At 40.4% G+C, this 282,199-nt stretch overlaps 3 protein-coding genes and 1 long non-coding RNA gene across 10 annotated transcripts; 2 read left to right on the top strand and 2 right to left on the bottom strand.

Annotated features, from left to right (window-relative positions):
* Nucleotides 1-12,154: 12,154 nt before the first annotated feature.
* Nucleotides 12,155-18,334, bottom strand: LOC109424416 (periodic tryptophan protein 2 homolog). Its single transcript, XM_019699517.3, has 7 exons — nucleotides 18,234-18,334; nucleotides 18,055-18,167; nucleotides 16,210-17,994; nucleotides 13,709-13,856; nucleotides 13,252-13,648; nucleotides 12,459-12,675; nucleotides 12,155-12,386 (listed from the first exon to the last, which is right to left on the bottom strand). The coding sequence occupies exons 1-7, from the start codon at nucleotides 18,249-18,251 to the stop codon at nucleotides 12,176-12,178; spliced, it is 2,889 nt and encodes a 962-aa protein (XP_019555062.3). The 5' UTR covers nucleotides 18,252-18,334; the 3' UTR covers nucleotides 12,155-12,175.
* A 3,746-nt stretch (nucleotides 18,335-22,080) lies between these two features.
* LOC115267636 (uncharacterized) lies at nucleotides 22,081-24,373 on the top strand. The gene is made up of 2 exons (XR_009999328.1): nucleotides 22,081-22,584; nucleotides 22,932-24,373. It is a non-coding gene; the product is annotated as an uncharacterized LOC115267636 (long non-coding RNA).
* Nucleotides 24,374-27,151: 2,778 nt separating this feature from the next.
* Nucleotides 27,152-28,213, top strand: LOC134290708 (uncharacterized). The gene has a single exon (XM_062857885.1). The coding sequence runs from the start codon at nucleotides 27,152-27,154 to the stop codon at nucleotides 28,211-28,213; it is 1,062 nt and encodes a 353-aa protein (XP_062713869.1).
* A 6,639-nt stretch (nucleotides 28,214-34,852) lies between these two features.
* On the bottom strand, nucleotides 34,853-190,820 carry LOC109422319 (glycine receptor subunit alpha-4). Of its 7 annotated transcripts, none has more exons than XM_062860258.1 (9): nucleotides 190,206-190,820; nucleotides 152,702-153,398; nucleotides 87,830-87,906; nucleotides 76,953-77,052; nucleotides 76,593-76,747; nucleotides 51,907-51,984; nucleotides 37,598-37,894; nucleotides 37,207-37,436; nucleotides 34,854-37,066 (listed from the first exon to the last, which is right to left on the bottom strand). In XM_062860258.1, exons 2-9 carry the CDS (start codon nucleotides 152,761-152,763, stop codon nucleotides 36,611-36,613), a joined length of 1,455 nt encoding a protein of 484 aa, XP_062716242.1. In that variant the 5' UTR covers nucleotides 152,764-153,398; nucleotides 190,206-190,820; the 3' UTR covers nucleotides 34,854-36,610. The 7 variants fall into 7 exon arrangements, with proteins under 7 accessions (XP_062716248.1, XP_062716247.1, XP_062716242.1 ...); XM_062860260.1 differs by having other exon boundaries at nucleotides 152,702-153,412; XM_062860262.1 differs by having other exon boundaries at nucleotides 190,052-190,820.
* Between the last annotated feature and the right edge of the window lie 91,379 nt (nucleotides 190,821-282,199).

Raw genomic sequence — 282,199 nt, forward strand, 5'->3', positions numbered from 1 at the left:
CGAGGCAAATTTTGACATTTTTGAGTATTTTTTGATTATTATTCAACATAAACAAAGATTTTATGGCAATTAAATATTTGTCAAATAATGTTTATGTTTACACAATGCTAGTGCAATGATTAAACTGGTAAATATTTTGACATTTAGTTATTTGTTTCGTTATTTTACAAGAAAGCGCAAAGTTTGGACCTGCGCAAAGTTAGGTGCGCACACGGTAGTAAACATTTTATAATTTTTTTTGGAATATAAAAAACTTTACGATCCGAGTGGTCCTCAAGCGACTTAAAAATCGATGTTTTCACTAAAAAATTATCATAATTTTATGTTATAATTTTAAGCGTTCATTCCGCTTGATTGAAGTCAGTTATGAGATATTCTTGTAATAAAAAATAAATAACTTTTGAATGCTCCAAAAATACGTTCAAAATTGAAGGTGACCCATCTTGCCCCGCGGCCGTTTATATGGAGATTATATGGGATGTATCGCATAAGAAAAATGGCTAAAAACCATTTTATTTTTTATTTCCAATGAGAGTGAATAATTTTTCAATCAATGCCCCAATCTTTTGTATATTCATGCTGGTCATCTAACAAAATTATTAACATAATCAAAACATGAGTATTGCGCCCGAAAATGGCACTGACCCATCTTGCCCCGCCCCACCCTAAGTACCGTGCGGTACCCATATTCTGAACGGTTAAGAGAATCACCCAAGAAAGGTTGAAATAAATCTGGAGCTCGATTTGAATAGGTCGTATGTGCTTTTGTCGATATAAAATTCGATCAGATTATTTTAGTCATTGTAGCAATATGGCAGATATTTTGCAAACTTTTAATGATGGAACAGAAAGCCTGTTTTGTGAGGATTCTGCTGTATGTATCAACTTTGCTCAATTTCAACGGTTTTCGCTATAGTAAGCGAATCCAACTGATCGAATTTTTTATCGACAAAAGCACATACGACCTATTCAAATCGAGCTCCAGAAATGGAAGTTTTTATTTCTAGAGACACTGCTCCACAATACCATCAAGTTGGTTTGTTGTCTATAGCTAAATGTATAAAATAAATTAAATCACTTAATAACTTGCAGTTCACCATCTACACATATTTTTGTTAGTGAACCACGTGTTCCTAATTATGGATACCATAAGAAGCCGTGGTCCTAATTCTGAACACACAGTGCTACTTACTATGTACAAACACATTCTCTATGTTCACAGATGAGTCAAAAACGATATGTTTTGTATCGATTGGATTGTAGAGGAGCTCAATAAAATTAACGCCTCAACTCTCGATTCAATATATTGATTCATAAGAAAAACCTATTTTGGATTTGCCGACTGTTCAGAATATGGGGCAGTCTATAATATGGTGCTCGAACGGTACTCCATAGCGATCCGCTCTCTAGCGGCCACAACGAGCCACCAGCGGGCTACATCGAGCTCGCCCTCGTCTGGCAACGCTGCCTCGAGTTATTACGTTTATGCTGAAGCATCCAGTTGCTTCAGTCGTTCTAGGTTATACCATGGTGGTCGCCGGTAGGCTACATTGATGAAGTGACGTCCATCCAATCAGGACGTGGTCGATTTGCGATTCCATCTGCTGTGGTGACCTCCAGGTGTAACGATAGGGGAAGCTGTGTTGGGCACGTACGGCATGTTCTTGGAGGGGGCGTAATCCGAGGCTAGGGAGTTGCGACACCTCAACGCCCTTTTTCACTCGATTTTGCCTCTACACAGAAAGAAATTCTGAAAACTACGTAAATATTAGAAAGCCTAAATTTCCATTTAATTTGATTCGATTTTACATAAAAGAATTTCTCGCACGCAAGCTCCATATTGCAGACAACCTGTAATTTTACAATCCGATGAAGAATTGTGTTGAAAGCGATGGAGGTCAATTTGTTACTGCGAACTCGATATAACAATTTTGAACTGTGTAGTTTAGGAGCGTCCCGAACCGCTCGACGAACGAGTTGTTAGACCTCAAAAACGTGATCTCATTCCGGTTCAAAACTGAAACAACTGGTGCTAGAGGATTACTTGGCTTAGGCCTGGTCCTAGGCGTAACACCATAGGCACTACCTGCACAAATTAAAATAATGAAGTTTACACATCATGTAAACTTCATTTTATTCATGTAAACTTCCAGTTATGATAGTTTACATGATATGCCATGTAAATTTGTGTTATATGTCATGTAAAGACTCTGAGTCATGCTGAATTACATGACATATAATGGAAGTTTACATGATTTTTTATGAAATTTCTGTGAAATGCCACGCTCCAATCATGTGCAGCAAAGGCTTCGTGTCGCGAGCCGAAATGTGCAGGTATAAGACGGCAGCATCAGGACTGACGAACGTTAAGTGGAAAGGTGGAAGCAGTACTACGACGAACACCTGAATGGTGCGGAGAAAGCAGACAGGGACGATCAGGGCAGCGGGGGAAATGACTACCGTCGTGCGGGGTGTCATTGGGCCATTATTCCGCACGTTTAGAATACGACGGGAATTCACATTGTGTGCTAGACTACTAGAGTATATAATTCTAAGATACTTTGCATCCAACGTCGGATTCTCTTATATTGAATCCGTGGGATCGATGGACCAATATTACCCTCTAGGCCCAATGTCACCCCAAACGACGGTACGTCAGTACAGCAGCGCGAGCAACAACGTGCCAACATCCACTTTGAGGGAAATTTAGAAAGTTATCCAGCAGTTCAAGAACAACAAGTCAGCTGGTAAGGATGGTAACGGAGCTGAACTCGCCAAGATGGGCCCGGAAAATTTGGCCATCTACCTGCAGAGCCGTAGCGTGCTGTTGGCCAGGTTGACCCCGCCAAGGGCGCCAGCATTATAGGGTGTCCCAGAAAGTATGGGCACAACTTTGCAGCTCTGCCATTTGGGAAAAGATGCATAAACAAACTTTATTTTCACACATATCCTGCCTTAATATGTCAACATCAAATGCCAATCATTAAAATTTGCATTTCACACTTCGTTTGAATGCGGTAGAACATTTCCTGAAAGACCTTTTAAAGCTTTTGCACAAATTGCTATATTTTTCAATAACATCGCTTAACACAGCGGTTTTCAGATCGTGCACCGCGGTGCACTTGGTGCACCGCGAAGCCATGACAAGTGCACCGCAACACTTCAAAAAAGTACATGTTGAAGTTTAAATTTAAATTCATTACCTATTTCATGAAAAATAATTCGACTTAATTAGAACAACTGAAGTATTGTAAGGTGCTCCAAGGGATTGAGAGTAATATTTCCATTATTCCAGCCGGCGAGTTAACCTTGAATCCAGCAAAAACCGTCTCAGATATTCGCAAAGAATCATGGCACAAGTCTGCCAAAACTTTCCTAATAAATATCATATTTTTTCAAGAGCTAGTAATGGATGTTCACAAGTACTTACCCTACAAGGCAATGTATCTTCAATGAAAAACCTCAGAAGAAATTTTACTAATACTTAATATCAGAGAAGGAATTTATCTCTGATCTTGAAATCAGGTGAACACACAACTCCTTCCGAATTGACAAGAGTGCCTGGAAGGAGTTTATTTAAAATATTATGAGTATATGCCAAAGTTCTGAAAATAAAGCTGCCAAGTGTCATACTAGATTTTTTTCAGAAATCCAGTAAAAGTTTTGGAAAAACGTTTATCAAAAATTTTCTGGTGACGATTTCCTAACCTCAAACCTATCTGTCCAACGAACGTAAATTCTTAAATTTTGTCATCAAATTAGCTCGTAGTTCGAAGAAAAAAACGAGAATTGTCGTTTCCGACCATTTTCAATTTGATTCAGATCCTGAATTCTCCTAAAAATGGAAGTTTGAGAGTCATTGAAGAGGGAAAAAGAGAGGTTACGAGACGCTACTGCTGGAAATAATTCAGTAGTCTTGGAAGGACTTCACCGAGGTTCTTAAAAACAAAACACCACTAATTCGGCTCAAGTTCATTCAGTATTTATAAAGATCTTGTCTGAAAGTTTCCAGAAACATTCTGAGCAAGAAATATTCTAAGTCGAATAACTGTGACACTCCACTATGCTCCGATAAGTGATGAAAAAGGTAAGACAGTGTCATGTCATAATTGGTGGGGGAAAAACTAATGATGAGTGTATGAACCTTGGAATTGCTATGAAAAATTCGACAGCTTTTTTGACGAATTTGGAATTGTTTTTTTTTTAACAATAATGAACATGTGCACCGCGGAGCGATTTATTTCCAAAAAGTGCACCGCGAGCCGAAAAGTCTGAAAACCCCTGGCTTAACAAATTGTTTTCCACGCATGAAATTAAGTTCGATAAAAATTACAAAAAATATATCCGTGTATTTCTACATGCGTATCTAGTATACAACCCTAAGTTCGAATTGAAAACATATACTTTTGAACCTGAAAAATGAATTGAAACACCCAAATCGATATCTTTGAAAACCCGTTTTTCTAATAGTTGAAAACAAGCTTCTGAATATATATATATCACAACATGCAGAATATCACATTTTTATTTCACTATAAGTTCAATAAATGCTCCAGCTTTATAAAGTGTAGATTGAATTGTTTTTATTCTCATCAAAACATGTTTTAAAACTCGAATGTCTGTGGGCATGTCTAATCCAGAAATAGAAATGGCGAATTTTTAAGTTTTCTCAAAATTATGATTTGCCCGTACGCACAATCAAAACATATTTTTATAAAAAAAATCAATCAACCATCTGAGGAAACATGTTTTCGAATGTATCATGTGAAAAAAATTAAAAAAAAAAATGTTTCAAATTTGGATATTTGGCAAAACCATAAACAAGTAGTTTGTGCAGAAGTTTTAAAAGATGTTTTTCCATTTTAATCATTCTGCATATAGAAACCATTTTCTATGTATAAACTCTTCACAGGTATCAATTAAAATACTCTGAATAAAAATATAAAAATTGTTGTTTGTTAAGAAAATGATTGTATTTTCACTATACAAAGTTGTGCCCATACTTTCTGGGACACCCTATAGTGGGGCGCCGAAAAGGCTTAAGGCTGGAAGGAAACAGGACGATGCTATTGTTTTCTTGAATGTTATCAAGATTTTGCTATTTACAATATCTAACATTTTTACGTTCTTCCGTATTCTCAAAAAATCATATTTCTTTAGATTATTTTGAATATTTACCCATGTTACCTGGGAATTTATCTACTATTTTATATTGAGAAACTATTTCAGTTTTTTAATGAGCTAAGCAATATTATTATACACTCGAAATTCTAGTGAAAGGATGAATTTGAAAATTCATGAACATTCTAGTTGGGGTTGTTTTAAGGTAACTTTCTAGCATTTCCTTCGCATTCATTGATCTATTTTACAGTGTTCACAAAAATACTTTAACTGGAAAATATTTAGATGATGCTTTTTCAGTTCACACAATTGTTTTTTTTGGCTTAAACTCTTGTAGTTTTAGCAGAAAACGTTCCAGTTGTCACCCAAAAAACTACCAGTGAGTTTTATTTTTTATTTTTTATTCCTCAAAACAAATTAAACATTCCATGAATTCCTTTATAAATTTCAGGAAGTATTTCTTCCAAATTTCTTGCTGAGTTTGTTCTAAAAAATCTTTCAACAATTCTTCCAGAAATTCTTCTAAGGATTTCTTTGAAAATGTATTCAAGAATTTCTCCAGAAATTCTCATAGAAACTACTTTAGGGATTAAAAAAAATCAAATAAAAATTCTGGGATTCCTCTCAACGTTTTCTGAAGGATTCCTTTAGAAATAGAGTGCTTAAAACACGTTTTTATTGAAATCTACAATTAAACATGGTGTTCTAATCAAAACTGTACTTTTCCCGAGCTCGAAAAATGAAAGAATAATGAGAAAATTCGAAATAAGTAAAATAATAAACAGTTCTAGTTTGACATTTAAGGTCCAGCTTGACGTGATGGAATTCGACATTTTTCATACTGCTCTGATGGTATGCTTGTTGTGCTGCCAATGTGAGGGTTTTTGGTTCGATTCCAAATAAAGGCGTGTTTCATTTTTGCATTTTTTTTTCTGATCGGCCATTCCCGTGAGGCTGATTATTCGTTCGCCTGACCTGTTCGATGCAAGCCACTCAACGAAAATGCCAATAAAGAGAAACGGCAAAACTTTTTCGTCGCGACCAGCAAATTGACTGACGCTGTTTGTAGAAAAATATTCAAGAGCTGCTGACTCAGTGACGCAAACATTTTATTACCCGTTGTCGTCAATGATTATGCTTCAGCTCCGATGAGTATTAACAACCCTGAATCTACACATAAACATACGGTTCATGTTCAAAAATTTCGAAGGGGCTTCAGGAGCCTATTCCTCCAGAGAGGCTTTTAGGAAGTTATCTAGGAATTTATTTAGAAAATAGTCAGGGAACTCTTCCCGATATTTTTCCAAGGATTTTATTAAATAATTTCCCATGATTTCATTAAGAAATTGCTGCAGATATTCTTTCTAAAAATCTTTTAGAATTAAATTTGAACAGTTTCTTCAAGGAAATGTCGCTACATATTCCTTCAAAAAATCTTCTGGGTTTGATATTGTGTTTATCCTGGAAAATCATCAATTAGTTTTCCAAAGTTTCCTTCAGAAATTCTTCCAGGATTATTCTTAGAAAATCTTCTATAGATTCCTGTAGAAATTCAATGAAAGTTTCCTTTAAAAAGTCTTCTACAGATTTCTTTCCAACATCAGTAAGAAAATCTTCCATTGATTTCTTCCAAAATTATTCCATGTTCACTAGAGATTGCATCACAAATTTCTCTTCGAATTTCTATAGAAAATCTTTAATGAATTTCCTCATAAATTTCTTCAGAAGTAGGGTGGCCACACAAAATCAAAATTGAAATTCCCGCATTTTTCCCGACTTTTTCCCGCATTGATTTTGAATTTCCCGACTTTTCTTTATATATTTGAGCATGTAAAACATCCAAGAATCCAAACTTTTAAGTGGATCTGTAAAACTTACTGAAATATGTACAGTGTCATTGTAATACTGTGACAGTTTATAATATTTTGAAGACGTTAACATCAACAGAAACTTACGAGTAACAAATGATTGAAATTTGCTTCTTATCTGGATGTCTTTAAACGTAAACCTATACTTGAAAATATGTATTTGTGTCGGAATTCCCAAAAGGTTTTTGTGAACTCTTTAAGAAATGCTTGATGAAGTTCCAACAAAAAAATCTAGTCGGCTAACTAAAATATTCTTTGATGAATTGTTTAAAAGAGTTTTTTTACGCTATCCCAGGAATTCTGAAAATATGAAGGACGGCATTCTTGACGTAACTCTGTTATAATTCCTATAGTCAGAATTGTTGCGCTGTTTTCTGGTGAATTTCCTGACAAAGAAAAAGTTTATTGCAAAAATACGGAATAAATGTTTGCAATATTTTCTTACATACTCTGCTGGTAAGAAATATAATTGAGTTCATGATTGAGTTAACAAATAATTATGAAGAAAATCAAATTCCGTAATATGAACAGGTTCATATACAAACCACCAGATTCAAAATTATCCGAAATCCATTAGATTATACATAGTTTAAATCTTTCGTATATATAAAGGACTTGCTGGCGTTATATGTCAAAACTCTTGAAAAATTTCTAAAGAAACTGGCTTCTAAAGATACATTTAGATAAAAATATGCAAACTCAGATAAATTCCTGTTTGAACGTCTCAAAATTCCTGTTTAGTGGGAATTGATCATTTTCAAAAAAGAAAAAAAAAATATGAGTTTTGCTATGAGAGCATAAGCGCACGCTATGTCCAAAGGAAAGTATTATGGAAATTGAATGTACCTCAAACTTTATTCGCTAGAACCATATTTTTGGAACTCTAGATTCAGAATTTGTGCGAGTTCAAATATTTCATCTTGGGTTTTTTCTTATACATTTTTATATGGGATGAAATTGACCTCGAAGTGACTTTTTTCGATATTTATATGGGAAAATAGGAAAAAAAATCAAAATTAAAAAAAAAAAAACCAAGGTAAAATACTCTAAGCAGCACGGATTCTGCTACAGGAGATCCAAATCTTCGATCCTAGCGAAAAACATTTGGTGTATATGTATTCACTTTTCATAATACTTATACTTTCCTTTGAACATAGCTTGATAGCGAAATTTTTCTCAAATTTTGATATATCTGGGGATTGTCATAAAAGGTTTTCTATTCATAAACAATTTTTAGCTGAATTTGAACAAACATTCTCGAACCCAACCAAAACTTTGACATTTATGACTAAATTTGTTAGGCTCTTTTTAGATATTTCAGGAAAAAATCGATATTCTGAGCTTTATTTCTAATCCCATTTTTAAAGAAGTCATTTGAAAACTCGTGAATAATTTTCGATGGGAACTTATGCGTAGAGTATAGGTACATCTATTCAAAAAAAGTAATTTGTCCAATTTTAATCTAATTTCTGTAGGATTTAAAATGAATCTAGAACAGTCGGTTTTGAGTAAAAAATCTCGGCATTTGTAAACCGAGATTCGGCATTCTAAATTAAGTGTGTGTGTCAGTAGATCTGCTTCAGAGGCACGTTCTCCTTCATTTAGAAAATTTCTACCAAGTAGCAAGCTAAAAATTTTCTAAGATGTTGGAGAAGTATTTTATATGGCATTTTTTCAACATTCAAAATTTAACTACCAAAATTATTTTTGCGATACTTTTTTCACGTTTTTTTAGATTGGGTTTTTTAGTCGTTCTAAATTTCATTTCTAAAAATTATGATTTGAAAGATGTTTTGCCTAATTTTAAGCATCCGGACAATAAAAACCTGTTATCGTATAATTCCTATCAAACAAAAAATCACTCGTAATTCAGAATCCAATGCTCATCTGCATCATTTGGATTTTGAAATTCCTGCGTGAAGCTTCTGAAACTGTGTAAGAATCTGAATTTGAAGTGAATGAAGTGCTAAATCTAGGTTTGAGTTTACATTCTGGAGGAGTTACACATCATTTTAAAAATTCCCGATCATAAATAAAATTCCCGACTTATTCCCGCATATTTCCCGATGGATTTCAATTCCCGACTTTTTCCCGCATTTCCCGAATTCCCCGAGTCTGTGGCCACCCTGAGAAGATCATAAATTTAGAATTCCTTTAGAAATTTCTTCAGACCATCCATTGGAAAATGCGTCATCCAACATTTCTCTAAAAGTTTCTTTTGAAAGCATTTTATGGATTCCTTCAGAAATTCCCCCAAGGATTTCTTAAGAAAACTTTCTAGAAAGTCCTCCAGAGATTCATTCAGAAATTTTTTCATGGATTCCTTCAAAAATTCTTCCAATGGTTTTTCACAAATTTCTACTGGCATTCCTTCACGAACTGATCGAGGAATTCATGCAAGAATTACTACATGAATTTTATTGCAAATTCTTGCTCAATTGTTCCCCTGATTTTCACGAGGATATTCCTACAGGAATTTGTCCAGAGATTATCTCTTAATTTAATTCAGTGATTGCAACAGGAATTCTTCCGGGAATTGCAACTACATCTCATATAGAGATTTCTTCAGGAATTCATCCTGGTATTCCTCCATGTCCGTGATTCATTTAATTATTGCTGAAAAATTTCTAACAGATATTCTGGGAAATGTTCTGAATAAACTTCAGAAGATATATTTGATTAGGTTCTTGGAAAATATTTTTAGAAACAAAATTCAGTTGAAAAAAAATAAAGATATACTGTCAGATTTCTTGAAGACATTTACGCATCATTGATGTTAGGAATCTGGAATATCATTTCTAATTATTGTGCGAGTCTTATTTTTGAAATGCAAAATGTGTTCGTACTTATACTTCTATTATAAAAGAAATAAATTTGGGACCACTTTTGGGCGACTCCCATTGAAATTCCTAATGAAATACACGAATGAAAAACATTCGAAGAAAATAAATAACATCGGAGGGAATTTGTATTTTCGCATCGTCAGAATAGAACTTAAAAAAAATCTTAAAAATGAATTACAACATTTTTTTTTTAAATTAACCATGTTCAATTGTCATGGGGCGTCAATCTGCATGCTTGCCAAGGGCGCCATGAGACCGCGCTACGGCTCTGTCTACCTGCACCGGCTAATAGTCCGGATCTGGAAGACCGAACAACTACTGGATGAGTGGAGGGAAGGGATCATTTGCCCCATCTACAAGAAAGGTGATAGGGTGGGGCGGGGCAAGATGGGTCAGTGCCATTTTCGGACGCATTACTCATGTTTTGATTATGTTAATAATTTTGTTAGATGAACAGCATGAATATACAAAAGTTTGTGGCATTAATTGAAAAATTATTCACTCTCATTGGAAATAAACAATAAAATGTTTTTTAGCCATTTTTCTTATGCGATACATTCCATATAATCTCCATATAAACGGCCGCGGGGCAAGATGGGTCACCTTCAATTTTGAACGTATTTTGGAGCATTCAAAAATTATTTATTTTTTATTACAAGACTATCTCATAAATGATTTCAATCAAGCGGAATGAACGCTCAAAATTATAACATAAAATTATGATAATTTTTTTGTGAGATCATCGATTTTCAAGTCGCCTTTGGAGCACTCAAATCGTAAAGTTTTTATATTCCAAATAAATTTATAAAATGTTTACTAGCAGCTCTTGTTTACTCAATATGGATATGGAGCATATATGAATGCGGAAGAAATCTAATATTTTGACGTTTTTCGTTGAGAAAATGTGAATTACCGTCAGTGTACCAGTAGCCGCTCATGACCCAATAGCCGCTCACTGATGCAAAAAATAAGTTTTCACGCATAAATACACACTTTTCGGTGCTGATGATCTTGGACAATATAAATTAGATGAGAACAAAGCCATTTTATGCAATATTTACCGAAACACATATATTTTAAAAACAAAACAATGAAATTTTTTGAGCGGCTATTGGGCCCAAAAAAGTTGTGGGTAATTTCATGTGATCCAATAACCGCTCACGCAATAAAATACATGAAAATCGTAAAATCTGCTGATTTTAGTACACAGTGTATTTAATCACTATTATACACTTCTACTGAACAGGAAAAACTAATGGTAAAAACATAAAGTTGCAAAAATAATGCACTTTTCCGGAAAAGTATATTTAAAAGATGGCATAAATTTGTTCGTGAGCGGAATTAGGACCACTTTGGTCTCACACAAATTGTAATAAAATCATACTTTTATGAAAAATTCTACAATAGTCTTGATTTGTATCTGATTGTACTTAGATTAAACTATCATAAAATGCAAAAACATAACACATTTGCTTAACAGTCATTCAAAAGAAGATGTTTTTTCTGCGAAACTGGCCTTAGATGAGCGGAATCTGGTACCCTGATGGTACTTAAAAGGTGACCCATCTTGCCCCGCACTTTTCTCACGGCGATCACATTTTAAAACTGCTTGTTTAACATCATGTTTTTAATGAACGTTTTATCGACTTTTAGCATAGCTAACTAGTGTATTAAAGAGTAGCTGACGAATACAAACCAATACGGTTTATATTTACAAAGTTATGGTGACACATCTTGCCCCGCCCCACCCTAAGTGCGAGAACTTCCGAGCGATCACAATTTTGAATGCTGCATACAAAGTGATAGGTATCCCAGATCCTTTTGTCGTCTTTCACCCAAAGTTAATGAGTTTGTGGGAAGTTATCAAGCCGGTTTCGTTGACGGTCGCTCGACAACGGGCCAAATCTTCACCGTGCGGCAAAATGCCACGAATATCCGGTCCCAACACACATGGGCGAAACTCAGGATTTTTGTCAGGGGGTGCATTACAAACAAATATTCATTAGTTCATCCATTCATCATTCATCGCCCCATATCTCACAGCAACGCATTCAAATTCTAGGGGGTGCCTGGCACCCCCGGCACCCCCAGTAGTTTCGCCTGCAACACATCACCTGTTCACCGACTTCAAGGCGACGTACGACTCAGAGAGCCAGTACTTGATTTAAAAATATAAAACATGTAACGTTTGCTTTAACAAGAGAATTCTTCAACAAAGATCGAAAATTCTGATCAATGTTACCCCGGATTACGATGTATGTGAAGTGAAATGTAAAATGCTCAAATCTCAAGGAATGTGATAATCATAAACTGGACCAAAAATTAGCCGTATTTTTCTTTTCTTTATTCCTCCGAAGCATCTTCTTCGTCACTATCATCGTCGTCACTTCCGCTTTCGTTTCGGTGTCCATCAATCAACATCAGTTCACTATCACTTACCTCTTCATCGTCGTTGCCATCTTCCACCATTTCTAACCGCTTCCGCTCGTCTTTCTTCGCTTTGTCCAGGCTTAAGTTCTTCAACACTTGGATTGTATACTTGTTGAAGTCACATCTATGGGAAAATGACGAGTAAAACGTTATACTAAATATGTGTGACGTTGGTATCATATAGTTGGGAACTTACATCTTATTCAACGCCTCGTACTTCCGGTTCAGATTCTGACGGAGCAGTACCAGCGTCTGCTGGGTAAGGACGTTCTCCTGTTGGCCCAGTTTCGTCAGCAGCAGATTGGACCATTTGAGGTAGAATTCTATGTGTGGGCTGGAGGCAACGATCTTTGCCACAAACATCAGCGTCCGGTGGGCAAATTCATCCGGCAGGGAGTGGATGATTAGCTCCACTGTAAGGAAAGGTGCCATTTAACATATGTATTTACTGATCTATTGATTGGAATGACTAAGACGTATGAATAAAAAGAAGTAAATCTGTAATAATAGGATAGACAATAGAAGAAATCCCACGAGAAATAGATATCACGATTGAAGAAACTGGGAGTTTCCGAGAGAACATTAGAAAGAGCTTCTGTGGAAAATCCGAGAGAAACTTTGGAGAAATCCCGCGACAATTTTTGGGATACACCGCGGAAAGTACTATTGGAAGAACTCTTTAAAAATACTGGGAGAAACTTTCGTTGAAATCGCAGGATAAACAATAGAAGAAATCTCGTCAAACATCTAAGAAATGTCCTGGAAGGTATTTCAGGAGAAATCACTCTAGGAACTTCTGGAGTACTTCCGGTGAAATCTCGAGAGAAATTCTGAGTCAAAATCCGGATGAACCTTTGGCATCCTGGGATGAAGTTTGAGAGAAAAGGCATTTCCAGAGGAACTCTGGGCGGAATCTCACAAGAAAGTATGAGAGAAGTGTAGCTATGACCTTAAATAGAACAAAAATTAGTGCGCCTCAAAACACTTACCATCACAGTAGGGCACCTGCTCTATCACCTCGTGAATAAGATTGTTCTCGTTCAGTTTTAGTGCCATGATCAGAGCGGCCGAGTAGTCCTGCTTCCGGAGCAGCTCCCGGGTAGCCTTTGGCGTAATTTCCACTGACAGTTGATACGGATCGAAAACGATGCCCTTGTTGAGCGAATACATCAGTAGACCCTCGGTGGAAGCGGCGGCCCACGATTGACCGGTCGGGGAGAATCGAACGGCAAACACGTTCACTTCCGGTTTTTGATTTCGCGCAGAGAGGTCGGTCCGCTTTACGCCGGGAAGGCGAATAGCCACGTTGCCACCCTCAAGCTCTTCTCGCTCTTCGATTAGAGCCATGTTGCCGAATTCGGTCAAGTTTTTCCGGTTCATGTATTCCTGGAAGTGAGTTACACTGTTACATGCAAAGAAGACAACTTCAGTTCATCGCAGACTTACATCCATTCCGTCTAAGCTGCGGTTCTGAGTGATTTGAAACTTCTTCAGCAGAATGGCTTCTCGCACGTTATAGATGCAGACGTATTTGGACTTTCCACCTGCCAGGATACATTCGCCATCGGCTGAGTAGCAAATTGAGGTAAATGCTCTGAAATAGAGAATAGCGGTTGTTTGGCTCTTTACTACCTGAGCTTAATAATATGATGTCCGTCTCCAGGGCCGGATTTACAAATGTGGGGACCCTTTATATAGAGGATATATTTTTAACATGGAAAAATTCTAAAAAAATACTTATTAATCATTCTTACAAATATCTTAATGTAAATCTTATGTGTATCTTATTATTATTAAGTTATTATTAAGTTATTAATGTCGTTAAAGAATTTAAATCTAGATCAAAAAAGTAGAGCTAGGAAAAATGGTGATAGGGTACTGGTTCCCTTATTAAGCATGTGGCTCCCATTTTCATCGTACGAAAAACAAAGGATTGAAGCGTTTGTTTTGTTTCTTATTTTTGTATTTTTTGTTAGGAGTGAGCACGCATGAAAACAAAAAGAACGGAATCAATCGGTGCCGTAATCGCTAGTTTTCGAATAGGATGAATATGGGAGCGTGAGATTACTGATGGAACACATACCCTAGGTATCCACTAAACTTAATAACTGATTTAAAATTCTAGCGTGAAAATAGCAGTGAGCTTTTCACGTGTGTATACGCGGAATTTCATCCCAAATTTTGTAGAAGTACATCCCAGAATTTGAGCATGAGCATAGATGACCGTACTATTCGTAGTTGCTACTCCGTGATTGACCAGAACAATCGAAGTTGCACAAGGAACCAACAGACGGAGCTTGGGAGTAGCTTACCGTCCTCAATGTGCATCTTCGAGAATTCCAAACTTTATTAGGTCAATAACGGCGCCGGCCACGTCCTTACGGTCATCGAGGAAGGAAAGGAATGTTATTATGACGTGCGTTGCTTACTAAAGACCGAGATCACCTCTGCGTCTCCACGTCTGTCATGGGAAGGACTTTTTGTTAGTGGGGAGGGGAAAGGGCGCATGATATGAGTTCACTTTGGTAAGTGGAGTGATTCATGCAACCCTATTAATATCAAACCACTTATTTTCATTTGGACTAAAACAAAACACATGCCGACATCGAAGATGACGAACCATTCAGATAGTTTTCGAAGTGCGAAAATTAACGAAAGAGAAAATAAAGTGATTTGAACCAACGTGGCTTTGGAACTTGGGCCGACACTTGACGTGACGAACATTTCAATGTCTGTTGACTAAAATCGCAAAAAATGTTGTTTGTTGCATTTATCGTATCATAAATCGCCCCGTACGAAGATGAGCAGTCAAATAGACGACGACGACGACCGAATGAAAACGCGGCCTGTACACTTTGCCACCAAAAACTCACTCTTTGTAGAAGTACATCCCAGAATTTATAGAGAAACTGCAAAAAGAATTTAAAGCTGAAATTTTCAAGAAATTTCTAGTAAAATTTGTAACGCAATCGATGGTGTCGGTTTTGAGAAATCACATGCTGGTAGATCACCATGAAGAATGAACATTTAACAAAAACTTGTCCTAACGCGATTGCTAGGTTCTGGCGATCTCCAAAAAGAATTTTCCACAAAACTCTGATATCAAAGAGGAAGTTCTAATATAAAATGCTGAGAAATTTTAGAGGAAATCCATGATAAGTTCCTGATGGAAATTCTCACTTAATTTTCAATAGAATTTCCCATTCAATTTCTTAAAAATCTTTTGCGGAAAACTCGGACAAACTCAAATAAAAAAAAAACGGACTGAAACTCTACAAAATAATCTTTTTAAGTCATACAAGATTTCCACAAAAAACATGTTCCAGCAGTTTTGATTTTGGATAAGTCGTAAGCTGTCTAAGTGAAATCAAACTAAAAGTTTTATAAAAACTTCTTAATTTCTAAAAAAATGGTTCTTTCCAGACTGTATAGAAAATTCTTCAAAATATTTTCAAAAACTTTGGCCAGAAAAAAAAAACTAACTATTTTAGGAGGAACTTTTTGACTCTGCAATTTATAGAGTTTTGGAATTCCTCTAGAATTTAGTCGAAGATTTTCTTCAGAATATCAGGATGCACAAAAAAAAAATTCATAAGAAGATGGACAAATAGTTGCAGTTTTTCTCAAAACAATCACAACATATCACACACATTTTGCAAGTAGGCAGTAATTTGAAGTTCTTACGACAAAATATCAAATCAATAGAAGCTTCGTGCACTACATTTTTTCTTGCTTCACATTTTTTTTCATCAAGTGACATTTTGTGGGGGCCCCTGAAATGTGGGGGCCCGGGGCCCTGGCCCCCCTAAATCCGGCACTGTCCGTTTCATACGTAGCACATTAAATAATATATTTATCTTATTTGTGCAATAAATCCGTAATATTTACAATCCCTAGAGTAATGCCCCAAAGAAATAATACTAAAAAGTTGATAAAACTTCACTTACCTTCCAAGAAGGTTCCTCTGGGCAGTGTTCATATCCGTCTCCGACACGGTGCCACCCATGTCATTTCGCCCTTCGATGGACGCCAGCTGCTGGGCCGTCTTCACATGGAACACCGTAATATTTCCATTCAACGATGCGGCGGCCACTTCTTCCCCGTTCGGTTTGAACGCCACCGAAAGGACATCCGAGGCCACATCGATGGTTTCGCTTGCACCTGATGACTCTAGGCAGTCCCAGACTCGGAGGGTTTTATCCCAAGAACCGGATATCATCGTGGAGGACGATGCCACCGGTGAAAAAGCCAAAGTAACAACCGGACCTTCGTGGCCGCTTAGTACTTCCAGCAGTCGACCGAGTTTCATTGACCAGAGATAGATTTCGAACACATCCTGACCACCTGCGGCTACCAGCTCGCCGGAATGATCGACGGCCACCGATGCGAACTGCACCGGTTCTGGCGAGGTGAACGTCCGAAAGTTTCTGTAGCGGACAATATCGTAGGCACGAACGGTTCCGTCCAGGGATGCCGTTGCGAAGAACTTCTTGTTTCCACTGAATTCCACGGCGGTGACCGCACTGGAATGCTCGGCGAACGTCACGAAGCAGAATCCGTTCGTGATGTTCCACAGTTTGACCTTCCCGTCCAGACCACCGGTCGCCAGTAGCTGCCCGTCGGGGGAGTAGGTGACGCAATTCAATCCGGTCGAATGACCCTGCTGTTTCATAATATACTGTTCGCTCTGCCACTCCCACACTAGCAATTGACCGACTTGCGGAACGCCCAGGGCAAGCCAATCTCCGGTATTGTTGAACGCGACAGAATCAATCCGGAACTCGGAAATACTCAAGGAGTGGATCATGTTGACGTCCGGAAGCTCATATAGATAGAACACTCCAGTAGAAAACGCCGTTATAAGGATTTTCATCTTTTTGTGGTACGCCGCAGCAGTGACAAAAGCTTTCGGGTTCTCCTTCCGGGCTTCATCCGCCAGATAGTGTCGAGCAAGTCGTTTGTATTTGAAATCCTTCTTTGGTTCCCTTTTGACCAGCCTTCCTTTCTCGTCTCGATCATCATCCTCATCGAAATCTCCCTGAACATGCTCAACACCTTCATCCTTTTCTTTTCCGGATTTTTCAATATCCTTATCTGCTGCAATGTCGTCCTCCACTTCGTCCTCATCTTCCTCTTTGAGCTTCTTCACTGCAGAGACTTCTCTGGCTCCTGTTTTGTAACCCGCTGAAATGTCCTCAACTTCCGTACTGCACTCCCACAGCATCAGCAAACCATCCTTGCTGACCGTGTTCACATCTAGCGTTTGTTCCTCAAAGAAACACCCCACAATGGCGTCTCGATGCCCTCCCAACACAACCGGCCGGAAGTTCTTGAGGAACTCTACGCCCTGCACGCGCACCGAGTTGTCCTTCGATCCCACAACCAGAATCTTCGAGTTACAAGCCCAATCGATGAACGTCGTCTCGTCGTACGCAATCTCGAACGCCCGTTGTATCGCAAACGAATTGTACGTCCCACTCAGCTCCCCCGGGGCCCGGAACACCAGCACTGCATTGTTCACCGACGCGGCAAAGAATTTCCCGTCCGGACTGAAGCGCAACCACTTCACCGCGCCCTTGAACTTGTACCGGTGGACCACGGTGTGCGATATCATACTGATCATCTGAGCCTCGCCCGTTTCGTTGACCGCCACCAGGATGCACCCGTTCGGGGACAGATCCAGCGCGGTGTAGTTGTACTCGCTCTCCAGCGAGAGGGTGTGCGATTTATTGCTAGCGGATAAAAAAGATTGTTAGTCAAGGGTCGGACACCACCATCGGGATGGTACTTACTTCTTCAAATCGAATATCGTGATTCGGTTGCCCACCGGGCTGATAACGGAGTTTCCATCGGGGCTGAACAGCAGGGCGCCTTGCCGGTACACGGAACCGAGCAGGTTTTTGAACTAAAAAAACAATATCAATGCTAGTCGTAATCACACTTTCAAGTAAATTATATTGCGGAAACTTACCTTATAAGCGAACTTCATCGTTTTACACCCGAAAAACTGCTAGAATAATGTAATTTTCGTAATTTTTACAGAAAAACAGTAGGTAGAAAACCATCCGCAACGTCCGCAACACGCGCGCGATAAAATTATAAACAAACACATGTGCGCTCGCAGAATCAGAATTGACGTTTCTCTCGCGTGAGACGCGTGTCGCTTATAGGGCAGTGCATACGGCGGTTGCTATGATAAATTTTTCTAAGTCTTTGACGTTTCGTGGCCTTGTTGTTTACGATTCGGACTTAGGAAAATTTTCGTCAGGTTTCCTTAGGCAGCAGTGCGATTAAATTCAAAATGTGAGTTTGCGCGTGCTGAGTGATGTGCTAAGATTCCATCAAGAGCTTCTGCAGCGGTTCCCCAGGAAATCCTTCTGGAATTATCGGCAAATCAACACCTACTGAGGCGTCCCATCTATAATTGTCCCTGGCACCATCGCTTTTCGTCGAAGTGTCCAAGACCATACCGCACCACATATTGTCATACATTTTTAAATAACGATATTCAATAATAAGAATAAAAACTTATTCATTTCGCAATTAGTACGTCTGGAAACAATATCTTCAATAAGTACCAACACTTTTTGGCCGCATTCGATACAAGTTTTCTCACCGTGCGATAAAAATACTGACAGCGAAATCAGAATGGAAAACACGTGTTTTGGGCTGAACAGCTGTTGAAGTATAAGGCGTTGTTCAGTTGACTACCACGTTCCGTTGTAATTCACCACTGCTGAACACAAGTTCAGGAGTGATCATTATTGAGTCATGGGAAGATTATGTTTTGCTTTGGGTGCTGCATCTCACCATCTCTAGGATGGCGCAGATAGGAAGGCATGCGGCTGGCAATCAACAGGTCTCGAGTTCTAATCCGGATTTAGGTAATTTTATATGTAATTCTTATTTCATAATAAGTGTTCTCAACATGAGAGCAAATAATTACTCTCGTGAGAGTTCAACATTTTTGCATTTTATTTATTTTCAGTCATTTTTGCCAAAGCTTAATAACAACTCTCTTGTACATTTGTAAAACGGTTTCAACAACAACAAAATAAGTTGGTGCACAACATGATGCTTTATAACTTCTCCAAATTTGTGTGAACAAAACCCGAACATAGGTTGTACGTGGATATAATTCAAATGTTATTCAACATTATGTTGAATTAATTCGTCATAAAGGTGCCTGTTAAATGAGTGATTGTTAGTTGGGCAGTACCGCTGAAGCTGATTTGGACCTCGAACGTCAGCCGTACGGAGAAGTTTTCGAAGATAGCGGACGTTGTGATATCAGCGCGTGGGCAGAAAGAACGTTTCAACCTCAAAGGAGCTCACACCGTGAGTGGGTTGAATCTTCCCAAGCAAAGTCTATCGATGGGAAACTTGATTGAACGGTTCGATCATCTCCGTGACCTACCAGTGCATTCGTACATCGACGCAGAGCCTAGAATTCTAATAGGTTTACGGAACTTGGATCTTCTTACTCCGCTTGAAACTCGAGTAGGACGACCGGGCGAACCTGTGGCTGTCAGAAGCGCGCTTGGCTGGGCGGTATATGGTCCATGTGGACCTGACAGCAATGGAAACGATTTCGTCGGGGTTCATGACTGTAACTGTAAAACGGATGAGGAGTTGAATGAATTAATTCGGCGGCAGTTCATTTTGGAAGAAGCAGTAGTTTGCGTTTCTCCGTTGCCCGAATCCGCCGACGATAAACGCGCTCGTCAGATCCTCGAGCGGACAACTCGCCGAGTTGGGGATAGATATGAAACGGGACTCCTATGGAAGACCGATGAAGTTCGCTTTCCAAATAGCTGGTATATTGCAGTAAAACGGTTGAAAAGTCTCGAGGCGAAACTTGGTAGGGATCCAGAGCTACGCGCCAACGTTCATCAGCAGATCCGTGATTACGTGGAGAAACGATACGCTCATAAGGCCACCGAACAGGAACTGGCAAGTGCTGATACGGACCGTGTATGGTATTTACCCATAAACGTGGTGACAAATCCTCGGAAACCTGGAAAGAAAAGGCTTGTGTGGGACGCGGCAGCCCAAGTAGAAGGTGTGTCACTGAACACGCAGCTCCTAAAAGGACCGGACCTGTTGAACTCGCTTCTTTCAGTCATTTGCGTCTTCAGGGAGAGGCCGATTGCGTTCGGAGGCGACGTCAGAGAGATGTTCCACCAAGTTCAAATCATCCCGGCAGACAAACACTCTCAGAGATTCATCTTTCGATTTGATCCTGCCCAGCCGCCGCAGATTTATATTATGGATGTCGCGACGTTTGGGGCAACATGTTCACCTTGCTCCGTTCAACATGTCATGCGAGAAAATGCCATTGAGTGCTCTTCAGAGTTTCCGGAAGCTGCGGCCGCAATAATCGACAAAACCTATATGGACGACTACGTCGACAGTGCCAACACCATCGAGGAAGCCATCACAAGATCGGTACAGGTGCGAGAAGTACATTCGCGTGCCGGATTTGAGATGAGAAACTGGGTGAGTAACAGTCGCGACGTATTACATGCCCTTGGAGAAGCCAAGAGTCAGGAACCGGTTGTAATCGGAGGTGCTACTCAGGACAATTGGGAGCGCGTTCTAGGGCTGATATGGAACCCGCAAGGAGATTTCCTTTCCTTCTCAACTCGTTTCCATGGAGACTTGGATCCATACATTTCCGAGGGTCGTCGTCCTACAAAACGAATAGTTGCTCGCTGAGTAATGAGCCTGTTTGATCCAACCGGCATGCTGGCGCCCTTCTCGATACACGGCAAAATGCTCATTCAGGATCTCTGGAGGAGTGGTACTATGTGGGATCAGGATATTCCAGATGAAGAAAACGAAAAGTGGAGACGTTGGGTTCAGTTGCTTGCTGGAATCGAACAGTTGAGAATCCCTCGACCCTACTTCGGAAACGCTGTCCCGAATTAGTTCCATTCGCTGCAACTTCATGTATTCACAGACGCCAGCGAATTCGCCATGGGTTGCGCAGCGTACTTTAGGGCAGAGGATGATCGTGGCGTACACGTCGCCTTGGTAATGGCGAAAAGCAAGGTGGCCCCGCTGCAACATCAGTCAATTCCGCGACTGGAACTACAGGCTGCGGTTATGGGAGCGAGAATGCTGAAGAACGTGATGGAGTCCCACACACTCACCATTAGCCGAAGCTACTTGTGGACGGATTCCAGCACCGTATTGTTATGGATACGTTCAGACAACCGCAAATACAAGCAGTATGTTGCACATCGAGTGGGAGAAATTCTCTCACACACGCAGCTGGTCGACTGGCGGTGGGTGCCTACTAAAGAAAACGTGGCAGACTGCCTGACCAAATGAGGAAAACATTCCGAGCCCAATCCTGCTGGCATATGGTTGAATGGACCCACATTCCTATATGGAACAGAAGAAACTTGGCCCCAGCAACGACATGTAGTTTCGGACGTCCAGGAAGAACTTCGGCCATGCTATTTGCTCCACCACATCGCTATACCGCAGGAACTAATCAAAGCTGAAAACATTTCGAAATGGAACGTGTTGCTGCGAACAATGGCCATGGTGGGCCGTTTCATCAATAACTGTCGACTGCGAATAAGGGGTCAGCCGATAGAGACCATTAAAGCAACAAGTCATCAGCTCAAGTTCTTGAAAAGATCCATTCCAGCTGTCATCGTACCTCTTCAGCAAACCGAGTACAAACGAGCCGAAATAAGTTTGTGGCGTTTCGCGCAGGCAGACTGTTTCCCTGATGAGGTTAAAGTACTTTTGAAGAATCGCAATTCGTCGCCCCAAGCTCTGGTGAGTATTGAACGTTCAACCCGTATAAAAACGAACAATTAAGGCTATGGGCACAACAATTGAAAAACAATAGATTTTTATGTTAACATTGCTTTCTATTGTGAATGTATTATACAGTATATTTGAAAATTTGATTCTTTATAATGATTACAATTGGTTCACATTAGATTTCATTGTTACATAGACAAATAATAGATTAACATTTGAATTCATTGTTACTTTTGGATTCAGCGTTCAAACCATTGGTTTACAATAGAATGTATCAGCTACATTGAAATGTACCGTTTTTCAATGGTCTGAACGTTTAAAAAAACCCTGCTTTTAAGTAATTTCGAAACAGTGTGTATCGATGACAGCCAAGTTTTTTTGTTATCAGTTTGGTCGTCGGCGGTAAAATTTTTCGAAGTGCAGGTTCGTCTGCGGAAAATGTGGAAAATTCACGCTCAACTGCGTGAATTTTCCGCACGGGAGTGAATATAGTGTGCGGTGCAGTGTAAAAGCATACAACAGTAGCAGCATTTCAACAGGTTTGTATATTATTTTGTTTGCACTTTTGCGGGAAGTTGAGTTGGCAGGGCAGGGCTGGTAGCAAATCACACTTTTACAGACAAGTTCACAGGGTTGGTTCGACCTTTTTTTTTGTTATATAATGAAATCATCTAAAAGAGTTTTTGACCCAGTTTTTATGTATTTCTTTTGTTTTCTAAACTAACATTTGAAAAGGGTTTATTTTATTGTACCAATATTAAAAAAAAATATAATGGAGAAAACAAGAAAGTGTTGTCTAAATCCCCCTTTCTTTAATAAAATTGCAATTGTTTCATTAACTAATACCCAATGGTATCCAAATAACTATTCTTTCCTATCACTTTAGGAGTCGCAAGGACATGAAGCCTGTGTAGGAGCAGTTAGCTCACAGCTTGTTCTATCGCATTGCGGTCGAAGGAATGCGCACGATTAGGACTGATTGCTGCATGGACGAGAACTAGGAGCGCTGAGAAGAGAACGGGGATGCGGAATGCTGGATCAAGGAACTTTGTGGTTTTATTTTGAAAGCACCGATCGGTTCAGTAGTTTCCGAGTCTATTAGGGTCAGACAGACAGACATACATTAGTAACTCATTTTTATATATAAAGATAGATAGATGGATACCAGGATAGATAGATATTTCAATTTTACCATTCTAATTTGACTGCATTTTTTCCTTTACATCAAACTCGTTCAGTGAAACATGTTATTTTTGTGTTATTTTTTTTTTAATATTGGTTCGCTCTTCAAACCTGGAACGCATGTATAGTTTATTATCAAATGTGACGAAATTGCATGCAATCATTCGTAAATAACAAACGACTCACAAATGTACCATTTGAACGCTTCTTTGAATTTGAACGATCTTCTAATATAGGTTCAAGCTGTAGTATATCGAGTATTTTTAAGTGCTACAAAAAAGGTTAAGCACGCTGTAATGTTACTTTTGTACCTCATCACCCAATAAATGCAACTACATTAGTGGACTAATAACACTTAGCGCGCTTAGGCACGGTTCCATCATGCCGCTTATAGTGTTGCCACATATAATGCTTAGTCTGCTAAACCCAGTTATCTGGCTGTGGGGCATGGGAGCCAAAGCTTCAACCATCATTGCAATTAAACATTACTCGATTTACTACATGAGTGATCCAAATATTTGATAATTGTTCGATCTGTTTTTGAAATGTAGCTTAAATTATACAAGATTCTAGTCTAAATACATAATAATAGTTCAGTTTTGCTTCATTCCGGATTTGCTCAAGCAGTTTATATGTTTTGTTAAGTTAAACTTAGAGGTTGAAGTTAGAATTGTCTGATTCACAATAGAAAACAATTTCCAAACCATTCGATTTAATGTAAAAATAGTGCAAAACAATATGTTCTGCATCACAATAGACAACAATTCCAAAACAATTGAATCTAACGTGGAGCCAGTAATAATGTCACTGCTCAAAGCAACACGTTTACTGTACATTTCACTGTTTAGAACAATTTAAAAACATAAGAATCTTCTGTATCACAATAGAAAACAATTTCCACACCATTGAATCAATTGTGGAACCAGTAGTAAAATCACTAGTCAGAACAATGCGTTTACCGTTCGTTTCACTGTTTGAAACAATTCGAAAACATAAGAATCTTCTGTATCACAATAGGAAACAATACCCAAACAATTGAATTCAATGTAAAAACTACAAACTGTATGTTCTGCTTCACAATAGAAAACGATTTCAAAACAATTGAATCAAATGTGGAACCAGAAATAAAATCACTACCCAAAACAACACGTTTACTGAGCATTTCACTGTTTGAAACAATTCGAAAACATAAGAATCTTCTGTTTCACAATAGAAAACCATCCCCAAACCATTGAATCTAATGTAAAATAACAGTTCAAAACAGACAGTTCTCGGCATATTTAACAGTTCAAAACAATACAATTACATAAAAATCTACGGTATATTTGATTCCACTTATATATATTAACAACATTTCATTTACATTAGAATCTTCTGTTTTGCGAAAAAACTTGTATGGAAAAAAGTCATTTTTTGTATTGTTACGATACTTAACAACCTATACAATTCAATGTGAAATGCTCATTCACATTTGATTCTATTGTTAGAAACATTTGATTCTATTGTTTTTCTATTGTTATTTTAACATTGAATTCTATTGTGAGAGCATGGTTTTCAATGGTACTGTTACATTAGAATCCTATGTTTTTCTATTGTATTTTTTATCCGGGAAGCCCTTTGTACAAGCTATCTCCGTTTGCCGATGAATTCGGGGTCGTCCGAGTAGATGGAAGAACCGCGAATGCAAGCTATGCCGCATTCGACTCAAGATTTCCCATAATTCTCCCGAAAGAACATTTGGTTACGTTTCGGCTTCTTGACCACTATCATTGCCGATACGGACATGCAAATAAGGAAACAATCGTTAATGAGGTTCGTCAACGATTCTTCATACCCAATCAGCGTTGCAAAATAGATAAATGCAAACCACGCCCTCCACGGATGGCACCTTTACCGGAACAACGACTAACCCCATATGTAAGGCCATTCTATTACGTTGGGGTTGACTATCTCGGCCCAATAGACGTTACAGTTGGACGGCGTAAAGAAAAGCGTTACGTGGTTGTTTTCACCTGCCTGGTGGTGAGAGCCATCCATCTGGAAATAGCATACGATTTGTCCACTGATTCGTGTGTTATGGCGATCCGTCGTTTCGTCCGCAGGAGAGGATCGCCAGTAGAAATCTTTTCCGATAATGGCACGAACTTCTTCGGAGCCAATCGTGATTTGATGCAACAAATTAGAGAAATCAACGATCATTGCGCAAACACGTTCACCGATGCTGAGACCAAGTGGTCTTTCAATCCACCCGCCGGTCCGCACATGGGCGGTGTATGGGAGCGCATGGTGCGTAGTGTGAAAGAAACCATGAGAGCCCTCGATGACGGTCGCAAATTGAACGATGAGATCCTGTTGACAGTTCTAGCAGAAACGGAGTGGTTTATCAATTCTCGGCCGTTCACTTACATGCCACAGGAATGCGGAAATGATGAGGCACTCACTCCAAATCATTTTATGATTGGGAACTCATCCGGTTTACACGAACCGGTCAGATGTTCTACGGACCTTTCAGAAGCCTTGCGCAGTAGTTACAAAAGAAGCCAATACTTGTCTGATGCACTATGGAAGCGTTGGATCAAAGAATATTTTCCAACCATAAATCGGAGATCTAAATGGTTTGATGACGTACATCCTGTGAAAGTTGGCGATTTGGTGTACGTTGCAGATGGCGACCGTAGGACATGGATCAGAGGAAAAGTTGAAGAAGTTATTCAAGGCAGAGATGGGAGAGTTCGACAAGCCATCGTTCGGACGGTTAATGGGAACGGCCGGCTGAAACGCCCGGTAGTTAAACTTGCGGTAATGGAGATTGGAGGTGGTGAATCCGGAAGCTGTCCTGAGAGCCAACATCCGGGTCCACGGGGCGGGGGATGTTCCGGCAGCACTGCTCCAATGCAGGAGTGTGAACACGCCGTTGATGTCAAACAAGATGTCAATGCGATTGTGGCAGGTCTGATTGGCAGCTCATGTCAAGTGGATGACTAGCGATATCGATACGAATGCAAAACATCGGTAGTGCGTTATAATTAATATTTGATCCCTTATTGTATTTCTTTGTTTGGATTGTTAGCCGCTGAATGTAAGTTCCGCTATAATTTATATCAATGAATTCAGCTTAACAGATATATTTACACAGAACTTTACAGCATATTCTATAAGAGTTATCCTGTAGTCATCTGTAGGTAAAAAGGGTATGAGAACAGGTAATCTTAACCTAAATTTGCCACCAATATAGTAAGACTAATTTTGTTTGTTCTAAAAGATTGTCAACCATTTCTGGGGATTGTTCTGGAACTACAGTTTAAATTATACACACGAGAAGACTATCGTAAGTTTATTCACATATGATGAATTATACATTTCTAATAAATGGTACTTTTTTAGCTTTAAGCTTCGACGATCAAAGCGCTCTAAAGGTTCTTCTGCCTTCCGAACATTCTGGAGGCTCCGGCGAATAGAAGGGCGAACTGCGAATGCTGGCTATGCTCCATTCGACTCTAGATTCCCCATAATCCTTCCGAAAGATCATTTGGTTACGTTTCGACTGCTGGACCACTATCACTGCCGATACGGACACGCAAATAAGGAAACAATTGTCAATGAGGTACGCCAGCGATTCTTCATACCTAATTTGCGACAAGGTATTGTTAGATTTCTTGAAACGTAAACACCGCGCGGTCGTTGAAATGTTTCAAAAAGGGGCTTTGCACAAAAGTTCACGCGGTCTATCGTTTTCGAAAGGAACAACCGCACCGTAGGAAACGCCGCAATGTTATTTCCCATAAGGATGAAGTAAACTGGGAGTGAAAACTGCGGCTGTACCTTTCGGGAGCGATAGGCCGCGTGCACTTTTGTGCAAATCCCTCAATAATGAGGGCGTGGCAGCGTTGCAAAATAAGTAAATGCAAACCACAGTCTCCACGGATGGCACCACTGCCAGAACAACGACTGACTCAATACGTAAGACCGTTCTGCTATGTTGGGGTGGACTATCTGGGCCCTTTGGAAGTCACTGTTGGACGACGGAAAGAAAAACGTTACGTGGTCGTCTTTACGTGCCTTGTGGTTAGAGCCGTCCATCTGGAAATAGCATACGATTTGTCCAGCGATTCGTGCGTTATGGCAATCCGTCGGTTCGTTCGCAGGAGAGGGTCACCAGTACAAATCTTCTCTGATAACGGCAAGAATTTTGTCGGTGCCAACCGACACTTGATGCAGCAGATTAGAGAGATCAACGATAGATGTGCCAACACGTTCACAGATGCTAAGACCAAGTGGTCGTTCAATCCACCGGCGAGCCCACACATGGGTGGTGTGTGGGAGCGTATGGTACGCAGCGTGAAGGAAACCATGAGAGCTCTCGATGACGGTCGCAAACTAAATGATGAAATCCTGGTGACTGTACTGGCCGAAACGGAGTGGTTCATCAATTCTAGGCCGCTTACATACATGCCCCAAGAATGCGGAAATGATGAGGCGCTCACCCCAAATCATTTTATTTTTGGGAATACGTCCGGTTCACATGAACCGATCAGGAGCTGTACTGATCTTGCAGAGGCGTTACGCAGTAGCTATCAACGAAGTCAATACTTGTCTGACGCTCTATGGAAACGGTGGATAAAGGAATACTTTCCTACAGTGAATCGTAGATCGAAATGGTTCGAAGACGTACGTCCGGTTCAAGTCGGTGATTTGGTTTACGTTGCAGACGGTGACCGAAGGTCTTGGATAAGAGGGAAAGTCGAAGAAGTTATCCAAGGACGGGACGGCAGAGTGCGCCAGGCCATCATTCGAACAGTCAACGGAAACGGAAAGCTCAAACGTCCGGTGGTAAAATTAGCGGTGATCGAAGTTGGAGATGGTGGACCCGGAAATACTCCTAAGACGCCACATCCGGATCCACGGGGAGGGGGATGTTCCGGCATCACTGGTTCACGAACAGGTACTGAACTCGCCGATACAAAGAAACTAGCTGTCAACGCATAACGACAGAAGGTGTAGGTAGCAAACGTGAAACGTGGTGAAATGACGATTGATATAATGTTTTGAGATGCTGCAAATGATTATATAATTTGTTATTGGGTGAAGGGAAATTCTTAAAAGTAAGTTTCGTATGTAATACCACAATTGTGAAACCAATTTAGTGTATTTTTCCTCAGAACTTGTAAATTACGCCGTACATATTCCTGCAAGTGAACTGTAGCAGTCTGAATTGTCAGAGTTCGATAGGTAACCTCAACTTAACCCTTATTGGAATACCCATTTGCTAATTCTATATTTATCTAAAAGGACGATAAATCCTCATAAGGGTTTGCTCAGGATAGACCGCGAATTTCAAGATTGTGAGAAGACTATCGTAAGTTTACATGAAATCCCACAAACTATATCTGACTAATAAAACTGTTGTTTTAGTTTTGAGCTTCGTTAGACAAAAAAGCTGCAAGGTGCTTCTACAATCCGGACAGTGGTATTTCTACCAAAAGAAGATCGTCCCGGGTTTAACAGGTGGGATTTCGGACTGCTTCAGATCACCAATCAAACAAACAAAAAACTCAATGGTGTGTTTGAATTTTCAGTAACAGTTTCTATAAAAATTATTATCTCACCATATCGCTCACATACTTAAATAAGTTAAAACTCTCTTAGGTTTTGCATCGTTTTGAAATAACTGCTCGGTTAACTGTTATTTAAAGTTTAAGCATTCTCAACGTCGTTATTTTGGGCATTATTGAAAAACTGTTTGTCTAGTTAACAGCAGTGTTAGAATTTGAATTACATGCGATTAGCGCCTTTGGTGATGCTGTGTGATTTTGGGTAAATTTATTATATTATAAACTATTTGTTTGTAGAAGCACACTGTCAGCAGTCAACTGCTTTAAAGTTTCGTTACGAAGCGCGTTACTTTTCCTGGCAATATTTACACACGTGCGCCTCTTGTTAGGGAGGGGACTTACTCGATCTAACTGTTTTACTCGTTAATTATTGTATTTAATCGTTGAAGCAACAGTCCTTACGATTAGATTGAAACTCATCCTTGTGCTGCAGTATTACATACTTTCTAGGTTTGTTGTTTTCCCAAAATGTTTTGATAAAGTTGTTTCGAACTAGTTTCATATGGTAACCGTCTTTTAAGAACTAGCTAAAATTTATCACATCTTGCTCAACTTACCGGCTACTGAATATATTACGGTATTTCCCCATGGGTTGAGTAAAACTTGTATTTTTGATTCAAAATTCTTACTACGAGACCTAGTTAAAGCTATAGCTTCGTTATTTACTCTCCTTCCACGTGTTTGACTATAGGCTTAGGCATAATTTTTGGTTTTGTGGGTGAATTTCATATCGTCGTCGATTTTTCAGCAGGTGTGCATCAAAAAGATTCATGAACGTGAAAGGCACAGCGTTTTTCTCTTCTGATCATCGGTGACCTACAGTTCAACCTTGGTAATTCGTCTTCTGCGTATCTCGCCGTAAATATATGTATGTACCTATAAAGAGTATTGTTATTTATTGTGCTAGCTGCTGTTTCTTTGGTGCGGTGAGAATGTTGTGTTGATTCTTCTTCAACGACAGAGCATTTCCGAACTAATATCCCTTATTTTCTTAACTGTATAAGGTACTTATTGCTTTCACAGCGTTTTTCATTTGCCGCATCGAAATGTACGATTTCTTTTATTTTGCTCGCAAGCGTCTAACTAAGTTTTATACAGGAATGCAAACAGTTTTGATTTGTTTTTTGATATTTTAATTTCAGATAGGTGCGTTAAGTCTACTAAATTCTGAGTAATGGAAATTTTGAATTTACAAAATGATGTTGTATTTAAATAATAACGTAATAGGGGAACTTACGTAATTTCGACCTTTTTGCTCTCTTCGTCATGTTGTTTTAACATATTGAACTCAAAACTGGCCTCATATTTCTACCAAACAAGTGTTATTATACGACCAAGTTTCAGTTAATTTGGCTGACAAAAAACTCCTCATGACAAAGAGAATAAACCCACACCCTTTGTCACCCTATTAAAGACGGAAAAAATACGATCAGGACTTGAAGAGTAAAACGAGTCAATTATCAGTGAACATTGCAGAACTGAAAAAGTACGGAATTGTTCATAAAAATAGCTGAAACGCGACAAAACAGACTTGAACGGTCGCCATGTAACGTACAGAGTGAACAGATATAGCGCCAACGTAGCCATAATTGATGACCATATAGCTCCACCACTGCATTGTGCCACAACACAATGTTAAAACCCACATACATTGAAGCATTGAAGCCATTGGTTTGATTCGGTACGTATCAGAAAAGTTTGCTTCGATGTTCCATAGTTACGGACGGCACAACGGGCACAACAGACAAACAGTTGTGAAACTCGAATTTTTTCCATCATATCCAGAATTAACGAGAACTTCAAAAAATTGACATTTGGCTACCAGCCCACCTGCGGGGCTGGCATTGTATTTGTTTGAATTTGACGTTTACACCATCGTCATGGTGATGAGCACCGACTGGGCCGTGAACCAGTCCAGGAGGTTTTGCGGTTTTACCAAAACAATTGTTAAATTTCTATTATATTTTGTGAAAATTATACCAATTTTTAATTTTGTATACCGCTACCCTCAAAAGCCACAATTTGAGGAACAAAATATACTGAAACGCCTTCAGAAGAAAAAAAAATTCGGCTGCACCGCTATTTTTCAGCTACGACTCAAATTGAATCTACATGACATTATTGTTTACGAAAAGTGAGTGTCTATTAAAAAAAGAATCAGGGGATTTTTTCAGAAATTTCTCCCAGGGTTCCTTTAGAGATTCCTCCAGAAATTTATCCAGTAATTGTTGTAGGAATTCCTCCAGAGATTCCTCCATGAATTCCTTCAAGGATTCCTCCAGCAGTTCCCAAAGGAAAACTTCCAGGATTTCCTCCAGGCATTCCTCCGAAATTTCATCCTGGAATTTCTCTAGAGGTTCTTGATCCAGGAATTGCTCCTGGACATCCTTCTGAAATAATGTCATCAATTTCTCCAAATTTTTTTTCATAAATATTTTCTGGGGATTTTTTTCAGAATTTTTTCCAGGAAATTCCTCAGGAATTTTTAAGGGATTCCTCCAGACATTTCTCCAGGAATTTCTCCTGAGATTCCTTCATGAATTGCTTCAGGATTTCCTCCAGAGATCCAGGAAATCCTTCGAAGATTCCTCCAGGAAATCCTCCAGAAGTTCCCGTAAAGATTCCTCCAGAAGTTCCCGTGAGGATTCCTCCAGGATTTCCTCCAGAGATCCAGGAAATCCTTCGAAGATTCCTCCAGGAAATCCTCCAGAAGTTCCCGTAAAGATTCCTCCAGAAGTTCCCGTGAGGATTCCTCCAGGATTTCCTCCAGAGATCCAGGAAATCCTTCGAAGATTCCTCCAGGAAATCCTCCAGAAGTTCCCGTAAAGATTCCTCCAGAAGTTCCCGTGAGGATTCCTCCAGGAAATTCTCTAGGGATTTCTTCAGAAATTTCTTCAGGAAATTCTCCAGGAATACCTTCAGGAATTTTTCAGGATATTCCCCTGGAGGTTCCTCTAGAAATTCATCCAGTAATTCTTCCAAGAATTCCTCTACAGAAACTCCTCCGGGAATTACCCCAGGTATTTTTACAGGAATTCATTTAAATATTTCTCCAGGAATTGCTCCTGGACATCCTTTAGAAATGATGCCTCCAATTCCTCTAGGGATTTCTCCAGGTATTTCTCAAGGAATTTCTCCTGAGATTCCATCAGGAATAGCTTTAGAGATTCCTCCAGAATTTTCTCCAGGATTCCTCCAGGAATTCCTCCAAAAGTTCCTCCAAGGATTTTTCCAGAAAATCCTCTAGGAATACCTTCAAAAAATTTTCCTGGAAATTCTGCAGAAATACCTTCAGGAATTTTTCAGAGATTTCTCCAGGTATTCCTCCAGGGATTTCTCCACAAATTTCTTCAAGGATTCCTCCAGGGAATCTTTCACAAATTCTTTCGAGGATTTCTCAAAGGAAAAATAATAGAAAAAAAAAATCTCTCAGAATCCCTCTGGAGATTCCTCTAGAAATTCATCCAGTATGGTTTTCAAGATTTCCTCAAGCAATTCCCACAGGAATACCTCTAGGAATTCCTCCAGGCTTTCCTCCAGGATTTTATATAGGAATTTCTCCAGGAACTTCTCCAGGAAATACCCCAGAAATTTATCCAGGAATTGCTCCTGGACATCCTTCAGAAATTTTATCAGCAATTTCTTCCGAAATTCCTCCCGGAAATCCTCTAGGTATTTCTTCAGAGATTCTTCCATCAAATTCTCCAGGAATTTGTCAGGGATTCCTCCAGAAATTCCTCCTAGGGTTCTTCCAGGAAACCCTCCTGGAATTTCTCTAGGTAGTTTTTCAGAAATTTCTCCAGCAATTCCTCCCAGAATTCCTCTGGAGATTTTTTCAGGAATTCTTCCAGGGATTGCTCCAAGAATTCATCCAAGAAATTGTCCAGGAATTCCTTCTGGGTCTTATCCAAGAATATACGCCCGGAATTTGTTCAGAAGTTTCTTCACATTCCTCCAGGATTCTCGCTAGAGATTTTCCTAGGAATTGCTTCAGGGATTCCTCCAGGAATTCCTTCAGGGATTTCTCCAAGAATTCCTCCGAGCAAGGATGGGAACACTCACTTGCAAATAGTTACACTCACTTACTATTTTCTCAGCTCAGAAGCGTGCAATTAAGAAACGATGTATGGACGACTTTTGCATTGTGGTTTTGTCTAATAGTTTGCCGAACAGAGTAGGGGTCGCACACGCATACCGAAGTCGTGAGGGAGCTGCGAAGGCAACTCTCCACGAGGTGAATGTAAATTACACTCACCTTGTGGAGAGTCGCTTTTATAGCTCTGTCATGACTTTGGTATGCGTGGGCGACCCTTGCTCTGTTCGGCAAAGTTTTAGACAAAACCACAAGGCAAAAGTCGTCCATACATCGTTTCTTGATTGCACGCTTCTGAGCTGAGAAAATAGCAAGTGAGTGTAACTTTCTGCAAGTGAGTGTTCCCATCCCTGCCTCCAAGGAATCCTCCAGAAATTTATCTAGGATTTTCTCATGAGTTCTCTACAGAAATTTCTCTATGTATTCCTCCCATAATTTATACAGGAATTCTTCCTGGTATACTTTCAAAAATTCTTCCAGAGATTCCTCCGGGAATTTCGCCGGGAATTCCTCAGGGATTCTACAGGGCTTCCTCCAGAGGCATCCCTGTAGGAATTGCACCAGGGATTCATCCGGGTTTTTCTTTAGGGATTTATCCAGGAAGTCTTCCAGGAATTGCTCCGAGAATTCCCCATTATTCAGAGTTTCCTCTCAGGTCCTCTTCAAAAAACCATTCAGAAGTTCGTTCGGAAATTTCAGAAATCCTTCAAACACCTGTTCAGGGATGTACCCAAGAACATCTCAAGGATTACCTGATGTTTTTTTTGTTTTAATTATTTCAAGAATTTGTGGAGGAATTCCTCCACAGTATATGAAGATAATTTTAAAGGGATGCATACCGTATTACCCCGCTGGTTCAAGAGTACATATTTACTCAATTTTTGACGTTTTAATTAACCGTAGTTGAAAATATATAATTTTTATTTTTTTTAGCCTTTTGTCTCGTCCCTAGCTTATAACACATACTTTGAGTGATTTTGTTTCACCGTGTAAGTCAGATAGGAACATTATTGAAATCCCAGTGCGAAAAATGTCGAGCTCAGTCACACAAGGTTGACCTCAAATGGCAAAGTAGAACTATTTACCATTTTACTTATTTCAAATTTTCTCATTATTCCTTTGTTTTTCAAGTTCAAGTAAAGTACAATTCCGATTAGAATACCATGCTTGATCGTATTATTCAATATAAGCGAGATTTCGTCTTTAATTTTAGGACCCTATTGATCTCCAGCCAGTTTGGGTGTCGAAAAGCACCAATTCAGAACTTCCGGAAGTAGCGGCTGCAAGATGAGCTGCTGCTGGTACGAAAGCGCAATATCGAATAGTTTCGCATTTACTTTGTACATCGCTCTGACATTTGAATACTTTTTAATTCGACAAGTGTCGAATAAGCGGGGTACGAATTAAAAAGTGTCGTATTAAAGATGTCCGAATAAGCGGGGTTTGTCGAATTAAAAGCTTACCCCGGTAATTCGACGCCAATTCACGCTCTTGTAGCTAGATGCACGGCCACGAAGCCACACAGAATGTAATATGGAATGATGATAATTGATTGTTTTTATCGAAAAAAGCTCACAAAGAATAAAGAAATAAAACTTTGGAATGAGCCAATTCTTAGTTTGAAAATCAACCTTGGGATTTATTATTTTTAACAAGCGTTATTTTTCCGCGTGTTGGCGTAACATCTATCGCAGCAAAGTGTTTCATGATCAGTAGCGCCGCATATTGAAGCAAATATGTAATAATAATCGCAAAAGTTACTGATCTGTAAATAGATCTCTGGGCGTTCCACACTGTTTCCAAAGGCCCAATTTCGTGATCGAAATTGTTTTAGGCATGAAAAATTGATTTTAGAATTTTGGTGTCATCGAAAAAGAGCCCTTCTTTGGGAAGTATCACTAATGTGATTAATCCACCTAAAAGTGAGATAGAAATTCGATTCATAAGTGAAGATAGCGTGTTTATGTCTTCAACAAAGTTGTAGCAAATGTCATTATGAGAAAACTTGATATAACTTGAAAAGATATGGGTCATTTTCTGAAAACGACCCCTTAATATCAGTTTTTTCATTGTAACTTTTCCCAAACATTCTTAGGAATTTTTGAATGTTCTACAAAGTTATAATATATGATAAAAAACATGTTTTCTTTAAAGACGACAAAGTTCTTTCTTCAATACTTTTTGAGTTTTTTGAAAATTTTAGGTACGAACTAAAATATTTCACAGCTCAATTTTACTGTCAAGGAAGCAAGTGTCCAGCCTGAGTTGAAACAAAATTTACACCTATTATAAACTTATTTCATATTCAATTGAAAAATCTTGCTCCATTTTGCCTCTGTAAATGACACAAAGCCGTAAAAAGGGCTATTTTAAAAAATAAATTATTGAATATCTCAAAAACTATCAAAGATACAATGTTGCCGTCTTCAGAAGAAACACGTATTTTGTCATAATAAATAACTCTATAGAACATTTGAAAATTCCCAAAAATGTCTGGAAAAAGTTACAACAAAAAAAACTGATTTTAAGGGGTCATTCACAAATAATGGCCCATATCTCTAGAAATTGAGCAGATGGAGCAAAAGTTTCTTCGGAAAGTTTTCTCATAATGACATTTTCTACAACTTTGCTGAAGACATAAATACGCTATCTTCACTTATGAATCGAATTTCTATCTCATTTTTAGGTGGATTAATCACATTAGTGATACTTCCCAAAGAAGGGCTCTGATCTACCAAACAACTTCTTCGAAGACACCACACCTCTAAAATCCATTTTTCATGCCCAAAACAATTTCGTTCACGAAATTGGGCCTTTGGAAACAGTGTGCATTCGAGGCATCTGATCTCTAAATACTACGGTGGGCGTAGTTTCGAGCACCAAAAGAAGAACGTTGACAAACTGCATAACAACGCTTGGACAAAATCAGGCTCCAAAGGGTTAAGGTACACCGCGGCAAGTTGAAACGGGTGGGGCGAGATGAAACACCGAATGTTATCTGATCATGGTGAAAAAGTAGAATATTATAACACTTAGTTTTTGAATCGCACAATCTTTTGGATTTTTTTTTATCCAAATTGAATTGAAATTGTTTCCAAAACTTTGTGTTTCAACTTGCCCTGATGTACCTATTAATGAAAACTGCAGAGCAGAAAAGTTCCCATAATAGAATCGCTGCCCAAGTTAGGCAAGTCTACGTATTAAATTTTAACAAAAATAATTAGATATAAAGAAATTAGTTTGTGCAACTTTTCACTATACAAAACTAATTTATTTCTGCAGGAAACCGTATTGAGCTGCCAAAAGATTTATCTATTGGAACTATCGGAGTATTCTATTAGTATTACTTACTGTACTGTTCGTTTTCGAAAATGAAAACTAGCTAAACTTATCTTTTTTTACTGGCGGTTAAAATATCGATTAATGTCAAGTAAGCGCAACTTAAATTACATCAGTTTTCGGAAGAGCACGCGCCTTCAAACGGTGAAAAAAGATTTACAACAAAAGAAGTGCATATGAACGAAATGATAGCGAAACATATGATAAATTATGTGATTGCAGTTATAGATAGTAAGATTCAAGAGAAAGGGAAAACGTGGTGAGTGAGACTGTTTTGCATAAGGGTGAAACTAGATTAGACTTTTTATTCGATGCAGCCTTTTACAGCTCCATCGTCGATCAGGACGTTTTGAAAATCAGAATTGGCCAGTACAGTATGACGAATACGAGAAACAAACCCGGGAATATCACACGCGACATTTTGTCAATCTCCCGCCACATAATCTTCTCGATGCCGGTGTCCGTGTCGGTCCACGCCACCGACAGAATGCTCTGCCTTCGCGTTGGCTGTTTGGCTGGCGGCGGTTGAGGTCCTCCGTTGCCCTGCAGGGATGCCTGACCGGGCGTTGTGGGCGTTTGGGTTGGCTTCCGGGGGCGAACGCTTACCGTGCCGCCCTCCCAGTTTGCCACCGTGGCACATTGACCCTTTTCCATGGCACTTATTCGCATTGGAAGGACTTTCGGTACCTTGTTCACCTGGTACTGGTATTGCACGTCCAGCACTTTGACGACCACGAACTCGGCCAGCGCGGAGAACACAAACATCATGCAACCTGCCATCCATAGGTCCAGTGCCTTAATTAGGGAGGGAATGGGGGCAAATTATTGAACATGACCGTTAATAAGTAATGGACGGCTTCGTGTGTCTTACAGTGGGCAGCCGCAAGGAAAAAATTCCCTCGTGAACTTTTTCGTTGTGGGTCACGCATACGTACCTTCACATACGCCACCGGAGGAATATCCGCTCGCATTCCGGTGAACATCGTCACCAGGGTAAGCATGCACGTTACCAGGAGTGTCACCCGTCCTGGGATGGCGTCCAGACCTAGCCAAAAGCTGAACCACGATAGCATCACCACCAGCGTCGATGGCGCGAAGGTTTGTATCAGATGATGACCTATCTGGCGCTCGAACCGGAAGTACACGGCCAGTCGGGAGAAGTTTCCTGGAAAGTAAAATCGATTGAACTGCTGTTTTGAACAAGTTGAATACACGCGAAGATTTGAACGTTCGTTGTACTCCTTGAAACTGAGGAAAGTGATGAATGTTGTAATTTTGTAGGATAAAGGAGAGAAGAGTGCCGCAAAAATAATCCAATATACAAACCGTATTTCTCCGGCATATAGCCATCAGTCTCCTCCAGCTGCAGCGGTTGCCCTAGGTTGTACTGCAGCAGTTTGAGCTCCGGGTTGATCGTGACCCCGTTGTCGGCCCACTTGAGGCGAATTTTCTGATTGTGATAGGAGAAGCTCTCGATGTAGATGGGACAGATCTGGATATCCATCGGATACAGCTGGAACTCCATCTGGCAGGCAATAATGGCGTGCATCATGCAGGCGTACCGTACGGTTGAGTTTTTGTACAGTGTCACCGAGGAGAATTTGTGCGTGAGGGTTGCGATTTCTGGAAGTAGAACAAGTAACAAGATCTTTAGGATGACTCTGACGGTTCCAGAATGACACTCGAAATACGTATTGTGCTGCTACATTTGCTAAACAGAGAATGCATATTAGATGTCTACATAGCACTTCGGCATGATCCAATAGATGACAATGTCAAATGAAATGTCGATGAACATATATCTCAACTACTGATCCAAGTTCCAGTTTAACTTTTGCCTCACAAAAAATTCAATGTTACCTTTTTATGCAAGGGTAATCTTATGATAGATTCTGTAGTCATAAATAATTTAGTATTGAAATCCAACAACCTATTGCTCATTCATCTAACGTGCATGACTTTCAAGCAGTTATACTATGAAAAAGGAATCAGCCATCTATCAGATAAGTAGAATATTGGTACACACCTTTGATTTCGGAGTAGCATTGCTAGATACGGTAACACATCGGTTGATGGACAAGCAAATAGGCTGTTGGAATTTCTAATTTGCCAGAACTTAAGGGCAATCACATTCATCATTATTTTTGAAACATGTTAAATAATCAAAAGTACGGCTTTCAATGTAAGAGAGAACTCAGAAGTTCAAAGTTGGTTCATTTCTGGTTTTGTTCAACTCGATTCTCAAAAAAGTTACACCACTGAGAAACAGACGTAACACTTAAAATAAAATTCATTAAAAACATCGTCACAAAAACGCAATCGCCCAATGCTAAACGTACTGTGTTTGGCCGGGCCGCCACTAGATGGCGGTAGTGAGCAAACGTCAAACAGAAGCAAAAACGATACCAGCGCCGCGATTGGTAGATCGACCTACTACTGAATATTTGAATCAGCCGTTAAAAAGGTGATCGATGGGAAGCAATGAGAGTGTGACGTCTGTTTCTCTGTGGTTACATATATATTTTTTTCTTTTAAACTTAGAAATACAATACAATTTTGCCTTCCCTTTAAACGACCCTCATATAGAGCAGAGTTCAATTTTAGCAACTTGGCACTATAATATTAAATTTTATACTTGCCGTTTTAGTGTCACTACGGCCTACTTTTCCTCACTATAAAAAGAGTTGCATTATGATTCGGGTTTTTGTTCAAATCGTCATTTCTTTTTGGTTCAACTTCAATTCTTTCTTTGATAGTTGAATGGTGAGACACAGAAATGGTTATGAAATGTTCATAAATTAAGTTCTCGACTAAGTTAAGTTAGGAAATGGTATATAAAATCCATACTAAATCAAAGTACGTTATATAAAGTGTGAAAGAGGATGGAAGTGAGATAAAAATGATTGATTCGCAAATTGTACCCTAATAACTGTAAGTGTTACAACCACAAACATACCATTTCCCCAAAATCCATAAGTTTAAGGAATGTTACATATTTTAATTTAAATGGCTTTTTCATCTAAAAGTTATCCCTTTGCTTTGCACCAAAACACTAAATCTCGAATGTAATAGTACATTTGGAGAAATGACATTCATACTTACTTACCGGTCAGGCTAAGGCCGGGGTGGCCTCTGCTGTACATAGTAGCCGCCTCCATTCCACTCGGTCCATGGCTGTTTGTCTCCAGTTCCGCACTCTGCGTAGGGTCCGCAGATCGTCCTCCACTTGGTCGACCCACCTAGCTCGCTGCGCTCCACGTCTTCTTGTTCCGGTCGGATGACTCTCGAGAACCATTTTAGTCGGGTTGCTATCCGACATCCTGATGACGTGACCCGCCCACCGTAGCCTCCCGATTTTCGCGGTATGGACGATGGTTGGTTCTCTTAGCAGCTGATGCAGCTCGTGGTTCATTCGCCTTCTCCAAGTCCCGTCTTCCATCTGCACTCCGCCGTAGATGGTACGCAACACCTTCCGTTCGAAAACTCCAAGGGCGCGTTGGTCCTCTGCACGTAGGGTCCATGTTTCGTGCCCATAGAGGACGACCGGTCTAATCAGCGTTTTGTAGATGGTTAACTTCGTGTTACGGCGAACTTTGTTCGATCGTAGAGTTCTGCGGAGTCCAAAGTAGGCACGATTTCCTGCCACAATGCGCCTCTGAATTTCTCTGCTGGTGTCGTTGTCGTCGGTCACCAGTGAGCCCAAGTACACGAATTCTTCAACCGCCTCGATTTCATCACCGTCGATATGAATTCGGGGTGGCGGGTGCGGTGATTCCTCCCTGGAGCCCTTTGCCATCATGTACTTTGTCTTCGACACATTAATGACTAATCCGATTCGCCTGGCTTCACTCTTTAGTCGGATGTACGTTTCCGCCATCGTCTCAAATTTACGAGCAATAATATCAATATCATCGGCGAAACCAAGCAGCTGAACGGACTTCGTGAAAATCGTCCCACTCGTGTTTATCCCCGCTCTTCTTATTACACCTTCCAAAGCAATGTTGAACAGCAAGCACGAAAGACCATCACCTTGCCGTAACCCTCTGCGAGATTCGAAGGGACTCGAGAGTGCCCCTGATACTCGAACTACGCACATCACTCGATCCATCGTCGCCTTGATCAACCGTATCAGTTTATCCGGGAATCCGTATTCGTGCATAATCTGCCATAGCTGTTCTCGATCGATTGTATCATACGCCGATTTGAAATCGATGAACAAGTGATGTGTGGGCACGTTGTATTCGCGGCATTTCTGCAACACCTGGCGGATGGCGAACATCTGGTCCGTTGTAGCGCGTTCACCCATAAATCCAGCCTGATATTGCCCCACGAACTCTCTTGCAATCGGTGATAGACGGCGGCATAAAATTTGAGAGAGTATCTTGTAGGCAGCGCTCAGTAGTGTGATCGCGCGGTAGTTCCCGCAATCCAACTTGTCGCCCTTTTTGTAGATGGGACACACGATACCTTCCATCCATTCCTCCGGTAATACTTCCTCCTCCCAAATCTTGGTAATGACCCAGTGTAGTGCTCTCACCAGTGCTTCTCCACCGTATTTTAGAAGCTCGCTTGGTAGTTGATCTGCTCCAGTGGCCTTGTTGTTTTTCAACCGGCCAACCTCCTCCTCAATCTCTTGAAGGTCAGGGGCCGGAAGTCTTTCGTCCTGTGCACATACTCCTAGATCTGTTACCACGCCACCTTCGGTACTTGCAACGTCGCCATTGAGGTGCTCATCGTAATGCTGCCGCCACCTCTCGACCACCTCACGCTCGCTCGTGAGAATATTCCCGTGATTATCTCGGCACATGTCGGCTTGTGGCACAAAGCCTCTGCGCGAGCGGTTCAGCTTCTCGTAGAACTTTCGTGTGTCCTTAGCGCGGTACAGCTCTTCCATCGCTTCGCGATCTCGTTCTTCCTGCTGGCGCTTCTTCATCCGGAAGACTGAGTTCTGCCTGTTCCGCGCCTGTTTGTAACGTGCCTCATTCGCTCTCGTACGGTGTTGCAGCATTCTCGCCCATGCTGCATTCTTCTCGTTTTTCAACTGTTCACATTCGCCGTCGTACCAGTCGTTTCTGTGATTCGGAGTCGCGAAGCCTAGTGCTGTAGCCGAGGTACTACTACCTATGGCGGATCGGATATCCCTCCAGCCATCTTCAAGTGTAGCTGCGCCAAGCTGCTCTTCCGTTGGTAGGGCCACTGCTAACTGCTGCGCGTAGTCTTGAGCCACTTCTACGTTACGAAGTTGCTCGATGTTGAGCCGCGGCGTTCGACTTCGACGGGTGGTGATAACTGTCGAAAGTTTTGAGCGCATGCATACAGCGACTAAGTAGTGATCCGAATCTATATTCGCACTGCGGTATGTGCGGACGTTGGTTATATCCGAGAAGAATTTACCGTCGATTAGAACGTGGTCGATTTGGTTTTCTGTTTGGTGGTCGGGTGATCTCCAGGTGGCTTTGTGGATATCTTTACGGGGAAAGAAGGTGCTTCGGACTACCATACCACGGGAGGCTGCAAAGTTTACGCATCGCTGGCCGTTATCATTCGATACGGCGTGCAGGCTGTTTCGCCCGATTACCGGTCTGTACATTTCCTCCCTTCCTACCTGCGCGTTCATGTCGCCGACAACGATTTTCACGTCACGCGGCGAGCAACCATCGTATGTTTGCTCTAACTGCGCGTAGAACGCTTCTTTCTCGTCATCGGGTCTCCCTTCGTGTGGGCAGTGGACGTTGATGATGCTGTAGTTGAAGAAACGGCCCTTAACTCTCAACATGCACATCCTTGCGTTGATCGGCTGCCACCCGATCACACGTTGTCGCATCTTGCCCAACACTATAAATCCTGTTCCCAGTTCATTGGTGGTGCCACAGCTTTGGTAGAAGGTAGCCGCTCGATGCCCGCTTTTCCACACTTTCTGTCCAGTCCAACAAAGTTCCTGCAACGCCACGATGTCGAAGTTGCGGGGATGTAGTTCGTCGTAGATTATCCTGTCACATCCTGCGAAACCTAGTGACTTGCAATTCCATGTTCCAAGTTTCCAATCGTAGTCCTTATTTCGTCGCGTGGGTCTTTGCCGATTGTATCGAGTCGTATTTTCTCCTATGTTATTCGCAATGGGGTTTTTTACGGGTGGCTTATTGGGCCTACGCCAACACTCCTGTCTCGCCGGAGGGCCATCGTGCCAGTTCTGTTTAACGTCCCAACCAACACTGGGACGACCACGCTGAAGGGGCTACCACCTTGGATCTAGCTGGGCGTGGTGCAGCGTTTCTTACTCAGCCGCTGGATGCCAGAACAGACGCTGTTTGAGCCGCACCTCCTTGGTGAACAGACACTCGGATCGTACCTCCTCAATCTAGCTGAAGTCAGAAGGACAACAGTGCCCAGGCTGCGCTACCAGCTAAGCACACAACTCTTAGCTGGCGGTCTTTGTCATCGTTTGACCCGTGGAAGCATGAGGTAGGAACTTGTGAGGACCAGAGCTATATTGGACGCTCTCTTTATCGACTCACCGTTTTGCAGCCCAAATGACATTCATTGTAATGGTTTTTGGGAAAATTGTGTATTTGTAGTTTTAACACTTACAGTTATATAGGGTAGAATTCACGAATTTGTCATTTTTATCTCACTTCTATCCTCTTTCACACTTTATATAACGAACTTAGCTGATTTAGTATGGATTTTATATACTACTAGCTGGCCCGGCAAACTTTGTCTTGCCTGGTTGTGGTGGTTTGACAACTGTTGAGGTCATTGCAGCACCGCACTCTAGATTGGTTTTATTTCGACCGTGTTAAGGCTTTTTACGCCATCATCAACATCGGCAGCCATGTTGGATATGCGGCTCGAAATTTCAAAGTGATGATTCTCTGCAACCAAAGCGAATATTCGTATGAAAAAGTATCACTCTATTTGCTCACTCGCAGTGATTATGATGATACTTTTTCTGCTTCGTTGCTGCATAATTGACAATATTTTATCACTTCAAAAACGCGAGGCAAACAATCATTGAAAAGCAAAAAGTCAATGATTCGTTTGAAAGCTTCATGATGCATTATGACACCTTAAACTTCTTTCCAACTAATAAAAACCAGTAATTTCACAATTTTCCTACTTTTTCAGTAGATTTTCGTAACTTTTTGTACATATAAACACAGCCACCATGAATACGAACCGAACCGTGCAAGAATCATGCTGATCGGTTCATCCGTTCGTGAGTTTTGTTGCCTCAAAGGGACTTCAAACTCATTTTTATATATATATAGATAGATAGATTTTCTACCTTAACTTAGTCTAGAGCTTAGTTTATGAACATTTCATAACCATTTCTGTGTATTGCCATTCATCTATTATAGAAGGAATTGGAGTTGCACCAAAAAAAATGACGATTTGAATAAAAATCCGACTCAGACTTCATTTGAAAGGTGACCCCAAACTTTTGCACGATGCAGCATACTAAGGGGTGACCCCAAACTTTTGCACGGTGACTTGTAAACCTAACTCGATAATTTAAATTATGTTATGAATTTTTTTGCTAAAATCTAATGAATGGCTCTCAAAGAGGATAGAAACAGGGTTCTAATGCAACTTTAATTTCAAAATTTGGACGACCCAATTTTGAATTACACGGAAAACAATTTTTCATACAGATTTAGGAAAAACATGTAAGTTTAGGTAAACTTTTTGTACTAAAAATTTCATATGAAATTTGTGAAAAGTACCTACGAATCAAATCCAACTCTTTATCTTTCGATAGAGTCTAAGAACGAGTGGATTAAATGAAAGATGACTGAGATATGACCGAAAAACATTTCCATGTTTTTGAGGGGGTGACCCCAAACTTTTGCACGGGAGTGTACTTACCTCTAATTAAAGCAAGGAACCCGTATTGCAGTTGGACTCTAAGGCTGCCCCGCAGCGAGAAACTGTCCCGCAGGATTTTTTTTTCGCTGCGGATAAATCGCATCCAGCTTTGCTGGTTGTTTTTAAGCTCCCTGTCTCACTTGTCGCGTCAGCGCGATGGTAATCGATGCGGTCCTAGTCACTGAAAACTCTTAAATTTGTGTCAACGATCGACACTGGCATTAATTTACTGCTTTCCATTTCACAATTACGAATCAGAATAAATTGAAAATGTCGTGCAAGTTTACAAGAAAACCCACGTAAACTTCTTTGGATCTTTTTTTATCTTTTTTATCAGCGGACCTGTTTTAGGTATAATAAATAAAATCAGCACTTTGAATAAAATCCCTTAGGGGCGGTTTCTTCACCCTGGCTTAAGCGTTAAACCAGGTTTAACTATATGGGTAAGCCTGGCTTACCAGTTAAGCCGAGGTGAAGAAATCGGCCCTTAGTGCTTAACAACGCTTACATGGAACGATGGTTAGGCGCCAGCTTTTAGCGAAGAGAACCAGAGTTCTAGTTCCAGTAAATAAAAAATATCACAATTTCCAGAATATCTCCTAATAATAAATTACTTGCAAATTTTAATTATTAGCTATAGTAAATTTTCAACATGTACTTTTTATAAAATGCAAAACTTTTTATAAAACTCAGCAAATATTCGTTTTAACTGTTAGTTTATTTACTAGTTAGCAGTAATTGGTACAATTTTTAGCTTGATCAGTTAACTCAACTCGAAGTTAGAGCACTGCTAGTTTTTTTTTCTTATTTGACTTCGTTATTTAACCCGCGTTGTCTCAGGATAAAGTGAACCGAATTAAATGAAATTTTGTACATTTGGTCGATGTAAAACACTTGACTCAACTAACATATGTTTGAAGTGAGAAAAGGTACCGCATTTTGAATACTTTTCGAGATATTTCAGTCAAAAACAACACACCTAGAAAAAATCATGTAATTTTAGGTGTCCTGTACCTGACATATGTTATACGAGCGTCTTCAAAGACACAATTTTAGAGGTCAAAACATGTAAACTTACGTCTTCCAGGACTTATATTTTCTTAGCGTCTAGCAATCGCTAGAACCGATCTGGTAGATAAAACACATAAAAGTAAAAAATTGACATGCCTGGATTCGAACTCAGGATCTACTGGTTGTGAGCCACATCACTTACCTCACGACTATTTCACCGAGTTAGAAGGTGGCAGATGAATATGATACTGATTCTACGTTTCTGGTGAAGTGGATTTGTTGACATCTCACGCAACCAAACAGGACTTACATGATGCGCGTAAAATTGAGTCCAATTCGTGATTTAGTCTTGGAAATGTTTACGTTCTTTGATGTTTTTGTCTCGTGCAAATTTCAGAATTTTTAAGTGTGCACTTTTCAGAAAACTGTAACCCTCCAAAATGCATATCCAGAGCTCTAGAGTAAGCTAAAACTGATCTAGGTCACTTAAAACAGATCAAGATCAGAACCGAAGACCTACGAATGTAGTACCAACTAAATCAAACACTTTAGCAATAACTGCCTTCCAATAAGATGCATATCTAGAGCTCTGGAGAGGTACAGGGGATGGCCAAAATGTGTGGGATACGCAACTTTTTTTCTCTCACAGAAAAATTCAACATGCTGTAACTTTTCATAGAGTGCATCAAAAAATCTAAAATGTTGACTGTTTGTCAACCTATTATATGTGCGTCATTGGTACAAATTTGGGCTCGATTGATTAATTTTTCGCGAAGTTAGAACCGTTCGGGTAAAGCACTATTTTTTAGACAACTAATTTTTGAACTGTCATATCTCGGAAACCAGTGAACCGAATTGAATGATTTTTTAACGTTTATCAACAATATATTGATACTTAATACGACGTTATAAAATGTAATATTTTCTCACGACGAATTAAGTTATACCGGGTTGAAATTTTTACCCATATAGAGGAAAATAAGTCAAATTTACAATACCACACAGAAATTATTGAATGTGTTCTTCCTTCAATTTAAATAGGCTCTAATATATCTGATTAGAGAAAATTTGAGAACAGAAGTGGAATATCTTTGGATATCAACACTAAAATTTATTGGCATTGATGTAAAAAAAATACATTTTTTCGAGAAAAATCCAAAAAGTGTCAATCCATGATAACTTTTTCAACGTTTAAAAAGTGCCTATGTTTTAATAGTTTTTAACGCATTTGCATATTGTTAGTGTATGTTCAAAATTTCATTCAATTCGGATCACTGGTTTCCGAGATATGACAGCTCAAAAATGAGTTGTCTAAAAAATAGTGTTTTACCCGAACGGTTCTAACTTTGCGAAATATTAATCAATCGAGCCCAAATTTGTACCAATGATGCACATATAATAGGTTGACAAACAGTCAAAACTTGAGATTTTTTGATGCGCTCTATGAAAAGTTATAGCATGTTGAACCTTTTTGTGAGAGAAAAAAAAGTTGCCTATCCCAAACATTTTGGCCATCCCCTGTATATCGAGAGAAAAAACTGATCTAGATCAGTTACAGTAGATCTAACCAAAACTAAAGGTGTACAAAAAGAAAAAAAATGTCTAGAACAGTTACAGTCAATGTAAATCTTAATCGAAGGCTTGTAAATGTGGTACCAATAAATCCAAGACACTTCTCCAAAAACTTCTTTCAAGAGGCATATCTAGAACACTACATAATCATATCAGAAGATACAACTGATCGAGATCAGTTAAAGTATATCTAGAGCAAAACCGGAGATACCAATCCTCTAGGATGAATATTGAGAACACTAGAGCGTCCTATTGAAAGATAAAAAATATCTAGATCAGTTTCAGCTAGATCAAAACTGAAGACGTATGAATGTAGTATCAACAAATCCAAAGCACTTTGCCGAAGATTCCGACGCTCTATAATGCATATCGAGAACACCAAAGCATCGTATTGAAAGATAAAATTGATCTAGATCAGTTTCAGCAGATCCAGATCAAAGCCAAATACGTAAGAATGTAGTACCAGTAATACTGCAGACTCAAACCCTCTAGGATACATACCGAGAACACTAGAGCGTCGTATTTAAAGATAAAACTTATCTAGATAAGTTTCACCAGACCTAGATCAAAGCAAAAGACATAAAAGTGTAGCACCAATCATTCTAGATAACTTTGCTGAAGACCATAACCCTCTAGGATATTTTGCAAGAGCACTGGAGTCGAAAGTAGCAATTGATCGTATCTAGGGATGTGCAAGATAGTTGTGAAGATTTTTCTAATACCTCTGCACTATGCCTTATCAGCAGAAACCACGTTTTGCAGTCATTTCAAGTTATAACGACTTAAATTTGGCATGCACATAAAAAATATCATACATTACATACATTTATTTGTTCAACATCACATTTAAGACAAGACATAATCAACAATAGTATGCCACAATACTCGGTTTGTGGCTGCCGCTCTCCATCCTCGGTCGCGCCCAATGCTCGCCAGGTCTCGCTCCACCTGGTCCGCCCATCGTGCTCTCTGTGCTCCACGCCTTCTTGTGCCTACCGGATCAGTAGCAAACACCAGCTTTGCAGGGTTGTTGTCCGGCATTCTTGTAACATGTCCTGCCCACCGTATCCTTCCGGCTTTGGTCACCTTCTGGATGCTGGGTTCGCCGTAAAGTGCAGCGAGCTCGTGATTCATCCTTCTCCGCCACACGACGTTCTCCTGCACACCGCCGAAGATCGTCCTTAGCACGCGTCGCTCGAAAACTCCGAGTGCTTGCAGGTCCTCCTCGAGCATGGTCCATGTCTCGTGCCCGTAGAGGACCACCGGTCTTATAAGCGTTTTGTACATGGTGCATTTGGTGCGAGGGTGAATCTTTTTCGACCGCAGTTTCTTCTGGAGCCCGTAGTAGGCCCAACTTCCGCTGATGATGTGCCTCCGAATTTCACGGCTCACGCTGTTGTCAGCCATCAGTAAGGATCCGAGGTAGACGAATTCCTCAACCACCTCGAAAGTATCCCCGTCTATCGTAACATTACTACCCAGACGGATCCGGTCGTGTTCGGTTCCGCCTACCAGCAAGTACTTTGTTTTGAGGCATTCACCACCAGTCCGACCTTTGCTGCTTCGCGTTTCAGGTGGGTGTAAGGCTCTGCCACCGTTCCAAATGTTCTGGCAATAATGTCCATGTCGTCCGCAAAGCACACAAATTGTCCGGATTTTGTGAAAATCGTTCCCTGGCTGTTGAGCCCGACTCGTCGCATCACACCTTCCAGAGCGATGTTGAAGAGTAGACATGAGAGTCCATCATCTTGTCGCAGTCCCCTGCGAGATTCGAATGAACTGGAGAGTTCACCCGAAACCCTTACGCAGTTTTTAACACCGCCCATCGTTGCTTTAATCAGTCTAGTCAGCTTCCCAGGAAGGCCGTTTTCGTCCATGATTCTCCACTCCATAGCTCTGCGCGGTCGATACTGTCGTATGCCGCTTTGAAGTCGATGAACAGGTGATGCGTTGGGACCTGGTATTCACGGCATTTCTGGAGGATTTGCCATTCGGTAAAGATCTAGTCCGTTGTCGACCGGCCGTCGATGAAGCCGGCTTGATAACTTCACACGAACTCATTCGTTTTAGGTGACAGACGACGGAAGATGATCTGGGATAGCACTTTGTAGGCAGCATTCAAAATAGTGATCGCCCTGAAGTTCTCACATTCCAAATGGTCGCCTTTCTTGTGAATGGGGCAGATTATCCCTTCCTTTCACTCCTCCGGTAGCTATTCGGTTTCCAAGATCCTGACTATCAGCCGATGCAGACAGGTGGCCAACTTTTCTGGGCCCATCTTGATGAGTTCAGCTGCGATACCATCCTTACCAGCTGTTGCGTTGGTTTTGAGCTGGTGAATGGCATCCTTAACTTCCCTCAGCGTGGGAGTTGGTTCATTTCCGTCCTCCGCTGCACTGGCGTCGTCGTTTCCTCCGCTGCCGTGGATTCCCGTGTCTATGTTCTCCACGCCGTTCAAGTGCTGATCGAAGTGCTGCTTCCACCTTTCGATCACCTCACGTCCGTCCGTCAAGAGGCCTCCGTCTTTATCCCTGCATATTTTGGCTCGTGACACGAAGCCGTTGCGGGATGCGTTGAGCTTCTGATAGGACTTCCGTGTTTCTTGGGAACGGCACAGCTGATCCATTTCTTCACACTCCGCTTCTTCCAGGCGGCGCTTTTTCTCCCGAAAGAGGTGGGTCTGCTGTTTCCGCTTCTGTTTATAACGGTCCACGTTCTGTCGGGTCCCTTGCTGCAGCATTACCGCCCTCGCTGCGTTCTTCTCCTCCAAAACCGTTCTGCACTCTTCGTCGAACCATTCGTTCCGTCGATTCCGTTCCACGTACCCGATGGTGCTCTCGGCTGCGTCGTTGATGGCTGCTTTCACTGTACTCCAGCAGTCCTCTAGAGGGGCCTCATCGAGCTCGCCCTCGTCTGGTAACGCGGCCTCGAGATTCTGCGCATATGCTGAGGCGACATCCGGTTGTTTCAGTCACTCAAGGTTGTACCGTGGCGGTCGCCGGTACCGTACATTGTTGATGACGGAGAGTTTTGGGCGCAGTTTGACCATCACTAGATAGTGGTCGGAGTCGATGTTGGCGCCACATAGGTCCTGACGTCGGAGAAGTGCCGTCCGTCAATCAGAACGTGGTCGATTTGAGATTCCGTTTGCTGTGGTGATCTCCAGGTGTAACGATAAGGGAGGCTGTGTTGGAAAAAGGTGCTACGCATGGCCATATTTTTGGAGGCGGCGAAATCAATGAGTCGTAGGCCGTTTTCGTTCGTTTGCTGGTGTGCGCTGAACTTACCAATCGTCGGTCTGAATTCCGCCTCCTGGTCTACCTGAGCGTTTAAATCTCCTTTGATCTTGCCGTTGTGGCTTGGGCAGCAATCGTACTCGCGTTCGAGGTGCGCTTAAAATGCGTCCTTGTCATCAACAGTGCTTCCGGAGTGTGGGCTGTGCACGTTTATTATGCTGAAGTTGAAGAATCGGCCCTTTATCTTCAACCTGCACATTCTTTCGTCGATCAGCCACCAACCGATCACGCGCCTCTGCATAAATATCACCCATCACGATGAAAGCTGTTCCCAGCTCGCGTGTGTTGCCGCAGCTCTGGTACATGGTATGATTACCTCTAAACGTTCGCACCATGAACCCTGTCCTCCTGCAGCGCTACGATGCCGAACCCGCGGTCCTTCAGTAGATCGACGAGTATGCGGGTGCTCCCAATGAAGTTGAGAGATCGGCAGTTCCACTTACCGAGTTTCCAATCGCAAGTCCTTTTTGTTCGCTGGGGTCGTTGCCGTTGGTCTTGGTTCATATTATTCTGTTGCTGATTTTCCGTTACAATGGTTTTTTACGGCTGGCTCGTAGGGCCTGACACGAACCCCCTACTTTCCGGAGGATCATAGTGCACAGTTGAGCTTAGAGTCCTTCCCTGGCGCTCGGACGTAGATCAGCCGCCCCTAACATGGGGATCAGACGCTGTTGTGAGCCGCTCCTCTTGGAGAACAGACGCTCAGGTTTGCCTCCTTCCCTGTCAGCCTACGACCAAAGTTCCCACTGGGGTTGGTTACCCGATCTTCCCTAAGGTTGCTCATAGTTTCCGGCCGGTACCGCGAGGAGGTAGGGATAGGAGTTGCTGGGCAGAGGTTAGTGGATCGCAATGGGATCTGAATTGCGCAGCATACCCAGCCTTTACCGTGCCACTGCTAGGCTTATGAAGGCAAATAGAAAATAACGTTATTCTAATTCGCAATGTACACATCCCAAGTAAGTTTTTTTTGTCAAAAAGACTAGAAGATGCTCTTTAAACCTTTAATAAATCCAAATCAAAGCTCTAAGGTTTTTTGCCGGTTGTCAAAACCTCTACAAGACTAATTGGTCATCAAAATGTTAGTTGGGATGTGGCTTCCATTTTATCATCTTATGCAACATCTTATACATACGATTACTGGTTGTCTCGGCAGAAGCTCTCAATGGGGTTAAGAGGTCCACAGTTCCACGTACCGAGCTTTCAATTTAAAGTTCCTTTTCGTGACCATTGATATAGTTTCGCATTCTTCTCTTATTTACTTTTCCCTGCCTGTGGGTTTGCGGCTGGCTTACAGGGTCTGACACTAATCCACTAACCCAGGTAACTGGGCTTACCTTCCCGGAATCTACGGGTTCTGCACTAGCACTTCCTCCAAATACAGTGCTGAATAGCTAGGCTCAAGCACTGGTCTTCGCCAGACTGTATGGTCCTTTGAGCCAGATATCCCAACCACTAGACAATATGTATGTTCCTACATTTTAATAATGCGCCCACTTTTAGTTAGTGTGAGGTCGGATCATGTTTGTAAGATTTGGAAAAGAATAATATTTAATCTTTTGCGTTTAAGCAACCATACTCACTCAATCCGTTCAATTTCCAATCAAAACAAATAATCACACTTAATACAAATTAGTGGCTACGTGAACATGAGACAATTACCCATCAACACAACACCTTCAACCGTGCGAGAGCAAACACCTATCTGGGTGATACGGATACCGACAATGGGATCCATGTGAAGAAATGACGACATGGCAGCGTGACATCAATGGAATGTTATTGGGATTCTAAGTACAAAAAGTTGTGGTTCGCGACCAGGTGAGGGTGGGTGGTTTGTGCGGCCCAGAGCAAAAATAAGAAAAATCAATAGCTCAAATCAAAAGTACTCACCTTGCTGACGTATCGATGTCATACAACTGATTTTGCCGCACAAAACCCTATTTATACCTTCATTTATAAAAGATTGACCTGCAAGTATGGGGTTCGGATGGGTGGATTGGAAATTGGATCATTTTGAGCGTCGCGATTTGTTTTTTGATTTGCGGTGTGACACTTTTGACTGAGTTGTGGTTCTACTGAATAATAATGGTGGGAAAGGTAGGTTGCACTTTGCTGCTACGTGAAGGTACGCGACAAAGTGGGAGGAGGTGTAGGTGGATGATAATTTTTGCGCGATGGGAGGTGATCCCTTTTGTAATGCTCAGAACATTTGGAAATGGGGCACACCGTTTGGGTTGTAGCTTTAGCTGTTTCCATCAAATTCACATTCACAGTTGTTTCACAGAGTTGTATAATTTTATTTTATGTATTTTTCTTATTTTGTTTATATTATTAATTAATCAATTAAATAATTTATTTATTTATTTATTCCCGTGAATTTATGCAACATATCCCTTTTAACACCACATATTTTTTTTTTATTACTGTTCGGGTCTGTCAATACGACCAGTTTTTAGATCTATTGTGACATTACCTGTATCCTTAGTGTAGTGCATGTCGCATTACTCAATTGCCATTGAAGGGTAATAAAGTATCGATTTTAATACAGTTTTTGTTTTGTTTTCTTAGAAATTTCTTTCTTATAGAAAACAAAACAAGAGCACCGATAATTGGCCATGCATCGGAAAGCTAGCATCATCCTTGTTTACCGCTAAATTCTCCCCAGTAAGAAGTTTAGAGCCCGGGATTTAAAATTAGTAGCAATACCATGAGTTCAGTAATAAAGATTGTAGTATGCTCCTTGCGTACTAGCACTTTCTTTCTAGTCTTTGAAGAGTTAGTATATAATGGATTCCAAACCCAATTTGATTTCCTTTGCATTGTGTTTAGCCTCAGATGGTGAGGTTTTTAACTATATGCAAAGTAAAGTTGGTAAACTTAGTTTTATTCAAAAACGGGAAGTCACCAAAACACCAGTAGCAAGGACTAAAATTTAATATTTAATACTATAACTCCTTGAATTACCAAAACACATATTCCAAAATTGAAAAAAGGACGACACTAGATTTCGGTTTGGTAGATCTTTCACCGCAACGCAACCTAAAAAGATGATCTGCCCACGCTACGGGCTCCGACGTCGCCAACCCCCATTTCGACGAAAATTTCAAAATACAAATGGCTGGTTCTCAGTATTTTTTCAACGGATTTTAAATTTTTTTGCACCAATCGATCACAAATTCCTTCTAGTTTTAAGAACCGGAGTCCACTTTACGGAAGCGGTCATGGTTCCAGAATTATTCCGGGGAGTCGTGGGGTAACCTCCTTACCGCTCATGGTGGCCACATTGTAACGTTAGCTTAAACCTCACATGCAGCATATCAATCTTCATGATTTTGCAAAACAGGAACTCTAGAAGGTATTTTGAGACTTTCTGGACATATTGGCCACTATCGGAGATACTCCGGGAACTTGGTGCCCCCGGGGAAGTGGCCAGTTCATGATTTTTTCTGAACCCTGTCTTGCGACATATCACTCTTCATGATTTTGCAAAACAAAAACTCTAGAATGCATTTCGAGACTTTCTGGATATATTGGCCACTATCGGAGATACTCCGGGAACTTGATGCCCCCGGGGAAGTGGCCAATTCATGATTTTTTTCTGAACCCTGTATTGCGACATATCATTCTTCATGATTTTGCAAAACAAGAACTCTAGAATGCACTTCGAGACTTTCTGAACATATTGGCCACTATTTTGGAGATACTCCGGGAACCTGGTGTCTCCGTGGAAGTGATTTTGCATAACAAGAACTCTAGAAGGTATTATGACACTTTCTGGACATATTGGCCACTATCGGAGGTATTCCGGGAACCTGGTGCCCCCGCACGGTGTCACTTCCTCTGATGATTCCTACAGGACTTTCACCAGAATTTTTCGAAATATTTTTTTCTAAAATTCCTCTACTTATTTCTCTAAGGATTCCGTCAAAAACTCCTTATATGTTTATCAAGTGACTTTGTCATAAAATTCTTCTAGTAATTCGTCGACAGATTTGGTCATAAACTTTTCCAAAAATGACTCCAAGAATCTTCCAGAAATTTCTCCGGGTGTTCTTCTACGAAATCTTTCATAGATTTTCAATGAATCCTCTAGAAATTCCTCCAGAATACTGCATAGAATCCCTTCAAGGATTTCTTCAGAATTTCCTGTGATCATTAATCTTGAAGTTTATCTTAAGATTTCTCTGAAAATTTCTTTGAGGATTTCACCAGGAGTTTTTTCGAAAGATTCTCCAGGAGTTTTTCAAAAAATTCTGCCAAGAGTTTTAATAATTGCTCAGAAGAATTACCTTCGAAATTTCTAAGAAAATTACGCGAGGAGTTCTCTTGAAGACTTCTTCGGAGATTTATCGAAAGTTCCTCCAGAACTTCCAAGTGCTTATCCGAAAATTATATAAGGAATTCTTAAAAGGAGTCGTTCAGAAATTTCCTTCTTAACTGAATACAGAAATTGAACAACACAAAGGGACAGGTCATAATTGTCGAATTGTTGCTGTAATTTCAAAACTTGTTACTGTTGTGCTATTGCTGATAAGTGGATCAATACTACAACAACAACTAAACTTGTACTTCAACAAAACATGTTGTTTAATAGCTTGATTATAACAAAATGAGATTGTCCAACAAAATTTGTTATGGAAAAGCTATGCCTTGATAATTCAATAATAACAAAACAAGACAAGACAAGACAAACAGGTTATGTGATTTCGTAGTTATTAACTTGGTATTCTCCTCTGCTCGGGAAGTATTACCCCAGGAGTGTATCAGGCATTTCCTCCAAGGATAACTCCAATAATTTCTCTATGGATTCATAACGATTTCCTATCAAAATTCTTTGTTTTTTTTTTTTCTAGGAATTCTACCATCGGTTTCCTAAAAAAATGTCTAGGTATTTCTTCATAAATTTCTCAAAAAATTGCTTCTGGTATTCCCGACTTCTTCAGTATTTTGGGGACTGCCTCAGGAACTTCAACTTGGGCTTGTTCTAGTCCGTATGAAGTTGATCATCAATATTAACTTCTTTTCTCGATCAGCCTAGATAGCTGTGTAGTGTCGGTAGCGATTGTCTCAATTGGCTAAGAATAACACTACGGACCGCCTGTTCCGGTGGTAAGAATCCACCAACAGGTGACTCCTAATTCATGGTGTGGTGCGGCTTTATGCTTACCGTGCCTAGGAATGAATGGCTAGGGGGGTCTAATAAAAACCTAACCGCTAACGGAGCCTGTGGAGTACCAGGGCGCCCTCCACAGTATGTAGCCCTTGCTGCGCTAACCGGAGCAATGGTGCAGTGGACCTTGTGTTTCTCGAGACAATCAGCTGCCCTTCTTTAGTTTCACTTGAGGCTAAATAAGGACGGGGTTATGAAGATGTTGTTAATTAGTTTAAATTTTCACCTATATGGTTTCGCATTATGCGATTTACACAGTGTACAAAAACCTTACTTTCGTAAGGGAAATTTCTATCTAGGAAACCTTGTGAACCCGGTGTTTGCCACTTTCAGTAAACATGAAATGGCAAACTCGCGTGTCATGCCTCGAGCCTGTGTGCTTGTCAACAACGCAATAGTTGCTACACTCATCTCTGAACTAACCACCAGAGATGTATGTGCTATCACAATTGATGTATCTGTTGGAAACCTCAACAGGAAATACGGCTATTGTTCTGTGTATTTACCGCATGATGAACCATCCCCTACGGATGCTTTCAAACAAGTCATCGCATACTGCACTTCAAAAGGCCTTCCGCTAATTGTTGGCAGTGATGCTAATGCTCACCATATCATCTGGGGCAGCTCAGACATTAACTTGAGAGGCTCCAGTTTGATGGAGTACTTAAGTAGTACAGATCTTGCATTACTTAACATAGGCAACCGCCCAACCTTCATGGTATCTGCTAGAGAGGAAGTGTTAGATATAACGCTTTGCTCTTGCAGAATTAGTCACGAGCTGACCAATTGGCATGTGTCAGATGAAGAATCTTTATCTGACCATCGCTACATCTTTTTTGAACATTTAAATGTTACTTCGCAAACATTGCGTTTCAGGAATCCTCGGTCAACAAACTGGGATCTCTATACTGATTTGGTTGCAGCCAAATTTCATGGATATTCGCCATCCATTGACACTCCAAGTGATTTAGTTGATGCCGTTGATACTACAACGACCTTCATCATGGAAGCTTTTGAAGAAGCATGCCATCTACGGTCTGTGAAGATCACAAGAGGAACCCCTTGGTGGAACTCTGATCTGGCGAAACTCAGGAAACAATGTAGAAAGAGTTGGAACAGACGACGTTCGGATGGTTCGGAGGCTTTCAGGTCGGCTCGCAATGCCTACAGGAAAGCTCTCCGGTCTGCTGAACGATCCGGCTGGAAAAACCTTTGTACAAATGTTTCCAGCTTGAGTGAAGTCAGTCGGTTAAACAAAATCCTTGCGAAATCTAAGGATTTCCGGGTGAACGAACTTCGTTTGCCAAATGGCGATCTGACTTCCTCTGATAAGGAAGTTCTGGAATGCTTATTCAGCACACACTTCCCTGGATGTGTGGATATTACATCTTCGGATGATCCTGATGTCTTTTCTTGTAGTTATGATTCTTTAGCTTTGGCTCGGAATATCATAACTTAAGAGTCGATTGAATGGGCACTAAATAGCTTTGCTCCTTTCAAATCTCCTTGGGCAGATGGGATTTATCCTATTTTGCTTCAGAAGGGATTTGATTATTTAAAACATGTGCAAAGTACTTGTTTGCAGTTTTGCTACAGTATATATTCCCAAATCCTGGCGGGATATTACTGTAAAGTTTATTTCGAAAATGGGTCGTGCATCGTATGAAGAAGCAAAGAGTTTCAGACCTATCAATTTGACCTCTTTTCTTCTGAAATGCTTAGAACGCATTGTGGATCATCACATCCGTGATGTTCATCTAGCCAACGTGCCTCTTCATGTGAACCAACATGCCTACCAATCTGGTAAGTCCACTGTGACTCTTTTACACAAGGTTGTTTACGATATCGAGAAAGCATTCGCTCAAAAGCAATCTTGTTTGGGTGTTTTCTTAGATATCGAGGGTGACAACGTGCCTTTCGATGCCATATTGGAAGCCGCACGGAGTCATGGTATATCTCCAATGATTTCCAATTGGATTCACCAAATGCTCAAAACCGATATCTCTTCTCGACATTGCGTCTAGCAGGGATTAGGAAATTGAGTGTTTGTGGATGCCCCCAAGGGGGAGTCTTATCACCGCTTTTGTGGAATCTCGTAGCAGATACGCTATTGAGGCAACTCAATAATAGCGGTTTTCCTACTTATGGTTTTGCCGACGACTACCTAACATTGTTAGTCGGTATGTGCATCAGCACCCTTTTCGACTTGATGCAAAACGCCCTTCAGGTAGTTGAGGGTTGGTGTCGCCAATATGGCCTTTCGGTTAATCCGAGTAAAACATCTATTGTTCTTTTCACGGAAAGGCGAAACCGTAATGGCGTTCGACCTTTGCGTCTCTTTGATTCTGAAATCGATGTGACTGAACAGGTAAAGTACGTTGGAGTCATTCTTGATTCCAAGCTTTCCTGGACACCTCACATTGAGTTCAAAATCAAGAAAGCTTGTATGGCCTTCGGGCAATGCCGGCGTACTTTTGGTACAACTTAGGGTCTAAAACCCAAGTACATATATCAAATGGATTTACACAACTGTGGTTCGTCCAATATTGGCTTATGGGTGTCTTGTGTGGTGGCAAAAGGGTGAAGTGAGAACGGTCCAATCAAAATTAGGCCATCTCCAAAGGATGTGCTTAATGGCGATGTCTGGAGCGTTCTCTTCAACTCCTACGGCAGCGCTAGAAGTTCTCTTTGACGTTGCCCACTACACATTCATCTCAAACAAGAAGCCCTTTCTTGCACTTACCGGTTACGGGTACTCGGTCTACTAGAGGAAACTCCTGTGAACCGCACATCAACACACACCTCGTTGTTTCCACTTTTAGTGAATTGGGACAAAATTGTCCTTGCTCCAAGTGATCTTACAATTGCTTGTAATTTTCCATATAGGACATTTTCCACGGAATTCCCTTCCCGGGAAGAGTGGACATCTGGTTATCTGGAAAGAAGTATTTCAGACGGCATCGTATGTTACACTGATGGCTCCTTTCTCGAAGGTCGAGCAGGTGCTGGTGTTTATTCTCGTGAGCTAAGGCTGTATCAGTCTTACTCACTTGGTAGACACTGCACCGTTTTTCAGGCCGAAATCTTTGCTCTTATGTGCGGAGTGCAATCAGCACTTCAGCAGCACGTAATGGGCAAAGTAATATACTTCTGTTCAGATAGCCAGGCTGCTATTAAAGCACTTGCTTCGGCCAACTCCAGGTCGAAGATAGTTATCGCTTGTCGAACTCAAATCGAGGAGCTAAATTCAGCAAACGCTGTTCACCTTCTATGGGTACCTGGTCATTCTTCCATCGCTGGAAATGAATTGGCTGATGAGTTACCTCGCTCTGGAGCATCACATGACTTCATTGGCCCTGAGCCAGCTATTCCGATATCGAAGTGTTGGATTAAGCTTCAGATTCACACCTGGGCTGTCATTCAACACAGACAATATTGGAATAGTTTGGAGTCATGTCGTCAAACCAAATTGTATAGTGCTGAGCCATCTCTACGGGTGGCGAAGTATCTAACTAATCTGTCTAAGCAGAATTGCAGCATGTTGGTCAAAGCATTGACTGGCCATTAGTATGGGACAAACATCAAATTTCCGCTCCAGTCGACTTTTTTGATTCCTTTTGGGTCCCATATGAATTGTGCAAAATTTCAGCGCAATCGGTGAAACTATAATTTAGCGCAAGCGGTTCAAAGTTTGTATAGGATTTACTATGGGAAAAGTTACACTTTTAGATAAAAAACCCCAGAGGTCGTCCCTTGTCTCCTTAATTCAAATCGATCAATGCTTTTTGTAGAAAAATCATTTATGAAACTTTCCTTCGAAGACCACAGAACGATTGGATGCTTGTGGAAAAAGTTATTGATTTATTACCGATTAGTGATCCCACGAACGGCTTTTTGTTTTGTTTTATTAGCAGCACTGTAGCTGCTGCCTTGGCTGCTGCTGTTTCTGGGGGTGGTGATGCCTCCCGCCACCCCATGCAACAACGGCAGCAGCAGTGCTGCTGATAAAACAAAACAAAAAGCCGTTCGTGGGATCACTAATCGGTAATAAATCAATAACTTTTTCCACAAGCATCCAATCGTTATGTGGTCTTCGAAGATAAGTTTCATAAATGATTTTTCTACAAGAAGCATTGATCGATTTGAATTAAGGAGACAAGGGACGACCTCTGGGATTTTTTATCTGAAAGTGTAACTTTTCCCATAGTAAATCCTATGCAAACTTTGAACCGCTTGCGCTAAATTATAGTTTCACCGATTGCGCTGAAATTTTGTACAGTTCATATGGGACCTAAATGGGTTCCAAAAAGTCGACTGGAGCAAGGATTTATTTTTTCCATACAAGCGTGTCCCATACTACTGGCCATTGCCGACTCAGCTATCACATGGCGAATATTCAGCAAGCTGATTCATTTGCCTGTGATAGCTGTGAATCCGATTATGGAACTTCGTATCATTTGATATGTAACTGTCCAGTTTTCGCGCAACTGTGTTTCCGAGTATTCGGTAAACACTTATTAAGTGAAACTGACTTCAGAAACCTGAATCTTCAGGATATCCTGTTGTTCTTAACCAGCTGTGGTAAAGAGCTATAGGCTCTCTTTCGCTTTATGCGTTATTACAGTGCCCTTTTCAGGACGCTGTTTGAACCCATGTGGTACGCTTGTGCGTTAGTACCCTCTTCCAGGGTATTTTTCCTATTTCCCTACCTGTCCCTATCCCCATCCAAATCCTTTTTCCTTCCTTTTCCCTCAGGTAGATGATGAAATAGGCTGTTATTTTGGCGATGGCACAAATGTCCCAAATGGAGGATAACGTGCCTCTGGAGCCGGCCTTCTGATACCTGATCGGTTTCCTAAAAAAATGTCTAGGTATTTCTTCATAAATTTCTCAAAAAATTGCTTCTGGTATTCCCGACTTCTTCAGTATTTTGGGGACTGCCTCAGGAACTTCAGCAAGAGATTTCATCAACAGTTTTTCCATGGAGTTTTTCAGAAACTATTTTAATAATTTCTTTACAAAGCCTACAGGGATTTCTTAGGATTTTTTCTCAAGGTTTCTCCAAAAATTCTTTAATAAATTCCTTCATTGACTTCTGCAGAAATTCCTACAAGAATTTTTTTTAGAATTTGCTCTTGCGGTTCCATCAGAAATATCTCCTGGGATGATCCATCCAGAATTTCTCCAGGAATTTTTCAGCAGATTATCCAGAAATTTCACAAAAAAATACCAAAGGATTATTTAAGAATCGATGAAGAAATTAATAAGAAATCTCTGGAGGCTTGTATCAAGAAATTCTCTAAAAACTACCGGAGACATGTTTGGAAACTCGTAGAAGAAATTACTGTTTTTTAGGAATTTCTGGACAGTTTCTAAAGTTATCTTTTGAACAATATGCTTGAGAAACTTCTGTAGGGATTCCTAAAGAAATCCGTTAAAGAATTTTTAAAGGAATACTTTAAGAAATGTCTCCAGAAATCGCAAACAAAGGTACCCATGGATTTCTTGAATAAATCCCTCAAGATATATTTGAAGGAATTTTCAGAAAAAATATACAATTTGCTCACACCAAACTCGTGAACTTTACTTACTGTGGTGCACCAGAAGTTCACAGAACTACGACGGAGGACTGGCGGACCTTACACGTGACCGGACTTTCTTCGGTGATATATTCGCGGCGGACTAGTCACTTTTCGGATTATTGGACGAGCTTAGAAAAACGGTGTGATCGGTTTGGCTGCTATATTCATACTGATGGTTAGTAGGTACCCAGCTAACACAAAGTCTTATATAATGTTGCGTAGGATGCTAAAGTGGAGGCCATCCCGTGTAGAGCGAAATGGCAAATAAATGGCAAATTTTAGCATTAAAATAGAATGTTTGAATGGCAAAATTTGCTATTAGTTTGTTTGAAATAAATGTTAAAATTACAAAAATAATAACTAAATTTCTATGGCATAACAACTAAAGAATAACTTGTTTTGCCATTGTAATAACAAAAAGAATGTCAAAATAAAAACATATTTTAATATGATGGAAAATTATGTTATTGTTTTGATATTGTAGCAGGATAGTAATATTTGTTAATATTGTGTTAATATACTTTTTAGTAATAACTCACCAATTACAAGTTTTACAATGGGCATTTTTTTTTATTATCGTACAAATCGGGCCGAAGGGCCTCAGATTTTCATGAAACTTTTTCCACAGGCAGGGCTCATGGATATATGAACAAAAAAAAAATTGAGGAAAATTCAGGGTCGCCTATTTTCCCGGAATTTGTGGATTTTTTTTTTGTTTTCCCCTGACACTACTTACTTTGAAAAATCATAACTCAAGAACGAAGCATCGTAGAAACAAAGTTTTTTCTAGAAAATGAAAGCAAATTTTCTCATTTCTGTGCAAAATATGACTGGAAAAAGTTTCCCACAAAATTTTCCACAGTTGAGAAAATTCGTAAAGAAAAGCCGGAAAAACTATGCCCGAACTCGTGGAAAATTTTCGAAAAAAATTTTTTGAGAAGGTTATTTCATAAGCTTTAATCGCTGAAATTTTTGGAGTGCACTTTTTTTCGTTTTTGAGTTATGGCCAATTTTGTTGAAAAATGTCCAAATGTGCCTTAAAAGCCTTTTCTTTGAAAAATCATAACTCAAGAACGAAGCATCGTAGAAACAAAGTTTTTTTTTTTTTAATGATAAAAATGAAAGCAAATTTTCTCAGGAATAGGAATCAAAAATAAAAAAAGGAAGTGGAACAAGTTTTCCAAAAAATTTTCCACCGTTGAGAAAATTCATAAAGAAAAAGGAATGTGCTTTTTTCTCGTTACTGAGTTATGGTCAATTATGTGAAAATGACCCTGTATTATATTATATGGTCATTTTTTACAAAATTTGCCATAACTGAGGAACGAGAATTAAGTGCATTTAATAAAAATTTCAGCGATCAAAGCTTATGAAATTACCTTCTCAATTTTTTTTTTAATTTTCCACGAGTTCGGACATAGTTTTTCCGGCTTTTCCTTATGAATTTTCTCAACGGTGAAAAATTTTGTGAAAAACTTTTTCCATTTCATATTTTTTTGGATTCCTGAGAAAAATTGCTTTGATTTTCATGAAAAAACGTTGTTTCTACGATGCTTCGTTCTTGAGTTATGGTTTTTCAAGGAAAAGGCTTTTATGGCACATTTGGACATTTTTCAACAAAATTGGCCATAACTCAAAAACGAAAAAAAAAGTGCATTCAAAAAATATCAGCGATGATTTTTTTTTCCTGTCAAGAATTTTGTCGTGGATTTTTTTTTGCTTTCGGCTTATCTGTTGTTTGTTAAATCATTGAAATCAATTGATTTGTTTGAAGTAAATTGTGATGTGCATTTTGATGAGTGATACGTAGATTGTGATGGGTCGTACGAGTCGAAGTACATATTAAGCTGAACGCAGTGCAATGATTCAAGTTTTTCGTCGAAGATTTTTGAGGTAAACGCGTGCACAAATTGAAAATACTTTCAAAAGCAAGAGGTCCTGTCTGCTACCACCGTAACAACACCCGGCAGTCATTCGACTCAAATGATGAAGCTGTTCTTGGGAGCAGCGATTGATAAAATTTATTCGTTGAAGCTCGGTAAGAATGTTCCTTTTATAATTAGATTTTGCATTTTGTTGTAAGGTCAAATATTGATTTGATATTTAATGAAATAATCTGGGCTTAGATTTGGGAGGTAATTTCTAACCTTGGATGTAGACGTAGCTGTGCAAAACTATGTGAAAACCAAATTAAACGGGCGTGTCGAGGATTGAGTTTGGGTGATCGTCCTGTTGGAGTTGCGTTTTTTTTGGGTTATTTACTTGTAATACATAATATGCTATATGGTCTAAATTATAAAAAGGGGTAAGGGAGGGTGGTTTGCATGTTGGGTGTGGTGTGTAGTGTCCAAATCTTAGCATGGCTAAACATATTAATCCTTTATCATACATATCTCATTCAGGCGTTCAAATGAGGATGATTGTCTGAGTTCCCTAAGCATGCATTCCATAAAACATAATCACGACAAATCATTGTAGGCTAAATAAGAACAGAGAAAGAAACTGACCAAGCACATGTGCTCGCACTGCTTGTCATAGTTTTTGATCAATTCGGCCGATTGTCAAAAGTTATTACAGTTGCCGTTTTAAATATTTTTCGGTGAATTGTGTCGGTCTTGGTGTCGGTAGTTTGAGAATTGAAGGTACTCGATTGAAAATGATGAAATATTTTAATGAGTAAGTATTCAGTTAATCATGGCGAATTAAATGTTGAATATTTTGTGTGAAATATTGCTTCTGATATTGTTGTGTTGCTTTAAAGGACCACAATGACATCGTGAAAAGGGGAATAAAATAAGAATTAAGTGTCAAACGATCAATTAACAGTCAATTCGGATTACCAACAGTGTTCAAGCTTGGAATTCAACTACCTCATTACTTGAAGCCAGACTGGAAGTATTGATTCCCACTGCCACAGGTTATGCAGCGAATGACTGAGCGTGAATTTTATCATCAAAAGGCTGGGTGACACCCTGGTTTGCGTTACTTAGATGTTGATGATTTGGTGAGTTTGTTTCTCAATTTTAATGGTGACATATTTGTTTTCTTATACCTGGGTTATATACAATTATTTAATAGTGGGAGGGAATAGCATTTTATTTCGTTTCAGAGAGCGAGTAATGGCGCTTAAGCCTAGGCATAAAGGCCAGGACATGGGGGTAAATACCTGTGTCCCATCCCCGGAAACTATGGACCCAGGAGTGACATTAACCTTCTTAGCAACGTCACTCCCACCGATTTTCACGTGTTCTACTTATATAAAACTGAGCGGTTGGTACGTGATGTCCCCATTCAATAATAAAAAAAAAATACAAAACGCTGCACAGTAGGCCTGGCCGCTTTAATCCTTGTAATACATCTACGATGTACTGCAAGCATTAATAATGACAAGAAAAATGATGGAAGTAGTCGATTCTATCATTTTCCAGGATTCTTTCAATGAATGGCTGTGTATGTGTAGACTAGACTAGACTAGACTAGACTATTCAAAAAATATCAGCGATTAAAGCTTATAAATAAACCTTCACAAAAATATGTTTTTGAAAATTTTCCACGAGTTCGGGCTTAGTTTTTCTGACTTTTCTTTACGAATTTTCTCAACTGTGGAAAATTTCTGTACAGAGTTAGATACTGTACGTGCTTAACTCTGGACCAAATTTCAAATCAATCGGTTTGAAATTGACTTCGTTTTAGCGACAAGTGCCTAAAAAAGGTACACCTGTCCAAATGGTACAAGACCCTACATGTGCAGGTGCACACATATCTAACTGTGAAAAAGTAACTGTTGAAATAAAAGGATAACCCCACTTGTTCCAAAGCATCAAATTAAAAAGACATCCCGATAGTTCATAATAATAACGTGTGTCCCGTTTCCAAATTATTCAAGCTTATCTGCCGATGGAGCAGTAAAACATCAGTTGGGTGCCAATTTATGTGATGGGACTTTTACAATGGATGTGATACGAGTTCCCGATATGGGTCATAAAACATAACACTCTATTCAGTGGCGAGAATCGAACCAACGAAAGTCTTGACGCTGCCATGCGAGCATTTGAAACTAGCGCATTTATCATTCAAATGCGGCGTTTGATCGAGATGATGATGAAATGGAAACAATTTTAGCATTTTCCAAAATTAGAAATCTACGGTCTGATGCGTGGACGTTTAAGTCAAATAAGAATCAGAAAGAACACTTGCACTTGTAATATGCAGAGAACTCCAGGGTAAACTACTTTTGACTTTGAGATACTGAGTGCCTTGACGGGTGTTCTATGTAGACGTAGAGAGCAGCAGCAGAGCGCCTTCAACACAGAATGCGGGGGCAGGAATTTGAATGAAAGTTTAGAAGGTAAAGGTTATCGATGGCTTTCATCGGGGCAAATCGCACATATATTTTCCGCCGCCGCCGCGTCGAGGTCTGTCCAGCAATACTGTGTGGATTCAAGTTTAAATTTATGTACTCGTGAGGCGCACGGTGGTTATCCACCAAGGCAAAACCGAAACCAGCAACCATGACTCTGACTCATGGGCATCGATCAAATGGGGTGCACCTTTCAGCAGTTAGCCGAACGATTGGTTATAGAGTCGAATGTACCCAAATACTGTGTGGGGAAAGCGGGATAAAGTGCGTTCCTTAAGAAACGGATGAATGTACGAGTTAGTCCAAAAATGTTCTTTCCCGAAATACCCCTGAAAGTATTTTAGAAACGTCCGACAAATGTTTTAAGTAAATATGGTTACCGCTGTCTATCGCTTGGCACAATTCACACCGACTTCCCCTACAGTGCAATTGGAAAAGCGGCTTTCTTCGTCAAGTTATTGCGGCTTGTTTATTTTTGACTTTCCTGATAGCGGCTGCCTTGCCATTGCCTATGGTCGATTTCAACATAGGCACACCACACACATAAGGTTTTCCATTTTCCAGTTATAGCGATTTGGTTTGCTGTGGTTTGTAGGCTCATATACGACGGCAATGCATATACACAACGGCACCGAAATGGAAAAGCTAAAACGAACTCAAACAGGAAACTGAAAAACTAACTATGCAGTGGGTGATAGCTTGGTGCAATGTGCGGTTTGAAGAGAGGAGTTTCTAGAACATATTGTGTTATTGTAATTCTCAGCTTTGATATTTAAAATCTTTGAACAGGATTTAACTACCACATTATTACACGGAAGTAAGAACCAGATTTATAAAAGATATGAGAGGATCGAGAATTGCCAACTAGCTGCTTGGACAAGAAAGGGCACAGACTAGCATATGCTAATTGTAGAGATACTAGTCTGGTAAATTAGGCGTACAAGATACTATCACGTGTCCTGTTTAACAGACTGAGACCTCATGAGGACTACCAGGCTGGTTTTTGTTATGGCCGATCAACGACGGATGGAACGTTTAACATAAAACAAAGTGAGAGTATAACTACCAGACTCACCATCTGTTTATTGAATTCGAAGCAGCATACGATTCAGTGAAAAGAAATGAACTTCGGCAGATAATGTAGGAACATGGTTTTCCGGCGGAACTAATTAGTCTGATAAGTGCAACGCTGGATGGATCAAGATAAAATATTCGAATCGCAGACGAAGTGTGGGGATAAGGCCACCTTCTACAACAAAAATAAAAGCCAGGACTACTCTCTCCTCGACTCTTTAAACAACATTCCCATGGTCGCCAAACCCTTCGTCTCTCCTGAACCATAAAGGATGCACTGTTTCAGATGTTGTAATCTAGGAAGTAAAACCAGGTTTCGTTGAATTTTGAAGAACAAAAATGTTGTATTTGTTGCACTACGATTATTACACGAATGACATCTGATTAGGAAAATTCAAATATAATAGCCCATCTCCACGCCTACTCTGTTTCCGCACCGCTGCTGATGTTCTTGCTTACACTTACTTCCAACACTCCTCCTCAAGAACAGAAGCTTTCCTATTTTCCTATTTTCTTTACAGCGTTAACTTATACAATTTCAACACTTACACATTTAATCGATAAAGATTTCCTTCTTTCCTTCCTACCACAATTATTGAATCTCCTTTCATGATATGGCATTCATTGGCACTAAAAACTGTAAAACCGCGTTTAGTGATTGCCGGTACTGACACTAGATTAAACGACAATCCGGGAACCACAATGACGTCCTGTAGCGCTACTGTAACAGAGCATCCCTTTCCATTATCCGCATGTACAGTAATTTTCCCCTTTGTATCACAGAGTTCATTCTTACCATTAGCCAGGATAACGTTTTGTTTCTCCATTCTCGTAGGGGAAAGAGGGGCATAACGCCCCGGCTAAGCATATGTGGCCATAAACCTCAAATGATGCTTATTTAAGGGTCGTATTCTGCCTTGGAGAGCAGTTTACTCCTTTACCCAAGAGACTTCAACTTTTGGCCCGCGTGCCCACAAAATTTCCCATTCAAATAAACAAGTTTTCCGGCACCTAAAAGCCGGAAAACTGCAGGAGGCAAAACGCCTTTTTGGGTGAGGCAAAACGCCCGCTGGCATTTCCCGCTTTGACTTGGTGTGAATTACCAAGGGGCTCCATCGAACTCTTCCCAGCAGCAAATGAAGGAGTAGGAGGCGCGTGGTAGTTACATGGGTTGATTCCAGATAATCAGCGCGCAATGTCTTAATTTCTGTGCGCTGCAAATTAGAAAATCTTTCCAAATGTGGAAAATCGTCTTTTTTCACGCTTTTCTTTCGACAATAGCAGCCGATCTTAACCTGCTCAGTTTGAATTCTAGTTTGCTTGCATTTAACGGAAACCTCCACAATTGTGAAGGCGTTTTGCCCCCGGGGGGCGTTATGCCCGCAGTTCCCCTAGTACCGTTCAGCAGATCTGCCCGACCCGTCATATGACTCGAAGTTCCTGAATCTAAATACCATCCACCATGCGTCTCCTCCTTAAACGCTGCAAAGCATACGCTTCCGTGAAAAACTTCCTCCTCAATCGCTACTGCGGAACGCATTTTCGGCTTCACTGGAACTCTGGATGACTCATTCCGCACTTTCTTTAGCAGCTCACAGTTACGCATCACGTGTTTAGCACTTCCGCAAGCATAGCACAGGCGCTGTTCCTCTGAGCTCCTCGTCTGTTTTTGAAACACTTCCACTGCAAGGGCTTTCCGATCGTTAAATTCATCACTTCGTTCTCGGCGAAGCTCGAATTCTTCCAGCAGCTTCGTTTTCACAAAAATCATAGTGAAAACGTCCATCCGACCCTGAATTGATGCCACGATGCTTTCATAAGATTGAGGCAAGCTTGCCAAGATGAAAGCCGCCTTCATATCATCATCCATCCTGCATCCAACATTCTCGATTCTCTCGAATAGATCTTCAAATTCGACAAGGTGCTGTCGCATGTCACCACCTTCCGCAAGTTCCAGTTTCGACAGCTTCTTGATTAGAGCAACTTTTCCGACCGACGAGTCCTTAACGTAGTACTCTTTCAGCAACACCCATGCTTCTCGTGCGGTGCCAGCATCCTTAATAATTCTTAATTGAGCGTCCTCAATCAGAAATCCAATCGTTTGCAGCGCCAGTTCATCCTTTATTTGCCACTGGGTCGTTCTTTCTTCATCTGGAGTTTCGGCACATAGCTCCACAGACCTTCTCGTGTTAACATCTGCCGAGCTCGAATCGTCCATGTTTCATAATTGTCGTATGAAAGTCGCTTGATTCCTAGCTTTGCGAAATCCATTTCTCCTCCTGAACGGGTGCTCCAACAAAAAAAACTGTTTTTGCTCAAATGGTAATCACCACTTTCAACAAAACACTGTCGACTGGACCCACAACCTGTTGTAATCTAGGAAGTAAAACCAGGTTTCGTTGAATTGGGAAGAACAAAAATGTTGTATTTGTTGCACTACGATTATTACACGAATGACATCTGATTGGAAAAATTCAAATATAATAGCCCATCTCCACGCCTACTCTGTTTTCGCACCGCTGCTGATGTTCTTGCTTACACTTACTTCCAACATCAGAGAGGGACTAGTGCATATTATATCCTCAAGATTAGCTGAGTAGCTTGCAGCAATGAACATCGATAACTCGCTTTGCGAAGTCCACCAAGGTAGCATACTGGCGCTTACTCAGTTTTCCGAGTGGTCCTTACGACTCCTTTTGTCCTTGAAGGCGGGCAGGGTCAACCAACACGCCCACTCCCAACTGTTCTGCAAGCTTCAAGATAATACGCGCAACGCGATTTGACCTGCTGAAGGCTCAGGGCCTATCAGCTAGCACCAGAAGGAAGAACAAGTGGGGCCTCCACCTGCCATAATCGGGGACCCCTTTCCAACCGAGAGCTCGGATCCAACCCATTAGACCGACGCCACGATAGCAATGCTATCAGGATGTTCTTCCCGCGGCACCGGTATAACCTACGTAATAAACGTGGCTACCGAAGTCGTCAATCATCACACCCAAGTGTTTAACGGGGCGCTTCGAAGTGATAGTGCAATTGCATATACTGATCACCGCTTGCTGTTCCGACTTCCGGTTTTTCACAACCACCACTTCTGTTTTGTGGTGAGCCAATTCCAATTTCCTGGATCTCATCCACGCCTCCACCACCTTGATAACACCGGACCCAGGATGGAACCTTGCGGGACTCCTGAGGTTATGTTTAATCACTGCCGACCCACCTCTGTATAGTAAGTATACTGCTCGATTCTGGAAGTAGCTTCCGAGTCTTGTACAGGTACCCGAGTATCCGCAGATGCTGGAGCGCATCGGCAATAGCCGGCCAATTGACGCTATTGAACGCGTTCCTTACATCCAGAGTCACTACCGCATAGTAGCGAAACCCCCTCCTCTCACGCTAGAGCGCTATCTCGGCGGTTTTTGTAACCGATAGGATAGCGTCTACGGTCGACCTCCCTTCCCGGAAGCCGAACTGGAGACCATTTACACACTAGGTGTACCTAAACATTCTGTTGAGATTGATCTTTTCGGGCACCTTCCCCGCCGTGTTGATCAAGCATTTTGGTCTATACACTGACGGGTCTCGGGGTGGTTTCCCCGGCTTTGGCAATAGAACCAGGCTTTGCCTTTTCCAAGCTTCTGGGAAAACACCCTAGTCCAGGCATTTCTGCTGCATAGCAGACCTGAACATCTCGGGAGCCTCTGCAATACCTACTTTTAAGGCCAGATTCGGAACTTCGTCCGTACCTGGGGCCTTACCTACGCTATGGGACTTTGCTATCCCTGCAAGTTCCACATCGGTGACCCTCTTCTCATCGCCAGCCCAAGTCCCCGGCTGTCCTACGAAAGGAGAGCAAGGACTAGGATCATGACGCGGAAAAAGCCCCTCGATGATCCCCTTCAACATCTATGGAAATTGCTCTGTAGAAGGCATTACATCTCTTGTCTTGACCATCACGATCACGATCATCCCAGGGATTCACATTGGCACTCTGACAGAGAACTTTGAAGCAGACCTTTTTGCTTGCCCTTATCTCGGTCTTCAGCGCGACATTGGCAGTGGCGAATACCACCCGCCGTCGGCTTCGCTCATCCTCAGTTCGTGCTCGCTGCATCCGCCACATAGCCCGTAGACAGGCGTGGTGCAAGTCCGCAATCGCTGGAATCCACTAGTAAGCGGCGGAGCGCCTCCCTAAATACCCCTTCGTCGATGTATGATGTCTTCCACCTGCGAGGGCTTGGCCTTGGCCTAGCCGCCTCTTCCTTTACCCGCTGCCTGCTGTTGTTGTAGTTGATACTGTAGCGAACCGCAAGGTGATCGCTGTGAGTGTAGCTATCGTCTACTCTTCAGTTCGAACTACTTGTTAGGCCAGGATTACAAAAAGTAACGTCAATAATCGACTCCGCAAAGGTACTCTTGGTACCGACATTAACCAGGTCGACATCTAGTATGGCTGGTGTCTCTAGCAGGATCTTACCCCGCTGGTTCGTGGCACGACTTTCCCGGCTTGTCTGAAATCATCCTCTATTGCCATCGGCCTTCGCTGTGTTAGCACGGTCAAAATGCGGTCCACCATCTGCGTGCACTGCTCGATCGGCCACCGCGGATACGCATAACAGCTACAGAAGAAGACCCCGTTTACTTTGGCGACCACGAAGCCCTAATAGGTAGTAGACACTAACTCCTGGACGGGGTATTTACCCGTCGTCCATATCGCCGCCATTTTTCTGGACCAATCCACGGTCCATTTACCGTTGCCGACGGGTACTCGGTATGGGTCCGCTATGATGGCGATATCCGTCCTCCACTCAGAAACCGCCCGACAAAGCAGTTGCTGAGCCGTGTCACAGCGTTACCTTCACTGTGATTTGTTCACTGCGGCTTTCTTGAAGGCCGGGCACCTTGGACCACCCGTTGTTGGATGACTGTTGCTCAGGGATTTCCCGGTACAGATCAGGCAAATGGGTGGACTCGTGCAGCATTGTGTCTTACGGCCTTCGGTGCCGTATCTCCTGCATATTTTGCTCCTGTCAGGGCCTTTGCAGTCCTTTGACTTGTGTCCTGGTTCCAGACACCTGAAACAAACCTCCGGTGGCTCGTGGAACGTCAGATGACACACGCACCAGCCTACCTTTATCCTCCCTACTTTAACAGACTTTTCGACGTCCGCCACAGGTAGCTGAACCAAAGCTAACTATGTCCCTGGCAGCTCCTTCCATAGCCTAACGGCTGCGGCGGCCACCTACACCTCGCACTGTTGCCGAAGCACCGTGACTAGCTCTAGCACTTCGGTGACCTCATCTAGGACTTTAACCTTCGGAGTCGCCTCTTGTGTGAGAGCCCTCACCTTAACCCCTTCACCAAGGACCTTTTCCGCCAGACTTTTGTAGGCTGCGCCCTTGCGTTCTTTGTCGCGCCTGAGCTCAAGGATCACTGCGCCCGTACGAGTACGTCTAGTACTGCGCACGTCGGCTCCCAGATCCAGCTTGGCGTCGCTTCGCATCGTCCTCAAGACGTCCGAGTACTTAGACTGTTCGGTCTTGATGACGAGTGCGTCGCCTTTTACGCGCTTGGCACCTACTCTTCTTCGCCTTCTTGCTTTGGCGTCCCTAACCTCCTCGACTAGCGGTTTTTCTTCTTTCTCTTCCGCTCGACTTTCGTTCAATGGGGGTTCTCCCCTTGGTTCACTCTTCTCTATTGTTGAGAGCCCAACAACGGTTACAACTCCCTGTTCCCTTCTATCCAGTACGGGTCAGCCTTTTCAGGTCAACCCTTTCCAGCTTTCCGAGACGCCTGGCTGGGGTCCGACTTGCCGGCATTACTGCCGACCTCCGGGTTCAGTATCCGCCTAGCCTAGCCTGTGAGTACTTATCAAAAGCAGCCGCATCTGCCACACCTTTTGGGCTTCCTGCGAAAGCGAAAGCCTCCGTCTGGGTAGACTTCGTAGTCTTCGTGCTTTCGCCGGTTCTGCCGCAGCTGCAGTTTTCACGAATCTCTCGTGATCTTGCTTGGGATCGTCCATTGACTTACGAAATCGCAACAGATACATTTTAGGGTCTTGCTTATGTTGGACTTCGTGGACGCAAAGTCGATGATCTTGCCAAGCTGCTGCACAGCCACCTCCATTGCAGACAGCCCGTCTCGTTTTTGATTGATGGGATGGCCCTCATTAATCACGCTCTGTCCACTATCTGCCCCGGCAGGCTAGACGGTGAATGAATCGGAGCTCTCACGCTGGAGCTGCGTGTGCAGCTTCCTGCTCCTGACTCCTCAGTTCTCAAGGAGACCTATCCAACCCGCTTATTGCAAAAGAGTTAGCCTCACCGTTACCGGCACCGCACAGTGTTCGAAATCGATGATTTTGCGATCAAAATTAAATAACTTTTTTTAGGTTGGTTCTAGAGGTTTGGCGTGTTCTACAAAGTTTTTCTGCATGTTAAAAGGCGTCTTCTGATAAAATGTAATTAATTATCAATCCCCCTAGAAGTGAGATAAAATTTTTATTTTTTCAAAAAAATTTTTTGGAAGTTTGATGTCTTCGGCAAAGTTGTGGCTCATAATAAGAGAAAAAAATCTGTAGAACATGTCAAAGCTCCACCTCTTACGGTTTTCGAGATATGGAGCGTTTTGTGCGAAGTACCCCTAAAACTAGTTTTTTCAGTTTAGCTTCAACAGATAAAACCCAACAGTTTTGTGACCTTCTACAAAGTTGTTCGGGACGTCAAAATACATATCTTCCGAAGATATTAAGTCATTATATCTTAAAACAAAAAAGTTATAGGCAAATTTATCATATTTTAAGGTGTACTTTCACCTTAAATAACTATTTCCGGCGCAAAATGGCGCAGATGGCTCAGTCGGTAGTTGAAAGATTAGACTTTTTACTATCTCTTGAGGGTGGAAACCCTCGTGGGCAATAGTGGGAAAGGTGTTTTAATTACAAGGCAAAAACATATTATTTTGCCTGTAATACAAGAAAAATAAATAAAAATAATGATTTAGAAGCCCAAATTGAACATTTGATAAAAACGATTTGCTTTATTTTCACCAGAAAATCGTCAAAATATAAAAACTATCTTAATACGGTTTTTGAATATTGTAAAATTTATTGATTTTTTAGTTTTATACGAAAGAGCACCTCTTTCTGAGCCACTATGATTTTTTCAGATTTTTTGAACTTTATTTTGATACCTCAAATCAATTACAAAGAGATTTTTTTTAAATCGCCTTTTGACAGCTGGGCAATTGCTTGACAGCTTCGCCCAATACAAAATGCGACGAGGGGTGATTCGACAAATCGCCCCTATACAAACCTCTAACTGATTTTTAAATAGGTTCCCGGGCACCAAAATGAATGAAAATTTGGATTTCGGCTCAGCTTGGCATGCAGATTCAGAATATGGAAGTATCTCAACATCGCTAAAGAAGACAATTAGAGCTGCGAAGGTATTTATCAAAACGCATTTACTATTCTAACCATTGTAGACATTGAATTTTATTGAATTGGGTAGGTAGTCAAGCGTTTGGGTTGGTTTGGGCATATGTTGTCATAAGTTTGAAAAATTCAATACTTTTATTTAGAACTAACTATAACTATAACTCTCGGGTTAAAACAATACTTTTCTTATGGTTTTTCAATTTTCAGTGATAAAAACTCACCGTTTTCTGTAAAAACGTTGTAAAGATTTTGCCGGAAGCAACAGAGGGCATTAAAAATTACTGCGAAATTCTTATTTTTTTTTAATTTTTTTATTGTATGACAGGCAAAATAATATGTTTTTGCCTTGTATTTAAAACACTTTTCCCACTATTGCGCACGAGGGTTTTCACCCTCAAGAGATAGTAAAATGTCTAATCTTTCACCTACCGACTGAGCCATCTGCGCCATTTTGCGCCGGAAATAGTTACTTAAGGTGAAAGTACACCTTAAAATATGATACATTTGCCTATAACTTTTTTGTTTTAAGATATAATGACTTAATATCTTCGGAAGAAATGTGTATTTTGACGACATAAACAAGTTTGTAGAAGGTCACAAAACTGTAGGATTTTATCTGTTGAAGCTAAACTGAGAAAACTAATTTTAGGGGAACTTTGCACAAAATGCTCCATATCTCGAAAACCGTAAAAGGTGGAGCTTTGACATGTTCTACAGATTTTTTTCTCTTATCATGAGCTACAACTTTGCCGAAGACATCAAACTTCTAAAAAAATTTTTTGAAAAAATAAAAATTTTATCTCACTTCTAGGGGGATTGATCATTAATTACATTTTTTCAAAAGACGCCTTTTAACATGCAGAAAAACTTTGTAGAACACGCCAAACCTCTAGAACCAACCTAAAAAAAGTTATTTAATTTTGATCGTAAAATCATCGATTTCGAACACTGTGCACCGATAGATTTTTATTAACTTGACTCATTTTGGAGCCCACGAGTGGCATGGGAAAGGAGTTCCACCACGCCCTCGCCCTGCATTTACGCGGTAAGAGATGAAATACTTTGGGGCTGGGGGGCTGGTCTGCCCAGGTACCCCACAAGCTCCGTTAACGCATCTTTTGGGTTTCGAGGGGTGCTAGCATGGTTATGTACTTAACAGTCAAGTCAAGTTCGGAAGCACTTATAATGACAAACTCATATTTTACGTGAAGTTGAAACTCCAGTACGACCGCTGACCACAGCGCTCATATAGACCCAGAAACGATATCGCTTTGACTGACGATTCGACGAACTTCAAGGGTGGAAACACCAGCCAGGAGTTGTAGTAGCGAAGCAGACTCAGGAGAAGAAGCGTAGATGAGCGGCGCAAAGCTCATGCTAATGCTGAACCGTAATAGATGTGGGCTAGGGTATCGCGCTACTTGGGCGGTGGCTTCTATATTCGTCTGTTTTCCACCATAACTCAGTCAATTTTGAACCAATTGACTTGAAATGTTGTACACGGGTAGATACTATACATATCTCACTGCATTCCAAAAATTGTGTCAATTGGTTCAAATTTGACTGAGTTATAGTGGAAAACAGACGAAAATAGAAGCCACCGCCCAAGTGGCGCGATTCCCTACCTAAGATGATGGTAGTCGTAAAGCAACTCATCAGCAGTCCCAACAACATCAGCACGGACGACAAGCAGGACCTGCTGAAACTCGGAAAGTCGGTGGCTTTGGCCAAGAAAGAATACGACGTTTTGGCTGAAGAATGAGGCACGGTGGATGAGCACAAGTAGACGAGAACACGAGATCCTGCAGGTAATCGCCTTCTGACACGAGCTGCATGGCCGAAGCAGATGTAATGCCCTGTCGGTGAAGGACGGCCCGCTGGGAGCAAGTAGCACCCTTAAGAAGACGACAGACCGTCCAAGGAGAAGATGTCGGCTATAGCAGGTAGCAAAGCACGCAAGTAAGCTGCAAAACACGAAAAGGGAATCCAGGGCAAAGGTGAGCTGAAAAAGGTTGATCCCTCACGGAAGGCCAGGAATCAGCCGGACCATGGTAAAGAGAACACCTGGATTGCAGTAGGCAAAACGAAGAACTTGAGAAATGAAATAAGGCTAGATCAACCCGCAAGTGTGATAAAAGCGAAGCGCTGCTCTTCAGGACCGAAGCAATTAAGTGCGCCAACGTACTGGGGAACATTATGGGCTAAATTCAGCACTTGTTGCTGAGTGTTAATAAGAAAAACCACCAGGACGGGAAAACGATTACGTCTTATCTGGTGTTATCCCAAGAAATCCAGGGAATAAAGGTAGATTCAAGAGCCCTGCCAACACAGGCGATCTAACCGTTCACTGTGAAAATCTGGACGAGATAACCAGGTTTAGCTCTCGGTACGGGACGTTAATAAGGCGGCCAATTCCGCCAGAGGCGTGCTTCAACTGCTTTGAGTAAGGTCACAAGTCGTGGGAGTGTTAAGATCCCCATAAGAACTCTGCAAGAAGTGCGGTGAAGGGAGTCACATCGCACGGCGAACAAGGGTTAACGACCCAAGATACAGCATCATTTAATACATACGAGATAAACACGATATGCAAATCTCAAAAGCGGCGGAAATAAATGGAGTTTTATGATCTTTTGTCTATATGTACTTCAATGATGTTGTAGAAACTCCTTAAGCTATCCGTCTTGGCGAAGCAAGTTTCCTTCATTAAATTTAAAACGAAACGCCAAGAAGCTGCAAATAATACTTGCTAAATGACATACAAGGAACAAAAAAACATGCATATTAATTTGAAATTCACTCTAACATATATTTGTGGTTGTATAAAACCATAAAAAAACACAGAATGCATGGAGTGAAAAATGGGACGACTGCTTATATGATAAGAGTCGTTTTGTTTTGCAGTGAAGATAAGCACATTCATTATTTGGCGCCAACTGGCAAAAATGCAGAACTCACCTGATATTTTCGAGTTCAGAAAGTACGGATCCGGTTGCCACAGGTTGTCGAAAAACTCCGGCGGAAGTATAACGTGATCGTCGCCATCCTCGAAGATGTCGTCATGCAAGTCCAGTCGCGACTCGACCCACTTCTGGTGCACGAACATATCTACTCTGCAAGGGAATGCACAGCGTTTGTTCGTCGTCGTCGTCATCGTCGTCATCATCGTCGTGGCCGTCGAATTCGGAGTCGCATTATGGGTGGAAATTGAGAGGGGGTTTTCTTTGTTAAACGATAGGTAGGAAGAGAAGCGCGCGGAAGCGGAAATTGAACAAAGTGGATGCCAATTAAGGAAGCGTTCGTTTCATCAACCAGTACCTGAAATCCATATCCTCCACGTTGATCGAGTTGATGTCGACGACGAATATGCTGAATTCTACCACTACGGGGGTGCCTTTTTTCGAGGGTGGTCTTACCTCTGGAAAGAGAAAGGAAAACGAGGTGTGTTAGTTAATCTTTTAACTGCTATTTGAATAAGTGGTCTAACATCTTCAAGGAGTATCCGGTGTGGGGCTCTATTTGGACAAACGATCAAAATTATCTTATTAACTCAAAGGTACAATATTAGAAACTTATTTTATGAAAGAAACTCAGAACGAGTTCATAACAGAATTTCTAGATAAATTTCTGGAAGCGTGTCTAAAGGAGCTCTGGAAGAATTTTCATAGGAATTTGCAGAGCTAATCCTGGAGTGATCTCAACGAGAACTCCTAGATGAGCCACTTGATAGATTCTCACTCACTAAAGTTAATGATCTCCATCCTTGGCAGCTGCTCGTTTAGGCCTCAACCTGGGCGTAGGTCAGCATTCTATTAGCATTCTACTCACCATCTGTATACCAGTGAAACCAATGAAGGTTTTGTGATTTAGCGCAAAAAAAAAGTTTTGAAAAATTGATGATTGCTTATGACTGGAAGCAAACTTTGTCCCAGTTGCGACGTGACGCCAATAAGAAGAAGAAAGAAGAAGAAGAAGCAGAAGAAGAAGAAGAAGAAGAAGAAGAAGAAGAAGAAGAAGAAGAAGAAGAAGAAGAAGAAGACAATCCAAAGCTGTTAATCCTCTCCGGGTTCAATTATAAATGTTCAATTTGCTGAAACAGGTAATACTTTTGATTTGAAACCAATAAAAAGTCGCTGCTGCTCATGCTAATTAATAAACACGAAGTTCCTAGAAATTGAGTAATTGCTTCGCTATGAACCCATCAACATCTTAATAAATGTTGGCACGAAGTGTTTCAGCTGTCTCGCTTTTCAGTGGAAATCATGAAAATCTTCCCGTTCTCCAAACGGAAAGCTTCACGAAGCAACCAGCGTGGCAATGAAACGGTCGGCAAAAAGTTTTTGATGTGAATTATTAAATCACGATAAATGCGGCGAACGATGGGTCGGATGAGCCTTTAGTGCAATGGGTAATGCCGCATTGCTTGTACTGTCTGCTTCCGGGTGAGGCAGTTATTGTGACGAGCAGTCGTTGTTCAACAGCTGCTATATTTGTGCTGATTAATGTATATATGTCAATTAATTAGTGGATTTTGTTCACGCGATTTTTTTCCGCAAACTTTTTAATAATAGCATCTGCATGGAGGAAGGTGACTACCGTACAATTGCAATTAGTTTAAAGGTTCTACACAGACAGTTGTTTCATTGTGAGCTGTGTTGATATTTGTGAAATTATCTTAAAGATGTGGTGTTATTTTTACTACAAAGATTCTTCTTAATTTTTTTTTTGTATTACTAAGTATTACCCTTTGCATCCCAAGCAACACACTTGTTATAATAGAGTTACGAGAGCGCAAGTTTTGGTTGTATAGAAGTTTATTTTACGTAATTCTAACATAGTGTTGAAATAACGTAAAATAATTTTCTATACAACCAAAACTTGCGCTGTCGTAACTTTTATATAACATGTGTGTTGCTTGGGATGGAACCTGTGGATTGCACTTGACTTGACTTTCACAGCCTAATTTGATAGTTTGATTTGTTCTAGCATCTAGATTAACATTAATGTTTGGCAAAGGGGAGCACAAGCTTTTAACTTGAAAATACCCACGAAACCAATATCTTTATCCTTGAATATTTTGACATATGCTGTTCACCTTGAATACAATTCTGAAATACAAGTTTTCTCATAATAAGCCGCAACTCACAGTAATCCTTTCATCAAAGAACAGTATGTCGAATGACTGGCCCTTTTCAGACAGGTCATTTCGTTCTCATTAGCACTTGGAGCTGGAAACGACCTGATGTGAGAAATAAAACTAGGTGATTCACCAACAATTCTGAAGACAAAACCATCCTTGTCACGCCATACGTTTCTTTTTCTGTCGAAGGGCGCTGTGAATTAAACATGCTGGGCTGGCACAGTGCTAGTGGATGGCCTGGCCTGGTTGACGAATTATTATTATTACTGCTCACCAGGTGATTTCATTTTCAAGAAGTAGTGTATTTAAGTTGAATGATGCATTGCGGCTACCTATCGTTTGGCCCTTTCAGTAATGGATTAATGGCTTTCTCTTGTTCATCACAAAAGCCTCAACTCAAAAGATATAATGCGCCCCAGCGAGGCATAAATAAACCACCGAAAGGAGGAAAAGTCGAGCAATTTTGAGGAGAAAAACATCATAGGGTCTTGTACCATTTGGGCAGGTGTTCCTATTTTGGGCACTTGCCGCTATAACTAAGTCAATTTCAAACCGATTGATTTGAAATTTTGTCTAGAGTTAGGCAGGTACAGTATCTAACTCTGTACGAAAATTCAAATCAATCGGTTTGAAATTGACTTAGATATAGCGACAAGTGCCCAAAATAGGTACACCTGCCCAAATGGTACAATACCCTATTTAGTTTAAATCATAAGTAATAATTTTGAGTATGAATAGTAAAGCTATAGCTGCAAACAAGTCCCTCTTAGTTGAGATATTTTCAAAATGTAGAATAACCTAGCCCTGTAAAACGGGGTAGCATTGATCATTTTGATTCTCCTCTCAAGAAGCTCACACAAATTTTCAGGCGATAATATCCATGTTGTCCACAAAGCACACAAATTGACCAGATTTCGTGAATATCGACAGCGGCTGTTGAGCCCGGCTTGCCGTATCGCACCTTCCAGAGCGATGTTAGACAGAACACTTGAGGAGAGTTCGCCCTTTCCCGGTGAGACCCGAATAAGCTGGATCGTTCACCAAAAATCCTGATGCAGCTTTGCACACTGCCCATCGTTCCTTTGAGCAGTCTCGTGAGCTGCCCAGGAAAGCCGTCTCTCCCTTGATTTTCCATAGCTCTGTACGGTCGATACTGTCGTATGCCGCCTTGACTTCGATAGACGAATGACACGTTTGGACCTCATATTCTCTGCTTTTCTGTATGATTCATCGTACGGGGAAGATCTGGTCTGTTGTCGACGGGCCTTCGATGAAGCTGGCTTGATACCTTTCACGAACTCATTCGCTTTAGGTGTCAGACGATGGAAGGCAATCTGGGATAACACTTTGTAGGCGACATTCAAAATGATTATCGCTATGAAGATCCAGCATTCTAAATGGTCCTGAGATTTCATTATGAAACATTCAGAAATTCATCCAGGTATTTCTTCAGGCACTTCTCCAGGGATTCATTCAGAAATTCCTCAAGCGGCTTCTCCAGGACCTTCTCCTTCGTGAGTTCCTTCATGGACATCTTGCGGGGTTTCGATCGTGATCGTTTTAGGTTGTTAAAAAAATGCTTCAGGAATTCCCTAGAGGCAAGACATTGTGCAATCCGGAGCAACTCTGAGCAACGCTGAGGGGCTCTACCCCATTTGGCATAATGCCATTTGGCATAATAACTTCTTGATAATAATGTGCATAATCCTTGTTATGTCAAATGGCTTTTATGCCAAATGGGGTAGAGCCACGCTGAGGAACTATTTTTCGTCGAATCCATTCGGAAACGTCTGCAGAATTCAACAAATCGGGCAATACTGATCGATTTTGCTCTGGTACCAGGCAACACTTTATGAAAGCCAGAAGAATGTTGAGCAACACTCTGAAAAAAAAAATGCTCACGGTATATCTGTCTTGCACCCATGAGACGCAACAACGAGAACGGATACAACATGTTCTGTTCTTACTAACCTCGTTAGTAAGAACAAAACGTGTTGTGTCCATTCTCGTTGTCGCGTCTCGTGGGTGTAAATAGTTCTTACGTGTGCACACACCTAAGAAATTGAGTATTATCTGTCTTGCCTCTAGGAAATTTCTACCAAATTTCCTTCAGATTTTTTATAGATACTTCTGCAAGGATGCATCGACGAATTCCTGCTGAAATTTTCCCATTACTTCTCTCAGTGATTCCAGCATGGATCCCTCTAAAGATTCCATCAAGAATTCTTCTATGGATTTCACCAGACATTTCTCCAGGATTTTCACCTGGAATATCTGCAGAGATTCTACAGTGATTGTACCAGTGCTTTTTTCAACAATTACTTCAGGCATATCTCCAAGGATTCCCATAGGAGTTTTACCAGAAACCCTTTTCAGTATTTCTGCATGTATTTCTTCAGATATTTTTTCAGGGATTTCACCATAAATTATTCAAAGAATTTCACAACAATTCTATCTGGAATTGTTTGAAGTATTTCTGTAGGAGTTTCATCAACTAATTTTTCCAGAAGTTTTTAACAGAGCTTATTCAAAAATTGTTCCAGGAATTTCTTAAATATTTTGTACAATAAATCCTTAACCCTCATTGCACACTAGGGACATGAGCGGAGCGGACCTGGTGTGATGGTTAGAACACTTGACTATCACGCCGAGGACCTGGGATCGAATCCCACTCCCGACAAACTCGCAAAATGTAAGTTCTTCCTTCGGAAGGGAAGTAAAGCGTGGGTCCCGAGATGAACTAGCCTTGGGCTAAAAATCTCGTTAATACAGATTAAAAAAACTAGGGACATTTTTTACCCAAAACGTACACTACGTCAGTGAGCTGTTCCCAACGTGATGCATTAGGAAGAATTCCTTCTGTGATTCTAGAGTGATTCTCAGCTCCAGTAATTATTTTAAAAATTCCTCCAGGAAATCTTCATGGGGTTCCTTTCGGAATTCCTCTTAGATTATTTGCAAGAAGTTCCCAGGACTTCCATCACGAGTGATTTCCTTAGGAATTCCTTCCGGGATTCCTTTTGGGGTTTCTCCAGGAATATTTCCAGGAATTTCTCCAGGATTTTTTTTCGAGGGATTTCTTCAGGAGTTCCTCCTGAAACTTTTCATTCACCGCAATTTTGCTGGTATTCAGTACTGCATGAAGATTTTGTTTGTGCTTTTGCTTGCAACAATACGAATGACTGAATAATAGCAATTATTTTTCAATCCATCCAGCAATCTCTCTCTTTCTCTCTGCTGTTCAAGATCAAAACAATCGTCTTTTGATTTATACTGCAAAATAGTTAAAAAGTGTACCATTACATTGCAATAATTAAAAGAGAAAGTGAACAAAGAGAGCCTCTCAAATGCAGATAGGACCTATTGAAATGTTTGGCCTGATATGTTCATAGCCATCGCTAGAACCAGACACGAATTGCAAAAACAATGATTCAAAATCTCCTCACGAATGTTCAATCAACTTATCTACTGTATTCTTATCGCTTGCGATTGAACTGTACACTGCTCAGCGATGACCATAGACAAAAAGGTGGCAAAACCAACATGATGTAACTCACACACGATTTTGCACGCATCTGTCAGTGCCGCCACATGCTCACCCGAACATCCGAACAACACCGAATGGGTTGGTTTTAGAAGCTACGGCACGAACGCTCGAGACACACACAGAAGTAACATTCGCATGTATCGACACCACACCAATAACGTTCCCAGCCTACGATGCTTCGTGAAAAGGTGATCGAAAAGCATCGAAAGCGATGAAAAGACAGGCTTGGCTGGAACGCATCAGCTCAACGGCGAAGAGGAGCATCCAACAATGCTGATCAGCATCGAGCCTGTTCGTGTGCTATTCGTACAGGAGGTCGGTTTGATATAACGAGGTAGGGTGAAAACGTATTCGTTGTCGAAAGCGAATCGCATCATCTCGCGAATGTTTTCACCAAATTCCAACAGCACAATGCACATATAACGCCTACAAGTTATGCAACCAAAGCGAGCTGTGCCACTTGTCCTTCATAGTAATCACCACACAATCTATCACCTTACGAACACTATAAATATCCCCATGGATCGCATAACCGACCCAACGGTGACTCCCAGATCTCCCATCCTTTCCGTCTAACAAATACCCCAGTCCGTGCTGGTTTTGGGGATGCAGAGGTGATCTCGGTCTTTAGTAGCAACAACCAGTACACTCTAACATTCCTTTCCCTTCCCAACTGACTATAAGGACGTGGCCGGCGCCGTTATTGATCAAAATGTATGAGCTGCTTAAATTGCACTTTGAGAATAAGTGGAGTGTCCCAGCCCATCACGGAGGAGCAACCATTTACATGTATAGTCAGATTTGATCGTTTTTTGATCGATTTTCTTCAGCACTTCTTCCTTGGATTTCTTCAGAAATTCCTCCTGGGATTCCCTCGAAAATTGCTCCTGAGATTTCTTCAGAAAATTTTCCTGGAATTTCTCCAGGGATTCCTCCAGAAATTTCTCAAGAGATTCCTACAAAAATCCCTCCGGGAGTTTTCCCAGGGATTTATCTAGGGATTCCTCCAAATATTCGTCCACAGATCCTCCAAGAACTACTTTAGGAATTGATGCAAGGATACCACCAAAAGTTCTTTTATTTTTTTTTCTAGGAATTTCTCCAAAGATTTCTCCAGGAATTCCTCCGGTTGTTCTGCTGGAGATTTTAGCATGTATTCTTTTGGATTCTCCAGGTATTCTCCAGAAAAGTTCTTCATCCAGGAATTTTTGCAGGAATATATAGAAATGTATGCAGGAATTCCTCCAGGCATTTCTCTAGGCATTCCTCTAGAGATTCCAGGCATTCTTCCAGGCATTCCTCCAGGCATTCCTCTAGGGAATCCTCTAGAGATTGCACTAGAGATTGCACTAAAGATACCTCAAGGATTATCTCCAGGCATTCCTCCAACATTTCATCCAAGAATTCGGCCAGGGCAACTCCAGGAATTCCTTTAGAAATTCCTCCAAGAATGGATCAGAAATTCCTCCCGAAATTTATCCAGTTATTTCTGGATGATTCCTCTAGGAATTCCTCAAGAGATTTCTCTAGGGATTCCTCTAGGAATTCCTCTAGGCATTCCTTTAGGAATTCCTGCAGGCATTTCTCTAGGATTTCATTCAGGGTTTTCTCCAGGGACTCCTCTAGAAATTCTTCCAGTAACTGATTCTGGAATTCCTCCAAGAATTCCTTTAGAAATTTCTTCAGCCATTCCTTCAGGAATTTCTCCAGAAATCTTCCTGGAATTCCTTCAGAAATTTTTCCAGTATTTTTTCCATGGATTCCTCCAGGAATTTATCCAGGAATTCCTCCATGGATTTCTCCAGGGATTTTCTCAAGCGTTTTTGTGTCAGAATTTCTCCAGCGATTCTACCCAGATCACTTCTAAGGATTCCTCCAGGAATTCATGCAAGGATTCCTCCAGGAATTCTTCCTGAAATTGCTCCCGGAATCCATTCAAGAGCATTGCGAAATTCCTCCAGGTATTTCTTTAGAAATTCCTCCATTAATTCCTCAAAGAATTCCTCTAGGGATTACGCCAGGAATTTGTTCACAAGTTCCTCCAGATATTTCTATAGCAGGGGTTCTCAAACTTTTTCAGCTTGCGACCCACTTTTGATTTTCATAGAATTTGGCGACCCACCCAGAGTACACAGTGTCTAGACGCCATGTTAGTGGTTGGTGAAGTGGCAAGAACAAAAATCCAAAAATTCACCCTCAAAATCTACACACCACCATCCAAAATCAGAAACAAAACTTGCAGACAAACCACCATTCCGACAGCCCACAGCCCAGCAAAGGGCGATGAAACGCTAGCGGCACGCCTATAACCACCCTGAGGAAGGCCCAAACCAAGGGCCGAAACGTCGGAAGCTATTAAGTAATTCCGCCTAAAACCAATTTTGACCGGAAATAGCCAATAACAGAGGGACAATTTATAAAAACCCTGGCCGCATTCCAAATATTTAAAATCTACTTTGAAATGTAAGATCGGATTGTAAATACTATTCAATTTTAAAATGTTCTGATTTTTGTAAAATTGAGGATTATTGAAATTCAGCAAAAGTTTATCGAAGTTTAGCTTTGCTGAAATTCGGTAAAGGTAAAGTTTCTTAACTTTTATGTTCGGCTATCTCAGTCATACACTTAATTAGACGTTATATGTTTATTTTACCCGACGTTTCGGCCATTGGGTGTGGCCTTTTTCAAGGGAAAAATGGTTTCTTGTCTTCGTCTTAAGTAAAGTTAGGTAAAGTTTCTTGTCGAAGTTTGATAAATTTTTGCTGTTTTTCCGACTTTTCGAACCCGCTAAGCAGAACACCCTCTTCGAATGAGTTTAATCAGTTTTGTACCTTTTGGTTCCGCCCTCTTTTGCCTATCCTTTGACAGTAGATAACTGACACTTCGGAAGATTACAAAGGATAAGCAAAGGAGGACGGAGTTAAGGGGTACAAGGCTGATTACACTCATTCGAAATTTTTGCCCAGTATTGATTTTTTTTACAGAATACAAGAAAAATCTAAAATTTTACCCTAATCTTAAAACTTTTGATTGAAAATTCCCAGTTTCAGAATCTCAGTATTATCAATATTAAATATACTCCTGACTTAAACTTATAATAAAAAATTTTGAATAACGAGAAACCGAATTTCTACAAATAACTGCTGATTCTCCAAGGGGGTATTTGTAAATTAGAAAATGGCTTGCAATACAATTTGATGTAAGTTTATTAGGTGATTTATTACAATATCGTCCAAGCCTTCGCGACCCACTAAAAATCAGCCCGCGACCCACCAGTGGGTTTGAGAAACCCATAGTTTGAGAAACGCTGTTCTATAGGATTTCCTCCAGAGATTCCTCCAGAAATTGCTTTAGGGATTTCTCCAGGACATTCTCCAAGGATTTCTTTAGGGAAATTTCCCATGGATTCCTTCAGAAATTCCTCTAGGAATTTCCTGAGGAAATCTTCAAAAGATTTCTTCAAAAATTTCCCCAGGGATTCCTCCTAGAATACATTATTATTATTATTATTATTCGTTTATTAATTCAACGGACTTGTTTTAGTCTTATTGAATGTACTTATTCTAAACAATATTGAAACTCATGACATACTACATTATTTCACTTATTTATACATTGGAACGTATACATTAACAAAACAGGGGACAAAAGCAAAAAAAAAAAACAACAGAAATCAACAAAAAAAAAGCGCACGTATTACTAAAAATACACTCTAATGGGACAAATTACACAATATCGGGTTTCCACGTGCATTCTCTTCTTCTAAATTCACGAATCTTAACGTATCTTGGCCATGTAGTTGACATCATTGCAGTCGCTTTCCATTTGCAATGCAAGATTACTTTAAACGAGACATAATCAAGTGCGCTACAATCAACCCATCGTGGAACAAGCTTTCTAACATTCCTACACTCAGCATCACAGGCTCCTAAACATCGGGCGACCATCAGTTGGATATCCTCCTCGGAAACGTTCCCATCTATGTTTGTCAGCAACAATGCGAAATTTTCATCTCCTACAGTCGAGTTCGTTAATCGTTCCGAAACAATAGGTACACTTGCACTTGGCGTTACACTGCTATCGATTATACCGCTCATTTCTCTATCGGGTTGCCGTGATGAATTTGGGGTCGAGTGACGAATCATCTCCGTGTTCGGATGGCAGCTTGCAGTAGTAGTTAGCGTGGACAGTAGTAAACATTCAACTTTTGCCTTTAGCTCATCGACATCGCGTTGTAGTGCATATTCTTGCTTTTGACTGAGTGAGTGATCGGGTCGAGCAGATGATTCTTCAGCACTCTCGGTTCGTTCGTTTCTCCAACAAATGAATTCGGCAAAACAGTCATCACACAGCCAAAAGCTGTTTCTTTTTGGAGGTGACACAGCAGCTAGATCAGCATTCTCCAACCCAACACAAGCAGCGTGATGTATGGAGGCACACAACCCATTGCAGTGAATGAATGGCTGACTTCTCGTGTCCACTGGAAGAACGCATTTCTTGCAATTCATGGCGATATTCAACAGTCAATATTTCCTTGTTTTCTCCACAAAAACGGCGAGGAGTCGGCAGATAAATAAAACAACAGTTACGGTACCAATGAGGTTGTGTTTTCCAGGTAATTTAAACAATTTATAGCAGCAAATTCAACGGCAACTGAGATAATCTCGTTAGACGACAATAGAACGTACACCGTCCGAATCGACAACGACACACACATAGGAACTCATCTAGGAATCCCTTCAGAAATTCAGGAATTCCGCCAGGCATATTCCTTTAGGAATTCCTATAGGGATTCATATAGAATTGTTCCAGGGATTTTCCAGCAATTCCTCCTTGGATTGCTCCGGAAGTTCTTCGAGGGATGCCTTCAGTAATTCCGCTATTTTTTCCTTCAGAAATTCATTTCGGGATCTCTTCAAAAATTTATTTAGAGGTTTCTGCAGAAGTTTTTGAAATCCTTCCAACATCTTTTCCAGGGATGCACCGAAGAATTTCTCCAGGATTACCTGTAGATTTTTATGAATTACTTCAAGGATTTCTAGATGAATTCCTCCAGCGATTTACATTGGAACTCTTTAGGATAATTTTGTGGAAATTATCCAAGAATCATCCATGAATTCTTTTTATCTCCCAGAAATCCTTTTGAAGTTCATCCTCGGATTGTTCAGTAATTCATCCATGATTTTCTTCAAGGATACCCTCTGCAGCTTTAGCAAAGGAATTCCTTCAGAAATCTTTCAAGAATTCCTGCAGAGATTCCTTTAGGGATTTTCCAGGGATGCGAAAACCCTCCAAATTGCAAGATTTAATGGCATTACAGTTCTTGTCCTAGCATGCATTCAATACTAAGGTCAAAAAAGAAATAGAAATCTCCATTTGCAGCTTTTATACAGTCAAATCATCACCATATATACAAATGTTATCGATTGTATCTCATACATAAAGAAAAATAATTGACATTTATATATAAATATATTTTTCACGTGCACAGCCGTATTTATACAATACCTTTGACGTAGTCATCGGGTAAAACCACCCTCGGTTTTAATGTGTAGTTTTTTGCGGCCAACACTTCTTTCAGGAAGCTGAAACGGAAATAAAAGAAAGTTCTGCCATTAGTGAAAGCAATTTCCCACAACTGTTTCAAATGAGGCAATGAAATTATCGACAATGGATGAAGAAAAACCAATTGAAAACATTCACGGCCTAACACCCTTTGTTGAGTTTGTACTTGTATGTTTTCAGCCGCCCGTCGGTCTATTTGAATCAACACGGAGAAAACAAAGTACCCAAATATGAGTTTATTTCACCCAACTTCGGGATTGCGTGCGGGAACCCATATTTGAGTTCGTGGAAGCGATGTTGAAGTGGGTTTTTTACATTTGATCCCGTGCGGCAAAGTACCTACCGGCTAAGTTTTTTTCACCCAACTTCTAGTTCAAAATACTCAAATTTGAGTTCAATGCTGTTTACTTAATTTTGGCTTCCCGCACCGAACTGTCAAAGTTGGGTTGGTTTGCTCTTCGCTCTCTGACAACAACAAAGAGAGTGGATGAGAGAGGAGACAAAAAAGAACTCAAAAGTGAGTTTAAAAAAACTCAAATTTAGGTACTTGAGTTTCTCCGTGAATGTCTAGAAGGTTTATTTTTTCATCGACTTTCGCACATGGTTTTAATTTCGATTGCATGACCGGCAGTCATGTGTATAGTTCATATAATCTTCCGCCAGCTCTTGGCGCGGCGCGCATTCACCAAGATCGCCAAGATCATCTTCCTCGTTCTGAAACCTGTGAGGTTCAACTGGATATGTGTTGAGCTTTGAACGTCCGCTTTTCCAAACAAAAACATATAAAACATATTTATTTACATCGATAGAGGCACATTTTTTGTGCGCCTCTTTGCCAGTGTGTATCACATTTTCACAAGCACTGCTTGTCTAAAATATATGATTACATGTAGTGGATAAATCGTCGTTGTGCTAAAGAGACACAACTCAAAAAAATAGTTTAATAGTTTTATATTAGCATATTTCGTTCATACCAAAGACACTATATGCTAAAGACACGAAATCTGATGATTGTTGCTGTTGATGATCATTTCCACATCATGACGATGATGCTATCAAACAATGCCTTTAAAGCTCGTTTGACAGGTCCCCTGCTCGATTGGGATGACATTGACAGTAAATTTGGAATTCCAATTGAACATTTCATATCTTTGCATAGTGTCTTCAGTTCACACTTTCATGTAGTGTTCCTGGAATGTATCCGGCCATATAATTATAACAAGTAGTTCTGTTGTTGTATAAAAACAGTGAGAATTGCTCTAATCATCATCAAATAATTTGTCATCGTTCGAACAGCAGATGAGAGGAAATTTTCTTGCTTCGATGCAATGTGTTTGGGTTAGCGGGCTTGGGTAGTGCAGTGTGCTATAACTATTACGCGCGGGTATACAAAACAGAACACTGTAGATTTCGTTCGCCGATAATGCAATTTAGATTGATTAAAATTGTCACGATGTTAACGTGACATTGAAAGTCGGCTGCAGCAGGCTTATCACCATTATTGCACTTCATCTATCAATTCGTTTGAGCTGTCCGCCTCGAAGTGCCACACGCCACTTGCAGCTTATTTCTGGTGTTTGAGAGTGTACTTTAGCTTGTGGGGGGCTATCCATTTTTTCCATTCTATTAAAACATGACTGATTGCAAAAGTGAGCTAGTCCCAAGCCCTATTCATTCACAGTAAAACCGCTCAGCACTAAAATGTGTAAGCCCTACTCATAAGTGCATAATTTCCAGACCACACAAAAATGTGTTACAGTTACACATTCTCAAAAAACAGCTCGTACGCTCGTCTAGATGCGAAATGTCGATTTTTTATTGTTTTCCAAGGTCACTAGTAAACCTAGCTAGATTGCTGTACAAACATTTTTGTGAATTTAACGATTTTGCGGACACAGGAGCTGATTTTGTGAATGTGCAAGGGTTACACATTTTTGGTGTAGTCTGGAAATTATGCACTTTTGTGCTGAGCGGCGTTAGCGTGTTGGTTCCTTGTGCAATTTCGATTGCTCTGGTCAATCACGGAGTAGCAACTATGAATTGTGCGGTAATCTATGCTCATCTATCTATCTATATATCTATCTATCTATCTATCTATCTATCTATCTATCTATCTATCTATCTATCTATCTACCTATATATATAAAAATGAGTTTGAAGTTCCTTTGAGGCAACAAAACTCAAGAACGGGTGGACCGATCAGCATGAGTCTTGCATGGTTCGATTCGTGTTCGTGGTGGCTGTGTTTATAAGTACAAAAAGTTACGAAAATTATCTAAAAAGAAATGAAAATGGTAAAAGCACTAATGCAGTATGACCTGGGAAGATTTTCAACACAATCGACATAAAACCAATCGTGAGTGCCGTGCAGCCAACAGTTGTCGAACGTCAACCGGGGGCAAGACAATGTTTGCCAGGCCAGCTAGTGAGCCATGACTGATGGCTACTTTTCTTAACCTTCTGTGATTCGCGCGGTTGCCCCCCACTGTCAGCACCATGCTAATGCTGAGTACAAAAAGCGAAATTTATTCAACGCAATCACTCGAGGGTTAAGCAGATTTTACACGAGCTATGAAGCTGATAAAGTATTTATCATGAATATCAGTACTTTTTTTTAAATGTAGAGTAAGGTGGGGCAAAAGTTCGACCTTAGTTGAAAATTCAACTTTTTTCAAAAAATCGAAGCAGATAAAAAAAATGAATACCGAGTGGTGATTCTACCATCCATTAGCTAAAAAATTGCTGAACAAAGTTACGCCTAATGTCTTTTCAATTTTGAGTTAGAACACTTTTCGTATGTGTGTGTCTAATTCGAACTCTTGCCCCACCACTGGGGCAAAAGTTCGAATCTAGTGTTTGTGGAATTCCACTAACCGTAGCACACTATTTCGACACTTTGGTAATCTGAATACTGAAAACCATTTAATATTTGATGTTGGAACTGAAATACACTTTAAAGTTCGATCTGGATTTTACCCAAATCAGGGTTAAATTTACTACACCAAAAATTAGTAGTTTTCCGCCAAATTCAGATGAAACAACATTTTTTCAACTTTAATCGAATTTTCTCACTAATTCCATCATTTTTAGGTTAATACAGATAAAAAAAAAAAAAAAAAAAAATCATTTTTAGAGATAATATATACATTTTGCAGAATTTTAGGTTTTTACCTAAAGTTGCTACATGACTCGAACTCTTGCCCCACAATTCGAACTTTTGCCCCACTATGTGTAAAACATGATTTCCAAATCTTTTTTGCAAAAAGTTATACATGCTTAAGCATCTTCAAAATATACCTAGTTACGCCCCAAAATAAAATATCGAATTCGATTTCATTACAATTCCATTCCATGCGTTGGAAGGACCATCGCATATTACAATTTTTTGATCAAAAACCAACATTTTGTCATAACTTTTCGAATTATTGATCAATTTTCATAATTTTTGGAGTGAAAGACTCTTTTTCAAAAAGGCTTCGAACAACCTTGACACCCAGTAGAAATAATTTGAAATTTACTACACCAAAAATTAGTAGTTTTCCGCCAAATTCAGATGAAACAACATTTTTTCAACTTTAATCGAATTTTCTCACTAATTCCATCATTTTTAGAGATAATATATACATTTTGCAGAATTTTAGGTTTTTACCTAAAGTTGCTACATGACTCGAACTCTTGCCCCACAATTCGAACTTTTGCCCCACTATGTGTAAAACATGATTTCCAAATCTTTTTTGCAAAAAGTTATACATGCTTAAGCATCTTCAAAATATACCTAGTTACGCCCCAAAATAAAATATCGAATTCGATTTCATTACAATTCCATTCCATGCGTTGGAAGGACCATCGCATATTACAATTTTTTGATCAAAAACCAACATTTTGTCATAACTTTTCGAATTATTGATCAATTTTCATAATTTTTGGAGTGAAAGACTCTTTTTCAAAAAGGCTTCGAACAACCTTGACACCCAGTAGAAATAATTTGAATTGAGCTCAAAAACTTCAAAAGAAACTCTTGCCCCACTCGAACTTTTGCCCCACTTTACTCTATCAGATTCATAGGTTTTGAAATTTTTTTCGATTGAACTGTATTTCGCCAAAAAATACTGATATACTGATAGGGTCCGCTTTAGAAATGAACAACGGGTTTGTGTTCTGAATGGATAGGGTGAAGTGGGGTAAGATGCCATTTTTCAAACTTTCATCGTGTTCAATGATAATTAGTCTCATTTGTTAGGCTTTCAAAGTACTAACAGCAACTAGACAACATTTGCTCGATACTTCAGCAAAAATATTTATTAAACTATTGCATCTTCATCGAATTTTAGCGGTTTTGAAAACTGCTTCGTAAAACGGAAGTGGTGCAAAAAGGCCGTCTGCCATGGGATAAGATGCCACTTCATGAAAACATTCAAAAATTACGTCCATTAGTTTTTGGGCATTTCCGACTCATTTTCCCCCTCTGAGTAGTGTGCGGTAGTTCGGCAGCAGCAAAGTTTCGCGCGCTCGCTTTGCTAGATTTTTGCGATTTTCTTTCCCCTTCTCTCTGCGGGGCTCCGACGACGGGACGCCAAGCAGTCAGTAGTGTGCGGTAGTTCGGCAGCACCAAAGTTTCGCGCGCTCGCTTTGCTAGATTTTTGCGATTTTTTTTCCTCTTCTCTCTGCGGGGCTCCGACGACGGGACGAGTGTGCGCGCGCCGTGGTTCGAGTCGGTTCCGAATTTTTCGCTTCCCTTCGGCGCTAGTTTCCAATACACTTTTAGTTGATAATAAATATTTTCTTTCATTTTTTGCATTTACACAAAAGAGTGAAAAAATGTTACTTCGGGTTCGCCGGTCGAGAAAAAATCCGGGCGCCGACAAGTGAGTCGCGTTCAGTGTATTTCTGTGTGGAATAGACTAAAGGTTTCTGCTCCCTAGTGGAGTGGAGACGCGCGATAGAATTTTCTTTTTGGCTAGTTCTTGCGTCGAAAAGTGGTCGGTTGTTAACGGCGGTTTGTGTATATTGATCCATTGTCAAATCATATCACCAACCATAGGTGACTCCCGGACTGACAATGTACCTTACCCTACTAACAAAAAATTCCTTCCTGAGACAAACGTGGAGATGCAGCGATTCGCGGTCTTTATAACAACGTTTGTCTTACTAACATTCCCTTCCATCCTCGATGACCTTAAGGACGTGGCCGGCGCCGTTATTGACCTTATTAAAGTTGAGAGCTCTCGATCTGTGTACATTGAGAATAGTAAGCTAGTCCCAAGCCCTATTCATTGGTTCCTTGTGCAATTTCGATTGCTCTGGTCAATTACGGAGTAGCAACTACGAATTGTGCGGTCATCTATGCTCATGCTCATGCTCATGCTCATGCTCATTTCCGACTCATTTTCCCCCTCTGTCCCGCTTTTTTCGTATACTCAATAAATGGAGTGTTACCCCCTCCCCGCAAAACGATGTTCGTCATATTTGAATGACCCCTAATATGGAAAGCGTAGACATCAACCACCATGCGTCTCCATGTGTGCCTCTATCTCGTTGGAAACACTTGGCTGGTAATAAAATCACCAGAAAACTTTAATTGCAACCACGAAAAACCGGAAGTTGCCAATTTTCATTGGAAAATCAAAAGATTTTTCGTGGGTTTTGCGGCCTAGCTTCTAGAAGAATGTTCTATGCAAACATATCTTGACACCATTCACCTATAGTAATGGTCAAGTCCCATTCTGAAATGATTTGATGAATTGGGTCATTTTATCCCATCTTGGTATTTTGGGCTTTGTTCCCCTACACACAACCAGCATAATAACATATGTGATAATAATCAATAATGCCTACGCAAATTTAGGAACAATGGATGGCCAATTACAAAGTAGTTTTTTTATTTACCCAAATCCGTCCACCTTCCTATTTATAGGACACTACTTTCAAGGTGAGAATCTTGAGAATTGCACAATATTTCAGCCAGGGCTGCAATTTTTAGACAAGTCTTCATGATAGCGATATTTTGCATTTTTTCATTTTCTCCGTTTTGGTTTTCCTGTCATTGTTGTTTTCCGATCAGCAACACGGGACCGGAATGAAATAAGTACTCACACTCGCACGCAGCGTAATGAAAGCGAGAGTTGGCAGGGCTAAATTTCCATTCAATTTTCTGTAGTTGAGTGTTTTCACCCGTGTGGTAGCGTATAGGGCACTCACTCTCACAAGCTACCGCTTGGGACGAATGGCATAGTAGTGTGTGGATGATTGGGAATTGACCTTGTTGGGTCGCTTACGAATGGAGCTCTTGGACTCTGTCAGTCATCACATCGAGGAACTGAAAACGTCATTCATTTTTGGCTGAAAAACAGGCACTGAGACTGATATTTAGCAGGCCTGATTTCAGCACATACTGTCTTCGAAGAAGTTGTTCAGAATATAAATACTTCGTACCAGAAGGAACTCCCGAAGAAATCCCCAGAGGAAACTCTTGGAGGAATCCCCAGAAAGAACTTCCCAAAGAATTTCCAGGGAGAACTCCCGGAGAAATTCCCAGAGGGAACTGCCGGAAGAATCTTCAGAGGGAATTCCTGGAGGAATTCCCAGCGAGAACTCCTGAAGAAATTCCTAGAGAGAACTTCAGGAAATGATAGAATCTCCACAAAGAAATCCTAGAGGGATCCCCAGAGGGAACTCCCGGAAGAATCCTCAGAGGGAATTCCCGGGGCAATTCCCAGAGGGACTCCTGGAGAAATTCCTAGAAGGAGCTCCTGGAGGCATTCCTTGAGGGAACACCCGGATAAATCCCCAAAGGGAACATCAGGAGGATTCCCTAGAGGGTAGTAATTGCAAAAATTTTCTATAGGAATCTTCAGATGAAACTCTTGAAAAAATACTCTAAAGAAAGACCTGTAAAATCCACAGAACGACTCCTAGCGGAATCCTTTAAAGCAGTGATCCTCAGCCTACCTGTCTTTGCGGGCCAAAATCAAATTTTGAAAGGAGACCACGGGCCGCAAGTCATTCAAGAGTTTATTTTTTTTTTCAATTTTCAATTTTCAAGATTCAACACAAAATCATTTGTTTGTTTTTTTTTAAACTATTGAACAAGGAGCAAAGAACTAATAATTCTGGAGTTATTAGGAGATTTTATTTCACTTGAAAATGCTTGTATATCGTAGAGCATTAAAACACGATTTTCAACACCGTAACATTTAGGTTTTGTATTTTTTGGCATTTAATGTTGAGCAAATTATTTCAGACTAAAAGTCATACGAAAAATAAGCAAAAGTGATGCTGGCTAGAACAATTTGGACCACTTTAAGAATATTGTGGTTAAACTTACAGCGTATTTATAGCTCAGATTATAAGTGCAGAATTGTCGAAGTCCTAAACACGAACACGGGAAAATTTCGTGTAAAACTCTAGATCCAGTTTTGATAAATTTGCGAATGCAATTTGTAACAGCCAACTTAGGGATCTTCTGAATATTATATCGAACCCTTTATTTAAAAAATCTTGGAATTGTGGGGCTTCTCGTGATTTTTGAGAAATTTCAGAATGAATTGTAGGGATTCCAGGGTTCTGGGAAAAAAAATCGGAAAATTGCCTGGAGATACTTGAGATCCTGATTTTTTAAAGTTTTTCTTGTGTAATTTCTTGGGAAGCCACTGAAGGAAAACCTGCTGACAATGATGCAAATGATCACCTCACTAGTGCTCATCACAACTCATCAACTGTATATTTATCGCGTGCGATTGAACTGTGCACTGATCAGCGATGACCAGCAGCAAAGAGGTGGCAAAACGAACATGATGTAAATCACAAACGATTTTGCACACATCTGACTGTGCCGCCACACGCTCGCCCGAACAGCCGAACCATACCGAATAGGTTGGTTTGTGAAGCTACGGCACGAACGCTAGACACGCACACAGAAGCAACATTCGCATGTACCGATACCATACTAATAAAGCTTCCAGCCAACGATGCTTCGCGATAAGCTGTCGAAAAGCATCGAAAGCGATGAAAAGAGATGCTTGGCTAGAACGCAACGGCTCATCGGCGAAAAGGAAGAGTCAACTATGCTGATCAGTGTTGAGTCCGTTCGTGTGCTACTCGTATGGGAGGTTGATTGAATAAAGCGAGGATGGGTGAAAACGTATTCGTTGTCGAAAGCAAATCGCATCATTTCGCGAATGTTTTCATCAAATAGCAAGCTTGCCTGCTGACATGATTTTTTGAGCAATGTGTGCATGTATTTGTAGCCGATTTAGAATAGATATTTTAAGAAGGATTCCCAAAAGTATTGCTAGGGAAATGAAGACTGAATAGTATCTTGCCTAATCCCTGAAGTTGTTAACTAAATTAAACAAAATTCTAAAAAGTAGTCTTATCTTAAAACAATCTTTATGATATTGGCAAAATTCCAGTAGTTAATATTCATTTACATGAAAGTTTTAAATTTTGGTGAAATTTCCGATTTTCTCAATGGAATCATTGAGTGGGCCACTTTCTAATACATTTCAAAATCAGTTCGCGAGCCGCACAAAACCTGGCCAAGGGCCGCACGCGGCCCGCGGGCCGCAGTTTGGTGACCACTGCTTTAAAGAAACTCTTTAAAGAATTCTCCGAAAAAACTTCTGAATGAATTTTTAGAAGGTATTCTTTCAAGAGTTTCCGGATAGAATGCCTGGAGAAATTCCCAATGAGTATTTCGGAAAGAGTCCATTATTGGACTTCTTGTAGGAATTATCAGAAAGAATACCTCCAAACGATTATTTTGAAGATGAACGCAGAACCAGCGCCTGGAGGAATCCCGAAAAAATAACTTCTGGAGGTTGCTGCAGAAGGAATTCAGTTAGAAATACCTCAGGAAGGAACCCAGTAGAAATGCCTGGATAAATATCCCGAGGAATACTGTGAAGAAATCTTAAAGGAATTCCAGACGAAAACCCTAGAAAGAAGTCTTGGAAGTTTCCCAGACGGAATTCGGAATTCCAGCTGGAATCTCCTGATGCACTGTATGGAGGGCTTTCAAGAAAAATAATCCTTGGAAGATGCCTAGAATGAAGCTCCCATAAGATATTACTGCAAGAATTCCTATTTGAAGGAATTCCTGGAGAAATCCACAGAATAAATTTCCGGAGAGATACTTAGAAGAAACTTCGTCAAGAATGTGTTGACACGGTAAAACGGTGGTTCCGTGAACATTAGCTACCGGCAATCTGCTACACAAGTCACCATGTCCGACATTTGGGTTAGCATTATATACTGCCTTTGGCAAGTTGCTCACAAGATTAAGAGCTTTCACATAGAAAACACTTCGAGAATTCACTAAGAGCTACCAGTTTGATGTAAGCGTCACCTAGCTCATCTGGTGTGCTGGACCATTTGGTAATATTCTGTTTTTGGAAATGTTTCTCTGAAGAATAATATCATTCACCAAGAATACGTTGTGTTTTGAAATTCATTCTTCATTTCTTCCCCTGAAAATTGAGCTATTTTTCCCAGATAATCGAACTCATTATTGCTAAATAATGGACACCTGGATAATCGGGTCTCAGTTTTTTGAATTTCTAGATGATTGAGTTCAACCCAAGTCCATCCTGTACTTTGAAGGATACAGTCTTCGATTAACCTACCTAAGATATTAGGCTAGGCGCACCATGACGGCATAGTGCACGTTCAGCGAGTTTGTGTGGGTCATATTAACCCCAACATCCTACTAGGGTTAAGTGGATCAGGAGAATAAAAGCCTCATGTAATCATTGCATAACTCGCGTCCGGATTCGTATGCTACTACTATTTTCTCAGAAGTGTAAAAACTTCCGCATAAAAAACAATTCAATTCAAAATTCGCCCACAACGTGACACTCGTATTCTGCAACCCTTCTATGATGTTACGCTAGGAGCACCACGCGGGTCTGGTACTCGTTCAGCGTGCCTGTCTGGGCCATATTGACCCCAACATCCAACTAGGGTTAAAGCAGTCAGTTTGATCAAAGCGTTAAATATCTTCTCTGTAGTTTCTGCGGAAATTTCTATCGATTTTTTTTTTCAGTAATTACCTTGGAAATCCTTGTGGCAATTCCTTAAGGATTATCGAAAAATTCTGCGGTAATTCTTTAGAGAAATTTTCAAGCAATTTCTTTGAAAATTCTGTAATGTTTTTTGAACATGTTTAGATTTTTTTTCTACGTAAATTTCAATATCTGTTGCAATTTTTGAGAACTTATTCGGTAATTTCTTAGAAAATTTCTTTGGTAATTCCTTACGAAATTCGGTATGTTATTAGTTATTTATTATTAATTAATGATGCTCGTTTAGATACGCTCTTGCGAATAAAAAAAAACAACGAATTTACAACGGAATGGCCGAAGAAAATCTCAAAAGAATAACATAAGGAATTTTGAAAAATTAAGGTGATTGACGAAGAGAAGTTCCCAAAGAGTTGCCGAAGGACGCCTTAAAGTAATGTCCAAAGAAGTATCCAGAAGAAGCTGAAGAAATTTTCAAAAAGAATACAGAATAAGTTGTCAATGGCACTTCCAAGAGAATTAAAAAAAAAATGCATAAAGAAATCTTCAAGGAATGGCCCGATCAATTTCAATGGAATATCCAGTGTAATTTTCAAAGAAATTGTCGAAGAAATTACCAAAGGTTTTACCAGAGTATTTCACAGCAAATTTGCAGATATAATTGAAGAAAGCAATCAATGAGAAAAAAATATAAAAGTAATTGTCAAATAAATTCTCAAAGCAATTTTAGAATAAATTTCCTTCAAAATTTTTGATCGAATTCTGAAAAAGGAAATATTTATTTAACGAAATTGCCAAAATGAAAACAAAGAATTTGTAGAGAGAATTACCGAAGAAACTGCTGAAGCAATTTCCAAAGGAAATAAACTTAATAATCGAATTTCAATTTCCGAAGAAATTCTAAAAGAGTTTCCTGAAGAATTGCCAAGCATATTTTAGAAGAAATTTCCGAAGAAATTCCCAAAGGAATTCCCTGATGATTTTTCAAAATACTAGCCGAATAATTAAAACATCAAACATAAAAAATCTTAATGAGTTAATGGTTAATGGTTAAAGAAAGTGTTGAATCAGTTGCCAAAAGAAATACCAAAGCTGTTTCTAATTAATTGTTGATAAAATTCCAAAGAAACTCTCGAAATGTCTCCCAATCAATATAATTTTGACTACGTTTAGACCAAACTCGTATATCATCACAATACAAAAGCAATGTGGTGAGCAAATCTCGAATTTAGTTGTTTGAAAGATTTCATTCGTCCCAGCAACTTCACCGAAGACAGTATTTTTCTAAGTAGTCCAGAACGTGAGATATACGACGTTTAGACTAAACCAAAAGAATCTTAGAACAATAGCGCCACGTAATGAGAGATTCTCAAACTATATTGCTTTCTATGTGAATATCCTTAGTCTTCTGAGTAGCTTTGCCGAAGACATTATTCTTCTGAGAGGTCCACACAAGGATCTCTGTGGAAACAGTCAGCACTTTCTCCATATAATTCTCCATGGACTTCTCCTAGGATTCCTGCCATGATTTATCGTAAAAATCATCCAGAGAATCTTGTAGGGATTTGTCCCATATTTTTTGTTACTGGAACTCCGGTATTCTACTCAGGATTCCTCATTGGATCTCTTCAAGTCTCCTTCTAAGGTTGCCTCCAGGAATTCCTTCTGGTATTCTTTCAAAAGCTTCTCCAGAATTTCTTCAGGGATTCTTTTTGTTATTGCTCCTGGGATTCTTTTCGAGATCCTCCCAAAGATTAAACCTGGGATTCTTCCATTGATTTCCATCAGGATTCTTTAAGGGATTTCTTCAAAAATATCTCCAGGATTTCCATCAAGGATTCTTCGTGAGGTTCTTCCCGGGCAGGCGAGAATATCTAAATGAAATCTCAAATCGAGAAAATTTTTGCTGTTATAGCTCGAAGTGGTTTTGATTTGTTATTCAAAAATTTAAAGAATATCGCACCAATAACTCAAAGTGATATTATATCAGTTTTTGTTCTTGTCGAAATATCTGAAAATATCTACATAAGAACAAATTTAGCTCTTCTGCCCGACATGGAACACATACACCCTCGTCCCTCAATGTTAGTGAAATGCCATGGGCCCCTTTCTGAGCTGTGGAAACGATGAACCTCATGCTCTCGTTGCCATGACATTCACAACGGTGAGCCACAGTTGAGTGGTAAGCATCGCCGCCTGTGAATGCTAAGGTCGTAAGGACAAATCTTGTCTGCTATTGTTTTGATCTTGTAATATCTTAACGAGTTACTATTGAGCATTTCTCCATATGTACTAGATTTTGATATTATTTCTGATATTTTACCTCTTATCTCAATCAAACCAGTAGCAGTTTTTGTTTTCTTCAGTAATTTAATTATTAATAACTGTAATTCGTTAGATTTTCTCACCTACTCGGGTTCTTGGGCTTTCTCCTGAGATATCTTCAGGTATTTCTCCAGGGACTCTTTCAGTAATTCTTCTTGGGATTCCTTGATAGATTTTTCCCAAGTTTTCCCTCGACCTCAAGTGTTTTTTTTTTAAGAATTCTAAGGTTCTAAGGGAAAAAACTATAATGTAAACCAAAGTGTAAATTATAAGTAGAAACACTGTTCACTTTAAAACTTGTTCGGCTTTGATAAGCCGGATACGGCGGGTGAGCCTTAAAGTAAACGAATTGATAAAAAGATCTCGTTTTCATCGCCGTACAAAAACCGGCAAATTTTGCATCCTCCGCTAATACAATACCCGTAGTCACGGACAACGATCCCCCCCCCTCTCACAAGAACAGCATGTGGCCCGAGGGTATCTGCCACGCAAGCCAGGGGTTCCTCCGCCACGTTCTGGTAGCGAACCTTATTCCGTATTTGCCCGCAGCACCACAATAAACAAAAGTATATCAATTTCAAATTGATAGACTTCTTCTTCTCCTTTATGGCTCGACGTTCCCACTGGAACTTGGCTTGCCTCTCTTCAACTTAATGTTCTTTGAGCATTTCCACAGTTATTTGTTGATGGGATTTCTTTGCCTGCCATTGCATGAATTTGTATATTGTGAGGCAAATACAATGATACACTATGCCCAGGGAGTCGAGAAAATTTTCCTGACCGGGACGGGAATCGAACCCGCCGTCTCCGGATTGGCGATCTATAGCCATAACCACTAGGCTAACTGGAGACCCCAAAAAATAGATAGGCTTACCATATCTGAAACTTCCCCAAATCTGATACGCCCTGGGACCCGGAAGAAAAGAGACCTTGAGTACCCATCCACGCGAAAAACTCCGTTCTGATAAACGTGAACAAACAAATGCAAATATGAGAACAAGCAAATATACACCGTGAACTGGAACTAGGGTCTGGGACCATTTGGGCAGGAGCACCTATTTTGGGCACTTGCTGCTATAACTCAGTCAATTTCAAACCAATTGATATGAAATTTTGTTCATGGCTAGATACTGTGCGTATCTTATCGTATTCCAAAATTCAAGTCGATTGGCTGAAAACTGACTGAGCTACAGCAGCAAGTGCCCAAAATAGGTGCTCCTGCCCAAATGGTGCCAGACCCTAGTTCCAGCTGTCAATATGGGCGTTCTAGAAACCGTGATATCTAGTTCACGGTGTACATTTCTAATTGTTGTTATCGATGCTATGCATAGTTCCCGTTTGTTCCCGTTGCCGTGACCAGTCTTGTAAACATTCGACACTTTTCACTACCTTCATTGCGTTGCCGCAGTCGGGTGTCAGCTTGCTTTGTCACAATCGTGCGCAACCGTTACCTCTTACACACAACACGACCGGTAAAACAAAGTTCAATAAACATAAGAAAGCGTCAAATCAAGATCGTCTGACACGATGACATTTGTCTAATTCTAGCTTTTGGCATAGATTTATAGCCAGTCCCGATTATGAATGTTAGTATTAGTATGTTCTTGCATGTTGCATTGAATACGACACACATTTGGCCGAAACAGCTCTCACTATGGAAGAAGACAGGAATAACAAAAGCCGAACCGTCTCCCGAAGACGCTATCGTTGTGAAGTGCATTCGTTTGACATTTTTGTTTCGTACTGTAGTTTGATTGCTTGTGTGGCGAATGTCGGAGACCAAGGAGGCCGAACATCGACGAAAAGATTCAAATGACTGTGATCTCTAACAAGACTGGCCGTGACTGAGAGTTCACGTATATCGGAACGGATTTTTTTGTGTGTCCCGGAAGCGGCCGTGGCTGTGAACAGCCGCTTAGGCCTTAGGTTAGTCCCTGTCTGGGACAACGAGTGCTCTCGGGGTCATAAGACGTTTCAGATTCTTTTAGGGACTCCTTCGGTCATTCTTTTATTCACGCCTTTCAGACATTTTTTCACTGAATCTACACGACTTTATTTCAGGGATTTCTTCCGAGATTCTTTCAGGGAATTTTTCCGAGATTATTTTATTGAATTCTCCAGGAATCCTGGCGACATGTCTTCATGAAGTCCTCTCGGAATTCCCTCCCTAGTTTGTGATCAGATTCCTTCCGGGATTCATTCAGAAATCCCTTCAGGATTCTTTCAGAGACTCCTCTTGAGATTCTTTCTGGGATTGCTTATCATCTCTTCACTCGTTTAGAGCTGTTAGAAAGTAACGATTATATAAAAGTTGTGTTGAAATTGAGCTTGATAAAATTTTCATATGTTGAGGAACTATATTGATGATTTCTTAGACTCCCATTTTTTTGTGAAATCATTATATTTGAACTTAATGTAGATACTTTAGATTTAAGTTGTGAGACACCTTGGCAGATCAAATCATAACATACAGTTTTTGCCAAAATATTCTAGAAATGGTATGTTTTGGATAATGAATAAAAATACCTCCTACTATGTACACCGGTACTAATAATAGACCAACCCCAGAGCTCCAATCATAATTATCAACCATATTTTTCGTCTGTATGACTCGTATGCCATCGTGTCTAGCGTCCGTGGTAGATTGTAGGACTTTTGACGGAGACAGCATGCTATTGCCGGAATTAAAAATTCAACCAGGCAGCAGGAAATCGGCCTGTTTCAATGACAAGCAAGTTTGTTGGAGAAAGGACGTTCAAGAAAAAGCACACATATTTTTTTTTAAGTTTCCTGGAAATGTTCGATGCCGGAAGAATAAAACAGCTGACCTATAGAATGCATCGTGCAAGAATGTATGCCTGCGTCGATTATTTATGAGGTACCTACCAGCCTATAGAGTTAGAAATGGTTTAGTTGGTTCCCTTGAGCATTACGTGTGAGAGCGAACAATCCGTTTTCGGTGTGCAGGAAACTATGTCCTTAGGGGCTGTCCATAAACCACGTGGTCATGAGGGGGGGGGGGGGGGTGTTCGGCCAATGAGCATTTTGTATGGACGAAAAAAAAAATTTGTATGGACTAATGACCACGCGGGGGGGGGGGGGGGGGGGGTTCAGAAGTCCCAAAAAAATGACCACGTGGTTTATGGACAGCCCCTTACGTGTTTATTAATGCGCATTTCTTGAAGTACGGTTGGGATTATGTATACCTTTGTTATTTTTCTTTGCCCGATGACACAGAGGCCGTCTCTCAATCTAGTGTTTAAAAGTCCCACGGCCTGATATTAAGTCTAATCTAGATTTTCCATATTTAAATCCTTTAGCACTAATTAGACTGTAGAAACATTACTCGATTTATTTTCCTCATTGATTTCAAAATAGATTAATGAAATTACATTCAAGCTGACAATTATTCATACATATGCGTCCTTGCAATATCTGATCTCAATCATCCACCGCAAAAGGAACAAAGCATGTGCATATACCACCGTTTTTAATGTCCAAAACGGCCCTGAACATAGCCATCGTGATAAACCACCCGCACTCTAACACTCACTTTCTCGCTCGGTCGTAAAGGGAGAAAATGCATGTTCTATTGTTTTGCCGTAATTTACCTACATGCAATCAACATTCCTGGCCGGTTCTTATCTTCGCTGCGCTATCTCGTTTGGCAATGAGCTATTATTTCTGGTCATCCATATCCTCGGGTGTTCGGTGCGGGTGGTCGCCCAGGACCACGTTTGGACAGGGAAAATCTGTATGAAATGAGCTGCAGTAGAAAAAAAGTATTCAGGCATACGTAAAGCGTGGAATTCATAGGCATAAATATGTTGGACAATGATCAAATTGAAATTGAAAATTGGGGAAAAAAATATCCACTTGGATCTAGTGAGATTTGAACCCACGTCTCCCTCGCTTGCTAGAGAAGGTCATTAACCAACTTCACCAAGAACAGGCAACAACTCTGTGGCGCCTAAATGGAGGTATGAACGCATATGGCATCTATTTTATCATCTTATGCAACATCTTATACGATTACTGATTGTCTGGGATCATCATTCGAGAAGAATTCGGTGTTTTTTTTAACGATGGGCCGTTTGGGCGAATATGTTCCCGTATTCAACAGCATTTGCAATTGTAACGCCATCTCTGAACCTTATTTTAAACTATACATTTTGCCCCAACCTCCCCCACATTTATTCTCTAGCCGCTCGGACGCTCGGTGATGACCTTTGCGAGATCCCATCCGCAGCGGAAGTGGCCCAGGAGCATAGGAGAACTGTAGCCGTAGACTGCGCAACGTACCCCCACAAACACAACCCGAATGAAAAATCGAACTCCGAACGTCATTCAAAAAGGCGATGCCAATGGAACACATTATGATTCTTTTGCCCCGTTGGGACTGACATTTCGATTTTCCATTTAGTTTAGATGCGATCCCGTCTCTTTTGTCGTGTCGGGCGGCGGAGTTTCCCATCTATCTAGCGTGCTCTGCCGGGGCGATGCGGCGGCTGGTGATGGTGCTTTCTCTTAATCATTAAGTGGTGCTACTGCAGGGCGCCTGCGGCGCTTCAATTTCGGCGCCCATGAATGTTTGGTAGGGTTAACGATCCAGTACTGGTGGACGAAGGTTGCTACAAGGAGTCAGATTTAGTTAGCCTAGAACAAGCATTTATCTGAAGTCAGAACCCCCAATAGCACCCCCGCCCCTCTCACCACTCTTCCCCTACTAGGAAAATTTGTGTAGCACAGAAAACTTTCTAACAAATCTGACGAATTTTATAGTTTTGTCAGGTATTGTTCAGGTATGTTTTCACTAAATTCATTGCTTATTTATTCATTTACAATAGCAATACATAATCAGAACTACAACTAGTAGTTTGGAGAAAGATATTCTTCCAAACCTAGAATGGGAGGACTCACCCTCAACCCGGTACATTGACGAATAGATTGGATCACCAAACCCAAATAAACTGGCAAGTCAGTCAAGGTTAACTGGTTGTCGGGGAAAGCATGCTTTTGATGAGCATTGATTGGTCGTTGTCTTTTGTTTCAGCCGAGAAGGGGATCAATAGAATTTTAGAGGAGGTTTATTTCCCTCTGACACATACCTCTGAACTGAGGTGATTTTTCTCGTTAATTCGTATCATTAGTCTTTGATCTAAAAATCACGTTTGCAGGACTTTTTATATCTCTCCGGAATCACTAAGAACACATTGCATCATAGAGACATAGTGTACATCGCACCGTCAAGGTTAGCTGCGTAGCCTGCAGCAACAAACATCGATGACTCGCTTTGGAGAGTCCACCAAGATAGCATGCTGGTGCTTAGTCAGTTTTCCGTGTGGTCTTCACCACCCCTTTTTTCCTCGAAACTCGGAAGGCGGCCAGGTTCAACCACCACGCCCACGCCCAACTATTTTGCAAGCATCAAGAGCTGATGCTTACGTGCAACAAGATTTGACCTGCTGTAGGCAAGGGTATTACTACCCTTCAGGCCCTACCAGCTGTACCAGAAGGTTGCTGACAGTAGGGTCTCCACTTTTCCAACCGCGAGGTCAGATCCAACCCAGTAGACCGACACGCCACGACAGCAACGTTACCAGGATGTTCTTTCCGCGGCCACCTAATCGCAGTAAGGGTAGATTTCAATCGCAAGGCACCGGTATGACCTACGTAGTCGACTCGAACCCTTGGACCACCTCTTGTACAGTGTCTGAACTACCAGCATAGTTGTCCAATGTTCTGTAGGAATCCCTGTTAACATAAGACAACTATGCTGCACACGGCAGTGCGAAATGTCTCACGGGCGCTATTGAACACGTTCCTTACATCCAGAGTTACTTCTGCACAGTAGCGAATCCCCCTTCTCTTACGCTGCGCTGGAGCGCTATCTTGTTGGTTTTTGTAATCGTCAGAATAGCGTCTACGGTCAACTTCCCCTTCTGGAAGCCGAACTGATTGCTCGAGATACCATTTACACCCTCGGTGTGGCTCAACAAGCTTTTGTGGATGATCTTTTCGAGTGTTTTCCCTGCCGTGTCGATCAAACATATTGGTCTAAATGCTGACGCGTTGGATCTCCAGGTGGTTTCCCCGCATTTGGCAATAGAACTAGGCTCTGCCTCTTCCAAATTTCTGGGAAAACTCCCTCGTCCAGGCATTTCTGCATAGCAGATCTGGGGATCTGCAACAGTGGCATCTCGGGAGTGTCTGCAATAGCTACTTTTAAGGTCAGGTTCGGAACTCCGTCCAGACCTGGGGCCATCCCGGGTAGAGGAAAAGAGCTCAATGATAGCATATTTTGATATTGAGATCAAAATGTGATATTGGTTTGATTGATATAAGAGATAAAAGATCTAAAAATAATATCTGAAATTTACTCCTGGAATATTATCATCAGATCATATTTAGATCTTGTAAGATCTAACCAATAGCAGCAAGTTATTCGTTTGATCTTGAAATATCATATTTTGATAGATGTTATTCAGATGTTCCAGGAACATTTTTTCAGATATTATTTTCAGATCTTTTATATCTTATATCAATCAAATCAATATCACGTTTTGATCGTCAGTACTTCACCTCTACCCGGGTACCTACACTAAGGGACTTTCCTATCTCCGCAAGTTCTACATCGATGACCCTCTCCTTATCGCCTACCCCAGTCCCCAGCTGTCCTACGAAAGGAGGCCAAGGACTAGGATCATGCCCCTCGATGATCCCCTCCAACATCTATGGAGATTGCTCTGTAGGAGTCATTACACCTCTCGTCTTGACCATCACGATTCTGTAGGCATCTCCACATGGATTCGCATTGGCAATCTTACAGAGACTCTCAAAGTAGGTTTTGTTGCTTGCCCTTATTTCGGCCTTTAGCGCGATTTTAGCAGCGTCGAACACCACCCAGCGTTCGTTTCGCTTTTCCTCAGTTCGTGCTCGCTGTATTCGCCGCCTAGCCTGTAGGCAGGTACGGTATACGTATAATGTCATCCACCTTCGAGGGCTTGGCCTTGGCCTAGTCGCTGCTTCCTCTACCAGCTGACTGTTGTTGGTGTAGTTGATTCTCTAACGAACCGCCAGGTGATCCCTGTGAGTGTAGCCATGGTCTACTCTCCAGTTCGAACTACTTAGATCAGGACTACGCAAAGTAACGTCAATAATCGACCCTGCACTGTTCCAACTAAAGGTACTCCTAGTACCGACGTTAGCCAGGTCGACATCCAGTATGGCCAGTGTCTTTAGCAGGATCTGCACCCGCTGGTTCGTGAATCGGCTATCTCATTCCACGGCCCAGGCATTGAAGTCATCCGCTATTACTACCGGCCTTCGCCCTGTCAGCACGGTCGTCATGTAGTCCAGTATCTGTGCTAAGTGGTCGATCGACCACCGTGGAGGCGCATATCAGTTACAGAAGAAGACGTGGTTTAATTTGACGACCACGAAGCCTTATGTATAGTATGTAGTAGACACCAACTCCTGCACGGGGTCCATATCGCCGCCATTTTTTTCGGACCCATCCACGACCCAATTGCCGTTGCCGGCGGGTACTCGGTATGGATCTGAAATGATGGCGATATCCGTCCCCAATTCAGAAACTGTCTGACAATGCAGTTGCTGAGCTTCGTCCAGGTTCAGGTTCTGCAGCGTTACCTGCACTGTGATTTGTTCATTACGGTTTTCGTGAAGGTCGGGCACCTTGGACCATTCATTGGGTGCCCGATGTTCACGGATTTCCCGGGACTAAATTAAATACGTTGGTGGACTCGAGACTCGGCGCCGCATCGCCAGCACAGCTTGCTCCTGTCAGGGTCTATACAGTCCCATGACTTGTGTCCTGGTACCAGACACCTGCAGCAAACCTCCGGTGGCTCATGCACGGTCAGTTGGCATACTGATCAACCCACCTTTAGCTTCTCTACTATGGCGGACATATTTATTTGCGCCCGCCACAGGTAGCTGTACCAAGGCAACCTGTGTCCTTGCCGGGTTTTTCCGTAGCCGAACTCTGCGGTGGCCACCTGCTCCTCGCACTGTTGCCGCAGTGCGGTGACGATCTCTTCCGCTTCGGTGATCTCGTCTAGGTTCTTCACCTTCAGAGTCGCCTCCGCTCTAAGAGCCCTCACCTCGACCCCTTCGCCAAGAACCTCTTTCGCCAGACTTTTGTAGGCGTCGCCCTTGTGCTCCTTGTCGCGCTTGAGCGCTAGGATCAATTTACCTATGCGACGACGTCTAATACTGCGCACGTCGGCTCCCAGATCCAGTTTGGCGTCGTTTTGCATCGCCTTCAAGACGTCCGAGTACTTGGACTGTTTTCTCGCGCCTGGCACCCGCCCTCGTACGTCTTCTTGGTTTGGTGTCCCTTCGCTCCTGCTCATCTAGCGGTTCTTCCTCTTCCGCTCAACTGTCGTCCAAGGGAGGTCCTCCCTATGGTTCGCCCTACTCTGTGGTTAGTATTCGCCTAGCCTAGTGGTCACCGCCAGACTGCTCCTCACCTGACGGCTGCCTCATCCGCTTCTGCGAGTGCTTATCAAAAGCAGTTGCATCCACCACAACTGCCGCTGCTGCAGTTTTCACCAATCTTTCGTGATCTTGGCATCGTCCATTGACTTCCGAAGTCGTAACAGGGCCGTTTTAAAGTCCTTGCTTATGTTGGACTTCGAGGACGCAAAGTCAATGATTTTGCCAAGCTGCTGCACAGCCACCTCCATTGCAAACAGTCCGTCTCGATTTTGGTTGATGGCCGTCCACTGTCTCCCTCGGCTGGCTAGCCGGAAAATGAATCGGAGCTAGCAGCAGCGAGTGTCACAAGGTGCAGACCATTATCGTTGGTAACGGAATGAAGGCTTTCCGTTCCAATGTCAGGTTGAAATAAACACAATAAATGTGCCCGAAACGTCGGATGAAAACATCGTTTTTAATTAAAAAAGACCCCGAATCGAGGTTTAAATTAAAAAAACCCTCGTTGTCGATCTGCGCATTTGCATCTCCGATGGCTATTTTAACCTTTTGTTTTGGACACACTCCGAAGGCCTTATCAATGCCTTCATAGAACTCATCATTCATATCATCGTGTTTATCGTTCGTTGGCGCATAGATGCTGATATGGCGATCGCTTATCGGCTTTTACCGAATAACTCGCTTTATCTGCTTCCCGATCACTATGACTCCACGTTCTGCCCAAGTAACAATTTCTATGCTTTCTGCTCTTAGACATTATTTATTGAGGTTTTATCATGTATTTGATAAACCTGTTTAGGTTTAATGAAGCAGTTCTTATTGTCATGAAGCTTTAACGACACAAGCAACTTAAAAACAATTTGTAGATATCTATACGTCCATAGAATAAAACTTATCTGTTAGTCTTTTTGTCAAGCAAAAACTTTATTGTAAGAGAACTGTTAAGTGTGTCTTAAAACTTGAACCTAAAACTTCCTTCAAAGTCGCATGCCTGTCATATCTTATCGGTCTAAAAACCTGATAGATTGCATAAAGTTGTGATAAAATAATGTTAAACCTTTTCGGAACAACCACTGGAAGCATTAAAGCTGGTTTAGGAGTGTTATTGCAATGTGATCTTATTTTGATCAACAGATTTGATGCTAGCAAATGTAAAAGTAATTAAGCAGGCATAATTATTTTTCATTCGATTTGATGTCAAACTGATTAAAAAACCTCGGGCAGGCTTATTTTTTCTAGCTAGGCTTCCGATTGTAGCCGGGATTTCCGAGGCAACTGATGAGTGGCGGCACTGGTGGGAATTGCATCTTTTGCTCTAGGTCAGACATCGCAGTAGTACATAAAATTGACTTTTATTTGTACACAGAAACAGCCGGTATAAGATTAATTATCATTAAATAACTTACCATACACACGAGCAGACAAAAACGCCTCGAAAAATCACAAAACACTACTAATAATCTGACGAATATACAAATTTTGCAGTTTGTTTACATTTTTATGGCTCTCGTTCAAGCGGTGAGTTCTTAAGAGCATTCAGCCTGAACCCACTTCTTCTTAAAACCTAACAGTGTTTGAGTAGCACTTATAAATATGCGTTAAGAATAAATAGGTGTATGCAAGCCGTATGTTCCGTATTCATGAAGAATAGCAGCTCTAGAACATGTTACTTATACGCTAACTAATCTTAAGCAGTCTCAAATAAATCCAGGAGGATTTAACTTGACGGTATCCATACTTTTCTCACGATTTTCTACTCCTGCTTGCAAATTGTGTACGCCATATTGATGTTTGGGTGGATTTGGGATGTATAATTTTGTAAGCGGAACTAAAATTGTTATTTTAAGTATAACAAAAACTGCAAATTGGCATGGCGCTTCATCTCATTTATCAGCAATTTATTACATTATACCGGTAAACTTTTTATGGCATGAGTTTCTATGTCATGGAAACAGAGTTTTGCTTCATATAAATTTGCAACGGCATATAATTGACACGGCTGACCGACATAATTTTGTTTTTTTTTATCATTATTTTCTTGAAATCCAATCAAATATATTTGATGATTTTAGTTTCAGATTGATTTTAATTATTGGTTTTAATCGTTCATTCAAGATATTTTTCGAACTCTGTTACGGCTTGTTGATCTTTTTGCAACCTACACAACAGATCTTAACAAAGCTGTATAGTAGACTACAAGAATATGCCACAATATTTAGTAGCTTGAAAAAGGTCTTAAGGAATGGTTCTAACAACCTCCTGTAGGGTGGGCCCTTTTGGGCTTTATAGGGTTTTATCACGGGTTTATTAGAGCTGTTAGGATTACTAAGGTTTAAAATGAGTTTTATCAGTTTGATTGTAACAACAGCTTCTGAACTATAAGAAAACTAAAAATGTTACTTGGGTGCCTTATTGTCGCCACTGTAGTAGATGTGGTACTTGAATGAAGTGTTGGCGATAGGATCAACCACCGCTCGGAATTCGCTTTCTCCAGTTTTGGGCCAGCGTATCTCCTGAATAGCTGCCACATTAACGCCGACAATCTGCAGTTGGATCAATCCATTTACTCTTCTATTGCTTTTCTCGGTGTTTTAAGGTTCTCAACAGACTACCTTACCTTACCGGGCCCGCGCTTCCTACATCGCGCTGAGGGGGCTGCATCCTTAGGTATAGCTGACGCGATACAGCATTTCATACTCAGCCGCTGAAAACCAGATCAGACGCTCTTTGAGCCGCACCTCCTTGGTGAACAGACGCTCGGGTAGTACCTTCTCAATCTAGATGAAGTCAGAAAGACAACAGTGCCCAGGCTGCACCACCAGCCAAGCACACAACTCTTTTTTTTTCCTTCTAAACCATAGGGGGATAATCAGCTCAACAGACACCCTAACAGAAGGTTAGGGTAGTGTAGGTCTGAGGCCGTCTTCTACAACAAAAGTAAAAGCCAGGACTACTCTCTCCTCGTACCCACTAAACTATGGTCGCCAAACCCTACGTCTCTCCGGAACCACCAAGAAAGTATTGCTTCAGAGAGGGGCTAGTGCACATCGCATCCACAAGGTTAGCTGCGTAGCCTGCAGCAACGAACATCGATGACTCGCTTTGGAGAGTCCATCACGGTAGCATGCTGGCGCTTAGCTAGTTTCCCGAGTGGTCCTCGCCACTCCCTTTGTCCTCGGAAGGCGGGCAGGGTCAACCCCGCCCACGCCCTACTGCTGAGCGGACATCAAGAACTGATGCCCACATGCAACCCGATCTGACCTGCCCGCAAAGGAAGGGTATCACTACCCTTCAGGCCCTATCAGATGCATCCGTAGGTTGCAGACAGCAGGGTCTCACCTACCCCGACCCTTGCCGGGGACCCCTTTCCAACCGCGGGCTCAGATCCAACCCAGTAGACTGACGCCACGACAGCACCGCTACCGGGACTTCCTCTCCGCGGCCACATAATCGCTGTAAGGGTCGATCTCGACCGCATGGCACCGGTATGACCTACGAAGCCAACTCCGAACCCCTGGACCACCTCTTGTACTGCATCTGGACTAGCCATTCTCCGAGTCCACGCGCCACCTCCTCTGTAGCTCCCAGACGATATGGGTGATAGCCGTTGAAACGGCGTTCCAGCCGAACTCATCCCTACACATCCTCTGGACCAAGTTGTCCGGGTTTGTGTCCTCCCCGCATGTGGCAAGCATGCGGTCACGCATTGTGCGAAAACGCGGGCACACGAACAAAACGTGTTCCGCCGTTTCCTCTAAACCATTGCACACTGGGCATTCGGGAGAATCCGCATGCCCGAAACGGTGTAGATACTGCCGGAAGCAACCATGACCTGTAAGGACCTGTGTCAGGTGGTCCATATCGCCGCCGTTTTTTCTGGTCCCCTCCGCGACCCAGTTGCCGTTGTCGGCGGGTACTCGGTATGGGTCCGAAATGATGGCGATATCCGTCTCCCACTCAGAAACCGCCTGACAAAGCAGTTGCTGAGCCGCATCACAGTGGTTCAGGTTCAGCTGCGTTACCTGCACTGTGATTTGTTGTTCACTGCGGCTTTCTTAAAGGCCGGGCACCCTGGACCACCCATCGTATGTCTGTTTTTCGAGGTTTTCCCGGTACAGATCATGCAGATGGGCGGACTCGTGCAGCTTTGGGCCTTATGACCTTCAGCGCCGCATCGCCTGCACAGTTTGCGCCTGTCGGGGCCTTTACAGTCCCACGACTTGTGTCCTGGTTCCAGACACCTGAAGCAAACCTCTGGTGGCTCGTGGAATGTCAGGTGACATACACACCAACCCACCTTTATGCTCCCTACTTTAACGGACTTTTTGACGTCCGCCACAGGTAGCTGAACCAAAGCTATCTGTGTCCCTGCTGGCCTTTTCCGTAGCTTAACGGCTGCGGCGGCCACCTGCACATCGCACTGTTGCCGCAGTGCCGTGGCGAGCTCTTCCACTTCGGTGATCTCAATGTCCTTGACCTTCAGAGTTGCCTCATGTGTCAAAGCCCTCACCTGCACGCCCTCACCAAGGACCTCTTCTGCCAGCCTCTTATAGGCGGCGCCCTTGTGCTCTTTCTGGCGCTTCAGCTCCAGGATCATCTCGCCCGTACGAGTACGTCTAATACTGCGTACGTCGGCTCCAAGACCCTCAAGCTTGGTGTCGCTTCGCATCATCTTCATGACGTCCGAGTACTTGAACTGTTCCGTCTTGATGACGATCGCGTCGCCTTTCTCGCGCTTGGCACCTGCCCTCCTACGCCTTGGCTTGGCGTCCTGCGCTAGTACCTGCGGATTCTCCTTCTTCTTCCTCTTCCGCTCTACCTTCGTCCAAGGGGGGTCCTCCCCTTGGATCGCCCTACTCTGTGGCTGTTGAGGGCCCACTAGCGGTCGCAACCCCTTGTTCTCATCGTTCCGGGACGGGCCAGCCTTTTCAGGCCACCCTTCCCAGCTTTCCGGGAACCCTGGCTGGGGTCCGACCTTCCGGCATTATTACCGACTTTCGGGGTAATGATTCGCCTGGCCTTGCGGGCACCGCCAGACAGCTCCTCGCCTGACGGTTGCCTCGCCCGCTTCTGCGATTGCTTGCCCCGTTTGTCGCGAGCAGTCGCTTCCGCCTTATTCGGACTTCCTGCGAAGGAGAAGGCCTCCGTTTGGGTAAAATTCGGCACTTTCTCATTTGCAGGCTCCGCAGCTGCAGCAGTCAGCAACGCGAGTGCCGCGTGCTCCTGCTTGGCATCGTCGATCGACGCCCTAAGTCGAAGCAAGGCCGTTTTCAGGTCCTTGCTTATGTTCGACTTAGTGGACGCAAAATCGATGATTTTGCCAAGCTGCTGCTCAGCCACCTCTATTGCGGACCGTCCTTTGGATACTCGGTTGACGGCCCTCAACAACCACCCAGCCAACAAATTGATTCACATAACACTGCTGCAACTGTGCTAAGTGAACTCTTATTCGTCCTGAACACATTGTATAAGATGCACCAAATATGCTCTATTCGCACAAATTTGGAGGCCATATACGTACATTTTAAGAAAACCACTTTGTGCTATACAACTTCAGGCGAATTCATTTGGCATGTAATATAACTTATTTTTATAACTTTGTTTGGCAATATATACGACTTCATTTTCACATGTTCAAATAATTAAAAAAAAGTTTTTAAGCCTCGATACTCCTACATCACGCTCATTAATCAGATACCCTACCACTGTGACAACCACTGATTGTTGTAGGACGTAAAATATAAGCAATTATAAATAATTAGAAGGCTGGTCTGAATGGCTATATGTACCAGTATTGGGTGACAAAATTATGCACTCAAACCCAGTCAACAAATTGGATGACGTTACTCTATCGCATCTCAGTTATATGGATATTTATTCGTTCAAAAAGGATTTTTAAAAAGACACAATATTATTTTTGATATAATTTCAAATATAACTTGGTTTGAGCATTTATACGATTTCGTTTTCACAAACAATAAAATAACAACAAGTCGTGTCCGACTCTTGGCGTCAAGTGTGAGTTTTAGCAATAATGGTGAAAAAATTGCAAGCAAAGTGTGAAACTGATGTTAGTGTTTTCGTGCATTTATTCAAGTATGCTGATATCAAGCTGTGCAGCAGCAGCTGATTGCAAAAATCGTACGGGGAACGAGAGAAACATCTCCTAGAACAGCGCAGCTGCGGATCCGCGGTACCGCTGCGCTGGTACTTTCACAGAGCTGCCCTTGGAGCTGTCATTAGGACATTCAGGTAGGTGAATGTAATAAAACTCGCCTGCAGCTGTACTTGAGTTCAACGATGCGCCAAGCGAAATATTTCCAAAAACACTTAGTTTTCGTCATTTACTGGCTCCCCAACCAGATCCCATCACCATATAATTTCATTTTTACAAATATGACTCCATATATAATCTTGCATATGAGATTACAATGGAGTCGCAACAAGTGAATTTGAAGTTGTTGAAGAATGTCAACTTGAAGTTGTATAATTGTTAACGCAAAGTTGAAGTTACTAATGCTGCCAAATGAAATCGGATAAAATTGTGGGATTCTTAAATGATTTCACCTAATCTGCTATTGCACCTTATATAATTCTAACTACATTTGTCCATTTATATAACTTTGGACTAACATCCTTATATGACTACTGGTTCGCTGGGCACGCTCCGTCCATAACCTCCACCGGCTGGCTTGCCGGGAAGTGGACTAGAGCACCCACGCTTGAGCTGCGTACGCAACTCCCAGCGCCTATCTCCTCACTTCTCCTTGTCGGAGATCTCATCAACCCGCTTCTTTCGAAGGGGTTGAACCCACCACTACTTCCACCTGAATTCTGATTGCTTGATTTGTTTGATTTCATGATTAATTCCACGAGTCGCACGGGAAAGAATGTCCACCACGCCAGAGCCCTGCATTAACGCGGTAAGGGACAGCTTACTGTGGGGGGTGCCCAGGTACCCCACAGGCTCCGTTAAAAATCGAGCATCTTTTTCACCCCCTCGATCACTCATTCCTCAGCACGGGTCGCTTGACACCTTGAATTGGGGTTAGTAGTCCTATTCTTAGCCGGCGACTACGCGGCTGACTCGCAAGCGGGGGGGGTGCGTCAAGCCCCAGGACTTTCGTCCCTGCTGCCCCTGGTACACAACTCTTAGCTGGCGGTCTTTGTCATCGCTTGACCCGAGGAAGCATGATGCATAAGAAAATGTGAGGATCAGAGCTATATTGGACGCTCTCCTTCTCGACTCACCGTTTTGCAGTCCCTTTAACCTTTCTTTTGCATCACGTTGGGAGCAGCTCACTAACGCAGTGTACGATTTGGGTCAAAAATGACCCTAATGCCAAAGGAGGGTTAAGAAAGGCAATTTCTCGGAAGTTATCACACTCCAAGTCTTTCTTGTGGATATGACAAATGATCTCTTCATTCCACTCCTCCAGTAGCTGTTTAGTTTTCCGGATTCTAACAATTTACCAAGATTTCCAGGCCATTCTTGATGTATTCAGCAGAAATACCATCTGTCATATTATTCTTGCTGTTGAATAATATCCTTAACTTCGCCTTGCGAGGGAGTTCATTGGTGCCAGTCATTCACCATACTGACATAGTCTTTTCTTCCGTTGCTGACTTGACTCTCAGAATCGCGTCCTGCACTATTCAGATGTTCGTCGAAATGCTGCTTCTTCATTTCAATCATCTCTCGTTGGACCGTGCTCCTCTTTTACGCTTCGTCAATACTCCATGAGATTCGTATCCTTTTCATCTTTAAAACAACTTGTGCCCCTTAAGACTACTTTTCAAAAATCTCTGGATCTTAGGGGAATACGAACTTGCATCATCAGTGCGAAATTCGTACATATCATTGGCTCCATAAGAAACTGCGATTGAGAAAGATGCATCCCGCACCAAATATACCACGTCCGAAATGTTTAAAACTAGTGTTTTTTACGCTTATAACTCATAAGTTATGCTCGGGAAGGACCTGCAATCACGTATTCGAGCGGCGATCATGATTCTATAGTGTTATGGACTTACTTTAAGGACAGACTTGTCAGAGTCCCAAAATGGCCGCCACGATGGCCGACTTAGGCACCTACTTACGATTTCGAGCGCACAAATCTCTTCGTAAACAAAACCAGCGCATCTGAGATTCTTATTTTAAGCTTGTTACAAATGAGCATGAACGGAGTAATAAAATGCACTATAGTTTGAAGCTTGCTTCTTATGATTTGTGCGTCTGAAGTTTTGATGCACTGTTGAAGCGGGATTTCAAGAAGTTTGTCCTTAATATAAGACTAAAACAGTATGTACAAGGTATACATCTTGGTATGGACTTCACATCTGTCACAATTTCCTCAACTCAATCTGCAAGAAAAAGAAACGTTAATAAACAATTCAAACCTCCACCCATGGTCGTTCTATTCAAAACAAGATCGTGACTAGAGATATGCAAATCCTGCAACAACTCAACTGACAGCGTGCCATATAAAATAACGATTCTACATCTCTATCCTTTCTCACTGGAAAACACTGCAGCACGACGAGCAGCAAGACAGCAATGATCATTCCATCCGTGTTCAAGACAAAATTTATTTTAATGCCAATATAATCACACCTTCTCACGTGAATTCGTGCAAAAAGGATGGCAAACGGGCTGTCCGTCTCGCTAAAATGTTCACCCAGTTTTTGGTTGCAAAATTTTCCCGCTCCCGCGCCTGTCGCAAACCTCCTTCGAGGGAATATGCCCCGCCGAGATTGGATGTCTGCCTTCTCTGCTCTGGTCGAGTGTACGATTTTTGTTTTTCGTAGGACAACGGACTTGCAGTACCTACACTATCTGGCCCTAGTCAGAGTAGCACGGCGGTGAACGGCTCGATGGACTCGGGGAAACCCCAGTTTGGATAATTTCCCCTTCCTGTAGAAATTGGGATCCACGTTGTGTTTCTACCATTGCTACTACTATTTTCGATGATGCATGGTGTGTTTGCATGCACCAGCTTTTACAGTTCGCTGCACTATGGTTTAATAATTTGAAATATGCAACCAAATGCAAAACGTGTACTCATGTGTTATTGTTAATCTAAGAGGGTGGTAGTACCCGAAAGAAAGACAAAAAGTTTGGAGACAGTATAAATCGGAAGGTAAAGATGCATTAAAAGACAGATCGAATAGTGAAAACGAATAAAATGCAGAGAAAACAAAAAAAATATCAAAAATTTTAATCGATTAGAAAACGGAAAGAATCGAGACATTAATAGACTGAACTACTAGAAGATCATTTCAAGCTTAAACTACCGTAACGATCTTAAAATTTTGTCCAGAGGCCAGGAATTGTCTGTATGAAAAAAAAAAATAATTGAAAGGTGGATGTAGCACTTTGACGAACATCCGAATGGTGCATAGAACGTAACTATGGCACATCAAGACAGCGGAAGAAAAAACTACTTGAGATGGTTGTGAGATAGCACTGACGATGGGAGTCAACCAGTTCGCTTACTGAGTGAAGTTGGATGCCATTCAACAGCTCAAAAACAATAAAAAGCCGGTATTTGCTAAATTTCGTTCAACCCAGAGTGTATATTAACTTTATCAGATCTTTCCTGGCATAGAATTTCTGCTTTCTTGCCCACGGTGATCCGATGATGGTTTCACAACGTAAACGCTGTTTTCCTCGTCCAGATTACGGCAGTTCGTATCGAAAGGGCGTTTCCAACCAATCTGATCCAGACAGTAGAACATGGGTTCAACTTAATTTCGTGTTTGGCGGGGTACGCCCTTATTATACCATCATCGCAAATTATGCTTCATCGTCCTACAGGTCGGTCGGTCCTGTCGCTCGCCACAGATACTTGATCATTTCTTGTCGTGCAATAAATTGCCACCACCACCGACCCGTATATTACCACCGGAGGAATATTGCGACATCCGAATCTTTCATCCTCGTCCATCATTCTAGTAACCTCGTACAACTTCTCCAGTTATCCTTTCACCTCTGTGCGCGGGAAGTGGGGTTGCATTGCGATTAAGATCGACATTTTACTTGGGTTGGCTGGCTGGCTGGTTGGGAGGGGGTTCGTCGCGTGTCTAAAAATATCGCAACTGCAACTTTCAGGGTCATACCTACCAGCGTCACACAAAAAGGTAAAAAATTCGCGGTATTTTTCAAATTTGTCACTCAAATCACAAGGCTTGTGCACATCACCCGGTGCAGCCCAACCTGCGGCACAATAACAGTTTCGTCGTCGGTGACATTTGTCCCTCGCATGTAATGCGCTGTTTGAAAACTACCTGAAGAAACTTTGGGATGTATGACTTGGATATAATGTGTCTACATTGTCTGTAATGTTATTACTAAGCGTGAATAGAGTTTACAATAAGTTTGTTTTTCATGTTGGCATGGTTGATTGATCTCGCGTCCTTGTGGAGCTCTAGCAATACTAACCTGGTTTTCATGAGGACTGATCAATGAAGGACAAATACAACATTCAGTTAATTATAATTGAGTTACGGAAAGAGCTGGACGAGCTGATCGGCTACACGAGCGGGCGAACTACCTTTTAAAGGACCTGAAACAGGGCCTGCTGAAGCTCCGCAAACCCCTGGCTCTGGCCAGGACCAAGTATGATCTCCTAGTCGAAGAGCGGAGTGCAGCTGATGCGAGCAAGGAGGAGCGGTCCTCCCAAACGGACAGCTTCTTCTTTGCTGGCAACACGACGATGTAGCGCGAAACGATACAACTCGCCGGAGCCATAGTGGAGAGGTTAAAACACCCTACGACGGCTCGCGCTGCATGGTAGAAGCCTGCCAAGGAAACGCGGCCCAAGAAGCCTTCGATTGGAGCATTAGCATTAGCATTAAGCGAGTTGCACAAATTCGTAGGTGGTACAGTTCAAGACCGCTGTTATGAGGGTTGCCTCCTTCCCGTCCGAACCAAAGCACAAAGATTTGGGACTAATCTCTGACTCTTAGACAAGATTGACGCAATCCTCCAATGGTCGAGCACTGTCCTGGCCACGTCCTTGCGACTGCTGAGGAATGGGAAAGGATGGTTAGTTTTGGACACCTATGAAAAATGTAGACAACTCTACGATCTCTCAGGCCTAGGTGTCACGGGAATTGTTAGTGGTGTTGTTAGTGGAAGGGTAAACTCCAAAGGATATGCTTGGTTAACGTTCAGGCACACCATTGTTAGACTGCTTCGAATCAGTTGTCTGCCCAATTCATCCAGGTTTCCTAGTCATCTTGTTGGCATTTGGTTGAATTACTAGATTCTGCGGTTGATAATCTGAAATATAAAATAATATTAACATCGTACGTCAAATAAGCTACATACTAGTGATACGCTCGCCACAGTTACATATTTTTAAAATATTATTTATATCGTAAGATACATTTACCTGAATCCTGCTGAAATAGAATGTTAATTAGCAGTACATTGAAACACAAATACTACAAAACACAAGAAAAAGAGCATCAAACTTTGATCTTGAAATATTTAAAAATACGGTAAATATCAAGGTCAAAATTTGATTTGGTAGATCTTACACCGCAACGCACCATTCTAAGGTGATCTACCCACGTTACGGGATTCCCAAGAAGCCTTCGATTGGAGCGGGCAGAAAACCAAAGAGGAAAAAGGTGAAAAGCTGCCAAGTCGGTTGCGAAACGTGCATGAGGCAGTCCCAAGAGAACCCTTGGATAACGATAGGAAAGAAGATAGTAGTGAGAAAAGTGAAGCAAGAACGGAGTGACGCGCTGGTCTGCGAAACGGAGACAGACACGTACGCCGAGGTACTGAGGTCCATGCGAGGCGGATGTAAAAAGCATACGGTGCACCAAGACTGGAGAGATGGTGCTAGTGCTGGAGAAGGAATCGGCCAAGAAAAGCACCTCCTACAAAGCTCAAGAGCACGGGTTCCCAACTAGTGGTCCGCGGCCCCCTGGGGGGCCGTGAAGCCAGTCCAGGGGGGCCGCGATGTTACCGAACAATTGTTAAATTTTTATTCTATTTTGTGTAAATTATACCAATTTTAAATTTTGTATACCACTACCCCCAAAAGCCACAGTTGGAGGAACAAATTTTCAGTATAAAACGGCTTCAGAAGAAAACATTTTCGGCTGCGCCGCTATTTTTCAGCACAGATTCAAATTAAACGTACATGACATCATTGTTTACGAAATGTGAGTGTCGAATTAAAAAAAAACGTATCATTGATCGTCGAAAATCCCTCCCACAGAAATTTTCTGGCTACGTCACTGTACCCAAAAAACTCGGTTTCGTTCATTTAATTCATATTTTTTCTAAAAAATTTCATTGGGCCCCAGATGCTTTGACAATTCTTAAAGGGGGTCACCACCTCAAAAAGGTTGGGAACCCCTGCTCAAGAGGTACTGGGCGAAAAAAATGCAGGTAAGAGCCCTAACGACGGTGGCGACTCAGAAGAGCTCGCAGCTGCATTTAAACAACAGTGCGAGGGCTGCAAAACGGTGAGTCGATAAGGAGAGCGTCCAACATAGCTCTGGTCCTCACAAGTTCCTACTTCATGCTTCCACGGGTCAAGCGATGACAAAGACCGCCAGCTAAGAGTTGTGTGCTTAGCTGGTAGTGCAGCCTGGGCACTGTTGTCTTTCTGACTTCAGCTAGATTGAGGAGGTACAAGCGTTTGTTCTGGCATCCAGCGGATGAATAAGAAACGCTGCACCACGCCCAGCTAGATCCAAGGTGGTAGCCCCATCAGCGTGGTCATCCCAGTGTTAGTTGGGACGTTAAACAGAACTGGCACGATGGCCCTCCGGCGAGACAGGAGTGTTGGCGTATGCCCAATAAGCCACCCGTAAAAATCCCCATTGCGAATAACATAGGAGAAAATACGACTCGATACAATCGGCAAAGATCCACGCGATGAAATAAGGACTACGAGAACTTAGAAACTTGGAACATGGAATTGCAAGTCACTAGGTTTCGCAGGATGTGACAGGATAATCTGCGACGAACTACATCCCCGCAACTTCGACATCGTGGCGTTGCAGGAACTTTGTTGGACTGGACAGAAAGTGTGGAAAAGCGGGCATCGAGCGGCTACCTTCTACCAAAGCTGTGGCACCACCAATGAACTGGGAACAGGATTTATAGTGTTGGGCAAGATGCGACAACGTGTGATCGGATGGCAGCCGATCAACGCAAGGATGTGCATGTTGAGAGTTAAGGGTCGTTTCTTCAACTACAGCATCATCAACGTCCACTACCCACACGAAGGGAGACCCGATGACGAGAAAGAAGCGTTCTATGCGCAGTTAGAGCAAACATACGATGGTTGCTCGCCGCGTGACGTTAAAATCATTGTCGGCGACATGAACGCGCAGGTAGGAAGGGAGGAAATGTACAGACCGGTAATCGGGCGAAACAGCCTGCACGCCGTATCGAATGATAACGGCCAGCGATGCGTAAACTTTGCAGCCTCCCGTGGTATGGTAGTCCGAAGCACCTTCTTCCCCCGCAAAGATATCCACAAAGCCACCTGGAGATCACCCGACCAACAAACAGAAAATCAAATCGACCACGTTCTAATCGACGGTAAATTCTTTTAGGATATAACCAATGTCGCTGTATGCATGCGCTCAAAAATTTAGACAGTTATCACCACGCGTCGAAGTCGAACGCCGCGGCTCAACATCGAGCAGCTGCGTAACGTAGAAGTGACTCCAGACTACGCGCAGCAGTTAGCAGTGGCCCTATCAACGGAAGAGCAGCTTGGCGCAGCTACACTTGAAGATGACTGGAGGGACATCCGATCCGCCATAGGTAGTACCTCGGCTATAGCACTAGGCTTCGTGTCTCCGAATCACAGAAACGACTGGTACGACGGCGAATGTGAACAGTTGAAAAACGAGAAGAATGCAGCATGGGCGAGAATGCTGCAACACCGTACGAGAGCGAATGAGGCACGTTACAGACAGGCGCGGAACAGGCAGAACTCAGTCTTCCGGATGAAGAAGCGCCAGCAGGAAGAACGGGATCGCGAAGCGATGGAAGAGCTGTACCGCGCTAAAAACACACGAAAGTTCTACGAGAAGTTGAGCCGCTCGAGCAGAGGCTTTGTGCCACAAGCCGACATGTGCCGGGATAATCACGGGAATATTCTCACGATCATGATCAATGATAAGCAGGGCTGGTAGCAAAAACTGATGGTTAAAATAGTTATTTTAGTGACCAAGTTCACGAAAATAATGACCAAATAGTGACTTACAAATGGCAAAAAAGTGACTAAATAGTGACTTTTGGCAAAAAAATATAGTTAGCGGCCAAAAATTGTGAGCCGCACTAGATTCAGAAAACCTTGAGGTATAGCATAATAAACACTTTCAGGAAAATCTTCTCCACCAACAGTTATAAAAAATGCATGTGAAAACAATTGTTAGCAGATATTGTACAGAACAAGATGGATATTAAGTCAATGAACAAAAATGGTTGTTGGTACCTACAGCTTCCCTTTATTTGGTTCCAGTAGAACCTCAGTGGGGAAACATTGGTGCAAGTTCCTTATATTTTTTAGGTAAAGCTGATGTTATCCTGAAGAATTTTGAACAAATTCCTAAATATATTTATATGAAAATTATAGCAGATATTTCAGGGAAAAATTCTTGATCCTTATTTGAAAGAGCATTCGGCCCAATTCGTGGATTTACTGCGGGAAAAAAATCATGGAATGGTGTTTGCTAAAATTTCTGGAGAAAATTATGTTTTCCTGGTAGGGAATGACGATGCTTCGAAGAATTTGTTTGAGTTTTTTCCTGGAGAATTTTTTTATGAAAATCATCTAGACAGCATAGATAGACAAATGCATATAATACAATACAAATTTATGTAAGAATTTCTTACATTTCTTTGAAGTTATTTGTGAGGATTGAGGGGTTAAGGAGGTGAAAATTGAACAGAAATAATAAATGTTGATAGCTATCGTTTCCAACAAGCTTCATAAATGTCAAAAACAAAGCAAGCAAAAAGAACAGTTGAAAACAAAATAGTCAAAACAGTATTTGGCGATATTTCCAAAAAAAAAACTCTTGTCAAAAGTAGTGCACAATTTTTGAAAATTACTGGAAGATATCATTTCGAAGAGTTCTTTTCCAAACATTTGTCAAAGAATTTTATCAGGAAGCTTTTCCAGGCGTTGAACTAGAATACCACACCTACAGAAATTCAGACAAATACTTTTGCTAAAGACAAAATTTCATAAGTAATATTCAGTGATTTTCGCCACAATCCTGCATGAATTCATGCAGAAATTGTCATAGTGGTCATGCAGGAGCATATTCCATCGATAATTGAAACTTTATTTCCACCGAGAATCTCGTCAAGAGATCTGGCAAATATTTCCACAAATTCCTATTTAAAAACCTCTACTTTCTATTTCCGAAAGTGCCATTACAAGTTTATTCAGATTTTTCACCAATATTTGTTTCGATAACATTCATATATTTACTGTAGAATGAGCAAGAAACTTCAATGAGAATGAATGCTTTTTGGTATAGTCGAATAATTCTTGTCCAAAAAGACAACACTTTCACTAAATAGATGAAACAGTTTCGGACTGGAAATCTCTCTGATAGAGACACCTAACTTAACTTAAGGCTCAAGCGTTCGTCATCATTTTTCGGAAAATAAAAAGCAGTTTTCTCGCTGCAAAACAAAACAAGGATCATGAAAATATATTCACTGCACTATATTCCTCATGTGGAGTACAGTGAATATATTTTCATAGCAAAAACTTTTGTTTTGAACGAAAAAACTGCTTTCAAATGTTTGATGATGACGATGATTTCAATGACGAAAAGTTCAACGTTAACAATACTACGAATCAAAATCAGTCACTCTACATAGGCGATTGATATATTTGCTAACACAGCTACTCAACATGTTATTTTCTCCAGTACTTCAATCAGTAATTCAATCTTGATTTTCACTTTTTATAACTCCAAATATTTTTTTTTCGCTGTTTAGATTATCATTTGCCACAAAACATTGAAAATAGTTGAAAATAGTGACATTTCAACAGAAAAAGTGACTTTAGTTGAAACATCTTGGAAATAGTGACTTTTTAGTGACTGACCCGAAAATAGTGACCAAGTCACTAAATAGTGACTCGCTACCAGGCCTGATGATAAGCTGAAATTTGGAATCTACGTGGAATATGCCTATTGTTCAGAACGGTGCTGTATTAGCCCGATTTCTCTCCCAGGAGAGCGTACTGGCAAGTGATGGGAGAGAAACGACTCCTAGGAAGAATGACGACTTCGTAGCCGATCGTTCGCAGCTACACCAACAGTAGTTAAGGTGAAGGTTGCTCGAGATCAAAATAATAAGCTTGGCTCTCTCTCTAATAACCCTCTCAACCACCCACTCAAAACAAACAAATCAGACGGCGCACAGTGTAGTGTGACTTGGTCAAATAAACTAACAAAAACGTTCCAAAATGAGCTATATTAAAATAGCAGTTGTACCTTTGAATTTTGGCACACATATGATTTATTGCATATGCCCACCAACACAATTGCTTCTTACAAAATATTTTTAAATTTATTTAAATCTTTACTTTGCCCAATATTTTCACCAATTATCCCATTGTGCACCACTTTATTTACGTTTTTGTTGACAACTCTCTCCTCTCTTCTCTCGTACTTTTTCTCTCTGACCGTAGAAAACTACCGTGTTATGGGGTGACATTAATTGATGTAATTTCAACTCATAAACAGCGAACGATTGTTCTGTTATCTATTGAAATCACATTGGAAGTATGATATTTAAAATAGTTAAAAAGATTAACAAAATAACAGCCTTGTTTCGTGATAAACATGAACTGCGGTTTTATCAATTTCATCGTACGTTGAACAATACCACTCTTTTCCGTTTTAGCGAACCGCGATGTAAATTGATCCGGGTTTTCGGCCACGAAAGTGGAAAACGCGTAAGTTTTTTGCGATAAACGGTAGGTCAGGCGAAAGTGCGGACAATTTCACGTAATCGATCAACTTATTACAGTGCTGTGTTGTGTAGAAGACTGTTAAAAAGTGATTTGAAAATACGGGTGACGCGCTTGTCGAAGAAAAAAAAGTGCAGTGTGTGCTACATTTTGGCACGAAATTGTGAAAATATTGTGAAAATTGCAAAGCAGTACTTCCTGACGGATGAAAAATATAGTTGTTTACCACAAGTAGCAACCTGAGTACAATTTGAGAAGGTAAGCAAGTATAATTTTGAGAAATTGTTCGCTAACTTCCGCGCTTCTCGATGACTATGGTGAGGGGAGGGAGGTATAAGGGAGAGAGTGGCGGCCATACTCGCTGCCATTTTGTAACCCCTGCAACTATGTCCTTAAACTGGAGGCACACGACACACACGCTACACAGTACACATCGGATTTGTAAATAGATTGTTGGACAGGACAGGACAGCAAAAGGGACTAGAAATGTAAGATAATAAATTAAATTGTATTGAACTAACATGCAAATTACTAATTAACACGCTAAGTACCGACAGGCAAAAAAACGTGGAACTGTTTTTTTGCACTTCCATATCTCAGCAGTTAGTGAACCAAATTTCAATCTTTTTGCGTTAACGGAATCCTACACTATCCTAGAGAGGTGTAGTGAAAGCCGATTAGAATTTCATGCAGCTTCCGGTGAGAACCAGGCGAAAACATTAGTTCCACATTTTTAACTTCTTCCGGTTCCGTTTTGTTCCCGGATTGGTTGTGAGTAACCATGTCTTTGTAGCGAGTTCTTTCGGAACCTCGAAAAGATAGCAAAATTTTGTCTTCGGCAAAGTTGTTCAGAACAACAACCACTTCCTGGCGATGGATTTCATAGTTCCGAATTTCCCCACCACGTGGCGCTAGTGTACATAGCTACTTCCGGTATAACTTTGGAGGGATATAGCACGAGATTGAAGCCAGATAGGAAGATGCGATCTTCGGCAAAGTTGTTCAGGACAACGAGTACTTCCAGCTCATGAAGCGCGTAGTTCGGAATTTCCCCACCACGTGGCGCTAGTGTACATAGTGACTTCCGGTACGACTTTGGTGGGATATAGCACGAGATTGAAGCCAGATAGGAAGATGCGATCTTCGGCAAAGTTGTTCAGGACAACGAGTACTTCCAGCTCATGAAGCGCATAGTTCGGAATTTCACCACCACGTGGCGCTAGTGTACGTGGCTACTTCCGGTATGACTTTGGAGGGATATAGCACGAGATTTTAGCCAGATAGAAAGATGCGATCGTCGGCAAATTTGTTCAGGACTACGAGTACTTCCAGCTCATGAAGCGCATAGTTCGGAATTTCACCACCACGTGGCGCTAGTGTACATAGCTACTTCCGGTATAACTTTGGAGGGATATAGCACGAGATTGAAGCCAGATAGGAAGATGCGATCTTCGGCAAAGTTGTTCAGGACAACGAGTACTTCCAGCTCATGAAGCGCGTAGTTCGGAATTTCCCCACCACGTGGCGCTAGTGTACATAGTGACTTCCGGTACGACTTTGGTGGGATATAGCACGAGATTGAAGCCAGATAGGAAGATGCGATCTTCGGCAAAGTTGTTCAGGACAACAAGTACTTCCAGCTCATGAAGCGCATAGTTCGGAATTTCACCACCACGTGGCGCTAGTGTACGTGGCTACTTCCGGAATAACTTTGGAGGGATATTGCACGAGATTGGAGCCAGATAGAAAGATGCGATCTTCGGCAAAGTTGTTGAGTACTTTAAGGTCATGAAGAGCATAGTTCGGAATTTTACCAGCACGTGGCGCTAGTGTACATAGCTACTTCCGGTATGACTTTGGAGGGATATAGCACGGAGTTGAAGCCAGATAGGAAGATGCGATCTTCGGCAAATTAGTTCAGGACTACGAGTACTTCCAGGTCATGAAGAGCATAGTTCAGAATTTCACCACCACGTGGCGCTAGTGTACATAGTGACTTCCGGTACTACCTTGGTGGGATATAGCGCGAGATTGAAGCCAGATAGGAAGCTGTGATCTTCGGCAAAGTTGTTCAGGGCTACGAGTACTTCCAGCTCATGAAGCGTATAGTTCGGAATTTCACCACCATGTGGCGCTAGTGTACGTGGCTACTTCCGGTATAACTTTGGAGGGATATTGCACGAGATTAGAGCCAGATAGATAGATGCGATCTTCGGCAAAGTTGTTGAGTACTTCCAGGTCATGAAGAGCATAGTTCGGAATTTTACCACCACGTGGCGCTAGTGTACATAGCTACTTCCGGTATGACTTTGGAGGGATATAGCACGACATTGAAGCCAGATAGGAAGATGCGATCTTCGGCAAAGTTGTTCAGTACTACGAGTACTTCCAGGTCATGAAGAGCATAGTTTAAAATTTCACCACCACGTGGCACTAGTGTACATAGTGACTTCCGGTACGACTTTGGTGGATATAGCACGAGATTGAAGCCAGATAGGAAGATGCGATCTTCGGCAAAGTTGTTCAGGACTACAAGTACTACTACATACTAATCTCCGGTAAGAATTTGATGAGGTATTGCACGATCTTCAAGTCTGATAGGAAGGACTACGAGCACTACCGGGTTCGGAATTTTACCTCCACGTTTTGATAGTATACAAAAAAACGATTTTTAAGAGCTATGCAAGAGAAATTTAGGCCAGATTGGGACTTCTCTGACTCACTCAAAGGATTGTTCTGGCAATTTATCTAGCTATTTGTATGGGAATTCCTCAAGGAAATTCCGACAGGGAATTCCCTCAGGGTTGGCCCTTTATTAGGGATTTTTGTTCCACAGATTCCTACTGGAATTTCTTTAGAATTTTATTCAAGCATTTCTCCAGTGATTCTTTTGAAATAAACTCACCTATTCATTATGTCTCCAGGAATTCCTCCGGATATTTTTCAAAGCATTATTCCAGCAATTCCTCAAAATATTGTTCCAGAAATTCCTCCTCCAAGGATTCCTGTGAATATTTCTTCGTGGAATTCCCAAAGGAATTTATGCAGTCGTTATTACTAAAATTCCTCACGGACACACTTCAAGTATCCCTCCAGAGATTCCAGTTGAATTTCTTCCAGTAAAGAAAATGCTTCTGGAATTTTTTGAAATATTCTTCCAGGAATTTTTCAAGAAATAGTTAAATAATTCAAACAAAGATTTTTCCAGCTATTCGAAAAATTCTTCGAAATTTCACCAAGAATTCTTTGGGATTTTTTAGAGATTGCTTCGGAAATGCCTCCCAAGATTCCTTTGAATGTCCATTCTCCTACGATTTCTTTGCCAAATTCTTCCAGGAATTCTATCGGGATTCCTCTAGTGATATTTTGGAAATTTCTTTAGCGGTCCTTTCTGGATTATTTCCAAGATTTCTTTCGGGAAATCATCTGGGTGATTCCATTTGGGATCCTTGAGTATTGTATTGCAAATCTTTCCAGAGATTCAGGAGATTTTCCAGCGATATCTTCAAAAATTCACCCAAGCATACATTTATATTTTCTACAGGGAATTTTCAAAAGGGATTCTGGAGTTCCTCTAGATCCCCGTTTGTATTTTCCTTGATGAACCCATCTTCTAACGTTTTCTTTCCCCAAGGATTTCTTCAGAATTTCCTCTGGAGCTTGAAAACTTCAGCGATTTCCATTTAAATCACTCCGGAGCTTCTATCTGCGATTCATTTACGATAAATTTTAGAAGTTCTTTCAGAGATTCATTATGATACTCCCGATTTTAGGAAAGTTTTTTAGTGATGCTTTCGGAATATGGTTTGCAGGGATTACTATGTATTTTTTTCCTAGAGTTCGTTCGCGAAGTCCTCGAAAGATTCTTTCAGAAATTTATGCAGTGATTTATTCGGAAATTCCTCTCCAGAGTGCCCGAGTCCGTGGCGCTGTTGATCGCACCCCTTTATTTTCGGATGGTCATGGGTTTGATATATTATTCTGGATAATAAATATGAAGTTGGAGCCAGAAATTTATTTGAATATCTTTGCTAAAACTTGTGTGAATCATCATTATGAGAATACCTTTGTGAAGTTCACATTTTTCACGAAACAAAAATCTGCCATGAGATCAAAGCTTTTGCGATAATTATACTAAAACTTTATTTCTACTAGAACTGAATCTCTTAGAGAAACGACTTGGGCATTCGCAGAAAATATTTCTGTAGATATTCTTAGGGAATATTCTTCAAGTGGTCCTGAAATGATCCTTGCTCCTTGATCCTTGAAAGTGCGAGCTAGACTCGTACCTTTCTATCTGGCTTCAATCTTGTGATACATCTCACTGAAGACGTATCGGAAGTCACTATGTACACTAGCATCACGTGGTGGTGGAATTTGGAACTATGTTCTTCATGAACAACCGCACCTTCCTATCTGGCTTCATTCTAATGATATAGCGCCACGAGGTGGTGTTAGTCGGAACTATGCTCTTCATTACATGGAAGTACTCACAGTTCTTAACAACTTTGCCGAACATCGCACCTTCCTGCCTGGCTTAAATCTCGTGCTATATCCCAACAAAGTCGTACCGGAAGTAACTATGTACAATAGCGCCACGTTGTTGTGAAATTCTGAACCATGCCCTTCATGACCTGGAAGTACTTGTAGTCCTCAACAACTTTGCCGAAGATCGCATCTTTCTATCTGGCTTCAATCTCGTGCTATATCCCTCCAAATTCATACCGGAAGTCACTATGTACACTAGCGCCACGTGGTGGTGAAATTTTGAACAATGCTCCTCATGACCTGGAAGTACTCGTTGTACTGAACAACTTTGCCGAAGATCGCATCTTTCTATCTGGCTTCAATCTCGTGCTATATCCCACCAAATTCATACCGGCACTAGCTATGTACACAAGTGGCACGTGGTGGTGAAATTCGGAACTATGCTCTTCATGACATGGAAGTACCTGTAGTCCTGAACAACTTTGTCGAAGATGGTACCTTCCTATCTGGCTTCAATCTTGAGATACAGGGGATGGCCAAAATGTTTGGGATAGGCAACTTTTTTTCTCCCACAAAAAAGTTCAACATGCTATAACTTTTCATAGAGTGCATCGAAAAATCTCAAATTTTGACTGTTTATTAACCTGTTATATGTGCATCATTGGTACAATTTTGGGCTCGATTGAATAATTTTTCGCGAAGTTAGAACCGTTCGGGCGAAACACTATTTTTTATACAACTCATTTTTGAGCTGTCATATCTCGGAAACCAGTGAACCGAATTGAATGAAATTTTGAACGTACACTAACAATAAACACATGCTTCACAAACTATTAAAACATAGAAACTTTTTGAACGTTGAGAAAAGTTATCATGGATTGACACTTTTTGGATTTTTTTCGAAAAAATGTAATTTTTTTACGTCAATGTCAATAAATTTTAGTGTTGATGTCTAAAGATTTTCCACTTTTGTTCTCAAGTTATCTTCAATCAGATATATTAGAGCCGATTTAGATTGAAGGAAGAACACATTTAGTAATTTTTGAGTGGTATTGTAAATTTGACTTATTTTTCTCTATATGTGTAAAAATTTCAACCCAGTATAAATTATTTCACCATGAGAAAATATTAAACTTTATAACGTTGTATTAAGTATCAATATATTGTTGATAAACGTTAAAAAATTCATTCAATTTGGTTCACTGGTTTCCGAGATATGGCAGCTCAAAAATGAGTTGTCTAAACAATAGTGTTTTACCCGAACGGTTCTAACTTCGTGAAAAATTATTCAATCGAGCCCAAAATTGTACCAATGATGCACATATAACAGGTTAATAAACAGTCAAAATTAGAGATTTTTTGATGCACTCTATGAAAAGTTACAGCATGTTGAATTTTTTGTGGGAGAAAAAAAGTTGCCTATCCCAAACATTTTGGCCACCCCCTGTATATCCCACCAAAGTAGTACCGGAAGTCACTATGTACACTAGCGCCACGTGGTGGTGAAATTCTGAGCTATGCTCTTCATGACCTGGAAATACTCGTAGTCCTGAACAACTTTGCCGAAGATCACATCTTCCTATATGGCTTCAATCTCGTGCTATATCCCACCAAAGTCGTACCGGAAGTAGCTATGTACACTAGCGCTACGTGGTGGTGAAATTTTGATCTATGCTCTTCATGACCTGGAAGTAATCGTAATCCTGAACATTTTTGCCGAAGATCGTACTTTCCTATCTGGCTTCAATCTTGTGATTTATCTGACTGAAGTCATACCGGAAGTCACTATGTACACTAGCGCCACATGGGGGTGAAATTCCGAAATATGTTTTTCATCACCTAATAGTACTCGTGGTCCTGAACAACTTTGCCGAAGATCACATCTTCCTATATGGCTTCAATCTCGTGCTATATCCCACCAAAGTCGTACCGGAAGTAGCTATGTACACTAGCGCCACGTGGTGGTGAAATTCTGAACTATGCTCTTCATGACCTGGAAATACTCGTAGTCCTGAACAACTTTGCCGAAGATCGCATCTTCCTATCTGGCTTCAATCTCGTGCTATATCCCACCAAAGTCATACCGGAAGAAACCACGTACACTAGCGCCACGTGCTGGTGAAATTCCGAACTATGCTCTTCATGACTTGGAAGAACTCGTAGTCCTGAACAACTTTGCCGAAGATCGCATCTTTCTATCTGGCTCCAATCTCGTGCTATATCCCTCCAAAGTTATACCGGAAGTAGCTATGTACACTAGCGCCACGTGGTGGTGAAATTCCGAACTATGCGCTTCATGAGCTGGAAGTACTCGTAGTCCTGAACAAATTTGCCGAAGATCGCATCTTCCTATCTGGCTTCAACCCCGTGCTATATCCCTCCAAAGTCATACCGGAAGTAGCTATGTACACTAGCGCCACGTGGTGGTGAAATTCCGAACTATGCGCTTCATGAGCTGGAAGTACTCGTTGTCCTGAACAACTTTGCCGAAGATCGCATCTTCCTATCTGGCTTCAATCTCGTGCTATATCCCACCAAAGTCGTACCGGAAGTCACTATGTACACTAGCGCCACGTGGTGGGGAAATTCGGAACTATGAAATCCATCGCCAGGAAGTGGTTGTTGTTCTGAACAACTTTGCCGAAGACAGAATTTTGCTATCTTTTCGAGGTTCCGAAAGAACTCGCTACAAAGACATGGTTACTCACAACCAATCCGGGAACAAAACGGAACCGGAAGAAGTTAAAAATGTGGAACTAATGTTTTCGCCTGGTTCTCACCGGAAGCTGCATGAAATTCTAATCGGCTTTCACTACACCTCTCTAGGATAGTGTAGGATTCCGTTAACGCAAAAAGATTGAAAATCATGAAGATAGAGCCGTTACATGCCTTGTTTTGGTGTCATGGTCATAATGTCCTCGAAACAGGTTCCTCCAGGGCACATTCCGGTGGCCACGGGTTAGCTAGGGAGGTCACTGGTCATTTTCATAGTTACTAAAATAATTGATTTGGAAAATCATGAAGATAGAGCCGCCGCAAGCCTAGTTTTGGTGTCATGGTCAAAATGTCCACGAAACAGGTTCCTCCAGGGCACATTCCGGTGGCCACGGGTTAGCCAGGGAGGTCACTGGTCATTTTCATGGTTACTAAGATGATGTACATGAAAAATCATGAAGATAGAGCCGTCGCATGCCTAGTTTTGATGCCATAGCTGAAATGTCCACGAAACAGGTTCCCGCGAGGGCCATTCCGACACCCGGGACAGGACCAGATCGTATTGACCGGTTCCACATGTCCACTATCAGACGTGCATTATCCAGTTGGACATTTTTGCCGAAGACACCAACATTGTATCTAGTAAAGCATAGAAACCATAATTGAAAGCGTTTGCCGTGTACTGAGTACACGACGCGACCGCTCGTGTAACGGTCTGGTTCAAAAAAAAGTTACACCAGCGGTCGCGCCGGTGTACTGAGTACACATTTAAAATGTGAGGTTAGAATTACGTGTTTTTCGAGTACTTTTCGTGCATTTTTTCATTTTTTTTCTGCCTTACTAACAAGAAGAAGAGTGGATCTTGGAATAGGACCAACACCCGGTTCAATTTGGTGCGAATTTCGATTATTTATTTGCATTTTTCTGAGACGCGTGTACTCAGTACACGCAAGCGACTGATGGTGGGTTAAATAGCTCGGCAATAGTCTCGAGTAAGCGTAAGCTGCTGGTGACAGTATAGCGTTCTCCATACTACGGTATGCCGCCGCTGCATGATCGCTAGTGGCGAAACGTGAAGCGTCATGGTCAGTGCATTCCGCACGATCTCAAAGTACGCGGTGTACGCGCTAGCGGGTATGATTTCCACAGAACTAGTGGTGGCAGAGGACGAAGTGTACATCGAGCGACGTGTCATAAGAGAAGTGGCAGATGCGTATATCGTGTGGCAGGCACGAAGATACTCTATGCCCAAGGAAGTCAAGGAAATTTCCTTTACAGATCGTTCCTGGGCTGACCGGGAATCGAACCCATCACCCTCACCATAGTCATGCAGAATACCCACGCCTTTACAGCTGTGGATAGAAAGGCCCTACAAAAAATGGACATCATTTCCTTGTATTCGAAAAGTCATGCAAATCAATAGAAAGCATATGTGCACTAGGGCAGTTCAGACTTCAAATATGTTAAAAATTCAAAGCTCCCATATGTTCATTGCAATCTTTGGTGCAAAACTAGAGTCCTGTCAAATTTTCAGCCATTTCGGTGGTGATTTAATGGTGGCCCAAAAGCAAAATAGGTTTATATGGGAATTACTATGGAGAATTTTTGAAAAAGGTTCTCCACGCTGTAGAGCATTAACACATGGATAAAGTCATAGGGTCAAAGTCAAATTGAATTCTTCAGATCTCAATGATGAATGTTGCCGAAGACCGCAACTCATTTTGACTCACGAAAAAGAAGTTATTAATCAATATTCATCCATGCATGCTTGAACAGAAGACCACAGCTCGACCGACGCGCTTGACACGCAATCATAGTATGCGTGTTAGCTTCTTGCACACCTTGCAGGACATCGTGTATGAAGATGCGCATTCGAGTGAGAATTTGTTAAATATCTTTTTTGCCGATTGTCGAAATAAGTTCCGGTCTTCGGCAACTTTCATCATTGATATCTGAAAAATTCAATTTGGCTTTGACCCTATAACTTTATCCATGTGTGAATGCTCTACAACGCGGTGAACTTTTTTTAAAACTTCTCCATAGTAATTCCCATACAAACATATTTTGCTCTTGGGCCACCATTAAATCATCACCGAAATGACTGAAAATTTGACAGGACTCTAGTTTTGCACTAAGGATTGTAATGAACATATGGGAGCTTTGAATTTTCAACTTGTGTAAAAAAATGCGAAAAAAAAATCTTCAAGCACCTACCTACCACTCGGAAAAGCCTTCTCTCCAACAACAACGCGAAAGGACCAAACACAAGTGGCCACATTTTTCCCAGTGACCATCGTCATAAGCCATAATCAAAGAACGAATGATTATGCTAATTACGTTGACAATAAAGCAGCAAACGACCAAGAAGGCACTATAGGTACTGAACGACAACGACGACGATCGGTCAAATAGAAGCAAATAGCCAATGTAAATGACCAGCTAGCTATACACCTCTTTCTCTTCCTCTCAATGAGGTTGACATCAACGATGATTGTGGGTGGTCGTTGTAGAGGTAGCTGTGAATGATGCCAAAGCAGCAACCAATGCTCTTGTTATGAATAGCTTTCTGACCAGAAGCAAGCTCATCGGCGGTACTGTCCGTTCCGAGGAAAATCAATACACAAGTGTTGGCCGCGGGCGGTGATGTCGGAAATGAATTATTTTGCGGAGTACGCCAATGTTTACTAAAGGAAATTGGGCTTATGGTGGGGGATGACGGAAGTTTTTTTGATAAAAAGGGCTACAGAGTTATTAATGGAGATTCTTTTGAAAATGATGATGTTGCCAATTGAATGCGAAAGCATTGCAGTTGTCCTTGACGTTATTTTAATGTGCTTTTCAGGTCTTTCTCGTACGCCAAGTTAGTGTCAGAAACCTGAGAAGATACACTGTGGTGCATAATTGATCGGACAAACGCCGATTTTCATACAAAATGGCCAAGTTTAAGATGCTGTAACTATGGTTTGCTTTGCTGGATTGAGCTCAATTTTTGACACGGAACTTCAAATATGCTGAATTTTGTGTATACAAAGTATAAAATGTTTTCGTTCACAGGTCTGGGCGTGGCAAGGCGTTGAAAATATTGCAAAAGTGATCGGACAGCGGTACCCCTTTAATTTACACTTGGCCATTTTGTATGAAAATCGGCGTTTGTCCGATCAATTATGCACCACAGTGTAGCTCTGGTAGTATGGAGTTTAAGCACTGCACTGGGGATCAACTTAAGCTACTAGTGCAAATACTTCCACTCCACTGTAATTCTGTATCTTCTGCAGGAATTAAACGGCTACGCAGTCTTCAATACGGAAAACGAGGTTTATTGTTTGCTCGACGTTTCGACACTAGGGTTTTGTGTCATCTTCAGGGATACTAAAATTTAATATGTACTAGTTCGACGAATGGATACAAAGTTTGGTCTAGATTACTTACACTAATTGTTCGTTTTTGGTCTTTGGTTTTTGGTCTGGTTGTTTTGTTGTTGGTACATGCTGCGAAGTTGTTATAAAAGATTTAAATATTGTCGGGTTTCTTGGCTGGTTATAAATTTTTGTCTTACACAGTTTTCGTTTGTCTAGTTTTGCAACGGACTGTACGCTGTTGGCGCAAATCTACTTCTAGCAACCCCCTTCTTATGGTTCTTGTCTTGTCTAGTTTGTTTACATTGCTTCTATGGCCTGTTAGTCTTTTGCCTAAGTTGTTTCTAGTCATTTCTATGTAACAGCTCTCGCAGTCGTTACGTGGTATTTTATAAATTACGTTATGTAGCGGTGAACGCGCAACAACGGACCAGATGTTCGCCATCCGCCAGGTGTTGCAGGAATGCCGCGAATGCAACGTGTCCACACATCACTATTGTTCATCGATTTCAAATCGGCGTATGATGCAATCGATCGAGAACAGCTATGGCAGATTATGCACGAATACGGATTCCCGGATAAACTGATACGATTGATCACGTGATGTGCGTAGTTCGAGTATCAGGGACACTCTAGAGTCCCTTGGAGTCTCGCAGAGGGTTACGGCAAGGTTCGTGATTGTTCGTGATTGCTGTGCAACATTGCGTTAGAGGGTGCAATAAGGAGAACGCCCAAGTAACAATTCTATTGCTGATTGGTTTTGTTTGATTTTTATTAGGGTTTTATTACAGCAATAATCAAATCTTACAGTTTTATGACTACTTTTATGAAAACCATTAATGAAATGTTTTATAGTATACTTGAAGATATCCATAAATCCTGATTTTAAGAGTAAACAAAACTCTCCGATATGTAAACCTGGCATTCATTATTACCACAATAAAACTGTTCAAACTCTCAACAGATGGCGATCCGTTCGATTAGTAACGACATCTGTTGGTAGAAAAGCAAAAACTACGACACTGTTAGGTCATAAAAGTAAACTTGCTTTCGTTTCATTTTCGCTAATTTTGGTTGTCGCCATATTAAAGAATCAACTGACGTGAATAGAAATTGTTAATTTTGCTCAAAAAAGCAATGAAATTGATAGTTTGCCACCATTTCCATAACATACTCACACAAATAAATAGTTTCAACTGATTTTTCTTGTGATTCGAGATAGTTTTACTCAATTAACAAATTGATTTATTTCATTCCGAGATAATTATTATTCATAATTATTCACCATATAGCCCATATGGGCCCATATAGCCGAGGCGGTAAATGCACGGGTATTCAGCATGACCATGCTGAGGGTGACGGGTTCGATTCCCGGTCGGTCCAGGATCTTTTCGTAAAGGAAATTTCCTTGACTTCCTTGGGCATAGAGTATCTTCGTGCCTGCCACACGATATACACATGCAAAATGGTCATTGGTAGAGGAAGCTCTCAGTTAAAAACTGGAAGTGCTCATAGAACACTAAGCTGAGAAGCAGGCTTTGTCCCAGTGAGGACGTCACGCCAAGAAGAGGAGAGGAGGATTATTCACCATTTCCGAAGCGCATTAATTTTATGTTTCTGTAACCCCAATATTCACGATAAAATTGAATGCGCATAAGCCTACCACCTCAATAAATACTAATATATTACTTTGAACTGACCGCTTCCTACTAACGAATGATGTATCCTCCTGAACTTTACGTGCCATCAAATAAGCTCCTCTGCATCTTGAGCTGTCATAGTTTTTGTTGAAAAAAAAACAACAACAATAATCATAACCTCTTTTCGGTTTTAAAACAGTTTTATTGCTACTCTTATTGTGTTTTGCGGAATGTGTTACGTGGATCGAGGAGATAGTAGTCCTGGATTTAACTTTTGTTGTAGCAGACTGCCTTAACTCATCTTACCTGAACCTTCCTGTTTAGTTGTCTGTTGAGCAGATTTTCCGCTTATGGTTTAGAAGACATAAAGGTTAATGAGTACGTCCAGAATGTCAGTTCATCAAGGAGGTGCGGCTCAAATAGCGACTGTTTTGCCATCCAGCGGCTGAAATGAAAGGCTGTATCGCGTCAGTCATACCTATACCCACCAACGCAACGCGATGTAGGCAGCACGACTCCGGTAAGGTAGCCTATCGAAGCCTTACACCTCCGCGAAAAAAAATGCGAACGATACTCTTGGAAACTGATCTGGCAACGAAATAAAGACTATGATTGGAAACTCGGTACCTGTAACGTTTGGACCTGAAATGAACCTGGACGAGTGAGCCTTTTGGCTCGAGATGCAGAAACTTTGCGTGTGCGTGGCCCAAATGAGGTGAACGTGAATACAGGGCGATGATGGATCCCGTCGCCAACACATCATTCAAATATAACATCTACCTCAGCGGCATTAATAAGGCAGAACATGGTGTCGGATTCATAGTCATCGGGAAAAAAGATAAAGCGAGTCATGAGATGGAAGCCGATTAATGATTTGAACTGCGTATTGAGGAGTCGAGGCATATTCTTTAACTAAAGCCTGATCAATGTCTATGCTTCGACCAGCGACAAAACCGATGACGTAAAGGTTGCGTTTTACGAAAATTTAAAAGTGAAATTTAAGCAGTGAAAATGTATTCACTGTATGGCGAGAAAACTGCATTCGAATGTTCAATAATGACCATTATGTCAATGACGAATCCTTCAACCTTGAGATAGTCATCGATGACGCCAACGCGCAGGTCGGAAGAGAAAACTTATTCTGTCCACTCACCGGTACAGAGAGGCTTCACTCCGTCACAAACTACAACGGCCTGAGATTAGTAAACTTTGCTGCTGCCGGGGGGATGGCCACTCAAATGGCGAAGTTTGCAACCTAATTGACCATGTACTGGTAAATGGCCGACACTTTTCGGACATCATTGATGTTATAAATTTTAGAGGTCGCAACATCAACTCAGATCACTACATCAAAGTTAATACGATCGGTTATCAATGATGATGATGATGATGATGATGATTTAAGTGTACCCACCATCAGCGCAAGGATTACCTATGACTGCAGAGTAATTCCGGAAGGGAATTATCTACGTGATGGTTTGTTGTAGCAGGGTGAGTTGAAATCGCTGAATTCCTTCGGTAGTCAACATAAAGTTGCTATCTCATGACAAAAGTCTGGCTACTCCACGAACTTAAGTCCGGTCATCAGTTCTTTCAACTCCCTTAGGCTACCCCGCCGTGTGTGTGTGTAATCCCCGTAATATAAAATGGACATCGTTCAATGAGAATAAAATAAAAGACACTTAGCTGAATAAACTTCACCACAGGAACCCAAAATCTTCGATTCCAGGAATACTCCACGAGTTTTGAGCACTGCATCCGAATCCCCAACACTTGAATGGTACCAGAAATAGTCAACATCAACGCGACATCCAATCTTTAAAGAGTCCACTTTTTCTTGAACGTTGGAACTGGGGCACCAATTGAGGCTTTCTTCCGGAACAGGCCTAAACGTCACACGTAAGTCCCGGTTGCAGAACGTTCCGATTTTCGAACTTTAAATTCCATTATTTCGATATAAACTAACAAAATTGTTAATACGATCGGTTATCAATTGTGTCGAACTCTAAGAACCGAGGATCGAACAATACTTGCCGGTATACAGGAGGACGGCATCTGGTGGGGTCGCATGAATTACCAATTGTACCAAGTACATGAAGTGATGGGGCTGCAAAACAGTAAGTCGAAAATGAGAGCGTCCAACAAAGCTCTGTTCCTCACAAGTTCCTACCTCATGCTTCCACGGGTCAAGCGATGACAAAGACCGCCAGCTAAGAGTTGTGTGCTTAGCTGGTAGTGCAGCCTGGGCACTGTTGTCCATCTGACTTCAGCTAGATTGATGAGGTACGTCTCGAGCGTCTGTTCACCAAGGAGGTGCGGCTCAAACAGCGTCTGTTCTGGCATCCTGCGGCTGAATATTAAATGCTCCTCCACTGGAAGCTATACCTAAGGTGGCAGGCCCACCACGGTAGATAGGGGACCTTAGGCCAACAACCCACTGTTTCCGAAACCCAAAAAAAACCGTTACAAAAACCGAAAATGAAAGATTACGTACTGATTCAACTGCAACGACTTCTAGCGCAAAACAGCGGACAAGAATTGGAACTTGGAATGTATTAACCCTAGCCCAGCAGGGTAAACTGGCACAACTAGCCAATGAGGCATGCCGTATGAAGCTTGAGATCCTAGGACTCAGCGAAGTCCGTTGGCCGAACATTAGAGAACACAGATTGGCGTCGGGTCAAATTCGGCTATACTCTGGCCTACGAGGTGAACACGCTCTTCGTTGGTTTCCTGCTCAGCGCTACGCCCACGCTGCGCTCATGAAGTGGAACCTATTAATGAGAGGATAATTGTAGCCAGATTTAGAACACGGGTTCGAAACCTCACCATGATCCAAAGTTACGCGCAAACCGATGCTGCCGAATTGCAGGACAAAGAGAACTTTCACAGTTAACTGAATGCTGTCATGGCCAAGATTCCGAAAGGTGATATCAAGATCCTCATGAGCGACTTCAACGCGAAGATTGGTTCCGACAACTTGGACTATGAGCACGTCATGGGACGTCATGGTCTCGGAGAAATGAGCGAAAACGGAGAGTTGTTTGCAGAGTTTTGTGGCAACAATGACATGGAGATTGGGGGATCGCTCTTTCCTCATCGATCAGGGCAGAAAGTTACATGGATTTCCCGTGATGGCATCACGGAAAATCAAATCAACCACATCTGCATCAGCCAAAAATGGAGACGGAGCCTTCTTGATGTGCGGAACAAACGTAGCGCCGACATTGCATCCGACCATCATCTCCAAATCGGCGAGATCCGACTGCGGATTGTGAGGATCCATCGACAAGAGGAGAAAATCGGGTGCCGGTTCAACACACGCCGACTGGAAGACGCTGCTGTGAAACGGTACTTCGTCGAGGAGATATAGAACCGTGCTGCGGATATTCCAGCAGGTGGGAAGCGTAGAAGAACGCCTGCATCGCCACCGGCGAGAATAATTTGGGTGAGCTACGCATCCGCAGCAGTGGATCACATATGATAGCCGTCAGCGCTATTCGGCTCTTGAGAAGGAAGTGAAACGCTCATGTAGACGGGGCAAAAGAGCGTGGGCGGACTCCCTAGCCGAAGGCGAGAAAGTCGCTAACACCGACGACATCCGTCTCCTCTACGATGTTTCACGTCACCTTGGTGGGACTAAGATGAATGCTGTGATGCCCGTGAAAGACACGTCTGGACAGTTTCCCGGCTGACCAGTTGAAACGCTGGTTCGAGCACTTTGGAAACCTTTTTCAAGTGACGGTCACGCCATCAACACCTCAGCATGATCCGCCAAGGGTTCGACGCATTACCCGTGTCAACACCGAAGCACCATCAATGCAGGAGATAGAAACAGCCATCCGTAGCATGAAATCGAACAGGGCCTCAGGAGTCGATCGCATATCAGCTGAGATGCTCAAAGCTGACCCCGTAGTATCCTCACAATTACTGCAACATTCTGCAACACATGGGAAACCGCGATATTTCCGGCCGACTGGATGCAAGGTGACTCAGTAAAGGTACCCAAAAACGGTGACCTGATTGTTTGCGATAATTGGCCCTGTTCCTCATCGTAATCGGCGAGATCCTGGTAGATGCGATTGATCGTGAACCAAATCGTGGATTGCTGTGGCAGTCCATTACCATGGAGCACCTAAATGACTTCGAATTGGCTGGTGACGTTGCTCTCCTAGCTCAACGGTGCTCTGATATGCAGAGCAAGCTCGATGATCTTGCCAATCGCTCCTCAGCGACAGGTCTTACCATCAACGTCAACAAGGCCAAATCGTTGGATGTAAACACGGTCAACCCTTCCAGCTTTACGGTAGCTGGGCAATCAGTGGAAAATGTTGAAAGCTTCCAATATCTTGGTAGTCAAATGGCGGCCGATGGTGGCACCAAGATCGACATAGGTGCACGGATCAAGAAGGCGGGAGCGAAAGTGGAGATGGGTCAACCACACTCTACGCAGGGGCGGAAACGAAATCTGCAAGCCAGCGTTAGATTGGAATCCAGCAGGACATCGCAGCAGAGGCAGACCCAGAGGCTCATGGTGGCACCGCCTCAACAACAAAATTAAGCAAGTCGACAGAAATTTTACCTGGTTACAGGTCAAGGCGATGGCTGGCAATCGCCCAGGATGGAAATCTTTCAATTCGGCCCTCTGCATTACCGTGGGTGCCCGGAACTGGAAGTACAGTATGCGGCAGGAAAAAATGCGGAAGTGTTTTTCAACTTCAAACCTCATTTTCGTCCATTTGACATTAACCAATCTATGTTTCAACGTTCCATGATCTATAATAGGCTAGTTTTCTGAAAAGTTAATTAAAAAATTCCCCATTTTGGTCACTAACCTTTACAGGGCGGCGCCTGAAGATGAAGACAACCAAAATTATCAAACCGCAGAAAATCGCACAGGTCGCTAAATTTCGCATCTGATAAAACAAAATTTTTGATTTTCTCTTCAATACCATCAAATATATGTACTTATTTCATCTGGTATGTGAAACTACATGGTTCTGGATCAGTGTGGTCTGGTTTTTCATCGAATTTAAACTAATTTTGATACTGTTATAGTCATTTTGTTTAATGACCATTGGGCGCGCAGTTTATTGATATCCGCTTATTAGGCCTACATTATCACATGTTAAACATCAAATATGTTCATTTTTATTTTTCAGTGCTAGAATATAGACATTGACTGATACACTGTCATGAAAAAATAGTCATATATATCCCATATTTAGCGTGTAATAGTGCCTTGAACTTTTCGCATTTTTTCCTGCCGCACCCTGTAGTAAGTAAAATGACGAATATAGTGAAGCGAATAAAACACTTTAGGCTGCGGTGGGTTGGACACGTAGCTCGTATGCCGGAGAAACGGCACTAACACTGTATTCAGCAGCGAACCAGGAAAGGGCCATCATCGGCTTCATGGTGGGTCGCGTACACGTTAGCTTTTTGCAGTTGAGGAGGACCTAAGGACTTTAAGCGTTTCGGGCGACTTGAAGCGATTGACCCAGGACCGAGTCCAGTCAGTGGGCTCGTAGATCGAGACCACTGATGGCGTAGACTCACCGCCACGAGTTGTAGCCCATCAAGTATCAAATACTAGATCAAATAAGAATGCTATAAAAAGGAGTTTCGATTTTTTTTTAAATTCAGACAGGACCATTAGGATTCAAGCAATAAAAATGTCAAGAAGTACATGAAATCAATTTTGTTGGCTGAATTTGCTTTAAGCTGTATTTTCAGTACCATAGTAGGTGAGATAAATTTGGATTTTTTTTTTCAACTGAACACAACTGAATGTACATTTCTTTTTAACCAATAATTTTCATGAAATAATTTCAATTCAATTATTGATTAGTTGACTTCCAGTTCAACATCAATTTTGATGTTCTGTCGCATCGTCGCTTGCGTTGGCGACAGTAATTTAAATCCTAGCAGAAAAAACTTTTTCAACGTGAATCCTTGCCTTTGTTCGTCGGGCTGAATCGTGTGTGCTTGCCCCCTCCTACATACACAGAGTAATACCCAATCGAATGAGAAAGGCTCGCTTTATGTAAAACACCACCCAGAGCATATTGCGCTCTTCACCTGGCGGCGACCTAGACTAACTGGTTAAACGCGGGCCCACTAATTAATAATTCATGAGTTGTTGTTTGCGCTTTTTTCGGTTTACTCATTGCATTCCCATATAGAAAACGCGGTGCGCCGTCGTCGTTGTGAGAATTGCTCCGCCGATCAACACCATAATGGTGTCCTCCCTGCTGGGCTTCTATGCGCCAGAATGCGTGTTTATTATACGCTGATTTGTGGGACAACAGAAGGAAAGCAGATCAAACGCATTCTTAGGAGGTATGGGGTGCGTCCGCACTATTGGTAAGTATGAGAGGTCATCATCATACCACTGCAGTATGGCTTCAGAAACGGAACACATCAAGAACGGTTCACTTCCGTTATAATGGTGGTCGGAAGGAAGAAAAATGAAGTGCCCTAGGCAGGTGGAGCGTGGGGCAGGTGATCGAAGAGGAAATGCATATTCAGAAACCGGTAAAGGAAACTTGAGATCTATTGCTGGTAAACTGTTGTCCTTGGAGACTAATGTTGGGGAAATGCCAATTGCTGTTTTTTTTTCTTTTTTTTTTGTGATGCAATGCTTTTGGGAACGAATCACCAATGGAAGTGATGGAAGTATGAGGGAAACCGTCTTCTGACTGGTAGAATGTTTTTCTTCTTCTGTGATGTAGTCCAACTGGGACGGAGACTGCTTCGCAGCTCAGTGTTCATTTAGCACTTCCACAATTTTAAACAAAGGACATTCTCTGCCAACGATAATGCCAAAATTTTTGGACCGACCAATCAACTCCCCACACTCAGCTTGGTCTTGCAAAATACCCTACATTAGTCGCCAAACACTAATTTGCTATTTTTTATAGTTTTTTTTACGGCTGTTCGAGACGGTATGAAGTTGATCATCAATATTCACTTCCTATCTCGATCAGCCTAGACAGCTGTGTAGTATCGGTAGCGATTGTCTCAATTGGCTAAGAATAACACTACGGACCGCCTGTTCCGGTGGTAAGAATCCACCAACAGGTGACCCCCAATTCATGGTGTGATGCGGCTTTATGCTTACCGTGCCTAGGAATGAATGTCTAGGGAAAACCTAGGTATCCGCTAACGGAGCCTGTGGAATACCAGGGCGCCCTCCACAGTATTTTGCCCTTACTGTGCTAACCGGAGCAATTGTGCAGTGGACCTTGTGTTTGAACGGAATGACGTAGCAACGATCTCAGCGCACGAAAATGTGCGTTTTTAAAAGCTCTAAAAATGATTCTTAGACAATTTTGATGAGAAATTTGAAACAAAAGAGATAAAGCGTTTAAACTGTTTTGACCAAATTTGGAGCATTTTCCCATAGTTTTCATAGGGTGTCTAGAACAAATCGTTTTATTGCTTTATCTTTTTTGTTTCAAATTTCTCGTCAAAGTCACATGAGAACCACTTTTAGAGCTTCCAAAAACGCTCATTTTCGTGCGCTGAGAATGTTGCTACGTCATTCCGTTCAAAAGATATTGATGATTTTCTAGAAAAAATAGGCACTTTTCAAGTATTTTTCACTTGAGTTACAAAAATGAAACACCTCTAACTTTTTTATATGTTTTATAACAACATTTCTTCTTTTGAATGCGGGCAAAAGATATTTTTTATGTTTGCCCCAACCCGACATAACATGTTTTTATGATTTTTTAAGAAAGAAGCCTGTAACTTTTGAACCAAAAGAGATAACGACCATCTCAGCGCACGAAACGACGCGTCTTTAAATGCTCTACAAGTGTTTCTTGGGCGACTTTGATGAAAAATCGAAACTGAAAAAGTTATCACCAGAAAACCGGTTTTTCTTAAACCACCCTAAGCTTATTCAGAAAAATACCTCTAGATCGGTCAACTTTAAAGCTACATAAAAAGTGTCTTCAGCAAACTTGCTCAAAATTGATAGATCCACAACTTTCCCGAAGAATGTATATAGTTATTCTTGCAAATAAAAAAAGTTTGGTTCCCAATTTCTTTGAAAATATGGACCACCCTAATTTTCATGTATATTGAAAAGAGGGCCTTATTTTTAGGAACACTTTGTAGAAGACCATATTAATCTAGAAAATCATTTGAAGGCGCTGAATGCATTTTTCCTCGATAATCTGTTTCGTGGACCATTGTGCAGTGGTAGCGCAATTTCATCAATGGCATCTTCAAAATCGTTTCCAGAACTGCTGGCGTTGCAGTAGCTCTCGGTTTCTAAAAATTCCACCGTTTCATCTGCGTTGACTACTTCTCCATCACATTGACCTTCGTTGACGATCTTCACATCTCTGCTAATAATGATCTCACCAGTTGTCGCGTTGTATAATCTGTAGCCTTTCACGTCAACTGCGTAGCCCACGAAAACACATTTTGTCGGTTTTGGATCTAACTTCATCTTTCTCTGCTTCGGAACATGTACCATGGCAACAAAACCGAATGTCTTCAGGTGTCCTACGTAGGGTTTCTTTCCTGTCCATGCTTCTTCTGGAGTCTTGCCTTGCAGGGTTCGCGTCGGACAGCGATTAATTAAATACACCTTGGTGTTCACCGCTTCCGCCTAAAATTTCTTCTGCATCTTGGCGTCATTTAGCATGCTTCAGACTTTCTCCAGAATTCTTCTATTCATCCGTTCCGCTATCCCATTCTGTTCTGGAGTATACGGACAAGATTTCTGATGTTTGATTCCACCCTGCCTCAGACTTGCACTGAACCGTCCGTTGATGAATTCTCGGCCGTTGTCGCTCCTCAAAACGTTCAGTTTAAGTCCAGTTTACCATTGCCTTGAAATCTTCATAAGCTTCATATACTTGATCTTTGCTGCATGGTATACACGAGCACTTTCCTGGTATCATCATCGATAAAAGTCACGAAATAACGGCTACCCGCCAATGATGACACCTCGAAAGGCTCACATACATCCGTATTCCGTATGTACGAGCTCCAATGGTTTGCTTGCTCTGAATTCACTGTTCGGAATAGCATCTCTGGAATGTTTTCCTTGACAACACGCAATACAGTTCAAATTCTCCATGTGCTTCAATTCGAAACCGTTGGCCATCTGCTTCTTGTGCGTTCTTCGCATCCATGACCAGGCTGTAGTTCGTCTTTTCGAGACATAAACAAATTGTTGATAACGCCCGCATCGTGATATCTCATCGACAACTTGACCTTCCTTCGGCATCACTGCGCACCAGGAGCCTTCGCGTATTAACGTCATCTTCATGGCGAACGCCCATGAAACGTAATTCTCCCAGTCTTTTAGCTTTTCGATCGCTAGAGATACTCCGCTGCCGCCAGTCGCACGAACCACTCTTGGATCAAAAGTACCTCCTGTTCTTGTTCCAGACGGAACTGCACCGGAACCAGCATCTCCAGATCCTCTGTTGTTAGCGCCGGAGAACATCTTTACTAGTAGTTAGTTCTTATGATCTTCGAATTTTCGTAATGGCCGATGCGATGGGGCCATAACCTATCGCAGTTCAAAAGGCCTACCGCTAATCTATCTATCTATCTATCTATCTATATAAAAATTAGTTCGAAGTTCCTTTGAGGCAACAAAACTCAAGTACGGATGAACAGATCAGCATGACGCTTGCATGGTTCGATCCGTGTTCGTAATGGCTGTGTTTATATGTACAAAAAGTTACGAAAATCAGCTAAAAAAGTAAGAAAATAGATAAAGTGCTGATTTTCCATGAGCTGGGAAGGAAATCAACACGATCGAAATGAAACCAATCTAGAGGGCCATGTTTCAAGACCTTAATAATTGTCAAACCAACACAACTTGGCAAGACAAAGTTTGCCGGGACAGCTAGTTAATTATAATTGTTGGCAGTGATGCTAATGCTCACCATATCATCTGGGACAGCTCAGACATTAGAGGCTCCAGTTTGATGGAATACTTAAGTAGTACAGATCTTGGATTACTTAACATAGGCAATTGCCCAACTTTCATGGTATCTGCTTGAGAGGGAGTGTTAGACATAATACTTTGTTCTAACAGAATTAGTCACGAGTAGATCAATTGGCATGTGTCACATGAAGAATCATCATCTTTTTGGATTTTTTTTTAATATTTAAATGTTACTTCGCTAACTTTGCGTTTCAAGAATTCCCGATCAATCAACTGGGATCTCTTCACTGATTTGGTTGCTGCCAAATTTCATGGATACTCACCATCCGTTGAAACTCCAAGTGATTAGATGATGCTGTTTATACTACAACGACCCTCATCATGGAAGCTTCTGAAGAAGCTTGCTCTCTACGGTCTGTGATGTGTTCTACACAGACCGTAGAGAGCAAGCATCTTCAAAAGCTTCCATGATGAGGGCCGCTGTAGTATAAACAGCATCATCTAAATCACTTGGAGTTTCAATGGATGATAAGTATCCATGAAATTTGGCATGGATTGGCAAAGGGATCCCGTTGGTGGAACTCTGATCTGGCGAAGCTAAGGAAACAATGTAGAAAGAGTTAGAAAAAGTTGGAACAGACGACGTTTGCCTGGCTCAGAGGCTTTCAGGACGGCTTGCAAGGCCTACCAGAAAGCTCTTCGGTCTGCTAAACGATCCGGCTGGAAAAACCTTTGTACAAATGTTTCCAGTTTAAGTGAAGTCAGTCGGTTGAACAACATCTAGGATTTCAAAGTGAACGAGCTTCGTTTGCCAAACGGCGACTTCACTTCCTCTGATGACAAAGTTTTGGAATGTTTATTCAGTACATACTTCCCCGGATCTGTGGATATTACATCTTCGGATGAACCTAATGTCTTTTTTGTAGTTTTTATTATTTACGTGTATTTTAACATAACGCTAAATTTACACTCTTTCTTGTAGTTATAATTCCCTGGCTTCAGCTCGGAGAACTGTAATTATAGAATCGATTGTGTGGGCACCTAATAGCTTTGCTCAGAAAATTTTTTCTTCTGAAGGCATTTTATACTGAAAATTTGTTCCTAAAATTGTGGCTTTTGGGGGTGGCGTTATACAAAATTAAAATTTGTATTTGAAAATTTGCACAAAATAGAATTAGAATTTTATAATTTTTTGGTAACATCGCGGCCCCCTTGGACTGGCTCCACGGCCCCCGGGGGCCGCGGACCACCGGTTGGGAACCCGTGGCTTAGCTCTTTTCAAATCTCCTGGGCCAGATGGAATTCATCCTATTTTGTTTCAGAAGAGATTTGATTATTTTAAACATCTTTTGAAAAAACTACTTGTTTGCAGTTTTGCTACTGGGTATATTCCTAAATCCTGGCGAAATATTACTGTAAAGTTTATTCCGAAACTGGGTCGGGCGTCGTATAAAGATGCAAAGATTTTCAGACCTATCAGCAGTTTGACCTCTTTTCTTCTGAAATGCTTAGAACGCATTGTCGATCATCACATCCGGGATGTTCATCTGGCCAATGTGCCTCTTCATGTGAACCCAACCCGGGAGCTTCTTAACAGCTGCCGAATAACGTCAGCGTACCTAAAAATTTTGGTCCGGGTGGTACTGTCAAATTCAAAGCGGAAAGCGCTACTTTTGAAAAGGACGAAAACCGACAATAACAAACCGAACAAAAAATATTAAAACATTAAACAGAAATCTTTATTTGTTTTTTCCTCTTTTTTTGTGGTAGATAAATGCAAATTAAGTGCGGCATGATGAATTTGTTAACCAACTTAAGACGGTAGCAGGTGGAACGCTTACTATTAGAGTGTACTCATGTACGGTCCCCCCTTCTCGAAGTCATCCCTAACGGGCGTACCGCGAAGGTAAGGAAGAGAGAGAATGAGTTTTTAGTGGGTCGATCCCCACATCACCCGAGGAACCACCTCTTGGGTATCTGTTGCAGGTTTTCTCATTCTATAAAAAAAATGATGAATTTGTTTACTAGAAGCGAAAATTATATCTATAAAACAAGTAAAGGCAAAATAGTCGGCTATCATAAAATTAATAAGAAACTCATGTTTTCATCTAGCGCGGTTATTAAGCACCAGCAAGTAATAAATTAGGTTACTTATGCTAATATTTTACAGCTACATATCCGGTGGCCAAGCCAAAATAGAAGTTAAAAATAATCATTTGCAGATGTTTTTGATTTTCGGTTTGGTTTAGCATACGCAGTCACCAATTAATATGGAAGACCGTTTAAACATGTGCTTTTATTACATTTCTTACAACAACAAAAAGAAAAATCAAAATAATTTCAATTTAATGAACATTAGTCTGTGCGCTTCTGTTGAATACGAAACGTTAGCCTCTTGTTGGCTTCCACTCACCACGAAACAAAAAAATGTTTTCGCATGGACAAAAATTGTTGCGTCAGTGAAGGATGAACCCGTTGTTTACGAACAGTAGCGACATCTGCGATTTGCAAGTAGGTATGCGAAACTGAGCTCATCTGTCAAGTTACGGGGGGGGGGGGGGGGGTTGTGTGAACCAACAGGCTTACCAGTCTGGAAAGACCACTGTGACTCTTATACACAAACAAAGTTGTTAACGATATTGAGAAAGCATTCACCCAATTAGGAGCCGCACGGGGTCATGGTTTGTCTCCAATGATTTCCAATTCGATTTACCAAATGCTCAAATGTCGACATCTTTTCTCGACATTGCGTAAAGCAGCGATTAGGAAATTGAGTGTTTGTGGATGCCTCCAAGGGGGAGTGGGAGTCCTATCACCATTTTTGTGGAATCTCGTAGCACATACGCTATTTAGACAACTCAATAATAGCGGTTTTCCTACTTATGGTTTTGAGGGTTGATGTCGCCAATATGACCTTTTAATTAATCCGGATAAAACATCTATTGTTCATTTCACGGAAAGGCCTAACCGTAATGGCGTTCGAACTTTGCGTCTTCGTGGTTCTGAAATCGATGTGACTGAACAGGTAAAGTACATTGGAGCTTTTCTTGATTCCAAGCTTTCCTGAAAACCTCACATTGAGTTTAGAATAAAGAAAGCTTGCATGGCCTACGGGAAATGTAGGCGAACCTTTGGTAAAGCTTGGGGTCTAAAACTCAAATATATCAAGTGGATTTCCACAACTGTTGTTCGGCCAACATTGGCCTATGGATGTCTTGTGTGGTGGCAAAAGGGCGAAGTGAGAACGATCCAATCAAAATAAGGCCATCTCCAAAGAATGTGCTTGATCAATACACACCTCGTTGTTTCCACTTTTGGTGGATTGGAACAAAGTTGTCCTTGCTCTAAGTGATCTTACAACTGCTTGTAATTTTCAATATAGGACATTTTCCACGAAATTTCCATCCCGAGAAGAGTGGACATCTGGTTATCCGGAGAGAAGTATTTCGGACGGCATCGTATGTTATACTGATGGCTCCCTTCTCGAAAGTCGAGCAGGTGCTGGTGTCCACTCTCGTGAGCTAAGGCTACATCGGTCTTACTTACTTGGTAGACACTGCATCGTTTTTCCGGCTGAAATCTTTGCTCTTATGTGCGGAGTGCAATCAGCACTTCAGCACGTAATGAGCAAAGTAATATACTTCTGTTCAGATAACCAGGCTGCTATTGAAGCACTTGCTTCGGTCAACTGTAGATCAAAGTTAGTTATCGCTTGTCGAATTTAAATCGAAGAGCTGAATTCAGCAAATGCTGTTCACCTTGTATGGGTATGTGGACATTCTTTCATCGCTGGAAATGAAATGGCTGATGAGTTAGCTCGCACTGGAGCATCACATGACTTCATTGACCTTGAGCCAGCTATTCCGATATCGAAGTGTTAGGCAAAGGTAAATATTCACACCTGGGCTGCCACTCAACACAGACAATAGTGGAATAGTTTGGAATCATGTCGTTAAACAAAATTGTATTGTACTGAGCCTTCTCCAAGGGTGGCGAAGTATCTTACAAATCTGTCAAAGCAGAATTGCAGCATGCTGGTCAAAGCGTTGACTGGCCACTACCGACTCAGTTATCACATGGCGAATATTCAGCAAGGGAGTATAGTATTCGTTAAACACTTACTAAGTGAAACTGACATCAGAAACCTAAATCTTCAGGGTATTCTGTTGTTTTTAACCCGCTGTGGTGAAGAGTTATAGGCTCACGCTTTATGCGTTATCACAGTGCTCTTTTCAGGGCGCTGTTTGAACCCATTGTGGTACACTTATGCGTTATTACAGTGTCCTTTTCAGGACACTATGTGAACCCATTGTGGTAACGCTTAAACGTGTATGACGATCCTATTCCCTTACCTGTCCATTCCCCAGCCCCATCCTTTTTTCCTTCCCTTCTCGCTTAGGTAAATGATGAAAAGGTTCGTGTTCATGGCGATGATGGCACAAATTTTCCAAATGGAGGAGAACGTGCCTCTGGAACCAACCTACTGATACCTGATGATTGAGCATACGTAAAGCCTGAAGTTCAAAGGCATTCTTCTGGATTTTTCATTTGAGGATCCTCCAGAAAATTTTCCAAAAAAAACTCTAGAAAAGCTTCCATTAGATTTTTTTCAGGAATCCGTAAATGAATTCATTCAGGAAATCTTTCGATCTTTCAGAAGCTCCTCCGAATATTTTTTTCAGAAATTCCTCCAGGAATTCTTTAAGATATTTCTCCAGGAATTTCTTCAGATATTCCCTTTCCAAGAAATCTTTTAGGTAGATTCCCATGTGTTCCTTCTGAAACTTCACCAGGGATTCGTTTAAAAAAATCATCGGAAATTGCTACAGGGATTCATGTTAAAATATTAGTATGACAGTGACATTGGGCGTATGAATGTTCATGATAAACTGTTAATAAAATGTTCAAACTTACCCCAAGAGCAGAAGTACGGCTCCTCCAAGGACAACCGCTGCATTCCTCGCGCCTGTGACCATGTTACTGCTCCAATAATTCCAGCTGTGTCCCGGTCCAAGGTGAAGCTGCAGCCTTCGATTTCGCTAGAAGTGATGGCAGAGACAACGGCAACAGAAACCTCCCGGGATCCACTAAAGTTGGTGTCGTCGTCTTCGTCGTCGTCTGCCGTAATAACGACTGTGCTGCTCAAAGTGGTCCTAATAGTCGTCGCACTAGCGCGTATAATCATCGCATAATGGGGGTTTGATTAATTAACAAACGGATTATGGTTACGCTAGTATTTTCCCGCGTTCACCACGGACCTAATTTTCCGGTTTTCTTCAATTCACGCACACTTTTCCTTGCCCCCGTCGTAACTGCACTCTCCTCAATCCACTGGAAGTAGTGTTCTTCCACCGCTGTTGACCCACCGGCGCCGGAATTCGTTCATTGCGTAAATATTTTGGACCGGATTACCCCCACTGCTTCAAAACACGCTTTTCTTCGCTTTATGGCACTTCTAACACTTTTCTTTCTTCAAACGGCCGGAAACGGAACACTCCTCACTCACAGTTGGTGGTTGTCGTTGTCGTCGTCGTCGTCGTCATCGTCACTTAGATCGCTATATGTTTCACACCACCGGACCAGGTTTTTATCGCAAACTGCTCGTTGCTCGCTAGTCGGAAAGGGCTAACAATGATTAATGATAGTGTATTTTACGCTCGATTCGCAAAACCGGCTAGTCAGTCGTGTATGCTGATAATTTCAGAACAAACCGATTCATCTAGAGATTTTGTGAGAATGCTCGCACGTTTTACTTTTGATTGCACACGGTGTGGAGTGCTCGGTCGAATAATTGCTAGTGCTATTTTGAGTTCACGTGGAAACATAAATTCAAGAGTTTGGGAAAGTAATTAAAAATGATGAAGATATTAGGGGTTGGACATTGATAACGTAAGATAAGTTCAAGGATGTCATAGGTACGTAAGGTAGCGTTCGCACCAGCACGATCTGTGTAACGCGACCCCGGTAATGTAGCACATGGTGTAATGTTTTTAGTAAACTTTTTTCCTACTGCAAACCTGAGCGTCTGTTCTCCAGGAGGAGCGGCTCACAACAGCGTCTGATCCCCATGTTAGGGGCGGCTGATCTACGTCCGAGTACCAGGGAAGGACTCTAAGCTCAACTGTGCCCTATGGTGCTCCGGAAAGTAGAGGGTTGGTGTCAGGCCCTACGAGCCAGCCGTAAAAAACATTGTAACGGAAAATCAGCAACAAAATAACACTAGTTTACAGCATTTTTGAACTCGGTAAGCTGATGATCATTTTTGGTGTAGAATCATGCCCTGAGTTCGAAAACGCGAAAGAAAAAAATTACAGTAGAGTGGTTTTTTTTTTTCGATTTTTCATACAAGGTTGATGATATGAAATCGATTTTTGTTCTATTTTTAAGCAAAGTCGCTCACTTCAAACATCTCATTCTCCGTAATCAATGCTCCGATTGAGCTGAAATTTCTACTGTAACTCGCCTACATATGATGTGTCAAATAAACGTCGAGAAAGAATTTTTAAATTGTTTTTTTCTTATTGAAAAAAATACATTTCTTCAAAAATTTTTGGGAATTTTGCTAAAATTTAAGAAGATCGTCCCTAAAACTCGCCAATGTCTTGAATTTCATCAATCTGACGCAAAACCTGTATTCAGATGATCGAATGGTATTGTGTTCAGCTTTCAATTTATGGATAAAGATTTAAAATTGGTTGAACAAATATTTGAATTTTAGTAAATTACATATTTTGAAAAGTTGTAAAACTCGATATTGAGCTAAAACTCAAAAACGGTTCTACTTAAAATTTTTTGAAGGTCGGTTTTGAAATCAGCGCTAAATTGTGCTTCAACAATTTTGGTCGTTGACAGAAGTTCACGACTTTCGTTTTATTTTGTAAACTAGTGTAATACGAACCGAGACCAACGGCAGCGACCCCAGCGAACAAAAAGGACTTGGAAACTCGGTACGTGGAACTGTCGATCTCTCAACTTCATTGGGGGCACCCGCATACTCGCCGATCTACAGAAGGATCGCGGGTTCGGCATCGTAGCGCTGCAGGAGGAGTGTTGGACAGGATCCATGGTGCGAACGTTTAGAGGTAATCTTACCATCTACCAGAGCTGCGGCAATACACGCGAGCTGGGAACAGCTTTCATCGTGATGGGTGATATGCAGAGGCGCGTGATCGGTTGGTGGTCGATCGACGAAAGAATATGCAGATTGAGAATCATGGGCCGACTTCAGCATAATAAACGTGCACAGCCCACACTCCGGAAGCACTGATGATGACAAGGACGCATTTTACGCGCAGCACGAACGCGAGTACGACTACTGCCCAAGCCACGACGTCAAGATCATCATAGGAGATTTGAACGCTCAGGCAAGCCAGGAGGAGGAATTCAGACCGACGATTGGTAAGTTCAGCGCCCACCAGCAGACGAACGAAAACGGCCTACGACTCATTGATTTCGCCGCCTCCAAAAATATGGACATACGTAGCACCTTTTTCCAACCCAGCCTCCCTTTGGTGGTTGAAATGTCTATAAAATCGAATTTTACATAAAATCGAAGCAAAATTTTTTATTTAAATTTTATACTAAAATGTAACAAAACATATAAAAAGTGCATGAAAATTGAGTTTACGATAAAAGGCTTGGAGTTTTTGGCATATATTAGTAATTCTCGCTAAAGAAAGAATAAACCATTATCTCGCTATTTTTTTACGATCGCATTTTTTTGTCTCCAAACTATGTAAATTAAAAAAATCCGATGATTATGAAGGGATTCCTTTGAAAATGTCTCTGAGGATTTATTTACCCCGGAATTTCTTTACGAATTGCTTCATAAATTCCTCCAGGGATCCCATCTGAAATTCATCAAGGGGTTCCTTCGAAAATTTAGAGATTCGTGACAAGCACTTGATAGAGCGTGGTTACGAACGATCTTACTGTTTGAGTAGTGTAGGCTTGTGCCGCTATCTACTCGGTTGCCTTTCGTTGCAATTCTGAGGTGTAAATAAAATTAAATGAACCCAGAACAACTTTATTACGACGGCCTCCGAATAAAACTTCCCACCTTAAATCATCATGTTACAAAATATTTCAGAAAATCTTCAATGTATTCCTCCAGAAGAGTCACAAAGAATTATTTAACGAAATTTGACAAGAATTGCTTGACCAATTCCTACATGATTTTTCACAAATCATTTGAGAGATTGTTTGAAAAATTCTTCCAGGGATTACTTCTGAAATTCCTCTAGTTATTTATTCATCAATTCCTCATGGCATTATTTTTTTGGACATTTCTTTAGAAAATCTACCAAAAATTTCTTCAGAATTTTTTGCATAACATCTTTCTATTTTTGTTTGTGGAAACTTGTCCAAGTAATCGACCAAAAATTTCTTCACGGATTCTTTCAAAAAATCTTCCATGGATTCATTTGGAAATTTTCTTCAGATATTTGTTTAGAAATTCCATCTATTCTATAAATTTCACAAAGAATTCTTTCAAAGCATTTTTCATAATTTACTTCTGAAATTCCTCCAATTTAAAAAAAAACCCAGATTAATCCACCTAGTGGTGGTAGTGCCTTTCTCGTCGAATATGTACTAATAATCTTTCCGTCGACGTTTGCCGATCCTGAGAATACTTATACGCTTAATACAATTCATGTAAAATTTGACCTTGTGAAAAAAATGCAGAAAAGGAAAATTTTCCATTCAATATTAAATCGCAATGAGAAGAGCGAGGGCTCAACCAGCCGCACACAAATTGTGCACAGTAATTTGAGACGCAAAAGGAGATTGGAAAAACTTTATTCAGTGTTGATGCGACAAATTATAATTTTCCCATGATAAGTTGATCTATCCTACCTTATATTTACAACGCACAGAGGTCCAGTTTTAGGAAAAGCTGACAGAAACTCAGTTCTTGAACATATATCTCATGGGTTACAGTATATCAGGCACTCGTCTATAATGTCATAATCATTGAATAGATTTCAAAGGATTTGAAAATATTGATGTTGTATCTTGTTACGATACTGAGTAGCTGCTGATGGAAAATATTGCATTTTTGATAATGAACATAAACGAGTTTAAACGAGTGCGAAGAGCTGCCAAAACATTAGCATCATGGTGATATGCATATAGTCAAATTGTATGAAAAACAGTTATTTTGTTCGGACTTCGTTCGAAGAAAACGAAAAATAATGAAAATGCCATAAAAATTAAATTGAGATCTTAAAAATACTGAAACCTTATTCATTTAGGCTAAAACTAGCAGACTACTATCACAAACGAAGATAAATTCGTCTGTGCTACTATGATTTGGCAATTTTTGCCAGGTATTTCAAATCTGGACCACTGTGCACCACATGATTTTGAAATGGTGTGATTTGATGAGATTGCTTTGGCCACGATTTTATTCTCTTGCATATATGAATACTTCGACCATTTCTTCATTTTAAATCTTACTGTCAGTGGGGGTGTCATTGGGCCAAAACTGCATAGTACATCCCAATATTATATTTTAGCTCTAAATCAATGTTGAATTCAGTAGACACGTTCAGTTTTATATTGTTTAGGGTTGTCTAAAGTGCTGCTTCAACTTTAATTTTGACAATAACATAAGGTACACCGGGACAAGTTGAAACGGGTGGGGCAAGATGAAACGCGAAGTTTTGAAATAGATTTCAAAGCAATTTGGAAATTTTTCTTTCATCATAATATTGTTTGAATCAAAAACTATGTGTTGTGGCATTCAAGCTGGTCGCCATCATTGGACAACATCATGTTAACCCGCTGTTTCAACTTGCCCCACCCGTTTCAACTTGCCCCGGTGTACCTTAGCCTAATTGAAATTGGCCCAATTTTACCCCTTCTAGGGGCCCTGTTGTCCCAAATTTGGTCTGAGACAATTTTCTTGCTAATCGTTCATCAGGTTACCGAAAATGCTGCTGTTTGATGCGTCGCCTGCATGAGTTTGGTTCATTCTTATATTTGACCACTTCCGGTTGGACATCCGGAACCGGTTCCGGAACACTACCGGTTGAGCTATGGTCAGAGACTAGTTTCTTGCTAACCTTTCATTATGTTATCAAAAAAAGTCGCACTGATGTGTTGTATGCATGGGTTTGGTTCACTTTTATATTTGGTCCCTTCCGTCGGGACATCCGGAAACGGTTCCGGAATACTACCGGTTCAGATATGGTCTAAAACTGTTTTCCTACTAACCGTTCATCAGGTTAACCAAAATGCCGCTGTTTGATGTGTCGCATGAATGGGTAGTGTTCACTTTTATATTTGGCCACTTCCGGCGGGACTTCCGGAACCGGTTCCGGAACACTACTGGTTCAGATAAGGTCTTAGCCTATTTTCCTGCTTACCGTTCATCAGATAATCGAAAATGCCGTGGTTTGATGGGTCGCATGCATGGGTTTGTTTCACTTTCATGTCTTCCAGGAGTACCGTTCCGGAACATCTAAAGGGCCATAACTCCGGAACGGCTGGACCGATCCGAACCATTTTCAATAGGAAACAATAGGGCCTAATTACGCGTCGAATGAACCGTCGGTCATTAAAATCGGTTAAGGTTTACTGCCAAAAAGTGATGTGAGTTTTTTTGTCCACACACATACACACATACACACACACACACACACACACACATACACACATACATACACACAGACATCACCTCAATTCGTCGAGCTGAGTTGATCGGTATATATGAATTGACCCTCCGGGCATTCTATCAAAAAGTCAATTTTCAAGTGAACATATAGCCTTTCCAGTACACTTAGTGTACGAGAAAGGCAAAAAATATGAATTTAAGTAGAAATTCCTCTAGAGATTCTTACAAAAATGCTTTCAGAGACTCCTTCAGAAATATCTTTAGACATTTATTCAGATTCCTTTCAGCGATGCCTTCAGAAACAATTTTTCAGAAAATGTTTCAAGAGTTCCTTCAAAAATTTGAACTTTGGAAATTCTTCCAAGAATTTAACCAAAAATTCCCACAGCAACTATCAATTTCTACAGAAGTTTCACAAGTGATTTCTCCTGGTTTCAGGATGAGTTGTGTATGATTTTTGTAGGAATTCCTCTAAGGGTTTCTTCAGAAAATCCTTCAGACCTTTTTTTGAGACTTTTGTAGATTTTTTTTCCAAAAAATCCTTCGGAAATTCCTTTAAGCATTCTCTTAAACGATTCCCATATCAAAACAATCTCCGGGGTTTGCTATAGAAATTGGTCCAGGAATTATTTTTAATCTGAATTTCTGTCAGAAAAAACTTCCTTGGATTTCTCTAGAAATTCTTCCAGGGACGCTTTAAAAAATGTGAGATCCATTCGGGATTTTTTTTGCGGGGATTCCTATAGAAACTACCCTGAAGGTTCCTTTAGAAAATCTCCCATGACTTTTGTTATAAATTCGACTAACAATTTCTTAAAAAGGAACAGTAGGCTTTGCCGTGGCCGGTCGAGTTTTGCCTTGCTTGTCATTTTTTTTCGAGCTCCGATTTCTTTTTGTTTCGCGTTATGAATTGGGTGATTGGGCTGGTGCTATGCCTTCCGGGTCGTTCGCTTGTGAGTCCGCCGGATGTTAAACCGCGTGTTCCGAATGTTTTCCGTTACGTTCTGTGTTATGCATGGCAGCATTTTCAAGTGGCTGGGGACGTTACTGCTAGTGATTTCGGCTTCTTTTGATATATGTGTGAAAATTTTACTTATTTGAAAGAAAAACAAAAGAAAGTGTTGTTTTATGACTATCGTTAAATGAAGATGAGGAAGATTGAAGTATGTACCTGCTGAATTAAGGATTCGTCTTTCGATGCTGCGGCTGTGATTCATCGTTGAAACTCGGTGAGAATGTTCCTTTTGTCATACAGTAAAACCTCCATGAGTCGATATTGAAGGGACCATCGACTCAAGGAAATATCGAGTAGTGGAACAAAAATCCTTTGGGAAGCTTTTTGGGGGGATCATCATAGTAACCCAGAAATTATTTTTCAGTATGGAATAATTTACCTCCATGAGTCGATATCGAGTCAAGGAACATCGACTCATGGAGGTTCGACTGTATTACTTTCTGTTATGTACCCAATTCTGTGCGATAATAGTTATTTATGCAATGAGTTGCAAAAAGATGATTTTTTCAGCACGAGTTGTACATTTATCCAACGAGGCTTGCCGAGTTGGATAAATACTACGAGTGCTGAAAAAATCGAGTTTTGCAACGAGTCGCATACAAAATTTTATGCAATGTTTTTTTTCATAATGCAACCCATTTGAGTTGCATAATGTTCATAATGCAACCCAAATGAGTTGCATTATGAACATAATGCAACTATTTTTCATTATGCAACTCATTTCAGTTGCATAATGAGCCTGTATGGAAAAGTAGGCCATTATTATACTGAAATGAATCAGATAAAACAGAAATTATAATACTGAATTGCATAAATGCAATTTCAAATAGCTGTAAGCTGACTTTGTTAGTTTTACACATTAGGGTAAGTGTACCAATAGTGGTGCTATTAGTAGCTCCTAGCAGTAAAATAATTGAATAAAATTGATAAAACCACAAAATAAAAAGGCTGAAAACGTTAATCGGTAGTTTTTCACATAAACTTTCTAGAAAAAATGCAAAAACTATTGTTTATTTCAGTTTTTGCTAATAAATCACTTGCACCAACTATAGGTACACGGTTCCTATTATGGAGGTAAAATTTAACATTGGTTCCTATAGTGGCGCATCCCATTGAATTCTTATGGGACCCACCACTATGGGAACACTACCACCACTATAGGTGCAAAGGAGCAAAAAAATTAAGGAAAATAATTGTTTTAAATAGGTTTTTCGGCAAATCTTGAACACAAAACTGAATTAATGTTAGTATTTAGGAATGATGCATCTATTAAAAATGTAATTTGCAAGCTTTTTCGTCAAAATGGTGCTAAATTGCCACTACCACCACTTGGTACTACCTCCACTAAGGGAGCTTTTACCCTAGTTTTTATCGAGTTCGGCTGATGCTTTTCAAGTCAAGCAGTTGCAGGAGACTTAACTTGATGAGCTCGTCCCAATTAAACGCCTTGTTTTGTTGTTCTTCTTTGTGTATATTTCAAAATAACTACACTAAATTAATTTCATAACAATTCAGTCCCATAATTTAATCATACCCGACCTTTCCCGTACCAAAATCCCTTCTCCTTTCTATTTACGAGAGCGTCGGTGAGTCGCTGGCATCTCGATAAATAGATATCATCCCTTCCCTATTATCTCTTCCCATCCACATAACGCGTTTCTTATCGTTTCAGAGAGCGAGCAATGGCGCTTAAGCCTAGGCTTGTTAGCCAGGACACATGGTCCAAATGCCTGTGCCCCATCCCGGAAGCAAAAAGGCCCATGGAGTGACAAATTTCTTAGCTATGTCACTCCCAACGTTGGTGTTAAAAAAAATCACTTACACTCACATCAACACATCTACATAATCAACTCAAATACACTTACACAATCTGAATCTTGCCGCATCACTCGATTAAATATAGTGAATCCCCAATCAACCCATTCCTAATATCCAACTCCTTGACGCCTATGGGGGCGCCGGTGAGTCGCTGGCCTTTCATTAAGTAGGTGTCATATCATAACATGCTTTCCTTTCCTCGTAACAGAGAAGATTGGCGTGGTCGGTAGTGAAAGTTTTCATGTCTTTTTTACCTCTGATTGGATAGCTGTTTCTTCCTAAACAGCATTCTATAAGCAATTAGAAAAGGAATATTAAAGTTTTAACATGACAACTTTCAGTATGCAATCTACGAATTACTCCGTTGCAACGCAACGCAACGCAAATTCGACTAACAATTTCTTCGAAAATATCTCCAGATTTTCCTCTAGAGATTTCTCTACAAATTTCTCCATTACTTTGAAAACAAAAATCTTCCACAGATTTTTCGATAATTCTTCCAAAGACCCTTGCTGAAATCCATCCTAGAATTTGTTTAAAAAATATTTCACGAGTTCCTGGAGAAATCTTTGGAAACTGCTCATAGATTTACTTCAAAAAATCATCCAGGAAATCCAAAAGAAATTTTTTCACAAAATCTTCCAGAGATTACTTTAGTCTTTAGAATGTCATTTAGAAATTTCTCCTAGAACTCCTTAAGCCAGTCTTGCACGGATAGCTTCCAAAAATGTTGCATGGGTTCAAAAAGTTTTGGATAGATTTTTCCAGATATTCATCTATGAACTTCTTAGGATTTCTTTAATAGAGATTCCTCCAGAAGTTTTTCAAAGTATTCATCTAGAAAACCATCCTTGAATTTTCTCATTTTTTTTAGAATGTGGTTCACGGATACATTGAGAATCAGAAACTCAAAACTTCTTCAAAATTTTCTCAGAAGGTGTGCTTTAGCGCTAATATGGGTGCTCCACAAAACAATTTATTGATATGAAGTACTCCGCGTGTCAAATGGCTGAAAATCCCTGCATTATAAGCCATCATGATACAAACTGCAAGTTTTAAACTAATTAAATATGAAAAAAAATAATTATGAAAATGTACATAAAATCGAAGTACATAAATTCGAGGGTCTATATAATCGAGGGTCCACTAAATCAAGGTATACCTGTACCTACAACCTGAATGAGGTGTTAAGAAGCCCTGCATAAGAGGTAAAATACCTAAAATAATAACTGGTGTATATTCTGTGCATAACACGTGAATAATGACATCAGGTAAATATTGCAATTCCAATAATAATCGGCGATTTTTCCATACAAATAGTGATTTTTCCATAATTGCATAATACCTCAAGCAGTCCTCAACACCAAACCAATAACTCGTTGAGGTACTTTATCAATACCTACAAAATACCAAAATAAGTTATTTCCAATACCTGGGTAACCGACCAATACCTCGTTTTGGTATGATACCTGACTTTGGTATGCTGCAGTTATGTGTCAGTTATTTGTTTCTACTCGGGTTGTCACACTTTCACAAACCCCCATTCCCCCTAGGACCGTGACGTATTTAATGGAGGGCCCCTAAGCTTTTTATAGTTAATTGAATCCAGTAACCTTGCTACTGATGCCCGTCCAAATCCGCCAAGCCTTGTCAAAAATGTAATTTATTTCCGAATGCCAAATATGAAATTGTTTGATAGATGCAATCGATTGCGATTCTTTTCATGTTGTGCACTGTGAAAGAAAATCGGTAATATTATCCGGGTGACGTAGATCCGTAGTTGAAAAATTGATTGCATCAAAAGAAAAAAAAACGGCGCGCGGTGGCCATTGAAACAAATCTACCTAAATGCTGAATGGGTTGAATCCTTTGACGGTATAGTGGCGGAAGTGCAGCGGGACAAGAAAGCCAGAAGGAGTGAAATTGAGCCACTTTTCGGTGTCAAGGGATGGTCCAGGGAATTCCTCGAACGAAGGCTCGTTATTTTTCAGCTTTCCCCGAGCAGAAGGGAATAACAACAGCATAAGGAGCTGTGTTATTTGGGGAAAATAACTGAATAATAAAATCGATTATTTCTAAGTTATTACCATAACATATTGTGTTATAAACTTGTCTGTCATAAGCGGCAAAATAACAAAATCCATAACAAAAAAATGTTCCTGGGAACCCATTTCAATAACTTGTTTTGTTAGTTTTAATAACAACTTAATAACAGTGAATTCGGAAAATATTTCAATAACAAATTTTGATATTAATATGTTATTGATAATAATCGGAGAGCAGAATTTGCTATGATATCAAACTCGTTACTAAATAAGCTATAATACTTATAATAGGGGTACTCACTAAACAGATTAAATTGCTGCGTAAGCCATGATTTTCTGCTTATTTGAAATGTTTCATGATTTTGCAAATGAAATAATCAAAGATTGCCTTGGTGTTCGCGACGTTTAATCAGTTTAATCAGTTTACGCTGTTAAGTGAATCCCCCTAATATAAAATTATTCGCTTTGTCTCACAAGCCCGCCAATAACATGAGGTTCATCACCCTGACGTAAGACATATTTTCAAATGATCGAAAAATTGTAATACAGCTTTTAATTCATTCTAAGAGATTTGAAGTCGCAAGATAACCGAACTTTAGTAATTTCTATATTATCAAATACGACGAGTTTCGATTTCCACCTGTAATTTATACACTGTTCTACTTTAATTGTTTTCGGTGCCCGGTTTTGAAATCAACACGTGTACTTGAAAAAGTTTGATCGTCGATAGCAATTTGTGACTTCTGTTTTGTTTTTTTTTTTCAGCATGGAAACTGAAGAATTTTTAGAATGCTCAACAGTTTTGCAGAATTTTTTTTGGGATATTGGAAATATTGTACAGATTATTACAATTTTTCTGGAACTTTGTTTTAATTCCTCCGATTTTTCCCTGAATTCAAGCATTATGTCAAATATTTCTCCTGGATTCTACAAGGATTCCTCCATAAAATTTTCTATAATTTTTCCTGAGTTTCCTCTGATGATTCCTACAGGACTTTCACCAGATTTTTTTGCAATATTTTTTTTCTAAAATTCCTTTATTTATTTCTCTAAGGATTCCGTCAAAAACTCCTTATATGCTTATCAAGTGACTTTGTCATGAAATTCTTCTAGAAATTCGTTGACAGATTTGGTCATAAACTTTTCCACAAATGACTCCAAAAATCTTCTAAAAATTTCTTCGAGTGTTCTTCTACGGAATCTTTCATGGATTATCAAAGAATCCTCTAGAAATTCCTCAAGAATACTGCATAAAATCCCTTCAAGGATTTCTTCAGAATTTCCTGTGATCATTAGTCCTGAAGTTCATCTTAAGATTTCTCTGAAAATTTCTTAGAGGATTTCACCAGGAGTTTTTCCGAAAGATTTTCCAGGAGTTTTTCAAAAGATTCTGCCAAGAATTCTAATAACTGCTTAGAAGAATTAACTTCGAAATTTCTAAGAAAATTACGCGAGGAGTTCTCTTGAAGACTTCGTCAGGGATTTATCGAAAGTTCCTCCAGAACTTGTGCTTATCCCAAAATTATTTAAGGAATTCTTAAAAGGAGTCGTTCAGAAATTTCCTTCTTAACTGAATACAAAAATTGAACAACACAAAGGGACAGGGCATAATTGTCGAATTGTTGCTGTAATTTCAAAACTTGTTACTGTTGTGCTATTGCTGATGAGTGGATCAATACTACAACAATAACTAAACTTGTACTTCAATAAAACATGTTATTTAAATGTAATTTAGATAATGTATATCAATAGCTTGATTATAACAAAATGAGATTGTCCAACAAAATTTGTTATGGAAAAGCTATGCCTTGATAATTCAATAATAACAAAACAAGATATAAAAACAGGTTATGTGACTTCGTAGTTATTAACTTGCTATTTTCTTCTGCTCGGGTCGTGCTTATATTTTTCATGTTGCGGCGCTCTGCCAAGGAGAAGAACGTATAGCAGATGTTTTTTTCCTGCTCACGACACGAGGTGAAATTGGATGCGTTTTCTAAGAAAGTTCCCCCAAGGAGCATATTATTTTGAAATAAGAGCTTCTCGTTGAAATTTTTCTTTTTTCTATTGAGTATGCATTGATAGACTGAAGCATGGCAAACGGCCACGGTGAAATCTTTTAAACAGATTTGAATATAACACAAAGTCTAATATAAAGTCAGAGTAGTTTTATTTCTCATCTTCCAACATGTAGAGCGATAAAAATCAAAACAACTTCACCTGAATAAAACTGACAATCATACTCAAAGAGTGCTCGTCAAGCGGTTCTGCTGAAATAATTTGACTATTCCGGCGAGACAAGAATCACGTGTCATAAATCAACGGTATTTCCACAGACTATCGTCTGTGTTACTACAACAGCGCAAACCAGATGCAAAATCCAAAATGTACAACAATCAGAAAACATGGAATAGAATTGCATTCACTCAATCATAATTACAAGCATCGCCAACGGAGTCAGTCAGTGCATCTGTCCGGCCGGCGGCTGCTGATGACTGTCTTTGAACTAGTCGCACTGTACAGTACCCCATTTGACTGCCTTTAAATCGAGATGCGCCCGTGAGATTTGCATCTCCGTTCTGGCTTCTGCTGCTATAGAGGTACTACACATGTTGAACGATGATCAGCCGTGACTGATAGCTCGTTGGCCGGACTCTACTGTCGGAACTGGTTGCAACCATATCCCATATGAACACGTTCGGTCACTACCATTCATATACAAATACAGATAGCATCATCGCCGGTAGTCCGATCATTTGCATAATTTATCTCAACAATGATTGTGCGATGTCTGGTGTGGAACTTTCAGCGTTTTTCAAATAATTTGTATGCATATAGCCTTTCCTTATGAAACGAAAACGTAAATTTCGGTTTACCTAAAGATTGTCGTGATATTGAATTGCGATTTTTGAAAAAAAAATGTTAAATTTAAACTGTCATTATTCCATCAATATTGAGGATGATGTGCTAATCCCAAGCCCCAAGGAAGCGTTCATAATTGACGTAGCCATTTTTTACTCCCCTTCCCACTTCGTAGCATAATTTCCTATACCAAATACATGGCTCGTCACACAAACCCAGACTATTCCCTCCCCCCTCCCTTTAAAATTCAACCTCATTTATGGACGCTCCCCAAGCATATTGGTACTTTGCGCAATTTCGCTAGCTCAGATCAATAAGGCAATCCATGAGACAGATGCGATCAGCTGATTTTCTTTGTTTACCATGTATTTTTGACATTCGTCGATCGGGGTGACAGTTGATCACAAAGGAATTTGTTAAGCACTGAGAACACTCGACGAAAATTTGGTAAGTTGCACTGTGTTTACAATTTCAGCTGTCACCCCCATCGCGATATGTCGTCATGGATTGCCTTATAACGGAGTAGCATTTACGGTAGTGTACGGTCACCAATACTCATGCTGATTCTCTTCTATACATACACAACTCATGTATATTCATAATTTCATAGCCATCGCTAGAACAGAAACGGGTTTAAAAAGCCGTTTTGCCTCCTTCCAACTTTCACAACACAGTGTCAATCTATCATGTAATGCCTAAAAGTTATGCATCCAAGCGAACGGTGCCGCGTCTCCAGAGTAATCTATTACCTAAATATATCCCCAATCCATGGATCGTATCATCGACCAAAGGTGACTCCCAGATCTCACATCTAACCCTATTAACTATTCGTGGAAATCCCCCATCACAATCTAACATTCCTTTCCCTTCCCAACTGATTCTAAGGACTTGGCCTGCGCCGGTATTAAGCCAAAACATATAACATGCTTATATTGCACTTTGAGAATAAGTGGAGTGTCCCAGCCCGTTATTCAGTTGGATCTCAGTGCAATCCGTACCCGTTCAGATCAATCCTGGAGGAGAAATCATTGACATGTACAGTCAGTCTAAGCTAAGCTAAGGATTTTCATAAGAGTTCTTTCAAGGATTTCTGCAGGGATTCCTTATAATAACTGCAGATCCAATGATTGCTTCAGTATATTTTTTTCAACAAATCCATCAGAAATTCCTTCAAAGTTTCCATCGATTAATTTAATGATTCGTTCAGGGTTTCTTCTTTTTTTAAGAACTGTTGCACAAATTTCATCGAATTTACACTAAAGACTCATTTCGGAATTTAATCTATTATTCTTTCAGAAATTCTTACGAGAATTCCTCCAGGTATTTCTAAAACGAATAATTGGGAAATTTCTCCAAAGGTTCCTTCGTGAATCCCTTCAAGCAATCTTCCGGGGATTACTCCAAGATTTCCATCAGCGATTGTTAGGAATTTCGTCGTTCGTTCAGTAATCCTCTTCAGGATTCATTCAAGAATTTCTTCGAAGATTCATTCAAAAAATATTCCAAGGATTGTTTCGAAAATTGCTGTGGGAATCATATGGGAGTCTATCCACGGAGGTAATTAACGCAGCGCGGGAGGTTAAAGCCGCTGATTGAAAACGACATAGGAATGGGTGACGAGGAATGCCAGAGGGTAATGGATGAGAAGAATGCTGCCAGAAGCCGGATACCCGGGGAACCGACAGAGCAGGGAGCGATATAGGGATGCAAGAGTAATTAAAAAACGAATTCACCGAAAAAAGAAAAGAAAGCATGAGAAAAATGTGATTGCTGAGGCGCAATAGAGTATGGAACAGAATGATATGCAGAGGTTTTATGAAATTGTCAACGGCGTGCGAAGAAAAACAACGCCTTCTCTCGTCCTACGTTACGACCACGATGGAAGCTTGCTGACAGATAAAACAATGGTGGCTTCTAGGAGAAGAGAGCACTTCGAGGTGGGAATGGAAGAGCGACAGATAACGTTTGCAACAACGACGACTGACTGTGTTGTCCTCAAGGCGAGTTGTTTCCTCCTTGTAGAATTCTTCAAGTGTACGATAAAACGATAATAAATTTGTCAGTGTTGTTTGTTGCTGATGCAGCTTTTATGTCGACAGAAAAGCTTGATGAATTAAATAGAAATTTAAAAAAACACAATGAAAATGACACATTATTGTAGTCGGGATTAATTTATTACACAAATTGGAAATATTTCCGTGGTGTAACAAGGATGCCAAATGCCAAGTAAAATTCATCGTATATATGTTGCAAGATACTTCCAAAAATTGCAACGCGCTTCCATTATTATGCACTAATAAAATATTTAAAAATATTATTCCTGGCCATGCGAACATTGCCCATGATTTTTATCAACATGGCTTCTATTGAAATCTAGGCCGGTGGTCGGTCCATCATCGATGATTTTAATCAACATCACCATAAGATCGTCTTAAATTTCTTTCAACTCATGCCAGAGCTAAAAGCATAACTCAAGAATACTAAGATTTATAACGTTCTCAATGCAGCCTGGTTGACCTCCATCAAGAACGTATTAAATTTATTTCATCTTATGCAAGGGTAAAAAGTATTACTCAAGAGTACTCAGGTTTATAACGTTCTTGATGTAGGTTTATGCAAACTCCGCCGAGAACGTCATAAATCATGTACGCCAAATTGTAAACAAACAATAAATTATCGCATCGCGGTGGATTTTGTGAATCTCATCCGATGAATTTAATTATCAGCCCGAAACCGTTGCCAACCAGGCAGACCTTTTTCGATAACCGGCCTTGATGCGGTGTAACCTCATTCCTCCGGTCAGCACTTCCAACAGGTAAGTAGTTGTTGATTTTGAAGATCGATGATTGGAACCCCGATTGCACGGGAATCGAAGTCCTGGATGACCATACCCACCTCATTTCGGATGCTGCAACCGGAGGAACTTGGCACTGCACCGCGTCGCGATGAGAATCAAAATCTGATGCTTGAGTTTTTTCTTGTATTTTTCATGAACCAAACTGTTCTCATGCAAGAACAGTTGCTCTTGATCAAGAACGAATGATTGAAGATAACTACAAGAACCGTATAAAACTGAATATAAGTTCAACAGTTCTTGTTGTGTTTATGGTTTTATGAACTGAACCTCAAGTATTATTGGAGGTGTTTTTAAAACCACATATTGACGAAGAATAGTTGTGCTCAGCTGAAACTCTGATAAGACCAACTAGAATATGCAATGGTCCGATAAAACTATCATAAAAACCAATAAAACCAAATAGAATCAAGATTGTTACGTGGGAAATGCAGTGGGGCATTAATAAAATTAACGAGAGAAGCCTGAAAAGCATAAGTAGTTCTCTACCACAAACCATTCTTGAGCAATGAAAAGTGTTGCATAATAAGCATCATTAGGGAGCATCCATTAAGTACGTCACGCTAAAATTAGTAATATTTGAACCCCCTCCCCCCTTCGTACGCGATTTTCCTATAAGGTACACCGGGGCAAGTTAAAACGGGTGGGGCAAGATGAAACAGCGGGTTAACATGATGTTTTCTAATGATGATAAACAGTTCGATCGCCATAACACATAGTTTTTGATTCAAACAATCTTTTAGCGAATGATAAATTTCCAAATTGTATTAAAATCTATTTCAAAACTTCGTGTTTTATCTTGCCACACCCGTTTCAACTTGCCCCGGTGTACCTTACTTTATACATTGCTTGTGACAATTTCACAACCTCCCCTTCCCCCTAGGACCGTGGCGTACTTAATGGATGGCCCATTATGCAACATTTTTCTTTTGCATAATGTACTACTTTATGCAACACTTTTGAACATATGGAAAAGTAGGCCATTATGCTGCACTATCACGTACAGTAAAGGGTGATACGGTCAAAATTTGGTCACACAATTTGTTTCATAACTTGAGACTGCGTACACCAAAACAGATGATTTTTGGACCAGTATTGGTATATTATATGTAGCTTATACCATAAAATTTTCATCAAAATCGGTTTAGTATTTGCGGAAATATTGTGAATCCTGAAAACTGCAATTTTAAAATTTTGTACAAAGAGGATTAAAAAATAAGAACACATTTTTACTCTTTTTTTATAGAGCCAGAAATACTGAACCAATATCAATTTAAATTTTTCTGTGTGTAAAGTATACATATCAAAATGTTGTGTAAAAATTTCATTCAATTTGATCCAGCCGTTACAAAATTATATTTGTTTAGGTGGTCAAATTTTGTCAAATTTTGTCAAGTCAAGTAAAATTTTGGTCACACTTTTTTTTTCATAACTTTAGATTGCGTACACCAAAACAGCTGATTTTTGGATCAGTAATGGTACATTATATGTAGCTTGTACCATACAATTTTCATCAAAATCGGTCTAGTATTTGCGGAGATATTGTTGAACCCTGAGATCCGCAATTTTAAAATTTTGTGCAAAGTGGATTCACACATTTTTACCGTTTTATTTATAGAGCCAGAGATACTTAACCGATTTCAATGTAAATTTTTCTGTATGTGAAGTATGCATATCAAAATGTTGTGTAAAAAATTCATTCAATTTGATCCAGCCGTTACAAAGTTATATTTGCTTAAGTGGCTCCCGGTCAGTTTTTTTCATATTCAAACTGCTACAACTTTGAAAGTATTAATACAAAATGGCTCAAAATTTTACTAAGAGCGTATTTTCATAATAGTACTATACTGTAAAATTTTGATAAAAATCGGAGCAGTATTGGTAGTTCTATAATCAAAATTATGCTTTATTGACCTTAAATTTCCGAAAATTTACTATGGAGCGCCTTTGTACAAAATTTCAAAAAGGTAGGTCGATGGTTTTGTCTATATATCAACCAATACTCAATCGATTTTGATGAAAATTTTATGGTATAAGCTACATATAATGTAGCATTACTGGTCCAAAAATCAACTGTTTTGATGTACGCAGTCTAAAGATATGTAAAAAATTGTGTGACCAAATTTTGACCGTATCACCCTTTAAGTCTGCCCATTATGATTTGGAAATTGCAATAATGTTTGTTTCAGCATTTTATTAGATGAGTCAATCCGATCCTATGTTAGCCCACTGATGAATGTTACCCCGGTACGGTACTTACAAGCCATTTTTTCCCTATCGTGCTGTTGACAGAATGAAGTCACTACAACCTACACTCCCGATCAAAAGTTTGGGGTCACCCCCTCAAAAACATGTCATTTTTTTAGGCCCATATCTTCGCCAATTTGCGTTCGATTTCAAAACCCTAGGTTTCATTCAAAAGATAATAAGTCAAAGAAACTTTGAACATGATTTAAACGAAACTTTTTCAAAAAATGTTGTATGTAAACTTAACTAAAAGTTGCCAAATTTTCTAAAAAAAAACGAATATAAACTTACGGCAGTGTCGCTAGAAGTTGGGTCGACCAAATTTTATGATGAGAGCGGTAATGTAACCCATTTTCTATTAGCTTTCAACTGCTTTTTACAGAACCTAGCTGAAAAATTTAGAAAAAAAAGTTATTAAGTAAATTAACTCTTCATGTCATCGACCAAAAGTTTGGGGTCACCCCTCAAAATGATGTATCAGCCAAAAGTTTGGGGTCACTTTCATAAAACATGGAAAAGTGATTTGGTGATATCTTCGTCATCTATAGTTCAATTTTAATTCTTTTTGGCTCATTTCAAAGATAATTAACTAAATTTACGTCTGATGTCTTTAACTTAACGTTTTTAACGATTTTTGTATATAAAAATGTTATGCAAAGTTAACACATTTCACCACACTTTAAAAATGAGGCAACTTTACGTTAAGTTTTAGTATGTAAATTTCAACAAATATGTGTGGTTCAATGTCTATGCAGTAAGTATCATTCATTTTGTTTAAAATAAGTCAAGAAGAATTAAAATTGAATGAAAGATGACAAAGATATCAACAAATCACTTTTCCATGTTTTACGATAGTGACCTACTTCAAACTTTTGGCCGATACATCATTTTGAGGGGTGGCCCCAAACTTTTGGTCGATGACATCAAGGATTAATCTACTTAACACTCCCACTGCCATGCTATAAATCACTTACACCAACTGCCATGCCTCAAAACAGTGGGAACGGTATTTTCAACTGCTAATATCTCAGCCGTTTTTCATCCGATTTGCAAAATTTTTGAAGCTATGAATTTTCCCAGCCTTCTAGATGAATATAAAATGATCAAACTATGGATTTGACCAAAGTTCTATTTTTGAGTACTCAAAAACTCGGAGCAAGTACTTTAAAAAATGCTGTTTTTCTGGAGCCATTCCGAATGTAAATTAGTTTCCACGCATATTTTAATGTTGAATTGCCCATATTAATAAAGCAAAATGATTGCAAAGAAATATATGGAGATACTCATTATTTAAGACTATAAAATCTTCACAAAATTACGTATAATACAGAAAATTTGTATATTCGATTTGAACTTTGTATTCATCGCTACAACCCCTGTGTTTTATTGCTTGAAACCAATCACGTGCACTTGAGAAATCTTTTTCCAAACGATTGTGAAAAGTATGAATCTCAGAAACTACAAAATTTTCATAAAATCACGTATAATACAGGAAATTCGTATTTTCAGTTTGAACTCTACGTTCATCGCGACAATCCCCATGTTATATTGCTTGAAAACAATCACGTGTACATAAGAATAGATTAACAAATAAATGGGGACAAGTGTGAATCATAAAATCTACAAAATCTTCACAAAATTACGTGTAATACAGAAAATTTGTATATTCGGTTTGAACTTTACATTCATCGCGACAACCCCTGTGTTTTATTGCTTGAAAACAATCACGTGTACATTAGAAAACTTCTTCCAATCAATTGTGAAAAGTGTGCGTTTTAGTAGCTACAAAATTTTCACAAAATCACGTATATCACAGGAAATTTGTCTTTTCAGTTTGAACTTCACGTCCATCTCGACAACCCTTGTGTTTATTGCTTGAAAACAATCACGTGCCCATAGGAAAACTTTTTCAAAGCATTTGTGAGAAGTGTGAATCATCAAAACTACAAAATCTTCACAAAATTACGTACAATACAGAAATGTTGTATATTCGGTTCGAACTCTACACTCATCGTGACAATCCTAGTGTTATATTGTTTCAAAGCAATCACGTGTATATAAGAATAAATTTACAGATCACTGGAAACATGGATTCCTACATTTTTTTTTTCTTCTAGGCATTCCCACAGAAATTGTTTCAAGAATTGTTGAGAAAACTTTCCTGGGATTTCCTAACTAATTCCTCGGACCTGGTGTGATGGTTAGTTAAAGCACAGGCATTTCACCCCGAGGACCTGGCATCAAATCCCACTCCCGAAAAAATACACAAAATGTGAGTTCTTCCTTCGGAAGGGAAGTAGAGCGTGGGTCCCGAGATGAACTAGCCAAGGGCTGAAAATCTCGTTAATACAGATAAAAAAATAATTCCTCATGGGATTGCTTATGAGGTGCCTCATTGAATTTCTTCAGAAATTCATCCTGAGATCATTTCTTCTGTGTTTATTTCATGAACAACTGCAGGAATACTTTTGAAAATTCCCCCAAAAATTCCCCAGGAACTCTTTTAAGAATTTCTTTAGGACTTCCTCTTGGAATTCTTTCAAAAATTCCTCCAGGAAATAATTCAGTACTTTCTCCAGGAACTTTTTATGGATTCCCTTAGGAATGCCTTTTGGAATTGCTTCCAGGATTCATCCTGGGGTTTCTACAGGAACGCCTGCAGGGATTCCTTCAGGAACTGCTACAGGGATTCATCCAAAAGTTCATCCACTCTTTCTAGAATTACTTCAGGATTTCTCCAAGAATTCCATCTGTGATTTATTCAGGAACTTATCATGGGATTTCTCAACGAATTTGTTCAGGAATTCCTATAAGAATTCTTCCAGTGATTTCTCTGGGGATTGTTTCAGGGATTCCTCTAAAAACTCCTCCAAGGAATCCTACTGAAATGCCTCTAATTTTTTATCATATTCCTATAGGAATTCCTTCAGAAATGCTTCCAGGAATTCTTGTAGAGATTCCTCCAGGAGTTTCTCCAGAGATTCCTCAGAAAATCCCTACACGCTTTCGTCTAGGGTATCTTCCAGAAACTCCTTCAGGAATTTCTCCAAGGCTTCACTCGGAAATCCCTTCTGTGATTCTTTCTGGAACAACTTATTTTAAAAATTCCCCCAGTAACTTTTCTTAGGATTCCTTCAGGAATTTCTCCTTGAATTCTTTATGGAACTCCTCCAGGTATAAATTCAGTACTTCCATCAGGAACTGTTTAGGGATTCTCTTGGGAATTCCTTGGGATTCTTCAGGAATTCCTCTAGAGTTTTCTTCAGGAACTGCTATAGGGATTCCTCCAAGAATTCCATCAGGATTTTCCCTAGGAATTCCTACAGGATTTTTCCAGTAATTATTCAGGGGATTCCTCCAAGGGTTTTTCCAGATACTTCTACAGGAATTCCTCCAAAGATTTCTCCTTGAATTTATTCAAGGGTTCCTCCAAGAATTCCACTACGAATTCTCCTCGGCATTCTTCCAGGAATTTATTCAGGGATTTTCCACGGATTCCAACTTGGATTCATGAAGAAAATTTTCCAGGGTTCTTTTCAGCGATTCCTTCAGGGATCCCTCTTGATATTCCTCCAGGAATTCATGCAGGCATTCCTCAAATATAGGATAATTCTCCAGAAAATTCACCAGGAATTGATCTAGAAATTCCTCCATAAATTCTGTCATAAATTCATCCAAGAATTTCTCTATGAAATTCTTCAGGGATCCCTTCAAAAATTCTTCAAGGACTATCTCTAGGAAGACCCTTTGAAATTTTTCCAGGGATTCCTTCAGGAATTCTTCCAGATTTTCCTCCAGTAATTGCTGCAGCGATTCCTTCAGGAATTCTGCAAAGAGAATTCTTCCAGAAACTTCTTCGGAGATTTCTGCACGAATTTCTCTAAGGATTTCTCCAGTGATTTTTCAAAAATTCCCTTGAGGATTTCTTCATGAATTGCTCCAGAAATTCCTCTAGAAATTCCTACAGGAACTTTTCAAGATTTTTACAAATTTTTACAAAAAAAATCTCCCAGAGTTCCTTTAGCGATTCCTCCAAAAATTCATCCAATAACTATTTCAATGATTCCTCTAGGGGATTCCTCCAGGTAATCCAGGAATATCTCCTCCAGAAATTCTCACAGAAATATCTCCAGGAATTCCTCTAGGATTTAGTCTAGAAATTGCTCCAGGAACTCCTGCAGGAAAATCTCCAGGAAATGCCCCAGAAATTTCTTCAGGAGTTGATACAAAAATTGCTCCTGGACATTCTCCAGAAGTTATGTCAGCAATTTCTCCAGAAAATCCTTTAGGAATTTCTTCAAAAATTCTTGCAGGAAATTCTCCAGGAATACCTTAAGGATTTTTTAGGAATAACTTCAGGCATTTCTCCAGGAATTACTCCAAATATTGTTTCAAGAATTGTTTCAATGATTCCCCCTGCGATTTCTCCATGAATTTCTGCAGGGCGTTTCTCAAGAATTCCTCCAGGAAATCCTTCGAAGATTCCTCCAAGAAATACTTCAAAGATTCATCCAGGAAATCGTTCAGAAATTCCTCTAAGAATCTTCTAAGGATTTCTTCAGAAATCCTTCCAGGGTTTTTTCCAGGGATACTTTCAGGAATTCCTCTAGAAGTTGCTTCAGGAATTCCTCCTGGGATTTCTCACAAATTTCTCTAAGGATTCCACTAGGCATTAGTTCAGTAATTCCTTCGTAAATTTCTCCAGGAATCCCTTCAGAAATTCCTCTAGAAAATCCTTCAGGAATTTCTCAAGGGATTTTTTCAGAAAATTTTTTTTTCCAGATTTCCTTTAGAGATATCTCCAAAAATTCATCCAGTAATTCTTTCAAGAATTTCTCTAGTGATTCATCCAGGAATTCCTTCAAGGATTCCTCCAACACTTCTCACAGGAATACTTCTAGGAATTCCTCCAGGCATTCCTTCAGGAATTTATCAAGGAATTGCTCCAGGAACTCCTCCGGGAATAACTCCAGGAATTTCTTCAGGAATTATTCCAGGAAATGCTCCTGGACATCTTGCAGATTTCAGATTTTTCCAGAAATTCTTCGAAAATTCATCCAGGAAATCCTCCAGAAATTCCTCTAAGGATTCTTCCAGGAAATCCTTCTGAAATTTCTCAAGGGGTTTTTCTAGAAATTTCTCCAGAAGTTCCTTCCAGAATTCCTCTGGATATTTCACCAAGAGTTGCTCCAAGAGCTCCATCAGGTATATATCCAGGAATTGCTACTGGGTCTCATCCAAAAATTCCTCAGGGGGTCACGCCAGGAATTCATTTAAAAGTTGCTCCATGCATTCCTTCAGGATTCTCTCTAGAGATTTTTTCAGGAATTCAGACATTCCTCCAGGAATTCCTTCACGGATTACTCCAAGAATTTCTTCAGAGGTTCCTTCAGTAATTCCTCCGAAACTTTCTCTAGGAATTCCTTAAGAGATTTCTTCAAAAACTTTTCTAGGGATCCCTCCCATAATTCCTTCAGGATTTTTTTTAAGAAATTACTCCAAGGAACCCTCATGAAATTTATATAGGATTTCTTCTAGGAATTCCTCAAGAGATTTCTTCACAAATTTCTCGAAGGACTCCTCCCAGAGTTTATCCAATAATTCCTCTTGATATAGTTTTAGATAATACTCCAGGGATTCCTTCGGAAATTCTTACGGCATTTTTCCTGGAAGTCTTCCAGGGATTGCTCGTGGAATTCTACAAGTGATATCTTCAGAAATTCCTCTCAGGTTCTTTTCTAAAATGTAGTTAGAAGTTCCTTCAGAAATTTCAGAAATTCTTCAGTCATCTTTTGCAGGGATGTACCCACGAATTTCTCCAGGATTATTTGATTTTTTTTATTATTTCAACAATTTCTGGAGGAATTTATGCAGCGAATAGTATTGGAAGATAATTTAATAAAGATGCATACAAGAACCAGGAAATTATCCAAGGATTCTTTCAGTAACCCTTCCAGCAGTTTCTTCAGAAGTTTACTCAGCGATTCCATTAGTAATTCTTTCAAAAAGCGAGACTATTAGTCCTCCAGGGAATCCTCCAAGCAACACACATGCCACAAAAAAGTCACGGCAGGGCAGGTTTTAGATTATGCAGAAGTCACAGTGACTTACTATAAACATCTAGATACTTACATGCTAAAAGTGCTTTCATACATTTCTCCAGGGAATCCTTCAGGGATTCACCCAGGAAAGACTCTTTCGGAATTCTCCCATGAATTCATCCCGAAATTTCTCTCAAAAATGCAGCAGGAATTCCTCCAGGAAATTCTTCTCAAAATCTTCCAAACATTTTTCTTTGAATAAACTCTAGGATTTTTTAAATTTTTCTAAGGATCCTTCTGGAAATACGTTCATTTACATTACTGTAGGATTATGCTCTGACATTAGTGCATGCAGTATATGGGTATATAATACCACCTTTAGAGAGATTCCAGCAAGGATGTACTCGGAACAATTCAACTGAAGGCTATTTCAAAATAATTATACAAAGAGGATGCCGCTACGAACGTTGTGTTTCCACCAAAAATAAAACAAAATCTGTATTTTACGTAATTTTGTGAAGATATTGTAGTTCTAATAGTTCCTCATTCTCCCAATCATTCTGCGAATGTATTCTTATGTACTTGATTATTTTCATGCAAAAAAGCAATAAGGTTGTCACGATCAATGCTGAGCTCGAACTTAAAATACATTTATCTTGCATTATACCAGTGGTTTTCAACCAGGGGGAATTCCCCCATAGGGTGGAATTTCGTTCTTTCATGCGGGGAATTGCCAATTCAAGAATATTATCTTATGATTTTATCTAAAGAACGAAGAAACAATTTTCAACATTGAAAATTTTCAGTGTATCGTGAATCATCGTCGTTAAAATGTAAGTGTACACTCTCAGAAAAAAATCATATAAATTTAAGTTCACTTGAATGCACATAAAAGGGGGGACCTTATGACACTAATTTACGTCTTCTATCACAAATAAAATCGAGCTAGCAATCGCTAGAGCTGAAGCGAGAGATAAAACATGTGTAAGTAAAACCCTGTATTTCACGTAATTTTTTGAAGATTTTGTAGTTTTCAAGAATCATACTTATCATGCGCATGTTGAGTTCCAACCACAAATACAAACTTCCTGTATTATACGTAAAATTGTGAAAACTGTGCAGTTTTTATGATTCATACTTCTCGCTATCACTGTGGAAATGTATTCTTATGTATGTATGTGATTGTTTTGAAGCAATGAGAGACATGGATTGTTGCGACGGACGTGAAGTGTAAAACTGAAAATAAAAATTTCTAGTATTTCACGTAATTTTGTGGTTTTTTTAGTTCCTAAGATTTACACATTTCACATTCGTTTTGAAAAAGTATTCTTATGCACATGCGATTGTTCTCAAGCAATAAAACACAGGGGTTGTTACGGCAAATGTGAAGTTCGAACCAAATATACTTATTTTCTGTATTATACGTAATTTTGTGAAGATTTTGTATTTTTTACGATTCACACTTCTCACAGGGCCCATATAGCCGAGGCGGTAAACGCACGGGTATTCAGCATGACCATGCTGAGGGTGACGGGTTCGATTCCCGGTCGGTCCAGGATCTTTTCGTAAAGGAAATTTCCTTGACTTCCTTGGGCATAGAGTATCTTCGTGCCTGCCACACGATATACGCATGCAAAATGATCATTGGCAGAGGAAGCTCTCAGTTAATAACTGTGGAAGCGCTCATAGAACACTAGGCTGAGAAGCAGGCTTTGTCCCAATGAGGACGTTACGCCAAGAAGAGAGAGAGAGACTTCTCACTTTCGCGTTGAAAAGTATTCCTATGTACACGTGATTGTTTTCAAGCAATAAAACACTAGGGTTGTCGCGATGAACACAAAGTTCAAATCGAATATACAAATTTCCTGTATTATACGTGATTTTGTGAAAATGTTGCAGTTTCTAAGAAACAGACTATTCACAATCGTTCGGAAAAAGTTTTCTCATGAACACGTGATTGTTTTCAAGCAATAAAACACAGGGGTTGTCGCGATGAATATAAAGTTCAAACCGAATATACAAATTTTCTGTATTACACGTAGTTTTGTGAAGATTTTGTAGTTTTTATGATTCACACTTGTCTCCATTTATCTGTAAATGTATTCTTACGTACACGTGATTATTTTCAAGCAATATAACATGCGGATAGTCGCGATGGACATGAAGTTCATACTGAAAACACAAATTTCCTGTATTATACGTGATTTTATGAAAATTTTGTAGCTTCTAAGATTTACACTTTTCACAATCATTTGGAAAAAAATTCTCATGTGCACGTGATTGGTTCCAAGCAATTAAACACAAGGGTTGTCGCGGTGAATATAAAGTTCAAACCGAATATACAAATTTTCTGTATTGTACGTAATTTTGTGAAGATTTTGTAGTTTTTACGAATCACACTAGTCCCCATTGATCTGTTTATGTATTCTTATGTACACGTGATTGTTTTTAAGCAATATAACATGGGGATTGTCGCGATGAACGTATAGTTCAAACTGAAATACGAATTTCCTGTATTATACGTGATTTTATGAAACTTTTGTAGTTTCTGAGATTCACACTTTTCACAATCGTTTGGAAAAAGATTTCTCATGTGCACGTGATTGGTTTCAAGCAATAAAACACAGGGGTTGTCGCGATGAATACAAAGTTCATATCGAATATACACATTTTCTGTATTGTACGTAATTTTGTGAAGATTTTGTAGTTTTTATGATTCACACTTGTCCCCATTTATTTGTAAATCTATTCTTATGTACACGTGATTGTTTTCAAGCAATATAACATGGGGATTGTCGCGATGAACGTAGAGTTCAAACTGAAAATACGAATTTCCTGTATTATACGTGATTTTATGAAAATTTTGTAGTTTCTGAGATTAATACTTTTCACAATCGTTTGGAAAAAGATATCTCATGTGCACGTGATTGGTTTCAAGCAATAAAACACAGGGGTTGTCGCGATGAATACAAAGTTCAAATCGAATATACAAATTTTCTGTATTATACGTAATTTTGTGAAGATTTTATAGTCTTAAATAATGAGTATCTCCATATATTTCTTTGCAATCATTTTGCTTTATTAATATGGGCAATTCAACATTAAAATATGCGTGGAAACTAATTTACATTCGGAATGGCTCCAGAAAAACAGCATTTTTAAGGTACTTGCTCCGAGTTTTTGAGTACTCAAAAATAGAACTTTGGTCAAATTCAAAGTTTGAACATTTTATATTCATCTAGAAAGCTGGGAAAATTCAGAGCTTCAAAAATTTTGCAAATCGGATGAAAAACGGCTGAGTTATATCAAGTTGAAATTACCGTTCCCACTGTTTGGGAGGCATGGCAGTGGGAGTGTTAATAAGTTTTTTTTTTAGATTTTTTAGCTAAGTTATGTAAAAAGCAGTTGAAAGCTAATAGAAAATGGGTTACATTACCGCTCTCATCATAAAATTTGGTCGACCCTATTTCTAGCGACACTGCCGTAAGTTTATATTCGTTTTTTAGAAAATTTGGCAACTTTTAGTTAAGTTTACATACAACATTTTTTGAAAAAGTTTCGTTTAAATCATGTTCAATGTTTTTTTTTTGACTTATTATCTTTTGAATGAGACCTGGGGTTTTGAAATCGGACGCAAATTTGCGAAGATATGGGCCTAAAAAAATGACATGTTTTTGAAGGGGGTGACCCCAAACTTTTGATCGGGAGTGTATAATGCGATTTGCAAGCCATTGTAGGAGCTATATGATAGTTTTAAGAATACCTAAACTCCAGAATGAAAAACTATTACATGAAGTTATAAGATGCATCAATGTTTAAGACATTCATATTGCTACTTGGGTAGTGCAATAATCAATATTTCTTTAATCTTCACACACAACAAAGGCCCTTCATTCGAAAACCCACCTGATCAGCTGGGGGAGCTGCAATTTGTGAGGAATAAATTAATTATTGCTGTTATGGTGTTGTGCTGGTGAATCGAGAGCATGCGATGATGTGGGAAGATCTGAGGCGATTATCAGAGTGATGCTCACCGGGCTAATTTTATGTGTTATGACGTATGTAAAGCTATCTAGTGGCTGAAAGGTGGTGGAGTTCTCAATAATCTACATCAATCAGTGTTCGACATGCTGTAATTGAGGGATTTGTCGAATGTCGATAATGGGGATGTGATAAAGCATATTGTTTTTCGTGATGGTGAGGGGCTAGAAAATATTTGGAAAATAATTGAGCTTCTAGTGGTGTTTATTTCAGAACAGTAAATAAATACACAGTCCTGAAATAAACTCCCACTGAGTAAACAACATATTAAGCTGAATTGACGATACCATAATTTTTTAACCAGAAAAAAAGAAACAAAGCTTTTGAAGGTATTGGCTTTAGTAACTGCATATCAGAGGCGTAAATCAAAGCTATGCAATCAAACCCAACCAACGCACTAACTCTGTTTAAAATTGACGTCTATATTAAGGACTATGACGATCTTTCCATACGATAAAATAAAAGTCCATGTTCACTCATCCTCGCAGTAGTGCAATAAAACGATTTGGCATTTGTTGGTTCACAATTGGCAGGAGCTGCAATCTATATGGCGACATTGTGACATAGCAGCAGCCGCACTAGCCTAGACTCAACAACGTCCTAGGAAATTCCGTCACACCCGCATTGCAGCGTGCGTGGCTACAAGCAGCATTTATTATGTCGTCGTGACCGTAAAATTGTCGACAACAAATAAAATAGCAAGTGCAGCGACCGACCGACGCGACGCACGGATGCCGTACAGTAGTGCGAAGTTATAGTGTTCAAATAATTAACGAATAAATTAATGTTTCGTGCCTGGCAAATGATAACTCTCTCTTTCGACGTACGAAAAAGCCATAAACGCTCTACCTTGAAGATGAATAGCGACAATATTTATGGACCGTCTTCTGATTCTCTGTGGCTGAACTTTGCTCTATCTTTTGAATGGATAGGAAGAAGCTCATCACAAGATCCGAGTCGTAAAAAAAACGGTTTCCCTCATATATGTTTGACGGTGAAATGGTCATTTTGTTGTTTCCTACAAATTGGGCTCCAGCGGTGAAATTTCATCTGACGGAGAAATGTTGTAAACCAGGATTTTTGTCATTTGTCATATTGGGACAAATAGAGTGCTTATTAGACTATAGGTCAAGAAGGTTAATGTGATTTTTTTACGAATCTATCTTAAGTATAACTTTTGAAATAAATTCTCGTACACTAAGTGTACTGGATGCAATTTTTGATAGGAAGCCCGGAGTGTCGAGTCACATATACCAATCCACTCAGCTCAACGAGTTGTGGTGATGTCTGTGTGTATGTATGTGTGTGTACAAAATAAACTCACATCACTTTTAGGCAGTAGGGTAACGGTTGAATTTTGGACCCCTAGAGGACATTAGTTCGAATTTATGTCGAAATCAAACAGATTCAGAGGGTATTTGCACAAAATGATGATGTTAGTATGTTCGTAAAAGCCTCATTAGTAATATTTACAGAGTATTACACTGTGACATTTGATCATTTTTTAATTCGGCAAATGTCGAATGAGCAGGGTACGAATTAAAAATTGTCATATTGAAGAGTGATGAATACGCGGTGTTTGACAGTACCTACATCAAATAGCAGCTTTTTTGTTAACACGATGATCGATTCGTAAGCACATAGCCTCAGACCATAGTTTGGACAACCGGTAGTGTCTCGGAACCGGTTCTGGGTGTTTCACTGGAAGTGGTTAAATGTAAAAGTGATCTATGCCCATGCATGAGATAAATTAGATATAAGTGGAGCGGACCTGGTGTGATGGCTGGAACACTTGACTATCACGCCGGGGACCTGAGATCGAATCTCACTCCCGACAAACTCACAAAATGTGAGTTCTTCCTTCGGAAGGGAAGTAAAGCGTGGGTCCCGAGATGAACTAGCCTAAGGCTAAAAATCTCGTTAATACATATAAAAAAAAAATAAATATTGGTTTTTACGTAACCATATGAACCTTAGCAATAAAATAATCTCAGGCTATATTTGAGAGACCCGGTATTGCTCCGGAGCCTGTTCCGGTACCGCATCGAAAGTAACCAAATGCACCATGCGACACATCACATTTCGGCTTTTTTAATAACCTGAGGAACGGTTAACGGTTAAAGGAAAACAGGTTCATACCACATTAGAGACTACCGGTAGATTTGCACAACCAGCGTTTGGTGCTTCGCCAGAACTACGAAAGTAAATAAAATCAATGCAAGCGATAAAAATGTGTAAGAGAACAAAATCCTCACAAATTAAATCCACATACAAACAGACGTCTCACTATACTCACTACCTATCGTTCTTGTTTTCAACTGTCATTAAAATATAGCCTAAAATGCGCAGAAAAAACTTTGTCGACCGCAAAGTGATATGTAATTGTGTAAAATGTTATATCTTAGCTTGTTAGTATCGTCTTGATATTGGTCAGTCTCCAGTGCTAGTGAAGGTGCTCAAGCAGCCAACTGAGAAGTCTGGTATTATTGAGCTCTGCTTACACGTTGAACATAACGTCGGACTATGTGCCATCATAAGTTTTCAATTTAATGATGGCTTTGAAAAAATGCTTGCTTTTCTTAAAAAATATCAGGATTCAGGAACACTTTGACTTACGTCGACGGGAGATCGTGAAAACATATTCGACGAGAAAGGCACTATCACCACTAGGTGAATTAATTTGGGTTTTGTGATGGTGGGCAGCTATTAAGTACTAGCTGTTCCGGCAGACGTCGTCGTACTGCCTGCCAACTATGTTTTTTGATATGCAGTTCTGTTGACAAAATGAAATTCTAAACGTTGTCGTTCTTGCTGCTGTCCTGGTCGATTTTTACATTTTTTTCCCTACGAACACGCCAGAGCCCTGCACAAATGCAACAGTTAGGGTGCCTGTACCAGTTATCGCACTACCTAAGAAAAACTATCTCTACAAAAATAAGAAGAAGACCGAAGAATGTAAACAATAAGTCAAATGATTGATTAGTTTTCATACTTTACAGGAAAAATATAGAAACGGAGCCAAAACTACTTTTAGTATTTATTACGGCGTGTGCCAATGATAGGAACCCTGTACCAGTTATGGATACATTTGTTAATTTGGGTTCCACTTCGCACTATTTACATGCATTCCTTATGGGAGTTGCCATAACTGGTACACTATGGCGAAATAGGGTGCAAGGAGGCCGAAAAGTTAAGGAAAATGATTTATTTCTACCATAATTTGAGCAAATTGTGAAGTTTGAATGATTGCAATCATCTTTTGTGATCGTGATCTGTTGTTCACGATTTTTTTCTTGTTGATTTGTATCTTTAAAGGTTGAAAATCAACTATGGCGAATTTGAGGTACTATAGCCATAACTGGTACACTGAGCCTAATAATTATGTTGATCTATTGACCCGTTCCCGAGTCTATTCGTGGCATACAAACACCATTCCATTTTTATTTTCACAAATAGATTCTATATACGTAACCATTGGATATTGTTACATAAATTTTAGAACTTCTGAGTACAATCATCTCCTTATTGTAGCCTCATCTGAAGAAGCTGAAATGATTTAAACAATTGCGTAAAATATCAAAGAAAAAAATCGCATTTTCATGGGCAATACTGTATGTTGGATGTCATATGTTTTCAATTTTCTAAAAACCTTACTCTTTGTTTTGTTATTATTATGTAGAAAGCGGACTTCCACTCTCAAAACTGACCAAGTAGCCTAAGATGTAAAATGCTTCAAATTGTTTCTCAATTTTTTTCATCGATTTCCGTTTTATTTTTCTAATCTTACGTTCTAATACATTTTGGAAATTTATCATTCTGATTCGTTTTTTAGAAAAAAAAAAAAGTAAGTTTTCATGTTTGCCAATTTTTGTGTTTTCACAAATGCAACAACTTTGAAAGCATTGATATTGATAGTTTTCCCAGGACATAACCTGCTTCTCAGCTATTGTTTTATGAACCCTTCCACATATATTAACTGAGAGCTTCCTCTGTCAATAATTGCATGCGTATTAGAATGGGTCAACGTTTTATGGGGGAAATTAAATGTTGATCGCATCAACCCGGAACAAAGGTTTTTAATCTGTATTAGCGTCCAAAACAACTGTGCAAAATTTTGGAGCGATTGGTTGCGTCCTCGTATTCCGCATTGCGATTGAAATTTGTATGGAATTTAGTATGGGAAAACGTACTTTTTTGCATTTTTCTCCAAATTAATTCTTTTTGTCTAAAACAATCTAACTAATGACGTTAAAGTATAGTCTAGGATATGCCAAAAAATATTGCCGAAGACCGCAAAGTGATCCGATGCTTGTGAAAAAAGTTATTCGCTGGGTAACTTAGGACTAAAATTGAGATTTTATTATTGATGTTATTCCTTTACATGTTAAATGTTAAGCACCACCGGGCAATCTGTAAGTTATAACTTTTTTCACAAGAGTCCGATCATTTTGCGGTATTTGGCACAGTTTTTCGGAATACGTATCCTAGGCTATACCACAGACAAACAGACGTAACACTCTGATAATTCCCACCGTACACCGATTTAACGGTCTTTTTCCAAATTTGATAGTTGGCCAACTGCCCAACCATGGCGCTCGCATAGTTTTTGTTCGAGTTTGACGTTTGCTCACTACCGCCACCTAGTTGGTGGTCGGCCAAACATAGTCCTTTTAGCATTGGGCGAAAATGTTTCTGTGACTATGATTTGAATCGAAAAATGTTCGGAGTGTTACGTCTGTTTGTCTGTGGCTATACTTTAAAGGCATAAATTGGATCGTTTAAGGAGAAAAATGCAAAAAAGCACATTCCCCCATACTAAATTCCATACAAACTTCAATCGCAATGCGGAATACAGGGAAGCAACCAATCGTTCAAAAATTTTGCACAGTTGCTTTAGACACTAAAATGCATTGAAAAACTTTGTTCCGAAAAATCGACTTTGTTGACCCAGTTTAATGTGTATATCGTGTGGCAGGCACGAAGATACTCTATGCTATCTTTCCATAGAAGCATATTTTAATATGTTAAGATGTTCATTCTGCCATTCGGAGCGGACCTGGTGCGATGGTTAGAACACTTGACTATCACGCCGAGGACCTGGGATCGAATCCTACTCCCGACAAACTCGCAAAATGTGAGTTCTTCCTTCGGAAGGGAAGTAAAGCGTGGGTCCCGAGATGAACTAGCCTAGGGCTAAAAATCTCGTTAACCGTTATGTGGCCGGCAAACTTTTTGCTTTTTTCTACACCGTGTATTTTAAATAGGTGCTGGGTACCCGGGTACCCTGCCGGCCACATAAGGGTTAATACAAATAAAAAAAATACTTGATACTTCTTCCGAAGCTTTAAAATACATAGGGTAGTGAACCACTTGGGCAGCGGCCGGTATTTTGGGCACTCTTTACTATAACTCAGTCAATTCCAAACCAATTGACTTGAAATTTTGTACACGGCTAGATACTCTACGTATCTCATCGCGTTCCAAAAATTGTGTCAATTGGTTTAGAATTGGCTGAGCTATAGCAGAAAAGTGCCCAAAACAGGACCCCTGCCGAGATGGTTCCACTTCCCTATACACAAATGGCACACTGGAGCACTTCATGAAAAATGTAAATCTTTTCCAAGTGGCCATTGATAATAAAAATGTTACGTACCATGAAAAATAACGGAGTTGCTTACTTGGCGTCTTCGAAGTTATTCAAAATAGCATTTTATACAACTTTTGTGATGATATCAACTATGTATTTTGAAAAAAGTCTCACTTTTAGGGCGAGTGATAATTTAACATATGATACTATGCTAACTACATGTATGGTAGAGATTTGAAATTTCAAGTGCTTGCAAGACATTTTCTCAAAATAATTGAAAAATAGATGGTCCGGTCTGACTTAACGCCGATCCTATAATAGTTGGATTCCGGCCTTCGATAAAATCGTATAAAACTTCATTTAACAAAAGCACCGTTCTTGGAGAATGGCTTGGCAAATCTTCGTGGATTTTTTAAGGTGGCTGCACAATCCCTAAAGCTATGAAGCGGACCTGGTGTGATGGTTAGAACACTTGACTATCCAGTCTTTCAAGAGCATCCTTCTACTCCATGATTCAAACAAGCATGCTTTGAAACTATCCCGAAAACCGGGATCGTTTTGGATCATGATTTTTTCAAATCCTAGCGTGCGGGATTGGTGCATGAGATTCAATCCCAAGATTGAATCGCTACGTTCAAGTGCACTGAGTAGGTTAAATACTAGTTGAGAATATGGATCTGGCAATTTAAAAAAAAATGTCTCTTCGGATGTCTGTTACCACCCGTAAACAATTGCTACGAGTAAAACGTTAAATTCTATCAGTTCATCCAATTCATGCCGTATGTAACTAAAGCTTACTATTGAACGCAACTATGAACATTTACCATTCAATGGGTTATCAATAAAAACCTTAATTTCTAACAGTCATACCCTAATCGGCTCATATGTGTGAACTGTTAACCCATTTTTTTATTTAAGGGTTTGTAATATTAAAAGGAGTGTAGGCTAGTATGGGACACGCTTATATGGAAAAAATAAATTCTCGCTCCAGTCGACTTTTTAGATCCCATTTAGGTCCCATATGAACTGTACAAAATTTCAGCGCAATCGGTGAAACTATAATTTAGCGCAAGCGGTTCAAAGTTTACATAGGATTTACTATGGGAAAAGTTACACTTTCAAACAAAAAATCCCAGAGGTCGCCCCTTGTCTCCTTAATTCAAATCGATCAACGCTTCTTGTAGATAAATCATTTATGAAACTTTCCTTCGAATTCCGCAAAGCGATTGGATGCTTGTGGAAAAAGTTATTGATTTATTACCGATTAGTGATCCAACGAACGGCTTTTTGTTTTGTTTTATCAGCAGCACTGCTGCTGCCGTTGTTGCAGGGGGTGGCGGGAGGCATCACCACTCCCAGAAACAGCAGCAGCCAAGGCAACAGTTACAGTGCTGCTAATAAAACAAAACAAAAAGCCGTTCGTTGGATCACTAATCAGTAATAAATCAATAACTTTTTCCACAAGCATCCAATTGTTTTGCGGTCTTCGAATGAAAGTTTCATAAATGATTAATGTACAAGAAGCGTTGATCGATTTGAATTAAGGAGACAAGGGGCGATCTCTGGGATTTTTTACCTGAAAGTGTAACTTTTCCCATAGTAAATCCTATGAAAACTTTGAACTGCTTGCGCTAAATTATAGTTTTACCGATTGCGCTCAAATTTTTCACAGTTCATATGGGACCTAAATGGAATCCAAAAAGTCGACTGGAGCGAGAATTTGATGTTTGTCCCATACTAGTGTAGGCTCATGAAAATCTCCTAAGCGTTCTTCAGAAGCACCAACACCGGGGAAGACCGGCAATTCTGTCTAGCTATTTTGCACTATCTTTGAAATACTTATATGCCAATAACAGACCGTAGCTACTGGAAAGATAAGCTCGGAATGCCTAGCTTAGTCGGTTGGTGTCAAATCCTGCGAGCAAGCCGTAAACCAAGTCGTGAAAAATAAAATAAAAATGCGCAAATAATAAATCAATTCTCCCATTTTCGCCAGAATTTGTGCAAATTTATTGAAATCTATCTTGGTCGTCCCTAAGTAACTTCTCTGGCACATTTTCCACGTTGATGCTCGTAATATCCAACCAGATTACAGAGAACATTCTCCTTATATGATCACGGAAGCAACTTGCTTCCCTTGGAATCTGTCAAAGACAAATTTTCATTCAACACTCAATGAAATATCTATGGTAACGCGATGCATTTTTCTGCCGTGGGAATCAATCAAGGATTGAATCATGGGATTCAATCCTCCCATACATGAGGCAAGATTCAATGCATGCCTGGATTGAAGCAAAATAAGCGCGTTGAACTGATCATGCTCCTGTGGTTTTGAATCTCAGCAACTCTTGGAGTGAGATTTTTTGAAGACTGGATCATGCCGAGGACCTGAGATCGAATCCCACTCCCGACAAACTCACATAAATGTGAGTTCTTCCTTCGGAAGGGAAGTAAAGCGTAGGTCCCGAGATGAACTAGCCTAAGGCTAAAAATCTCGTTAATACTGATAAAAAAAATCCCTAAAGCTCCGTGGTACACTTTTAATGAGCATTTTTCCAGAGTAATGATCGAAAAACCTCAAAAAATTACGATTTTTCCCAGAAGGAGAGCGTCAAAACTTCAGATTTATGAGTTCCTAGTCGGGCAAAACAAAAGTTGATTTTCTGTTGAATCGTGAATCGTAATGCATGCTTGAATGCATTTTTTATCCCATCCTATTGAGTAGGTTACATTTTTGTTTCCAACATTCATTAAAATATTTATTTTTGTTTTTAGGCACTTTCGTAAGTGCTTGAAACACGTATAAAGTACCCAATTACACATTTAATGTTGACGTCGATCAGAAAGTTATTCACAAGTATTTAATCTATATGTGATCTCTCATAATCTGTTTAATCATATTTGCAAGCATTATGTAAACTTCATGTAATCACTGGTAACACAAAGATTCATCGACTTAGCAGAAGTTCCGTTTAGTTGATAGGTCACATACAAAACCTAAAGGTTGATTGGCACTATAATCCGAATTCAATTCCACCCCAATGTGTTTCTATATCTCCTGGGAATTAATTAGTCGATTTTAGTCTGGTTTATCGATGGCTATCGGCGACACAAGGTGGTGTTTTCCCGCACGCACTTCACTCTCCACGCTCGTTCTAATCCAACATCATTAGCTTGTTTTTATCCATCGTTGTTTCCGTCGTTTGCCATGTTCACACTCATTCCATTGGTCACATTTTTCTTCCCCGCCGTCGGCACTAATCACACACTTTCCCGCCACAAATTTTCACCTGCTTCACAATCCTTTCGCACCGAAGATCCTCCTTCCAGTGAGGCACCACGTGTATTAACCACCTATGAATGACACTGACCGATTCCGACGGTTCGTTTCGGAGCTTTCCCCTTGTCAATCGCGCGCACTGCCTAACAGCTGAACGGGCGCCCGCGAACTGAAAGCTCCACTAGAGCACTGACTTTCGACCCATCAGCTACGGCAGGCGGTCGAAACACAAATGCAACTGCTCAGGGGAAAATCCGCAAACACAAACAACGCCCCAACCACCCGAAGGCGAAACATAAAAAATAGCAGGAAACAGGGGGTAGTCGGAGGCAGGGGAAACACGTGGGTCAACTTAAGTCGTTCGCCGGCCGCCGCCGCCGCCACCGTTCTGAGTCTGGTTAGGCGGTTCTGGAGCAGAGAAGGCGAAAAACCAAAACGCACGCGGTCGAGTCCGAATCGAAACTGAGCGGCACCGAACGAGTTGGGAAACAAATTTCCCTCAGTTCAGCAGCGGGCGACCGCGGCGAAAAACGATCCTGTCGGTGTGGTATGGGTTGCACTGACGGCCGTAGGCGTGCCAAGTGCGCTCTGTTAGGATTATGAAACGGATCGTTCCAGGCCAAAAGCGATACAGTAAAGACCCGATTTTGTCAGCCCCTGGTAGCATTTTAGGCTGACAAAATCGAGACAGTTTTTAAAATCATTTTGATTTTTAATTTTTCAGCATGTCAGAGACGGAGATACAGGGGATACTCAAAATAACTGGGATAGGTAAAATTTTCACTTTTTAAAAAATGTTCAACTCGCTGTAACTTTTCGAAAAGTGCATCAAATATTCTCAAATTTTTACTGTAAGTTCATCAACTAGTTGTGTATTAGTGGTCAAAATATGGAAAAGATCGAGCCATTCTACACGAAGTTATAAAGGTTCTAGAAAAAGTTATAATTGTCCGATAGCCAACTTTGACCTGTTATATCTCCGAATTCAATGAACCGAATGCAATGAAATTTTGATCATTTATGACTTATATAATGAGCTAATGAAAACATTTGACTACACTTAAAATTCTCTACACGAAAGAAAATTATTACGATTGGATTATTTTTCTAGTATACCACCAATTTATCCAAAATTTCATCATCGTTTCAAAATTCGAGATAGTAATTATAGTTCATTTGAATTCCCTCTAATTGACTTCAATATGAATATGTTTGGAAAGGAAGTAACAACATAATCGGCATTAAATTGAAAAAGTAATGGGATGCATATGAAAAATAGATAAATTTACTAAAAAACATACATTTATTCTAACCGCCATAACTTTTTTTCTTCTTAATAATTTCAAATTAAGTAAACTGTTTTTCAAAGTTCATTATATTAGTCATAAATGATCAAAATTTCATTGCATTTGGTTCATTGAATCTGGAGATATAAGAGCTCAAAGTTGGACATCGGATAATTATACCTTTTTCTAGAATCTTTATAACTTCGTGTAGAATGGCTCGATCTTTCCCAAATTGTGGTTCGGCCGCGAGCGCGTCGTCGTCGTCGTCTATTTCACAGTGCTCATCTTCGTACGGGGCAGTTCAGTGTGTTTTTGGAGGCAAAGTTGAAATGCCGCTTTTTCATTTGATTCGGCCGCGAGTGCGTCGTCGTCTATTTCACAGTGCTCATCTTCGTACGGGGCAGTTCAGTGTGTTTTTGGAGGCAAAATCGAAATGCCGCTTTTTCGAATGAGTTTTTGGAGGCAAAGTGTACAGGCCGCGTTTTCATTCGGATCGTCCGTCGTCTTCGTCTATTTGACTGTGCTCATCTTCGTGATTTTGGAGGCAAAGTGAAGAGGCCATTTTATTCATTTGGGCCTGCCGCGTCGTCGTCGTCGCAGATTTGGCTGTGCTCATCTTCGTACGGGGCTGTTTAGTGTGATTTTTGAGGCAAAGTGAAAAAGCCGCTTTTTTTTATTCGGATCGGCTGCGTCGTCAATTTGAATGTCCACATCGTCGTACCCGTGTGTAGTTGTAGCGGTTCAGTGTGATTTCGGAGAAGAGGCCAGTTAGTGGAAGATGCTGTAGCACATACGCACTGGAAACTTCGAAGGATGTTTACTGGTGAGCTCTTCCCATTTTATTATAATAATAATAATAATAATAACTAATGCTAAAGGATTTATACAATTCTGCTCTGGTTTTTGTGTATTTATCTAACAAATATTGAAAAGTTCGTCACGTCATGTGTCGGCGTTAGTACCCAATGCACATTCAGTTGATAATAATTATGTTTCTTTCATTTTTTGCATTTACGCAAAAAATTGAATGGTTTGTCATCTTCGGTGTCGACATTTGTAATATTTTAGTCAAAATGAATAAATGTTTTGACTCAATAGTAAATGTTGCATGAGAGTCCGTCTTGGTTCGTCGTTGCATCGCGTCGTCGTTCTGTGTGCGTGCTTTTAGAGAAAAAAAAACTAGTTTTTGTGCGAGTCGGTCGTGTGATGCCAGCAGCGGATGACATTTCAGCCCGTCTTGGTTCGTCGTTGCATCGCGTCGTCGTCCTGTGTGCGTACTCATCTTCGTACGAGGCGGTTCAGTATGTGTTTGGAGGCAAAGGAAGTGCCGCGTTTTCATTCGGATCGGGCGCGTTGTCGTCGACAATTTGAATGTGCACATCGTCGTACCCGTGTGTTGTTGTAGCAGTTCAGTGTAATTTCGAGGCCAGTTAGTGGAAGATGCTGCAGCTCTGGTTTTTGTGTATTTATCTAACAAATATTGAAAAGTTCGTCACGTGATGTGTCGGAGCTAGTTCCAAATGCACATTTAGTTGATAATAAATAATTTCCTTTCATTTTTTGCATGAACACAAAAATTTGAATGGTTCGTCATCTTCGGTGTCGACATTTGTAATATTTTAGTCCAAATGAATAAATGTTTTGACTCAAATAAAGGTTGCATGAATTTCTGGAAAAAGATAGGGTCGGTAAAAGATAGACGGCGAACCATGCGGTAAGATCTTTTTGATTTATTTATCACGTGTTATTTTGTTAATACTTGTGAATTGATCGCGTTCAGCATTGTCTCGCGCGGAAACGCAAACTACAGATGCGTCGGTGTTTAGCATTGTGTTCTCCTTAGTTGCGAATGAATAACTTATGTAGGGTGAGTTTTGAGGCACAAAAGATCGCGTTCGTCGTCCAAGGTTTAGTAGGGTATTTCTTCGCGAGCGCATTATTAATCGCGAATCAAAACATTACACTCGTTTACCACGGCAAAATCCTCAACACATCTCCATTTCCCCTGTCCAAACTCCTAGTGATTTCTCGTAGTAACGCAGAGAATTCCTCGGTTATTGGCCTAAGCGAGAATCACGTCATCACTTCCTTCCCTATCCTCAATTGACCTGCATTCGGACGCGGCCGGCGCTGGTATTGCTTATTGAAAAGTATTGGGATTTCAGCATTTACACAATGAAGAGAAAGCTAATCCCAAGCATCATCTGTTGGTTCTTTGTGTAAATGTAGTTGTCCTTGCAATAACAGAGGAGCAACCGCGGGCGGTCAATCATGCTCATGCTCATGCTCAATGGCTCGATCTTTCCCAAATTTTGACCACTGATACACAACTAGTTGATCAACTTACAGTAAAAATTTGAGCATATTTGATGCTCTTTTCGAAAAGTTACAGCGAGTTGAACATTTTTTAAAAATTGAAAATTTTACCTGTCCCAGTTATTTTGAGTATCCTCTGTAGGTGTGGAGGGTCTACTTTGGGTTTGTTTAAATATTACGTATCGCCCATGAGGGGAGGGGTCCAGCACTGTGTTACGCTTCATACAAAATGTCTCTTACAAAAATACTCAGGCGGGGGAGGGACAGCAGATAGGGTCAAAAATTTCCAAATTTTGCGTTACGTAATATTTGAACGAACCCTTTGTGGTAATAAAATCGAATGGGTGTAAAGGGTACAAAAAAACATGGTATTTGGTGTTAACTTTACCATTCAGCGCTTTTACAGCAGAACTATTAAATATTTTATTTCTTTTTCTTGTCACAACATCCTTACTGGAACACAGTCTTCTCTTAGCTTATAACAGTTGTGGTCAGAAGACAGTTGACACTGGTTAGCGCAGCTTGCCAGTTAAAATGAACCATCATCCGATTGACAAGTATAGACACTCATACTGCCCGAATTGGCCCGTTTCCACTGCCTTCCCACTTTAATTTCCAGAGCCCAATCACTAAATAAATCTCTGAAGAAAACTTTGAAGAAATGTTTGGTGGAATTTCTGGAGAAATTACCCGAGGAATTACGGAACGTAACCCTCAAGGCATTCCCGAAGGAAGTAGTTTCAAACCTTTACAGGAGCTCCGGATAAATCCCTTAGGTAACTGCAATTTTCTGGAAAATCATTGAAAAATCCCTGCAATCTTTGAAGAAATCTCCTTGAGAAATCCACGAATTCCTGAAAAAGTACTGGAAAATATCTGGGGCAGTTTAAGGAGAAATCACAACAGAAATGGATTGATAAATTCTAGCATGAATTCCGGGATAATTTTCAACCAGATTTTCCATAGGAATTTCGGAAGTAATACCAAGAGATTTTCGTATAGGCTAACCCTGAAAAAATCTCAAGAGGGACCCTAGGAAAATCCAATTGGGAAATTCAACAGAGGAGTCATAGTGAAATCTCTGGAGGAATTCCTATATGACTAATAATTGAAAGCATTAATAGAGGAACATTTTAAAAAATTCCTAGATGGATCCCTGAAGGAATAGTAAGAGGGATTCTTGAAAAAAAAAATCCTAGGAATATTGCTAGATTTAAGTTATCACATCAGTTTGCCCCAACTCCGAAGAAGCCATACTGAGCCAACTAGAAGACATCCAACAACAACAACAACAACAGTTAGCAACATCGCTAGCAACTTTGAACGAGCCACACAATGGACGATGAGCAACCTAAGTAACCAGTAAGTATTTAAAATAGCATTCCTTCAGCATTATAGTAGCCTTTACGACAAGGCGTTTAATGCTAATTAGCCGTATATGCACCTATAGTGCTACCTCACAGCAGGTTTTGGCAAAATAACGGGCTGTCTTAGTGCTATCCCTTCAGGAACGTCGTGACGAAATGTCAAAGAAGCGTAACGCCTCGTCGAGCAAAAAAAAGCAAAAATAGATTGACGCACGCTTCTCGTTCTCTCAGCCTACTTCCCCGCTTCATCCCCAGTAAACATTTTGGTGCGTATAATTTGAGTTATACACATTCATATAAGAACCAGAGTTTCCCATTGCTCATGTGTACATAAATGTGACAGCGAGCCTCCTACCAAATTGTCTCCCAGCTCTTCAAAATCGCAGTGTGCTGCGCTGCTAGGAGGCTCACGAAAACCTGGTGGGTGCGAGCTAAGCGCCTAGCTCCCGGGGAGCTCGTCTCATGCGCTGTGTGAGCTGTTGGTATCTAAGGTGAAAAACAACTTCTTGGTAACGAAGAACCTCAACAACTTTTTTCCGTACACAACTCAAGTGTCTGGTTGGTCTATACGATACGACTAGGGACTCTCAATGCAAAGGTTAAGGTATCAATTCTCGTTCGTTTAGGAAGTTTTTGTCGTGAAATTTTCTAATTTAATCAGCACATGAGACGAAGCTCATGAGACACATCTTGAGAAAAATGAGGCACACAACTTTCAGTCTCAAAATGTACAGAGCTCCTGGGAGCTCGCTTGCCATGTGGCTCCCGTACATGGGACTACAGCACGTGTACATCAACTCTGATAAGAACCTACTCACTCGTATAAAATGCACTAAACTGCCATATACGTACCAAAGTGGAGGCCATTCTGGCGACTTTTCGCGATTTTGCATAATCAATAATACGATGTCTCAAAATATGTACGAAAAAATAAAAACGATTTTCCACGATAACCAATACGATGTGCCAAATTACCGACGAAACGAAAAAAATACAACATCTATGTAGATTCGAACACAGAACCTCGAGATCCAGAATTCAATACCTTACCTCTGAGCTAACTCATCTTTCATGAAAGACGAGTGAATTTTGACCAATAAAAACTCAAAACTATAGTTATAACTCGTATCATATGCCTTGATATTTTACAATGAGTGGTGATACGTTGATCTGATTGCAATTTTGCCTAAGTGTTTGCGATTTCATTTTGTGCTATCTTGACCTGGTGTGTAATATAGATTATGAAGACCTCTTGGATTTACAACTTGTTGCGATTGTGAATTGCGCTATGTACAGCTTTTCTTGTTTACATCAAAACAGACCTGCCGCGCTCTAGTCGCCATCGTCGTCGTCGTCATTGTCGCGGATAAAATTTCTCACAAATTTCGGTCGTTTGCGAGTGGAAAGTGTCTTATAATAATACTCAGCATGTGACTCAATCACCGGCAGCAGATAATACAGTCAGCATCTCGGTAAGAGGTGTAATGTAGGTCCGAAACTGGTCAAGGATGTTGCGGTCAGTATCCAAATACACATCCGGCCCAGCGGCAGAAACGACGTGCTGTTCCTAAATATCCTTTAGCATCAGGTGGAGATGAGCACCCAATTTTAGTTTTCGGCTGGTTTGTACAATTCTGGGTGCTATTACAATCAGGAGGTATACAATTTTGATGTTTTGTGCGGTGAAAATAAAGTGAGGAACGACGACGGGGTGGGTATTTCGCGGTAGGTTAAATGAATTGAGGCTCATATGATGGGAGGGTAACAGGATTGAGGTATGTGAAAGTTAATTATCTTCCTTCCACTTCAGTGATGTGAAAATTAAACTTTTATCTTTGTGTACAAATACAAAGTGTTATTTCATTCTGCATTCTAAAATATAAAACTACTCATTGAATCGCAGTGATGACTGATGATATATATCTTGGGTGAGATTATTTATAAAGCCATTACGATTACATTCGACGCTTCTCCAGCTGGATATATGATATGTCACTTTCAACATTTAGTGACGATTTGGGCTTGCCCTATTTACGGCTTGTGCTGTTTTTAAGAACACCAGTCGTAAACTAATCGCAATGATGATTTATATACAAGTGTGTTCAACATTATTGTTGCAATATTTATCATTTTTTGCGATCCTGATTTCTGACAACTTACAAAGCGATTTTTCATGCACATCGCTTCACGATATGTGGTTTACTGGGTCGTCCTTCCATATTCCAGCCGGTGCTAGGTGGTACTTTTTTGCTGATTTTTGTAGTGATGTAGGTTTGAACTTACGATCCGGAGATTGATTGATCATATCTGCTTCGGATTCTGTTGCTCCTGATCCACGATGCTTAAGCTGTCCCGGTGGCGTGCGTTGATTTAATCGCCAATATAAAGAATGATTCGATAACAGCTTCAGATTCAACATCCAAAACTTGTTTTCATTGCGATATTTCATTGTGGTAGAGCATTACGATCCCTTCTTTTAAATATCTGTGGAATAAGATTGTTTCTTTCCTCTTTCAAACAATCCTATGATCCACCAAAGCATTCACCTATTCGGCACATATTTTCCGACGAAGTGATAAATAATTGGTGATTTTTTGATGGACCAGTTCCCAATCCAATCCAGCTGCAGTAATGTTTTCTTTGGTGCTTTTGGATGAGTAGGGGAAAATGAAGAAACAAAAAAGATGCTCAAATTTGTAAACAGAAGCATAGACTCTGTAAGAGAGAGACAAAATGTGTTGCCAAATGCGTAACATATCTCCCAACACTTTTGCTCCTAGCATTTAAAGAGCAGTTGAAAAGCATTCTGTATGCTCCCAAGTGAAACCACTTCAAGCAGTTGAAATGCTAATTAACAGCCGAAAGCTTTTGAGCAGCACAGCTTATGCTAACTAAAGGCAGCTATGCATTCGAACTGCTTATGTAGGGCAGCAAGCAGTTTAAATGCGTAATACGGGCTGATACACGGCTTATTCAAATGCTTAGTGGTTACCTGGGAAGATCAGCAGTTTCCACGGAATCCACACCTGTCTTCAAACTTTATCGAAACCACCATGTCAGCATCGCGCCACCGGACGACGCGATCCAATTACGCATAAGGTAAATTAGCCAGGGAACCATTCCTCTTCCTAGCCAGGCCTTTTTAAGCTAAGTAATAAAACGACAATCAGTCTTTACTCGGTAGTCAACCAGTGCGATTAAACGGTGTCAGGCCATTCGGCCGAAGGTCATTAGGCCGAAGGCCATTCGGCCGAAGGTCATTAGGCTGAATGGTCATCAGGCCGAATGGTCATTAGGCCGAATGGGCATTAGGCCGAATGGTCATTAGGCCGAATGGTCATCAGGCCGAATGGTCATTGGGTCTTCTTCTTGCCGTTACGTCCCCACTGAGACAAAGCCTGCTTCTCAGCTTATTAACTGAGAGCTTCCTCTGCAAATGACCATTTTGCATGTGTGTATCGTGTGACAGATACTTTATTGATGCTGAATCTACTGATATTTTACCCATGAATTTTTCCTTCTTTTAAATATAGGCTGTTCTTTCTAGTATCATTGCTGAAATAGTTTTTGGCGCTGAAACTGCTGATGTTCAATTCATAAATTTTTCCTTCTTTAAAACATAGGCTAATCTTTCTAGTTCCATTGTTAAACTAGTTTTTGTCAAAAATTGTTGGAAAAGGTAAAAACAACGGCTAACTTTCAATTCGTCCTGATGACCATTCGGCCTAATGACCATTCGGCCTAATGACCATTCGGCCTAATGACCTTCGGCCTAATGGCCTTCGGCCTAATGACCCAGCATCCGATTAAACTATTCTTTCTTTTTAAAAACACCGATTCCGAAGTCCAGCGTCTAACTTTTAATCATCAGTAGGTTTGCTCCAGTGGCACGTTCTCCTCCTTTTGGGGAATTTGTGCCTTCCGTAGATTTATTCATGAATTAATGCACGGAGTGATTCATATTGGAAATATTGCAGAAATATCTACAGAGCTTTTTGAAAACATCACTAGAGGAGTTCCTTTAGAAATTACTGGATGAAGTTCTACAGGAATTCCAGCAAAAATTTCTGGAGGAATCTCAGCAAGAGTTTCTGATGGAATCCCGAGGGGTATCATAGGATGAATGTATGAACAATTCTTATTTTTGAAAAAAAAAAGTCCTGCAGGAATACCAGCAAAAATGTTTGGAGAAATCCTAGCAGGAATTCCTGAACGGATCTCAAGGAAAGCTTCTGGAGAAATCACAGGAGGAATGCCTGAGAAAATCTTAGAGAGACACATCTGAATGAACCGTTATAAAATCCCCGAATAAATTCCTTTAAAAACTTCCGGCGGAATTTTCGGAGAAACACCAGCAAAAATACCTACAAGAAACGAAGCAAAAATTCTTGAAGAAATCGCAGCAAGAACTTCTGGGGGAATTCCACCTCGAAATCCTTAAGGGTTTCTAATGGGCTTTGAAGCAATCCAAGCAGGAAATCTACTACTCAAATCTCATAATAAATATCTGGAGCAATCCTAACAAGTAAACCCGGAGGAATCACAGAGATGCCGGAAAGTAAATTGGTTGACTTGTAATCACAACAACAGGCAGCGTTTATTGTTTGTTCTGTTCCTGAGAAAATAAAGAAGAAGAGACTTTAAGCCCATATAGCCGATGTGGTAAGCGCACGTACAATCAGCAAAACAATGCTGAGGGTGGTGAGTTTGATTCCCGATTAGCCCAGAACCGTTTCATAATCGACATCCCCCTCACTACCTTGTGTATAAAATATATTCATGACTAGGCTAGTGGACGTATTTTGGCTCACCCTGGAATTTTTATCACATTAATCATATAATCTCTACAAATGATTATTGGAAGTTCCACTAACCATTTTCCAAGATTTTGTAGAGATTATATGATAAATGAAATTAAAATTCCAGGGTGGGACAAAATACATGCACCGGCCAAAATACGTCCACTACCCTACCACACGATATACATATGCAAAATAGACATTGGCTGTGGGGGATCTCACTTAAAAATTATAAATGTTCTCATAAAAGCCGAGCAATAGGCTATGTCCCAGTTGGAACGTTATGCCAAGAAGAGAGAGACCTGGAATCTTTAAGCAATTTAAAACAATATTGGCTTAAAACATTGGCTAGGGTTGGGTGCTAAAATGACATAAATGTATTAGTTTGCAAAAAAAAAGTTTGGCCGTTTTCAAAAGTTACACGAGATTTGTTCATTGCGTAATTTTTCTATGATGCCTAAAGCCATCAACTGCATTAATTACATACATACATTTATTTGTTCAACATCACATTTAAGACAAGATATAATCAACAATAGTACGCCACAATACTCGGTTCCCGAGCAAGGAATGAGAACTAATTGAAAACAAATTGAGTTATTTAGATATCACGAAGTTTGATAACAAAATGAGTTATCATTTTGTATGACTTAAGTTTTAACATAACAAAAATGATAACAAAATAATGTACTGGAATATCTAATGGAAAACAGAATGAGTTCTCATTGATAACAAATTGAAATCTCATTTTGTTATCCACATTTTACGACTTGTTATCATACACAGTTCTCAGGGAGTTCCTCCTCTCTCCTCTTCTTGGCGTAACGTCCTCAATGGGACAAAGCCTGCTTCTCAGCTTAGTGTTCTATGAGCACTTCCACAGTTATTAACTGAGAGCTTCCTCTGCCAATGACCATTTTGCATGTGTATATCGTGTGGCAGGCACGAAGATACTCTATGCCCAAGGAAGTCAAGGAAATTTCCTTTATGAAAAGATCCTGGACCGACCGGGAATCGAACCCGTCACCCTCAGCATGGTCATGCTGAATACCCGTGCGTTTACCGCCTCGGCTATGTGGGCCCTCAAGGGAGTTACCAAATCTATAGGGTAATAACTAAAAATAAATAACAAATTTAGTATTAATTTTGATATATTTCATTAAGAATTAATTTACTTAAAGAAGTAAAAATTTAAATGAGATATTATTTTAAATTCAGAAGAATCTCGTGATTGAAAACTTGTTTTGTTTGATACGATACCAGGGCCCATATAGCCGAGGCGGTAAACGCACGGGTATTCAGCATGACCATGCTGAGGGTGACGGGTTCGATTCCCGGTCGGTCTAGGATCTTTTCGTAAAGGAAATTTCCTTGACTTCCTTGGGCATATAGTATCTTCGTGCCTGCCACACGATATACACATGCAAAATGGTCATTGGCAGAGGAAGCTCTCAGTTAATAACTGTGGAAGTGCTCATAGAACACTAAGCTGAGAAGCAGGCTTTGTCCCAGTGAGGACGTTACGCCAAGAAGAGGAGAGGAGAGGATATCATCAGAATATGGCCCTCATTAATGGCATAGTATTATCGATTGTAACATGTAACATTTCATCAACAGTCATTTCTAACTTGCAACCTACACGATGAAAAATTGTATGGAAATCGGATATGATATCCTCATAGATATGCAGCATAACTATACCATGGTTCAGCTAAAAGATTAATTATGGACATTGAAGTGACGAAGAAAAGTAAATTTGGAGTCAAAGGACAACTGCTTGCACGTAATATTTTTGTTTAATTATATTTCAGCTTTTCCTTCTGATTATATACACTGCAGTAAAACAAATGTGGGAGATGTTCACGACATCCCAGAGTCACAGGCATCGGGACTCAAAATGAATGACATCGAGCAACGAATTGAGTCGTATTCGGCCTCTCAGTTCTATCCCTCGTTACCCGGGAAAAAATGATGACTGTTTCAATGTAATGTAATGTAAGGCATCCAATTGGAAAAATATTTTTTGCAATTTCTCATCGTAATAGGCTGTTTTACCTCACGCAAATCTGACAGGAAAAGGCCTACTTTCCCACACCAAATTAGCAGTGCTGTAATGGTTCATTACAGCACTGATTTGCGTTGCGTAATGAACCATTACAGCACTGTTTTCAGTTTTGATCAACTTATTGGTGATTTCTGCACGCAGCTCTCAAAAAATGTGACAAATGCACAGTATAACCTGTTATGATTAGACTTTCTTAAACATGGCTATGAACATCAGTGTACAGTTTGATGATTTTTTTTTTTAAACTATCCTCAAGCGGTAGATTATGAAATTGCAAAAAACGTTGTACGCAACTCGGTGCAGAACTCGATTTTTCCAGCACTCGTCGTAATTATCGAACTCGGCAATTGCCGACTCGTGCTGTAAAAATCTTCATTCTGCACCTTGTTGCGTAAACTACTATTACTACACATGTACATTAATTCTATCGGGTTTGGCATAGTCTTTTGGCATAATGGTCATATGGCATAATCTGGCATAACAGTCGTTTAGCAAAATGGCCGTTTGGCATAACAATAAGTGAAATGGCATTCATCATTTTCATGTACGATAAATATCTGTGCTATTTTCAAAACTGTATCAAACATCACGGGATGCATCCTTTTGTTACGGAGCTACAATGAATCCTTTTTCACGCAAGAAAACTTAAACTTAAACTTAAACTTCATTTGTCTTTAATTTAGAATTATGCCAAATGAACATTATGCCAATCGGCTATAAAGCCAAACGACTATTATGACAAATGATTTTATGCCAAACGACCTAGAGTGGGAGAAAATTTTGAGTTTAGGCTGTTTCAGAAATTATAAATACACTAACGATTGGATGTCATTTCAATTTGAGCGCAATATCAAAAAAAGTTTGTTCTAGCTCTTATACAGTACGAGAAATAAGTTGTATAAAGACAGAGCTGGGGTCTCGAGTTAGTCTAGTGGTTAAGGCAATGGATCGCCAATCCGGAGACGGCTGTTTTGATTCCCGTTCCAGTTGGGCAAATTTTCTTGACTCCCTGGGCATAGTGTATCATTGTACTTGCCTCACAATATACAAATTCATGCAATGGCAGGCAAAGAAAGCCCTTCAATTAATAACTGTGGAAGTGCTCAATGAACACTAAGTTGAAGCGAGACAGGCCAAGTCCCAGTGAGACGTAGAGCCATAAAGAAGAAGAAAAAGATTTACAATTTCTGAAACAGTCTTCGTCGAACCATTTGTTTTATTTGATTTCGTACTCTAGAGGGACTTCATCGAGCTCGCCCTCGTCTGGCAACGCGGCCTCAAGATTCTGCACGTATGCAGAGGCGACATCCGGTTGTTTTAGTCGCTCTAGGTTGTACCGTGGCGGTCGCCGGTACCGTACATTGTTGATGACGAAGAGTTTTGGGCGCATTTTGACCATCACCAGATAGTGGTCGGAGTCGATGTTGGCGCCACGATAGGTCCTGACGTCGATAATGTCGGAGAAGTGCCGTCCTTCAATCAGAACGTGGTGGATTTGAGTTTCCGTCTGCTGTGGTGATCTCCAGGTGTAACGATAAGGGAGGCTGTGTTGGAAAATGGTGCTACGTATGGCGATATTTTTAGAGGCGGCGGAACCCATGAGTCGTAGGCTGTTTTCGATTGCCTACTGGTGGGTGCTGAAATTTCCAATCGTCGGTCTGAATTCCTTCAGACATATTTTTCCGGAAAATCTCCGGTAAATATATTGATTGCTCTTCTGGAATAATTTATTTCAGCAAAAAATTCAAAAGAAAATTGTTCTTCTAAGGATTCCTTCCAATATTCTTTCTTCTAGGTTTTCTTCGACGACACTTAATCAATTCTTCCAAAAATTTGATGATTTGCTTTGATTATCTTCCAAGGATTTCTCCAAGATTTGATACAAAAATTGCTCCAATAATCATTCAGGGTCCCTTTCCTGTAGCAGTTCTTCAAACGTTTTTTTTTTCAGAAATGTTTCCAAAAATTCAAAAAGTCTAACTCTAAAAATTCCTCCATAGTATATGCTGGGGTTATTTGCAAGGATTCCCCCAGAAACTGATCCTTTAATTCTTCTTAAAAAATCCTCCTAAGATTCGTCGAATGATTCCTTCAGAAGTTCCTTATAAGGATTCCAATATATTTTCCAAGGATTTCTTCAGGATTTTTTTTTTCAAAGATTGTGGATTATAAACATACTAGAGGTACAAAACCTCTACTCTTTCGAATGTGATTACTGGTAATCATCTTCAGGAACAAGTCCCATGTTTGTGTGTAGCCGCCTAAGAGTGCCTTATGAGCACGCTTCTGAAATATCAGTAAAATCAACGATGACTACTACCCCTTTTGCCGTGTGAGCGCGAGCAAGTAGAATTGACTGCTCGAATCATCGGCTTGTTTTGTGGTGGTAAACAACAGACATTGTGGCGGGCAATCGAAAGTATACATATGCTTAGCATAGCCAACATTGCTCCAGAGCGCGAAAGATTTCGCCGAAACGATCAACCGCTATATGTGGGCGGAAGGGTTGCAATCTCGAGACAATTGGACGAGAATAGATAATTACAGCATGGCAATCTGCTAGATTTTATACAGCGGGGTATGAAAGATTCAGAAGCCTTGGTATCACAGGCGATTTACGATACCACATTTACAATTCAAAAATCTTACGAGCCGTAAATGCTAGGACGCATGGAAGCAGTTGATATTGGTCGAACGCCGAACCGAAAAGTAGACCGCCTCGCAGTCATAAAAAGTTAACCCCCACATAGGACACAAGAGTCACACACAATCCAGCCAATATTGAGGCGTCTGACGTCTGCCTCGTTAAAAGCCTTTAGGATGTGGAGCCTATCCGTGTGCTTAGCTTACGTATATGTGGTGGTATTTATGCTACTGAATTCAGTATAGAAAACTGAAGTGAAAGAGAGGAAAGGATGACGGGAGCATTAGAAAGGACAAAACCAACGCCGAACAATTTCCGTCAGCTGATGTCGTGTGTAAATAGCAGCAGCGTCGTGAAGGATAACGAAGGGTGGTGGCGAGTGGGTGGATAATTGTGTGAATGGATGACCGATGTAATTCGGAAGTTTGTGGGAAGGGGAATGTGGAACAGAATTCACTGGTTTAGCTCGACGTATTGTCCACCCATCACGTGCTGTTTTACATGATGTTCGTGTTGATCATTAGTATTATGTTTGCCAATTTTACATTGTTTCATTATTATTTCTTCTATTCTATTAAAACATTGCTTTTTGGCCAACATACGACTTGTTGATATGGTTGATGAATGATTTCTTTACGCTCTACCTTATTATTGAAGGCACTCTAAAAACCTGAAAAAACATTTTAATATCCCTCATAAAGGCAGATCTGAAAAAGATAATTGGTTCCATGAATTAGATTTCCTAGTTCAGGTGCCTTTTATGGCACATAACTCTACAGTGTTTTGTAGATATGACGGGAAAGGAAGTAAAGTTGTAGTGTAGTCACTAATCAGTGGAAGAAGGATTGGATAGTAATTTACGCTTTTGTTCATCTAATGGCATTTTAGATTCTACGGAAACCGAAATATGTTAGATTTATTTTTGGGATCTACCGCTACTTTGTGGTCATGTTGCTATACTCAATGCTCACTAAAAATCGTTTCTGTTTGAGTGAATAATTTTCTCATGAGTGAGCTTTATGTGAAAAATATCGCTCTCACGAGTTAAGGACAAACGTCTTGAAATCCCGCTTCAAGCTTGCATCAAAACTTCAAACGCACAAATCTCAAGAAGCAAGCTTCAAACAACAATGCATTTTATTATTCTGTTCTTGCTCACTTGTAATTAGCTTAAAATAAAAAGCTCAAATGCGCTGGTTTTGTTTACGAAGAGATTTGTGCCCTCAAAATCGTGAGTAGGTGCCAAAGTCGGCCATTGTGGCGGCCATTTTGGGATTCTAACAAGTCTGTCCTTAAGCAAGGAAATATCTTTCCAGGTTCCAATCAACCCAAGCGCCATTCATTGTTGTTGTCGCAAGATTTGGTCTTGTTTTATCATACAATCCTAATAATTTTGAAGTAATTAGAAAGCATGATGCATGCATGATTTTTTCGATGATGAGTTTGGCGAGTCAAGAATCGTGATTCTTAACTAAGAGAAAAAGAAATGTATCAAATACTCCTTTAGAAATTTTTAGAGATGCCATAAGTTCTTCCACAAATTTTCCAAAGGATTTCAATAAAGAACCTTCATATTCTGATTTATCGACCGTATTTATTAATAACTTGATGATATTATGGCTATATCGGTCTTTTTCTACTCAGAGTATAAGGGAGTAGAGATAAAAGTGGATAATGAAATGATAGATATGAAAGTATTCGCTAGGTTGCGAACAAGTATGAAATTTTTTATAGAAGGTGAAATTAAGCAAGTAGGCCATGTATTGAACGAATACATCGAATGCGTGAAACTTATGCCGTACGACCAGTGCTTTTAAACAGATCGGCTTGGTTGGTAGTTCATACCACCTTTCCAAGACTGGCAGAAAGTTTTAGGCACCTGATTGCCTATGCATTGTTCTGTTTTCATCACAAGTTCTATCGATCAGTAGCTTTTTCGGAATTCAGACTCCGTTCATAGGGGTATGCCTATATCGCGGCATGTTCTTCCTATTAGCTTTTTCGATCTTATTGGATTGAACACTTTTCTTTTTAAGCCAAACTTTTTATATCATATTCTGATTTATCGACCGTATTCTATTAATGACTTGTTAAAATAGTTATTTATGTAACGAGTTGCAAAAAGTTGATTTTTTCAGCACAAGTCGTAAAACAGAGGAATACCGGGTTGGAATTCCCTCAGGAATCCCCAGTAGGAATTCCTGGAGTAATCTCCAAAGGGAACTCTTGGAAAAATAGTTCTCACTGTATTCTCACTGAATTCTACAGCAGTTCCTTCCGAGAATCCTCTGGCGATTTCTCCCACTACCAATGGACCAAAAAAATCTCCAACAATTCATTTTGGAGAATCTTCTTTACCGGAGTATTTGCCAGAAATTGCTTCTGGGGAATCCTCCAGCAATTTCTCTTTAGGCAGAATCTTCCGGGGAATCCTTTATCAGATCCATCCGAGAATCTGTTCCATCCGATCACTTCCGGGAAATCTTTACGAGGAATACTCAGGCAATCTCTTCGATGTATCATGTTTGTTGTGACGGTAGCATTGGTAACCAGGGTAACATCAGGTGAAAATTTTTGACAAATCTGGAGCAGTGAACTGGAATTCTTTATTACACCAACGAACCTAACCTAAAAATGACTGACAATTTACAGGTCATTTTGACAGATGCAACATGAGCATGAAAAGGACGGCACAAGATCGATAAAGTAGAATATATGATCCGTCTTTTTCCTGCATGTGTGTCGTCTGTCAAAATGACCTCTGTGAGATATAAGATGTACTGAATAAAGCTGTGATAAAGAGAATGATCACAGCAGGCGATATAGCGCATTTTAATGTGTTGCGAACTGTCAAGCAGACAATGTTAGCATCCCTGCTTGCGTAGAAACAACTCCAGGCGTCACCCAACCGCGTTCACTCTTGCCACTTGCGAACCAACGTCAGCCTGGGTAAGTTGTGTGTGCTGCACGTGAGGGGTGATTCCTTCCCAGAGAAATCCTAAACTCCACAAACTCAGAAGTGTCAAACATTTTCATGGCTTGCTTTGTTGGTGTAATGAAGAATTGCCGGCAACTGTGATGCTGCAAGGCTGTCGGCAAGAATTGTCAAAAATGAATCACCCCTCACCACAGCGTAAAAAGCTGGATAAAGGTTCCTTGAAGAGGAATGGAATTCCTTTGGAATGTCGTCAGACGTACTTTTTCCAGGATTCCCAGAAAGAATTTCGGGAGAAATGTAGTCACATAAGGTCCTTTTGAAGGAAACCCAGAACGAACATCTGGAGGAAAGTGCTATCCCAGATCATCTTCCGTCGTCTGTCACCTAAAACGAATGAGTTCGTGGGAAGTTATCTAGCCGGCTTCATCGACGACCGGTCGACAGCGGACCATATCTTTACCGTACGGCAAATCCTCCATAAATGCCGTGAATACCAGGTCCCAACGCATCCTGTTCATCGACTTCAAAGCGGCATACGACAGTATCGACCACGCAGAGCTATGTAGAATCATGGACGAAAACGGCTTTTCTGGGAAGCTGACTAGACTGATTAAAGCAACGATGGACGGTGTGCAAAACTGCGTAAGGGTTTCGGGTGAACTATCCAGTTCATTCGAATCTCGCCGGGGACTGCGACAAGGTGGCGGACTCTCATGCTTACTCTTCAACATCGCTCTGGAAGGTGTGATGCGACGAGCCGGGCTCAACAGCTGGGGAACGATTTTCACAAAATCCGATCAATTTGTGTGCTTTGCGGACGACATGGACATTATTGCCCGAACATTTGGAACAGTGGCAGAGCTGTACACTAGCGTAGGACACAAAAGGACATTTTACTCCTGTACACTTTTTGAGTTCCATTTTGGCCCCATATCAACTGTGCAAAATTTCAGATCGATCGGAGAAACTATATTTTAGCGCCAGCCATTTTAAGTTTTCATACGATTTAGAATGAGGAAAATCACTTTGTCAAAGAAAAATCGCCACAGGTTGCCCCTTAACCTCTAAAAATAAATCGATGAATGATTTCTGTTGGAAATTTTACGAGGAACCAAACCTCCGAAGACCGCAAAGCGATCTAAGGAATGTGGAAAAAGTTATTGACTGAAACCTGTAAGGAATAACAATAAATAATAAAATCGCGTTGTTTTATCGATCGGGTGAGGCTTAATAACTTTTTGCACGAACGTCACATCGGTTTGTTGTCTTCGGAGGTCTGATTCCTAGTGAAGTTTTCTACAGAAATCATTCATCGACTTATTTTTAAGGATCTAGGGGTGACTCCTAGCGATTTTTCTTTGCAGGAGTAAAATTTCCCCATAGTAAATCGTATGAAAAACTAAGAATGGCGGGCGCTAAAATATAGTTTTTCCTATCGATCTGAAATTTTGCACAGTTGATATGGGACCAAAGGGGAACTCAAAAAGTATACAGGAGCTTGAGAATTTCCATTTTTTGTATTTTCCCATATAAACCGTGTACCAGGCTACTGTACACCTGCCTGAAACGCGAAGCAGCAAAGGTCGGACAGGTGGTGAATGCCTCAAAACCAAAGTACATGCTGGTAGGTGGAACCGAACACAACCGGATCCGTCTGGGTAGTAATGCTACGATAGACGGGGATACTTTCAAGGTAGTGAAGGAATTCGTCTACCTCGGATCCTTACTGACGGCTGACAACAACGTGAGCCGTGAAATTCGGAGGCGCATCATCAGCGGAAGTCGGGCCTACTACGGGCTCCAGAAGAAACTGCGGTCGAAAAAGATTCACCCACGCACCAAATGCACTATGGACAAAACGCTAATAAGACCGGTGGTCCTCTACGGGCACGAAACATGGACCATGCTCGAGGAGGACCTGCAAGCACTCAGAGTTTTCGAGCGACGCGTGCTAAGAACGATCTTCGGCGGTGTGCAGGAGAACGGTGTGTGACGGAGAAGGATGAACCACGAGCTCGCTGCACTTTACGGCGAACCCAGCATCCAGAAGGTGGCCAAAGCTGGAAGGATACGGTGTGCAGGGCATGTTGCAAGAATGCCGGACAACAACCCTGCAAAGCTGGTGTTTGCAACTGATCCGGTCGACACAAGAAGGCGTGGAGCGCAGAGAGCACGATGGGCGGACCAGGTGGAGCGTGACCTGGCGAACATTGGGCGCGACCGAGGATGGAGAACGACAGCCACAAACCGAGTATGTTGATTACACTAGTTTACAAAATAAAACGAAAGTCGTGAACTTCCGTCAACGACCAAAGTTTTTGAAGCATAATTTAGCGCTGATTTCGAAACCGTGCTTCAAAAAATTTAAAGTAGAACAGTTTTTGAGCTCTAGCTCAATATCGAATTTTACAAGTTTTTAAAATATGGAATTAGTTGAAATTCAAAAATCTTGCGTTTTGTTCAACCAAATTTAAATCTTTTTCCATAAATTACAAGCTGATTATAATACAATTCGATCATCTGAATGCAGGTTTTGCGTCAGATTGATGAAATTCAAGATATTGGCGAGTTTTGGGGACGATCTCCTTAAATTTTAGCAAATTTTTCAAAAATATGTGAAGAAATGTATTTTTTTCATCAAGAAAAAAACAATTTAAAAATTCTTTCTCAACGTTTATTTGACATATCAGATGTAGGCGAGTTACATTAAAAAAATTAGCTCAATCGGAGCATTGATTACGGAGAATGAGATGTGTGAAGTGAGCGACTTTGCTTAAAAATAGAACAAAAATCGATTTGAAATCATCAGCCTTGTATGGAAAGTCGAAAAAAATTCCGCTCTACTGTATTTTTTTTCCTTCACGTTTTCGAACTCAGGGCATGATTCTACACCAAAAACGATCATCAGCTTACCGAGTTCAAAAATGCTGTAAACTAGTGTTATGTCTTGTCTTGAATGTAATGTTGAACAAATAAATGTGTGTATGTATGTATCTGGAGGAATTTAAATAATCGTATATAATGTAATAAATAATCGTAATAATGTAATAAATAAATGATAAATAATATAATCGACTATTATAAAGTGATGGAGACGCAAGGTTAATCTATACATATATGAGAACAAAACTTAAAAAAATGCTGCTCAAAAACGACTTACAGAGCATTTCCAATTTTTTGATATGTTATGTCAAAATAGTTGAACTTTCGTTAAAAAAATATAGTCGTTTTAGTCCAACATTGTGAAAATCATAAAAACTGATATGTTGATCATTTTTGCATATTAAAGTTTACTGATTTTTTCGCGATTTTTTTTCTAGAAACTAGAACTCGTTTCATTCAAAGATTGCAAATCGGTTAAATGGTTCAAAAGTTATGACGGTTTGAAAATAAAAAAAAAAATAGAAATATTGATTTTGGGCCACTCTATTTTTAAAATGGCATCCCTAACGGCGAAATAAAAAAACACGGGTCTTATTATTTTTGGTTAAGATGATTCCTACCTGATTCGAGCAATATCGGAGCGCATTTATTTTCTTCTTCTATTCTTCTTTTATGGAATGGCTGATTGAGAAAGTTTTTAGAAGTATTTTTTTTCAACTTCTCCTGAGGTACCTTCGGATATATCTCTCAGATTCTTTCAGAGATTCATTCACGATTATTTAAAAAGTACTTTATGAAGTTAATACTGGAGTTTCAAGGGTTACCTGAAGATACATGAATCTTCAGAGATATGACAATGATTTTATTGCCCTTTTCCGGCTATACCAGTCAGATAGTATGTCTGAAATAGACGTAAAAACTTGAAGTATTTTTAGGCAAAGTACGTTTAATTGGCAAATTGAGAGATAAATTTGTGAAAAAAATTACTACTTGTTTTGGTGGGATTCGAACCCACGACTCCGTTATCGCTAGTCCGGCGCTTTAACCAACTAAGCTACAGAACAAGTTACAACTCTGCAGAATAGAAAGTCAAACTGGATTCGAAGCACCACCCTAAACCGGGTCCGTCTTTCACAACTTTTTCTCTCTTTCGGCTCTTAGATGCCAATCTCCCGCACTCTCGCGGCCTACGAACGACAAGTGTGCGCGTATTGTTTTTAGAAATGTTGAGATTGAAGCTCGACTGACACATACTTCGTCACCAACCATATGATCGGTGCAAACTCAGTATGCGTTGAGCGCTCAATGCGGACGGACGCACGGCCGTCCAACTGCGCTAGAGACAACGCAACTCATGTTTGACTTTCTATTCTGCAGAGTTGTAACTTGTTCTGTAGCTTAGTTGGTTAAAGCGCCGGACTAGCGATAACGGAGTCGTGGATTCGAATCCCACCAAAACAAGTGGTAATTTTTTCACAAATTTATCTCTCAATTTGCCAATTAAACGTATTTAGCCTAAAAATACTTCAAGTTTTTACGTCTTCAGAGATATCTCTAATTGTTTTTTTTTTATTTCTTGAAAAAAAAACTCGAACAACATTCCCTGAAGTAATCGTTGAAAAAGATGCTGGAGGAACTCCTTGAGATGGCTATGAATGAATTCTCAGAAAAAAAAAAATTTGAAAAACCTTTAGAGGAATTGGAAGTTCTTTCCTGGGGGGAGTTTCTGAGAAAATCACCGGAGGGATTTCCAAAGAACACCCTTGAAGAATTTCATACTTAAACCTAGGATCAGTTTATGATCAAATCCTTGAACAAAATTCTGCGGGAATCTGTACAGAAAGTTCAGACAAAGGTACTGCAGGAATTCTTGAATAAATCTCTAAATTAACTTCTGAAGGGATTTTTGGAGGATGTTTTGCAGCAAACCCTGGAAGAACTGCTGGAGATACTTTAGGAAGTATTATTGAAAGAAGTTCTTGCAAAATGCCTGAAAGGAGCCTCTGGAGAATTTCCTGCAAGAATATCTTGATGAATTACTGATAAAATCCCTGGAAGATTTTTTGATGAAACTTCTGCAGGAATCGCTAGATGAACTCCTTTTCAATCTGAAAAGAAATTCCTGCAGGAATTGAATTATTTGAAAGAATTACTGGAGGAATATTTGAACAAACACTTGGAGAAATTTTTTGAGTAATCTGTAGATGAATTCTAGGAAAATATAAAAAAAAAATCCTGCAGGAAATTCTTAAGGAGTTCCTGGAGGTATCTGTGAATGAATTCTTGTTAAACTATTTCAAAAGATTTAATGAAATAATTCCAGAAAATAATCGTTGTTAATAGTTCATCCAGGAGCAGGGATGCCTTATATACAGATATATGTATATGGGACGCTTCAATTTGGAAACCTTGAGTAACCAGCGTTTTAATATGGCAGCACTGGTCTAAAATGCATTCTTAGAAGAGATGTGCGACCAGTATTGCCATATTATTTCAGTAGGTTGTAAGTATCGGGTTAGCCAAGAGACTCCCTGACTCAAATATTTCAGGGTCAACACGCTCATCTAAATTTACCGCGAGACAGGAAATTCTCGCACTTGAAATATAGTAACTACACTCGCACTGACATTAGAATAACTGTATTTCGATTTTTGGACACTGTGCACATTTAATTACGTCTACTTCGTTCCTCTATTACTCCCCTTCGGGCCCCTCTTCACTGTAGCAACCTCCTTTCTTCCTCCTTTCTCCTCACAGTGGGCCACCGGTATTTGTACCGCGGTTTCTTCAGGCCACGTCTGGCCGCATCTTTAGCATCTCTAGGCAGGGATGGGAACACTCACTTGCGAAAAGTTACACTCACTTGCTGTTTTCTCATCTCAGATGCGTGCAATCAAGAAACTATGTATGGACGGCTTTTGCCTTTTGGTTTTGTCTAAAAGTTTGCCGAATAAAGTATGGGTCGCACACGCATATCGACGGCGTTAGTGAGCTGCGAAGGCAACTCTCCACGAGGTGAATGTAAATTACACTCACCTTGTGGAGAGTCGCTTTCACAGGTCTGTTACGACTTTGGTATGGGTTTGCGACCCCTACTCTATTCAGCAAACTTTTAGACAAAATCACAAGCCAAAAGTCGCCCATACATCGTTTCTTGATTGCATGCTTCTGAGCTGAGAAAACAGCAAGTGAGTGTAACTCTTCGCAAGTGAGTGTTCCCATCCCTGTCTCTAGGTGGCTTTGGGATACTGCTGCAGCAACGAATGCGGACTTGCCTATAAGTCCTACTTCTTGGCTGTCGATATTATTCGAATCGGCCTACGGCCAACAACGCTGCCTGAAATTACCCGCTAGGACGTGGTAGGGTAAATGGGAAGCTGGTGTATTGGCTTCACACCGAAACTGCAGGGTCCTCATGAAATGGATGGACATATATTGCGTTTAGACTCCTGAGCGCAAATTAGTTGCGTGTTTTTTTTCTCTCATTAGCTTTTTGCAAATGGCAAAACTCACAGTAAGCTGTGTAAATTCGAGAACATCGCATAAAAATCGTTAAGAATAAAATCGTGAAAAAAGGCGTGTAACAAATGTCTAGTGTACAGGGGATGGCCAAAATGTTTGGGATAGGCAACTTTTTTTTCTCTCACAGAAAAGTTCAACATTCTATAACTTTTCATAGAGCGCATCAAAAAATCTAAAATTTTGACTGTTTGTCAACCTACTATATGTGCATCATTGGTACAAATTTGGGCTCGATTTATTGGTATTTCGCAAAGTTAGAACCGTTCGGGTAAAACACTATTTTTCAGACAACTCATTTTTGAGCTATCATATCTCGGAAACCAATGAACCGAATTGAATGAAATTTTGAACGTACACTAACAATATGTAAATGCTTTACAAACTATTAAAATATAGGTACTTTTTAAACTTTGAAAAAAGTTATCATGGATTGACACTTTTTGGAATTTTCTCGAAAAAATCATTTTTTTTACATCAATGTCAATAAATTTTCGTGTTGATATCCAAAGATTTTCCACTTCTGTTCTCAAATTATCTCTAATCAGATATATTAGAGCTTATTTAGAATTAAGGAAGAATACATTTAATAATTTTTGTGTGGTATTGTAAATTTGACTTATTTTCCTCTATATGGGTGAAAAATTCAACCCGGTATAACTTAATTCGTCGTGAGAAAATATTACATTTTATAACGTCGTATTAAGTATCAATATATTGTTGATAAACGTTAAAAAAATCTTTCAGTTCAGTTCACTGGTTTCCGAGATATGACAGTTCAAAATTTGATTGTCTAAAAAATAGTGTTTTACCAGAACGGTTCTAACTTCGCGAAAAATTTATCAATCGAGCCCAAATTTGTACCAATGATGCACATATAATAGGTTGACAAACAGTCAAAATTTGAGATTTCTTGATGCGCTCTATGAAAAGTTACAGCATGTTGAATTTTTGTGTGGGAGAAAAAAAGTTGCCTATCCCAAACATTTTGGCCATCCCCTGTATATTGGAGAAGACTTAGATACCCAGATGTTGACAATTATGTCCTGAAAATCTAAGATGGAGAACGATAAATGAATTTTAGATCGTCACCTTGAATATTGTGCATACCGGACATCATTCTCATACCAAATGCACCCATATTGGATGGATCGAAACTAAAACAGCTGAATTGTTGTCAAAAATAGGCTGAACAAAATACCTCAACTTTAGCAGGTCAAACGGACATTTTAAACATATGTACGTTGGGATGTACAAGGGAGGTAATAAATTTCTTTTTAAAAACAAACATATCAAACTTTATTAACAAAATTCATGACAATCCTCCTGTTTCGGTTAAACTGTCATATTTGTGGCAAACCCAAACAAAAACCTGCAATCGCGGCCACCACACGCGGAAACCTTCACGTCCACATGCAATGCATGTCAGCGTGACTGGCTTGCTCGTCAGTCAGTTCGGTAGTCAGCCAATCCGCGGAGCGAGATGGCTCATTGCAAAAACCCGACTCGGGCAATACGACTAGTAGTGAATGTCCTGCGGTCGCTACATAATACATAGCATAGTTGGTACCTGCCCACACTCCCACAGGGATTTCCTTGAAGTCAAAATAGAAAAAAAAAAATACTAAATGCACGCGATGTTATGTGCGTCTAGCACATCGTCGTCGTTGTCGATGCCCTCTCTTACCCCCAATCTCCACCCTAAATTAAGGGGAAAAGTGGAATAACCTTATTCCTCTTGCACACAAAACCAAGGAAGAATAGAGTGAGAAGTACCCATTAGTGCTGTTTTAGAAACTATTTCCACTTTATCCGCCAACAATCGACTTTTTTACATTTGACCTTTTGTCATATACTCGTTCAACTAGCAAAATTACAAAAAAAAACTTGTTAAACCTTGCTGAAACTTCAAGCAAGTAAATATGCACAGCTTTGTGTGCGATTCCCACCATAACGCCCGCAAGTTGATATCAAAATTTGTCAGCTAACCAACAATATGTTTTTTTTTAACCAAATGAAAGCAATACCTTTTACCCCAAATAGAGCATTTTATACTTCACTCCCTCTTCATGTGCTTTGGTAGAATCCTTTTCGTTTTTCCCTCGGGCACTGCGCTTTCCTGGTTCACATGTTAGTCATTATTAAATTAATGCCACTACTGAAAAGTAGGACTCGTGCAAAAAGCTAGAAACAGTACCTGGGGTTATTTAAAATAAGTTTGCTCGGAACTGAATCGGGTTCACAAGGAACGACCCGTGGGCAAACCAAATGCGATTGTTTACATCAACATGAACCTCAAGAAGCACAACTTTGTACCCGGTGTGCCATTAACTCTTTCTAATAGATAATGCAATTATGGGTCATAGAGCCAAAGCGATAAATGCTCAGGTTTTCCGTACAACTTTTCTGATGGTGGCAGGTTCAATTCCCAGTGTATTCTAGGTTTGCTCACAGCATAACTTAATTAAAGCTAATACAACTCCAAGAAAAAGAAAGCAACGATATAAATGAAAGAAACGGTGCGTAGAATCGCAAGTGTGTAATTCTTTGAGTACATAGTAGGATAGATGCATGAGTTTTGGCCAGTTTGGTGTTCGGGCCATACTGCGTTATTTAGGCTGCTGCGATCGAAATGGACATAACATTATTTTGTACTAGTAGATCCTAATATCTTATGATATACAGCTGTGAAAATCATATATTTCTATTAACAAATGGAATAAAAATCTAATTTTCCCTAAAAAAAATCAGTTCCTACACAGATGGAAAAAAGAGTGTAAAATTCTGTGACATATGATGCACATAATTGGAGCGTGGGATATCGCAGAAGTCTACATAACATAGCATGTAAAGTTCATGAAATATCATGTAAACTTCCATTATATGTCATGCAATTCAGCATGACTCTGAGAGTTTACATGACATATAACACAAATTTACATGATATATCATGTAAACCATCATCATAACACTAAGTTTACATGACTAAAATGAAGTTTACATGACGTGTAAACCTCATTATTTTTATCTGTCTATATACAGGGGATACTCAAAATAACTGGGACAGGTAAAATTTTCACTTTTCAAAAAATGTTCAACTAGCTGTAACTTTTCGAAAAAGGTATTAAATATTCTCAAATGTTTACTGTGAGTTCATCAACTAGTTATGTATTGGTGGTCCAATACATCAATCCAATCCAAGATCGGGCTTTTCTATATGAAGTTAGAAAGATTCTAGAAAAAGGTCAAATGATCCGATAGCCAACTTTGAGCTGTTATATCTCCGGATTCATCCAACCGAATGTAATAAAATTTTGATCATTTATGACTAATATAATGAACTATTAAAAACTTTTGACTAAACTTAAAAATCTTTACATGAAAGAAAATTAAAATGATTAGAATATTTTTCTAATATAACACCAATTTAATCGAAACTTCATCATTGTTTCAAAATTACGGATAGTAATTATAGTTCATTTAAATTCCCTCTAATTGACTTGAATATATTTATGTTTCGAAGGAAAGTAACCAAATTGCCGGCATTAAATTGAAAAATTAATGGGATGCATATGAAAAATAGATAAATTTACTTTAAAAACCTAGAATAAATGAAATCGCTATAAATTTTTTTCTTGTATATAATTTCAAATTAAGTCAAATGTTTTTCAAAGTTCATTATATTAGTCATAAGTGATCAAAATTTCATTGTATTCGGTTCATTGATTCCGGAGATATAACAGCTCAAAGTTGACTATCGAATAATTATGCCTTTTTCCAGAATATTTCTAACTTCATGTAGAAAAGCCCGATCTTTCCCAAAATTGGGCCACTGATACACAACTAATTGATGAACTTACAGTAAAAATTTGAAAATATTTGATGCCTTTTTCGAAAAGTTACAGCTTATTTAACATTTTTTAAAAAGTTAAAATTTTACCTGTCCCAGTTATTTTGAGTATCCCCTGTAGAGTCTACGTGCAATTGATAAAATGGTAATCTAACGCTTCCAAATTCATCCTATTCGAAAAAAATCGATTACGGTATCGATTGATTCCATTCTTTTTGTTTTCGAGAGTTATTGTTCGTTTCGTTCCCTTGTTTTGAGTAGGATGAAAATGGGAACCAATATTCTATTTTTTTTGGCCAGGGTGTTTCTAATTTGACCACTCTCATAAGAAATACACGTGAACGGCCAAAATAGAAACCAAAGTGAACATATGACTAAACGTGACGCAGTGATTCTATTTTGACCAGCACCTTCATCAATGCAAAAACTAAGTGTTTGCTCGGTTCCTGCATTGATTTTTTCTTCAAAATGAATAGATTGAACGTTCCATTTAGCATATTGGTAGTTTCATTAGGCTTGTTCATTATTTTTTGAGAAATAATTTCCCTTAGATAGGCTAAAACCGGCGAAGTTTTATTTTCACGGGATCATACATGCTCATTTTTTGCAAACTGAAAGGTTTCTGATAGCAGCGACTAATTCCGTAAATGTTTTGGTAAGTTGTAAGATACCGTCGTTGGGGGTGACGGGTAAGAAGGGAGAGATTGGGTCAAAACATTACACAGCGCAACATTTTTTTGTCTCAAGAGCAAACTTATGTGTCTATGACAGATTTTCCGAATCCGGGCTCAGATTTGCTTCAGCACGTCACAATTTTGAGCTATACCTCAATATATTGGGCAAAATTTGCGATATTGAACTTTTTTGACTACAATCCATTAAGCATGGATTTTTTTAAGCAATCAAAAGGTAAATTGGTTAAATAACATCTAAATTAACGACTAATGCAAAATATTTCATTTTATCAAATCGAATTTAATAGTTTTAAGTGATTTATGTAGGTACGATATTTCCCATACAAGTCACCCTCCAAAATTTGCATGCAAATTTACATACTAACATAAAATGCTCAAATCTATCAAAATTGATTTGGTTAAACGAAATATTTTGCATGGGTCGTTAATTTAAATGCCAATTAACGAATTTGCCTTTTGATTGTTTTAAAAAAAATATTTCCATGCTTAACGGCTTACAGTCAAAAAATCTCAAAATCGCATATTTTGCCAAATAAATTGAGGTATAGCTCAAAATTGTGACGTGCTGGAGCAAATCTGAGCCCGGATTCGGATTAAGCGGCTCAAAATCTGTCAGAGACACATAAGTTTGCTCTTAAGACAGACCAAAAGTTAATTTTTGTTACGCTGTGTTATCTGAAATATCTCATCAAATATTGCAAATATCGAATCAAAAAACTTATGGTGGTTCCTAGAGAAATTAGTTAATTTTTGATAAACCATCGAAAACAGCTTGAAAATAAGGCCTTTATAAAATGCCACTTTTATGGCTCGATGAAACATCACACTTTTACAACGTTTGATTACTCTGGCATTCATGCACATAGCTGAAACACGTGTATGATGAAAAAATTGAGATTTGATTTAGGAAAAAAAGTCCACGTGCTCCGGTGGGAATCGAACCCACGAGCCAATTGACCATCTCCGTCCCCTGAAGGCACAGAACTGAACTCGATTCCAATAATGCACATGGTTTGTTCCTTTTCACAATTCAAATCTTTTTCGGATGGAATGAGATGAACATCTACACGTCTCTGTTGCATGAAATGTGCATGAATGTCAGATCAAGCGAGGAATTATTTCGAAAATTGTCGTGAGCTTCGGCCACTGTCTATCTGATGATAGCAAGAAGCTCCCGACATCTTTCGAAATAATTCCTCTCCCGCTTTGACATTTATGCACATTGCTCGCAACAGAGATGTGTACTGTAGATGTTCATCTAATTCCATCAGAAGGAGGTTTGAATTGTGAAAAGGAACAAACCATGTACATTACTGGAATCGAGTTCAGTTCTGTACCTTCATGGGACGGAGATGGTCAAGTGGCTCCGTAGCTTGGAGGATAGAAGCACCCATCCCACCGGATCACGTGGATTTCTTTTCATTTGTTAGCCTAAGTAAAAAATAGAGAAATTGACATCACACTTTTAGGTGGATTGACTTTTCAGAATTTCAAATTCATAGCCTATCATATACACATTCTACCGTGACGTTACAACAACGTTTTGACGCCTTGACATCAAAATGCAGCCGTTTTGCATTAAAACCCGATTCGGGATGGCCCATTAGGATTAGTATTCCTAGACAAAATTAAGCTATGAAAACAGAACAATTACTGTTAACAATAATGCAATCAGCCAAACAAAACACTGTTCCAGGATTAAATGATGGACCTATTGTATCAAATTGGTGTTTTATGTTGTAATTGTGAATTGGTGACGTCGTGTCTTGTTGTACATTTGTAGTGTTCTGTTTTATTTTTCGCAACTGGGCGTCAAGCGATAAATAAAATAGAACATTTGTAGGGTTCCATATTGCTCACGTAACAGGAAGTCAACGAAATCCTGCAAAATTGCTGCCATATTGAAGAAATTTCGATGCGTTATGAACGTGGATCTTAAAATCAAGGAAATAAAAAAATCTCCATCTTTGAAATTCTTCTTTCAATGAAAATTTGCTCGTCCACCACCTAGAGTGTTACTTTATTACTTAGAAACGTCGCAGTCCACTCTGACAACGTCGCCAAATTGTTAATTTATTTGTGTAAATTCCGACATATTTTTATGCCCAAAAATCAGTTATAATTGAGTAATGTCAATTTTTTGATTTTGCTTTGGCTGATCAAGCCAAGTGGAAATTACACTGTTGAAAATTCTGTGACATCCATGTGCACAACAGAAACATGTACTCGATGAACAAATTGAGATTTGAATTATGAAAAGAAATTCACGTACTCCGGTGAGACGTGGATTTCTTTTCATAATTCAAATCTCAATTTGTTCATCGAGCCCATCCCAAATAACAATTTTAATTTTATCGAAGTTTTTAGCGATTCAAAAATCCTAAACATAAAACCATTAATGCCGACTTGAAAATGCTCTCGAGCTCTTGTATGCCTCAATAAGCCCACGTTCTGGCTAGTTGGCCCAGTCTTATTAGGGTCTACAGGACTTCGTATGCAAACCGGCTTAGGATTTCGGGTTGTATCATAATTTTATCAATCTTCTAAATAAAACCATCTTCTGACTTGTCAAATAATTGTTTTGATTATTTTTCACTCTCAATGTTCGATCGTCAGAATAAATTATGCTTGGTTGTTTATCCAGCCATCAATTGGAAAGATGCCGATCTGGAATTCAGGTTTGTTTTCCTATTTAATACGTGTCAGGAGACATGCCACGGCAAATTTGTGGTGAATGTAAATGTGATAATGACAAAAACTAAGTGCGCCACACAAACTATGCATAATTTGGAAGTTAAATGCATCTAATTTACTCGGTGAAATTGGGTGCAAAAAAGGTTTTTTCAACACAGCGGAGTTTAAAAGACATTATGTGATTTTTCTGACAAAATAAAATGACGGAAACGATTTAATTTGATCTTAAGCTGTACGTGAAATCATAAAATTGAGTAATAATTGTTCTGTATTTACATGAATTAGCCCGGCTAGGCGACATATTTTTATGATAAAACTCTGTGTTCCTGATGATTCCTCCAATAGGGCTGACCCTCCTGAGGTAGTCATAACTGAGCTCGTGATAGAACTAGCGGTTTTATCACAGCATTTTTTTGGTTTATGTTACGGCCACGAAATCTTTTGTTGGTTTTATGCATTGCCTCACAGTTCTGTGTATTTGTTTACAAAAAAAATCTCTCCGACAACAACCGCAAATGCAAGTTTTATTGAAATGGTATATAATAAGTGATAAAACCAATTCATGTCTACTTGCAAGTCTTAAATTGAAGATGTTTATAGCAGAAGTTATATGACAGCTTTATGGATTGCCAAAGGTTCAAAGAAAAGAACTACCACATAAAACTAATTTAGAACAACTAGCTTTTTGACATGCTCGTATAAAACCAGGATAAAACATGAATAAACCTTCAAAGCATGCTGATTGTTACTTGGGATGTTTCTGTTGTACACATGGATGTCAAAGCATTTTCAACAGTGTATAACTGGAAAATTGAGATTTATTCGTTTATAAAACTTTCATAGTTTATTACTGCTTTGACCCCTTTATTAAGATTTTTAGGATAATTGGCTTCTTTAGCGAAGTTGGGATAATTCCATATTCTGAATCTGCATGCCAAACTGAGCCGAAATCCAAATTTTCATCAATTTTGGTGCCTGGGAACCTGTTTAAATATCAATTTGAAGTTTGTATGGGAGTGATTTGTCTAATCACCCCTCGTTGCATTTTGTACTGGGCGGAGCTGTCAAACAGTTGCCTAGCTGTCAAAAGGTGATATCGAAAAATCTCTTTGAAATTGATTTTAGGTATCAAAATAAAGTTCTTAAAATCTGAAAAAAAAATCATAGTGACTCAGAAAAAGATGCTTTTCGTATAAAATCAAAAAATGAATACTTTTTTCAAAATTCAAAAACCCAATTTAAGATTTTTATGGGGAAAAATCACTTTATCACGAAATTTACGTATTGCGTCTCATTTTCATCGAGTAATGGTTTTAAGTTGAAACCAATTAAATTCCTGTCCTCCCCATTGCTTGTAGCAACTATGACCATAAGAGAAAAAATATGAAATTCCGTATTGGTGAAGTCAAGAAGAATGACATATCTTTTTCTAACCGGAACATCCGCATTTATCCGTTCGTAACCGTTGCTAATCGCTGCTAACTGAGCAGCAGTTAGACGCGATTAACGACGGTTAGCAACGGATAAATCCGGATTTTTTTTTCGGTTAGCAAAGAAAGTTTCATTACTCCTAGGTGAAGAAAGAAACAATTTTATCTTGTATAAAATAAAACAAAAATTAAACAAAAACGTCCTGCTTCAATGAGATTTGTAGTCTTAAAGAAGCATTGCTGCATCCAATGTTGTTGATTCACAACATTATCACTTCGAACACATGCTTGTAATCATTTTGTGGTAAATTTTGTCCAAAATTTACATTTAACCCTTCAACGCACGCGCTGTTGTAAAAACACTACCAAAAAAACGTCGCTTTTCGTATACAGCCCAAGCGCGATACAGTTTCGGTTGCTTGATGGCGCGCGTCCTGATGAAAGGTTAATGATATGTAACTTCAATACAAAGAACATTTTCAAACATACAAGCACAAGTTGACCTTACTTGCAAATTTAGTGCCGATCATTACTAAAATAGTATTGTTCAGCTCTTTATCTAAATATCCATTTGGTATAATATTAGGGATGAAAACTTTAAACTATACCTATTGGACTTCATTTAGCTATCGTGGAATATACAACTTTTCGAACATTTTTCTTGCGTGCCGGAGGAAGCAAATTTCAGTGCATGGTCGTTTACTGCTAGGTTTATACAAACAATTAGAAATAGACGTTTTTCTAAACCGTATGCTATGTTTGATCAGTATTATATGGTCCTTCAAAACATGCATTTATTTTTAAAATATGAATTACAGATGTGAAATAAATTTCTATTTTCTAAAGGTGTATTTTGTGTGTGAACTTATTGGACAAGGTGTGCAATGCAATAGCAAATTATTATCAAACAGCATTTACATAAAAATATGATGAATTGGGCAGATTTTTTTTATAAACATTAGAGATTACATACAGAACTATATCTCAAAGAGTTATAAATATATGTATAATATATTTTTGTTTAATCCTCTAGTTGGGAAAAGTGCATTAATTTATGTTTGGTCTTTATGAGGAATACGATCAAACTTCAACAAGAACTTCATGAAAAAAAGTCTTTGATTTCCGCCGCCTCCAAGATCCTAGCTATTCGAAGCACCTTCTACATACTAACACATCAACCCTTATAGTTATGCCTGGCAACAATTATTATTACCATATCCAAGACAGGAAGTTCAATCGAATATAAGACTTCCAGAGAATGAGCTCGTTGACATATCACAACAATACCCATATTACCATTACACCACCAGTCGTTAAGTTATACCGTCTATGTGTCTGATGCTATAAATCAATCGCGGAACTCTTGCTGAGGCAAGCTTTCATGGGGAGCTTTATGGCAGCACTGCTGCTAAATGCAAAGCTTTCTATTTTCCCATGCTCTACCCAACCTCAACGCTCAACCGTTGATTATTACGAAGATGGCTAGCAGGTGTTGATGAGATAACTAACAACTTTGATAATTTACTAGCAATTGCTGGCTCGTTTTCGGTCCTCGGGTTACTTATAAAAAAAACTGTTATAATTAGAGCCGACGTTTCGAACGTTTATTCACTCATCTTCGGGAAAAAATCAATAGGTCGAGTGGAGTTGAAGATGGGCTGATAGAACGACTAACAACATTACAACAGTTTTCACCTAGGGGGCTGTCCATCAATTACGTAAGGGAATTTTTACGATTTTTCGACACCCCCTCCCCCCCTTGTAAGATTTTTTGTATGACAACCCAATTTTTTTTGTATGGCGCGTAAGATTTTTCAAACCCCCCCCCCCCCCTCCCCCCATAAACCCTTACGTAAATAATGGACAGCCCTTAGGCACATCAAAACATGCCTTTTGACCTTGGCCTAAACAAATCTTTGTCCTGAAGATGAGTGAAAAAACGCTCAAAACGTCGCCGGTAATTAAAACAGTATCCCGGTAATTAAACGTATCCCGAGGACCGAAAACTCGGCAGAAATATCCGGAGATTTTTCAGTCTGACAGAAATTTGCAGGATTTTATTATTCACGCTTCGTGTTCCGTGTCCAGCCAACTTTCCCAAATAACGCTTTAAAAGAACGAAAGGAAGAATATTAGTTTTTGCTCTTAGAAAAATTTTGTTGAAATTGATCTAAAATACAGACGGTACTTTTATCAGCATTTTTAGACGTGTTTTTCTCTATGGTGACAAATTTTCCGAGTAATTTTTTTTCTACATGTATTTTTGTTGAATTGCTGATTTGGTAATTGGTAATTTGGCGTCGATTTCTCTAAAAAAGGTTTGTTCTACAATGCATAGTTTTGAGATATGATTTTTTGAAGTTTGGGGAGTTTTATAAAGTTTTGGAAAATCGCAATATTTCATCTAGCGTTTTCTGGAAAAATTGTGATGATTTTTTTTTTCAATTCCATATATGATCCACACCCTCTAGCACTGAAATCGGAGACCTTTCGGCCCAAACTGTTCGGTAATAAAAAAAAATCCCCATTACCATTCTAAAAGAAGAATTTAACCCTTCACAGTTACACTGTTGTGTTTCGTACAATACGTTGAAAAAAGCTCGCTTGTTCTACACTAAACAACGTGGTGCTGTTAGCGGTGGAAATTTCTGGTAGATTAAGGATTATAGGATTACTCGGACATTGTTTCTTCTGGGGCCAAGATTTTTTTTTGATGATATCTACAAAACATTCGTAAGAAATTATAGCTGAACTCTTTTGGGAACTACCAACTCTTTTGAGGACTATTCTAGAATTTTCTTTATGATTTCCTTCAACATATTTTCCCAATAGAACATAATGGAAACCCGTCCGAAGATTTTTTTTTTTTCAAAATGTCTACATATATATACACATACATATACTAATCTCAGAGCATAATCCTATAGAAATGTCAATTGACGTTTTCCCGGCAGGATCCTTGGAAGAATTTTTGTAAGTATTCTCATAAAAGCCTTGAAAGTTTCACTGGAGGAAACCCTCGAGTATTTCTTGTAAGAATTCATGAAGGAAATGCCTACAGAAATTCTTGAAGGTATTTCCGAAAATTTTCGTGGATTACTGAAGATATTCCTAGAGGATTACCTAGAGAAATTCCTGTAGAAGTTGTTGTAATTCCTGGAGAAGGGTTGCCCAGTAGCGATTCCTGGATCAATTCCCGGAGAAATTCATGGAGGATTTCCTAGAGAAATTCCTGGATAAAATCCTAGAACAATGCCTGGATGTATTCCTGTGGGATTTGCTGGAAGAATTCCTGAAGGAATTCCTGGAGGAATCTCTAGAGGAATTCTTGTAACAATTACTGGATGAATTTCTGGAGGATTCTCTAGAGAAATTTCTGAAGCAATCCCTTGAGAATTCCTGGAGAAATTCCTAGAGGAAATCCTACAAGAACTCCCAGAGGAATTCCGGGAAGAATTTCTGGATGAACTCCTGATGAAATTTCTGGAGGAATCTCCTCAGTAATTCGTAGGGGAATACCAGGAGTAATTCCCGAAAAAAATCGCAGATGGAATTCTATGACACGGAATCCTTAGAAGAGTTCGTGGAGCAGTTCATGAAAAAATCCCTAGAGAAATTCCTGAAGGAACTCCAGAAGGAATCCCGGAATCGATTTCAAGAGAAATACTTATGGGAATATCTAAACAGTTCGTGAAGGAAGTACTAAATAAATTCCAGGAGGGGTTTCTTGAAGAATACAAGGATGAATTTCTGAAGGAATCCTAAGAAGAGTTCCAGGGGAAATCTTTGGAGGATTTTTTAAAATAAGTTGTTCCAGAAAGAATCACAGAAGGAATTCCCGAGTGAAATCCTGGTGATATTCTTGGAGGAATCCCCGGAGGTGTTCAAGCGGAATGCCTGCAGGGATTTCCTTAGGAATCTCTGGAGAAACTCTTGGAGAAATCTCTAGAAGGATTCTTAGAGGAATTCCTAGAGGAATCTCTAGAGGCATTTCTGTAGGAATCCTTGGAGGATTTTTTAGAGGAAATCCTGCAGCAATTTCCAGAGGAATCCCTGTAATAATTCGTGGAATTCCTGTAGAAATTCGTGGAGGATTCCCTGTGAAGAAATGGCACATGGAATTCTTGGAGAAATCGTGAAGGAATCCTAAGAAGAACTCGTGAAGGAACTTCTTGAGAAATCTTTGTTGCAGTTTCTGCAGGAATTCCTGAAGAGACCCCAGCAGGAATCTTGGAAACAATTCCAAGAGAAACTCCTGAAGGAATGCTAAAAAGAGTTCCTGGGGGAATCCTAAATTTCCTAAGGGAATCCCTCAACATTTTCTGGAGGAAATACTGAATTAATTCCTGGAGGAGTTCCTGGAAGAATGCCAAGAGGAACTCCTGAAGGAATTCTAAGAAAAAGTTCCAGGGAGAATCCTTGGAGGATTTTTTAAAATAATCCCTGGAGTTGTCCCTGAAAAGAATACAGAAAAAATTCACGGGTGAATCTCTGGAGGAATTTTTCGAGGGAAACCTGGAGGAATTCGTGAAGAAATCCTAGAAGGAATCCCGGAAGCCATCCCATGAGGAATTTCTTGGAAAAATCCCTGGAAAGATTTCTTAACAAATTCCTGGAAGAATTTCTGTAGGAGTATCCAGAAAAAAATATGCAGGAATCCGTCTCTGAAATTAATTCTAGAAGAATTATTGTTGAAATCTTTGGATGGACTCACAAAATTTAGACATTTAACCAAGCTTATTATTTGGTAAAATTTTATTATAAGATTGAAATGGTTCTCTTGAAGAAATATTTATCAAAATAATTGTGGTTTTCGAGTAAAAAAGATTTGAGATAAAAAATAGTTTATTTCCTGAAATAATTTTTTTGGAACTCTGAATTATTGATAAATCTTTAAGTTTGTTCGAATTTTTTAAAAATCTGGCGGCCAGGGGGGGCACCCCACCCCTGTCCCCTCTAGCTACGCCCATGAGAGTCGGTGCAGTGTGTTGGAAATAGTATAAAGCCATGTGACGCCTGAGCCCTCCAAAGAAATTAGCATTAGCATTAAGCAAGTCGCAAAAATTCGTGATGGTACAGCCCTGGATCGCTGTTATGAGGGTTGCATCCTTCCTGTCGGTTACCAAAGCGCAAATATTTGGGAATAATCTCTGACTTTTAGATAAGATTGACGCAATCCTCCAACGGTCGAGTGCTGTCCTGGTCACGTCCTTGCATCAGCTAAGGGATAGGAAAGGAAGATTAGTTGAACACCTATGAAAGTACATAAAGACCTTTCATGCCTACGCCGGAGCCCTCCAAATAAATGACCAAATAAAAAATACCAATCATCTTGAAACGAACCTTTCTAGAAACAAGCTTGTCTAATGTAGTATAATTGAATCGAAATGTCAGCCTTGCAAATTCTCATTTCGTGAACTCCGACCTTAATTTCCAACAGATAGCAAAGTACTTATTAATGGTGCTCATAGTTATAAAACTATATGACGAACGTTCCACCCAAGGGCTGACCACCGCCAACCGCCGCTAGATTGCACAGAATAATTTTGTGCGCTAATGCTGGATAAACATTAGTTGGTAATTAGTTGACATTCGACATTCGCGCGTCGCTAAGCTGCGATTAGGCGAGCGCATCTTCCAACAACTGCCCGGCCCGATCGTCGGGCACTACCTAGAGTCTGGACTGGGTGCATCCCAGTTCAAGGGTCAAGTTCGAACAAAATAATTTACAACCACACAACGCATCAATAACGGTGGAATGTGTCAATTATTATACGGCCCATGTCGTCGCGGGCGGGCGGGAATCAATCGTCGTGGCGGCCAAACCTTAACGCCTCGTTGAACTTTTGAGCAAACACGTAGAACGGTCAAGAAGAAGGATGCTAAAAGTTAAGTGTGCATCATTAGAGTGTCATCGTCGTCGCACGGTGTGTTGAAACAGGATTATTATCGCACTTTCATGAACCTAAAATATTTTTTCGTTATTAGTTAGCCTTAGCTGTATATATTAAGATTCGGGAGGTTAAAAAATCTTTCATCGGGGAAAATTAAAATAAATTCGATTTTAGTAGTTTACCACTTTTCCTATATGATATGGTATTACGCAAATCTGATGAACCTAAACTCCGCTAGAAAAAGTCCCCTTTCTATTAATAAATTTGAAACCATTTAGTGAGAAACGGATGTAAAAGTCTTTACAATGAGTTTAAATTTGTTTGGCGTTCGTTTCTTGTATCCAGCCCACTACAGTCTGCCGAAAGTCATAAATCATAAAAGTCTACATTTCTTCCATTTGTCTGGCACACAGATATTTGTAATGAAGGTAAACAAATACTTCCGGCTCATACATTTGAGGAGGCGCCATACACCTGTGACTCGTAGCATTTGCAGCACATACTCTTCATGTGCTAATTTGCCTGAAATGGTGGGTATTGGTTGCACATACTTTACATGCCAAACCATGTAACGATACACCTAAACGACGATCACACGGCCACGAAAGATTTTTTTTAACATTTATGTTAACATTCATGTTAACTGTTGTTTTGAGCTAATTTAGCAGATATACTGATAGCTCTTCGAATATAATAAGATCTTTCATGTATATTGTGCTCTGATTTTGCTGGGCTTGATGTTTTACTAACAAGTGAAAATTCATTCTATGAATACTTTTGTTTGCATGTAGGACGCATAGGGCCGATTTCTTCACCCTGGCTTAAGCTTAAAACCAGGTTTAACTATATGGGTAAGCCTGGTTTACCGGTTAATCCGAGGTGAAGATATCAGCCCTTAGAGAATAGCTTTTGATTACTCCTTCGGTACACGCCCTTGATACACGTACTTTAAGGTAAGCATATGTAATCACTTTTTTATTGTGAAATCAACCAATGTTTGATTGAAACAGTTTTAGATTTGATAATGATGAACCTGGGCATGTTAGCGGAATACATATACGTAAACAGAATATCGGATTAAGTACGAGACACTGAAGATGACTCACAGTTGAGGTTGAAATACGTATCTATCAAAGAATACAAAATCGTAGTGCAATTGAAAGGAACAGTCCTTAGCTCTATTTTCTTTTTTACTTAGTTTTGGATATGTTCATTGTTGTTTATGCTGAGAACAAATTTGACTAAATCTACAGATGAAATGAAAATTAAAAATGTAGAACATCAATGTTCTGGGAATGTCATAAAATATATTAAAAAACAACAACAGTGATGTGTAAAGTGAGGCAAGATTGACGCAATTTGAGGTTTCAATACAACTTTTTAGGAACTTTTATTAGTTATTTTATGCTTCATTTCGGAATCATTGGATAGATTTTGATTGGTAAATTGAATAGTTATAACACTTAGAATTTGGTTGAAAGGTATCGAGTGTACGGGTGGCATTTTAATTCGTTTTTTTTTTTCACATTTCTCCCCATACTGAATCTGCTGTCAAACTCACTTTGCAAATATGTAGGGATTTTACTTGGGAAAAAGAAATTTTATTTTACGCAGTCATAACATTGATACCATTAAAATGCATAAAGTTTTTATCAAGACCAAAGTGTGTTACAAAATAAAACTACAGATAACCCAGACGAACATAGAAAAAAATCACTGCACGAGACTACCATTATTGAAATTCATCAGATTACTTGCAAATTGATGTGTTTCCAATATATTCTAGGCTTATTCTTTGAGGGAGGGGCTGTTCATAAACCACATAGACCAAAATTTAACCATCTCAGAACCCCACCCCTCTCCCCTTCGTAGACTTTCGTTCATACAAAAAATTAATTTGTATGGAGCGTAGACTTTAGCCAGACCCCCCCTCCCCCCAAAAAGTCTACGTGGCTTATGAACGGCCCCAGATGTGATTCACATTGACATATATTAAGCATGCGTTGCATTCGGTAAATTCTTAATAAAAACTTGTGATGTTTTGAAAAAGATTTCAATACAATTTCTATAATTATTCTTGACCAAATGATTGTTTGATTAAAAAAAATGTTATGACATTCAAATTGCTTATCATGACTAGATAATATCACGTTAACCCGCTGTTTCTTCTTACCTCACCCGTTTTAACTTGGCCCGGTGTGCCTTAATTTAAACCAAATGTTGAATAATTGTTTCGGATGCATTAACATAATATGACAACGCCAATTATATGTTTTTTGCATCAACTTTTTGTTGTTTGTGACTCAACAGCCCACTTAACCCTAAAGGTATCATAATTTTAAGATTTTGTATGGACAAAAGTCCTCAACAGATCGGAGGCAGAACTTTTACAAATGAGTCATGCACGCTCAGTATAGTCGACTAATACTTTTTGGCAAATATCCATGTGGATGTGGTTTGACATGTAAAGTATGTGCAACAAATCACCGCCATTTCAGGTAAATTAGCACATGAAGGGTATGTGCTGCAATTGGTATGAGTCACAGGTGTATTGCGCCTCCTCAAATGTATGAGCCGCACTAATGGGAAGTATTTGTTTACCTTCATTACAAATATCTGTGTGCCAGACAAATGGAAGAAATGTAGACTTTTATGATTTATGACTTTCGGCAGACTGTAGTGGGCTGGATACAAGAAACGAACGCCAAACAAATTTAAACTCATTGTAAAGACTTTTACGTCCGTTTCTCACTAAATGGTTTCAAATTTATTAATAGAAAGGGGACTTTTTCTAGCGGAGTTCAGGTTTATCAGATTTGCGTAATACCATATCATATAGGAAAAGTGGTAAACTACTAAAATCGAATTTATTTTAATTTTCCCCGATGAAAGATTTTTTAAACTCCCGAATCTTAATATATACAGCTAAGGCTAACTAATAACGAAAAAATATTTTAGGTTCATGAAAGTGCGATAATAATCCTGTTTCAACACACCGTGCGTCGCCATATAATGATAAATTTTGCATTTAGAGACCCTACGCGACCACGATTGATTGACTGGGAGCGATTTGCGTTTAGGAAGGGTGGAGTAGGCATTTCATTCAACAAACAGAAATTCCACTCTTAGCTGTTGGGACAGGTGTTCCTGGTTTGTTGAGTGCGGTGTAAGCACTTTTTGAACTTCCAATCCAGGTATGATTGACATTATGTAGCCGGTGATCACGCTTGATTCCGGGCACTTACAAACAGGGGGGAATTTCAAACTGTTTAAAATGATATGGATTTTAGATAAAAGATCAATGAAAAACGACATTGAAGAAACTTGCTCAGAATAATCTGTGTTGCTCAAACTTTTCTAAATTGTGACGCTACCGAAAATTTGACGTCTTGAAAAATTGATATTTGGCTATTCAGTCATCCAATTGAATAAATATGATGATTAATGATTTTTCCAACGTTTCGCTTCGTATGGAAGCTTCTTCAGGTACTTGAAAAACATCCGATACGGATTTTAACGTTGGAATAAAGGATTTCATACAAAGGTTTTTTTTTCAAATCTGACAAGTGGACTGTAATTGCGACTGATGCAACGGCCAAACTTTACCGTGAACAGACCCCAGCCATGGCAAAAATTTGCACTTATCATCTCGACACAAGGAAATCTCTTTCTTCGCCAAACAAAACGCATGCACCTTTTGTGACCGATTGACTACTCATCGCGTTCACTTTCGTTAAACATTGCATATGTGCAGCAGAGCACTGCATTGAGTGATGGTGCCACACCACACTGCGCCGTAAATACGTACCAAATTGAAGAGATGCAGTTTGCCAGGTGACCGCATAGAGATTAGGCTGTCCCAAAAAAAAATCGATGTTCGAAAAGTCAAGGTGCTCAACCCTTAAATGAAAGATATGCATATTTGAAGCATTTTTGTAGAACATTTCGATTTTCTAAAAAATCATTTAGAGGTTCCGCTAGGGCGATTTTTGAAAAATGGCCTTTTTTCATGAAATGTCTCAAAAAAATCATTATTTCGTAATATTTTTTCAACTTCTGATTTTTTTCAATATTTTTGTATTTTTCTATGGACCTCTAGGCATTCTTGAAGGGGATAAGTTTTTGGAATATTGTATTTCTATTGACGGCAGAACCGTTTTTATGTTGATAAAAAGACCATTTTTTGAGAATTTTTCATCAAATTTTGAGACAAAAATACATGCACGTTTTTTTATTTTCAATTTTGAAACTTTTATCTGATAGCACTATTTGTATGCGTCATTTTTCTAAAAAAAGATTTAAAATATCTTGTCTATAAGCTGAGATATTATGATTTTAGTAAGTGGACAATATTTCAAATTTTTGCAAAACTTTGTATATTTGGAATGTTGTCAGGTCTTTGTTAGGCTCAAAATACGGCTTTCCTTATTGGATGGTCAAGCTAGTTTAAACATGTATCTTTTATTCTGGGGTGATTGGCAGTAGATTCATGAAGAGCTTTTATCTGAATAAATACAACAATGACGGGTAGCAACGCATTAATTTCAATATTATTTCGTGGAAATCTCAACAATTACACCCCTTTTCTGAAGTAGCAAAAACCATTACATGCAGAGATAACATAATAGTGATGAAATAAAAAAAAATAACTTAGTTAAGTCAAGACTGATTTTTAAAATCTTAGAAAATAATAGGCTTTTGAGGAAATACGCGATCTTATGATTGCTAAACGTTTATTTCTTTGATGAATTGAGCTAATATTTTGACACGAAATTGCAAATATGCTGAATTTTGAATATACGAAATACAAATCGTGTTTGATCACAAGCTTAGGCACGATAGGGCAACCAAAATGTGTCAAAGTGATCGGACAACGGCAGTCTTTTGATTTACACGTGTGTTGCTGTTCGAACAGTTTTGAACTTACGCCCACACATGTGATCAGAAATGGTTTGTATTTCTTATACGCAAAACTCTTCATCGTGTCGGTTTCGTATCAAAATTTGAGTTTAATTCATCAAAGGAAATATAGTTAAGCCATCTCAAAGTTGGCACTTTTGTATGACAAATTAACTATGCACTCCCGTGGCCGAGTTTCATATAAAATTGTCCATAACATTTCAAGTTCAAGCCTTCAGTAGAAATCATGACCTTACTATGGTTTTTTTATTGATTTTATCAATGTTATATAAGCTCTGCATGGAATGGTCGTTACTATTTCAGAAAAAAATGGGCGCAGTAGTCGGGAAATCCACGACGTAATCTCGTACTAAATGCGTTGCTACCAGTAACCACGATACCCGTCATATTTGTAGTTATTCGGATAAAAACTCTTCATGAATTTACTGCCAACCAGCCCAGAATAAAAGATCCATGTTTAAACTAGCTTGACCATACAACAAGAAAAGCTTCTTTTAATATACGAACATTGGAGTGTCACAAAAACCTTACAATATTCCAAATATACAAAGTTTTGCAAAAATTTGAATATTTTGTCCATTTACTAAAATCCTAATATCTCAGCTTCTAGGCAAAATATTTCAAATTTTTTTTTTAGAGAAATGACGCATACAAATAGTACTATCAGATGAAAATTTCAAAATTGGAAATAAAAAATCGTGCATATATTTTATTCTCAAATTTTGATGAAAAATTCTCAAAAAATGGTCTTTTTATCAACATAAAAACGGTTCTGCCGTCAATATAAATACAATATCTCAAAAACTTATCCCCTTCAAAAATGCCTAGAGTTCCATAGAAAAATACAAAAATATTGAAAAAATTCAGAAGTTGAAAAAATATTACGAAATAATGATTTTTTTGAGACTTTTCATGAAAAAAGGCCATTTTTCAAAAATCGTACTAGCGGAACCTCTAAATGATTTTTTAGAAAATCGAAATGTTCTACAAAAATGCTCCAAATATGCATATCTTTCATTTAAGAGTTGAGCACCTTGACTTTTCGAACATCGATTTTTTTGGGACAGTCTAATAGAGATGCATGTGAAAATATCCGGCTTCAGATGGTCATGCTTGGTTCATTTGTTTGCGCACATGACAACAGTGGGTGACTGAAAGTCACGTGGATTACGTTTGTTTGCGCTGGGAGAAAATCTAAGTTCGAGAAAAACCCAGGCACTTGTACGTTTAGACGTAATAACTACTCCTCAGGTCGCTCCTTGGCTTTTGGTGTCACATACTGAATAGTTCAGTCTATGCTTCCGTTTTCATCTAAAAAATATCTCATTTTGTCCAATATCCCCCATAAATTGAGAATACAGCCGCACAAAAAATTGTGCTTCCTAATGCTGAAAACCCGAACTGATCATCATTACAAAACTCATTTTACCAGATATTTCTTCATTGCGGTTTATTTATTTATTTATTTATAAAGATTTTAAAGTCAACAGGTTAAAACACCCCAATGACAAAACTTAAGTTAAACAGAGAGTACACGCAAAACATTATCTCTAATCCTTACTTACGGTTGATTCGGTGAGTCGATAAGGATAGCGTCCAACATAGATCTGGTCCTCACAACCGAAAATGAAAAATTACGAACTGATTCAACGGCAAAGACTTTTAGTGAGAAACAACGGACAAGAATCGGAACTTGGAATGTATTAACCCTAGCCCAGCAGGGTAATCTGGCACAACTAGCCAATGAGGCATGCCATATGAAGCTTGAGATCCTAGGACTGAGCGAAGTCCGTTGGCCGACCTTTGGAGAATACAGATTGGCATCGGGTGAAATTCTGCTATACTCTGGCCTACGAGGTGAACACGCTCCTCGCAACCGTGGAGTTGGTTTTCTTTTCAGCGCTCACGCCCACGCTGCGCTCATGAAGTGGGAACCTACTAATGAGAGGATAATTGTAGCCAGATTCAGAACACGGGTTCGAAACCTTACCATGATCCAATGTTACGCGCCAACCGATGGTGCCGAAATGCAAGACAAAGAGAACTTTAACAGCCAACTGGATGCTGCCGTGGGTAAATTTCCGAACGGTGGTATCAAGATCCTCATGGGCGACTTCAACGCGAAGGTTGGTTCCGACAATTCGGACTATGAGCACGACATAGTATGCCATGCTCTCATCGGAGAAATAAGCGAGAATGGAGTACCGTCGTGCGGGGCTTCTTTTTACACTTTTTCATGGTTTTTCAACTTTATGGCATTATAACTCCCAGAGTAGTGAATGGATTTCCACAATTTTTACACAAAATAATCGTAAGTATGTGTGAAGGATGTATGCAAAATTTGAACTAAATACACAATAAACAAAAAAGTTGTTCATACACCAATCGGACACATCTCATACAGAACCGGATGGGGGCTACTTTGGACATTTTTATCTATAACAAAACTGCATTTCAAATTCCAGGGTTATTCATAAAACTACATTGAACCAATACTGTAGCATACTATATCGTACATTATTTCGATAAATATATGCGTTTTAAGATGGTTCTGTGCTATCTTTGGTATTATGAGCAGCGTGATATTGCTATAAATAGCCTGAAAAAAGGGACCATCAATCCTTTATTTAGGTGACACGGTCATTTATAATGTATAACGATACAAATATTCGATTGTACATGCTACGTTGATACATTTTGAATGAATTGATCAACGCATTGAAATTTATGAACTGTAGAAACAATGCTTACAGACCAAATGTTCTGATACGTTATGTATATTTTATTGATTTATGTGATGTTTTTTCGTGTCTTGACAAGCAATAAACGGTCTGTTTGGAAAAAAAAAATTAACCAAATGAAGGGAAAACTATTGCTTCATAATAGTCCCAAAGACATCAAATAGATTTGAACCATATTTTGAATTCAAAAAGTCCATATTCAAAAGTGTCCAAAGTAGCCCCGCATTTCAAAAGTAGCCCCGCACGACGGTAAGCTGTTTGTAGAGTTTTGTGGCAACAATGACATGTGTTATTGGGAGATCCTCTTTTCTCATCGACCAGTGCACAAAGTAACATGGGTTTCCCGTGATGGCGTCACGGAAAGTCAAATCGACCACCATCAGCCGAAAATGAAGACGGAGCTTTCTTGATGCGCGGAACAAACGTAGTGCTGACATTGCATCCGACCATCAGAGATGGCATGCTCCTCAGTGCGAAACGAGAGAAGAGAAAACATACACTCTACACACGACTTCCAACGAGAGCGTGAGTGAACTACGCAACTTATTTCGCACACAAACCAGCCGCTCACTCTCTGGCATCCATCAGCGGCAGACTCAAAATGTCATTCTGTGTCACATCTGATTGTCTATGATTTATGTGATATCTTACACTGAAATAAATTTTGTTGTCGAAACTACCGATTCCATAGTAAAATTACTAACCGTACCTATGATTCTCAACCGACAACAAAATCTGTTAAGATAACTGAAATATGCTTGAAATTACAATGCATTGTAGTAAATTCAACTAAAAGCATAGTCGTCTCAACAACAAAACATCGTTAATTTTTCCAGGACACGCATTTTACAACACAGTATGGTTAAAAATACAATGCTCATTTGTTAAATTAAGACTATTTTTAGTAATGTTAACTGCACTGCTAGTTAAGTTGACAGTGTTTTAGTGGAATTAACTGGAAATTGTTGTCGGTTGAGAATCATAGGTACGGTTAGTAATTTTACTATGGAATCGGTAGTTTCCACAACAAAATTTATTTCAGTGTAGATAAGCAGATGCAACACTGGCAAAATTTCCATCTCAGAGAGTTGGTTTCTTCAGCAAAGTTGTTCAGCTGGTCATCCTGATTCTGTAGAACGATGGTGTCTTCGACAAAATTGTTTGGTAGCTCAAGCGCTCTCAGAATAATTACCGTTTGGGTCGAGTTTCTACAGCTAGGTGGCGCTAGTTGTAAATTTTTGAAAGCATACACATTTTAATAATTAGCTAAAAACAATTTCACAAGCTGTAAATTTTCAAGTACACCAAAACTTCTCAACCGCAATATCCTCTTTTAGTTAGCTACAAGAGGTAGAAATTTGGCCTTGGTTGGTTAACTCCTCACGAAGTTAGAGCGTTTCTAGTAAAATACTTCAAACTTCTCTGCCGTCCATTTGACTACTACTATGTACTTCGGGCTAAGTGAAACAAATAAAATAAAATTTTGAACATGTGTGACTAATTTATTAGTCTTTCAATACCATTTGACTTGACCCAAATAAATCAAAAGGGAAAAAAGTTACGGCTTGTTGTACTTATTTTTAAACATTTCAATCATTTACAAGCTACTGCTAATTTGTAACTAGTGCTGCTTAATGTCGGAATTTCGCATCAAATGATAAACAAATTATAAGCCCTTGACTTAACACACATCTTAGTAGACGTTCGATAACTGCAACATGTTTACGTTGCACTTACCGAATCAAATTCGATAACTGCAGCAACGGACAAACGTCAAAGAGCTGTCAGTTGCTGCAGAATGCATCCAATGTGCATTTGAAAAACATCGAATTAGCTTCTTTAATGCTGTTGAGATAATTCGATATTCTGAATCTGCATGTCAAACTGAGCCGAAATCCAAATTTTTCATGAATTTTGATGCCCGGGAACCTATTAAAAAAGTCAATTCGCACGCATATGGCGGAGCTGTCGAAAGGTGATTTCAAATAAATTTCTTCGAAATTGATTTTAGGTACCAAAATAATGTGTATGTGTATGTATGTACAATCCATCTCCCACTGACCGGCAGTGCTTTTATGGGAGAAAAATGTCTGCGCCTATTTTTAACTTTTATCTATAGACGCAAACACTTTTAGTCCTGGAGATGGAAGGTGATAGCTCTACTGCACGTCCAACGACCCATTTCAAGTATGACAGGGCTTCCACGTACATCTTGAGGTCGTTTTCTGAAATAGTAAGCCCCGCATTGACGCATCCGGATATCAATTGGATATCTGAAATGCATTACTTACTTAACACTTCCTGAATCAAAAATTTGGATTTTTGTTTCTGGCGCGTATTTGGTATGGTGAATATCTCATGTATGAATGAAATGACGTTTTTTAATTAGAAAGATCTCACCAAGTTCTTCATAATCTGCCGTGATGTAGTTGTATTCTTATTTCTCCAGCGGTGCAGCAACGACCGAAATAGGATTGAGTTCATTGCCGCGTTCACTTAATACGACGTGGAGCGATCAACCGAGTCAGAGTCAGCGATTACTCATTTTAGGTACCAAAATAATGTCCTAAAAATCTGAAACAATATCATAGTGGCTCAGAAAAAGGTACTCTTTCATTTAAAATAAAAAAAAAAATCAATACATTTTTTAAAATTTAAACCCCCAATTGTAGCAAAAGTGCATGCGGAAAACATCACATCGCTGTTGACCATTTTGACGGATAGCGGTGCGATTACTGCAAAATTGTTGCACTTTGCGGACTTGCAGTTAAAAAGAGTTGCAGTTAAAGCGTTTGCACCGAGCGAATGTCTACTGTATGTAGGATGGATATTTTATCAGTGTTACGTCTGATTGTCTGTGATATCACAGGATTTAAACCCCTTGGCGGGTTTCGGACCCACTGGCATATTTTTGGTTCATCAATGCTCAAACAACACTGATTCCTTTGAACACACTGCGCGTGCACTGAGCTCTGTTTCTTCTGTGTGCGCACCGAAATTGCACACTGGGATTATGACTTGCGGGCCCTCACTGCTCTCACGCAGTACCATAGTTACCTGCACAAAAACTCTGCGTGAGAGCAATTACCTAGGATGTACATTTTATTGTACTTTTTTTTTTCTCTTTCTCTTTTGTAACGTATAAATGAAACTGAGAAGTTCAGTGAAAGTAGATGAGCGTAGACGAAGGTGGGGTAAGATGTCATTTTTCAAACTTTCGTCATTTTCAATGATATGTAGCCTCATTTGTTAGGCTTTTAAAGTGATAACAGTAACTAAGACAATATTTGCTCGATGCTTCAGTAAAAATATTCGCAAAATCATTGCATTTTCATCGATTTTTAGCGGTTTCAAAAACTGGTTCGTAAAACGGAAGTGGTGCAAAAATGGCCATCTGCCATGGGTTAAGATGCCACTTCATGAAATCATTCATAAATTACGTCCATTAGTTTTCTGGCATTTTCGACTCACTTTCACCCCTCTGTCATGTTTTCTTTCGTATACATTCAAAGAATGTTACCCCCCTTCCCCGCTAAACGATGGTCGTCATATTTGAATAACCCCTTACATGGATAGCGTACCCAAGCAACCAAAAGTTCGGATAAAATAGCATGTTTGGGCTTAATCAGCTATTCGAAGGTATATGAATAGCATTCTATTCAGCTCACTTTTTAAGTAATTAACCGAACTTCAGTTCACAAAAAGTACACTTGTGTCGCTGAAAGGAACGCTATTCAGCTTAAAAATAAACTTCGAAAAAATGAAAAAAAAAATGTTTAGTCCTCAAAAGTAATTTATTATTAAGAACCATTAGTTCATGTGGAATCCAAATTGACTTATACCTTGAAATAATGTTTGATGTTTTTACTTACTGAGATTTGAACTCGGGATCTCCTCGTTGAAAGTCGGTGCCTAACCACTACTCCATGTATGTGTTGTTATGCACTGTAGGATTTTACTCAATGTCGAGATATCATATAGTAGAGCTCAATCAGGTTCGCGCGTGAACTTTCCCTGAACTTGGAATAGTTTTTGAAGTCGAAAGTTCGAAAGAAGTTCACGTGGAACTTCTTGTGAACTTACGCAGTTTGACATTTTCAGTTTATTGTGGTTCGCAGTGCAAAGCAATAAATTAAGGCCAGTGTATCGACTTCAAGAAAAAATTATAAGTTTTCAGCTTGGTTTTCAGTGAATACGATTGCGTCGATTACCGGTGCGCTGCAGTGACAAGTGAGACGGGTGTGAAAACATCCAGCAAAGCTGGTAAATTTTTGTGCGCAGCCGAAAAACCCCCGGCGGCATCCTGGGGGGAACAGTTATCCGCTGCGGGAGCAGCCTTTGATCCACACAATACGGATCCTTTGCGTTGATTACAAGTAAGTACGTTCAAATATTATAGTGGAACAAAGTGTACTTGTGGAATTAACACAAGCTGTGGCTGCTGGGCTCGATTTCCGAGTGATTTAATTGAATGAGAACTTCTCCCCGGCCCCGCTGTCGCTGAAGTTCAAGTGAAGTTCACTTTTGGTACGGTTAATATTTATCCGAACTTTCAGTAGTAAGTTCAAAACAAGTTCGGAACAAGTTCGGTACGGATGATTTCAAGTTGTTGGAATATGTTCAAATGATCTATATTTGAATTTTAAAGGCACGCAAAAGTTCAACATGAGTTCGGTTAATATTTGATTGAACTCTGTTTTAAAGTTCAACATAAGTTCTTTTTCAACCTTTTTTCGACTTTAATGTCCTTTTGAAGAGAAGTCAAAAGCTTTTACATGTACTTCCAAGTTCATAAACAATACAAGAGTAACTTTTTGGAGAATTAAGTTCAACGAAACCTGGAATTGAACCGAACTTGAACTTCTGAGTTCGTTCTTCAAGTGGAATCCGAACTTTTGGTTGCTTGGGTAGACATCAACAACCCTGCGCCTCCATGGGTGCCTCAATCTCCTTGGAAACACATGGCTGGTAATAAATTCACCCGAAAACCTTAATTGCAAGCAAGAAAAACCGGAAGTTGTCAATTTTCATTGGGGAATCAAAAGATTTTCCATGGGTTTGGCGGCCTAGCTTATAGAATGTTCAATGCATACATATCTTGACACCATGTACCTATACTGCCGCCCTACGCATAATTGTCCCATGTTGATATGGAATCCATATCAACATGGGACAATTATGCGTAGAACGGCAGTATAGCAATGATTAAGTCCCATTCAGGAATGATTTTATGAGTTGGGCCATTTTACCCCATCTTGGCATTTTGGGCTTTGTTCCCCTAAATAGGCGCAGTTTCTGCGTGGCATGCCATCCCTGCAGACCATTCTCTTCTAATCGACAAGTCCGGCTGCGCATTGCTAGGAGGAAAAACTCGGGTGCCGCACATTGGTCGGGCTCCATACAAAGGGTCGGCCAAAACTCTCAAAAAACGAAATTGATATTTTTAAACTTTATTTCACCTTATTACAAAGATAATGTATTGTAGTTTTATGATTCTTAATTAAAAGCATACCAGCTTTTGTATTTGAATGACATTTTCACTGCCAAAGTGGCCTAAGTCATAAAATTGAAAAATGAATTATTCGAAAAAAATAAAATAATAATATTTTGAGAATGGAATACATGTTTTATGTTATCCAGCATATGAAAGCTTGTTTTTGGACTGTTTGAATGCACGCATGGTGCAAAACTAATATGTCACAAAACTTTTCAAAATTTTCATATATTGTACCTTAGAAATTTTGGTAGTTTTTAAGTTAAAAAACGGTTCGTGTCGTCACGTGTCGCCGCAATTTCGAATAGTACATCTTAATCATCATGCTTAGGGCTGCATAAAAACGTTTAAATATTTTGCAGAAATTTGCAGTTTTTCAAATTAGAGCTATGTATTTAAAAAAGTCATGTTTTTTCATATATTTTACGTTATTTTTCCATTTTTGATTGAAATAATATTTATTTTCCCACATTTTGCAAACGTTTTGAACAAACTTAATTGGTTTTGATCGAAAGATGATCATTTAATTAAATTCAAATTGATTTTTTAACAAAAAACGCAAAAAATGTGGGGTTCTCTGATTTTTACTGTTTTTTGAAATTATTGAAGTTACGTAATTTTTGAATACCCCTTTTTAAACACTAAAAATACTATATAACATATCTAGACAACCTTTAACTTCGATTAAACACATAAAAAGAGTTTTGGCCGAACTTTATCTTTTTCCGACCATTGTGTGCCGGTTCAACACACGTCGACTGGAAGATGCTGCTGTGAAAAGGTCCTTTGAAATCGCAATGCTGTCAGTGTTGATTTGAGAAACAAAACAAACCCAATCAATTGAAAAATCACTTCGATTTGCACTAATGTACGAACCTGGACGCTGTGTATACTTTTTGAATTCTAGTTTTGAAATCAAAACATTGTCAACAACGAAAAGTGAAGTTCCAATAAAATTGAAGAGGCATTGGATGTTCTTTTTCAAATTATATTCAATTGATTACAAACTGATTGAACAGTAGTGCGAATTCAAGCGCCAATCAATTCATACCATAGTGCTGATTTTTTACCGTGTGCCACCAAGAACGCCTTCATCGCTACCAGCGAGAATAATTTGGGTGAGCTACGCACCCGGAGAAAACAGTGGATCACAGATGATACCTGAAGGAAGAAAAGGAGCGAAGGAACGCCAAAGCCGCGATAGAGCGAGCGAAAACACGAAAAGTCAAAGCCGTAGCATGTCAGCGTTCGAGAAGGAAGTGAAACGTTCACGTAGACGGGATACAAGAGCGTGGGTGGACTCCCACGTCGACGAAGGCGAGAAAGCCGTAAATACCGGTGACATTCGTCTCTTCTAAGATGTCTCACGTCGCCTTAGTGGGACCAAGATGAATGCAACGATGCCCGTGAAAGACACGTCTGAACAGTTACTGACCGACCCAGCTGACCAGTTGAAACGCTGGTTCGAGCACTTTGGAAACCTTTTTCAAGAATCGGCCACGTCATCAACACCTCAGCATGATCCGCCAAGGGTGCGGCGCATTACCCGTGTCATCACCGAAGCTCCATCAGTGCAGGAGGTATGTAGAAACAGCCATCCGTAGCATGAAAGCAAACAGAACACATGAGAAACCGCGACATTTCCAGCCGACTGGATGTAAGGCGTCTTAGTAAAGGTACCCAAAAAGGGTGACCTGACTATATGCGATAATTGGAGGTGCATCATGTTACGGTATATCGTTCTTAAAGTCCTCTGCAAAGTGATCCTCAACCGGATCCAAACCAGAAGAAAATTTTCTAGAAAGCTGTGTGTTCACGCCTAAGCGAGAACGGAGCACCATGTGACAGCTCCATATGTTGTGGAAACGACAGACAGAAATCCACCGAAACACCCAGAAACATCGGGAAGCAACGACGCGGACGCGCTGGACGCGCACGAGATGCGAACCCATCCGAGAGTGTGTCATCATCATCATCACGTAGCAGGGAGAGCGACGACGACCGTCATTAACGCAGCTGAGAGAGCGATGACGACCAGCGAGAGTGAGAGCGGGAGCGACGACCAACGCGGCTGCTCGCGTGTAGTGAGAGTAACCATCTTCGCGCCGCAGGCGGCGGAGCATGTGACAATCCAGCGTGTTCGCGCGGGTGCGCGAACTTTCTAGATTGAAGTTTGTTGCCTTATATAAGCAGCGCAGTTGCGCAAGCCGAGTTAGTTGTAATTTTGAAACCGCGTAATAAACATCGTAGTGTTAATTAACAAGTGAAGTGTAACAGTGATTTCTTAGCCGAATCCGAATCCCACAGTCCAACCCTTGGTGTTAGGTTCACCGAGTCATAGCTGAAGGACTAGCCAGAGAGAGTTTTACCCACTAGCGCCTGAAGCTACCGTCATACCCAGTCAGAGCCTGGAGGAGGCTCTAACACTGTGTAAGAAATGAAACTTTATTAGCGTTGAGAACACTAGCGTCACCTAAACAGCATATTGCTGCAGTCAGTGGTGTAATTGCATATCGAGATAGTTTGTATATTCACCATTGACAGTAGTATGCGAACTTTGCTATAGCAGCGCCATTACGAAGTCGCCATTTCAAATGACCGTTAAATTACTTACACAGTTTCGAAACTGGACTAGGATGTATGTTCTCTTTGGGAGAATATTGACGCAACTCTCCGACGGCAGCAAGCAGGACTCCGTGCCGGACGGTCCTGTGTGGACCATATTGTCACGCTCATCCAGGAGCAAATCAATGAATTACAAGGGTCTCTCTACCTCTTGATTACGAAAAAGATTTCGACCGTCTCAGTCACGAAAACATGTGGAAAGCCCTCAGGCGCAAGGGTGTTCCTAAGAAAATCATCGACCTCATTGAAGCACAGTACAGGGTATTTTCAACGGTGTCTTGTCCATTTTCGTCCGGGTTGTTTCTGGAGTGAGGCAAGGATGTGTACTATCACCGCTACTATTCCTCATCGTAATCAATGAGATCCTGGTAGGTGCGATTGATCGTGAACCAAATTGTGGATTGCTATGGCAGCCCATTACCATGGTGCACCTAAATAACTTCTAACTGACTGATGACGTTGCTCTCCTAGCTGAGCTCATCGGCGCACTGATGTGCTCTGATGATGCTCGATGATCTTGCGAATCGCTCCTCGGCGGCAGGACTTACAATCAACGTCAACAAGACCAAATTTTTAGATGTAAATATGGTCAATCCTTCCAGCTTCAAGCTTGCAAGATTCACACAACAGTGCATTTCATTATTCTGTTCTTTTTTTTTTATTCCTGTTCGGGTTTGTCACTGCGACCAGTTTTTTGATCTATTGTGACATTACCCGTATCCTTAGTGTAGTGCATGTCGCATTACTCAATTGCCATTGAGGGGCAATACCCGGGTAGAGCTTAATGGCAAAAGAATGGCAAATTTTACCATTAAAACAGAATGTTTGAATGGCAAAATGTGTTATTTGTTTGTTTGAAATAAGAGTTAAAATAACAAAAATAATAACAAAATTTTGGTAGCAGAAAAACTTAAAAATAACTTATTTTGCCATTGTAATAACAAAGTAATGGTAAAGCATGCGGATTAAATTGAAGTACAAAATAAGTTATTATTGAGATATTGATAACAAAATAAGACCCAAATTAACTGTTATCGGTGAATAACAAAATATGACATTCTTGAGTTATTGAGTTATTGATCTTGAGGTATTGAACAAATTTAGCTGTTTGTGGCGATCAAAATAATGGTAGGTTTAGTTGTTCAAATTCAATTTTAAAGCAATGGTAGATTCAGTTATTATTTCAAAGGTAAAATGAGCTATTTCTTTTTTTTTTCTTCTATAAAATTTAAGTTCATCAATCAATGTAAAAACAGTTTTATTTTGTGGAAATTAAAAACTCAAAACGAAACGAACTTAAAAATCAAATTCATTTTGATGAACGTAGCCACCGTTACGTTGAAAAAGATAGATACGTCGTTTTACAAATTATACTCTTTAATTGTTTGAGTTCTAAATTAACATAAATTGATGTGCATCAAATAGAATCCATTGAGAATCAAACACACAGCTGAGAATCTGGATTTGTTTACTTTTGCGAGATACGTCGAATTGAAAAGTTATGCTTGAAATATACAATATAATAGTTAATGGTATATTAAGAGTAAAATATGTTATGGTGCCTAATGTATATAAATAGTTTCTCACAGTATCAAAATAATGGCAAATTAACATATCAATGACAAGATTTGCTATGATTGTATATTTTGCTATTGATTTGCCATTTTAAGTTTTTCATAATAACAGAAGAATGGTAAAACGAGATATGATGGCAAAACCAGTTATTATTTTGTCCTTTGTTTGCCATTAGCCTCTACCCGGTTAAAGTATCGATTTTGATACAGTTTTTGTTTTGTTTTCTTAGAAAACAAAACAAGAGTACTGATATTGGCCATGTATCGGAAACCTAGCATCACCCTTGTTTTACTGCTAAATTCTCCCCAGTAGGAAGTTTAGGACCCGGGTTTTAACATTAGGGAACGTCCATTTCAACCCACGCCCCCCCCCCCTCCCCCCCTATGTCACACTTTTTGTATTGGACCTCTGAAATTTTTGTATGGGTCGTCACACTTTGCTGAACCCCACCTCCCCCCTCGAAGCGTGACGTAATTTATGGACGTTCCCTTAGCAGCAATATCATTCCAATAATGGAACATGTGTTCAGTAATAAGGATTCTAGTATGTTCCTTGCGTACTAGCACTTTCCAGTCTTCGAAGAGTTAGTACATACTTGGATCCCTAACCCAATTTGATTTCCTTTGCATTGAGTTTAGCCTCAGATGGTGAGGTTTTTAACTATATGCAAAGTAAAGCTGGTAAACTCAGTTTTATTCAAAAACTGGAAGTCACCAAAACACCAGTTAAGGACTAAATACTATAATTCTTTGAATAACATATTGCAAAATTGAAAAATAGGATGACGCTAGATTTCGGTTTGGTAGATCTATCACCGCAACGCAACCCAAAAAGGCGATCTACCCACGCTACGGGCTCCGTTAAAGATCGAACATCTTTTAAACCCCCTCAACCATTCATCCCTCAGCACGGGTCGCCTGACACCTTGGATTGGGGTTACCTGTTTGGTGGACTTTTACCCCCGGAACAGGTGGTCCGTAGTGCTATTCTAAGCCTATTCTGTTCTTGCTCACTCGTAACAAGCTTAAAATAAGAAGATCAGGTGCGCTGGTTTTGTTTACGAAGAGATTTGTGCCCTGGAAATCGTGAGTGGGTGCCAAAGTCGGCCATTGTGGCGGCCATTTTGGGATTCTAACAAGTCTGTCCTTAAGAAATGTTTGGACAAACATCCAGATTTTTCGACGCACCAAAATCCGAATTTTCAACTCGAACGTGAAATCTGTGCTACTGTACGCCGGTAGATCTTGGTGTGTATCAGTGGAGAACACTCAAAGGCTGCATGAGATGAATGACCCATAAAAAAGGTTAACCCTTTAACGCTCATGGTGTCTGTACAGTATCATCACATTTTGGCGAATCCGACCTAAACCAGTTCACTTCACTTCAAGTACTTGTATGCTCTAATTATTGGTTCAATAGTGAAACTATTGATAAACAATCAATAACTATTGATAAACATTTTTTTTTACGATTTCGATCAATTTAAGTGATCTCTAATAACTTCTGTTCGAGCACTTTTTGTTCATAGCATTTTTTAGCATTCAAAAGTTTGAAAAAAGTCGTTTGGCGGGAAGGGGTTAAAATCCCTAGTAATAAAGAAACATCTCAACAGCTGTTACTACTAGGTAGGGTAGCACACGTGCTACCAGGACAAAAGACCTCGGCAAGCTTGGTAGAGCAACGGCTTGTCGTGTGAGGCCGGGTTCTACAACAACCTCTTTTCCTGGCTAGCGCGATCTGGAGCACCTCTCTGGTCTCAAGGTCGGCTGGAGTGGAATCTAGTCGGCTAATCAGACCTCGGATATGTGAGTGTATTGGAAAAAGCTAGTGAATTACACTTTAAAGATTTATTAACCTAAGGGGCTGTCCATAAACCACGTGGTCATTTTTTTGGGACTTTTCAACCACACCCCCCCCCCCCCCCCGCGTGGTCATTAGTCCATACAAAATTTTTTAAAATACCCCCCCCCCCCCCTCATGACCACGTGGTTTTTGGACAGCCCACAACAATTACAGGTCTGTGTGGGTGTGGGTGTGCAGAGTATTTCTTATCTATAAATACCTATGGCCGGCCGGGAACTCCTGGAGAATTGGCGGGAGCGCTTGGAGGGAACTCGCCTCGCACTGGGGGTGGGACCAGCGACAACGACGGTTGACGAGCGTAAGGGAAACCACGTAGGTATCGGCAGTACTCCGTGGGGTCCGAAACAACTTCAAACTTGGCTTCACCGTTGGTTTGAGGACCGGTGAGGTTAGGTTTCCGAAGACCTCGCGTTTTCGACCTTCACGATGGCGGGGCTCTCAGCAAACTATCGGGTACTTCGACCGAGCCCAAAGGTCCACTTTAGCACGTCCGGGAACTCCGGGCCACCGGATCTATCCGTAATGCCGGACAAGGAGCGGGTTTTAGACAAGAACTAACGGGTCCTAATACCAGAAAAGTAACACCTTAGTACCGGATTTACTCCACTTCCAACTTTGATGTTGCTGAATCTCACCTGATTCTACCACGTCTTATGTAAGATTATTGCTCATTTCAAACTAGTCACTTTCAACTAACTTTGGTACTTTTTAATTTACTTTTCGGTACTTCTAACGACTGATTCGAATGGAGTCCTTACGGGAAATAGGCCGAGTCCCCAAGCAACACACATGTTATAATAGAGTTACGACAGCGCAAGTTTTGGTTGTATAGAAGTTTATTTCACGTAATTCTAACATTGTGTTGAAATAACGTAAAATAAACTTCTATATAACCAAAACTTGCGCTGTCGTAACTTTTATATAACATGTGTGTTACTTGCGTCATTCTCTCAACGCTGCATGATCCCCCTGTCGTTCGATAGCCATCTTCTCTTTTAATTTCTCCTTTTCCACTGAACTGTAACTACTCTATTGGTGCTTTTTATTGCAGTGTGGTGAGTTTGTATGATGATGATGTGTAGGGGTATTTTTATGGCATTAGGCTAATTTAAATTATTTGAATAAATAACACGGAAACATGTATATATATTTTTTTTAATAGAATAAACAAATTAACACAAATACACAGGCTTACTGTTACAAACGGTAACACAGCTGCAGGTCTTCATCAATAGATATATAATTCGGTATATAGTTCGCGCATGGTGGCATCACAATTGGATCTCTCTAACGTGGAGCTCCATCTACGATGTCATCAAAAGCCGATTGCGACAACAATTCGAGAGCGAAAGTAGAGGTGGGTCGGTCACATTCTAGGGGCGGAAACGAAATCTGCAAGCAAGCGCTAGATTGGAATTCAGCAGGACATCGCAGCAGAGGTAGGCTCAGAGGTTTATGGCGGCGCCGCCACAACAACGAAATAAAGCAAAGTCGACAGAAATTTGGCACGCAATCGCCCAGGACGGAGATCTTTTAATTCGGCCCTCTGCACCACCGTGGATGCTCAGGACTGAAAGTAGCTACGTTTGTTCTAGCCACAATTCTCCTCTCATTAATGAGTATAGTATAAGCAAAGCATGTGCACTGAGCAGGAAGTCGACTTCACGGGGACAGCGAACGTGTTCGCCAGAGCAAGCGCAAATACTTTCCAAGTTCCAGTACCTGAGGTGTAACTATTGAAATTTACCAAATGACACATAAATCGGAAGGAATTACCGGCCTCACATAATTCGTTTCTCAATTAATTAAAAAAATACCTCCGTGGTGGCCCATTGATGGAAGTGCAAGTCACCTTCGACGACCATATCGGTCGATGCATTGTCCACTTATGTACAAGAAACTTTTCACCGAGAAATTCATTTCAAACGGAACAAAAGCGAAAAAAACTGAATGATTGGTAATAATTTTCCCTATTATTGGACAGCATTCTCGTCCGGTTGAAGCAATAAACCGTTGACAAGCACCACCCGAGAGCCGAGTGTCTCGACACCTCATCTAATGTCATAAAATACGACGGTTGATAGGGCTCTCTGAAAGTGAGTCTCAACAAGTCAAGGAGTAATCATCGCGCGAAGATTTACAGCACATACCCCCTACAATGGGTGTTACGTCTTCTTCGGGGTATGTAAAGATGAAGTGAGGTAAGTTCGCTTGCGGAAGAATTAGCAGTTGGCTGTGATGAACAAACGAAATGCAATCACCACCAACCATCCACAGGTATGGGGGTTTTCCTTCTGCTTAAGATCATCAATGTCCAAATTGACATTGAAACAGATGGTAAACAATGTAGCAAGTACCGCAGTGCCTTTTATCTTTGAACTCCCGGTTGACGCAGGTTCAGATTGAAGATAGAATTATTGGGTGATGTCATTCGTGACTAACTTGTACAATGACAATCATTGCAATATTCATTTGGTTGGATGGCTTTATATAAACAATCTACGAGAATGGGCACATAGAGCATTTCCAGCCCAAAACACGAAAAAATGGCCAAAGGTGGTCAACTTTCCCGGTCCTACATGAGTGTAGCTCCAATACAATCCTTACCAGCTGACTTATTGCTCTTGAGCTACTGAATATTATCCTTAGCTTCCCTCAACGTGGGAATCGATTCGTTGTTTCTCCCTGCTGTACTGACGTAGTCATGCATTCCTCCCGCTGCTGCTTGGCCTTTTTGTCTGCGCTCTCCTCACCTCGTCGTAGTGCTGCTTCCACCTGTTGATCACCTTACGTCCGTCTGTCAAAATGCTTCCGTACGCATCCCTGCACATTTTGGCTCGCGGCACACAGCTTATGCTGGGTGCGTTGAGCTTCTGAAACAAGAACTTCCGTGTTTCTTGTGAACGGCATAGTAGTTCCATTTGTTTGCACTACGCTTTTTCCAAGCGGTGCTTATTCTTCCGGCAGAGGTGGGTATGCTGGTTCCGCGTTCTTCTACATAGTTGCTTATTCTGACGAGTCCCGTGCTGCAGCATATCCGCCTGTGCTGTGTTTTTCTCTTCTAAAATGTATCTACACTTATCGTCGAACCAATCCGCTCAACATACTCACGTTGCTATCGGCTGCGTTGTTGATGGCTGCTTTTATCGTACTCCAGCAGTCATCGAGGGGGGGCTTCATTGAGTGCGTCCTCTAGAGGCTATGCGGCTAACGATGAGTCTTGCGGGAACTTCGGTCACAAGTTCCGTCAAAGCTAACTGTTAGCCTCTTAAGCACCTCTAAAGCTGATTAAGTTGCTACTCGGAACTTTGTCTGAACTTTCAAGCTCATAGAAGTTTAGTTCAGTAGCATTGTCTTACAATGAATATTAAATGTATTTTTTTTTGCAGAAAACAACTGCGTAGAGCATACACAAATAAAATACAAATTTAAATTTATCAAATCAATAAATTAATTTTGAGGCTTCAATATAAAAAAATATATGTCACCCACCGGATTCGAACCAAGAGTCGGTGCGTGAGAGTGCTACGCTCTACTAAGTTACTACAGTTACGATTGAGTTAAGGTTGAAGGATTCGTCATTGAAATTATCGTCATCATTGAAAATTCAAAAGCAGTTTTCTCCTTCAAAACTGATATTTTCGCAGTGAAAAAGTATTCACTGTTTTTCAAGTGGAGAATGGAGTACAGTGAATATATTTTCAATGCAAACATTTAAGTTTCGAGCGAAAAAACTGCTTTCGCATTTTCAACGATGACGGTTATGTTAATGACGAATCCTTCAACCTTAAGAGCGGATGAAGGCTGAGTTAAATCGATTTTCTGTCGACAGCTAATTTTGCACACTTGTACAGTTGTGACGTTAAGTTGTGAAGAAAAATTTCAGACATGAATCCCACCCCCACCCCCCCTTAAACACAACAAAGTTGTGGTTCTGAAAAATACATTTTTGTTTCTGCATGAATTTTGTCGAAGTTCTGTCAGTTCCCACAGTGACCATATGGGACTTGCGATTGGAAGCTCGTTTCGTGGAACTGCAGATTTCTCAACTTCATCGGGAGCGCCCACATACTCGCAGAAGTGCTGAAGGACCACGGGTTCGGAATCGTAGCGCTGCGGGAGGTGTGTTGGACAGGATCCATGGTGCGAAAGTTTAGAGGTAACCATATCATCTACCAGAGTTGCAACAACATACGTGAGCTAGGAACTATGGGTGACTACAAAGGCGCGTGATCGGTTGGTAACCGATCAATGAAAGAATATGCAGGTTGAGGAACGAGGGCCGATTTTTCATCTTTAGCATAACTCTCAGGCGGCGGTGCTAAAAAAATAGCCTCAGAAGACTGTGCCTACAAAACACCGTTACACTAATTTTTAGAAACATCATATCTTCTTCGTTTTAAATCCAAATGTAAAAATTTTTATATTGCCGAAAACCTTGGGGCCTCAGCTTTCATAATAATTTTGCATACATAGTCGTAGCGAGGAAAAACGATAAAAAGGGGCTCTTCAAAGAGGGGCACCTCCTTAAAAACAGCGTTACACTAACTCAAATGCTTATATCTTTGCTGTTAATCCACATAATTACAATTTTCTTCCATAATTGGAAACCGCCAACACTCACCTTGCTAGAAAAAATATCGAACATAGTCGTAGCAAGGATAAGGGCAAATGGGGGGCACTCCATTTATGTGTTCGCAAAACATATAAAAAAAATATATCAGCCCCGTTTTGCAAGCAAATCATGATTTTCTTTCACGGTCAGAATCTTCAGGTGAGGTACTTCCAAGAAAAAATGCAAATCATGGGCGGAGCTAGGAAAAACAGTAATAAGGGGCAATTCTTTCAAAATCGTCCAAAAATTTCCAAAAATCATAACTTGACCATAAAGTAACAAATAATCAATTTTCTTGCGCCAATTAGAAGCTTAGAATCTTGCGCTATCGAGAAAAATATCACACATAGGCATAGCCAGTGATATGGGCTCGCAAGGGGCACAGAAATTGAGTTCTCAAATCAGTACACATAATCAATATTCCATACTAATTTCTCAGTCATCAAATCTAAATTTATTCTTTCTTTTTTTACCACTGTAAGTCACCAGGGGTGGTCTGCGGTCTCTACGGGGCACGGGATCGAGTTACCTTCAACAACGCGATACGACTCTGAAAAAAATACTCTGTCATATGGAATTGCTTATGCAGAATAGAAACGAAGTGTAAACCGAGAGAGAACACCAGGCTTGACCGCCCCTTTGTGGAGTCTCGTAGCCGTGCGGTTAGGGTCTCCAGGCTTATAATCGCACTATGCTATGGGGTGAGGGTTCGATTCCCGCTTCGGGTGTTGAAACTTTTCGTGAGAATAGTTTCTTCCCCGTTTCCACTGGTGCATGCTCCGTTGTCCATTGTCTAATGTTAAGTTTAAAACAGTCTGTACTGCCTAAAGCTGAAGACGTTGTCCGTGTCTTTTTTTTTTTTTTTTTTTTTTTTTTTTTTTTTTTTTTTTTTTTTTTTTTTTTTTTTTTTTTTTTAGAACCCACCTTGGAAGGATTAGGCATAGTCGTAGTAAAGAAATAAAAAAGGGGGGGGGTAGAAAAGTGACTTTAAATATTTCTCAAAAGTTGCCTCGCAGGTTAATGTCTTTCTTCCACGATAAGCATCTTGAGACGATGAACTTTATAGGGAAAAACTAAATACAATACATAGCCGGAGCTAGGGAAATTGTAATGAGGGGCAGCATCTAGAAAAGTATACACACATTTTAGAAAGCAATAGCTCAACAAATTCTCATTTTCCTTCACAAATAAAATGTTGGGAATTTTTCTTTATTGGACAAAAATGTCACACATAGTCGTAGCCAGTAACAAGGGTTCATACGGAACATTTAATTTTAAAATCAGTTTACTAACATGCACTATTTATTTTTCTATTACCAAATGATCTTCTAAAAATGGGGTGGGAAGCTAGTTTTAGGTTTTCCCCAAACCTTTTCATTTCTTTCACAAATCCTTATGCCCATTTTCGTGTTCAACAGGAACCGCTCAAAATATTTCTCGATGGATATTGGTAGAAACTACCAACAGAGAATATTATTTGAATCATTTCTTGACAACTGCGTACTGCGATGCAAGAAAAACGATTTCTTAGGAAATACAGGCAATGAATTTCCTATGCATCAAGATAGGCCCATATATTCTTACTGAACTGCAAATAGCCTTTTGGTAAATGAAAAAAACATTAAAATAACACAAAAAATAGACAAAGTTCAGAAACTAGTAATAAGGAGCAACCACTTAAATCAATTACTCCTACGGAAGACATAAAGAATGAAAAAAAGTTCAAAATAAAAAAACTCTTCCAGCAATTCCTACTAGGATGTCTCTAGAAACACCTTCTATGAAATCTCCTGAAGTTCTAGGAATTCCTCCAGAAAATTCTTCAAAAACTTTTTGTGGGATCATTCAATGCAATATTCCATGGATTATTCCAGAAGTCCCCGCAGTGATTTCTCCAGGAATATCTTCAGAGATTTTATCCAGAAATTTCAGCTGTGATTCGTCAAGCAATTGCAACTGTGGTTCTACCAGCGATTCCTTCTAGGACTCCTCCAGAAATTCTTACTGTAATACCTCCAGTTTTCTCGTGGGATTTCTTCAGGAATTTTTTTCTAGGATTAAACATGACAGTATTCCGGACATTCTTACAGAAGTTCCTCCGGTGAATTGTCTAGAAATTCCTTCAGAGATTTTATCCAGGGATTCCTCCAGTTATTTATCATGGGATTTCTCCAGGAGCTCCCCGTGGTCTTCCTCCAGAAATTCCAGCATGGATTCCTCACGTACTATTCCTGTGGTTCTTCTAACTATTCTTGCTTAGACTCCTCCAGAAATTCTAACTGTGGTTCTTCAGGAATTCTGCAAGGGGTTCCTCTAAAGCATAGGTTCCCAAACTTTCAGGTCGCGCGACCCCCTTTTGCCAGCAGACGTAGTTTTCACGACCCCCTGATTCCATCAGGGCCTTGGGTCTTCTCTGTGGATTCTTTCAGAACACCTCTACCAGTTCTTTCAGGGACTTCTCGAGATATTTCTGCAGGTATTTCTTCAAGAAATTTTTCATTTGATTTCCCAGCAAATCCTGATGGGGTTTCTTTAGAAATTTTAGAATGGTTTCCTCCAGTAATCCTTAGGATTTCTGTTGAAATTTCTACAATGGTACATTCCAGAATCCTTCTAAGATTTCCTACAGTGATTTTTCCATAGATTCTTCCGGTGGTTCCTCCAGAATTTTTATCCAATAGATTTTATCCGAAGATTTTCCCATAAATTTCTCATGATATTCCTCCACGAACTCCTCTTGGCCTTTCACAAGCAATTACTGCTGTGGTTCTTCCAGCAATTCTTCCCATGACTCATTCAGAAACTCTTACTATAATACATTGCGGCATTATTCTAGGGATTCTCCTGGAATTTATCCCAAAAATCTCTTGCTGGAATGATTTAACGCAATCATTATAGAACTCTAAAATCTCTAGAAGAAGTATTTCGGGAGATAATAAGTCTCTGAAATCCCATCCGAAATGGCTGGATGAATGCTAAAAGAAGTTCCTTGAATATATGCCAAGAGGATTGCCCTACTGAAGGAATCGGTAGAGGTGTTCTGGAGAAATCCATGGAGGAGTCCCTGAAGGAATCGTTGGAGAATTTTTTGGAGGAATTGCAAGAAGATTGCTCGAAATAATCCAGCAGAGCGATTCCAAGCAACAGCATAAAAATTTAGGACTTTTTTTAATTCATGATTTTCTATTGAGCTGAAACTTTGCACAGTTTTTCAGTTCCATCTAAATCACCATTTTTCGATATCATATCTTCATGTTGAGTCACGACTAACTTTTCAAAAGGGTGTATATGAAAATGGTTGAAAAATATTCAAAAAGCTGCACAGCAAAAACGGTTCGTTCGATTGTTATGATTTTTTCAGCAAAGTTAGATAACTAAATGGTGATTACTAAAAAAATATACACTGTAAAAAAAATATTTTTTTTGCATTAAAAAATATAATTTTTGTCACAAAAACTTAAATATCTCAAAACCCTATCTTTTTACCAACGTCATTTTTTTAGGGAAAATGGTCCGTTATATTAGCTATCTACCATAAAAATTTGGTGATGGTAAACTAATAAACAAAAAAGTTATGACATTTCAAACATTTCACAATTTTTTACATTTAGTAGAAAAAATTTTTTTTACCGTGTAAATTATTTCGAGAATCACAGTTTGGTGCTGTTTTTTTTGTTAAGGGTCTTGCGGGAGTTAAACAAGTTGTTTTTACGATATTCAATATTTGTGTATTCATTTGTATTATGTATATTATATGTATTTATATTATATGTATATACATGTAATATATATACATATCATATATATACATATAATATTTATACATATAAATGAATTCTCAAATTACACAACAATAATCATAGATTTGACACAATAGGGGTAAGAGAGGGCTAAGAGTTTTGGGTTTGGATTTTATTATGGGTTATGAGATCATGAAAACAGTTTTACTTATTTTTTATTTGATTTTATTTATTTTTTTACAATATCGAACACTTTGGCATTATTGTCAGAACAGTTTGAGTATAGTTTTGCTTTAATTTTATTTTCTGACAATGGAATGAAACAATGGAATTTTTGGGTTCCTTGGATCGTTTTCGCGTTATCATATTGCTCGCTGAGCTCTGAAGCCTTTATTTCGTACTCTTCCGTAGTAGTAAAACAAAATGATAATTTGGTTAAATCTTCTTCTTTCCTACGATTCGCCCATTCAAAAAGTTCTTTCGCAGTTTTAATTGGATGCTCACGTTCTTTGGCTAAACTTGCTCTTGTGGCCATGCGCTTTATTGTTCCTCCAATAGCATCACAAGGACCTTTGCCATGTGACGTAGCAAAAAAATGCCATTCTGCATCAATTCCGTACATTGATTTAAATTGACATAGGCTCGAAAAAATCTTACGGTTTTTGTACTGCGACGCTGCTCCATCAGACATAAAATATATCTTTTTGACTTCTTTATGTTTATCAACGCGTAAAAAGTTAATCATTTTGGCAATGAACAAGTTTACGGATATTGAATCGTGCCTTAAATCTTGGGAAATTACAATGAAACTAAAGTGTTCAATTTGCGAACTTCCATTAAAATAAATAACGAATGGATGAATTGTAGCTTGTTGCACGTTCCAGTGATGGGACTGAACTTCATCTTGCAATACAAAACTGTAATTTTCAGAAAAATCACAAATGACTAAAAATTCACTATTTTGTACCGTATTTTTCGTATTTTTTAAAAAGCTGGATTGCTCTGTTTTAATGAAATCGTGAGGGATTAAACTTTCTAATTTCAAGCAAAAATATGACACAAACTCATCTACAGGTTTTACCATTGTTTCTAGGTCACACCTATCCGTGGTTACCCATTGCTCAAATGATAACTGATCAATATATTTTTCTTCAAACTCACCGAATAAAGTATTTTCCAATAATGAAGAATCTGGACAATCCGAACAAGATCGTAGATAGCAATTTGATGTTGTATTTTCACACAAAAGACTACCAGTTAACATTTTAATATCCTTTGTTAAATTTATTCTTTTCAAACTATGTAAAATAAGGTTAATATTCTCATGGGTTGTGCACACACAAACATTATGTGTTCCTGAATTGGAAAGAAGCAATGCATTGCCTTGGCCGAAGGCTTGCAAATGAGGAAAAACCTACTTTAATATTATTGTGAATTTCCTTGAAGCGTGTGTAAGCTTCTTTCAATGTCGTCATCATTAATCGTTTTTGGATTGCTTGACGCTTTCCATCTTGTTTTACTGATACATAATCTTTCTGGCCAGGCATAGCTCGACTTACTTCATCATCTTCAAAATATTGAACTACTATTTCTTTTGCCTCGTCTGTTAACGCATTACTAGACCTAGTATTTTTGGTTGAAAGACAGTTATTCTTAAATAGTTTTGCCTCTTTTACTGTATATCTATTGGTTTCGAACTCATCAATGGCATCTTGAATAGACCACGAACTTGGCAGCATCGACAAAATCAATAATTTTTCTTTCCTTGTCGTGGCTGGATTCGAGAACCTTTCCTTCATATTCATAATTACCTCATCGTAGTCTGTATTTTCCACATCCTCAGGTCCTAATTTGAAGAGGTTTCTACGTACAGCTTCGTTTATTTCACGGTATTTTTTCTCTGGATAATAAACGTAGTCCATCTTCGTCCATTTAATCGGAGTCACTTTTATCCCAGCTATGCCCTCGTTAAAGCGTTCGATGTTTACCTTTTGAATACACTCATCTTCCGATTGATTTGTTGAAACAGATGTCGCTGATGGTACGGTGGCAAGGCTCTCTGCACTTGGAACTTCTAGTAATTCCTCAGTTGTTGTCGTTTTCGAACTTCCTGCGCCCTGCTCTTCCGATGATATACAGATTGCTCGTTTGTCAACGTTTAGACGGCAGGACGTGCAAATGCGTAAATTTGTATTCAATGTGGACATTGGAGCATAACCTGTCGCTTTCAGTTTATCTATGGTGCTTTCGGTGAGATTTCGTAACTCTTTTGAGCACTTTTTTTCTGCAAACGGCCTACAACAGTTGAGAAAGCGACTACTCATGTTGTTCGTTAGATTTTAATAAACAAAATCACTTTCAAGTTTTTACTGACTAGTTTGGTGTCGTTTACTTGACTGAAGAAAACTTTTACTTTACAATCCTTAATAACCATAGCGGTAGTAATTTTTTGCTTTTTCGTGAGCATTGTCATGGTACCTATCATGCATTTGTTGTTGTTGAAGTTACTCGCTTCCTCCCGATATTTATGATTCTATTCTCTGATAGGTAAATTTTTGCAGGTAAACTAGACGTCTAGAGCATTGTCGTGGTATGCACCTATTATGTATTTGTTGGTGTTGCAGTTACTCGCTTTCTCTCCATCATAAAATCTATTATCTAAGAGGTAAGTTTTTTGCAGGTAAACTAGACGCATTCGTCTATATAAAACTTTTGTTTTGCAGCTTTTATCTTAAAAATAATATTACTTATGTTTCTTATTATCAACAGGTTTTAACCCTATTAACAGAATTTTTCGCCTGTCACGTACAATAAAAATAATGACACTATCAATACTTTTGATCACTACACTGGATCGCGTCTAAGTTTCTAATAGATGCTATAATAGTTATGAATAATTAAATAAAAATATCATGAAAATAACTTGTTTAATTCATGCGGTAGCCTTAACAATAAAATCAGCATCATAATGCGATTCTCTGAATAATGTACACGGTAAAAAAAACATATTTTTTTTACTAAATGTAAAAATTGTGAAATGTTTAAAATATCATAACTTTTTTGTTTATTAGTTTACCATCACCAAATTTTTATGGTAGATAGCTAATATAATGGACCGTTTTCCCTGAAAAAATCACGTTGGTAAAAAGATAGGGTTTTGAGATATTTGAATTTGTGTGACAAAAATGATATTTTTTTAATGCAAAAAAAAATTTTTTTACGGTGTATGTTTTCTTAGCAATCCCCATTAAGTTATCTAACTTTGCTGAAAAAATCATAACAATCGAACGAACCGTTTTTGCTGTGCAGCTTTTTGAATATTTTTCAACCATTTTCACATACACCCTTTTGAAAAGTTAGACGTGACTCTATATGAAGATTTGATATCGAAAAATGACGTTTTAGATGAAATTGAAAAACTGTGCAAAGTTTCAGATATTTTTGAAATGGTCGCTCAGGATCGACTTGCGTGCCTCCGTGGAATCCCTCAGCAAGAATCCTAGCATTCTATGTCAGGATGGGAATTCCATACACCAGTATAGTGCCGCGTAGTTGCCGGCTAAGAATAGGACTACTAACCCCAATTCAAGGTGTCAAGCGACCCGTGCCGAGGAATGAGTGATCGAGGGGGTGAAAAAGATGCTCGATCTTTAACGGAGCCTGTGGGGCACCTGGGCACCCCCCACAGTAAGCTGTCCCTTACCGCGTTAATGCAGAGCTCTGGCGTAATGGACATTCTTTCTCGTGCGACTCGTGGGAATTAAATATGAGTAATAACAAACAAATTCAAAAACAAGGTGTAGCAGGTAGTAGTGGTGCGATCAACCCCTTCGCAAGAAGCGGGTTGATGCGGTCTCCAACAAGGAGAAGCGAGGAGTCAGGTGCTGGAAGCTGCTTGCGCAGCTCAAGCGTGGGAGCTCCTGTCCACTCCACGGCAAGCCAGCCGGCGGAGGTCATGGACGGAGCATGGTTGCTGAGGGCCATCAGCCAAGTAGCAGGAAAAGGACGGCCCGCATTGGAGGTAGCTGAGCAGCAGCTTGGCAAAATTATCGACTTCGCGACAACTAAGTCGAACATAAGCAAGGACCTGAAAACGGCCTTGCTTCGGCTTAGAGCGACTGTCGATGAGGCCAAGCAGGAGCACGCGGTCGCGTTGCTGGCTGCAGCAGCGGCGGAACCCGCAAAGGAGAAAGCGTCTAAGTTTACACAAACGGAGGCCTTCTCCTTCGCGGGTAGTCCGAGGAGTGTGGAAGCGAATGCTCGTGACAAACGTGACAAGCATTCGCAGAAGCGGGCGAGGCAGCCGTCAGGTGAGGATCTGTCTGGCGGCGCCCGCAAGGCCAGGCGTATAATAACCCCTAAAGTCGGTATTATGGCCGGAAAGTCGGACCCCAGCCAGGGTTCCCGGAAAGCTGGGAAGGGTGGGCCTGAAAAGGCTGGCCCGTCCCGGAACGATGGGAACAAGGGGTTGCGACCAATGGTGGGCCCTCAGCAGCCACAGAGCAGGGCGATCCAAGGAGAGGACCCTCCTTGGACAAAGGTAGAGCGGAAGAGGAAGAAGAAGGTGAATCCGCAGGCAGAAGTGCAGGTCGCCAAGCCAAGGCGTAGGAAGGCAGGTGCCAGGCGCGAAAAAGGTGACGCTATCGTCATCAAGACCGAACAGTCGAAATACTCGGACGTCTTGAAGGCGATGAGGTGCGACGCCAAGCTTGAGGGTCTTGGAGCCGACGTACGCAGTATCAGACGTACTCGTACGGGCGAAATGATCCTGGAGCTTAAGCGCCAGAAGGATCACAAGGGCGCCGCCTACAAGAGGCTGGCAGAAGAGGTCCTTGGTGATGGAGTGGAGGTGAGGGCTCTTACGCATGAGACGACTCTGAAGGTCAAAGACCTAGACGAGATCACCGAAGCGGAAGAGCTCGTCACGGCACTGCGGCAACAGTGTGATGTTCAGGTGGCCGCCACAGCCGTCAGGCTGCGGAAGGGGCCAGCAGGGACACAGATAGCTCTGGTTCAGCTACCTGTGGCGGATGTTAAAAAGTCCGTTAAAGTAGGGAGTATTAAGGTGGGCTGGTGTGTATGTCACCTGACATTCCACGAGCCACCTGAGGTTTGCTTCAGGTGTCTGGAACCAGGACACAAGTCGTGGGACTGCAAAGGCCCCGACAGGCGCAAACTGTGTAGGCGATGCGGCGCTGAAGGTCATAAGGCCCAAAGCTGCACGAGTCCGCCCATCTGCATGATCTGTACCAGGAAAACCTCGAAAAACAGACATCCGATGGGTGGTCCAGGGTGCCCGGCCTTTAAGAAAGCCGCAGTGAACAACAAATCACAGTGCAGGTAACGCAGCTGAACCTGAACCACTGTGATGCGGCTCAGCAACTGCTATGTCAGGCGGTTTCTGAGTGGGAGACGGATATCGCCATCATTTCGGACCCATACCGAGTACCCGCCGGCAACGGCAACTGGGCCTCGGATGGGACCAGGAAAATGGCGGCGATATGGACGACGGGTAAATACCCCGTGCATGAGTTGGTGTCTACTACCTACGAGGGCTTCGTGGTCGCCAAAGTAAACGGGGTCTTCTTCTGTAGCTGTTATGCGCCTCCGCGGTGGCCGATCGAGCGGTTCACTCAAATGCTGGACCGCTTAACGACCGTGCTAACAGGGCGAAGGCCGGTGGTAATAGCGGGTGACTTTAATGCCTGGGCCGTGGAATGGGGAAGCCGTTTCACGAACCAGCGGGGTCAGATCCTGCTAGAAACACTGGCCATCTTAGATGTCGACTTGGCTAACGTCGATACCAAGAGTACCTATAGTCGAAATGGAGCGGAGTCAATTATTGACGTGACCTTTTGTAGTCCTGGCCTAACAAGTAGTCCGAACTGGAGAGTAGATGATGGCTACACTCACAGCGACCACCTGGCGGTTCGCTACAGTATCGACTACAACAACAGCAGACAGCGGATAGAAGAAGAGGCGGCTAGGCCAAGGCCAAGCCCTCGTAGGTGGAAGACATCATACTTCGACGAAGAGGTATTTAGGGAAGCGCTCCGCCGTGAGCGAAACTTACTCGGTTTAGACGGCGACGAGCTGGTAGCGGTGCTCTCACGTGCGTGTGATGCGACCATGCCTAGGCGAGTCCACCCTAGAAATGGGAGGCCACCGGCTTACTGGTGGACCGACGCGATTGCGGACCTGCGCCGCGCCTGCCTACGGGCTAGGCGGCGGATGCAGCGAGCACGATCAGAGGAAGAGCGAAACGAACGGCGGGTGGTGTTTGCCGCTGCAAAAGCCGCGCTCAAGACCGAGATAAGAGCAAGCAAGAAGGCCTGCTTTGAGGGTCTCTGTCAGAGTGCCAATACGAACCCGTGGGGTGATGCCTACAGGATCGTTATGGCCAAGACGAGAGGTGTGATGGCTCCTACAGAGCAATCTCCAGACATGTTGGAGGGGATCATTGGAGGACTTTTTCCGCGTCATGATCCTAGTCCTTGGCCTCCTTTCGTAGGACAGCCGGGGACTGGGGCTGGCGATGAGGAAAGGGTCACCGATGTGGAACTTGCGGGGATAGCTAAGTCCCTTAGCGTAGGTAAGGCCCCAGGTCCGGACGGAGTTCCGAACCTGGCCTTAAAAGTAGCTATTGCAGAAGCTCCCGAGTTGTTCAGGTCTGCTATGCAGAAATGCCTGGACGAGGGAGTTTTCCCAGAAGCTTGGAAGAGGCAGAGCCTGGTACTATTGCCAAAGGCGGGGAAACCACCCGGAGACCCGTCGGCATATAGACCAATATGCTTGATTGACACGGCGGGGAAGGTGCTCGAAAAGATCATCCTCAACAGAATGTTGAAGTTCACTGAGGGCGTAAATGGTCTCTCGAGCAACCAGTATGGCTTCCGGAAGGGGAGGTCCACCGTAGACGCTATCTTGTCGGTTACAAAAACCGCCGAGAAAGCACTCGAGCCTAAGAGGAGGGGAATTCGCTTCTGCGGGGTAGTGACTCTGGATGTAAGGAATGCATTTAATAGCGCCAGTTGGGCTGCTATTGCCGATGCGCTCCTGCGTCTGGGGAGACCGGAGTACTTGTACAAGATTCTCGGAAGCTACTTCCAGAATCGCGTACTAGTTTACGACACGGAGGTGGGTCGGAAGTGCTTTCACATAACCTCAGGAGTCCCGCAAGGTTCCATCCTGGGTCCGGTGTTATGGAATGTCATGTACGACGAGGTGTTGAGGTTAGAGTACCCAGTGGGAGTGGTGATTGTTGGATTTGCCGACGATATTACGCTCGAAGTCTACGGTGAAACGATCGAGGAGGTGAAGTTGACTACCGACCACTCGATCAAAGTTGTGGAGGCGTGGATGCGGTCCAGAAAACTGGAGCTGGCTCACCACAAGACAGAGGTGACGGTTGTGAACAACATGCAGTCGGCGCAGCAGACGGAGATCAGTGTAGGAGACTGCACTATCCTGTCGAAGCGCTCTGTCAAGCACTTGGGCGTGATGATCGACGATAAGCTTACCTTCGGTAGCCACGTCGATTATGCCTGTAAAAGAGCCTCCACAGCTATTGCGGCACTGTCCAGGATGATGTCCAATAGCTCAGCGGTGTACGCCAGTAAGCGCAAGCTTCTGGCTAGTGTTGCTACGTCCATACTTAGGTATGGCGGCCCGGCGTGGGGTACCGCGCTAAGTACTGAATGCTACCGACGGAAGCTGGAAAGTACTTACAGGCTTATGTGTCTGAGAGTTGCAAGCGCGTACCGTACCGTGTCACACGACGCTCTCTGTGTCATTACTGGTATGGTGCCCATCAGCATTCTTATCAGTGAGGATATGGAGTGCTTCGAAATGCGCGGCACAAGAGGCATACGCAAGACTGTCAGGATGGCCTCTATGGTCAAATGGCAGCGCGCGTGGGACAGTTCCACCAAAGGAAGGTGGACCCATAGGTTGATACCGAGGGTAGATAGTTGGATTAATAGGCGCCATGGGGAAGTTTCATTCCACCTGACACAGGTCCTTACAGGTCATGGTTGCTTCCGACAGTATCTACACCGTTTCGGGCATGCGGATTCTCCCGAATGCCCAGTGTGCAATGGTTTAGAGGAAACGGCGGAACACGTTTTGTTCGTGTGCCCGCGTTTTCGCACAATGCGTGACCGCATGCTTGCCACATGCGGGGAGGACACAACTCCGGACAACTTGGTCCAGAGAATGTGTAGGGATGAGATTAGCTGGAATGCCGTTTCAACGGCTATCACCCATATCGTCTGGGAGCTACAAAGGAGGTGGCGCGTGGACTCGGAGAATGGCTAGTCCAGATGCAGTACAAGAGGTGGTCCAGGGGTTCGAAGTCGGCTTCGTAGGTCATACCGGTGCCCTGCGGTCGAGATCGACCCTTACAGCGATTAAGTGGCCGCGGAGAGGAAGTCCCGGTAGCGGTGCTGTCGTGGCGTCAGTCTACTGGGTTGGATCTGAGCCCGCGGTTGGAAAGGGGTCCCCGGCAAGGGTCGGGGTAGGTGAGACCCTGCTGTCTGCAACCTACGGATGCAGCTGATAAGGCCTGAAGGGTAGTGATACCCTTGCCTTCAGCAGGTCAGATCGGGTTGCATGTGGGCATCAGTTCTTGATGTCCGCTCAGCAGTAGGGCGCGGGCGGGGTTGACCCTGCCCGCCTTCCGAGGACAAAGGGAGTGGCGAGGACCACTCGGGAAACTGGCTAAGCGCCAGCATGCTATCGTGATGGACTCTCCAGAACGAGTCATCGATGTTCGTTGCTGCTAGGCTACGGCAGCTAACCCTGAGGGTGCGTTGTGCACTAGCCCCTCTCTAAAGCAATACCTTCTTGGTGGTTCCGGAGAAACGTAGGGTTTGGCGACCATAGGAATGTGTTTTAGTGGGTCGAGGAGAGAGTAGTCCTGGCTTCTACCGGCATTGTAGAAGACGGCCTCATCCCCACACTACCCTAACCTTCCTGTTAGGGTGTCTGATGAGCAGATTTATCCCCCTATGGTTTAGAAGGAAAAAAAAATACACCAGTATAGTGACAGCATTGAATCATTTTCAAAACATGGCCCTGGAAACATGATTCCGGAAAATCGGTAAACGGATTCCAAAATACCCAAATATATTCATATGCTACAAGTTTCAAAATCATGAAGCTTGATATGTGTTTCTTCATCTTCGAAAAATGGACCGCGGAACCACCGGTACCGATTTTCGTGAAATCCGCATATGGATTCCAAAATGGACAAATTATTTCGAATATCACAAGAATAGCTCAGAATGATATATCATAAAAATCAAGAAATGTGAGGTGTCGTATGAGGTACTGAATTATATTCAAAAATTGACCCTGGAAGCGGTTCCTCGAAACATCCGTAAAACTGGTTCCAAGGCACTTAAGGTTGAAGGATTCGTCATTGACATAACCGTCATCATCGAAAATTCGAAAGCAGTTTTCTCGTTCAAATCTGAAATTCCCGCAGTGAAAATGTATTCACTGTGTTTCGGGTGCAGAATAGAGTACAGTGAATACAATTTCAATGCAAACATTTAAGTTTTGAGGGCGAAAACTGCTTTTGAATTTTCAATGATGGCGATTTTGTCAATGATGAATCCTTCAACCTTAAGTGACTGGGATGAAATTTCAGACATATTTTTCTATCATTCTAGTTCATTTACGTCTGAAAACTAAACTTTTCTCACATCGAAATTCACTTTTCCCAATATGGACAATTCCAATGACCCATTTTTATTCCGGAATAACTCCGGAACCAGGTGTTCTATCCAAAAATCCCTATCAAATCCCTAAATTTGAAGGATAGGGGAGACTGAGGAGGCTTGATCCCTGGGGAGACTTGTTCCCCCCATATTTGCTCGGAATCAAAAACATTTTTCTTCTAGCATAATTTTTCCAAAACTTCTCCTGGATAAATGACTATGTTTTAACTACAAGTGATTTCGATTGTACATTGCATTATTTTTTTAACGGCTGATGGTTTGTTTTCAGTCCTTCAGAAATCTTTTAGGCGATTCCAAAAAATCTCAATAACTTTGTAAAAATTAAACCAAATCGTGTCAAAATTTCACAGTACATAGTTTAAGTAAAATACTTTCAAACTTATTTATCCAAATAAGGCTGTTGTTAACATATTTTAATTATTTCAGCTTAGTATACACAACAGTGACATGGGGAGACTTGATCCTTCGAGGATTACACACACATTATACATGTGAAAAATAAATTTCTATTCAGAAGCTTCTATTTTCTTGGAATTCTAGTCTATTCAACGAAAAAATTCGTTGCAAAATTCCTTGAATGATTTTTCTAGAAATTCTGCGATTAATACTCTCAGCTTATAGCAATTTATACAAGAAATTTCATCGGGAATTTCTGAAGGAATTTCATTGTAATTTTTTAGAGATTCTCTGACAAATTTCTTAAGTAATTTTCAGAATTTTCTTAAGATTTGTTCAAAAATTCATCCAATATTTTTTTTTTGTGAACTTGTCTAGGTATTCCACCGATTTTTTCAAGTATTCTTTGCTGAAGTTTTACAGTAATTACATGTTTTTTTAGCAATTTGTAGGAGAATACATCAAAGATATTTTTGGGCAGCCATTCAGGCATTTTTTCGGTATACTGATTTAAAATATCATTAGAAATCTCTACAGGGATATTTTGGGTAACTTATCCAGATACTTTTTTTACGGAATTAACCCAATGATTCTATCATATTTCGAACATATTCCGAAGAATAAGCATCAGTTGAAATTTACGAACAAAAAGAAATAAAAAAAACCCAGATTAATCCACCTAGTGGTGATAGTGCCTTTCTCGTCGAATATGAACTCATGATCTTTCTGTCGACGTTAGCAAAATGTTCCTGAATCCTGATAACATTTTATATAGAAAAGCAACAATTTTAACAGAGCCGTTATCGATTTTTCAACAGCAAAATAGAGTTGAGACATTTCAGACCTCTCAGTTGACTGCTTGATCACCTTAACCCTCGGGTCATTATGAGTCCATTCTATTCGCTACGGCAGCGAGGTGAACATCAGCTAAAGCATGAAGAAGGTTAACTTTATTCACAATCACAGATCACTTTGTGATCTTCGACAATTTTTTTTTTCAACTCACTTTAGGTTATATTTTATTATCATTGGTAATACGATTCATGCAAAATTTGACCTCCCTACGAAAAAAATCTGAAAAGAAAATTTTCCATTTAATTTTCAATCGCAATGAGAAGAGCGATGGCTCAACCACCCGCACTCAAATTGTGAGCAGTAATTAGAAAGCAAAAGAAGATTGAAGATCGAAAAAACTTTATTCGGTGTTGTTGCGATTAAATTATAATTTTTCCATAAAATGTTGATTCATCTTACTATATATGTACACCGCAGGAATCTGAAAAGGTGTGATTTGATGAGATCGCTTTGGTCACGATTTTGTTTTCTTGAATATATGAAGACTTTGACAATTTTTTCACTTATAATCTAACCCAACGTTTACAGGCTATCAAAAAGGCAAGATTTGATTTATCGCTTTGACATTTATTTTGTTCACTTTTATATTTCCGCTATTTAATATGCAGCTTGCATGGGCTTTTATCAATTATACGTTTGACCACTTCCAACGGGACACCTGGAACCGATTTCGGTTGTCTCAAATATGGTCTGAGACTATGTTCTTAGCTATGTGACCTTAGCCTAATTTCTTGATAACCGGTCATCAAGTTATCGGAAAATGCATAAGTTTTGCAAACTTTTATATACGGCCACTTCCGGCGGTATACCCGGAACCAGTTCCGAAACATTACTGGTTCAGATATGGTGTGAGTCTTTTTTATTATCATTAACCTTTTATTATCACAAAAGCCGCGCTTTGATATGTCGCATGCATGGATTTGGTTCACTCTAATATTCGGCCACTTTCGGCGAGACACCCAGAACCGGTTCCGAAACACTGCCGGTTTAGATATGGTCTGAGACTGTTTTCATGCTAACTGTATATCAGGTCATCGAAAATTCCACAGTTTGAAGTGTCGTATGCATGTATTTGGCTCACTTTTATATTTCACTTTTATATTTGATATGGTCTGAGTATTTTTTATGCCAAGCTTTCATTGGGTTATCAAAAATATCGCGCTTTGATATGCCGCATGCATGGATTTGGTTCACTTTTATATTTGGAAACTTCCAGCGGGACATCCGAAACTAATTCTGGAACACAACCGGTTAAGATATAATCTGAGACTGTTTTCTTGCAACTGTTCATCAGGTTATCGAAATTGCCACAATTTTATGTATCGCATGCATGGATTTGGTTCACTTTTATATTTGGCCACTTCCGGCGGGACACCCGGAACCGGTTCCGGAACACTACCGGTTCAGATGTGGTCTAAGACTTTTTTCTTGCTAACTGTTCATCAGGTTATCTAAAATGCCACAGTTTGATGAGTCGCACGTTTGTATTTGTTACATTTTTATGTATAGCCCCTTCCAAGGGTACTGGTCCGGAACACCTGTATGGCCATAACTCCGGAACGGTTGGACCAATCCGAACCATTTTCAATAGGAAACAATGGGACCAGATCCCGCGTCGAATGAACCGTCGGTCATTAAAATCGGTTGAGGTTTACTGCCAAAAAGTGATGTGAGTTTTTTGTACACATACACACATACACACACACACATACACACACAGACATCACCTCAATCCGTCGAGCTGAGTTGATTGGTATATGTGACTCGACCCTCCGGGCCTTCTATCAAAAAGTTATTTTTGGAGTGAACATATAGCCTTTCCAGTGTACGAGATAGGCAAAAAATACATTTTCTAGAAATTATTTTGGCATTTTTGAATATTACCTCCAGGAAATCCTAGAAGAATTTCTCAGGGGTGTCAGTATGAATTCTTCCAGAATTTCTACCGTTATTTTTTTTATTCAAAGTACTACAACAAGCAGTTCTGCAGGGATTTGTTGAAGCATTTTTAGATAATCTTTCCTGGAAATTGAGGAATCTGAGGAGAATTTCCCCTGAGATTCAACGGATTCGTTGCAGAATTGCAGCAGAGATTCCTTAAGGATCTTTTTTTATGAACTCTATCGGGAGTTCAACAAGTAATTTCATCGTGAATTTCTTCAGAGATTTTTCAATGAGTTTCTCCATACGTCCTAAGGAATTGTATAAAGGATTTTTTTCAGAGATTCCTTCAGAAATGCACCTAATAATTGAATCGGTTACATATCAATTTATCTCATTGCATGTTTCTGTAGGGGTTGCATAGGCCATTTCCTCTGGAATACCTCAGTGAATTTCTTGAGGTATTCGTTGGGGGATACCACCATGAGGAATTCTTCTAGGCAGTCTTTGCGAAATCTCTCCATCAAGTCATGGGACATTTCTCAAAAAAGTCCATCTTAAAATGCTCGAGAGGTTCTTGAGAGATCCTTTGTACCGAATTTCTCCTGGCATATTATCGAAATTTCTTTGAGGATTATTTGAGCCATTTCTCCAGGGATTCCTAGTGGAATTTTGTAAGGGATTTCTTGAAGAATTCTTTTAGTGATTCCTTCAGGATTTCATCCACGGATTTCATTAGCAATTTATTCCTACTATTATTCCTAGCTCCGCCTATGTATTGTATTTTGTTTTTCCCTATAAAGTTCATCGTCTCACGATGCTTATCGTGGAAGAAAGACATTAAGCTGCGAAGCGGCAACTTTTAAGAAATATTTAAAGTCACCTTCCCCCCCCCCCTTTTATTATTTCCTTACTACGACTATGCCTAATCCTTTCAAGGTGGGTTCTGGTGACTTACAGTGGTAAAAAAAGAAAGAATAAATTTAGATTTGATGACTGAGAAATTAGTATGGAATATTGATTATGTGTACTGATTTGAGAACTCAATTTCTGTGCCCCTTGCGAGCCCATATCACTGGCTATGCCTATGTGTGATATTTTTCTCGATTGCGCAAGATTCTAAGCTTCTAATTGGCGCAAGAAAATTGATTATTTGTTACTTTATGGTCAAGTTATGATTTTTGGAAATTTTTGGACGATTTTGAAAGAATTGCCCCTTATTACTGATTTTCCTAGCTCCGCCCATGATTTGAATTTTTTCTTGGAAGTACCTCACCTGAAGATTCTGACCGTGAAAGAAAATCATGATTTGCTTGCAAAACGGGGCAGATATATTTTTTTTATATGTTTTGCGAACACATAAATGGAGTGCCCCCCATTTGCCCTTATCCTTGCTACGACTATGTTCGATATTTTTTCTAGCAAGGTGAGTGTTGGCGGTTTCCAATTATGGAAGAAAATTGTAATTATGTGGATTAACAGCAAAGATATAAGCATTTGAGTTAGTGTAACGCTGTTTTTAAGGAGGTGCCCCTCTTTGAAGAGCCCCTTTTTATCGTTTTTCCTCGCTACGACTATGTATGCAAAATTATTATGAAAGCTGAGGCCCCAAGGTTTTCGGCAATATAAAAATTTTTACATTTGGGTTTAAAACGAAGAAGATATGATGCTTCGAAAATTAGTGTAACGCTAATTTTAAGCACCGTCGCCTGAGAGATAATAAACAAAACATGCACAGCCCTGACTTCGGAAGCACTGATGATGACAAAGACGCAGCTCGAACGCGACTACGACCGCTGTCCGAGCCACGATGTCAAGATCATCATAGGCGACCTAAACGCTTATGTAGGCCAGGAGTAGGAATTCAGACCGACGATTGAAAAGCTCAGCGCTCTCCAGTGGACGAAAAAAAAGGTCTGCGCCTCATCGATTTCGCCGCCTCCAAGAACATGGTGAATGCTAATTGGTAGGTATTACTCGTGATTTGTGTAGGTTCCACCCAGTTAAAAGCTCTCGATAGGTTAGATAGAACAAGGGCAGGCTTCACCACCCTAAAAGAAACCATCATTATGTTACACTTCGTAGTGCAACCCACCGCCAGAGGGACTAGTTACCATCCACTGGGTAACCATGAGTGGTGGACCAAAAGAAACGGGACTGTTGAAGAGAGCAATAAGCGAGTAACGAGGTCATGAACATCGAGGCGATCGACGTCTCGGTATTCGTTCACTTGCCCAAAGATCGTAAACCAAGACAGCTGAAAGCTAAATAGTGAAGCGATAGTTTATAGACGAAAGATTAGAAAGTTTGTGGAAAGAAGTTGAAGTTTTGAAAAGTTTGTAAAAGTGAACATAGCAAGTGTGAACTGGTGCACGGGTAATTCTATCGTCACCTCTCGTATGTAAGCTAGTTAGTAATGCCCTCCCCGTTTAACAAAACATCGCCGTTTTTATTTCTTTGAAATGGGCAAATTACGGGTCAGAACCCGCCGACGGCCGATCCGTCACCATATCCGTGCGGTGCAACCCCAAACCACCCAAAACCGTAGGACATCACCATCGCTGATAGCGGTGTTAAGTACCGTCTGCCACCATCGCGTACACCAGCACCAGGATGCTGTAGAAAGGCCTGCGCACCGCCATCGTGCGCAACACCCAGGATGCAGTGGAGGATAGGAGCGGTAGAGTGCTGCAAGGGGGCCCCAACTAGACAAGGTCAGGTTAGCTGTAAGAATGTGGGAGATAGAGGGAGAACAGTAGTCCCAGAATCTGGAAATACAGAAGGTAAAGCTCTAATAAATTGTAGTTGTCCGTGAAGTGCTGTTGTGGTTCCCTATTTTGAGTGCAAGAGTTCCCTGCGCACGAGTTCGGTGACGCGAGTGTGCCGATCCTGCGGCTACCCAAGCAACACACATGTTAAAATAGAGTTACGACAGCGCAAGTTTTTGTTGTATAGAAGTTTATTTTACATAATTCTAACATTGTGTTGAAATAACGTAAAATAAACTTCTATACAACCAGAACTTGCGCTGTCGTAACTTTTATATAACATGTGTGTTACTTGGGTATTGAGTCGGGGAGTCTCAGCACTGCTCCCGACCGACTTATCCGATAATTACAATTCGTAGTTCCTTCCTCCAGCACAGCCTCCTTTATCGTTACACCTGGAGATCACCACAGCAAACGGAATCGCAAATCGACTACGTCCTGAATGATTGACGGCACTTCTCCGACATTATCGACGTCAGGACCTATCGTGGCGCTAACATCGACTTTGATCACTACCTGGTGATGGTTAAACTGAGCCCAAAACTCTCCGTTATTAACAATGTACAGTACCGGCGGCCACCCCGGTATGATATAGAGCGACTGAAGCAACCGGATGTCGCTACCGCATACGCGCAGGATTTCGAGGCAGCGTTGCAGGACTATTGGTTCGACGAGGAGTGCAGAGCGGCTGTGGAGAAGAAAAATGCAGCGCGGGTGGTAATGGTACAGCATAGAACCCGACAGAATGTGGAGCGATACAGACAGAAGCGGAAGCAGCAGACTCGCCTTTTCAAGGAGAAGCGGAAGAAGCGAAGTGCGAGGAAATGGAACTGCTGAGCCGTTCACAAGAAACACGAAAGTTCTACCAGAAGCTCAACGCATCCCGCCATTTTTTTGTGCCGAAATCTGCATTTACGGAAGCCTGCTGTTGGATAAACGTGAGCTGTTCGAAAGGTGGAACCAGAACTTCGACGAGCTTCTGATTGGCGAAGAGATTGCAGGCACGAGAGATCAAGGCAACGGAGGAAATGACTATGTTGGTGCAGCAGAGGATGGGAACTCCCGCGCTGAGGGAAGTTAAGGATGCCATCCACCAGCTCAAAAACAACAAAGCGGCTGGTAAAGGAATCGCAGCAGAACTCATCCAGATGGGCCCAGAAAAGTTGGCCACCTATCTGCACCGGTTAGTAGTCAAGATCTGGAAACCGAACAGCTACCGGAGGCGAGGAAGACGACCAGTTAATGTGTGAGAACTTTCGAGCGATCACCATTTTGAATGCCGCCTACAAAGTCGTCTTTCACCCAAAGTAAATGAGTTCGTGAGAAGTCACCAAGCCGGTTTCATCGACGGCCGGTCGACAACGGACCAGATCTTCACCGTACCGTTGTGCATACCAGGTAACAACGCACCACCTGTTTATCGGCTTCAAGGAGGCATACGACATTATCGACCGCACAGAGCTATGGAAAATCATGGCTGACTGTGTGTAAAACAGCGTAAGGATTTCGGGTGTACTATCCAGTTCATTCGAATTTCGACGGGGACTGCGACACGGTGATGGACTTTCCTGCCTACTCTTCAACATCGCCCTGGAAGGTGTTATGCGACGAGCCTGGCTCAGCAGCCGGACCGGAGTACGATCTTTGCGAAATCCGGCCAATTTGTCAGTTTTGCGGATGCTAGAACAATTGGAACGGTGGCAGAACTGTACACCCGCGTAAAGCGTGAAGCAGCAAGGGCCGGACTGGTGGTTAATGCGGCTAAAACAAAGTGTATGCTGATAGGTGGGACTGAGCGAGACAGGATAAGCCTTGGCAGCACTGTTACGAAAGACGAGAATACTTTTGAGGTGGTAAAAGAATTCGTCTACATCGATTCCTTGCAAACGTTACCCGCGAAATACGACCTTGCAAACGTTAACCGCACCAAATGTACCACGTACAAGACACTAATAAGACCGGTGGTTTTTTTTACGGACACGAGATATCCATGGTCCATGCTCGACGAGGGTCTGCAAGCACTCGGAGTTTTCGAGCGACGCGTCCTAAGGACGATCTTCAGCGGCATGCAGGACAACGGTGCGTGGTAGCGAAAGATGAACCACGAGCTCGCAGTACTCAACGGTGAACCCAACATGCTGAAAGAGGGCTGGACGGATACGGTGGGCAGAGCGTGTTGCAAGAATGCCGGACAACAACCCTGCAAAATGTGCTAACCTTCCGGTTGGTTCAAGAAGGCGAGGAGCTTAGAGAGCATGCTGGGTGTGTTGGGCACGACTGTCGTTGGAGAGCTGCAGCTGTAAATCGAGTATTATGGCGGTGAATTGTTGATCCAGTGTTATCTTGAATTTGATGTTGAACTTAATAACTGAAATGAATGAATGAGTATTACTTTATATTAATGATAATATTTTTTGCGGTAAGTAGAAGAAGATTAAGTTCGTTGTTTAACTAATAGAATAGATAGTTAGACCTAGTAAAGATACATGGCAAAACTTTGTTAGCTATGAACTACATAATCAGGCAGCCAATATTTAAAGAAAAAACTTCTGTTCCAACACTGATAAATCGCCTTCTGGCCTCATGTCACATAATGACCGTAAATTAAGGTTGTCGTAACTTGCCAATAGCCAAAAATATACCGGCAAGTCCAGTTTGGGAGATAAATAACGAAATACTCAAGGCGTGACTTTCCTGTTGAACTTGCTTTTTCATGTTTTTTTTTGTCCTGGAGGTTCCACTCCTCACATTAATGACCGCAGAACTTGCGGAAGGATCATAAACGGACCCCAAAGTTATTGCATCGCGCATCGGTCCAGTCGGCGCGGCGCATCTCAATGGATGTATCTCTTCATTTTCACTTTCTTGAGCCCTAGTAATCCGAAAAATTTCACTTAAAAAGAAATTTCCTCGCGGTCAAAGTGCACTCTCTGCTACACCGCATCAAGACCGACCGACCGATGTCGAAGTAGTTACGCGAATTCGTCGCAGCCACGCCACACAAACAACGAACGGCCATATGATTGGATATTTTATGTTCGAGATATCCCGTACGAGACAAAACTGAGCATTTAAATCACACTTCGACATGGGCGTAAGGGAAACGGCATGGCTCTTGCGCGTAAAATCACTTCCACGTGAGTTTGGGGAAGACGGATAGGGTACAACGGGACAAGGAGAACGTGAACTGAGCACTCTCAACCAATTTGTATTATGTACAAACATTGTTTTACATTTGATCATTTTTATCTTCTGGTCACTACGGTTTTTTCACTCCAATATCAAAATACGATATTTGGAAAAAACATAAGAGTTTTGTTTTTATTACCAAGGAGGGAATTGAATATCCGATCGTTTCGTATGACTACATACTTTCACGCCGTAAATATGAGTTAGAGCATCTCCTGCTTTGTGATAACTGGAGTAAAAACAAAACGCTATAAGTTAATTGCAATGCATATTTCGAAATACGGTTTTAGAAATGACATAAATTCAAATGAGAGGCTTATCATACCTCATCCTACTCTAATGGGACGAAACACGGAGGTCACAGGACGTGCGACCAAAATGAATTCGGCAGCAAGTAATACGAAGCCGACTCATTTCTGGCTGTGTAATGCCAGCCAGTATATTAGTACAATAAAATTGGATAAGTTAATTGTACCTTTGCAGTTTGTTGGTTGTAAGAGAAAACTTATAAGGTCGGGTCGCAAGAAGAGAAATTTTAAGGCACACGTAATTTCAGAGAAAGATCCGTGTGCTACACAGCAGACGCACTGAGGTTCCTAAATTGATGCGAGTAATTTGATAATCATAAAGGACGCGTTGATGTCGGGAAGTTTTTCACATGTACCAATGCCAGAGGGGTATGGAGAAAGATGTACTTATTGTGAAGTGATCTATCGAGCCGAAATCAAGAAGCTAACTGTTTGGTATCCAGGAAAGTCAACTATTAACACACACAAAAACAATAACCACTGAGATTGGATTTTAATCCAGTAATCCTCAGCATGACTTAGCTTTTTATAACTGCAGCTGTTGTTAATACAGGATCTAGAATCCAATCAGAACATCACTACCCGAGCAGAGGAAAAAATCTCAGTAATAGAAAATTTTGATATGGAGATCAGAAAGTGATATTTGTTTGTTTTAAATAAAAGGTAAAAGTAATGAAAATAATATCTCAAATTTACTTCTGGAATATCGACCTTAGCTCTTGGTAAGATCTAACCAATAACAATGAGCTATTTGGATGATCTTCAAATATCAAATCTTGCTATTGGTCAAAAGGTTAAGGACAATTTTTTGAAATTATTTTCAGTATTTTTACCTTTTATCTTAGTCAAGCTAATATCACGTTTTGATCGTCAGTACTTGACCTCTACCCGGTTATATTTTGTAACAACCTAGGCAGCAGTTGAAAAGCGTCATTATGAAAATTAGCCAAATATGAGTGCTTCTTATATGCAGGTTTTGGTCCAATATACGGCTAATTTAATTCTCATCTCATTCTCATTCAGACTACCGAAAATTGAATTTTGGGAATGAAATTCATATTTTCTTCAATCTGCTCTTCAAAAAGATGCAATTCATATAATTTAGAATATACTGGACAGTATTTTGGAGGCTTGAAAAATCGTGCATTTGAAATGCTACGCACAGCTGTCACATTTTAAGTAGCAGTTCAGTTGCTAATTCAGGACAGTTTAGCAGTTTGAACCATGATCAAGTAGTGAGCAGGTGGAATGTAGATATAATGCTGAAATACAGCTTGTTTGAATGCTTACCGGGGAATTGACGTGTGCATGGAATTATAGAATGGAACAGACTCAGAATTGCCATTAGACATCCATGAAGTTTGTACTTTAACTAGGTCATCCATACCGTTCTCAAACTTTATCTACGAAAATGTATTTATTTGTTCATTAGGTTTTATGACTAGATTCGAATTTGCTGGGAGCACTAACCCACTGCTCACCGTAGCAGATGAACTTTGAACAAGTCTAACGACTTGACAATCAGCTTGTCAAAGAGCAGTGACAGTTTGCCCGAGTGTCATATTGCAGACTACGCCTGAAAAGTGTGATAAAAGTGCAAATTTGCCTCGGATCGCCTCGACATCTTCGGTATGCTCATTCCTCCATTTACACGGAATAAGTGCACCGAAGACCTCAACTCGATCCGACATGGCCCTGAGCTGCAATCACACTTTGAAGGTGTGTGCACACTATTGTGTCAGTCCAATTTGGAGTGCAGTCAGTAATACATGTGTGCCAATCATTCCAGCTAAAACCATTATTCACAAAGAAGGTAGGCGAGTGCGGTATGAGTTGCTGAATGCGCAGACTGGTCAAACGCTAGGAGATGTCAACGAGCCGGGGTTTGCTGTAGACTGGGCGGATCGTCTATCGCTAGTCGCTAGCTGCTTTATCCCCACGTCTGGGGTACCGAACAGTACACCCACGTAAGCAAACACAACGTATCAACGTATCCATCCCCACACCCCTCATCTTTACCAGTGTACAGACGCGCCAACTTGGCCAAATTATTGGGGGGGCAAAGCCTGATTTTTCTGATTTTTTGTATGGGAAAATCGAAAAATCGTCAATTATTGGGGGGGCAAAACCATGCTTGCCCCCCCTAAGTTGGCGCCTATGCCAGTGTACGCTGAGCGAAACAAGAATAGCACCACCCTGTTTTTTTACAATATTTTTAGAATGTCCATATCAATTCTGCTATCTTTGGTTTAGAATGATAATATAATCTATTTCGCAACTTTACAGTTGATTACGATCAAATTATTGTGGATCATTTATATTTAGGCCGAAAAAATCATGAAAAAATGAGCGAAATATTGATATGGAAATTCCAAAAACATTGTGAAAAAACAGGGTGATGCTATTTTTATTTCGCTCAGTGTAATCCTTCAAACCGGTGCTCTGGTTTCAACATTGCCCACCAGCTCGAATAATGTCCACCAAGGAATTAGCTCCGTGCCATGCCATACCGGGCTGCCATCTGTTACAAGCAATATTCATCAGTTAGGGGCGTCCGCTGACACAAGATCAGCCGTGATAGACGTAAAATCAGGTTTAACTTCGAACCCCTACCCTATGGGACCGACGCTAAACTACATCCACGATTTTCTGCCCGGTGCACCTCTTCCGCGGTGGTGGAAGATGTCGACCCGGATCATCGACACCCATCACGTCACGGATCGGATGTCCCTCCAGCCATCTTCAAGTGTTTTTTTTTTTTCCTTCTAAACCATAGGGGGATAAATCTGCTCATCAGACACCCTAACAGGAAGGTTAGGGTAGTGTGGGGTTAAGGCCGTCTTCTACAACGCCAGTAGAAGCCAAGACTACTCTCTCCTCGACCCACTAAAACACATTCCTATGGTCGCCAAACCCTACGTCTCTCCGGAACCACCAAGAAGGTATTGCTTCCGAGAGGGGCTAGTGCATATCGCACCCTCAAGGTTAGCTGCCGTCAGAGTTGATGTACACGTGCTGTAGTCCCATGTACGGGAGCCACATGGCAAGCGAGCTCCCAGGAGCTCTGTACATTTTGAGACTGAAAGTTGTGTGCCTCATTTTTCTCAAGATGTGTCTCATGAGCTTCGTCTCATGCGCTGATTAAATTAGAAAATTTCACGACAAAAACTTCCTAAACGAACGAGAATTGATACCTTAACCTTTGCATTGAGAGTCCCTAGTCGTATCGCATAGACCAACCAGACACTTGAGTTGTGTACGGAAAAAAGTTGTTGAGGTTCTTCGTTACCAAGAAGTTGTTTTTCACCTTAGATACCAACAGCTCACGCAGCGCATGAGACGAGCTCCCCGGGAGCTAGGCGCTTAGCTCGCACCCACCAGATTTTCGTGAGCCTCCTAGCAGCGCAGCACACTGCGATTTTGAAGAGCTGGGAGACAATTTGGTAGGAGGCTCACTGTCACATTATTGTACACATGAGCAATGGGAAACTCTGGCTGCCGTAGCCTAGCAGCAACGAACATCGATGACTCGCTCTGGAGAGTCCATCACGATAGCATGCTGGCGCTTAGCCAGTTTCCCGAGTGATCCTTGTGTGTGTGTATGTGTGTGTGTATGTATGTATGTGTGTGTGTGTGCGTGTGTATGTGTGTATGTGTACAAAAATGTCACCTCACTTTTGGATAGTAAATATCATCCGATTTCAACGCTTTAGGTTTCAATCGACGCGGAATATTGTCCCATTGTTTCCTATTGAAAATGGTTTGAATCGGTCCAGCCGTTCCGGAGTTATGGCCATTTAGGTGTTCCGGACCGGTACCCCAGGAAGGGACCAGATATGAAATTGCAACAAACCCATTCATGCGACCCATCAAACCACGGCATTTTCGTTCATCTGATGAACGGTAAGCAGGAAAATAGTCTTAGACTATATCTGAACCGGTAGTGTTCCGGAACCGGTTCCGGGTGTCCCGCCGGAAGTAGTCAAATATAAAAGTGTACCAAACCCATGCATGCGACACATCAAAACGCAGATTTTTGTATAGCCTGATGAACGGTAGACAGGAAAATAGTCTAAGACCATATCTAAACCGGTAGCATACCGGAACCGGTTCCGGGTGTCCCGCTGGTAGTGGCCAAATATAAAAGTGAAACAAACCCATGTATGCGACACATCAAATCACCGCTTTTTCGGTAACCTGATGATTGGTAAACAAGAAAATAGTCTCTGATATCTGATCTAGTAGTGTTCCGGAACCGGTTCCGGATATCCCACCGGAAGTGGCCAAATATAAAAGTGAACCAAACTCATGCATGCATCACATCAAATTGCAGCTTTTTATATAACCTGATTAACGGTAAATAGGAAAATAGTCGTGCACTATATCTGACTGGTAGTGTTACGGAACCGGTTTCGGATCATATCTGAACTGGTAGTGTTACCACCACCGCTGGGCACGTCGACGGTGAAATGTCATCATTTGAGGTCGTCTGAGAACACTGCCACTGACAACCAAAATTAGAAGAAGATTTGTTTATACTTGGTAAAAAAGAAGTGCAGATTATTAAGCTATCACGTTTTGAATTATTCTAAGTGAATTTGTAATATTAAATCTATAATTCGATCATCCTAAATATTATAAAAGTAAAGATCACGTAAGTAAATATCTCGCTATTGCAGAAGGCTTGAATTGTGAATTTGTCTAGTTTACAGATCGGGTTGTAGTTGCTTTCGCGGCGAATTGATTTGTTCCACCAAAGTCGAATTAAGAGAAAGTCATTGATGTAAGTAATCCTGTATTCCAAACATAAATCTAAAATTAAATAAATATATTTTGCAGTTTTGAGCTGTACGACTGATTCGTCTGCTGTGAAAAGACTTTTTACTTTCGGTGAGAACAATTCTCAAAAATCAATGAGATGCCGGCATCTAAGGAAAAAGAACATAACCCCGAAAGTACGGGATATGATTGTGCACTCTGCGATAGACCAAATCATGCCGACAGCAATATGGTCTGCTGTGAGAAATGTCAGGGTTGGTTTCACTTCAGTTGCGCGGACGTGACCACTAGCGTTGAAACCCGTCCGTGGATGTGCAAGGATTGTTTGAACCAAACTGGTGACAAATCGCAGCGTCCTGATGGCACAGTCGTGGATGTCTCTGATGTGTCTGGGAAGGAGTCAACCGATGCCCTCGATCCGAAGGGCTCTGACAACGAGCAGGATTCCGATTCGGACCAGGAGGAATCAGAAAAGCAGCACCAAGAAGAATTGCGAAAGATGAGAGCTAAATTCGAGCGGCAGCTTCAACGAGAGAAGGAGAAGATGGCATTGAAGATTCGCCTGGAAAGGGAAATGCTTCAAAGGAAGAAGGAGGCAAAAGCGGAATTCAGCAAGATGCAGAGTGAGTTGTACAAGGAATTCGAGTGTGTGACAGACCAGGTGGACCAAGAGGAAGGTGCTATAGGAGGTAAACGTGTATCAAATGACGTTCAGGCAGATTTAGAAGAAGCGTGGAAGGAGAAGTTCAAATTCCCGGACAATAGTAGCCAACCAGTTACTGATTCCCGCGGGGCTTTTCCAAAATCATCTACGCCGAAAGACGCTCCGCCGCAACGAGATACTATCAACAACCGTCAACTAGCGCTCGAACAGGTTCCGGAGGAATCGACGCCACTCAAGAATCCACAAGTACCAACTGTTAAGGTAGACAAGCCAGTTTTGCCGCAACTACCATTGCGTCCTGCACACGAATCGGCAACCATTCTTCCCCATCAACCGGCTGCGTATGAAGTGCCTATCCCTCCTGCGAATATAGGCCCGCCAGCATTGGTCAACCGAAATGCAATTCACCAACCAATTGCGAATCAACAACAAGGAGAGCCGGAGTTGACCAAAGCTCAGCTGGCTGCAAGGAAGGGTCCATTTGCAAAGCTTCCCACTTTTACCGGCCGGCCAGAAGAGTGGCCGCTTTTTATAAGTAGCTTCAATAATGGCAATGCCGCGTGTAACTGGACCAACCTCGAAAACCTCGGCAGGCTTCAAGAGAGCATTCGAGGACCAGCGTTGGAAGCTGTGGGGAGCCGACTTCTGCTGCCAGAATCGGTTCCGCGTGTCATCGATACGCTTCGACTCCTCTATGGCCGTCCGGAGCAGTTGCTCCATTCACTGTTGCAGAAAGCGAGGAAAGCGGATCCACCCCGTGTCGACCGTTTGGGTTCATTCATCCACTACGGTATGGTCGTCCAGCAATTGTGTGACCACCTGGTTGCATCGGGACTAGTGGACCATCTGGTCAACCCAATGCTAATCACTGAGCTGGTGGAAAAGTTACCTCCCAATACGAAGATGGAATGGGTCAGGTACAAACGTCAGCAACACGCCGTAGATTTGAGCACATTTTCCGATTTCCTCTCGGTTATCGTTTCCGAAGCCACCGAAGCAACGCTCTACACAGATCTGCACGTAAATGGGCGTCCCAACCGAGACAGGAAGGAAAAGAAATCGAAACCAAGGGATCATGAAGGATTTCTTAATGCGCACATTGGCGTCGAACGTTCGTCATATCGGCCTTCAAATCAAAGCAGTGTCGCAGTGCTGCAAACTAGTCGCAAACCATGCCGTGGATGCAACAGTCCAGAACATCGAACACGCTCCTGTGAGGATTTCCAGCGGCTATCTTTCAACCACAGGCTGAAGATTACGGAGAAGTGGAAAATGTGCCAATTGTGCTTAAACGAGCACGGGCAAACACGCTGTCGATTCAAGGGGCACTGCAATGTGGGAGGTTGCAAAGAACGACACCATCCCCTTTTGCATCCACCGAACCCCCCAGTGACGTTATCGACAAACTGTCACGTACATGGCTCTGAACAGCACCCGATCATTTTCAGGATGGTTCCGATCAAGTTGC

This window comes from Aedes albopictus, chromosome 3, assembly GCF_035046485.1.
Source record: "Aedes albopictus strain Foshan chromosome 3, AalbF5, whole genome shotgun sequence".
Lineage (NCBI taxonomy): Eukaryota > Metazoa > Arthropoda > Insecta > Diptera > Culicidae > Aedes > Aedes albopictus.

What these genes read in the sequence shown, in the direction of transcription:
- LOC109424416 (XM_019699517.3), bottom strand. An exon ending in CAGAGGAACCTTCTTGGAAG is followed by an intron (nt 13,857 to 16,209) that starts GTAAGTGAAGTT and finishes TCTCTATTTCAG; the next exon opens with AGCATTTACCTCAATTTGCT. An exon ending in GCAGGTGCCCTACTGTGATG is followed by an intron (nt 12,676 to 13,251) that starts GTAAGTGTTTTG and finishes CTTTCCTTACAG; the next exon opens with TGGAGCTAATCATCCACTCC.
- LOC134290708 (XM_062857885.1), top strand. Translation starts at nt 27,152, where the DNA reads ATGGCACCACTGCCAGAACAACGACTGACTCAATACGTAAGACCGTTC.
- LOC109422319 (XM_062860258.1), bottom strand. Translation starts at nt 152,763, where the DNA reads ATGGTCACAGGCGCGAGGAATGCAGCGGTTGTCCTTGGAGGAGCCGTA. An exon ending in ACCCGATGACTACGTCAAAG is followed by an intron (nt 77,053 to 87,829) that starts GTATTGTATAAA and finishes TTCTCTTTCCAG; the next exon opens with AGGTAAGACCACCCTCGAAA. An exon ending in GACATCGATACGTCAGCAAG is followed by an intron (nt 37,895 to 51,906) that starts GTGAGTACTTTT and finishes TTCTACTTCCAG; the next exon opens with AAATCGCAACCCTCACGCAC.